The sequence below is a fragment of the Emys orbicularis genome, chromosome 3 (genome assembly GCF_028017835.1).
Source record: "Emys orbicularis isolate rEmyOrb1 chromosome 3, rEmyOrb1.hap1, whole genome shotgun sequence".
NCBI classification, from domain to species: domain Eukaryota; kingdom Metazoa; phylum Chordata; order Testudines; family Emydidae; genus Emys; species Emys orbicularis.
Window position 1 is genome coordinate 48,177,714 of NC_088685.1, and position 288,358 is coordinate 48,466,071.

Genomic DNA, 288,358 nt, shown 5'->3' on the forward strand with positions numbered 1-288,358 from the left:
CAAATTCAAATTCTGATGTTGTGTTAATTGAACAATCTGTATTTTATTCAGATGGAAGATCGTCTGTATTATTCTTAATAATTTTATCCTATACTCTGTTTCCTAAACTACATTCTTTAAAATCCCTTTTAGGAATATACAATGTTTCCAGTTTCAACCTAGCTGTTACTATTAAATATTTTGGGTTCAAAAATACCATATAGGACAATGATAGAAAATTGTTCCACATGTAATGTACAAACCATTTTTCACAGTTCTAATGAATATTATATAAAAATGTCACAATTTAAGCAATAATAGATACTTGGTGTAATCAAGATTAAATTAAGTTCAGCCTTACACGTTCACATGCTAAGAGTCAAATCCAGGTTCAGTGTGCTGTTGTACTCTAAGCAGGTGTAGATATACACTCTGCAAAAGCAGCAGTACAGTGTACCCCTATGCTGGTAACAACTGCCCCTGCACACCCACCCATGTACTGGTTATTCTGGCCTGAAGCACATATAATTTGAGCAAGGGTGGGGTAAATGTAAGCACCATAGCTGGGTTGGGGACATGTGTACAATGTCCTTTGACCCAGGCCTCAGAACACTTCTTGTGGATTTGTGGGGGGTATGCGAGTGGGGTGGAAGCAGACTAAGAACTGAGATAGTGTTCCATCTTCTGGGCATGGATTATTTTGTCAGGCACCTATGTACAATATTCTGACAAAATTTGCCTTACCGGGCCAAATCCTGTTTACCTTATTCAAAATTGTGTGAGCAAGATTAACAGGATTTGGCCCAAATGGTTAACCCTTCAAGTAGCATAAGAGTTCCTAAATAACTTCATTTGCAAAATGAAAGCAGATCATTGTTTGTTTATGGGGGGGATATCTGCTCATGAGAGAACTTTGCAAAAACGGACTACATTTTATTGTACATCTAGTTTTGGAATTGATATTCTAAAAGAATATCCTGTATTTTTTACTTCATACATCTGATTAAGTGGGTTCTAGCCCACAAAAGTTTATGCCCAAATAAATTTGTTAGTCTCTAAGGTGCCACAAGGACTCCTCGTTTTTTGTTGTTGTTGTTTGTTGTTGTTTTTAAAGGGGGGGGGGGGGAAGTGATTTTTTTTTTTTTTTACGTGGCACAATTTTCTCCCAAACACAATTTGACACCAAAATGATTATTTATTTGTATTTTTAGTTATTTACCACCTAGGTACTACTACGATGATGAGTGTTTTAGAAATACCTAGCAGACCTCTAACATGAGTGCATAGATGTCTGTGTTATATGCACTGGCATGGTTGCTGAACACCCACTTTTAACAAAAGGATAACTGTAGTCTTTACAGAGAATTATTGTAGCAGACAAAAAGATTTTACAAAGGGCCACTTAAATGGTTTCATGTGGAATGTGTGTCCAGGATCTTATATGAGAAGAGCAAAATAATCAAATAATGTTACTGCTGATTGAAGGGGGCAAGAACAGCATTTTTATATTAAAATGAAATTATACTCACTCAATTTTACATTATGTTGGATTAAATCACTATAGATCTGAGTTATTTATTTAAATTATACAATATAAAGTGTAAATGTAATTGTATTTAAATTAAATTAGCCAAACTAAATTATATACAATACTGACACAGTGATAACGCTACTGTAATAAGACTTCTGACTGTAAGTCAGTACAATGCAGTATATCCTAATAATGCACAATACTCAAAAATAGAATGTGGGGATTAGGAATTACTTAAGATGTAGTCATGATCCTTAACTATATTAGACCAAATGGAAAACCGGACTGTGCAAAACTCAGTTTAATCCCAGTTGACTGGGTGAGTCACTGTTATGTAACTCAGATTTCTGACACAATATCATGTTAATTGCCAATGCTTAATATATAACTTTACTTGCCAAAGAATGCTCAGGTTATGAGAGTGCTGCAAATGCTTGGCCAAAGAATGCCTGCATTTGCAGATAGTTTGAAAGGATTCCCTTTGTGATAGGGGTAAAGCACTTGGGTGACCAGTAAACATTGCTTTCTGGTTGACTTTGCCTTCTAATGGACACTGCCCCCTTGAGGTGTTCATTGTATTCAGAGAAAATTGTATGTGAAGGCTGTATGAATCTGTACAAGAGTGTGTTCTTCCAGTTTGAGTGAGTTCTTACCTAATCATTGTAGTTCATTTAATTGCTTATTTCCTCCCAGCTGAAGGGTGTATAAAGCTTTATTAATAACAGATCTTTAGATGTCAATTCTAGGCACATTGCAGAGGAAATTTGGGTGTGCATGTCCCATTGGCAATGAAAATTAGCAGCAGTTGCATGCTTAATTGCCCATGCACAGTGCTGCAACCAAGATAGCAATTCTTAGAGAGTAAGGATGAAATCCAGGCCCCACTGAAGGCTATGGCAATACTTCCATTGACTTCCACAGGGCCAAGATTTCACCCTAAGTCTTTGGCAAAATGCAATAAAAAGTCACATTATAACAAGAGCTGTGTTCAAGGCAGCACAAGGAGCTGTATCAGGAATGATCTAGTTATTACTTAGTCCTGCCTTGAGTGCAGGGGACTGGACTAGATGACCTGTTGAGGTCCTTTCCAATCCTACACTTCTATGATACACAAAGGTAAGGCCAGGAAAAGCTTAGTTTTGGGGATACTGTGTCTGTGACTGGTAATGGAGGCATCAAAACATCCCATCATTAATAGTCTGGAAAACCTATTCCATTTCAATCCAGAGTTTTACCTTACAACTCACTATTCCCCACCTATATCTATGCTTTGGGCCAAATCCTGCGGCCTTTACTCAGTCCTTATTCCTTAATCCAATGGGAATTTGTTGGATTGAGCAGAAAAGATTATTTTTGTATCCACTCTGCTTTTGACACCAGCAGCTACGGCTGGCTCCAAGCGGGAGTTCTTCTTCCTGGGATTCTCAATATGGTGGTTGCTCCGGACACCTCTAGGGTGGGTTTCTTTTACAGCACAGAAGACCGTCTTGGGGTATATTAACTTATAGTGTGTTCTTCTTCCTCTGCAGGTGGGATCCTGTAGAAGCAGGACTAGTGATGGGCCTGCCCCTTCCATCTCTGCTGACCTTGTACACTGCAAAGTCCCCATGGAGTGATTTCCAGTGAGTATGTAACAGAGGTGGAATCTCCCCTTCTGGAGGTGTAGGCTCCCTTGTGTGTGTGGAGGGGGGTGGAGGAGCCTGGTGCCTTGAGCAAGGTCCTCAGGACTGGCCCATAATGGACAGATAAGCTTCTGTATTTGTGCAGTTTGGCTCTTGAAATCCCTGTCACAGACCTACCTATAAAAATTAAATGTCTACATCGTAAATCACAATGCAGTAAGGGAAATAGAGTTTTGAAGACTTGTTTTTGGACATCACTACATAGAGGGGAAAATATATATTTCATACTTGATATGTGCAATAAATTGTTAAATATCTTTCGCCATATATAAAATCTATAAAGAGAACAAAAGTGACCAAGTTTATGATGCCATGGTATATTACTAATATATGGAGATTTATTAATAATAATTCTTGTCTGTTCCCTAGTGCCTCTTATGCCAAGGTCTCAAAGCACTTTAAAAACATTAGTAAATTATTATCCCCATTTTACAGATGAGGAAACTGTGGAAGAGAGAAGTTAAGTGATTTGCCAAAAGTAACACAGCAAGTCAGTGGCAAAGTTAGGGATAGGACTGAGTCCCTGTTCTAACTGTGGTACAACATTATATTCCCACTAAGTAAATTTACTGTATCTTAAAGATGTTGTTTCACACCATGTATTTTAAAGATCATGAAAATTGGCCAGTTTTGTAAAATTAAAATTTTTACAATGGCAATTTCCCACCCCACATAAGCAGAGAAGGCTACTTAAAGGGTTAACTCTACACAGCTGTGTAAATATAAGTTTTTTATTTATTCTTGATGAAACCTAATTATAATGTTTAAATACTGACTGGCACAGAAGATACTGAGCTAGCCCTAGATTCCCTGGTTTTGTTATTGGGCATGGCAATGGTACAACAAGATACTCCTACTGTGGCTTCAGGCAACTCATCTTCCTCAGTCCATTCATTAAGATCCGGATTATAGCACTGAATGCACTTCTTATATTTCTTTTCTATTTCATTCCAGCCACCCACCAAGTAAATTTTCCCATTAAGAGTGGAAGCACCTGCAGTGCTCACTCCAGTTGGCAGGGGAGCAGCATAGCTCCACTGGCCAGCATAAGGATTGTAGCACTCAACAGGGAGGACATCAATCCTTTCACCCCGACCCCCCAGTTGAGACCCACCCATGATATAGACCCTCTCCCCAAGGGAAACAGCACAGTGCCATCCTCTTGGAGTGCTAAGGGTGGACTTATCCTGCCAGCTATCATTGCTGGGGTCATACATACACACAGAGCGGGAGTAAGCATTATTTATGTAACCTCCTGTGACCAGGATTCTACCATCTATGACTGCACTGGCATGACAGCACCTTGCTACCTCCAGTGGTGCCTTCATTTGCCACTGGTTAACTGCAGGCACATAGCATTCAACTGAGGATAGACACCCTTCAGAGTTGCGACCACCCACTGCAAAAAGGAGGCCATTGAATACATTCAGGCTAAAATGGGTGCGCTTCTGATTCATGTTGGCCAGGTGAATCCATGTGTTGAAACGAGGATCATATCTGCAAACATTAAGAACAGAGAATAACTGATGCAATCAAAATACTCAAATATTTCTATGGGAAGGCCTACAACGTCGCATCTGCCACTCTATAGTTAAAACTGTGGGGCTTCTAAATCACTGTTTAATTTTTATTGTCTGGCTATTACAATTCACTTGAACTGAAAGGTAGAGTTCTTGCTAAAGTTTGGTAAAAATAGGTTTCATTCTTTAACAGGTGAGAAATGTATCTTTGTAATTCAAAAATAGTTTTGTCAATAAAATCTGGCATGTATTTAGCACATAATTTGATCTAATTACCTTCAGTAATTTGATTTAAAAAAACACAACCTCCTAAGAACCTCGGAAAGTCACTATTGTGCCTGTACACTATCTAATTTCAAATACAATTTTCTATTTTTTGTAATTTAATTTCAAATGTGTCTTGTAATATGCATCTCAAGATTTTGCATGACCAGTCTTTAAAAGTGACATAATGGCTCCTTTATAATAAATACAATGATGTATTTATTAAATTTGTTCTCATATAATATATTCTGTACTGTACCTGGTCATATGTTCTTTTAAAGCCCAGTATTGCTGCCATTGAAGTTAATAGGAATCTTGCCAAACACCCCAATGTGTGCAGTATTGGGCCTTTTGGTAGTAATAATTAAGAATTTATATGGCACTTTGTAAGTATTTCTATCTTCAAAGCATTATACAAGCATTTTAAACGGTATATTTGCTGTCAGTAAAAAGATGCATTTTAAATATTGAGGGCCAACTTGGCAACTACTTATTAATGCAAAAAATCCTTACTCAGAGAAAGTTTCATTGGGACTGTTAGTATCAGTAAGAATTTTCAGGATCAAGTCATTATACAAAGATGCAAACAAGTGTTTAAAAATTATCTGATGAATTCACTAAAACACACCTAACACTGAAGGTCATAAACTGCCTTTGATCTGCAATGCAAATCCTGTGGATATCAGTGGTCATGCCACATGCTCAGGCACAGAGAAACGGGGGGTATGTATAACCCTAGGCTCATGATGCAGATGAGAAAAAGCAAAGGTATTTCAAAGCTAAGGCTGATAATCTGTTTTATACTCATGATGTTGTACTTAATTTTCCATTACAGGAGAAAACAAGGAAGAGCTTCAGCTTCTGAGGGCTGCTTTCACATTATGAAAAATCTCTGAATAACATTTCATTTATTATTGATTCTGCATATTAATATGTATGATATTTTAGGTATTTTTCTTTCATTGCTATTCATTTTAAATAAGATTTACATGAAACTAGGATCTTTGTTTTTTAACATCTCAACTGGTTCCACAGGTCAGAGCCTGCTGGAAGTGACATTCTCTGTTCAAAACATTAAGCATCTCCATCAATTCTGAGGTCACAAATAGAAGACTATGACTTCTTTGGAAGGATAAGAGGTGAAGCAGATAAATTGCTAGGCCCACATGTTCCTGTCTTCAGAGGGTACGGAGACCAGCAGGTGGGTAGAGCTCACATAAAAAAGGAGCTGGAGACAACCTCTTAGGAGGGAAATATAAATAATAAGAGTTAGCTCTTGTCTGACATTTTACATCCATATCTCGGAAAGCAATTATACTAAGGCTAGGTCTACACTACCCGCCTGAATCGGCGGGTAGAAATCGACCTCTCGGGGATCGATTTATCGCGTCCCATCGGGACGCGACAATCGATCCCCGAATCGACGCTCTTACTCCACCTTCGCTGGTGAAGCGCCGTCGACGGGAAGCCGCAGAGGTCGATTTTACCACCGTCCCTACAGCGGGGTAAGTCGGCTGCGATACGTCGAATTCAGCTACGCTATTCGCGTAGCTGAATTTGCGTATCTTAAATCGACCCCCCCCTGTAGTGAAGACGTAGCCTAAAGCAGAGAAGCGAAGAGACTTGCTCAAGGTCAATGGCAAAGCTAGGAATAGAATTCAGGTTGGGTCACACTGACTCCTGTGACTATGTGGTATTATTCCAGCTCGCTGTTTAATTTCCACCATGCAGTCCACATAAAATATCTGTGGGCTGAGTTCTGCTACATAAAGGTCAGGCAGGGCCTGAAATAAGGGGGGGTAGCTGGGGGACCATCTCCTCTATGCAATGTTTTGCTCTAGCAAATTGGCATAAATGACTAAACTGACCAACCAAACAACAGAGGAAGTTAGTGCTGTATTAGTTCTCCCTGTACACTCACTGATCACCCTTCTAGGAGGGGTTATTTGGGCATTCCTGCTCGGGGGCTGTCCTCAACAGCAGCAGAGTAACAGCTGGGTGTGCTGGGAAGCTGCTAAAAGAGAGGCATACAATTTATGCTTCTATATTATTATTAGACAGTGTATTAGATACAAATACTGAGATCCATGAGTTTTCCCATTTCTGGACCCATAATGTATCATTGATTTTTAGGCAGAACACATTTAAAATCAGTAGAAAGTTTCCCTTACAAATAATTTGACCCCAGGCCTCTAGGTTGAAATCTTCTTGTGTTCTACATTACTGCCACTCATACAGTTCTAGGGGGACAATGCACTGGAACTGCAGTCCTTCAGAAACTATGCAGCATTTTGTGTATTTGACCCGAGTGGGAACAACGTAGCATTTAAGAAACAAAGATATTGCTTCTAAACCTATGTTGTGAGAAATAAAGACCAAAATAAATGAAATATAGAAAAAATGTTGAAAATAAAAAAAGATTCACAATCATTTCTAAAGAATGTTCTTCAAAGTTTTCCATAAGGCATCAATAGCTCTTGAACTTGAAGAATTCTTGCCTTGTTTGGTCTGTTAGAACATTAATGCTATTTACAATTTTCCTGCGTTTTAATATTTAAATAGCCATTATTCATTTAATTTTGGCTTGAGGTAGATTTTCTGATTTGGAGTGGTGGTCTTTATACATTTGTGATTATGGATGGATATTTTGCATGACTTTAGTCGTACATTTGTAATAGCTAAAATTTTAAATATCATCCTTTTTCTTCCCTGCTAATAATCTTATCTGGTTTTGCTAAGTTTTGTACTCAAGCTTGGATATGCTCCTGCACAATGTGGAATCTGCCTCTCCTTCCCTTATAAATAATCATTTACCTGCAGAAATTGCTGACAGCATGCTTGGCCTGGTTCCTGGCATCATTCTGGTCTTCACCACCAGCCACATAGAGAAATCCATCCATCACAGTCACACACTGATTAAAACTTTTAGCAGGCATTTCAGTAAGTTTCTTCCATCCATTATCAGGATCTCTGTATAAGATGTCTCTGCTAAGGGACTTTTCTGTTAATGCAGGGCGTCCCCCAACAGTAACTAGGACTCTGAAACCTCCACGAATCCTTGTTCTTCTAGACTGCAGTGTATTTTGATTATATGGAAGCAAATGGTAGTTCATGGCATCCACTAGAAGTCGATGGCAGTCTGTGTCTTGCATCATTCTTGGTACAGTTTGAACATAATTGACCAAGTCTTGAGCAGAGATTGTACCAAAACGAATGTTGCCCAAGAGATCTGCAGCATACTTTGCTCTTTTTTGGTCAAATTCTAGCCATTTTATTGCTATCTGGAATGCAGCAATTTCAGAAGGCAACTGCAAGTCGTCATCTGCAAGGAGTTCATTGATTTGATCAAAAGTAAGTTTTAAGAACTGATCTGTTTCTGAAAACTCCATGAAGTTGTCTCTAATAAATTTCTGTGCTGCTTCCTTGGTGTTTTTTAGTCCATATGTCTCTGCAATATTGGCAATATACATGCAGTTCTCCACATTGATTTCTTGCATCAAAAAATCAGAGCACATCTTTACAAGGGTGTGAATCTGAAGATAGACTGCTGTGGAAATGATACTACCTATTGTGTAGAGTGAAAGAGTTAGCTTTCCAGTGTAAGCATAGGTGATAACAGTGGCTAGGCCCAATGGGGATACATCATTGAGATCCACTCTTTGAGTAGATGGATCTTTCTTTAAGATGTTATGAAAGTAGTCGCTGCATGAAGCCATCACCACCTTGTGAACATTGAAGGATTTGGTTTTGGTACCAATAATCAAGTCACAAAGAAAATTTTCCTGCCTCATTCTGCTTAGCCCTTCCAAGAGATTTGGGCTATAAGAAGAATCAGAAACCTCAGCTGAGATGCAGCTGAAGCCATTCCCTCCGTCTAAGAAGCCATTCAAGCCATTTAGTTTACTTAGGGGGCCATCCTCCACAATTATAGTCATCTCATTGATATCGCCTTTGTTCTTTTTGACATTCTTCTTTTTAGGCGCCATGACTGCAATGGAATATCACAGCCAAGAGCTTGCTGAAAAATACAATGATAAAGTTTAGAGTTACATTTCAGTTATAAGTATTTAACACCTGACTGATGACCCAACAGAGTTTAAACTTTATCAATAAATGGAACCACTGTAAGAACAGAACACAAAGTAACATATCTTACTACAACCTAAAGACTTAAAATTGTGTGTTTTACTGGACTGCATTGGAGTGTGGTTGCTAATACTAAATACTGAATATGATTCTTCTGGAATTATAGTTATAGAGCAAGAATGCATTTAAAATTAACTCTTGTTTATAACAAGATCACAAAAATCAAGTTTCCCCAAGAATGAGTTTAGTATGCAAATTCAGTGGAACTGCAAGAGTTCCCTAAATCCAAATTTAGAAGTTTCTATTTCTCAGAAGTAAAATGAGTTTGGCTAAGTATAAACTTTAAAAAATAGAATAATATTTTAAAGTCAGGACCCAGACCTATAATTTTTTTAGTCAAAAACACAATAAAGGGATAGGATCTGATTCTGGTCTTGCTTTCAGAAGTGCTATTCACAATTTACAGTGGTGTAAATGAGTTCAGAATCTGACACATGGAAATTACAAATGGGGAAAGTTTTCCACAAATAAAGAGTATGAAGCATTTTGGGGGAAAGTGTATTTTAGTCATGGTTTTCTGTATTTTTAGACTGAGGATTTGAGCCTGAGCGCTTTCAGGATTGGGACTGTAGATTTATTAGGCTTATGGAATACTATTTCCATGTCAAAAGCGACAGAGTCCTATGGCACCTTATAGACTAACAGACGTATTGGAGCATAAGCTTTCATGGATGAATACCCTCTTCGTCAGACGTCTGACGAAGTGGGTATTCACCCACGAAAGCTTATGCTCCAATACGTCTGTTAGTCTATAAGGTGCCATAGGACTCTTAGTCACTTTTTACAGATCCAGACTAACACGGCTACCCGTCTGATACTATTTCCATGTCATTCACAAATGCCCTTCTACATAATAATTTACTTCACAAGCTTTCCCATATTTATATCATACTGTCCATAATTGAAATTATGGTGCCCACAGTTTCAGCATCAAATATTGAGGGTATTTCTGAAAAAAAGCCCAACTTTGTTTTGTAAAAGAATGTGAACAGATTGATACAGACTTAGCAACAGGTATTAGATTTAAGAAGCCATTTCTGTGTGTGAAGAGAATCCTCACTTTTATACAATAACATTAGATTAATTGTTTAAATTATGCATATAAACTATGGGCAAATTCCTGCTCCCAATGAAGTCAGTTGCCAAACTTCTGTTGAATTCAGTGGGAGAAGGCCCTGTGTGTTCTTCAGAGGAGTTATTTCATTTACAAAATATAAGCAAATACACATTAAAGAAAGGTCCTGGTCTTGAATAATACACCAATGAAATGAGTCACCGACACTAATCAAATACAGCATTATACCTAAGATACACTATTTTCTTGCATTCTGACACAGTTTCTTCAAATTCTGATCCTAACCCCCTAGACAAGGACAGAACATGGAGGAATGCTACGTAATGATAAAATAAGTAGCGGCATCATTTACTAGATTTTTTTTAATAAGCCTCTCCAATATTTCCTTGTAAAATCTCATCACATTCAACTTCCCCAAAGCATTCAGCTTATAATAAGTCAGCGTTTTAATTATAGAAAGGAATGGTTAGTTCCGCTGTAAGAACCAGGCTTTTTTTTTTCCTGCTGGGTGATGACTGTGTGCAGTGCGAGAGAGGCCCATGTGTGCCGAAAACGTCAGTGTCTCAGTGTCACTGCATGCCAGAATGAGCTGAGATTCCAAAATGTCCCCTTGCCAAAGAGGTGGGTCAGCTGCTCCCCTTCTCCCTGCCCACCCCGGCTGCATTCCAAGAGCTGCATCTGTTGAAACCTGTCAGAGTCAGTTCTAGGAATAGTAACACTCACACAGCAGCTTGCCATTTTAAGACAGGTTCAATTTAAGGTGTATTTGCCACTTTGGACACACTTGATTGTTTCAAATGACGATTTGCAACCTATTTAAACTACAGAAAGTAGTTTATATATATTTCATTGTTACAGACTGAAAAAGAGACCAAACTTTGGATGTGTTTACATATTCTATTCACAAACTTTATAGATGGCTAGATAATATTACCTTGGCAAGCATAACTGTGGCTTTAAATATTTTCAGAAATACTTAAACTTTAACACATGCACCATTTGTTCATGAAAACAAGAATTATTTTAGATCCAATAATTTTAAATGTTGTTTGTTATAAAAATAATTCTCTAAAGTTTTCCTAACCACGTACTTTTCTATCAACAGAAATTTAATGAGCTAGTTTATTTGATTAGCAGCCAATGAGTTAAATACAAAAGCATTTGAAGGAAAAGCAAAAGGAAATGCAAAAGCAAAGAAACATACCAGCCAACACACCATGAAAATATCCTAATTTTATTTTTAAGTTTTTGAAGCCTCGGGTGATTTGGTTTTCTACAGACTTTTGCCTTTCCATAGATAGAAGAGGTCATATTGATTTCAGCTGAGGAATAATTCATGCCAAAGGACATTCCAGGTCCAAAAATGTGCTAGATACAGGGGGGGGAAAAAAGCTATCCTAGAAACATGATGAATATGACCAGCAACTGCAGCAGCAGGAGCAACCTTACCTTCCTCAGCAATGCACTGTCTACAGCTGTCCAACCAGGTGTCAGTAGGAATGTCCGTTCCTAGGAAGAATGATAAGAGAGAGAATGAAAAAGAGAGAGAGAGAGAGAGAGAGAGAGAGAGATCAGAGGCCACCTGACAAGTCCCAGCAATTGCAGTTTCTAGCATGACCCTTTGCTGTCACAGTGAATAAAAGAGGCTGGTGTCTGCGCTCTGGGGCCCTTTAAAGTGACCCCTCCTCCTCGTCTCTCTCTCTCTCTGCCATCCAGGGGGGTTAGGTTTCCTTTGCTTGCCTGACTTTTAAAAATTAAGGGAACAAACTTGTCTCTTAGATATAAACATAGATGTGCAAGGGAAATATAGGGCAAGCTCCTGGAAAGGGCATTCTTCTCCCATCCAGCCTCATGCCAACCTCTCTGGGAGAAATTGTTTATGATAACTGTATTATTTGTCCCAGATGGACAAAATACAACCTGATTCAGACCTCTTCTCTCCACCGTTACAGTGTAGGTTTCTTTCTGTCACTATGAGTTTAAGTAAATACAGGTCACGTATCTTATTTGGATAGAGGATCATCATCACAATAGTGCTGCAGACACCCACAACAACATGATAACTGCATTGCTATTCCAAAGAAATGCAAATAACCTTCTCCCCACAAGACAAGGGGTACTGGGTGTCTCAGGGGGACTAGTAATGGGATACTGAGCCCTTCATAGGTTAATGGTTCAAACACAGATCATGATCCTGCCACCGAGTTTTACTCAGAACATGAGGATTTCTTGCAAGCCTGATGGTGGAATATGTCCTTCAAGCCAGTAGTGACCAAGAACAATTACCATAAGTGACCTGTGTAAACTGAGTTCAGTTCCTACTGGACAGCTGTCCACATCTCAGAAACAAACAAATCTCCATCATAACTGGCACCAGCTCACATTTTTCAGATACTGCATGGACACAGAATCCTTTCACTTCTCCAAGAAGGATCTCCAGAGTAGGGTTGATACAGTTGACAAGGTAGTGGTTCAGGGAGGCTTGCAATGCCACTATCAGTCTTATTTCTGTACTGTAGATAAAAAGATAAGTTCAGCCTCCTGAGGTCCATTAACTCTCATCAGTGATAGCCCTACTACAGTCACAACCCCTCCAAGATGAGAGATATCCAAGCAAAATACTAGTACACCAGGATGTGGTTTTGGCCATTCAGTACATGGTGCGCATTCCCCTGAGTTCATACTGAACCAAATCCCCATCATAGTGCTAGGGTGTGCTGTGTTGCTAGAGCTGCCATCTTTTGGATAAGATGTGCAGTATGCAAAACCAAGGCTGTGACAAGTTGTCATCATAAAAATATTCCATGGTACATTTTCAAGAATAGAGGCATTGACCCCAATAGGAAAGACAATTCAAACGTAATGGTAATTCCATTCTGTCTGCCTAAAAATCCCTTTGTTATGTAGAGTTGATACATTAATTTTTAACCCCCTTCCTAATATTTCTTTAAAACATGAAAGATTTTATTAAAGTATAGCAATTTTCATTATAATTAAATTAACTTTTTGAAAACCACTGCATACAATGAACTCATGCATTTTTTATGAGCGAGTCATTCAGCTTCATAGATTTAGGGGAAAGCTTGGCCCCATTCAACTCAGTGGCAAAGCTCCCATCAGGATGAAAGCTGTCTAATGGTTAGGGTGCTAGCCCAGGACTCTGGAAGCCTGAGTTCAATTCGTTGCTCTACCAAAGGCTTCCTATGTGACCATGGACAAGTCATTGAAAATCTCTCTGCCTCAGTTCCCCATTTCCACCTTACAGGGGTGTTGTGAAGCTAACTACATTAGAGACAGGGAGGTGTTCAGATACTACAGTGATGGGGGCCACATAAGTACCACAGACAGAATGGAGTCAGGATTTGACCTTCTGTCCTGTCGCTGTGTTATCAGGTAACAAAAATGCAAAACACCTTATAACAGCAGGTCGTTATACCCTAGTATTAGTAAATGCACAGGACTTCCAACGCCAACATTGGTTCCAGTCCATCATCTGTAGCATCTCTTATGAGCAGGGCCGGCTCCAGGCACCAGGCAACCAAGCACGTGCTTGGGGCGGCACCTGTTAAGGGGTGGCCAATCTTGCGGTGGTGGGGGGTGACACGGCGCTCGGCGGGGGGGAGTTCCGGCGGAGGGTGTTCGGCGGCGCGGCACTCTGCGGGGAGGGGTTCGGCAGCGCGGCGCTCGGTGGGGGGTGTTTGGCGGCGTGGTGCTCCGCGGGGGTGGGGGGGTGTTCGGCGGCGCGGCGCTCAGCGGGGGCGGGGGGTGTTCGGCGGCGCGGCACTCGGCGGGGGTTTCGGCGGCGCGGCGCGGGGGTGTTCGGCAGCGCGGCGCTCCGCGGGGGTGTTCAGCAGTGCGGCGCTCGGCGGGGGGTGAGCGGTGTTCGGCAGCATGGCAGGGGGCGGGGGCTGTTCGGCGGCGCGGCGCTTGGCGGGGGGTGTTCAGCAGCGCTCCGCGTGGGGGGGTTCAGCAGCACGGCAGGGGGTGGGGGGTGTTCGGCAGTGCGGCGGGGGGCGGCGGTTGTTCGGCAGCGCAGCGCTCGGCGGCGGGGGGTTCGGCGGCGCGGCACTCGGTGGGGGGGGGGGTGTTACGGCGGGGCGGCGCTTTTTTTTGCTGCTTGGGGCGGCAAAAAAGTTAGAGCCGGCCCTGCTTATGAGAGAAACTCCTCATCCATTCTTGTGACCTTGGCACTGATGTATTGTTGGACTTCATGGTTTTACTCTTCGCACCCTAAGGACAGAGCCTTTCCAAGACATTTTGGCACAAGGTGTAGCTTTCCCCCCGCAACACAATTCAAAAGACAAACCCTAATTACATCTGCTTGTTAAACAATGCACTGCTTATTTAAGAAAAATAGGTAAAATAAAGTAAAGCATTTACTCTTCATCACACATAGATTCCTACAGGGGCATGCATTTCCACCAATATGTCAAGTCACTACTATTTTCAGAAAATTCTCTTATTCCGTGATACCCACAATAAGTGAGTAAAATCTGTTGAGTGGACCAGATCCTCAGCTGTGGCTGAGCAGTACTTGAAGGAGTGGGACGGGTGGAAGTGCAAGTGCAAAGTGCCTTTTATGACCAACTATTCCTGAATTGTCCATCCACCAGGCTGCAGCCTGGTAAACAGTGGCTGTGGCCTTCTGCAGATGGGGGTCTGTGATGGGTTGGACCCCCCCATCCAGGGTGCCACCTGATGTGCTGGGGTCTCACTGAGCCTGCCCTTTCCACCAGCCTGGGTTTCCTCACCCTATTCTTGGTGTGCTAGGCTCTCAAGCCTTCTCCAGCACACACACAGGTAAGGCCACACCCAGATGCAGACACAGACTGAAATCAGCTCTGTGTGGGAGGACTTAGCTAGGAGAATGGCCAGCACTCATGTGCACACATCCCTTGGGGTATAAACCAAAAATAATATTGTCTTGTGCTGTATAGAAAGATCTGCACAGCGCAAGCTCATAAAAATTCACCCTCTCCCTCAATGTGGAGAGAGATATGCACAGCTTTTTGCTCCCCCCAGATATGAATTGCAAAACCTGAGTTTTGAAATAAACAAGAAATAAGTTTATTAACTACAAAAGGTAAATTTTAAGTGATTATAAGGGATCGCAAACAGAACAAAGCAGATTACTGAGAAAATAAAACAAAACACACAAACTAAGCTTAATACACTCAAGAAACAGGTTACAAAGTGTAATTTCTCACCCTAAATGTTGTTTTAGGCAGGTTGCAGAGCTTCTGTAGCTTAGAGTTCCAGTTATTTCTCTTTACAGACTGGACCCCTGTCTCATCCTGGACTCAGCCCTTGCCTTTCCCTTTCTCTTCAGTTGTTTTTAGCAATCTTCCTTTTTGGACTGGGAGGCAATGGAGAAGAGTCCTGATTGCCTTACTTCCCAGCCTTAATTAGAATTTACATAAGGCGGGAATCTTTTGTTTCCCAATGTGACCCCTCACCCCCTCTTAATGGAAAAACACTGAAAGCCTCAGATGGACGTCTAATACCAGGTGACCCGATCACCTGACCCTGTAGTGTCAAAGCAGAAATCCAGCGAGCTTCTCAGGAAGGTGGGAGATTAGTATCTTCCAAGTCTTATTGTTCTTCCTAATGGCCCACTGAGGATGATTGCCTACTGTCTGGTGGGCGTTCTTCCAAATACACACACAGTTGTAATTGTTACATAGTCAATATTCCTAACCTCAGATACAGAAATGATACATGCATACAAATTGGATAATCACATTCAGTAGATCATATCCTTTCCAATGATACCTCACATGACCCATCTTGCATGAAACATGTCTGAGTTATGCCATATTCACATCATAACAATATTTCTATGAATAATATGGGGTGCAGTGCCACAGCGTCACTGGGGCATAAGGGACTTCCAGCCACATCCCTTCCTCAGGCCCCCATCGTTCATGCCATGCCAGACAGTAGTACTCACTACAACAACTCTATGCCACGCCACCTGAGGATTGTAATAGGCAGGGAGGATTCTCCAATGGCCAGCTAGGTAATCTTAATGTTGGACAGGATCTGGCCTGTTATATAAAAATTAAAAAAAGAAATAAGATACTAAAAAAATGCTTAACAGGGCCACCAATAAGGACATATGCCTAAAATGAGTAGCTGTAGTACTGTATTGCTGCAACTCTCATCTTACTCCCCATCCCCTACCCTACTGTGTGTCACCTTCATTCTCCTTCACCTCTCATGTCATGTTTAAAGATTGTAAGGTCTTCCAAGTAGGGATCATGTCCTTTCATATTATCTGGGAAGCACCTATGTTTGCTATAGAATAATAATATTTTGGACATATCTGGACTTGTCCTTTCTAGCACCCTCTACTAGAGGAGTTTTGCTGTTTAGTGAGAACCTAGAATGCTATCATAGGGAGACACTACAGCAAACTTCATGATGATGAGAATATTACAAAAATAATTGACCACCACATTCCCTCTCTCTATCTAGGTACTTATATAGCCCTCATCACCATAGCTCCTAATGGATTTTTGTCCTCACTACTCCTGTGAAGTAGGGAAACCTTATCCCCATTTCACTAAAGGGGAACTGAGGTGCAGAGTAGGTTAAGCAAGGTCACACAGAAAGTATGTGGCTGAGTCCAGAATTGAACCCTGCTCTCGAGTCCAGTGCCCTATCCACTACGTCACCCTTCCACCATGCTGCATGTGGTAGGACTACATGAATTATTAACTGCACCCAGAGCTTAATTTGTGCCAGGGCTTTCCAGGGCTGAGCCCTGTCACCGCAAGGTTTGGCAGTTCATAGCCCCAGCACCTCTGCATTGTTGCATCACTGATGAATGTAAAAAAATTGCTTGAGCCCTAGCATTTAATTGCTTGAGCTCCATCACCTCTTTCATTACAAATTAAGCACTGATGGCACCTACAAATCAATGTCTGTGAAATCATGGTGTCTTCAAAGCTTCCTAGGGGTTTCAATGGCTGGTGGAAGGGGCAGGGTCTGCTTTGTTGGTGGTCAGGGCTGGCTCCAGGCACCAGCCTAGCAAGCAGGTGCTTGGGACGGCCAACGGAGAGGGGCGGCACGTCCGGCTCTTTGGCGGCAAGTCCCTCGCTCCCTCTCGGAGCGAAGGACCAGCCACCGAATTGCCGCCGAAGACTGAAGCGGCGGCGGTAGAGCTGCCGCCGAAATGCCGCAGATCATGATCGCGGCTTTTTTCCCCCCTTTCTTCTTTTTGCTGCTTGGGGCAGCAAAAACCCTGGAACCGGCCCTGGTGGTGGTGGTAGCAAGAGCAGCCAGGGCATCCTCCACCACTGCCTGGGTATAAACCCTGCCAGGGAGAGGGGCTTGCGAGTGCTTAATTTGTAATGAAAGGGGTGCTGGAGCTCAATCAATTAAATGCTAGGGCTGAAGCAATTTTTTTTACATTCTTAACTGATGCAGCAAGCCCAGAGGTGCTGGGGCTATGAACTGCCAAGCCTAGCGGTGCCAGCCCTGGCAAGACCTGGCAAGAATTAAGCACTGGGTGGGCCAGCCACAGTGATGATGACGGTGGTGGTGGATGGGGAGAAAAAGGCAAGCAAAGGCTTTGCCTTCTTCATGTCTGTTCCCCAAACAGAAACAATACGGGAAGAACCCCTAACCCAGTCACTGGGCAGCATAAGGGAAGAGATGGGAGGAATATGGGCTGCTTAGAGAGTCGCAGACTTAACCAAGAGAGCGGAACAAGGGAGCCCAAAATTAACAAGGGGTCGGGGGTGTCCATGAGGGCTCTTATCCTCCAAGCTGGAGAAAAGATAAACTGGAGCTGGGTGAAAATGTTGTTGGTTTTATTTTGTCCACATCAACAGAGCTGAGTTTTCCCGAAAATGTTTCATTAGGTTGTGGGAGAGACAAGGTGCTGGAGGTCATAGCTTTGATTGGCCCAAGTTGGGGGCGAGAGACAGGCTGCGCAGCTCAGCTCTGTACAGGTTCCAAACCTTGGCTCTCTCCAGGGGTGAAAAGTAACTTAAAGGACTTACCGGTATGCAGGGCAGCCGGGGTCCTGGGCAAGGTAGGGGAGGGGCCGCTCTGGACCCCCTGAAGGGGGGTGGAAGGGGCGGGGCTGGGGCTAGACTTCTCCAGCCAGCCCTACAGCGCTGCCTGGCCTGTGCTGCCCAGTGCTCCGGCAGTGATTTAAAGGGCCCAGGGACCTGGGCCAGCTGCCCCTTTTGCCCGCCTTCCCTCCCCCCATCAGCGGCCCTGCCGGTGTGGTGCTTAAAGTGCTGCCATGGCAGCACTTTAACGTAGGCTGTGTACCGGCCTGTACTGATGGCCACTTTCTTACCGGTATTCTGTACCGGCCCGTACCGGCCCACTTTCACCTCCGGCTCTCTCCCCACACAGAAGTTGGTCCAATTCCAAAGCTATGCCCAGCCCTCCCCCACCTGCCCTTCTCTGATCCTGGGACCCACCGGGCTACAACTGCACCGCCAACAACCACGAGGGGCTTCACAATACAAATCATTGGTTCTCAAGCAGCTCAAGGCGGACGAAGTGGGTGGGGGAGAAGGGACATGCCGGGAGAGGGGGTGGGACCCAGGGGAAAGGCTGGACGGGGAGGAAGGGGCGCCCCCAGGGAGAGAGGGTGGAAAGCGGCGGCACTGACGGGCGGGCTCAACAAGCCGTGAGGGCAGGGACCAGCAAGCCGGGCTCCGCGCGGCGCGGGCTGCAGGGCTGAGCCCGGCCCCGGGGAGAGGCGCTGCTCAGAGCTCCGCCCCGCCAGCAAGCGAGGAGGGACAGGCCCGGCCGGGCTGTGGCGCTCAGGGCGCTGCTATAAGAGGCGCCGCCGGGGGGCAGGTGCGGCCCGCCGAGAGCTCGGAGCTGCGCGGGCGCGTGGCGGCTGGGCCGGGTGCCTGGGCGCTGCAGGGCTTTGCTATGGCAGAGGCTGCGAGCGTGGTGCCGAGGGTCTTGTATCTGAAAGAGCGGCTCGGCCAGACTCAGGATCCCCAAAAGGTACCGCCTCGCTCCCACGCCCCAGGCCACCCCGCACCTGCCTAGGAGAGGAGGCTGGAGTCAGCGCCCTGCGGGGGGTGCTGGGGCGGGGCCTGTTTCTGGCTGACTGCCCCGGTGACCCCCGCACACAAGCTGCGGGATCCCTCTGGCAGGTCCCCCTGCAAGGCGAGTTTGTGGTTTCACTGACTTTATTGCCTTCAGCTGATGACCCCTGAAGCTTCTGCTTCATCCTGAGAGCACCTAGATCAGTGGCTCTCAAACTTTTGTACTGGTGACCCCTTTCACATAGCAAGCCTCTGAGCGCGACCCCCCCTTTATAAATTAAAGACACTTTTAAATATAATTAACACCATTATAAATGCAGGAGGCAAAGCAAGGTTTCGGGTGAAGGCTGACAGCTCGTGACCCCCCATGTAATAACCTCACGACCACCTGAGGGGTCCTAACCCCCAGTTTGAGAAACCCTGACCTAGATCCATTTATCCCCCTTGGCACTTGTTAGGCCTGAAACTTCCCCTGCTTTAGTTTTGCACAGCCTAGTGCTGAATGGCCTGCGTGGTCCAAACAGAGTTATTTTTCAAAGCTCCTGAACAAGAAATTAAAAAGCCATTTTGACAGAAAAGGAGAGCTGTCCTGCTGCAGTCCTGTGGCAATGAGTGGATGCCTACTGGAGAGACTCTAATGTCTGTTTGATATGCACAGCAAATTTAAGAGACAGAAGCCTATAAGGAGGTGTTACAAACAAGCTTAAAAAGCAATAGGAATAAAATCTTAAGCATTTAGTGTTTTATAATGTACTTTTGAAAGCAAAATATAAAGTCACTTATTTATATATAGTGAAATTTACTTTTAACTGATTTAATTTAACGTATCTAACTTTTACCTTTTAAATTATGTATTAAAGCTCATGTTGATGCAAAAATCAGTGTTTATTCCCATGCATCTTATATTTGCTTTATGTGTTTAATATCTCTAAGGGAAGCCATGATGATGGTATAACAATTATATTGAAATGACAGTTCCATCATTGCTGCCTTAGATGAGTAGCCCCGTTGAATTTAATGGGAGTATTCACATGTACAGTAGACCCTCAGTTACAAATACTTCTGGAACAGAGGTTGTTCATAACTCTGAAACGGTTGTAAAACGTTATGGTTCTTTCATAAGCTTACAACTGAACATTGACTTCATACAACTTTGAAACTTTACAATGCAGAAGAAAAATGCTGCTTTTAACTATCTTAATTTAAATGAAACAAGCACAGAAACAGTTTCCTTACCTTGTCAAATACTTTTTTAAACTTTCCCTTTATTTTTTTAGTGGCTTACATTTAACACAGTACTATTTTTCACCCCACCCCACTCCTGCTGCTGCCTGATTGCATACTTCTGGTTTCAAATGAGGTGTGTAGTTGACCGGTCAGTTCATAACTCTGAGGTTCTATTATATAATACTACTCTTGGTTAGAAATATTTGAAGAATCATTGCTTAAGCTAAATCCTGTCTCTCTCATTTGTTTTGATATTCCAGTGGTGCTGAGATTATGAGTGTTTTTAAGCTAATTTGTAGAAGCACATTCTCTAAATTTGGAAATAAAAGGGTTGACATGTCAGTACAAGATACTTTCTGAAATTTGAGTGCCTTCTGATGACTGAGGCGGGGAGGTCTTCTATAAGAACATGTCTGTAATGAGTTACTTCATAAACTAATCTTGAAAAGCTACCTAAGGTCAGTTGGCCTTTGTTGTCATTTTTCCTTGGTTATTTTGACCTGGAGTGGGGCAAGTCATGGTAATTTTATCCAGTTTATAAGAACATGCTTTTCTTTTTTTTTTTTTTTTATATCAGGAGACTCTCTAAAATAGCAGTGGTGGTGGTTTATGATGAGAATAAGGAATAGAAAGGTGAGGAGATCATTAGAACTTGTGATCTCGATATAACAGAGCAGCTAAAGCAAACTCATCCAAGTAACAGACAGTGTTGGTTATGTCTGAATGCTTCTTGGCACTCAGACTAGAAAGCTAAAACACATTGAGCTTCTGGGGTGCTACTTTGTATTTGATAGTGGTTCTAAGTGTGACAGATGAGCCTTTATGACTTTATTAATGCTATACAACAAAGAGAGGCTGGAACTGTCAGTGTAAGAAAGTTATCGCATATTCCAGTCACGCAGGAAGGACAAAGCTGCTCCCAAGCTTAAAAAGGAATCCAGTAACCAGTAGGATAGCAGGATTGCCCAGGAGCCATAAGAAGTACCCAGATGGGAAGTACCCAGAACCAAACCTCAAACACAGATCAGTCTGATCTGAAGGATCAGCATTTGACCACTAAAGCAAACTAAGATGAAACCAGACCTGAGCGAGAAGATTAGCAGGATTCCACTAGCTGCTGTTTATCCCTTTACCAGCCACAATATCTTGACAACTAATGGGCATCCAACTTCATGTTTAAAGGAAACTGAGGGTATGTCTATGCTTAAAACACTACAGCAGCAGAGCTGAATCTGTGCTGCTGTAGAGCTTCAGCGTAGACATTACCTACGCCAACAGGAGAGGTTCTCCCATTGCAATAGGTAATTCACCTCCCCGAGAGGCAGTAGATAGGTCAAGAATCAATGGAGGAATTCTCCTGTTCATCTAGCTCTGTCTACACCAAGGGTTAGGTCAGCCTAGTTACCTGTCTCAGGGGTGTGAATTTTGGATGCAAGTTCCCAGTGTAGACCAGCCCTAAGTATAACATTTCATCAGGCACCATTGTTGAAAGTTACAAGCCTGGGCTGAATGTAGTAAGGCGTTATTTGTCAAAGCTATTGTATGCAGAGACCAGCTATAATTTTTAAATAATAATTGGTGGAACTCATTTATGGTTACATTTTTCTGGGGTGTGTGTGTGTGTGTGTGTGTAATATGTATAAAGTCATAATCTTTATTTAGACACCTATGTCTTATCTTCACTTATATTTCAAGGGTATTTGCTATTTGTGCTGGCTATGAGAATCAAAGTAGCAGGTTGTTTTCCTGTGCTGAATGGTTTTTGTTGTTTCTGCAGGCCATATCCTCAGTGAGACCTGTGCAACTGTTGCTTGCAAATTATGCTCCCACTTTCAGCTCTTCAAACCCACTAACCATCACTGGCATTACACAGGTGTGACTTCAAGCCTTAGTTGCCCTGTGGAATGTTTATTATTGGTGATGGAAGATCAGAAGGGGGTAATCATGTTTTGACTTTCAGAGCCCTGGCTGAGTTTGCATGGCTGGCAATTTTAAAACTTGTGTCTATATAACTGGGGGTGAAGAGGGAACGTCACAACTTTGGCCAGGATCTACAAAGGGACTTAGGCATTGCATCACCTAGGGTATATCTACACTACCTGCCCAATCGGTGGGCAGTGATCGATCCAGCGGGGATCAATTATCGCGTCTAGTCTAGACATGCTAAATCGACCCCGGAGCCCTCTCCTGTCGACTCCTGTACTACAGCGCCGCGAGAGGCACAGGCAGAGTTGACGGGGGAGCGACAGCAGTAAACTCACTGTGGTGAAGACACCACGGTAAGTCGATCTAAGTATGTCGACTTCAGCTATGTTATTCACCTAGCTAAAGTTGCGTAACTTAGATCGATTTCCCCTCCCCACCCAGTGTAGACCAGGGCTTAGTGTCGCAAGATCTAACTCTTGGGCATCTAGAAAATCATTGGAACAACAATGTGATCCATAAAGCCCTGTTAAGTACCTGGGCTCCCTATACAATACATGGGGAGAGGCAGGTCCCTTAGAATGTGATCCACAAAAGCTATCATGCTAGGCAGAGAGCCGCCAAAGCTAGCCCATGGTGGGAGATGCTGACAAGAGGGGTGTTTCCTAAGCCCTGCCCCTCTCATGGAGTTAGACATCGAAATCCAGGCTGCCAGGAGGTGCCTGTCTGCTTGTAACCCACAACTGGGAAACCCCTCTCCTGGGGTCAGGCAACTTCGGTGCCTAAATAATTTCTTGTGAAAATGAGTAAGGTACCTGCCTCAAGCCACGCAAAATGGGGATTGGGAGAGGAGGAAGTGCTGCCCACATTACAACTTTTAGCCCAGTGGTTAGAGCACTGCCCCGGGATATAGGAGACCACAGGTTCAATTCCCCCCTCAACTTGAGCTAGAGGAAGAAGGTTTGAATGGCAGTCTCCCTCACCTCTCAGGAGAGTGCTCTAACCCAGTGGTTTTCAAACTTTTTTTTCTGGCGACCCAGTTGAAGAAAATTGTTGATGCCCGTGACCCAACAGAGCTGCGGATGAGGGGTTTGGGGTGTTGGAGGGGGTCAGGGCTCTGGGTTGGGGGTGCAGGCTCTGAGCTGGATGCAGGAGGGGGCTCCGGGTTTGGGGCAGGGGGTTGGGGGATGGGCTTACTTTGGGCGGTTCCTGGTCAGCGGCGCAGCGGGGGTGCTAAGGCAGGCTTCCTGCCTGTTCTGGCACAGCGGATGGCGCTGCGCCCCGGAAGCAGCCAGCAGCAGGTCTGGCTCCTAGGCAGAGGCACGCAAGTGGCTCTGTGTGGCTCTTGCCAGCAGGCACCGCCCCCACCACCCCGGGAGTGCGGAGCTGGTGCTCGGGGCAAGAGCAGTGCACAGAGCCCTGTGGCCCCCCCGCCTAGGAGCCGAACCTGCTGCTGGCCACTCTTGGGGTGCAGCGTGATGTCAGCAGGTAGGGACTAGCCTGCCTTAGCTGGGCAGCACCGCTGACAGGACTTTTAATGGCGCAGTCGGCAGCGCTGACCAGAGCTGCCACGATCCAGTGCCTTAAATTCCGTGACCCAGTACTAGGTCGCGACCCGCAGTTTGAAAACCACTGCTCTAACCACCTGGCTAAAATTTATAAGGTGATTGTCTCCACCCTCCCACCTCATCCTCCTGTTCTCAGGGCTGTCCTTACTCATACGCAAAAGTATGCAGCTGCGTAGGGCCCCAGGAAATTTGGGGCACCAAATTTCCTGGGGCCCTGCACAGCTGCGTGCTGCTCCAGCCCCTGTGCCCGCCCCTGCTCCACCCCAGCCCCGCCCCCACTCCCCTGAGCTCTGCAGCATGGCCGGGCCTGCACTCACTGGCGGCGGGAAGTACAGACCCAGACCCAGCTGTGCCGCAGGTGAGTGCTGGGGGGTGGTTCTCCTCTGTCCCCCAAGCCTGTCCCCCCCTCCGCGGAGGCCTGGGGCCTGCACCCCCCCCCCCCCCCGCAGGGAGTCTGCGTAGGGCCCCAGAATAGCTAGGGACGGCCTTGCCTGTTCTGGACAGATTTTGAATGGGACCCTATCTGATAGGGAGCTTCTAAGCACACCTATGGGATTGGGCCCCATGGGTGAACTAGGAAGGGGAAGGCCCATCTTCTCCTAGTTTGTAGATTGTGCTGGGGGTTAGAAAGGAGATAGGCATCTGGACGCTTAGAGTGAAGCATCAGTGTACATGTCCAGAGATAGAAACTTAAGCACCTAGAAAACTTCTACTGGAAAAACTTAAGCAGGGAGTGAGTTTAGGCACCTACAGAGTTAGGCGGTGGCTGAACAAGGGTTTTGTGGATTACAGTGGTGACTGAAAACCAGATTTAGCTGTCTAATTCTAGGGGTTTAGTTGTCTAAGTACCTTTGTGGATCTGGGCCTTACTGTTTAAAGGATTTGCTGTCAAATTTAAAATTATTTTAAATTAGTAAATGTACAGTGTTCTGAGAGGTGTGTGCGCACGCATGCGTACATGTGAGAGAGATGTAGTCCTGACCAGTAATATATACTTGGTGCTTTAAAAGAGCTAATTTCCTGATATTGAAGTTGTTTTGTGTACATCTTTCCTCCCAGTCAATGTGAACGGTGTTTGGGAGTTTACTAATTGCGCCCAGAACAACAGTGCAGCAATCACAAAAGACTTTGTTGGTTTTAAAAACAAACTTCCTGGTTAGGAAAGGAAAACAGCAATGTAAAAAGGGGAAGCTGATCACAATGGCTATAAACTAGCAGTCATTAAATACAGTCAGTTGCTGAGGGAAGCTAAAGATATCAATAAAAATATGGCCAGTAGGATTAAAGACAATAAGAAGGAATTTTTAAAATATATGGCACAAAAGAAACTCTTGCAATGTTTTAGATCTGTTATTAGATAGGGATGGTAAAATTATTAATAATGATGCAGAAGGAAAGCAGATGAGTTCAACATATATTTCTGTTCTGTGTTTGGGAAGAAGCTGGAAGACTATCACAGCTCACAGTGATAATTAAATATTTTCTATTCTGGCAGAAGTTGCTAAAAGTAAACACTTTCATATCTGCAGGACTGAATAACTTGCATCCAGGAGTAATAAAAGAATTGGCCGAGGAGCTTTGTGAGCTATTGATTTAGCTGTTTAACCAAGCTAATGTTGTTGTGCCAGTTTTTAAAAGGGGTAAAATGATGATGACCCAAGCAAATATAGGCCAATCAGCTGGACATTTTTCGTCAGCAAAATAGTGGAATGGCTTGTGTGGGATGTAATCAGTAAAGAATTAAAGGATGGAAGCATAATTCTGGCAATCAAAATGTTTTTATGGAAAATGGATCTTGTCAAACTCAATTTTTTTCATGAGATTATAAATTTGGTGGCAAAGGCAACAGTGACATAGTATAATTAGACTTCTTTAAGGCATTTGATTGATTTATTACTACACAACACTCTGATAATTAATTAGCACTGTACAAAATCAATGCAGCACATATTCAATGGCTTAAAAACTGCCTGTTAAATCTTTAGAAGTAATTATAAATAGGGAATCCTCATTCAATGGGAGTGTTTTTAGTGGGGGTGCCAAGGATCTGTTCTTGGCCTGATGCTATTCAGAATTTGTTGATCTGGAAGATGATATAAAAACATTGCTGGTAGAAATTGCAGATAATCCAAACATTGGAAGGGGTAAATGATGACAGTACCGTTCTAGAGAGCGATCTGTAACCCATGGTAAGCTGGGCTCACTTGAACAACACACGTGTTAATTCAGCTAAATGCAAGGTTACATCTAGGAACCATGAGTGTAGGCCACACTTACAGTCCCCCTTGCCCCATTCTTTATTTTGGAAAGCAATTACTCAGAAAAAGATGTAGGGTTTATGGTGAATAGTCAGTTGATCGTGAGATGAAAATACAATGTGGTGGTTTACAGAGCAAATGCTGTCCTTGGCTGTGTAAGCAGTAGATATAGAGCTATGTTGGCACCACTGTGTATGGCATTGGTGAGATAATTACTATAATAGTGTCTAGTTCTGGGGGGCTACAGTTACAAAATGATGCTGACAGACTGGAAAGGATTCAGAAAAGAGCTGCAAGAATGATTTGATGTCTGGAAACCTATTTTAATGTGAGACTAAAGAAGCTCAAAGAAGATTAAGAGGTGACTTGATCACAGTCTGGAGGTACCTGCATGGGAAAAAGATTTCTGATAGTAGCGGGTTCTTTGATCTCTTAAGGAAAAGGCACCATGAAATCCAGTGGTTGAAAGCTGAAGCTAGACAAGTTCAGGCAAAAAGTAAGGCACAATTTTTTTTAGTAGAGGACACTAAGCAGTTGGAACAATTTACCTAGGAATGTGGTGGCTTGTCCATCACTTGAAGTCTTTAAATCAATGTCTTTCTAAAAGCGATGCTCTAGTTTAGCCAGAAGTTATGGGCTTGGTATAGGAATTCTAGGGCCTGTGTTATGCAGGAGATGAGATTAAATTATTATAATGGTCCCTTCTGTCTTTAAACTCTCTGGTAATTGTTGGTTAAAGTTATACATAATACAAGCAGACATATTTGAAGGGAAGGGTATAATGGCTATAGCCTATAAGGACACTAAAACATCTTGAGAAGAGTCTTAAGCTGCAGTTTTCAACTTCACCCTCACTGTAATGGCAACCATCACCTTGTCCTTACAGAGCTGTTTTGTTAATATTTGTTGCTTGTCAGGTGTCTTAATCTGAGGTGCAGGACAATTTTGAAGTTCATCTCAAACCCAAATGAAGAATTAATGCTTAATGCACAACAGTCTGAGTTTATTTAAAAACTAGCATCCTGTCCATTCTGAAAAATCCTATAAACTATCAAGGATCCACCATTGCTCATACCACCCCCAGATCAGAGTGAGGCACAACCTGTCCAGGGGTACCAGTCCCCAAGGAGCTCCCTCCCCATGTGGGCTGAGGGAGGGTAAAATGAGTAGTTTCTGATGTTGGAGCCAGCTCTAGGAGCTAGAGACTTCTTTTTCTGTGCAGGGCCATGGGCACCATCAGCCCTAGGGATAGATGAGAGGTAGAGTCAGGGCCTCCCTTGAACAGACTAGATTGGGGGACCCTGAAGCACTAGTCTCCATCCAGCCTCCTTGAGTCATGTGGGCTTACATAAGGGGAACGGAAAAAGCACCACCAGCTGGGGAGTAGACAAGCCCAGGAGCTAGGGAGAATTCAGTAGCCATACCATTCCAGTAAGAGATGCCCACCTCACTCCTGGACCATTACAGCACTTTGGATGCTGGTGTTGTCATCACTGTGCCTTCAGTTTAGACTCTGAACATTATTTTCTATTTGCTGGTTGGCTGTTTGCTCCCACCTCTTCTTCCCTACTGCCTCTCTTCTCTACACATCCAATGTCCTTTTCCCCTTCCTTTCTCACTGTTGCTCTCGCTAACACCTCCTCCTCCCGCTTTCCCCAGTTGTTGTTTCGCCGATTCTATAATTCATTTAAAAAACATGCCACAAAACCAGAAAGCAAATCATGGAACTAGCATGACTTTTGCCAACCATCATTCTGGCCATATATCTCAACCCTTTGTCCTTCCCTTTGTCTTCACTAGTTAAATTGTAAGATCTTAGTCCCTTCCCCTATCCCTTACTGTGTGATTGCTCTAGGAACTGTACAGTGAGACAGCCATCTTGGTTTGGTGCCTCTGGTGCTGCCATAATACAGATAATTACGGAATAGTCTATCTTCTATACAGCAATAAAAAAATAAAGTTTTCTTTACTGTCTATAGGTTTTTTTTAAAAAGAATTTCTGTAGATCCCTATTAATTTGTATGGGACTTTCCATAAGAATGTAGCTAATGCCACTTTGTAACGATAAAACCTTTAAGCTATTTTATAACAAAACAGTGACTAACAGGGACTAACATTGTTCTATAAAATAAAATATTTATGGGAAAAACTACATCAATTTTTGAGTACAGTCCAATGAGCGAAGTATAGTTAGAAGGGCCATAATTGCATTCTCATAGCTGTTAGAGCAAAGCAGAGAAACTAGGACCTTCAGATTTTATTTGAAGAGCTGCTAATAACTCTGAGATATTGGGCAAGTCACTTAATTTCTCTGCCTTAGTTTGCTTGACATAAAGAAATACCAAAGGAGTATTCTGGAACTAAATTCATGTTTGTGGAGAGCTCTGAGGCTGTCAGATGAAAAGTTTAAATGTATTTTTATTATGCCTTGTTGTATGCTCTAATTTTGACAAAGGCCATATGTTGACAGACATTGGATTATGGTTACTTAAGTAAAAATCAGATTTTAAGAAAAAGCTGAAATAAAAGCTGTCTGGCAAACTAGATAGTTTCTGAGCTATCATCTGAAGAAATTTGCTACAGTTTTGTTCAATAAGCTACGTTTTTTCTTTTTTGATCATACCTGTATGAAAGTTTGATGGCTCCTAAATGAGACGGGAACGGTTGCATCTGTGTGTTTTGCTGTCACTGTTCAGGCTTCTCACAATCCAATACAAGAGAGTGCAATCAGCCATTTTTTTTTTTTTTTTTTTTATTGCTATACTAGCTGCTGGCATTTACGTTGCCCATTTATAGTACAAAGTAAATGGAGCTGTCTGTCCTCTGGTATTCCCATACATAGTGACTGATCTCACTGCAGACTCAGCCGCCCCAGGCTTTCTAGCGAACAGGAGGTGCTTTCCATAAAAAGGATTGTCAGGGAATCTGATTTATTCTTTTGTTTTATATTTTTCTAATGCAATTGGTTGGTTCTTGTGTTGACTTCCTAAATGTATCATATATTTCAAGAAAGGAAAATTGATATTGCAGCCCTGGTATAGTAACTCTTTGGGATGAGAACTTTTAAATCTCCTATTAAAATATGAGAATTGCTTGCCATCTACATGCACTTGTGGTACATTGGTCTGCTGGTTTTGAAGTGGCGTGTCCAATAGATTTGATGTTGACGTTGCCTATAATACAACATGTTATGCATCCGAAGAAGTGGGTTGTAGCCCACGAAAGCTTATGCTCTAATAAATTTGTTAGTCTCTAAGGTGCCACAAGTACTCCTGTTATTTTTATAATACAACAAGTACTCCCTGAAATCTTACTGTAGATCCTTCGTGATAAGTTAATTCACAAAGCTGAATTACCTTTCAGAAGTCTATAAAAAGTTGAACTGTCTTTAAATTCTCTTCCTGTTCTGTTCTTAGTGATCAAAACATTTAATTAACTAATTTTACTATGACTCTAGGTTTGACTCTGAAGACCTTTCCTTTGCAAAGTCTGAGGAATAAATTCTAGTTTGTTTGGGTATCCAGTCATCCTATATGGCTAAATGTCTGAGCCTTCTTTTGACTTTTAACATAAATTAAAAAGAAATAGTGGTGCTCTGCAATTTATTTTTATATGCTGATTATAGAAACAATTTAAAAAAAAATATAGTTAACTTTTGGTTTCTAATAATTTTGACTGAAAACCTATGAACAAACACCTTACTTTGTACCCATTTGTGCGTCAGATTTTTCTGATGGGTTACTTAGGAAAGAGAGAACTAATCTAAGTTCAACTCTGTAACTGTGTGTGATCTGTTTCTACTAAGTGACTGGTAATCAGGCCAAGCACTGGGGACATGGTGTCGTCAGGAAAAATATCACTGTTACCTTTTGGGATGCAAACTACGTACACACTTACACAAATTAGAGTCCTTTATATATGACGCTGCTTCTGTTGGCTCCTGGAAGCCTTATTTTTAATTATTTAATTTAATTAAAACTTCAGATTAATTCTACAATTGCTGCAAAAGCACATACAGGAAATTTATAATCCTTTAAAGGGACACTAATCTTGAAATCAAGTTACTTTTTTTTTTTAAATGTAAAGTAACTTCAGCTACTGTGCCAGTCTGAGTCCCCCTACCAACTCCTGTGGTTTTGCAAGCGTACTTATTTGCTTTTTAAATGTTTTCCCCCTTTTTACTGTATAAAAGATCCATGCAAACTGGGAGACTGACAGTATACAGGAGACGCAGTGAAACTGACTATGCACAAAGTAAAATCTAAAGGGAAAAAAAACAGAATATTTTTTGCTAGTCTTTTGTGTATACTAATTTTGCTGGTACTTGTAACAAGAGTAGCTAAAAAGCCCATAAAATGTGATTTTTCAAGTTATCTGTGTCCCTTTAAATCTATTAGTCAAACAATTCCTGTACTTCTTCCACCTGGTACAACAGGGTTTGAGTAGCCACACTTCATTTAAAATTATAAATGTCAACTAATCTATAGTTCACGTAGAACTGTCTGCTACTGCCAACAGGTTCTGAACCTTACCTCATGATCTGTGCACATTCCTGGCAAAATCCTCTTGTACTCTGTTGCCTGTAGAGATGGGCATGACTAAAAGGATATCCAAAATTTGGGAGTATTTGAGCTGAGTTAAAAGCATAGATCTGAAGCTTCTGCTTAGAGTCCATCATTAATTCTTTCCTCATAGGTATAACATAGTACAAGGAAAAAGGCCTTTGGGAAAGGGAAGGGCAGGGAGGTTGTTTTTTAAAGTATGGTTATGGCAAAGTGACACTGAGACTGATACTTTTGTGTGTTGTATTATCTAATTGCTTAAAATAAGTTTTGTTCTTTTTGGAAGTCTAAACAAAGCGCTTTTTTTGCCAGGAAGAGAAGCTCAGTTTATTATCTGAAAATCAAGCTGCTTTTTTTGTTTGTTTTGTTTGTTTGTTTTCTGCTTTGCTTGCCAAACATGAAAAAATTTTGGATTTAGAACATGGCTGATGTCTTATGTGCATGTGAAACAGAATAACAGTGGTTCTCCCTCTTCCTAAAAAGAAACAGTACTGGCGAATAAAAACTTGGAGCCTTCTCCTACCTTTAAATCTGGCTGCATTCCCTTTGAATTAAATGGGAGTTTTGTACTCTTGTGCCCCCTGTCTAATTGAGGAAGGGTCAGTAATTTGTGTGTGGGGAGATCTAGTGGGAAACTTACTACTCTGGCATATGACACTCTGTATCAATGACTGGAGATCTCCAAGCCAGGTGTGGTGATGGAATATGCAAATAGTCTCTATTGTAGGATCTTGTTTGGCCTCCTTTCTACATGATGCCACTGATATTTACTGGACTTCTGTGTACATGTTCTAAATCGGAGGGCGCAGCTGAAATACCTCTATGGAGCTGTACAGCTAAACTTGTCCTTGGCTGGAAAGATTATTCAAGGGGCAACAAAATAGAGTTTGTAATCAATAGGCCAGAACTACTAACTCTCAGTCCAACAGAAGTTACTCAACCAAGATCAAATACGCCACTTGAAGATTGGAATGTCAGAAACACAAAACTAAGGAAGTAAGTGGAAGAGATATTTATTCTGAAATTCTCTTCCACATTCTCATATATACTTGGGAGCATAGGGTTGCTTTTATTTTTCCTGAGTTAGTATGTGCACTTCCAATGTAATAAACGCATTGAGATTGCCAAGTGTCAATTGAGAGGTTAGGATAGGAATTCTTCATCTTCAAGTGGCATCTGTTACAAGGAGAGGGTAAGAATAGTAGGATAAAATTCAATTAAATGATACTTGTATACTGACCTAATGTCTTCTTCCAGATTATAAAAGCACTTAAGGGACTTCAGGATTTGGATATTTCACTGGACATTCTAGTGGTAAGTGACAAATTGTGTGCTGAAAGCCTTCATCTATGAAGTTACCTGTGGCATCTTCAGTGTTTTGCAATCATAGAAGCCAGGAAAGTTGCTGCCCCTTGCAATCCTGAATCCTAATCCCAATTCATTTTTAATATAAAAAGTTATATGGGACCATGGAGTCTTTTCCCAAAAACTACCCAGAGGCACTTCGCCTCACCCAGCAAATATGGTAGCATGGCTGATAGTGACAATATTGGCCTTTTCTACTGAGCATCCAGAGAACAGAATCCCGTGCTGGTTAGGTTTTCCTCCAAGTGCAATGACCTTTGTGTAAATATGATGGAGTAGGTTTGTGCGCTCTCACAATTATATTTTATATTTACATGTGCTGGTGCTTTGATTCTGTACCTAAGATGAAACAAACATGACCAATTCATATTTTACACCAGTGATTACTCTTCCCTTCCTCCAAGGAACACAAAATCCCTTCTTTAATTGTGATTCTGCAGTTAGAACAAGCATCCTAGTAGTCATAGGTTAATGATGCTCTTGGTTCTGCTAGTATTTTATTTTTCACACCAGGCCACATCCTATCAGATTTTCTGCGATAAGCAGTGTCAGTATGTATATGGGAGACTTCCAAGGTATGCCTTTCCATTATAGGGCATAGTTTTGGTATTTAGGAGGTGGCATTTTTCTTTGCAGTCACTAGTGAACCAGTTCTCCATCTTGCTGTTAGGGAGTGCTGCATAGCAAGGTCCTAACCTCTTGTGGACTATGAAGATGCCCAGATATTTTTAACAAGAGGAAATGTATTCTCTTGGGTATCCTGGCCAATTTCCAAATCTCATAATGGCATCTTGCATGCCTAAATTCAGCTTTAGTTCTGTGTGGATATGGTCATACTTGAGTGTGCAGTGTTGCTGCACTTCAGTGCTGGATAAAGTAATCCCCTTCACATAGTGATTAGATATTTTAAAATCCGAAAGCACTGTGGGATACTTATTTAACTGAAGTTCTCTGTCATTGTTCGTAATAATGTGACAGGCCATTTGGGATCCTTTAAGTGAAGTGGAGAAAGAGGGTGATAGTTATAATTAAGTGAGCTACAAGGGTGATGTCGTGGTCGGAGTCTGCTATAGACCACCAGACCAGGGGGATGAGGTGGACGAGGCTTTCTTCCGGCAACTAACAGAAGTTGCTAGATCGCAGGCCCTGGTTTTCATGGGAGACTTTAATCATCCTGATATCTGCTGGGAGAGCAATACAGCGGTGCACAGACAATCCAGGAAGTTTTTGGAAAGTGTTTTCCTGGTGCAAGTGCTGGAGGAACCAACTAGGGGCAGAGCTTTTCTTGACCTGCTGCTCACAAACAGGGAAGAATTAGTAGGGGATGGGAACCTGGGAGGCAGTGACCATGAGATGGTCGAGTTCAGGATCCTGACACAAGGAAGAAAGGAGAGCAGCAGAATACGGACCTTGGACTTCAGAAAAGCAGACTTTGACTCCCTCAGGGAACAGATGGGCAGGATCCCCTGGGAGAATAACATGAAGGGCAAAGGGGTCCAGGAGAGCTGGCTGTATTTTAAAGAATCCTTATTGTGGTTGCAGGAACAAACCATCCCGATGTGTAGAAAGAATAGTAAATATGGCAGGCGACCAGCTTGGCTTAACAGTGAAATCCTTGCTGACCTTAAACGCAAAAAAGCAGCTTACAAGAAGTGGAAGATTGGACAAATGACCAGGGAGGAGTATAAAAATATTGCTCAGGCATGCAAGAGTGAAATCAGGAAGGCCAAATCGCACTTGGAATTGCAGCTAGCAAGAGATGTTAAGAGTAACAAGAAGGGTTTCTTCAGGTATGTTAGCAACAAGAAGAAGGTCAAGGAAAGTGTTGGGCCCCTTACTGAATGAGGGAGGCAACCTAGTGACCAAGGATGTGGAAAAAGCTAATGTACTCAATGCTTTTTTTGCCTCTGTCTTCACAAACAAGGTCAGCTCCCAGACTGCTGGACTGGGCAGCACAGTATGGGGAGGAGGTGACCAGCCCTCTGTGGAGAAAGAAGTGGTTCGGGACTATTTAGAAAAATTGGATGAGCACAAATGCATGGGGCCGGATGCGCTGCATCCGAGGGTGCTAAAGGAGTTGGCGGATGTGATTGCGGAGCCATTGGCCATCATCTTTGAAAACTCATGGTGATCGGGGGAGGTCCCGGATGACTGGAAAAAGGCTAATGTAGTGCCCATCTTTAAAAAAGGGAAGAAGGAGGATCCGGGGAACTACAGGCCAGTCAGCCTCACCTCAGTCCCTGGAAAAATCATGGAGCAGGTCCTCAAGGAATCAATTATGAAACACTTAGAGAAGAGGAAAGTGATCAGGAACAGTCAGCATTGATTCACCAAGAGGAAGTTGTGCCTGACTAACCTGATTGCCTTCTATGATGAGATAACTGGCTCTGTGGATGAGGGGAAAGCAGTGGATGTGTTATTCCTTGACTTTAGCAAAGCTTTTGACACGGTCTCCCACAGTATTCTTGCCCCCAAGTTAAAGAAGTATGGGCTGGATGAATGGACTGTAAGGTGGATCGAAAGCTGGCTAGATCGTCGGGCTCAACGGGTAGTGATCAATGGCTCCATGTCTAGTTGGCAGCCGGTTTCAAGCGGAGTGCCCCAAGGATCGGTCCTGGGGCTGGTTTTGTTTAATATCTTTATTAATGATCTGGAGGATGGTGTGGACTGCACTCTCAGCAAGTTTGCAGATGACACTAAACTGGGAGGTGTGGTAGATACACTGGAGGGTAGGGATCGGATACAGAGGGACCTAGACAAATTAGAGGATTGGGCCAAAAAAAAAACCTGAGGTTCAACAAGGACAAGTGCAGAGTCCTGCACTTAGGACGGAAGAATCCTATGCACTGCTACAGACTAGGGACCGAATGGCTAGGTAGCAGTTCTGCAGAAAAGGACCTAGGGGTCATAGTGGACGAGAAGCTGGATATGAGTCAACAGTGTGCTCTTGTTGCCAAGAAGGCTAACGGCATTTTAGGCTGTATAAGTAGGGGCATTGCCAGCAGATCGAGGAACGTGATCGTTCCCCTTTATTCGACATTGGTGAGGCCTCATCTGGAGTACTGTGTCCAGTTTTGGGCCCCACACTACAAGAAGGATATGGAAAAATTGGAGAGAGTCCAGCGGAGGGCAACAAAAATGATTAAGGGTCTGGAGCACATGACTTATGAGGAGAGGCTGAGGGAACTGGGATTGTTTAGTCTGCAGAAGAGAAGAATGAGGGGGGATTTGATAGCTGCTTTCAACTACCTGAAGGGGGGTTCCAAAGAGGATGGAGCTCGGCTGTTCTCAGTGGTGGCAGATGGCAGAACAAGGAGCAATGGTCTCAAGTTGCAGTGGGGGAGGTCTAGGTTGGATATTAGGATACACTATTTCACTAGGAGGGTGGTGAAGCACTGGAATGCGTTACCTAGGGAGGTGGTGGAATCTCCTTCCTTGGAGGGTTTGAAGGCCCGGCTTGACAAAGCCCTGGCTGGGATGATTTAGTTGGGAATTGGTCCTGCTTTGAGCAGGGGGTTGGACTAGATGACCTCCTGAGGTCCCTTCCAACCCTGATATTCTATGATTCTATATAATTTTATTGTACTGTTATCATTCTATCATGAGATGTTTCAAACATTAATCCTAGGAAATGCTAGAGCTTCTCTTGTATGAATTTCAAGCAAACTGGGAACCATCAGACATGTAGGAAGCATTGCTGAAAAGTATTGGATGATGTCACTGAAGCCCCTTCTGCATTAAGTGAAATTTTTTTTGAACAGCCACATGGACAGCTGGTTGAGCAGGAAAAGCACATGTATAACTCTTATTTGCAGATGTCACAGGAATATCTTATCACTTAGCTGGAGGTAACTTAATCACAGTTAAGAGGTAACTGTCAACTTAGTATAGGACTGACCATGGTTGCTGGAGGGGCCTCATTGAGATTGATCAATCAGGGCAAACTCCAAAGAATGGGGCAGCCAATCCCCCAAATTGGTGGTTTATTCTAATAATTAGATTCACCAAGCCAGCAACAAAACAGCTTCTACAACACCGTACTGGTTACCCAGAAGCCAAAATAAAGCTCCTCTAAAGCAATCCAGCCAAGGGCTCCCACCCAGACAGCCAAGTTGAATATGGTGAGGGTTACTGAAAATCTTATTCACCATATATAAAGTTCTACCAATCCAAAGAGATTGAACACCATTACCCACCAGGTCAATGAATATTTTGGATTTTACCTAAATATATGCGTGCAGTCAATTCCTATTAACTAATCTAAGTTTTTATTTAAAAAGAAAACAAACAATATGAATAAAGTTCTCAGGTCAGTTTCATAGCAGAGATGGTGAGCTGCTGAGTTGTAAAAAGTTCTTCCAGAATCAATTCCATAGATTATAGTCCGATAGACAGTCCATGTGCACAGTTTGTTTAAATTATTCTGTGAGAAATAACAGGGTAAACCAGAATGGAGCTGGAGACCTCAATCTTGTGACTTAAACTTCCCCTGATAAAGTTCAAGCAGATCTGAGATGAACAGGATCAGGTCCCCAAAGTTCTTGTCACAGCAGGCATTCCTTGGATGAAGGATAGGTAATGTACATTGTTGCTTTAAAGTCAATTCGTATTTCCTTTGTATACACAGGTAATTAGTTGTATTGATGAGCATAAGGCAATTAACCATTCAGAGATTCACAGGTAGTTTACTACAGATGTCAAAGAGAAATAAAGACAATATTACACCACACGTCATCTAATTGCTAATATTTCCTTTTGGTCTCTGAATCAATAAAATATAGTAACAGACAGGAAGAGAAGTGTATCATCTACCAGCTAATGAAATCACATTGTGAAGCTTCTAACAGATCTAGGTAAACACAGACAACTACCTTTAGTATTTACTTCTAATTCTCTGACAATACAGACTTGCATTTCAAAGGATTTAGTCTACTTACATGGCTTTGTAACGATCTACAAGAAATGGCCCTGCTTGCCATGTCAATACTTCCCTAATATGTTCTTAAAGGTTGATTTTTAGGTTACTCTAGCCTGCTGGCTGTTTACCCCTTTCCAGCTCAGTGTCACAAGGACCATTTTAGTGTTTGTGTACATCTTAAAGAGGGAGATATGTAACCAAATATAAATAGATATGCTCTCATGACGCAAATTCACCTGCAATGTTGTGTGGCCACAACCACAGGCTCTTCAGGACAAGGACAGTTTGTGTGGTGCCTAACACAGTGGTGTCCTGATCTATGGCTGGGGCCCCAAAGCACTACTGCAATATGAATAATCCTTGTACTGAGTCCCAGAAAATGAACTTCAACAGTCTAATTTTGAAGGGTCTGTCTACCTGGGCAAAAAGGTGTATTTTTTCCCCAATTGAAATAGCTCAGTCAAATTAGTTTAGTTCTAGTAAAACTTCACACATACCTTAATGCAGGTGTGTATATAGTTTGACTACAACACAGCCAGTTCAAATGAACTTAAAGGTGTTAAATTCTGTCTACATTAGCATTAATAAGAGGGTTTCAATCAAGCTAACCCAACCGAATTGAGAGAGATGCCTTTTGTGCTTATGTAGACAGGGCTGACAAAAATGTTCAAGCTGAGTGAACTGCCAGAAGTAGACAGCTAAATGATAAGAAGTAACTTAATTTCTCTGCTGAAGTTTTATGAAACTTCAATATAGAAAGATATTCACATTACACATAACCAGTATTTTGGGTTATAAATGCGTGGTTTTGCTTTGGCTCCCTTGGAATATTTGTTTCTGGTACAAAAATTATCTTTATGATCTGAGTGATCTGTCAAAAGCTTTTTCCAATTACCATCTTATTGTTGTGTGAATTTAATTACCATAGTTAGTAGAAAAAGTATATTCAGGATGTTAGTCATGTGTTTCTGTCCTCCTTGCACTGTCTTCAATAGGAAACTGGAGTAGGAAAAACAGTTAACAGTTTTAGGAAACATGCCACTGCTGGAAAAATAGCTAAGTCTCTGGTAAACCACTGGAAAAAACTTATTCCACCAGAAAATGAAAGGTAGGTCTGAGTCTAACTTTAATTTTGAGATAAATTGTTGTCCAATGTAATACTTTTATCATTTATTCAGACTGTTGGTTTTTTATACAATGAAATTAGCATAATAAGATAAGACCGATACGAGACGTCCAAAAAGTAGTAATAAGGTATCATTGTCTAAATTCTTCAGGGAAGTGGCAAGTACAGATCATGAAGGGAGCTAATGTGGTGGTACTTAGTTAAATGTTGTTCTTTCCTCATCACATCTCCAGTCACTTGATTTCCTTTCCCTTACCATGCTACTTCCAAGAGAGGAAGAGGAGTAACCTCTCAACTTTAAGCTTATTAAGGTACATGAAATATTCCTCAAGAAGAACAAAAAAGTGGAGCGTGTGTGAAGCATCTCAGCATAGCTACAAGTTAATGTATTTCAAGGCCATTCCTGATTCTTGCTGGTTCTGACTTCAGTGGCATTTACTATAAACTGTCCTGAGTTCTGTGGCACTAATGGTACTATGGCTTAATTATATGAGGCTCCTATATAATTCTCCCTCTTTGTTGTCTGACTTTTGATTCCCACTTACGTACAAAGTAAATGCATCAGAACAGCCATACTGGGTTAGACCAATGGTCCATCTCGCCCAGTATCCTGTCTTACAACAATGGCCAGTGTTGATGCTTCAAAGGGAATGAACAGAAAAGGGCTATTATTGAGTGATCCATCCCTTCTGGTCCAGTCCCAGCATCTGGCAGGGACACCCAGTGCACGGGGTCGCATCCCTGATCATCTTGGCTAATAGTCACTGATGGACCTATCCTCCATGAACTTATTTAGTTCTTTGTTGTGAAGGCCAAAACTGGATTCAACATCCCCGGCAACAAGTCCCACAGGTTGACTGTGTGTTGTGTTAATTAGTACTTCCTTTTGTTTGTTTTAAACCTGCTGCCTATTAATTTCATTGGGTGCCCCCGGTTCTTGTGGGGTTTATCCCTTCACATAACACTTATTCACTCACGCCACACCAGCCATGATTTTATAGATCTCTATTGTATCCCCCCCTTAGTCGTCTCTTTTCCAAGCTGAAATCTTTTTTTTTTTTTTTTTTTAATCTTTCCTCATATGGAAGCTGTTCCATACCTCCTTTCCCCAAAGGCTCCCCAGTTCCTAATAAACCTAAAATCCTGCTCCCTATACCACTGTCTCATCCACACATTGAGACCCTCCAGCTCTGACTGTCTAACTGGCCCTGCACATGGAATTGGAAACATTTCAGGGAAGGCTACTATGGAGATCCTTGACATTAATCTCTTACCTAGCAGCCTAAATTTGGCATCCAGGACATCTCTCCTACCTTTTCCTATATCACTGGTACCTACATGTACCACGACCACCGGCCACTCCCCCACACTGCTCGTATGTAGGACCCTACCAAATTCACAACCATGAAAAACATGTCACAAACCGTGAAATCTGGTCTCCCCATGAAATCTGCCTATGGGGGGGGGGGGGGAGGTCACAGGATTGCCCACCTGTAAGGCTGGCCCTGCCCCTCCCTCAAAAAGTGACAAGCTCCCTGCCATGCCACCCTCACTTCTTTGCTGCTGCTGGCGGTGGTGCTGCCTCCAGAGCTGGACCACCAGAAAGTGGTGGCTGCTGGCCAGGCACCCAGCTCTGAAGGCAGCCCCACTCCAGTAGCAGTGCAGAAGTGAGGGTGTCACGGTGTGGGAGGGTTGTCACTTTCTTGGGGGGAAGGAAAGGGCCAGCCTTATGGGTGGTGCTGTGGTCACCCCCCACCCCCACAGCCAGTCCAAGGCCCCTTTAACCTCCAAGCTCTGGAGAGGGGAAGGACTGAGGGCGCCCTGGGGCTGGGTCGGACCCACTTCTGGCAGTGTCGCAGAAGTAAGGGTGTCAATACCACACCATGCTACTCAGACGTCTTGGGAGATCTGCAACCTTTGCACCTGGCAGGCAATTCACTATGTGCCTCTCCTGGACATCACAAACACAGCTATCTGTATTTCCTATGCTCAAATCTCCCCATTACTATTACCTGTCTCTTCCTAATATCTGGGATTCCCTCCTCTGGAGAAGTAGCCTCAGTGTGAGAGGATGCCCTGACATCATCTGGAAGGAGTGTCCCAATTATGGGATCATTTCCCTCCACTTCAGTTTGATGTTCTCCTTCCTTGAGACTTTCATCTGCCTCAACAGGACAGAGGCTGTCAGACCGGGGTGGGATCACGCTAGTGTCCCCAAAAGTCTCATCGATGTACCTCTGTCTCCCTTAGCTCTTCCAATTCAGCCAGTCTGGTCTCAAGCCCTTGCTCTCCATAGAGTGTATGGCCCTGAGAGACACTGAATGCACACAGGTGCTACCTGCCCATGCTGCATTCAGTGCAATAAACTGGATAGCCCCCATTCTGCTGCTTAGCTGCTGCCTGCACTCTTTTTACCCCTGCAGCTTTTTTTTGGGCAGGGGGTAGATGGGAAGGAGACTGGCTGGGGTGTTGATTGGCCTAAATTTAGACCAGTGGTGTCCAATTTTTTTCTGCCCAAGATCACTTTTTGAATTTAAGGGCAACCCAGGATCTGTCCTGCTCCTTCCCCAAAGCCCCACCCCACTCACTCCACCCCCCCGTCACTTGCTCTCCCCCACCCTCACTTACTTTCACCAGGTTGGAGTAGGGGGTTGGGGTTCAGCAGGGGTTGTGGGCTCTGGGGTGGGGGGTTGGGGTGCACGAGGCACATGGCTCTGTGTGCTGCCCCTCTCTGCAAGCACTGCCCCTGCAGCGTCCATTAGCCACAGCTGCCATTGGCTGCAGCTCCCCATTCCCGGCCAATGGGCACTGTGGGGGTGGTGCTTGCAGGCAGGAGCAGTGCACAGAGGGAGACCCCTGACCCCGGGGCTGCACTGGCTGCTTCCAGGAGCAGGGTGGGGCCAGCACAGGCAAGGAGCCTGTCTTAGCGGCAGCCCCGCTGTGCCACCAGAGATTGCAATCAACTGGGAGATCCTCTAGGATCGACCAGTTGGTGACCAATGATTTAGACAAGGTTTGGTGTATCTGGGTGTCACGCTCCCTCACAAAACTCCTGTTTGCTGCTCTTGTTTGCTAGCTCCTATGGTTGCTTAGGAGCTGCCTTTTTAAACCTATGTTTTCCCTGAGTAGCCCTGCCCCCTAGTTAATGGTTAATGGAGCCTAAAGGGATTAGGGATCAAAGCCTCATTAAGAAGCTCTCAGCCTTGCCTAACAGGCCACTAGACTGAGCACATGGGGGGCGGGGGGGCCCTCCAAACCAACCACACTATATATACTGCAGGCAAGCACACAACAGACAGCTCACCCCAAGGGTCACGTAGTCACTCCTCCTTCACCTGGAGAACTCCCTTGCAAAATTCCCATTTGCTGCTCCTGTTCACTAGCTCCACTGTAGAGACATAATCTCCGTCTCAGTGATACAGCCCCTGCTGCCCTCATCAGGCCAAATGTGTTTTATGCCCTTTACAGTTTCTTACCTGATATTTTTGGGACAGAGATAAGCTGATAGCTTGAGAGCTGAAGGTCCCCGTGGATTTGGGGTTAGGTAGGTCAGGTAGGGTGGGAGAGGTATTCTGAAGTTTGTTCGTTTTTTTTTTTTTTTTTTTTGCGGTGGAAAAATCCAAGGTACATTATTAGTTGAACTGTATGTTTTACGTCTTAAATTTCTATTGAATGTTTTTTCAATACCAGTAAACTGCCCAGAATCTGGGGTGAATTCAGCTTATATTGAAATAGGTAATAAATATTTGGCTGCTGTTCGTCTCTGGAAGGAAGCATGCTGGGGAAATTGTGTGGCTAGCTTATTCTCACTTTCTGGTGGCAGCAGTTGCTAGTTGGTTGGACCCACATTCTGCTTCACTGGGACCCTGTGCCAATGTGAAAGAGTTACAGCAGCACTATAGGATTTCTGGTACGTTTTACAAAGCATGTTAAGGGAGATCTGCTGCCATGGGGAGAAGCAGAGAGATGCTGCATCTGGCCATCTGCTGATAGCTGCTGCTCCTGGAGTGCCAACCTGTAGAGGCTGAGAGATTGTGGGGTGCCTTCAGATAGGATTTACTCTAGCTGCTGAAGTGGCAAATGAGAGGAAAAGAGGAAGAAAAGCCTGATGTATCAAGGGTAAATAGATTGAAGGAAAGATTTCATATCAAACACCTGACCCTGTAGGCCCTGTCACTAAAAAGTGTTTGTACTCCTTTTCCAACAACCATGCAGTTGTAAGCACTGCTCAGACAGCTTTTGTGCAGCCCTGTCTGATATCAGTTGCCCCATTGATGGAAAACAGGTGCACAGTTTTCTAAAGGTGCATTTACTATAATTCTAAAGGCACAAACATCATTTTTCCAACCTTGTATTTTCTCATGAAGTCCCTTTTTTTAGGAGCATTAAGTGGATTTTGAACTTGAACTTGGCTGCTTTATCAGTACTGGGACTAGTGTTTGCTTCAAGGGACGTCATCAAGTATTTCAAGTCCAACACTTGGGTTTGTGAAAATATTACTTTGCAGAAAACCAAGTTATTAATTCTGTTGCCCTTTTTTGACCTGAGCAGCTAGTTAAAAGTTTGTGGCCCTGGGGAATGTTCCAGCTAGAAGTAGAAATTGATGGAGTCTGGTATTTTCTTTGCAATCTTTCCTTATTTAAAAGGAATGTATGAAGTCCTGTGTCTCTGAATGCAGAAGGGACCAAGAACAAAAGGAGCAGTTTCTTAATTTACAGCTCCCAAGCCTCTTTAGCCAACACCAGAGCCAAAAGTGCGCACTCTAGCTTTTTCGGAGGTGTCACTGTTTGCTTAGAGGCTCCTGCTTGTCTTTCTTGGCTATCCTCTTTTTTCCCCCCACCCCCACTTGTCTTTTCTCCCTTTGTGTGATCTCCCTTTTCACTCACACACACACATACCCTACCCAAAACAATACTCAGCCAAAGCTACTGGGCATGTTCACACACCTTTTTGTTTTAGGTTGGGGGCTTATGCTTATAGTTAGGTTAATTGAATGGTGAGTTCACATCTGTCAATTTCAGCAGGAGGTTAAGTCCACTCATAACAAAGTTTCATCCAGCTCATAGCAATACAAATGTCTTCATTACTTTCCTAGAAGACTTTTAAACAACTCAAACATTTGACGCTTGTTGCATGTGGCTTTAAAACTTTCCCTTTTACTAATAACATTGGTAAAAGGTCTGAAGGTCACCCTCGGTAATTGAGTATTAAATTGGGGTCTGTTCTGGTTCTGTCTTGTATTTCAGTGACCACAAGGGGAAAAAACAGAACAATGAAAAGAGGAACGAATTCTCATTGGACAAGACAAAATCATCGATTTGTAAAGAGAATAAGCACTCTGACAAGACAAAAACATCTGAACCAGCCTCGGAAGATTGTAAAAGATCTCCCACATCTGATAAATGGAAGAAGGAGCATAGTTTTACAGAGAATAAGCAAAGAAATAAAGATACTGAGTCTTCTAATGGACGTGAAAGCAAAATACATAGCTCAAATAGTTCTAAAAATATGTCCCAAAGCATCAATCCTGAAAACACAAAAAGTGACTGCAAAGAAACAACCTCTGCAGCCAGCAAAAAACCTTCAGAAAAGCACCATTCCCCTAGAGCCAGCAAAAAAGACCTATTGCCAACAAAAGGGTCTTGTAAGGATCTTTCCAAACAGAGAAACTCTGAGGACACAGGAAAATTAAAACAAACACTTAGTGTGGAAAACAAACCAAAGTTGCCCAGTGATGAGGACTTTGAGCCCCCCACTATGTCTTTTGAATCCTATCTTAATTATGATCAGGTTTCAAATAAAAGAAAGAGGAAGACTTGTACTACAAGTGAACAGTCAAAAAACATTAAGGGCTGCGAACAGAAAAACTGCTCGTTATCGCCGAAAACTTCAATATCCCCTGTCACGAAAGAGAGAGAGGAAAAACCACACAAATCAGAAGATGATCAGTCAGAAAGTCCCACTAAAAAGGTAAACTATTATTTAGTCAAGCTAACATGAAATCAAGTGCTAATTTATTTGAGTTCATTTATTAACAAATTTATTTTGCAGTTTAATTCCGTATGTTTTATCTCAAACCTCAGATTGCATGGCTTTGACATATCAGCCACACATAGAAGTGGTTACTAATAATTGGGAATCATTTTTGACCCAGAAAAATATGACTGTAGTTTATTTTTTTTGGATCAAATAATGAGTAAAAGTTAAATGTTTCAGACAGCAAAGTCAAGCGCCAAAAAAATAAAACTGCAGATTTGAGATTACCCTTGAAACCTTAATTGTGCCTCCTTGTGCATATGGATTATGATGGTCTTTAATGATGTGATTACACTGTTTTTCCTGAGTCATGGCCTAAGTAAGGCAGAGTCCTGTGGAGAAGTGCTCTTATTGATGAAATCCCTCAAACATGTACTCAATTTTAAGAACATGAAGTCCCTTTGGATTCCATATGATTGAAACACATGCTTAAAGTTCTTTTCTGAGTAGTAAACTGCTAGTCTTTAAGGTGCCACCAGACTCCTTGTTGTTTTTGTAGATACAGACTAACACGGCTACCCCCTGATACTTTGAGTAGGGATGCACTTAGTGTGTTTCCTTGAATCAGGGTCTTATGGACAGGATAGTTGGTGCTTTAGGCCTTGGCTACACTTGCAGATGTACAGCGCTGTGAGTTAAACCTGACTTCATGCAGCTGAGTAGGGAAAGCGCTGCAGTCTGTCCACACTGATGGCTGCCCAGCGCACTGTCGTGGCCACATTTGCAGCAATTGCAGTGCTACTGGGAGCAGTGCATTATGGGCAGCTATCCCACAAAGCACCTCTTCCCATTTTGGTGCCGTGAGTTGTGGGAAGGGGGCATGGGTGCAGGGCATTCTGGGTCCTGTCCCAACGCCCCGTGATGCATCGCTTCACATCCCAGAAATCCCTTTGTTTCCGTCTACCTTTGGCGCCATCTTTCAACTGTTTCTGTGCAGCGCGATCTGTCTGCGGGAAATGGAGCCCGAACTGCTGAGGCGTATGCTGACTTCTCGCCAGCACGTCACGTTTGGCTGTCGAACTATTCCTTAAGATCCAAAGTGACAGTGAGGAGTCCGACGACGCTATCGAGCCGCGTAACGCGTACGACACTAAATTGCTTGTGGCATTCACGGACATGCTCAGCACCATGGAACGCCACTTTTGGGCTTGGGAAACAAGCACCGAGTGGTGGGATCACATGGTCATGGAAGTCTGGGATGACGAGCAGTGGCTGCAGAACTTTCGGATGAGAAAAGCCACTTTCATGGGACTGTGTGAGGAGCTTGCCCCCACCCTGCGGCGCAAGGACACAAGATTGAGAGCTGCCCTGCCAGTGGAGAAGCGCATGGCGATTGCACTGTGGAAGCAAGCTATTCCAGACTGCTACCGATCGGTCGCGAACCAGTTTGGAGTGGGAAAGTCGACCGTTGGAATCGTGTTTATGCAAGTTTGCAAGGCCATTAATCGCATCCTACTCAGAAGAACCGTGACTCTGGGTAACGTGCAGAAAATAGTGGATGGCTTTGCACAAATGGGGTTCCCTAACTGTGGAGGGGCGATAGATGGGAGGCACATTCCTATTCTGGCACCACCTCACCTAGGATCCAAGTACGTTAATCGGAAGGGGTATTTCTCTATGGTTCTCCAGGCGCTTGTGGATCACCGTGGGCGTTTCATTGACATTAACACCGGCTGGCCCGGAAAGGTGCATGACGCACGCATCTTTTGGAACACTTGGCTGTTCAGGAAGGTGCAGGCCGGGACTTTTTTCCCAGAGCGGAAGATCACGGTAGGGGAAGTTGAAATGCCCATTGTGATCCTTGGAGATCCCGCTTACCCGTTAATGCCGTGGCTCATGAAACCCTACACAGGGAGCCTTGACAGCAGCAAGGAACGGTTCAACTACAGGCTGAGCCAGTGCCGAATGACTGTGGAGTGTGCCTTTGGCCGTTTAAAGGTGCGCTGGCGATCTCTGTATGGGAAGCTGGACTTGGCCGAAAACAGCATCCCCGCGGTTATATCCGCGTGCTGTGCCCTCCATAATATTTGTGAAGGGAAGGGTGAAAGCTTCACTCAGGCATGGACCTCCGAGGTTCAACACCTGGAGGCTGAATTTGCACAGCCAGAGAGCAGGGCTATTACAGGGGCCCAGCGCGGGGCTGCAAGGATTAGGGATGCCTTGAGGAAGCAATTTGAGGCTGAAAACCAGCAGTGATATCTGGTGCCCTGCACAGGAGTGAAGTGCAGTAGTTCCAATCTTTAGGAATCAGTGTTTGCTAAGCAGACAAGCAGACTTGCAGTGCCTGTTTATTTCCTGGGCTATGGAGTCTTTCTTTTATGCAATAATAAAGAATGTTTTCAAAGCCAAAAAATCCATTTATTTAAAAAAACAAGGGGGTGGAGTGGGGAACGGTACAATCACAGATTCGCGTATGTCCTGTCTGGTGTGCTGTGCTGCATGATGATGGGAGTTGAGTGCAGAGGGTAAGGGCCGTAGTTTCCAGGGCTGGGTGGTGAAGATACTGGTGTTGGAGGCAGCGGGTGGCATCAAGAACACAGAAGTTGGGGAAAGTGGGTTGGAGGGGAAAGTGGGGCACAACGGAAAGAGTTTTGGGACAAGGGCTGTGGGGGGTGTGGCGTTTGCGGTACTGCTCCTCTTTCTGCATGGCTACGAGCTCCTGGATAGCGTCTGCTTGGCACTCCAGGATGCTTATGAGCCGATCCGTGCTTTGCTGCCGGTGTGCTGCGTTTTCCTGGCGGATCCTGCTTTCTCTCTCCCTCCAGTTCTGTGCTTTCTCATTCTCTTTAATAGATTGCCGCATCACTTCTTGCAGCATGTCGTCTTTGCTTTTTCGCGGTCTCTTCCTGAGTCTTTGCAGTCTCTGAGCAGGCAATAAGAGGGACGGCTGAGGTCTCAAGGTTGATGCTGCTGTATAGGCAAAATGCAACATTTAACAGAGGCAGCGTTGTTTATACCAGACAGAGTAATGATTTCCCCCGCACTTAAGGAGTAGAAAACACACAGGGTCTACACAATTGCATAATTTTCCTGTCCAAAACAGAGCACACATATCCCATGGGAGCCTCAAAATGGTGAGTAAGGGGGACTGATTGTTTCAGGGCTGCACTGTCCTCTGGGTTTCTGTGCCTTGGGGAGAGCCAACAGCTTCAGGGGGCATCTACACTGAACACTGTCCCAACATTTTCCACAGGAGTTCGTCCTGGACGATATCACGCTGCTGAGGGTGACCTGGGAAGCAAGGGGAGGGTCTTCTACTGCAATGCGGCTTCCGCCCTGGCCCATATGCAGCTTGCCTGTGTGCAGCAATGGTTCCCCCGCCCCTCGCGGCACAGTGGCGTGGACATGTTAGCCTGGCTGGGACAAGGACCACGGTGGCTCTCCCGATAAACCTGCACAAGTGCATTGCACACATTCTGGATGAGACATTCGAGGAGATTACCGAGGCCAATTACCGCGATGTGATAAACCACATCAATGCACTATTCCGCATCTAGGCATGCATGCCTAACCCTCCTCTCCCAAAGAGCCCGCACCAAAAAAATTCCTTCCCGAAAAAACCCCTGCTTACCGGGAACCTGCTCTTCTGTTTGTCCTCCAAGTACCGGCTGCGACTGGCTACCTTCCTCCTGGCTCGAGAAGAGCTCCTGGCTGCATGGCTCCAGGGATTCCGGGGTGTCTCCATCTGACCCACCACCATCACTCCCGTTTTCCTCCTCTTTCTCCTCCCTGCCCCCCCCCCCCCGGCTCTGAAGTGTCCATGGTGGTGCTCGGAGTGGAGGTGGGGTTAACCCCAAGTATTGCATCCAGCTCTTTGTAGAATCAGCAGGTCGCGGGGGGGGGGGGGGGGAGCACCCGAGCGGCCGTTTGCGTCACGGGCTTTGCGGTAGGCACTCCGCAGCTCCTTCACTTTAATCCTGCACTGCAGGGCGTCCCGGTCATGGCCCCTTTCCATCATGTCCTTTGATACCTTCCCGAAGGTATTGTAATTCCTACGGCTGGAGTGCAGCTGGGACTGTACAGCTTCCTCCCCCCAAACACTGATGAGGTCCAGCAACTCGCCATTGCTCCATGCTGGGGCTCGCTTGGCGCGTGGAGGCATGGTCACCTGGAAAGATTCACTGATAGCACTCCACACCACGCCGGGCTGAGCAAACAGGAAGGGGATTTTTAAAATTCCCGGGGAATGTAAAGGGTGGGTCACATGGTTGGTTACCTGAGGCCAGGGCAGTAGAGTTTGAACTGATGACCAGAGTGGCTAGAACAGGCATTGTGGGATACTGCCGAATAATTCTGGAGGCCATTCACAGCGCATTGGGTGGCCACACTGACGCCGCAGCGCTGCAGTGGCAGCGCAATACTCGCTATTCCTGTCGGGGACGTGGAGTACATGCAGCGCTGCAACCACGGAGATACAGCGCTGCAAATGCCTTGCCAGTGTGGACGGGGAGTAAGTTACAGCACTGGGGGCGGCTTTACAGCGCTGCAACTCGCAAGTGTAGCCAAGGCCTCAGTAAAAAGGTAGCTGTCCAATAATTTATCCTCAATGTGTGGTAGCTCTATATTTTACTTAGTGCACAACATCAAGAACCGACACCAAATAAGTGTAAAATTCCCCATGGGCTTTCTTATGGCACTCATCACCATAAATATCTGATTCTCATCATCAAATCAATTTATCTTCACAACACTTGAGTGGGAATAGAAGACTTTTAGAGTTGGGGGTATGAGCCTTAGGGAGCCAAAGCCCCAAATTTGCAAAAGTCTTGAGTGACCAGTGATTGGGCACATTATATTAAAAAAAAAAAAAAAAAAAAAAAAGTCTTAAGTTAAGTATTACCATGTAGCATATCCAGCTCCTATGGTCTTCACTTGCAGTAGTATGTACTTGGCACTTCAGAAAACTGAGGAGCCTGGTGCCTCAAGTTGGACAGGAACACACAATTAGTGGCCATCTGTGAAAACTTCTGACGAAGTGTCCCCCCCCAGGATAGTTTTCAACTGCCCTCTAACCATACAACCATCTCTTATCTTCTTGCAGTCCCCTCATTCACTACCCGCCTTGCAACTTCTCCAATGATTTGGACCAGCATCCTATCGATGAAAGTCTCATTCACTACACACTTGTGATTCTTTCCTGAGCCCATCTTGTGCACAGATTGTGGCAAGGGACCTGTGACATACTGGGTTTTTGTATGCAATATAGTGTTGGTGATGAGTGAATGGATAAAATGAAAAGTAATTCATAGTTACGGTGAAGTAATGTTTAGTGTGAGAAAGCAACAAGTCATTACCCTGAAACACTTTTCCTTTTGCATTTGATGATGTATTTGAAGACTTCTTTATCTTAAATAAGAATTAGGAATATTGTAATGGTGTTTCCTTGAATGCATGTAGGCCAAGACAGCATCGCTCCAAGATCTACTTAATACTCCACTGCCTAAATTTCTGCCAGAGATATCCTTATCTTCTCCCCCATATTCTACGGAGTTCAAAGGTAAGTAATATGCAAGACTGTTCCCGATGAGACTAAAATGAGCACAGTTAGCAGAGCAGTCCTGCTAAGTGTGGGGTGTATTGCACCCTCACAAAAAAACATGCCAGTGTTTTGTGCCAGTGCAGTACTTCATCTTCTGCACTGGCTCCCACATAGGGATCCACTAGATTCTGAAGGGAGTACGTTTCATACAGGAGCAGATTCCCCAGTTCCACTCACTTTGACAAGGCCTTCAACGCTTGTGGAACCCAAACCATACAGAGATGGCGGGGGGGGGGACTTCCATGGATGTGGAAGAAGCTGTTGATGGGAGGGAGCATGCCACATTCATCTAATTTTCCTTCAGGCACACTGGCTTTCTTTCTCCATTTATTCTTTGCTCTCTTGTGCACCTCCTAGGGTGAATCTAGCACTCCGTATTATTAACCTGACTTGTTTGGATAAAAAAAAATACATAAACTTGCAGATGTGACAGCCTTATAATAACTGACAGACCTGCTACTCCTTGAATGTGGAGCATGACATGATCTGAGAATGTACAGGTGGATGCTGTGTGGGTTTCCCTGCATAGTTCTACTGATAAACTGCATTCTGGCCTTGAAATATCTGTGCTGTTACAACTCTTGGCTTCTCTAGTTTAACTACTAATTTTACCAAACTATCATACAATTTTGTAAATTAGACAAATGTTTACGAGAACTAAATCACCAGAGTGTTTTGACTTGTATAAGTCAGCATTTGAACTCTGGCTTCTGTAGGTAAAAGGCATTAAACTCATTGCCTCAGCTGAAACTGAATCTGCACTTTTGCTCCTCGTACAATGTCAATAAGTCCTGAATAGATGTAATAGAACTTCGTATTGCAATAAAAATTAACTGCATATTTTTTCTACCAGCCATGTTTCTCAATTAGTTAATTATATGCCTTTAGGAAACTAGATTGCTTTGAACATCCTTAAAGAACTGCAGTATGAATCTGAGTATACATAGGCAAAACCCTTCTTTGAGACTTGTTTTCTCTGTAATTTCTGTAGCACCAGTCGCAGAAGTACCCCAGCAAAGCAGTGATACAAATCAATTCACAGGACGGAGACTGAACTCTAAAATGCAGGTTTACTCTGGCTCTAAAACAGTCTATCTTTCAAAGATGCTAACCCTGTATGAACAGTGCATCCGTATACTTCAAAATAACATTGATTGTAAGTACTTTAATATGGGTTTCAGCAGGTGGAGTGGCATTATAATGCTAGGCTTTCAATAGTGTAAGACCATCTTTTTTGTGATTGAAGAATTAAGTTTCTTAGGAAATCCCAACTTTACATTAAACTATGATGCCATGGCATTAGAAACATCATGAAACAAAAGCCAAAAAAGCCCTCTTGCTTTTTTCTGTCTAGATGCTGTTAGTCTCATGTTTAATCTGAGATAAAACTGTATTTGGTATAAAATAGGGATGAACTGTCAAGAAAATACTTAGTATGTACATTCACCCCTTGCATCTAACTTGCATGTGAGTATTCCAAACTTTGGTGCGTATCTGGGGGAGAAAATTTGGCATGGGGGGGAAGAGAGAGAATGGGTAGAGATGGTGAAATGGGTAGACAAGGCTGCCTACTACGTTTCCTCAAACTACCACTTTAATAGTCAGTACAGAACAGCTCATGTACAAACAGTTTAGATTGTCCAGACCTCAGAACACATGTTCCATTGGTATATATTAAAATAATCCTATATCTTTTGGGTATCTGCTATTTATAATACTGTTTTGTAAGTGGTGAATCTTATTGCATACATATGGGTGGGATACTTAAAATATTGTCTTGCTTTGTAGCACTACATGAAGTAGGAGGAGTGCCCTTTGAAATTCTTGAGCCTGTGCTAACACGTTGTACACCAGAGCAGTTGTTTCGAATAGAGGAGTGCAATCCGGTAAAGTCTTTCTTGTTCAATGCCTTAGAACCTATTTCATGACTGCTTGTGCTCAAAATCAAAATAACTTTTTTAGTAAAACAAACTACAAAGTAAAAATTGTGACGGTATCACTCTCCCCCACCCCAAATGGCTAGTTCACAAACTGATCAGACCCTCTATATAGTAAGACTTTTTGTCTACAATTGTTAGGAGTTACACTCTGAAAAGAATATTTATTAGCATCTAGAAGTGTGGTACATGCTTTACAGAATGTATGCTTGGACAGGTCCCTGCCTCAAAACATTTGTAGTCCAAATTTAGGGTTACCATATTTCAACACTGAAAAAAGAGGACACTCAAAGGGGGCCCTGGCCCTGCCCCAACCCCGCCCCTTCCCTGCCCCCATTCCAACCCCTTCCCCAAAGTCCCTGCCCCAACTCTGCCCCCTCCTCTGAGCACCCCTCCTCCCTCCCGCTCTGATCTTGGTTGGGGGTTGCTAAGTGCTTCCCTGCTCCCCCCCCTTGCCCTGCAGCCTTTGCACCCCCCCCGCCCCTGCAGCCTCTGTGACCCTTGCTCCCCACTCGCCCTGCAGCCTCTGCACCCCCACTCGCCCTGCAGCCTCTGTGACCCCTGCCCCTCCTCGCCCTGCAGCCTCTGCGCCCCCCCGCCTGCCCTGCTCCCCCGGCAGCCTCTGCCTGGCGGGGGCTTTGGACGCTCAGCGGGGACCAGGGCAGCGCGGGTCCCTGCAGCCCTGGCACACGCCGCACTCCCCGCGCCACAGCCTCCTTCCTGCCACCGCCGAGCACGTTCCCCGGGCTGTCTGTCCCCACTGGAAACAGCTCCCGCGGCGCCGGGGCCGCAGGAAGGGTCCCCCAGTGGTCGGGGAGTTGCCGCCCGCGAGGGAAGCCCGAGCCGCTGGCTGGGCCCAGCCTCCCCGTGGTCCTGCAGGCTCGGCTGGGGCGCGTGGTCCGCCTGGCCTGGGGGGGGCAGCAGCGGCCCCTCCGCCGCCTTCTGCGGCTGCCCCCCCCCCCCGAGCTCGCTACAATGTAGCCGGGGCGGCTGGGCTGCGCTGCGGACCCAGCAGGTCGTGCTGGGGCCAGGCAGACCCTGGCTTATGCCTCCCTATTTTCCCGGACATGTTCGGCTTTTTGGAAATTCCCCCCGGACGGGGATTTGACGACCAAAAAGCCGGACATGTCCGGGGAAATCCGGACGTATGGTAACCCTATCCAAATTGACAACACACAAAGGTCTGGAAGAAGGGATGAATATTTAAAAACAAAACAAAAAAACTTAAGTCACCCTCACTCTCTTCTGTCCTGTCTTTTGCCTTGACCTTTACTTGCATTTTAATTCTAATATGTATAGAGTTCTATTAACTTCAATTTTATCCCTCATCACTAATTTTTGTCCTTGCCTACAATATTCTACTTTTTTCCTAGTGAAGTTAGCCCTTTACCTATTAAACTCTTTCTTCATCGCTCTGTTGAGCAGACCATAGCCTCAAACTGTTTTACTCCCACCGGACAAATGTCTCCCTCAACACCTAGGTAAAGTAAAAAGGGCATTGGCAGTGTTAACATGAAAGGGCTCAAAACAAAACTTCAGGTGAACCTTGGTACCTGTTGAGGTCCAGGGGACAAGAATTGGCTCTTAGCTTGAAGTTTAATTAAATGAACGACACCGCTTGTTTCTGGACTAGTTTAATATAGTTTTTATTATATTTTCATTTTCCCAGCTTCTGCTTTAACTTCTGGTTGAAGGCAGGGACTAGGGTCTGTTTATACTACTATGTCAGACTGAGCAGAAGGGGATCTGACAGACTAGGACACTGCACTAGATAACTGCCTCTTCCCACACAGCTCCACATCGCTACAGAGACAGCTCTGGGAGCGGAGAGGAGGGGGAACTAGACTCCTACACTGACCTGTCTGGGGTGAGTTGGGGAGATTATTATCTGGAGAACCCATTGGTAGTAAAAGGGGATATGAGAATGCAAGCAGCCTGCTTTTATTACTCTTAGCTTGGAACCAGGCAGGGAATAAAGGTTTTCCCTGGCTTCCTTATAGCTGTTAAAAGAGAATCTATACAGTCTACCCTAATCACCCATCACTGTGATTTCTTAGTTCTACTGTCATTGTCATGCCTCCTGGCTTCTTCACTGTATGTCAGGATCTAAAGCACCAAGGTTGTTACTAGGGGTGAATCAGGGAAGCTAGCATAGGACACACATTTACTTTTGCCCCTAAAATAAAAAAGGAAGGAGACAGAACAGATTTCAGATACTATCATGTGTTCCAGCTATTTCAATCTATGTATTCCCAAGAGAAAAATGGTTAAGGTTGCAGAATGAAGCACACAAATCAGGAAATATCAAAGGTAAATTTGCTGCAATAACCTCAACTCTGTCCTCTTCTACATATGTGTATGGTGAAAGAGCTTCAATTGCAAGATATTATTTCTGAACTGGATTTCTGGATACTTAGTACTCTTGGAAAATCAGGTCACTCTTCTTTAGATGCTAGCTTTAGGCACTCAAGTTTGAAAATTTTGGCTAATAACCATCTTTGTCTACAGTATAATGAAACAACCTTTAATCCAATCTTTGACCAATGGATACATTAGATGTTGCTGAATGTGGCTTGTTATGCTTTCTGAATGTTATGGCACATGGTGAGAAGAGATGTTTACTAGAGTTTCTTTGGCTTGCTCCTCAGTCTTGAAGCAATGTAAATGGAGGATAACATTTTCAAAAGTGCCTATGTGATTTGGGATCCTAAAATCTCCTTGAACATGTATAGGAGTTAGGTGCTTAAGTCCCATAGGTACTCTTGAAAATGTTACTATAAGTCTTTAAGCATTGTTAATTACCTTTTTGCTTCAAACCAAGACATTTATAGAAGAGTCTGATCATTTGTGGAAGAAACACTGCCAAAGGGATTTTAAAAACGACCATCTCCTGGAATATGAGTCGTGGCGTGAAATGTATGTGCGGCTCTTCAGTCAGAGAGAAGAAAAACTAAAGACCCTCACAAAAAACATTATTTCAGCTCAGTCTGAAAAACCTAAAGGTAAATAAAGTCTACAGGTAACTTTTCCTTTAATGCCCGCCCACCCACCCCCCACATTTTCAATTTTTCAGAAATGCAATGTGTGGGATTTAGTGGGTTTTTTTTGTTTTGGTTTGTTTTTGTTGTTTTTGTTTTTGTTTTTGTTTTTTAATAATTGCACTGAATGTTGTTAAAAGCTCATCTCAGGGAGAGGTGATTACTATTCCTTTGTGTTCAAATGCTTTTAAAGGTTGCACACAAGATTCATTCATGTAACTGATTCATGATTTTTTAGACCACAATGTCTGATCTTGATGGTTTAGAGCTCAGGAGCCAAAGCTGTCTGTTTCCTGTATTGCACGCGCCATCACTGGGGCCATCCCAGACACTGTCTCTGTGAAGAAAGTGTGCACATTCTATAATACTTTGTCATTGTTCAGTTGGTACCTTGATGTAAAGTTTTGTAAACCTGTTTTCTTATATTTAACATTTTTCATTAAATGTTGGAAATCACATTGCCACACTGTCATTGTTGACTCTTCCTAAGAAAAGAAAAAAATTGATAAGTTTGATATTTAACTTTAAAAATGCCCTTCACCTTGTTTCTATATTAGGGCGACAGGTTAAACTGGCTTACATACATAGCGTGGCAAAACCACCGAGAAATGTTCGGCGGCAGCAAGAGATCTATGGGACAGCTGGACCTATTGTACAGCTTCACCCTATCGAAAAGGGCAAGTAAGTACACTGTTAGTGCACTGTGATTTGAGATTAGATGGCTTCATGCTGGCCATGTCAGTAAATGAATGTTACCAGCAAAACCTTTGTATGAAAGAATGCAGCTAAACTGTAACTAAAAAAAAAAAAAAAAAAGGCAATAAAGTATTTCAGCTATCGGAAATATAAACTTACATTTTAGGAATTATTTGTCAGCAGTGTGCCCCAACTTCATCCCTTCTCTGCCCTTCTGTTTTTGATGGGGTGACCAAAATTGCACACAGTATTCAAAGTATAGATGTACCATGGATTTATATAGAGGCAATATATTTCCTGTCTATCCTTTTTCTAATGGTTTCTAACATTGTTAACTTTTATTGACTGCTGCACATTGAGCAGATGTTTTCAGAGAACTATGTGCAATGACTAAGATCTTTCATGAGTGGTAACAGCTAATTTAGACCCCATCATTTTATATGTATAGTTGGGATTGTTTGCCAATGTGCATTACTTTGCATTTATCAACATTGAATTTCAGTCTGCTTTAGACTTAATTATCTTGAGTAGTTTTGTATCTGCAAATTTTGCCACCTCACTGTTTACCCCTTTCTCCAGATCATTTATCAATATATTGAACAGTTCTGGTCCCAATACAGACTCCCACTATTTACCTCTCTCCAGTCTGAAAACTGGCCATTTATTCCTACCCTTTGTTTTCTCTCTCTTAACCAGTTACTGATTCATGAGACCCTTCCCTCTTATCCCATGCCTGGTACTGAAGTCAGGCTTACTGGCCTGTCACTGCAATGACTACCTCTGGAACTGTTTTTAAAAACTGGTGTCACTGTTCTCCAGTCATCTGGTACAGAAGCTGATTTAAGTGATAGGTTATATACCACAGTTAGTAGTTCTGCAATTTCACATTTGAGTTCCTTCAGAACTCTTGGGTGAATACCATCTGGGTCCTAGTGACTCATTACAGTTAAATGTATCTGTTTGTTCCAAAACCACCTATATTGATACCTCAATCTGGGACAGTTCCTCAGATTTGTCACCTAAAAAGCGTGGCTCAGGTGCGGGAATCCCCCTCGCATCCTCTGAATCTAATCCAAAGAATTAATTTAGCTTGTCTGCAATCACCTTGTCTTCCTCGAGTGCTCCTTTAACATCTTGATTATCCAGTGGCCCCACTGATTGTTTGGCAGGCTTCCTGCTTCTGATGTACTTAAAAACAAATTGCAATTAATTTTTGGGTCTTTGGCTAGTTGCTCTTCAAATTCTTTTTTTGGCCTGTGTAATTATACTTTTACACTTGATTTTTCCAGAGTTTATGCTCCTTTCTATTTTCCTCAGTAGGATTTAACTTCCAGTTTGTAAAAGGATGCCTTTTGACTATAACCACTTTTTACTTTGTTTAGTGGTGGAGGCACGTTTTTGTCCTCTGTTTTATAATTTTGGGATATACATTTAATTGTGAGCCTCTATTATGGCTTTTCTTGTTTGTTTCTCTGCAGCTTCCAGGCATTTCACTGTTGTGCTTGTAGCTTTTAATTTCCATTTAACTAGCTTCCTCATTTTTGTGTAGTTCCTCTTTTTGAAGTTGAATGTTATTGCAGTGGGCTTCTTTGATGTCTTCTCTCCCCCTCCCCCCACCAGATGTTAAATTCAATTATATTGTGGTTGCTATTATGAAGCGGTTCAGCTATATTCACTTTTTGGACTAGATCCTGTGCTGCACTTAGGACTAAATGAAGAATTGCCTCTCCCTTTGTGGGTTCCAGGACTAACTAACTGCTCCAAGAAGCAGTCATTTATGGTGTCAAGAAACTTTTCTCTACTTTCCATTCGGCACTGACATGTACCTAGTGAATATGGGGATAGTTGAAATACCCCATTATAAAAATAGAAAACTCAATAAATCCTTTCTAGCAACATATTGGTTTTAACCTGAAAAATAAGCATCTGTTCTGTAGGTTGTCTAACATTTACCCAATGACTGGAAGTTAGCTAATGTAACGCCAATATTTAAAAAGGGCTCTAGAGGTGATCCTGGCAATTACAGACCGGTAAATCTAACGTCGGTACCGGGCAAATTAGTCAAAACAATAGTTAAGAATAAAATTGTCAGACACATAGAAAAACAAACTGTTGAGCAATAGTCAACATGGTTTCTGTAAAGGGAAATCGTTTCTTACTAATCTATTAGAGTTCTTTGAAGGGGTCAACAAACATGTGGACAAGGGGGATCCAGTGGACATAGTGTACTTAGATTTCCAGAAAGCCTTTGACAAGGTCCCTCACCAAAGGCTCTTACGTAAATTAAGCTGTCATGGGATAAAAGGGAAGGTCCTTTCATGGATTGAAAACTGGTTAAAAGACAGGGAACAAAGGGTAGGAATTAATGGTAAATTCTCAGAATGGAGAGGGGTAACTAGTGGTGTTCCCCAAGGGTCAGTCCTCGGACCAATCCTGTTCAACTTATTCATAAATGATCTGGAGAAAGGCGTAAACAGTGAGGTGGCAAAGTTTGCAGATAATACTAAACTGCTCAAGATAGTTAAGGCCAAAGCAGACTGTGAAGAACTTCAAAAAGATCTCACAAAACTAAGTGATTGGGCAACAAAATGGCAAATGAAATTTAATGTGGATAAATGTAAAGGAATGCACACTGGAAAAAATAACCCCAACTATGCATACAATATGATGGGGGCTAATTTAGCTACAACAAATCAGGAAAAAGATCTTGGAGTCATCGTGGATAGTTCTCTGAAGATGTCCACGCAGTGTGCAGAGGCGGTCAAAAAAGCAAACAGGATGTTAGGAATCATTAAAAAGGGGATAGAGAATAAGACTGAGAATATTATTGCCCTTATATAAATCAATGGTACACCCACATCTCAAATACTGCGTACAGATGTGGTCTCCTCATCTCAAAAAAGATATACTGGCACTAGAAAAGGTTCAGAAAAGGGCAACTAAAATGATTAGGGGTTTGGAACGGGTCCCATATGAGAAGAGGCTAGGACTCTTCAGCTTGGAAAAGAGGAGACTAAGGGGGGATATGATAGAGGTATATAAAATCATGAGTGATGTGGAGAAAGTGGATAAGGAAAAGTTATTTACTTATTCCCATAATACAAGAACTAGGGGTCACCAAATAAATAAAATTAATAGGCAGCAGGTTTAAAACAAATACAAGGAAGTTCTTCTTCACGCAGCACACAGTCAACTTGTGGAACTCCTTGCCTGAGGAGGTTGTGAAGGCTAGGACTATGGCAGCGTTTAAGGGAGAACTGGATAAATTCATGGTGGTTAAGTCCATTAATGGTTATTAGCCAGGATGGGTAGGGAATGGTGTCCCTAGCCTCTGTCAGAGGATGGAGATGGATGGCAGGAGAGAGATCACTTGATCATTGCCTGTTAGGTCCACTCCCTCTGGGGCACCTGGCATTGGCCACTGTCGGTAGACAGGATACTGGGCTAGATGGACCTTTGGTCTGACCCGGTACGGCCGTTCTTATGTTCTTATTTGAAACTGATTAAAGTTAATGCTGGTAAGGTGGCACTAAAAGGGAAAGCTTTCATTCAGCATTGTGGACTGACCTTTTTAGCACATAGGATTACTTGTGTTCAGTTGATTTTAACTAGGTACCTGCAAAAAAAAAAAAAAAAACACAAATTCAAAAAACTGTAAGAAAGATAAATTGAAGCACTAGTTCTAAAGGACTTAATGACAAGCCATAAGTGATACTGTTGCTAAATATCTTTGCACAATCTGACATGAACTGTGGTCCCTGAAATGTGATTGGTTTTATCTGTCTTTACCATTAACTTTGAGTGGAAAAATAAATTTTGGTGAAAGAATGAAGTGCTGATGAAACACATTCCTGTTAAAAATATGGACAAGGTCTAAAATATGGCCCTTATAATCCCTTGGAGACAAGGTGGGTCAGGTTATTGCAAACAATATGATCTGTTGACTTTTTTTTCCCCCCTGAAACTTCTGTTTCATAATCTTAAGTGATTGTTTTTCAGAACAGGTTAGTATTAATGACTTAACCCCCTGTGAGGTTTTTAAGCTGAACTCTTCCCCTCCGCCCCCCCCTCGTTTTGGTTATTTTTTAGTAGAACAAAGAATCCAGAAAGCAGAGACCGAAATAACACCTCACCAAGCCCAAACGCAACCACTAGCAATGTAACAAATGGAAGCTCCAGCACTTACTCAAGTGGAGTGAGTCAGGATATAAAAAAAACAGTCAAAAGTAAGTAGTTGCAGAATAATTCCCCTTTACTATTTCTATTTGGCTGATAATATCATTAATCATATTACTTTGAGTTTGTGTTGAGTATTATACAACTATAATCCTAACTAAAATGTTTTCCTTTGAAGAAATTGCACCAATGATGAGAAAATCTTTGAGAGCATTCAAGAATAGAGTTGGACCACGATAAAACAGGATCTTGCATTTCTGATTAAACTTGTGTTAACTTTTGCATATTTTACGCTATGTCTACGTAATATAAATTAGTGAATTGTGAATATAACCTGTATTCAGTTAACAAAGTAGTCTCTTCAATGAAATAAAGTGGCAGAATGCACACAGTGGTTTGTGATTTAGAATAAAATCTAAATCCTTGATTATTTTTTCCCCTGCGCGTCGTTCCCCCCCCCCCCATGCTCACTCCTTTGTATCCATGAACCAATTAGCAAAAGTGAATTGAAACAAGGCAACTCCATAGGAGTCTAATAGTATCAATAATCTGTAGCCAAGGAAGTTCATGCAGATTTTCATAAATGATCCTTGTAGATTATGAAGACTTGTATATGAACTTCATTATTTTTCATCAGTGACTGATGCAGAACTTAAAATATGTATCCCCTTTTTCTATTCGTTTAAAACAAAAACTTAAGTAGACCAAATTCCATTATAGTCTTGAATGTTTCACAGTAAAATCTTTTGGTAGCCTCTAAACATCTCTGGAAAATGTGCAAGATTAGACTTGCATGAAATAGAGACAGTAAATGGGTAACTCAGAGGAAATGACTAGTGCTGCTCTTTGCCCCCAAAAGTACTACTACAAATAACTTGTAGTTTGATGTTGCATAGACACATGAAGAGTGTCCCAGCTATGGCTGGTAGAATACTTTCTATCAAAAGTATTTTTGGAAAAAATGGGATTTTTCTAATGAATTTTTTTTTGTGAAATGTGTCTGCTTTTTCTGCGGAAAATTGCAACTTTCCAGTTTTTGAACAACAGCTTTAGTTTTCATCTGGACCTGTGTGGTCATGCAACTAATTCCTATTATTTTTCATTGCAATACTGCCCTCTAAACACACACAGGACCTACAGCAAGAGCAGAGAACCAGAAGATACTAAATTCCCTGAGCTTGTGCCATTTGTTAGGGATGGTGTTTGGGGATCTTGCAGGAATTCTAGCAACCCCAACACCCTCAGCATGGGGAGTGAAGTGTCCGGACTGGTGCTGTCATGAGACTTGCTACTTTAAACCCAAGGAAAACATCTGGTTGAAAGATGTGTTGGTTTCCACTGGGGTCTATTGTTTGCAGTTGGAGGAACGAAGCTAGTGCAAGTATCAATAGAAGCGCAGCAATGGTAGCATGGGTAGCAGTAGCAGAGGCAGAACTTATTCGTGCCGACTACATACTCACACTAGCTCTCATGGAGAGCACTGGCTTAGCCATGCTGAATACAAACCTGCCTGAAACTGGTGGGTATGTGCATGCGAGCAGGGGAAATCATACCCCTAGCTCATAGTGCAGACATAACCTAATTCTAAACCAGTTTCTAATCCATTACAGAACTCTACATGTCAATGTATAGCCACTCAATTTCCATATTTCCTCCCTGGAGGTTAATCACTCAAAAGCTTTCTGAAACTGTGAGTGAATTACATCAACCAATTCTCCTTTATTGACACTTTGACATGGTCAGACATAAATAATTAATGAGGCATAGTTTTGTGGTGTTTTTTAAGCAGAAACTGTGCTGGTAACATTCTGTTGTCATAATTATCTGTATGTCTTAGAATTCTAATTGTAAATAACATTTAAATCGGGGTCAATCATGATTTAAATTTTTTAAAATTCGTTTACATAGATTTTTTTCAATTTGATTTTTATTTTATATGTTGCTAGTTCTTCAGTTGTCCTATTTTGCACTTTGCTAAAGTGAATGTTTTGGACTTGTTTCTTTACTGTCCTAATCGTTAGTAAATTTCAGATTTTACACAGATTTTTTTTTTATCTTAAGAAGCTTCACACTTTAAAATGCTCTTGTATGGTGAAAAGTCCAGGGCCTCATTAACATCCTTACTGTGAAACAACATAAATTCAAGCACCAAAATTGATAAGCAAATAGGCCTATAATAGTTGCAACCAACAGCACCTTCCAATATGTTGAACTACCAGAAGTAAAGAAAAGTTGAAATTCTTTGGCCAGGCAAACCCTGAGATTTGACCAAACCTCCCTTACAGTTTTGCAGTTTGAAGTCAATGATACTTGTGCCCCTAACTCTCACAGGTGCTTTGGAAAATGTGACCTCTGTGCCTTATCTCCTAGCCTGTGGCAGCAGTAGACTTAGGCCTTGTCTACACTACAGAGTTTTGTCAACAAAAGGTCACTTGTCCCAACAAAACAGTGGAGGTGTACATTACAATGCTGCTTTTGGCGGCAAAACTCTCTTGTTTTGGCGACAAAATAATTCCCCTCCCATCTTGACAAGAGGCATTGAGCTTTCTATTTGTGGCAAAGTTATATCGACAAAGTGTCAGTGTAGACACCACACTTGGTTTTGTCACTATAAATGGACACAGGAGGTGTCCCAAAATCCCCATGCTGACCACTCTGGTCAGCAGTTTGAACTCGGCTGCCCTGCAGCCAGGTAAACAAGCATCCACCTCGCCTCCTTCAAAGGCCCTGGAATTTTTGAAATTCCGCTTCTTGTTTACTCGGCGTGGAGAGCTCACATCACATCTTCCCAGGTGGCCATGGTGGCTCCACGTGGCAAATGCTTTTCTGCTTCTGCGAAGCTGTTGGATCTGTTGAGTATATGGGGGGAGGAGGCTCTCTAGTCTCAGCTTCACTCCAGTCTTAGGAACTTCGATACCTACAGGCAGACTTCTCGTGGCTCATGTGATAAGAGCTACAAATGGGACACTGTGCAGTGCCAAGCAAAGATAAAGGGGCCGAGGCAGGCGTACCAGAAGGCGAGGGAGGCAAACTGTCACTCTGGTGCTGCTCTCAAGAGCTGCCGCTTCTATAAGGAGCTGGATGCCATCCTTGGTGGCAACCCCACCTCCACCGCCAAGAGCCCCATGGATACTTCGGCGGGGCTGGAGGCAGCAGACAGAGGACCTGACCTCCAGGACGAAGTCGTGGATGAGGAGGTAGAGTTGGAGGACTATATGGAGCCCATGGCAGGGTCGTCCGGTGGTGTGGCGAGTCAGCAACTTTTCCCCACTCCAGAGGTGTCTAGCCAGTCCCAGCAGTCCCTCTCTGGCTAGCAAGAAGCAGGAGAGGAGACTCCTGGTAAGTAATCTTTTTGAGTTACTACAGCTTGGTTAAATGACATTCAGCTTTATGTTTGCTTTGTAAACTATACAAGTGGGTGAAGGGATAGAAATGTGCAAGACTAGCTGTGTTTGAGTGTGCTCCAAATTCCCCATTGCAGTGCGATGGAACACTGTGTTGCACACCAAGATTTCATGGGAATTCTCTTGAGCTCTCTAGGGAACTTTCCTGGAGGTACTTGCCAATCCTCTGCCGAAGGTTCCTTGACAAAGCTGCTTTGTTCCTTCCCCCATTGTAGGAAACTTTCCTGTGCCACTAGGCAATCACTTGTTCAGGGACCAAAGCAGTGCACAGGCAAGCAGCATGGGGACCAGGTCTGAAGCCACACGTCTGCAGTAGATGCACTCTTGCATCTTTGCTAACCCTCAGGAGTGAGATCTGCTTCAGTGACCCCCCTCACCTATGGAAACCGGTGGCAGAATTTATGATATCCCTAGTAGCCTGCACTGATTGCCTTGAAACATCAGCATCACTCTTTGCCCCAGCTTGAACGCCCTCAATCCACCTGGGCAAAACTCACCATGCGTAGGGTGTTCACTGAGATGTGCTTGCTAAGAGTCAGTTGGAAAGTGACTGGTGTGTTGTAAGAGGAGTATTTTACTGTAATGATTCAATGCTATGCATGAACTAACAATCATGCTTCTGTGTATTGTTTCCTGTGTTTCTGCAGATGTTGCCTTCAGGGGAGCCCCCTACTCACGGGAGGAGTGCCTCTGCCAGATAAGGAAATGACCAAAGTGTAGCAAGGAAGACGTGCTCCAAGCGGTGCTGCAATCCTCTGAGGAAGAACAAAGAGAACGCAGGGAGTGGAGAGAAACGAAAGGCAGGACAGAGTCGAGCTCGTTCGAAAGGCCCTTGGGCAGATGATAGGTCATGGCTACTTAAGTCCTTAATCAAGCTACAGTGAGAAGAGATGCGTGCTCACCCCCACCACAACCAATACAGAACTGTTTTCCATGTCCTCCTCAAACTCCTCCCACATATTCCCTTCAACTTTCTGGAACATCTTGGTATCCTGCTCGCTCCACCCCTTCAGACCCCTTCCAAAATGATAGTTGGATTTATGCACAGCTATGAGAGCCTTCAATGCCCTGCACTGCTGCCTCCCTTCCCACCAAGTCTTTAGTGTGCGTTCATTGGTGTTTAATAAAAGCAAACTCTCTGAAAGATAATCACTCTTTATTAGTGTTCTCCACATAGTGATTGCAGTTGATAGTTAAACACATACATGCAGTTTAATCATTTGCTGACTGCAATTTTCACTCACGAATATTCACAACTGTTATGCTTCATTAATTGGAGTTTTGTTTGTTTGCCTGACAGATTTCTGTATACAAGCACACATTACTGGTTCTTTCTCAAAATGTTCCCTTAAAGCCTCCCTGGTTCAAATTGCCCCCCATTGTGCCCCTTTAATGGCCCTGGCATCAGGCTGCTCAAAATCAGCAACCAGGCAATCTACCTCAGCACTCCATCCCCTGGGCAAACTTTTCACCCTTAGCCTCACAAAGATTATGGAGTATGCAGCAGGTAGCTATGACCATTGGAATGTTTCCCTCACTTAGATCTAACCTGCCATAAAGGCAGCACCAGCATGCTTTTAATCTGCCAAAGGCACATTCCATGGTCATTCTGCACCTACTCAGCTTATTGTTGAAATGCTCCTTGCTCTTCTCCAGGTTTCCCATGTAAGGCTTCATGGAAAGTAAGAAGTACGCTGAGTTTTGGAGGCTCACTATGGGCATTTCAACATCTCCCACTGGAATCTTTTGGTCTAGAAAGAGAGCCCCTGCTTGCAGCTTTCTGTACAGACTAGTGTTCCTGAACATGCAGGCGTCATGCACCTTTTCAGACCACCCTGCACGGATGTCAGTGAAACGCCCTCCATTGTCAAAAGCACCTACAGTACCATAGAGTAGTACCCCTTTCTATTGATCTATTCTGTCGCAAGATGGTCTGGGGACAAAATTGGAATATGCATGTCATTGTAGTGCCTCGGCGCAGTTTGGGAATCCCATTGCCACAAAGCCATCCACTGTTTTCTGCACATTGCCAAGAGTCGCGGTCCTTCGTAGCAATATGCAATTAATGGCCCTGCACACTTGCATTAATGCTGACTCAACGGTTGACTTCCCGACTCCAACCTGATTCGTGACCGAGCAGTAGCAGTCTGGAGTTGCCAGCTTCCACACTGCAATCACCATCTGCTTCTACACTGAGAGGGCTGCTTTCATTTGGGTGCCCTTGCACTGCAGGGCTGAGGCGAGCTCCACATGCAGTTCCAGGAAGGTGGCTTTCCATATCTGAAAGTTCTGTAGCCACTGCTCATCATCCCAGACCTGCATAATGATGAGATCCCACCACTCATTGTTCATTTTGCAAGCCCAAAAGCGACAGTCCACCTTGTGCAACTGCTCCGTGAATGCTAAAGGTGGTGTAAGCTGTGCCACTATAGCACTTTACATATGCGAAGAGGAGAGGCTCTCCCATTCCTGTAGGTAATATACCTCCATGAGAGGCCGTAGCTAAGTTGATGAAAGCATTCTTCTGTACAGTGGGGGTTAGATTGACTTAACTAGGTGTCTCAGGGAGGTGGATTTTTCTAACCCCTGAAGGTATGTCTTCACTACCAGCCGGATCAGCGGGCAGCGATCGATCTAGTGGGGATCGATTTATCGCATCTAGTCTAGATGCGATAAATCGATCCCCAAGCACTCTGCCGTTGACTCCTGTACTCCAGCTTGGCGAGAGGCACAGGCAGAGTCAACGGGGGAGCAGCAGTAGTCGACTCACCACAGTGAAGACACCATGGCAAGTTGATCTAAGTACGTCGACTTCAGCAACGTTATTCATGTAGCTGAAGTTGCGTAACTTAGATCGATCCTCCCCCAGTGTAGACCAGGCCTGAGAGACATAACTATGCTGATATAATTTTTCAGTGTAGATCAGCCCTAAAATGTACATCCAAATCCCTTTCCTAGTTGGAAAGTCCCTGTTTAGAAACTAATGGAATTACCGGAATATATTTATTTAAGAGGGAATCTGATGTTTCTTTTCAGGTTTCCAAAACAACTAATTTTATCTTCTCTGATCTGACATTTCATGGGCCAGTCATGTTTGGCTTTTCTTGTTGTTTTCCATGCCTGTAGCAGTACATAGGATCAGAGATCAACTTCTGAACTCGTATCTTTAATCAGGTACCATGTTGAGCTGTTGCCACGTCATTTGCTTGCACCCATTAAATTAGAGGAAAATTTGCTAGATTTTATATCTAAGGAATCTAAAATCACATCATGCCAATAGTCACATCCAATTTTTCTGTACAATCCAGTGATTTACAATGGGGCTGGACTATGGGCGAAGCACACCACCCTTCATTCAGGATGCATTAACCAGTCACTTGTGTGTTCTGACAATGGACTGCCACTTTCCATTTATGAAAAAGTAAGCATAAAAAATTGAAAGAGCATGAGGAAGCTTTCAAAAATGTCAGTGCATTTGTTTGCAAACTGCAGAGCTCATTGCTTCTATTCAAAGGGAACACCACCAGCCCTTTTTAATTTTTATCTTCCCACCTGCTTTCAATATAAAATACTGTGTTTAAAAAAATCTCCCAGTTCTGGCAGCTGTATAAGACAACACATGGTAATATAAGTGCTTCAGAAGGTTAGGGAGGCCTGATGCCACCAAACATTGAGAAGGTAATGTTTGCTTTGAGTGTTAATCAGAGTTACCCATGTAAATCCTTTGTAGTTTTGATTGGAGAATAAATCTGGGGGAAGATGTTACCTCTTGAAAATAGTAGTGGGCTAGATTGAGGAGGGCATGTAGGATCTCACTCGGAAAAAATATTTTACCAATGGTAGGATTATCTCTTCAAAATCTTTTCTGAACAGTGTGCCAAGGATACCATTTCTGTATTAACATCTGTTGTGCTTGTCCTCTGAATGGGATGTATATTATCAGTGTTTGTATTCCTGACAAATGAAAAAAGTCTTGATGTAATGGAAAGTAAACTACAGATTGTCTTAATATCCATGCAGCCACTTGGTTTTTGGTAATTGTGAGCTAGCATAGTTAGAGCTGTGTTACCTTTCAGGATTTTTGGATTTACCCTGTTTAAATTTATTTAAACAGCATACTGTCTGACAATGGCCAATGCCATATGCTTCACAGGAAAGTGCAAGAAATCTCATAGTGAACAACAATCTCTGATTTGTTCTGCATTCTTTAATAGATTACATAACTGGTCACATGGCAAAATTCAAGTTGGCTACACTGGAGCCATAGTCTACAGACAAAGCTATTTTAACACTATTTTTGTTAAAATATTGATAAATGAATGGCCTTGATGATGCAGTAGGCAAGACCAACACCGCTGCAAACAAGCAAAAGGGAAGTGTGTTAAAACTATCAACATTTATCAAAGAAAATGTATTACATAGCACACAGATCACACTGGAAAATCAGGAAAAAGCTTATAGTAAGTGTAAATTTCAAGAAAAAGGGGGAAGAGGAGCCACTCTAATCTGTGGGGGAAAAGTCTACTCACTTTTCCTAGAACACTACAGATGCATATCTGGAGAAACAGAAGGCAGGTGCCAAAGCTTTGCACAGCTGTAATTATTTATCTAATAGAGCTGAGTGATAAAGAATAATTTTTACAAACTGCCATCTTATTGAAAATTATAAAGTAGCAAACTAAACTGTCTTCCTAAACCTCAATCAAATGTAAGATACTTTAGAGGATGAAATTCACACCTGTGCAGAGGACCACTGTAAGGCCCCTGCACAATTTGAATCCCACTTAAACTCTGGTTTCTAGTCTTCAGTGGGACTTATGCTGACTCTGTGCCGGTGTGTGAATTTCACCCATTGTGCCTCTTGCTTTTCCATCATACTAATATGATACAAATACCAAATCCTCTATCCCTGCTGTAAGCCACAGTCTCCAGTCACTGAACTGAATAAACACACCTTAGATTGGATTTAGAAAGGTGTCAACCTGTGCCTTCTGCAGACTATCACTAGGGACAGAGTTTCACCAATGAGGAGTTTCTTAAAACAAAAACAAAAAAACACTCTACTACCAGTCCTGGAAAGTTCAATTTCAAGATCTGACCGCTCCCACTGAATCTGAACTGTTGTGATAAGAGAAACATCCAGAAAGGAGGCCATTTAGATAGTAGCTTCTGAGTGATCTCCTTGGTATTCCTAAACAGAGCCCATTGCAGTAGTCTAGGCTGGATAAAAGTATGAATGACTGCAATTGGGTTCTTATGACCTTTCCTCCTTATAAACCCATGGCCAGCCAATGAAGGTAAAAAAAAAAGGCATTACAGGCCAACACATCTGTCTGGAAATTGAGGGTGAGTTTAAAAAAAAAAAGGATCCAAATAAGACTATTGCAAACCATCTAGGTGAAAATTAAGCAAACCTCCTCACTACCTAGACTGGAGTGAGGCAGTGTACGCTTTCTAACACTTCCCTCAACTGGCAAACATTACTTTGGTCTTATTGCAGCCAGCTGGCTTTGAGCCAGATACCTAGCTTAGTCAGGCACTGAGAAATAATGAGATTGTAGTATTTAATGTAAAAGGAAACATGGGTCTGTTCTTTATCTTATGAAGATACAGCTCTGCATGGTATACAGATTTTTATTGTGAACCTGTCAGAGCACATTTAAATGACCTACAGGAGGATTGCTTGATCACCTGTTATACAGTGGTGGCAATGATGCCTACGTAAATTCCAGATTATTCAGAAATAAGCATTTGCTACTGTTCACTTAGTTTTTGCTTACGTTGTTTAATTTTTTTTTTCTTGGTGAACAGTAGGAGGATCTCTTCCCCCTCCCTCCCCCCCCCACCTCATTGCAGCTCAGAGCTGAGGATGGCCATTTAACAATAAATATTGCATACGCAATTAAATCTCCCACTAGCAGGAACTAATGATGATTGTCGTGCTGTTTCCATGGTGGGGTGGGCAAATGCTGCAACTTTCTGTTCTGTTGGACATGTGAAAAGGGTGGTGGGGAGAATTACCTGGCTGTCATCATCTGAGGCAATCTCTTCAGGAATGGATACAAGTTTCTTAGCTGTGTTTATAGTCAATTCAACCAATTTAGATCCTAGTGCCACACTGCCAGTGTAATCTGTCCATAGTGCTATTTTAAGAGTTAACATCTGCCCAGTCTCAGAATGATCCGCTGGTGGCATAGAGTCAATGTCAGGACTCTTATGCCAATCACCCATCTTGTTGCCAGTGTAGCAAGGGAAAAGGGATGAGGACAGGAGAGGGGCATGGCCATGACATTCCTCTGCATTGTCAGTCCTCAATGGCTTTGTCATCACCCTGTGGCCTTTGCAGCACAGCAAAGGTTAGACAGGCTGCCCTAATATGGTACCAGAGACTCAGCCATAGGGCTCAGTCCTGCAAAATGCTGAGTACCCTCAACTCCCCGTGACTTCTGGCCCCATGCACCCACATCCCAAACTGCAAAATCAAATGTGCTCCAATTGGTTTTTCATCAGTTGCACAGTGTTGTGAGTGATTTTACCCAAGCCCCCAGGGGAGCTAAGTAAGGGCACTGTAAAATTGTGTTCTTTAACATGTTGTTGGATATTGTTTACATGCCTGATCGATACACAGTTCCAGAATGCAGTATGGCAACAGAAGTTATGAGAAGCAACACTAAAGGTTCTTGCAGATGAGGAGAAGGAAGAGCGAGAGAACAGCAACAACAGTTGGGAAAAAAAATTCTCATCCTTAATACTTGCCTCTAAATCCCAATATAGAGACAAAGGAGTATAAATTCAATGGGCAAGCAGAGATAACCATTCCAAATACCCACAGTACAACTCCAGAAATAGTTTCTGTAGGAGACTGGAGATTCCATTTATAGTGGGAACCTAGGGCTTAGTAGACCTGGGTTCAATTCCCTGCTCTGCCACACACCTTGAGCTTGTGACCTTGAGCGAGTCATTTAGCCTTAATTGTGCCTCAGTTCCCCATCTGTAAAATGGGGATAACAATAGTTCCCTACCTCACGGGTGAGGAGAAACACATTAAAGACTGTGAAGCACTTTGAAATACTGATGCAAAATGCTATATAAGAGTGTGCCCCTAAGTGCACATCAGTGCCAATTGGCACACTGTGGTCATGATATATACCCAACAGGTGGCATGTAATATATCATTGAAAAACTAATAACATATTGAACACTAATATTCTTGTGTGATGCATGTATGATAAACCCACAAAGGACTTTATGCATATGTTCTGGAAATATGTTCTTTAAATGTATCAAGCAAGCAGTACCTAAGCTATGCCTGTTCCAGACAAAGGACTGTCTCTCTAATGTAAATTAAGCCAGGTATGACCAAAGACAAAGAAAAGCACATACTTATTTGGTTGGTTTGGCTTTGTTCATTTTAGAGCTTTTGTTTTAGGGTATGGTGCTCCCTTGCTAGGCCTTCAGTGATGAAATGTTTGTGCCTTATTCTAAACATTTGTTGTATTGATGTTTAAGTACCTATTGTGGCAAGATGGCTGATGTTAGTATGATGGGTCCTGTGCTTTTCTTGGCAGGGGGGCCTAAGATGCTACCCCTTGCCCCTGATCTTGGGGTGCTGAGGTCCCCACTAGTGGCCCAGGAAGGTGGTAGAGGAGGGAAGTGGGGCAGGGGTCTGGGTTTGCTGCTCACTCTGAGCCCCAGCCCCTCACAACCCCTGCAGGTTCTTCCCCCTTGGGTGGGGTACCTCCAGTCCTTAGATGCTGGGGGAGGGTCTCCCTTCAGTTCTCTAGTCTTTCAGATCTCACAGCACACCTCCAAGCTCCAGTTTGGGGGGGGGGGTGTTTTTGTTCCTCCTCCTCCCCGACTGCCTCAAGCAGGGGTTTTTATTAGGTTCCTGACAGGGCCTTAATAGACTACAGGTGCTTCAATTAACCTGTAGCAACCTTCCCTAGTCTACAGGGAACCATGCCTTAATTAGCCTAGGGTTTATATATTTCCCCTCTACCACTCTCCCACTGTTCCCTGGCCCTCCTGTATCACACTATATGGAAAGGTAGTGGCCCATAAATGGACTAGTTTTTCATTTCTAGTTGATTGCTGTAATTCTTTTGTTTGCCAGTTTTGCACCAGCTCTTTTCTCACAGAATCAGAATTTTCACTTAGAACAAAAAAACAAACAAACAAAAAAACCCACCTCTCTAATCTTTACATTCCAAAGAAGATAGCATTTCCAATGTAAACTGATGTGTTGCTTCCCTAACACTCTGGCAAAGAGTTTAGTCTTGCAGAAATATGCCGCCAGCTAAAAAAAAATTATAAAAAACAAATCTCACCAAATTTTCCTCAGTGAGTTAGCTGAAAATCCTATAAATCTATTTGGGCCTATTGAAGTGTTAATACCAAAAACAGTCTAAAAAAGTCAGTAGTTACTGGAGTCAAAAAAGTACTTTAAATCATAATCTTTATGCTTTTCAGACTCCTTTTTTTCCCAAACTGGGTGCTTGCTTAATTGTTTTGGTTTTAAAGAGAATTTGAAGGATGTACATACCACATTAAGAAATAAATGTGTTTTGGGATATGTGACACTACGCCCCATATTCTTCATAGTGATATTATTATGATATGATTATGACATATTTATAATGTATTTTATGCAAGAGAAGTCATGTGAGACGTCATTGAAAAAGTTATGATTTGCTGAATATAATTATATTTGTATGCATGTATCATTTTTTTATCTGAAGTTATGAATATTGACTATGTATCTGTATTTCAAATGCAGTTACACCTGGGTAACACCCACTAGACAAGATGCTTTCAGTCTAGATAGTGGGTGGGGAAGGGCCTATTCAGGGCAATGGGCCATTAAGAAAAAGCAATAGGCCTTAGGAGAAGCCCATCTGGGAAGCCTTCCTGAAAACGCTACAGTCTCCAAGTAATGGCTGCTATGACTCTACAAGGACATGTGATGAGACCACATGCCTCTGGACTCCATCTTGGAATGTCAGTATTTTTCCACAGACTGGTCTGGGAACAAAGCTTTGGGAACAAAGGGTTCCCGCCACATGCAAAAGCAATATAAGGCAGGGACTGACATCATCTGGTGTTCACTTCCCACACAAGAAGACGCCTGGACACACCTGAGGAACAAAGACTGAACTGTGGGAAGTGCTGGACCCAGGCTAAAGGGATTTCAAGCTGTAAAGGAAGTGAAGCTTGCCCCTTAAGAATCTGCAGCCTGCTTGTATTATCTCTTAGGGTGAGAATCTGCTAATTCATATCTAATCTATTTAGTATATTAAGCTTAGTTTGCATTTTTTATTTATTTGCTAGGTAATCTGCTTTTGTGTGTTTGCTATCACTTATCACTTAAAATCTATCTTTTGTGGTAAATCAAAAACAAGTTTATTAATCTAAACCAGTGAGTTGGAGTGACATGTATGGGAATCATAGCTCAGGGGCAAATGTTGTTGCATATTCCTCTCCACGTTGGGGGAGGGGGTGAACTTTATGAGCTTATGCTGTACAGATCCCTGTGCAGCACAAGACAGTATAATTTTGGGTTTATACTCCAGAGGGGGTGCGTGCTGGGGAGCTGTGAGTTGCCTTAACTGTAGCCTTCCTATTCAGGGGCTAGTCAGAGAGCCTGCATGTAACTACAGCTGGGTGTGTCCCTACCTGTATGAATGCTGGTGAAAGTGCAGGGTGGAGGGCTCTGCAGCTTGTCACAACAATACAGTGTGAGAGGGAGCCCATGTTGGTGGGTCAGTGGGCTCAGTGGTACCCCAGTTCTAGGTGGCATCCTGGGGGCAATCCAGTCACAGGATCAACAAAGTGCTGCCTGCAATTTGAATAAACATTACCAGGTACATTCAACAAACTAACCATAGGTACTTTGTTAATTTAAACCAGTTGCCTGTGGATATAATTGTGGATCACCCCTAATGGGATACAGCTCCCAGACACCACTAGGCCTTTGCTATATTCCAGGAGTCATTTGTTCCCTACAGCTGGCAGCTGAATTATATACATCTTTCTAGTCTATCCAGGTCACTCGCCCAATTCTTTGTCTCTGTGGTTGCCATGGTCAGTTCTAAAAAGTGACCACAAAAATGGCATCATAGCATTCATGTTTATTATAATAATTAAATGTATTATTCCTATTACAGTAGCATGTAAGATCCCCACTCAGGGAGCAGGCCTGCATTGTACTAGATACAGTAAAATAACACAATGACAGTACCTACCTCCAAGAGTTCACAAGCTTGGAGTCTGACAATCCACACCAGGTGAATTAGCAAGAGGGTGGGAAGACAAAGTAACAGTAAAGAAAGGTGTGCTTGAATAAATTGTAGTCACAGACTCAATAGTCACTAGAGGGCCCTGAGCCTAGCGAGGGGTGAGTTTGATGGCTCTTGCAATGAGAGAAGAGGACAAGACTGGCTGGGTCCCATTAGATTTCTAGCCCCGCAGGACTTCCAGGGTAACTGGAGGTCTCATGGGATTTGGCACAAAATTTAGAGCCAGGATAGGAGTCCTGTGCTTAGGGCCATTTCCTGTTTGCTGTTTCCAGTTTCCAGCAGCCAAGGAGGACCAGAGAACATGGATCATAGGCAGCAGTTGAGCAATGACCAAAACCTGTTTGATTATGCAGGACACATGGCTAGCTGGCTACAGGGCTGGGACCTAGACCCAATGGGGCAGCAGGATGGGCTAAGAGATGATTACAGCTGCTTGATGCAGGGAGTCATGTGTTGACTCTTCTGAACCAGGAGGCCGGAAAAGTCAGGAAGGATAGAGGAAAGAGCAAGAGGCCAGGAAAGGAAGCATGTCCTAAGAGACATGGGATAGGGCAAGTTGTGGAGATGATGCAGTTCAATTTGGATCAGCTTGGAGCCCAGGAAAACAAGGGTCAAGTGCAAGAGGAGATGCCCTGGGTCCTGCAGCAGGGTGAATTCACAAACAGTTGGGGCTCAGTGGGAGTATAGGGGGCAGGCACTGGTGGTCCGTTCCCTCAGTGGGCATGTTAGAATTCAGCACAGTCCTCCTAGTGTGGCCCCATGGTCTCAGGCAGGCAGTTCTGGTGGGAGCCATGGTGGGGCTCTAGGTGGCTTCAGACCTTTCGGGGAGGCCAAGGGGGACATGAATGGGGGGTCACAGAACATGCTGGGTGTCTGTGGGGGTGGTACCCAATGCCCTGGTCCTCCAGCTGTCGATTTATGAGCCTCTGGCCTTACTGCTTCTGGCGTCACAGCTGCTAGCCCCATGGCTCTACAGTCTCTGGCTCTCCTGTTCCCAGCCTTATGGTCTCAGTCCCCCACTACTTGCCCCACAGCTTTTATTGCAGCAACCCAGTAGTTCTTCTATGTTGATCTGCATGCCATCTCGAATGCAGCAGCTTCTGATCAGTTGGGGCCCATCTTCTCCAGTCAACACGGGACAGGATATGGCAGGCAGAGCATATGGATGTATTTTCCCTGCTGTTCAGGGAACCTGTACTAGAGGAGAGGGATAAGGCTGAGAGGAGAAGAAAAGATAGGATAAGATGCCACAAAAGCACCTGTGTGCAGAATGGCAACAAGTAACAGTAACTGGATGATTTTCTGTTTGCAGGGAAGGCCAGGTCAGGTGAGTGTGAGGGGCTGCTTTGGGTTTTTCAAGAGCTCACAGGCGAATTGGGTGTTCCCCCATTAATGAAAAAACTGGGGCCCTGCTACCACATCGACATACCTAGGCATTGAGTTTGACATGGTACAGGGGCATAACGCTTTCCTCTGGACAAGCTCATGGTGCTAAAACATATGGTGGTTAGTGTCAGCAGGGCCAAAAAAAGGTTTGTTTGAGGGATTGCCAATCCCTGTTGAGCCATTTGAATTTTGCATGCAGAGTCATAGCTCCTGAGCACACCTTCTGTGTGCAGTTCACTACTTCTACTAGTGGGGACACCAACTATAAGGGTCACTGCAGAGATGAAGGAAGACCAGGCGATCTGGCACCATTTCCTCACTCACTATAAATGGGTGTCTGTATGGAGGGGTGCTTACATGCTTTAGGCCAACCTGCAGGTCTATTTGGACACAGCAAGTGGGATAGGTTTTGGCTCGTATTTTAGGGTTTGTTGGTGTGCCCATGAGTGGAAGGAGTCTGGAATTTGAAGGATTCCATTCCTGGAGTTCCGGTGGTGGTCACCATCTGGGATGGGGAGTTCAGAGACAAGAAGGCCAGGTTTTGGTGCAACAATTAAGCAGTTCATGTGGTGAACTCTCAGTTTTGCCAAAAAAGTCAGGATGGCTGGGACAGGGCTTAAAAAAGGGACTGTGCTGGCCAAAATGGGACATACGGTCACCCTAAGCATTGGAGAAACCCCTTGTTGGAAAAGCAACCAAGATGACAATCAAGGCCCATTGTCATTGTCTGTCAATGACTCTAGATGAAATCATTACAAGGAGGTAGATGGTTTTCTACTTGCCAGCCCTGCACACTCACCCTCCCTCAACCTGAGTTCTTTCTGGCTCCATTATTTTAAATTTTATTATAATTACTGGTCAGAAAATCTTGGGTAGCCATTTAATGCATACAATGGCATTACACAGCTATTACCAAAGGGAAAGTAAATGGTTGGAGTACTGTACTGAAACAACCTGCAGGTGTGCAAGCAGCTGCAAAGGCTGATTTCTATAGGATATTATCAAAGATATTGTACATTTTCATTCTGTGAGTCCTACTTATTTTGTACAGTGGAAACATGCTTATCCTACAATTTTATGTTTTTTGAGTTGTCCGTTGATTCAGTAGCATTACAACAAAGGATGAATTTGGTCAAGTATGTTTTGCTTTAATTCATTTTTAAGTTTCTCTTCTAAGATGCATATTTACAAATTCTATTAGCTTCTATAAATAGCACTTAAATGCTATAATAATAAGGGCTTTATAAACAATAAGTGAAAATATTTGAACCTGGGTACCTACAATTAAACGCCTAAGTCTGTATTGGAACACCCAAATACAAACAGCCTGAGTTTCAAAGGTGTGGAACACTTGTAGATCTCATTCACTTCAGTGGGATTTGTTGGGTGCTCCTCACACTCGTATTTACTATGGGTGCTTAAAAATGGGTGTAGGGCCAAATGTTAGATCCCTGGCTTTGAAAATGTTGACCCACGTCTGTTCACCTGCAGTATCTGAAAGTTAAAAAACACAGAAAGAGAAGAAAAGACAAAAACAATATGAGTGTAAAGAAACTGCAGTGCACACGGGCTCAAAGGAAACGGGCTCAAAGATTTTACCAGTGATACTTAATCAGGACACCAGGTCACATCTGGTAAGCAGCTAAGTCTTCACTGATAATTCACTCTGGGTGAAATTCACCCCAGTGCACAGGGCCTGCACAAAGCCTCTGCTGTCACTCAAGCCTCATTTAAGCCCGATGTTAAGTATTTAAGTGTGGTGTAAATGGTACATTGGCTTTTTTGAGAGTCCTCGGCACTGGGGTGTATTTAATCCACTGTTAACTCCTTCATAGAGTCTGCTGCTACCACGTTCAGCCACTGGATGTCCTCCTTCTCAAAGGTCCAAACCTATGAAGGCTGCTAGCAAAGGAGCCTCCACACAGCAATGGCCTCTTTGCCCAGAGTTACACAGAGCATCCATAAAATATCACTCAGATTGTATACCACCAAGCCCCAAGGTTAATATACATACAACAATGGAAAGCAGTTTCACTTCCTAATGTTATTAAATTCCCTATTGTATGTGGAACACATTTATACTCTGCTCCTCTTCACTTTCTCTCCCTAATCTCTCTGATGATTGAACTGTTATTTCCGCAAGTCTGTTCTTTATGAATTCTCACTGCCTTGTCCTTTCAAGTTCCTGTTCCTTCCCAAGGGCAAATCCTTTGGTCTCAGCATTTAAACACACCACAGAAATTACCTGTTGCTGACAATAGGTGTCAGCAACAGGTGCTGCTGAGCCAGTGCTGAACACAGGTTAGCAGCAATGTAGACAAAGGCAAACCATGCTCAGCACTGCTTCAGCTGCATCCATGGAGTCAGAGACAGGTAATCGTGATAGTGCAGTCAAGTCATGGGGCTCCTGTCATACATTCCTAGAGAGCTCAGTCTCGCTCCTGCTCTAAAGACCTAGTTTCTCCTGCAGTTTCTGGGACATCATCACCTGCTTTTGTTTGCCACAAGTTTACATGATGCCCACAACATCCTATAGGGTGTTTCCCATCCAAAGCTGCCTCTGGGGCACAAGCCGCTCACCAAACCTGCTGTTTCTCCTTCTCAGCAACTGTTTTCCCAGCTGCTGTGAAACCGTCCTCTTGGCCAGCATTCCTCTCTCTGGATTATTAAAGGGACATCACCAATCAAATCTTTTATGTCAATATAACTTGGGAAAAGACTTAGAGAAATGCGGGAAGGTGTATTTGATGTGGAAATCTTATGCCCCTTTAATTAGGCATGCAAGCACATTTGAGTTTCATACACTGTCCAGACCTTTTTTTTAAAAAAAAAGTTTTGGGTTTCATGAAACGTGTTTCTCTTAATTCTCTTTCTTTTCATTTAAACCACTATTTTCCAAGGGAAATTTAATTTCATATCTTGTCTTTCCAATTATGGGGAAACTTGTGCTATGTAAATACTAAAGATTCTTGTTTGTCAGCAAGGGGCATTTTGCCTGAAGAAGGACTCAATGAAAACTGAAGATACAATTTTCTCTTTACACAGGAAAATCCTCACTGTGAGGAGTGGGGTCCAGAAAAATATTACAGATTGAACTGTACTACCTTTCTGTAGAGCTCCACAGAACTGTGGGGGGTGGGGAGAGGGGACAAGGAACAGCTCCCCTCACACTGATATACACATACACGCTGTGTAGGAGGAGCAGATGTGTATATGGAGTGTTCCCTCTGAACACAAATCAAGGGCGCATGCCTGGACCTTGGGTATGGACCTCAGAAGTTAGACCAAGTCGAATAATGTTTCCAAGTTTGAAAACTCACAACCCAGGTGCAAAATGTTTCATCAGAGAGTCACCCCAGTCTTAGGCGTTTCACACGCAGCAAATAATATCAGATTTACTGTAAATCCAAAACCCTTTCTTCCTCAGCAAAGGACTTCACTGCAGCTAGAGGGAAAAATCAATCGGTAACTTTCAGTGTTTGTAAAGCTGAAATCAAAATCAACTCTGCTTTTTGGCTATGGCCATAGGCGATGGGTATAATAGGCCAGGGAAGCTATGCCTCCCCTGTGGCGCAGCCGCTGACCCGCTGCCTTTGAGAGCACAGATGCCTAGGCCATGGTGGCCCCTCCCTCTTTTCCCCTGTGGCCCTGCCCATGCTCCACCTCTTCCTGTCCCTGCTCAGTCCCTCCCCAGAGGCACTTACCGCTTGCCAAGTCCCTCCTCTCTTCCATCCCCTCCAAGCCGCCCGCCACTCATTGAGTCCCTCCCTTCCTCCACGGGGGTTGAGCAGAGGAAGGACATGGTGAGTGGTAGGGGTCTTGGGGGAGAGAGGTGGAGGAGAGGAGGGATGCGGCAACTGGCGGGTGGTGGGAGTCTCAGGGGAGATGGGTGGAGCGACTCAGCAACCAACAGGCGGACGGGAAGGCCTTTGGGGGAGAAGGGGGTGGAGGAGAGGAGGGATGCAGCGGGCGGCAGGCGGTGGGTATGTCAGGGATGGGGGTTGGAGGAGGGGAGGAACTCAGCAGACAGCAGGGACCTCGGGGGAGAGGGAGTGGAGGAAGGGAGAGAAGGTGGGCGGTGAGGGTCTCGGGGGAGGGGAGGTGGAACGACTCAGCGAGAGGCAGGCAAGGGGGCTGAGCGTTAGTGGGGCCTAGGACAGAGCGGAAGTGAAGTGTGGGTGGGGCCTCATGGGGAGGAGGCCAAACGGGGGTGGGGCCATGGTCCAGGCACCAAGAGAGCTTCCAGCGCTCGGGCTAGCCTCCTCAAATGCCAGAGCCACACGCTGCCCATGGCTATGGCCGCTTGTAACGGGGTGGTTACCCCGCTCCTGCCCTGAAGGGTTTAAAACAGCCCTGGGAGAGGGCTGTGGCAGGGAAAGCAGCTAATAGGCTGATTGGGGAAGCAGCTGCAGCTGGGCCACACCCCAATCAGGCCTCAGCTGGCCCTATATAAAAGGCTGGGAGCTAAGAGTTCAACAGTCTCTCTCTAGCTGTAGAGGGAGATGGGCCTGACTGCAGGGAGCTAGAGACAAGGTACCTAAGTGGAGCAGGGTTGGGGAAAGGCTGGGGAGCTCCAGCCTGGGAAGCCCGAGGCTGCGGCCTAGCATAAGGCAAATAGGTACTGGGGGTTGCAGAGGGCAGCCCAAGGGTAGGCAAAGGCAGCAGGTCTAAACCCAACCTTGCTGGTGATGAGTAGGCTGATACTGCAGTCTGCCTCAGGGCGTGGGGGCTAGATGATGACTGGCAGTAGACTTATACTGAGGCAAGGTGGGGATAGTGGGTGGGGGTTCCCCAGGGAGGGGAGACCCTGAGACTGAGGGGTGTATGGCCAGGGGGGAGCACCCCAGATAATGGGGCACCGGGTCTGGGAGAGACATGGGGGCCAAGTGGCAGTGGGACACTGGCCTGCAGAGGGCACTCCGGAGGCTGGACAAGCTAATTCCCGGAAGAGACAGCAGGAAGTGCCGCAGGGGTGAGGCCTGCACGCTTACACCGCTGTAACTTGTAATGAGATTGAATGAGCTTTTTCTGATAGGCTCATCTATGTTGCACAGTTTGTTGTTCTATCTTTGAGGGTGCTGCCGTATCAGGCTGCAGTTTGTAGGCCTTTTCTCTCAGTATAAGTTGAATATTTGTTACATTACAACAGATTTAAGAGGAATTTCATTTTGCTCCTGCTGACCAACGAATAAGAATTTTTTCCTTTGACACAGTCACAGGGAAAGAATTGAGGGTAGTACTCGCATTGAATGCATTCCAAGGGCATGCTTCACTTTAGGATCTGAACTGGTCAAAAGTGAAGTGCTCCAGCAGCAGAAACTCCTCAGTGAGTGGGGGAGGTCACAGCTACACAAACCCACTGAAACTCCTGCTTTATATGGGGACCCCCGGGGAGTGTTGATGCCTGCAAGCTGTGCTGACTGAACACGTGCTCCGGGCAGCCTAACTTTAAAGCCTTGCTGCACCTCACCCCAAGGATCTTGCTGTGTGATGCAGCAGCCCCATTGTCACAGACGGCTGTAAGTTACACCCATTATATTAACAGGGATAGAGCAAGCCTTACCATAAATGCATTAGATTTCATGTTATATTTGTTTTATAGTTGAAAAAGATTTGCTCCAAAATTCCAAAAGGCAATTTCTCCTTTTGTTACAAATAACATGCAAAATTAGAACTTTAATTTCTGAGAATAATGAAGTACTGGCAAAGAATAGCTAAGTCCCTGCAATGCAGATGATTTGCAAGGTGCTAACTGATGCAATTATTTTGCAAACATTGGGTCTGAGCCAGAACATAATGTCCATCATCTATTTTAGTGCAAACAATGAGCAAAGCATCTACTGTTTTGCAGTCAGCACACTGGAGACGCTGATTGGCTTTGTTCCAACCTGGCATCTCAGTAGTTTGAACTGGCTTCTGCAGAACTCAGTGTAGCACTGGAGGGGATGGCTTATGTTTAAACATCAGGTTTGAAATACCAACATGGACTTGATAAAACCATATTTGAACCCTAGTAGGGTAAATTCAACACTTCATCTCTTTCTAAGTACACCTCTACCTCGATATAACGCTGTCCTCAGGAGCCAAAAAATCTTACCGTGTTATATTGAACTTGCTTTGATCCACCAGAGTGCACAGCCCCGCCCCCCCGGAGCACTGCTTTACCGTGTTATATCGGGTCACGTTATATTGGGGTAGAGGTGTAGATTGACTTTTTAAAACTGAGGTCCTATTTTTTTTTTTTTTTTTTGGTGTATAGTCATTAAAGATCCCTTGGCACTTTTTGTTACTCATGCCAATATTTCCAGACCAGCTAGTGTGTTCCAGTGTGCTGCTTATTGCTGTCTCACTGGCTGCAATTCTCCACCCCAGAGATGGCTGCATGTCAGTAGCGCAGTTTGTAAGTACTTTGCAGGCTTGCTCGATTAAAGGTTGTATATACATATGGAATATCATTATTTATTATTGTTACATTTTAAAAGAATGTGAAGGTTGCAAAACTAAACACTCAAAGGTTAGGAATGTCAGAATTTGGCACAAAGGGGACGAATTAAGATTGCACGGTCAACCTTGATTCTGGCATTTCCGGACTTTTGAGTGCTTGACTTTGCAACTTGTGCTTTTAACATAGTCTTTTCAATGTAATTTCCCAATTAAAAAAAATATAAACTGAAAAATGAGAAATACCATCATGGAGAACCATATTTGACCACCAACTTGGGTCATCAGCCATGTTCAGACACTTAGATCCAAAGCACAGATGTCTACTACTGGAGCTAGGAGAGTAACTGGTAGCAATAGTTAACTGTTGTCCAGTGATGGATCCACTTAGAGGCTAGGAGATGCACACTTTGCCAGTGAGTTTCACAGCTATTTACTAACAGCAGAGTGAATCCAGGAGTCCACAGTCTCTACATTAATTTGAGGTTCTGTAGGGGGTGTTCTCTAGTAGTTATAGTCTCTTCTGTCCCTAGCCTGTCTCTGTCCTCCTATCAATCACCCCCCTCCCACCAATCCTTGCTCCTGCCCCCTTAGTGTCTATCCACCCTCATATCCCTTGGTTCCTGCCTACTTCCTGCTCTCCTCCTATCCATTCCTACCACCCTCCAGCTCTGGCTCTCCTGCCTCCCTCCCCTTGTGCTCGTGGACAATCCTTCTGCCCCTTCAGCTGTCCCCCCACACCCACTCCCTCTGCATTCAAATCAGGTAACTTCTTCCTTCTCTTCTTCATTGCCTTGGCCCAGGAGCGGCTCACTGAAATCAGAGAAGAGATAGACAGTCTTCACGCTCTCACTTCTGGTGCTGATGCTGCAGCTGCCCCCAGATTCTGGGAAGAGTGATTACTGAGAAAATCCTTCTCAGCCCCTATAGCCCTGGGATGGAGTATGTTCGGTTGCTCTGTGGGGATGGTGCATGCACCATTCGATTGCCATGTAGGACCTATGTTGTGGGGACGAAGCATGCTAAGTGCACATAGAATCTTTGGAAGCTTAGGTTCAAGACTCTAACAAACCTCTACTGAGCATGTGCAAATGGAGATCTTTTTCAGAAGCTTGTAGCTTGGCCAAATTTGCGTTGTTTTTCTTTTCTATCAGAACAACAAAGGACACATCCCTGACAGTGGGGAGACTGCCCCACTAAATGTCAAGTCCCTGCCCCAAAGTAGGGGGCACTAGATCTTCTCAGTAAAAGAACTGTAAGAATATTTTCAACATGGGCAACACAATATAATTTTCTCTGACCTTGTTCTCAGAAATAGCTGAACATTTTTAGCCAAATTTAAGAAAAAAAAAATCAGCTGGAGGCATGGAAAAGTTCAGTCCAAATGATTAGTTTGGCAAAATTATAAACAACTGGAACAGGATCTTGTAATGAGAAATGGGGGGAAAAAATAGAAATTAACGGAGATATCCCATCTCCTAGAATTGAAAGGTCATCGAGTCCAGCCCCCTGCCTTCACTAGCAGGACCAAGTACTGATTTTGCCCCAGATCCCCAAGTGGCCCCCCTCAAGGATTGAACTCACAACCCTGGGTTTAATAGGCCAATGCTCAAACCACTGAGCTATCCCTCCCCCCAGGAAGTGTTGAACATCATTAACTAGAGGCATTGTTACCACCTTTGCTTATAATTATTGGCAGTGGAAGGAGGAAAGCTGCCTCTTTTTTCCCCAGTGTCACTTCAAAATATTAAGGGGGTTGTTTTTAATAAGGGAATTTGAAGCTGTGGAAGAGTTGGAAGGAAAAATACAAAGAAAGAAAAATGACAAGATTTAAGGTATTGTACATGAGTATAGATTTTTATCCAGTGTGTCTTTAAAAATGTCTCCTTGCAGTTATAAAGTGCATAGCATTGGCTTGATCTGTAGTTGTCTCATCCTCTCCCTTTCTTTTCTCTCTGCTTTTGGTCTTGAGGCTTAATTGAGATTATAGGAGAGAGCGTCTCATCTTTCACAGAAAATATGTTTATAATAAACATTATTTTGCTCTTAGAAGAGAAATGGGGTAGGGAGCAAAGAGAATGACACAAGGGAAGAGTGAAAAAAGTGTGGGGCTGGGTGAGGAGGACTGTTGAATCTCAGCAATATGTTAAACATGCACTTAGCTTTCCTGTGAAATTTTAACTATTCATGCTTATGGACTGTATCCTGAGATCATTACGGAGATCTCACTGGGACAAATCTAGCCCCCTTATCTGTAGCTGTGGAGGGGCCTTTGTGGCAGGATTGGTGTGGTTCTGGTGTGACAAGTCGGAGAAGTCAAGAAGATGGGGGGAGGGCGACCACATAGGGCATGCCCAATAGCTGCAGGAGGCAGAGTCTCACTCTGCAGGGTCTCTCTTCACAGCAGCAAAAAGCAGGGCCGGCTCCAGGGTTTTGGCCGCCCCAAGCAGCGAAACAAAACAAAACAAAAAAGCCACGATCGCGATCTGCGGTGGCAATTCGGCGGGAGGTCCTTCGCTCCAAGCAGGAGTGAGGGACCCCCCGCTGAACTGCCGCCGAACAGCTGGACGTGCCGCTCCTCTCTGGAGTGGCCGCCCCAAGCACCTGCTTGGTAAGTTGGTGCCTGGAGCCGGCCCTGGCAAAGAGTCCTGTGGCACCTTATAGACTAACAGACGTATTGGAGCATGAGCTTTCGAGGGTGAATACCCACTTCGTCGGATGCATGTAGTGGAAATTTCCAGAGGCAGGTATAAATATGCAAGCAAGAGTGAGTCAGGCTAGCGATAACGAGGTTAGTTCAATCAGGGGGGATGAGGCCCTCTTCTAGCAGTTGAGGTGTGAACACCAAGGGAGGAGAAACTGCTTTTGTAGTTGGCTAGCCATTCACAATCTTTGTTTAATCCTGAACTGATGGTGTCAAATTTGCAGATGAACTGAAGCTCAGCAGTTTCTCTTTGAAGTCTGGTCCTGAAGTTTTTTTGCTGCGGGATGGCTACCTTTAAATCTGCTATTGTGTGTCCAGGGAGATTGAAGTGTTCTCCTACAGGTTTTTGTATATTGCCATTCCTAATATCTGATTTGTGTCCATTTATCCTTTTACGTAGGGACTGTCCAGTTTGGCCGATGTACATAGCAGAGGGGCATTGTTGGCATATGATGGCGTATATTGGTGGACGTGCAAGTGAATGAACCGGTGATGGTGTGGCTGATCTGGTTAGGTCCTGTGATGGTGTTGCTGGTGTAGATATGTGAGCAGAGTTGGCATCGAGGTTTGTTGCATGGATTGGTTCCTGAGTTAGAGTTGTTATGGTGCAGTGTGTAGTTACCGGTGAGAATATGCTTCAGATTGGTGGGTTATCTGTGGGCAAGGACAGGCCTGCCACCTTTTGTCTGACTACCAAAAGGGAGGCTGCCAGACAACTCTCCAGTACCAAATTCTATAGGCCACTTCCCTCAGATCCCACTGAGGAATACACTAAAACTGCACCATCTACTCAGGACACTCCCTACACTAACACAGGAACAAATCAACATACCCTTAGAGCCCCGACCGGGGTTATTCTATCTACTACCCAAGATCCACAAACCTGGAAATCCTGGACGCCCTATCATCTCGGGCACTGGCACTCTCACTGAAGGACTGTCTGGATATGTGGACTCTCTACTCAGCTGGGAGTGCTGGTGGCGTAGGGTCTATCTCCGTGACACCACTGATTTCCTGAGAAAACTACAATGCATTGGAGACCTTCCAGAAAACACCATCCTAGCCACCATGGATGTAGAGGCTCTCTACACAAACATCCCACACACAGATGGAATACAAGCTGTCAGGAACAGTATCCCTGATGATGCCACAGCACAACTGGTTGCTGAGCTCTGTGACTTTATCCTCACACACAACTATTTCAAATTTGATGACAATATATACCTCCAGACCAGTAGCACCGCTATGGGCACCCGCATGGCCCCACAATATGCCAACATTTTTATGGCTGACCTGGAACAACTCTTCCTCAGCTCTCGTCCACTCACGCCCCTTCTCTACCTACGCTACATCGATGACATCTTCATCATCTGGACCCATGGGAAGGAGACTCTGGAAAAATTCCACCACGATTTCAACAGCTTCCACCCCACCATCAACCTCAGCCTGGACCAATCTACACAAGAGGTCCACTTCCTAGACACCACGGTGCAAATAAGTGACAGTCACATTAACACCACCCTATATCGAAAACCCACCGACAGCTATGCCTACCTTCATGCCTCCAGCTTCCATCCCAGACACACCACACGATCCATCGTCTACAGCCAAGCACTGAGGTACAACCACATCTGCTCCAACCCCTCAGACAGAGACCAACACCTACAAAATCTTCACCAAGCATTCTCAAAACTACGATACCTGCACGAGGAAATAAGGAAACAGATCAACAGAGCCAGACGTGTACCCAGAAGCCTCCTACTGCAAGACAAGCCCAAGAAAGAAACCAACAGAACTCCACTGGCCATCACATACAGTCCTAAGTTAAAACCTCTCCAACGCATCATCAGAGATCTACAACCCATCCTGGATAACAATCCCTCACTTTCACAGGCTTTGGGTGGCAGGCCTGTCCTTGCCCACAGACAACCCGCCAACCTGAAGCATATTCTCACCGGTAACTACACACCGCACCATAGTAACTCTAATTCAGGAACCAATCCATGCAACAAACCTCGATGCCAACTCTGCCCACATATCTACACCAGCGACACCATCACAGGACCTAACCAGATCAGCCACACCATCACCGGTTCATTCACTTGCACGTCCACCAATATAATATACGCCATCATATGCCAACAATGCCCCTCTGCTATGTACATCGGCCAAACTGGACAGTCCCTTCGTAAAAGGATAAATGGACACAAATCAGATATTAGGAATGGCAATATACAAAAACCTGTAGGAGAACACTTCAATCTCCCTGGACACACAATAGCAGATTTAAAGGTAGCCATCCCGCAGCAAAAAAACTTCAGGACCAGACTTCAAAGAGAAACTGCTGAGCTTCAGTTCATCTGCAAATTTGACACCATCAGTTCAGGATTAAACAAAGATTGTGAATGGCTAGCCAACTACAAAAGCAGTTTCTCCTCCCTTGGTGTTCACACCTCAACTGCTAGAAGAGGGCCTCATCCCCCCTGATTGAACTAACCTCGTTATCGCTAGCCTGACTCACTCTTGCTTGCATATTTATACCTGCCTCTGGAAATTTCCACTACATGCATCCGACGAAGTGGGTATTCACCCTCGAAAGCTCATGCTCCAATACGTCTGTTAGTCTATAAGGTGCCACAGGACTCTTTGCTGCTTTTACAGATCCAGACTAACACGGCTACCCCTCTGTCTCTTCACAGCAGCACACAAAGAATGGAGAGGGAGGGCCCATATTTGCAAGTCTATGGACCTGATGCTGCATACACATACAGCTAGGCCTAAATCCTGCAAGTAAATCCGTTGAAGTGAATAGGACTACTCAAGGTAAGTCCTACTGCCGGCCTGGAACTAATTAATTTGAATTCTGTTCCTCACTTGGACACTGACCTGCTGTTTGGCCCTAGGCAAGTCACTGTATCTAATTTTCAGCTCCCACCCTTTGTCTGTTGTATCGATTTGGACTGTAAAATCTTTAGGGAAGGGAATGTATCTCTCTCACGGGGCCTTTTCCAAAGCCCACTGAAGTTAATGGAAAGACTTCAGATAAGACCCTATCTGTCTGTACAGTGCCTAGCTGGGACAACTAAGTGTTATTGGAATATAAATATATAATTTTAACATGAATAAGGGTTTGCTGGATCACATCCTCTGTTTGCACAATAGCTGTATAACTACAGAGTACTTGAAAAGATTACTGACCCAAATTATCGGGCTATAGTTAATGGCAATTCCATGTGAAAAGCATGTGTGCAAGCCCTTTGGTTATATATTTTACCACATCTGGTATATGGAAAAGATCCACATTGTATTCTCCAGATGTAGGTAGAATATAATTATGCAATTACTTTTTCAGATTTTTTTTTGCAAATATTTGCTATCATTTCAAGTCTATAGAGAAGCAAATGAATTTCAGTACATTTACAGAGGAAAAAGAGAGCATTTTTAACAGAGCACGTTTATATCACAGAAAATCTGTTTCCCAACTGAAGGGGCTAAAGTATGGTTGGTAAAAGTAGCTGCCCTTTTGGAGCTCATTAAGCATGTCATAATATTTGCCTATGTGCCAGTACCAAGCTTGAAAATATCCATCTGTCAGTTCTGCTTCCCATTTACTCTTTCCACTGGTCTGGAGCACTTTATGGTGCCTATGAAAATCCTTGATCTCTCACAGTAAGCCTGTTTAGGAAATGTTTACTTTATTTAACCTACATACCTTTAAAAACAATTGCTTATGACAGTTGTGACACAGGTTTTATAGAAATGGACAGCTGTTTGATTGATGTTGCGACCAAACAGATTAGCTCTGCCATATTTATTGTGAATTTAATAATTTTATTTTTGCCAGGACTTCTTTTTAATTCGCTTATAATGGTTAATATTTTCTTTTCTCTTGCCATATTTTTATGTGACTTCTCGAAGTTGGAGCAATCCTACATATGCCCTTAAAACAAACTATAAATTTTGCTTTTGGTGTTCTGAGTAATCTCTCCCTTGAAGAATCATGTCTAATTCCACAGACAATTCCCCTTAGTAAACTGTCATGTACAGTAAGCCACTCAACAAATTCACATGTCTCTGCTTTCATCTTGAATAGTCACTATGAATAGGCAATTTCAAGGCAGATAAAAAAATCTTGTACCTACTGCAGCCGCTTCCAGTAATTTCTTTGATTCATTTTCCATTGAGGGTTGCAAATAAATTCCAGATAAGATTCCTTTTGCCCTAGCTCTCAGATTTATCAACTCAACAAATTTCACAATATGTCAGTTCCTCTTTTCAAATGGGGAAATGTCTTTAATCTCTCTCTTTTAATGCTACTCTTCTACCAGGATATTTGAAAGACAAACAGCAAAATAAAATTATTTTTCTTACTCTAAAAGCTATTAAAATATAATAATCTAATTATCAGGAAAGTACCATAACAGGAAACTGATGTGAAAAATGCAAGTTTTAATACTGATTCTATCAGTGTGTGTGTGTGTGTGTGTGTGTGTGTGTGTGTGTGTGTGTGTGTGAGAGAGAGAGAGAGAGATCCTATTTCATTATACTAAGGGCACTAAACTTCCCTTCCAGTTAAGATGAAAGAGGGCAAATGAAGTTAGGAACCACAATAAAAATTACAGATTGGAAACAAAAATGAGTCAGTTAAAACATTTCTCACCATCACCTAGCCAGCTGGAGCCCCAATGCTGATTACTGTTATTTGACTTCAGATGGACTGGCAAAATATTCTCCAGACAGGGCCAGCCTTAGGAAAAATGGCACACTGGATGAACTTGTGGATGCCCCCCATTGCCTCCTGTGGGCTCCCCACCCCCCTCTTTACCCCTAACCCTGCACTCCCCTTCTGCATCCCTAATCCCTGTACTCCCTCCTTTGCCCCAACCCTTGCACCCCTCCTCCTGCACCCCAACCCCTGCACTGTGCCCCTTTTGCCTCAATCCCTGTACTCCCCTCCTGCGTCCCAACCCCTCACCCTGCACTCCTAATCCCCACCCTGTGCCCCCCTTTGCTCCTGCCCCCTGCCCCCTCCTGCACCTCTAACCCCTGCACTGTTCCCCCTTCACCCCTAACTCCTGCACCTCCCACCTGTGCCCATACAGGGAAACTGACTCGGATGTACCGAGCAGCTGGCAATTGCTGCTCACTTCCCCCCCCCCCCCTTGAATGCTGCTCCTCTGTGCATCCCTGGGGGTGAGGAGCAACATCAGTGCCCCCTGCATCCAGGTCACTTTCCCTACCTGGGCTGTGTAAGGGGAGGGCAGGAGAGTAGCAGCTCCTGATGCTCACCTCACAGCACAGCGCGGGTGGGGAAAATGGATAAGAATGCTTAGTGTTGCTCCTTGCTCCCCACCCCCCAGTCACAGCCACCTAGGGGGCCATGGAGGAATGTTGGGTGGGGGGACAAGCAGTATCTGTGTGTCACCGCTCGCCATCCCCCCCATGTTCCTCCACCAGGAGGATGCAGGGAGAAATCGAGGCACCCTTCCACACGGCACTCCCCTACCAGCCAGGAGCAGTTTCTGACAATACAACCGCAGCGCGCACCTCTGCACTGCTGCACAGCACACCCTTGACCACCAGTGCCCTGGGCGGTCATCCAGGTGGCCCACCCCTAAGACCGACCCTGTCTGCAGATATACCACCCAGCGTTGGAAACAATGTGGCAGGACTGCCTTTGATGTATACCTACTTGTTAGTCCTCCCCCAAATTATCTCCCTCCAAGTCAGCAAAGCATTAGATTGTAAGGCCTTCAGAGCAGGGACTGTGTCTTCCTGTGTTTTTGTACAGGACCTAGTACAATGGGCCCCTGATCCTGATTGGGGCCTGTGGGTTCTAATTCAGTACAGATAATAATACTAATGAATAATGATGTGTTGGTCATTGTCTAACAGGGTCCTGGAGTCCTGAGCAAAGACTGCAGGTGGAGTTTAATAGATTATACTGCCTGTCCAGATTGGGAATATGTATGGGCAGTTTGGCTGAGGCTGTTCAGGTCTAGCCAAATCCAACAACTCAGTTTTCTCTGTTGGGTCTGCAGGAGTACAGGACCAGACCACAAGCAATTAAGGGACTGGAGAGCCAACACAGCTGTGATTTGTTACACTACGCTGACGCCTATAAAAGGAAAAGAAGGATGCTGGACTCAACCTGCTAAGAGACTCTGGTGCCTGCCTATACCCTGGCAAGGGGAGGACTTTTGTTTGGGACAAACCCCTGGACAGAGAGGAATGCTTTGCTTTGCAGGCTGGTAAGGGAGAGCCCACCCTGTGACACTGGCCCTCAGTAGGTGCCTTCTTTTAAAGGTGTCTCAAGTCAGCGTCTGATTTTGCATCTGCAGTTAATTGTGGGTGCAATATTTGAGGCTGTTTTTAAAAACAGGCCTGAATGCTTGTCTCTGCCTGCTGTCCTCATGATGGTCATGACAGCGATTGGGAAAGCAAAGAATCCCTCTCCAGAAATAACTCCCAAATCCTCACTTGCCAGAATCCCAGCTCTATTTGATCTACTTTTCTGGCTTCACAAATGTAGTCATCAGAGGGGTTCAGCCCTTGAAGATGGGTGCAGTGTAATAAACCATGGTTTGTAAAGCAACAGGCTTATTGCTAGCCCTTCCTACAAATCAAATTTAAGTAAATCAGATTAAATCAGAGGACTGCTGCCTGATGTGATTTACAACTAATTATTTTTAAACAAAGGCAGAGGTTACAGTGTGCAATCCCTTTTTTTAGGGGGAGGAGAGGAAAAGAGATGCTGTACAATGGCTCAAAAGTATTACTATTTATACCAGCCTATAAATACATTGACTGCATTAAATGCATTGTAATCAGCACACGCCACTAAAGCTTTGCTCAAGAGGTTTATGATATCACCAGAATTCCTAGATTTTTTTTTTTTTTTTTTTTTTTAGACTAAGGCCTTGTCTACACTGGCAAGTTTCTGCGCAGTAAAGCAGCTTTCTGCAGTGTAACTCCCGAGGTGTACACACTGCCAAGCCACTTAGTGCGCAGACACTGCGCAGTTGCAGTACTGTTTAAAAAAAAACAAAAACAAAAAACCACCTGGATGAGAGGCGTACAGCTTTCTGCACCGGGGCTACAGCGCTGCAGTGCCAGTGTAGACACCCTGGTCAATTACAGTGCTGCAATTGGCCTCCGGGAGGTGTCCCACCCCACAATGCCTGTTCTCACCTCTCTGGTCATCAGTTTGAACTCTACTGCCCTGCCCTCAGGTGACCAACCGTCATCCCCACCCTGTAAATTCCTTGGGAATTTTGAAAGGCCCCTTCCTGTTTGCTCAGTGATGCATGCAGTGGTCTCAGCTTATCTTTCCAGGTGACCATGCCTCCTCCACACACCAGGTGATCCCCCTGCTTGGAGCAATGCCAAGCTGCTGGACCTTATCAGCACTTGGGGAGAGGAGGCTGTCCAGTCCCAGCTGCGCTCCAGCCATAGGAATGATACCTATGGACAGATTTCACGATGCATGACAGAAAGGGGCCATGACCGGGACACGCTGCAGTGCAGGGTCAAAGTGAATGAGCTGTGGAATGCCTTCCACAAGGCGCGGGAGGCAAATCGCCGCTCCGGTGCTGTGCCCACAAGCTGCTGGTTCTGCAAAGAGCTAGACGCAATACTCAGTGGCAACCCCACCTCCACTGTGAAGGCCACTGTGGATACTTCAGTGGCTCGCATGCCAGTCGAGAGTGGATCGAGCCAGCAGGAGGAAATCTAGGATGAGGGTGTGGAGGGGGATAGGGGGACCCAGAGGGAGAGGACGACTCGAAGGTCAGAGATGCATGCAGCCAGGAGCTCTTCTCAACCCTGGAGAAGGCTAGCCAGTCACAGCTGTCAGAGCTTGGCGAAGCGCAAACAGGAGAGGAGGCCCCTGGGTAAGTAGCTTTGATTTTTGGGAATCACTGAAGCAAGTTCTTGGGGGCAGGAGGGTTGCAGAAAGCAGGCTTGTGTCTATATGATGCGTGTGCCACCTCATACCTAGTCTGAGCGGCGGAACAGGGTGTTGTTTGACTCCCTCACTTCATGGGAATCTGCCTCCGATCTCCATGAAACTCTCATGGAGATACTGGGCAATCAGCTGCTGCAGGTTCTTTGGCAGACCTGCTTTGTTTCTTGCCCCATTAAGGGTAACTTTCCCACGTCACTCTGCTGTCAGTGGGAGGGTTGGGGGGGGGGGGGGGGAGGTGGCATTGCTGCACACAGGCGAGCGGCATAAGGCCCAGGAAGAAGCCATAGTCTTGGAGAAGACCCTTCCTTGATTCCCTGCTCACCCTCAGCAGCAAGATATCTTCCATAACGAACACAGCCTGTGGAAAATGTGAGGACAGTGATTATAAGGCCATCCCTACAGTGCTGGCTCTCCCCAAGAGCCATGTGCCCAGTGTACAGTATGGTCCTGGAACACTGACTTCCCCTGTGGTTACTCACCATTTTGGGGGTCTTGAGGCTTATGTGTGCTTGCCTGGGGTCAGCCAGTTAGTGACAGGTATGTGAATAGTGGCTGTGTTTTAAATCACTGAATCAGTGTTCTGTGTGTTGCAAACAATACTGCTTCTGTAAAATGTTGCATTTTGGCTTCACAGATATGACCTTGGGAGCCTAGCCTCCCTCTTTGCTATCAACGGCTGAACGGCTGTGCAGAATTAGAAAGTGGCCATGAAGAACTAAAGAGGACTTTCCGCGTGATGTCACGATGCCCTCCATGGCCGAAAAACAAGAATTGAAGGAGTGGCGGGACAGTGAGAAGAGGGACCAAAAGTAGAACACGGCGTGCCAGAATGAAGCCATGGAGTGGCTCTTAAACGTTATGGAGCACCAAGCGGACACGGTCCAGGCACTACTAGCACTGCAAACCGAGCAGCTTCATGCCGGTCCTCCCCTGCAGCCACTGTCGCAAAACTCTTTTCCATGCATCCCCCAGACACCATCAACAAACTCTTATCTACCTCCTGGCTCCAGTCTGTACCCGCTGCATTCCACTCCCTGCCCCGTCACAGTCCAGCCCTGCGGACTCCCAGTACCCACTGCACTCAACACCTGTCCCTCTGCAGTTTAGCTCTGCTGAAGTACAGTACCCACTGCACTGTACTCCAAAGGACAAGGTTGCACCCATGATACCTGGATATACACAAATCTTTAACTGTCCTGGGACCCCACCTCCTCCTCGGACCCTCCCTTCCTCCACCCCCCACAGTGCTGATGTGGTGGGTTTTTTTGTTTTGTTTTTTTCTCTCCTCCGGTTGTTGGTTTTTCAATAAAAGAATTGTTTTGGTTTGAAAGCAATCTTTTTCATTAATTGAAAGCAAACAGAGCCCTTCAAAGCACCAGGCAATTTTCTTAAACCTTCATAGTGCATCATCTGCACCAATCACAGTCACCACCTAGCATTACAAGCACTGCAATCCTGAGCATAGCAACAAATATTAATGGCTTTCAGCTTCAAATTGCTGCCTCAAGGCATCCCTGATCCTTATGGCCCCACGCTGCGCCCCCTAATAGCCCTGGTCTCTGTCTGTTCAAATTCAGCCTTCAGGCCCTGAGTCTCAGTGGTCCAGCCCTGAGTGAAGCGTTCACCCTTCCCTTCACAAATATTATGGAGTGTACAGCATCCAGCTAGAAGCATAGGAATATTGTCATTGGTCAGGTCCAGTCTCCCATATAGGCAGTGCTAGCGGGCCTTTAAATGGCCAAAAGCACATTCAACAGTCATTCTGCACTTGCTCAGCCAGTTGTTGAACCGCTCCTTGCTGCTGTCAAGGTTCCCTGTGTCTGGCTTCATAAGCCACGGTATTAAGGGGTAGGCAGGGTCTCCCAGGATCACAATGGGCATTTCAACTTCCTCATAGACTCATAGACTTTAAGGTCAGAAGGGACCAATATGGTCATCTAGTCTGACCTCCCGCATGATGCAGGCCACAAAAGCTGACCCACCCACAACAGAATCCTCCAGCCTGTGACCCCTGCCCTATGCTGCGGAGGAAGGCGAAAAACCTCCAGGGCCTCTGCCAATCTACCCTGGAGGAAAATTCCTTCCCGACCCCAAATATGGCGATCAGTAGAACCCCGAGCATACAGGCAAGATTCTACAGCCGGACCCTCATTTTACCCGCGATGGCACGTTAATGCCTAATTGACTAAAATCACGTTATCCCATCAAACCATTCCCTCCATAAACTTATCAAGCCTAATCTTGAAGCCAGAGAGGTCTTTCGCCCACACCGTTTCCCTCGGAAGGCTGTTCCAAAATTTCACCCCTCTGACGGTTAGAAACCTTCGTCTAATTTCAAGCCTAAACTTCCCCACGGCCAGTTTATATCCATTCGTTCTCGTGTCCACATTACTACTGAGCTGAAATAGTTCCTCTCCCTCCTTGGTATTAATCCCTTTGATATATTTAAAGAGAGCAATCATATCCCCCCTCAGCCTTCTTTTGGTTAGGCTAAACAAACCGAGCTCCTCGGGTCTCCTTTCATACGACAGGTTTTCCATTCCTCGGATCATCCTAGTGGCCCTTCTCTGTACCCGTTCCAGTTTGAGTTCATCCTTTTTAAACATAGGAGACCAGAACTGCACACAGTATTCCAAATGAGGTCTCACCAGCGCCTTGTATAACGGAAGCAGCACCTCCCTGTCCCTACTAGAAATACCTCGCCTAACGCATCCCAAGATCGCATTAGCTTTTTTCACAGCCACGTCACATTGCCGACTCATAGTCATCCTGCGATCAACCAGGACTCCGAGGTCCTTCTCCTCCTCCGTCACTTCCAACCTATGCGGCCCTAACTTATAACTAAAATTCTTGTTAGTCATCCCTAAATGCATCACCTTACACTTCTCACTATTAAATCTCATCCTATTATTGTTACTCCAATTTACAAGGTCATCCAAGTCTCCCTGCAGAATATCCCGATCCTTCTCCGAATTGGCAATACCTCCCAACTTTGTATCATCCGCAAACTTTATCAGCCCACTCCTACATTCGGTTCCGAGGTCAGTAATGAATAGATTAAATAAAATAGGACCCAAAACCGAACCTTGAGGAACCCCACTGGTGACCTCCCTCCAATCCGACAGTTCACCTTTCTGTACTACCCGCTGCAGTCTCCCCTTTAACCAGTTCTTTATCCACCTCTGGATTTTCATATCGATCCCCATCTTTTCTAATTTAACCAATAATTCCTCGTGCGGCACAGTATCAAACGCTTTACTAAAATCGAGGTAAATTAGATCCACTGCATTTCCTTTATCTAGAAGGTCTGTTACTTTCTCAAAGAAGGAGATCAGGTTGGTTTGGCACGATCTGCCTTTCGTAAACCCATGTTGTAATTCGTCCCAATTGCCATTCACCTCAAGGTCCTTAACTACTTTCTCCTTCAAAAATTTTTCCAAGACCTTGCATACTACAGAAGTTAAACTAACAGGCCTGTAGTTACCCGGGTCACTTTTTTTCCCCTTCTTGAAAATAGGAACCACATTAGCTATTTTCCAGTCCAACGGTACCACCCCCGAGTTTACAGATTCATTAAAAATTATCGCTAAGGGGCTTGCAATTTCTCGCGCCAGCTCCTTCAATATTCTAGGATGAAGATCATCCGGTCCGCCCGATTTAGTCCCATTTAGCTGGTCAAGTTTGGCTTCCACCTCTGATACTGTAATGTCAATCGCCCCTCCTTTATTCCCCTCTGTCCTGCTCCCTCTATTCCTAAGCCCTTCATTAGCCTCATTAAAGACCGACGCAAAATATTCATTTAGATATTGTGCCATGCCTAGATTATCCTTAATCTCCACTCCATCTACATGCTTCAGCGGTCCCACTTCCTCTTTCTTTGTTTTCTTCCTATTTATATGGCTATAAAACCTCTTACTATTGGATTTAATTCCCCTCGCGAGGTCCAACTCTACACGGCTTTTGGCCTTTCTCACCGCATCCCTACATGCTCTGACCTCAATAAGGTAGGTTTCCTTGCCGATCTCTCCCCTCTTCCATTCTTTGTACGCTTTCTGTTTTTTCTTAATCGCCCCTTTGAGACACCCGCTCATCCTCTACAATGATCTTCTGGTCTGGGAAGAAAGTCCCTGCTTGCAGCTTCCTGAATAGGCTAGTGTTCCGAAAGATGCGTGCGTCATGCACCTTTCCAGACCAGCCTGTGTTAATGTCCATGAAATGCCCACGGTGATCCACAAGTTCCTGGAGAACCATAGAGAAATACCACTTGTGATTAATGTACTCGGTGGCTAGGTGGTCTGGTGCCAGAATTGGAATATGCGTGCCATCTAACGCCCCTCCACAGTTAGGGAAGCCCATTTGTGCAAAGCCATCCACAATGTCATGCACGTTGCCCAGGGTCACGGTCTTTTGGAGCAGGATGCGATTAACGGCCCTGCACACCTCCATCAACATGAGTCCAACGGTCGACTTTCCCACTCCAAACTGGTTAGCGACCGATCGGTAGCAGTCTGGAATAGCTTGCTTCCACAGTGCAATCGCCATGTGCTTCTCCAATGACAGGGCAGCTCTCATTCTTGTTTCCTTGCGCCGTAGGGCTGGGGCGAGCTCATCACACAGGCCCATGACTGTGGCTTTCCTCATCCGAAAGTTCTGCAGCCATTGCTCATCATCCCAGACATGCATGATGATGTGATCCTGCTACTCAGTCCTTGTTTCCCGAGTCCAAAAGCGGCGTTCTGCTGTGGTCAGCACCTCTGTGAATGCCACAAGCAATCTCGTGTCATAGCTACTACGCGTGGCAAGATCAATGTCAAACTCCGCTTGCCTTTGTAGTTTAAGGAATAACTCCACTGCCACTCGTGACATGTTAGTGAGAGCGAGCAGCATATTGGACAACAGTGAGGGATCCATTCCTGCAGACCTAAGAGGCAGAGCACGCAGTACACAAACCGTTGAAAGATGGCACCAAATGTGGACAGAAGCACAAGGATTTCTAGGATGCGAAGCAATGCATCACGGGGCATTGGGACAGGACCCAGGATGCCCAGCGACCCCCTCCGCCTTCCCACAACTCTTAGCGGCAGAAGAGGAAGAGATGCGCTACGGAATAGCTGCCCAGAGTGCACCGCTCTGAATACCGCTGCAAGTGTCACAAGTGTGAACACGCTATTGCACAGGCAGCTGTCAGTGTGAACACACAACACGGGTTTCCCTTCAGCGCTCTCTAAGCGGCGATGTAAGTACCAGCAATGAGTGTTATTTCACATGTCTGTTTATTAAGTGACATCTGACTTGTGCACATAAAGGTGTGACACTTTAAGAGTCTGGCATGATTACACAATAGTGAATTATAACAGCTTGTGTCTGTGATAAAAAGGAGATAATTTACAATTGCACCTGCCTGCTGTTTTAAAAACTCCTTATTTAATTATTTCAATAAAAAGTAAGGGCTAGAAGTGGTTGCCGTGATCGGCAGACCGACTTGAGAAAGGAGAAGCATGTCTCTCATTGTGAATTTACTCTAGTAGTCAGCCCAGTTTGATTTTCAGCAACTCTCAAGACTTTAGTTACTGTTTGTTTGGTAGTATGTTGATGTAATTTGTTTGAAGGGGGTTGGTAATTCCTCTTCTCTTGCAGGCAGAATCAAAAATTTAAGATTGAGAGTTTTACTCAGATTATTTTTTAAAGTAACTAAATCCAATATACCTTGTAGCACTTTACTCTCTAGTTACTTTTTTCTTACTTTTTCTGCTTTGCCCCACCTTCTCTGTTTTTCTGCCTTGTGCTCTGTTTGTGTCTCTTTCTCTTTCCGTTTCCTTGTCTACATAAGGGGAATTCTGGGGGGGAAAACAGTCTCTTAGGACAGGTCTACACTATGTGGTTAAGTTGACCTAAGTTACGCAACTGGAGTCGACGTACCTTAGATCGACTTATTGCAGTGTTTACATTGTGCTGGGTCAACGAGAACATAAAAACATAAGAACGGCCATACTGGGTCAGACCAAGGTCCATCTAGCCCAGTATCCTGTCTTCCGACAGTGGCCAATGCCAGGTAAAACTCTCCCATTGACTTACCTTATGCTTCTCGTTCCGGTGGAGTACCGGAATTGACGGGAGAGCGACCGGCGGTTGATTTAGTGAAGACCCGCTAAATTGACCCCCGGTGGATCGATCGCTGCAGCGTCGATCCACCAGTAAGTGGAAACAAGCCCCTAGTGTAGTTAAATTGCTGGAGCCCTGTCTTATTTTTACTGCATTAAACCTGTCTTCCAGCAGTTTAATACGGTGCTAAAAATGCCAACAGCCACCAGAGTATCCATCACCATTGCAATCTCTATTTCCTTCTCCCCTCTTTTTCTTTCTCACCAAAGCACCAACAACAAATGGGAAAATGAAAGCATATTGCTCTCCTGGATCTGCCCAGGCTGCACACTAGTGTTTTCCCTATGGCAGTGCCAAAAATAACTCCAAAATTCACAATTAATTGCTGAATAACACAAAACATTTTGAAATAGTTGGACTTAATTATTTACCTGGGAGGAGCAGGTTCAATGCATTTGCACACATAACTCTGGGTTTCCTTGATGTATTGCCTTTTATGCCATTCTTCACTTTCTTTACATTGTTTGTTCTACAGAGCAAACAAATGAGGCATTCCTCACATTCCTTTTGAAAGAGTAGAAAGCTGTTCTGTCAAATCTCTGGTACTGAGCAAGTGACACCCACAATTTGAACTCTCACCCACTGATTTCAAATAATAACCCTGTGGATTGGTAGTGAGATCAGTCTAATCTACCTAGGTATTTACATGTGGTATCTGACTGCTTTGAAAAAAATCAGAAAAAAACACGATGATTTTTCATTTCTTTTGTGCAAAAGCATGTAATATGGAAACTATTTAGAAAGGGAGATGGAGACTTTTAGATTTGATGGTCCTGGTATGAATCCAACCCAAGTTAGTAGCGATACCAGTCTGTGACTGTTTCGTGGTCTATGTGAAATGAGTTTGACTGCCTCAGTCCATTCCCAGCGGACAGCTGTCCATATCAGAAAAACTGACACTAATTGAGACCCTTGTTGGTCTTTCCCAGCAGAGATGCTAAGGAGGTCAAGATGGAACTACCATCTAACACTTTTAAAGCTGATCCCTGCATTATAGGGTAGAAGCAGGGCCAGCGCTTCCACTAGAGCGGTCGCCTAGAGCGGCAGGATTTGGGGGGCGGCATTTTGCCATCCTCGGCGGCAATTCGGCGGCGGGGGTCCTTCCGCTCCGTGTCTTCGGGGTGCTTCGGCGGTGGGTCCTTCACTCGCTCCGGGACCCGCCGCCGAAGCGCCCCGAAGACGCGGAGCGGAAGGACTCCCGCCGCCGATGCTCTGAGGAGGAGCGCTGCCGCTTAGGGCGGCAAAAACCCTGGCACCGCTCCTGGGTAGAAGCACGTTGGTGGGACTATTTGGGGAAATCTTGCGCTATGGTTGCCATGCTGTATATGTTTTCTGAATAAATGTAGGATGCCAATTTCCTGGGCTGTCAGTCTGGCACTGAATATTAAATTTGCATACAAGATGGAAAAAGATCATCCAGATGCTACTTTTTTTTTTACTATAAAATGTAAATAAATGGTCTGCATGCTCAAGATGGACTAAGATTAGCTTGTAAACCTGATTATGGTTTTCTGGAGTGAAATACTGATCCAATTGTGTGAATAGGAATTTTGCAAATTACTTCAGCTGGGCCAAGATTTCACCCTTGATGTATTAGTATTTGTATTACTCATGACTCGTTTGAAAGCCAACGTAGCTGCTGTATTTTGTTGTTTTCTAAAACGTTTCTTGTGTGCTAAACTTAATCTAGTCGGTGTTAGATCAGCAATCATTACAATTATTTGATCTACTCAATCTATCAGCCGTTTCCATATGCAGTTTCTTCAGATGTATTCAGGGCCTGCATTTTTTTTTTTTAAACACTGGATACATGAAAAACAAATTAAATTTCTGGTTCCAAACCGATGTCTTGAGGTGTTTGTAACAAAGCAGGAAACATTTCAGGTATTTATTTAATATTTTGTAGGCTAGTTAACTGTTAGCAGTGTACAAAATCCTAAAATGTCAGGGCACATTTAAAAAATATCATCAGATAATTGCAAACTCTGCAGAAATCAGACAAATGGAACTTGTGAGATTTAGCAGTTGATCTAATGTGAGAAATAATACATTAGATTTTAAAAAGACTTCCAATATTCTTACTATCAAATAGGAATTATTCAAGATTTTAAAAAGGGGGAAAGAAAAAAGACAATATTGGATTCAACCCCCTACCAAAAATATATTTCCATTTTCCAACTTTATAATTATTAATAACATATTAACAAGTTCTAATGTTAAATAGTTATTTTCCTAATCAAGTTATATACAGTTATGTAGAATCCAAAAATGGTATAAGGAAACCCAAGAAACAAGGTCTTTGAGACTGAGTTATCTCAGTAAAGCTCTGTAGCCATCCCACTCTCAAAGGCATGAAGGAATGAAGTTTGTAGTAACAGATGGAGAGTTGTTTGTATATTTGCCTCCGCTAACCCTCTTGACCTTAGAATTAGCCTTTTTTTCAAATGGGTTGAAAACCTTATTTTAGAAAGCCTTCAGTACAGCTCATTGGTTTGTTTTTATGCTATAATAATTTTAGTTTGTAAGGTGCATAAAATTGTTATAACATTTTCTTTTTTAATTGCTTCAACAATATATTATGAAGAATGTAATGTAAGAAAATGTATGCAGTCTTCACACAATCTTGCTCTTAAAAGATGCAAAGCATCTCAGAGAAGGAAGCTTAGACCTCTCTGGCCAACACTATGGTTAAGCCAGGTAAATTCAGCTGGCCAAATTAATTCGTCTCTTTATTCACACAATATAGTTTGTACTATAATATCTGAATGAAGATGCAAATTAACATTACTGTACTTGAGTCTGCAAATTCTTACACCTATAAATAGTCCCATTGCAGTTCAATGGGACTAGTCACAAGTGTAAAGTTACTCACCTGCTGGATTAGGACCTATGTTAAGTACAGTAAGTTAGAACAACAGTTCTCAAGCAGGGGGCCGCAAGCAGGTTTCAGGGGTTCCACCAACCAGGGCCAGTGTTAGACTCGCTGGGGCCTAGGGCAGAAAGCCGAAGCCATGTTATGCAGGGCTGAAGCCCGGGGCCCCGAGCTCTGTCACCTGGGGCTGAAGCCGAAGCCTGAGCAATTTAGCTTTGTGGAGCCCCCCGTGGCTTGGGGCCTGGGCAAATGCCGGCTCTGGATTTTATATGCAGAAAAACCGTTGTTGTGGCACAGCTGGGCTGTGGAGTTTTTATAACATATGGGGGGGGGGGGGCTCAGGGAAAAAAGTTGAGAATCCCTGTGTTAGAATACTATTATGTACCTTCTAAAATACTTTTATTAGATACTTCTCTAAATTATATATTACATATGCGATAGTAGCAGTATAAATTAGTACCACCGGGAAAAAGTTCTGCTCGTCCTGTCCTATATGAGGGCTGATTCTGCATACACTTAAATAAGTGCGTAACTTTATACAAGTGAGTCCCCTAGTGTCTCTAGACTCTGTTTGCCAGAAGCTGGGAATGGGCGACAGGGTATAGATCACTTGATGATTACCTGTTCTGTTCATTCCCTCTGGGGCACCTGGCATTGGCCAGGTGGAAGAGAGGATACTGGGCTAGATGGACCTTTGGTCTGACCCCGTATAGCCGTTCTTATGAGTAATAAAGTTAAGCATGTTGCAAAAGTGTTAGCAAGGTTGGGGCCTAAGTGAGCCTTACTATGGACTGAGTGCAACATGGAGCTACTATTTATTTATTATTTTGTTATATGTTTAAGGCATTGGCTAGTGTAGTATGACAAAAGATTTGTTATAAAGCAGTGTTTCCGTGTGCTGAGGTACACAGGAAGACAAGGTTTTGTCTAACTGGGGCCTGATCCTGCAAAAAGCTATGAACGTAACTTTCCTCAGATGAACAGTCCCACCTGTGTAAGTGTTTGAAAGACCAGACCCTTGTGACAAGAGCTGTGATTACAATCTTTCTACTTTCTGACAATATCAAATGGTGTACTGACAATGCTGCTTTTCTACGGACAAGGTTTCAGACACTGCAGAGCACAGTCAGATCCATCACCTATTAAAAGTAGAGATAGAGTGGAAAAATTACAATTTCAAAGCAATATTGGTGTTTGTACAAACTTCTGTTTATGGGATTTTACTGTCTATATTTATAGAACCCTTCATTTTAACCATCCAATCAATCAATAATCCATCAGATTCTTCCCCTCCCCCTGGGGTGTGTAACCCCACATTCAGCTTGTTTTGTTTTGCTGGTAGGGTGGGAAAGTTTATTCCGTTTCTTAATGGGCAGGAAACTTTGAAGGGTGCAATACTCCTGTTGCCTCTTGCCTCATGTTGTTGCTGCAGCAAGGAGCAGCAGGAGAAGAGGTGCTCTGGATTGGTGTCCCAGAGCCTCGGGGTCAGATACTAGAGTCAGGAAGGGAGAGGGGGAGGGATCAGGGAGTGATGATGTCAGCCTGGAATGAGAGGGAGGGAGGGCGAGAGCGAGTGTTCCGGGTCAGGAAGAGGAATGAAAGGAGGGAGAGAAGAGCAGAGCGCCCAGGGACCCGTGCTAACGAGATCCAAGTGATTGGCGAGCAGGGCCCCCACAGGAGACCATAAGAAGGGGTTCCCCTGCTACTCCTGCTCATTGGGCTTTCTGGGACTGGTCTAGGGGGAAGAGTTTCCTCCTCCAGTAGCGTGTTAGATGCTGGTTCCTGTTGCGGTCTTACTGCCTCTGCTGGGACTCGCAGTGGGAAGAGGAGGAGCAGAAGGGAGGAAGCTTTGGAACCCGTAGTGGGTTGCTGGCGACGGGGGCGCTTTGGAACCCGGCGGGGGTTGCTAGGAGGGAGGGGGCGGACGCTTTGGAACCAGGCGCCGGCGGGGGTTGCTAGGGGGGCTCGCAGCCCGGCGCGGGCTGTTGAGGAAGGAGCGTCGGACCCGGCCGGGCTGCTGGGTGCGCTCCCAGTCCCGCTCTTGGCGCGGCCGGCAGTAGCCGGGAAGGCGGCGGCAGGGAGAGGCGATCCTGCCAGCCCTGCAGCGGCCGGACCCCTCGTGGGCGGCGCTGGCTGCTGCTATGTTTCATTGCATCCCCCTGTGGCGGTGCAACCGTCATGTGGAGTCCATCGATAAGCGGCACTGCTCGCTGCTCTCGGTGCCCGAGGAGATCTACCGCTACAGCCGCAGCCTGGAGGAGCTCCTGCTGGACGCCAATCAGCTCCGCGAGCTGCCCAAGGTGAGCGGCGGGGGGGCCCTCGGGGAGCAAGGCAAAGTCCAGGGATTAAATTGCCCAGCCGGGCTCATCTGCCTGGGCTGGGGCTCCTCCCCCTCCTCCGCTATTGTTACAGCCTGCTAGGGTTACAGGTGTCGGCTTTGTGGCGTGGCTGTAGCCGTCTCCCCGTGAGGGGCTGCACCAGGTGAGCAGCCCCGGCAGGAGCCCGTGGGCCGGATAACTTCCTCCTCGGCACCTGCTGAGGCTGAGCGGGGAGAAGTGCTCGTGCTTTGGCCGCTCTCTATGAGCTGTCACAAGCCAGGCTCCCGGGAGGTGTTTGGAAAAGGGGCGTATGGGGGGCGGCAGCTCAAGAAAGGCCAGTCAACCCCCCCTGCCCCCCCAAGGCTGTGGCCAGGGCCAGCTCTTTTGAAAACCTGCAGCTCCGTCCATTCGAGAGCCAGCTGCCTGCTAAAGCAGGCAAGCTATAAAGCAGAAGGGAATGTACTGGACTCCACCTTGAATCCAAATCCACTCGCACAGCTGGTGTTTCAGGTACAGCGTGTCCCCCCCAAGGCTTGCAGCAGCGTGCGAGCCATACGGCTCAGTGGTGGTGGGTGGGTTCACCTCCCTCCTCATATTAGAGCGATCCATCTGAAACAGTGCAGCTCCTCCCCTACCAGTCCCCAAGGAGAAACCGCGGGGTGGGAAGAAGGGTAGCTGCTTCTGCCTTAGTTTGGTGTTCACCCTCGTAGAGTATTTGCTGAGGCTGTTAGTACTAATGACCCAATAAACGTGTTTAACCTCTGGTGTGACTTGGTGCAGTTCACCAATTAAACAAGAACAAACTTGTGATAGCAATGTTTGCCTAGCCAGGGTGTCATCTAAAAAAATAAACAACTCCCTTCCCCCTCCATAAAAATAAAAACTCAATAGATCATAAGATCCAGGTAACTTTCTTTGGCCTAGAAGAGGAAAGCTTGTCAGAATTAATATAGTCTTAAATCAACAGCACTGCCTGCAATCAACTGTTATCTGTCTAATTAAAGGGACACAATCAAGTTTTATTTTTTTTAAAGTTAATTACTATTACTGATAGCACCCTAGATAATTGCAAGTGGAGGGGAAATTTAAAAAAATGGATTTAGTTTACACCACCAGTGTTTATTTACTTCTGGTACTTTTCTCAGGTGTGTAGTATAAAAAATAAACCAATCAGTTTGTCTCTCTGGCTTGCATTCACATTCTGTCACAAATGTCTAAAGGGGCACTCCATTTCAGATCTTGTTAGTGTCAGAACATGAGTTAAGTGATTTTCAGATGCTACATGCTAATATTGTGGGTTTAAATAACACTCTACTGTGTCTGAAAAGACGTGACCCGATCCAAATAAACAAAAGGAGTAACTTGACTATACATGAATTACTGTGTACACTACAAAGTAAACAGACTGCATTTTACATCTATGATGAGGTTAGGTGTTATATGTAAAACACTCTTAAATGAGTTGTCTCTGTCCATTTACGTTTAAGCCAACTATCTTTGTTTACGCTTTTTAAACCAATAGCAATATTTTTATTGATGTTGGTTCTAAATTCTGAGCCTAGGCTTGCTTGATAATGCCTATTTAATGTATTATAATGCAACTGGATTATCAAACTATATGCTGATTTTTGGTAACACTAGTAGCAGAGGAAAATCATAATGTCGGATTAGTTTTTAGTGTTTCACCATGGCTCAAAGTGGTGTAAGTGGCCTTTCAGAAACAATATTTCAAAATCCTAGTGGTGTGGAAGTAGTACAGTACTTGCTGTGGGAGAACTGGGGGGATTAAAGGCCTGAAGCTTGCTGATGTGAATGACAATGACAACATCTATTCACATCTGTCTTTGTGCTGCTGAGTTATAAGTACACTTTAGTATATTAAAAAAACCTGGCTAGATTCAATCTGTAGGGCTGACAAATTCTCTTTTTTTCCCCATGATGATGATGATCTTTCCTTTCTTGTATTCTGCTTCTGGAAACTGAATATGTTTGATTCTTATTTTGTTGTACTATAGATTTGCTCTTCCTGTTGGTATGAACTCTGCTAGGTCATCAGTGTTCTGCTTCATTTACAGAAAGCATTCACCAGAATTTTCTGTGTAGTACTTTGTTGGCATAGTTTGTCATGTTTGACAACATTTCCTGTACAACTTCTAACAAATTAAAACTTGCTACTAATCTGTTGTGAAACATTAGGTGTTGCTACCATGAGTGTCATAGAAGCATTTTATGATTCTGAAAAAGCTACAATCCAGAGTAATTTCAATGAGTAACTAAAAAAAACTTTGTAAAAGGTTTTAGGATGGGAAAAGGATTAGCCAGTTGGTAAATTGTGGGTGTGTTTAGTTGTTTGTGGGTGATGGTGTGCTACTTTTTAAAAGCGTTCTCAGGTACAAACTTTGGATCCTAGTGAATTGCAGTGGTGAAAATCTAACACTGGAAATGAAACATGCTTAACTGGAAACTGAATTTAATAGGCAGCTGAACGTCTGTTAACTCAGAATTCAGTTAAAACAGCCTATGTAGCTGAACAGGAATGGATAAACCATAAAGGAGGAACTTTCAGAGGTGTCCAGTATTATTTTTCTGGGATCAGGGGAGTATAATTCATTCTCTGAAAAATAAATGATGGTTTTATAAAACAAGTTTTCTTAGAGGAGCTATGATTGTTTTTTGACTCTTTTGTAATAAGAGTAATTATGAAATGGTAAGGCGTGACTTTGCATAGTGAAACTAGAAGAAGTGTTTCTAACTGAAGGGAATGCCTTATTGGTCCAAGTATCATCTTTTGAAATAATTAGACTCCCTGGAACAACAGGTTTGAATCTTGGCATGCCTGACTCAACTCTCCATCCTTATGAGGTAGATAAATCTAGTTCCACACAACTCAAGCTTGTGAGAGTCCTTTCAGGTATGCAGTGTAGTTGTAGCTGTGTCGATACCAGGATATTAGAAAGACAAGGTGGCTGAGGTAATATTCTTTTATTGGACCAACTTCTGATGATGAGAGAGGCAAGCTTTCGAACTCAGAAGAGCTCTGTTTAGCACGAAAACTTGTCTCTCTCACCAACAGAAGTTGGTCCAACAAAACATTACCTCACTCACCTTGCCTTTTGGATAGGACCTCTCTTAAAGTGTCATCTGCTCTGCGTGGACTGAACACCCTATGACTCTTTGTAAGAGTATGGCTATCTGACCAAAATTTTCTCTCCCTCTCAACTCCTTCCTTGTGCAGTGTACTGTGCTCTCGTTGCTTACTGTAACTGCTGTCACTCTGCCTCAGACAGGGCCTTATTTCAGGGATGCAATGAGAGTGCATGAGGGGGTAGTATATCCTATTGAGACCTAAGGCTCTGTATAAATATAAAATTGCTCGGTGCTATAAATGATAAAGGCAGAATGATCCTTGCACTTCTTGCAGTCATTACTTCTTCTTTCCTGAACAGTGTTGTTGATGTCTGTCAGGTGATTCATACAATATTTTTTCTGTCTGTTCCCTATGAGATCTTCTGCATTCAGCCTGCTTAATGATGGCGTATAAATCCTTCTCTACTCAGTGTATTGGGAGTCCCCCAGGTATAGAAAATAGCTGACGAATAAGAACAGGTGTGCTGGGGTTGCAATACAGCAAGAATCAGAGTTACATCTTTTTACCTACCAAGATTTATTTTTATTTGAGAACAGTTGCAATCTTGTCTGAAGTTTGTGCATGGGTTTTTAGAGGTACTGTATGTGTGTCCAATGCATACAGTTTATGGAAACTGTCTGTCATGATGTCTTATGCTGCCTGGCTTATCAGAAACATGTAAACACATTTTATTAGACTGCCTTTTGTAGTGTCCTATGGACTTTTCTTCTCCATTGTTCTACTGTGTGTCATTAACAACTTCTGATAAATGGACTCAGCTGGGGTAGTGTCTGAATAGATATAAGAAATAACAACAAGTGTGTGTTTATAGTGCTCTTCTAATCGGTTGAGATCAGAGGCCACTTCTCTAAAAACATTTGCTGTAATGGAAATTTTAAAGTTGTGCTGTTTGGAATAAAACTGCCTTGGAAGGGTAATGTAAGAACTTAAGAATATATATATTTTTTTAAATGTGGAACTTTACATCGCACACAAGATGCTATAGTCATCCCTTTATATTAAGAGAAGAGCGAGGCACAAATTTTGCAAAGAATTGGTAAAGGGGCATGTTGTGACCCTCTCTAGGCAGAAGATGCCATTGAAATTATTGAGGTCTGTTTATGAACTGATGAGACAATATGGACCTAAATAGTCACAAATCTTATTTTTATAGTGTGCCCTAAACACACTACAATATTTTTGTAAACAAATTCTCACACAAAGCAAACAACTCTTAAACAAGGCTCCCAAAGACCTCCTGAATTCAGCAAAACCCTCCTTAGTCCACAGTTAGAAACTCCTCTTGCTCAGTTCTTGCGTTCGCCATGCCTGCCCAGGAAAAGCTGTGGGAAGTTAGGGTCTTGCGACATGCCTTAAAGTTCATTATGTGAAATGTGCAAGTGAAATCATTGCAGACCACAGAGTGAACTGATGCTGTGACTTACTCTGCAACAACACACACAAACATTTGTTCCTGGTTTAAAATGTCTGTACTTGGGATTGGTTAAAGGAATTACTTAAGGCAGTTCTCAAGGAACTAAGTAAATTACATACTTGACAGAAATGTTTTTGATTGTGCTGCTCAGAGTTGTAGAGGTTGTCAGTAGAGTAAGAAGTTACACTTCTGTAGACAGATTCTTCATGCCACCTGCTACTTCCTTATTAGAGGGCAAAGTCTGCACCTGAGCTTTTGCTGCCATGCATTAGAGCTGATGTAGTTCTGTTGTGCTGAAGGACTGACTGTGGTGGGGCTAGGGAGAGGTCCTCAAGAAGCAACATAGTCCAGTGGATACAACACTGGACTAGATGTCCTGCAGTTTTGAGTGAGTGCTATTTAGGGTGACCAGACAGCAAGTGTGAAAAATTGGGACAGGGGGTGGGAGGTAATAGGAACCTATATAAGAAAAAGACCCAAAAATTGGGACTGTCCTATAAAATCAGGACATCTGGTCACCCTAGTGCTATTCCTACCTCTGCCACGGACCTGTTGTGTGGCTCTGGGCAAGTAATTTCCTGTCTCTCTCTTTTCCATCCCATGCATTGCCAGTCTTGTCTGTTTAAATATTCAGTTCTGTGGGACACATTTTGCATGTTACTATGTTTGTCCAGTGCCTGGAATGATGGGGCCCTGATCTTGGAGCCTGCAGGTGTTTCTGTAACATCACTATTGATAATACAGGCAGGAGGGAAGCAGTGTGTAGGGAATGAGTGAGATGTAGCCATAGGCTCATGTAAATACGTGGACACACTGGCCAAAATCTCAGTGTCATGCACTGCTACAGTCTAGATAGAGGTCCATGCTTTGGCTGAAGGTTGGTGGAATAATTACACACTCACTGTATACAAACTTTTTGTCATTTTGCTTCAGGCAAGGATGAGAATTTGGCCTCTGAAGGCTTTGCTCTAAGGCAGTGTTTCCCAAACTTGGGATGCTGCTTGTGTAGGAAAAGCCCCTGGTGGGCTGGGCCGGTTTGTTTACCTGCCCCATCCGAAGGTCCGGCTGATTGCGGCTCCCACTGGCCGTGGTTCGCCGCTCCAGGCCAATGGGGGCTGCGGGAAGTGGCACGGACCGAGGGACGTACTGGCCGCCGCTTCCTGCAGCTCCCATTGGCCCAGAGCGGTGAACCGTGGCCAGTGGGAGCTGCGATCGGCCGGACCTGCGGATGCGGCAGGTAAACAAACCGGCCTGGACCACCAGGGGCTTTCCCTACACAAGCGGCGGCCCGACTTTGAGAAGCGCTGCGGGCGACAGTCACTTTTGTAATCAGCTTAAGTGAAATCACAGTAGGACATTCTTAATTTTGAAATGTCTCTGTGTGGACACTTACATAGAAATAACAAAAGATGTGAATTAACTAGATTTTAGTTAGTTCGTCTCCAGTTTGTGCACAGACAAGCTCTGAATGTGTTGCAAGGATTTCTGTAGAAAATTATAGACTACAGGGCTCTCTCTCTCTGTCCTACAGCCCATGATGCTGCATTTCCCCCCAAAAACACCCACCCATTCCTGAGTCAGAGCATTGTCAGGTGGTGAATGCTAGGAATATAAATCAGTGGTGGCAACTTGATTGGTTGGTGGCAGTAGCCTTCCATTACTCCACTCAAATTATTTAAAACACAAAAGTAGTCATGGAATTTATCCCCGAACAGTCACTAGCTTATTTATAGGTTCTTTGTTTCTAACATGCACTCTACTGTATGTTCTGGTAATTGGTCACCTAAGAAATCCTTATAGTGTTGTATAGTATCTGATCTTGATTGGAGAAGAGTTTCTTGAGAACCAGCTGAGCAGCATAACTTCCCTGTGTGTAAACGAAGATATCTGCTCTTTGTTCACCCGGTCCTTATGTAGTTCAATCTCCCATAACTCTTAGGGTTAAGATTAAAAAGAAAAAGTTGATTTGGTTGAACAAAATCTAGGAGTTAAGAAAAAGACCTTTATGGTCCCCACTGAGTGCCTCTTTTTAACATACAGTATTTGATTGATTATATTTAGTTTTGACTGGAAAAGGACAATGCATGGCCACAACAATGTTCTTAGTCACTTGCAACTTTTTATTTATAAACCAGGTTTCATTAAACATATCCCTTCTTTACTCACCTGCTGGAAAGAGTGGAAATAGTTTTTTATTCATTCAACTTAATTTATAGTTAGCTATCACTTGCTATGGTAAAGAAACTAACCCTCACTGAAGAGTAGGGCCTTTTTAGGATTATTTTCATTTTTCTTAAATTCCTCTTTCACTCCAAATCTGAAGATGCTAGTGGGGTAAGAGACAAATAGAGTAAGCCCACAAAGCTTTTCTGAAAGGAAGCAAATACACCTGCTTTGTGACTCACTTCATAAACATATTTATGTTCCTCAAACATGAAAAGGCACACACCAAAAGTTAAAAGCTTTCAAGTCTGAACATAAGTCTCCAGTCAACTAATGAGTTGCATTTCCCAATCTTGTTCTTTGTATTGGCCCTTAACTACCGATACACATTTTTATTAACTTATTTACTTTCCAGCACTTGACCTATTACAAAGTTTGATTCAAACCAGGCTGAATGTTTAAAAACACATCCTATCAGTGCTGAACTGGTTGGACAGAAGTGCAGGTCCTTCAGAATTTTAGCAAATTTTCAGTTCAGCAGTCACGTCTTGTCATTTTACTTCCAACATTTAATGCAATGAACTGTGACACAAATGCTTCTGTATAGATTTGGGGTAGAAAACTGGGTCGTCTTTTCTAGCCTTTAAAACTGAAGGAACGAATGGAGGATTACATTTCAGCTTTTCTTCCTGTTTTGCAGAAAACCTGTGACCTTTGTGTTTGGGATCAGTTATGTTGGCAAGTAACGAAAAGGTTCCATGACTTCTCTGAATGGCTTTTCAGTTTTTGTCCTTGTGATGTTCCAGTTTTTCATTAGATCAAGAGAGTTTTCCACAGAGACTGACACAGGCCTTGTTTACACAGAAAATTAGAGTGGCTTAAACCAATGCAAACCTGTGTGTGGATACTCTTCATTCATTTTAGTGTGGCTTATTTCAGTTTAGCCTGTTAGACCAGGTTTAAGCTAAATCGAAATAGCCACTCCTAAAATGAAATGTGTATCCACATAGGTGTATGCATTACATTAAATTCACACCTTTAGTTAAACTGGTGCAATTTTCTGTGTAGACCAGCTCACCGTGGTGTGTGTCGTCCCTTTGTAATCTGTCAAGTCCCACTGAAATGTCTTGTAATTTATATAGTATATTTAGTACCTCTTTGTAGAATCCCTGTAAACTGAATGAGTATTTTTTTTTCTTTCCTCCCCCGAAACTGGTGGGTAAACTAAAAAACCCAAACATTCAAATTTCTTGGGTCAAACTGAATGTTTCGTTTGCTACAAAATGAATTTTTTTCTTTTAGTTTTGACTTGGTTTTAGATATTTTTACCTTCTTTCTTTTTTAAATTTGAGCTAAATTTAAAAATAAATCATGGTTTCTAAACGAAATTCCAAAGTATTTCATTTTGAAAGTGTCATAACACAACGTTTTGAAACATTTTTTTGGAAAAATGTTTTCTTTCGTTTGTGTTGAATTTGGTGAATGGTTTTTGCCAAATATACAATTTTTTTTTTTTTTGCCAATCCAAAATTGCATTTTTTGGCGAATAAACTATTTGTCTGAAAAATTTCACCCAGCTCTAGTCCCTGTATGTATAAAGTGTGTGCCATGTCTTGATCAAAATCCTCCTCATTCAGGATAAAGTGATATGAAAACTCTTTAAACATAGGTCTTTCCTTCTCTTTAGAATATGTGAGACACTTGTATACTATTTAGTTACAGGTCTGTCGCATCTTACGCGCTTTTAACATGCGCAATTTCAACTTTACGCGGTTGGCAAAAACAAAAACAAAAAACAAACAAAAAAAAGGAGAAAAACAATTTTAATACTATACCTGTAGTGCGGTCGATTTCGCCCGCCACTGAACTCAATGGGGTTTTGGCTATACGCGGTTTTCGCTTTACGCGCTAACCGCGGAACGGAACCCCCGTGTAAGATGAGACAGACCTGTATATGGAAGATGAAACTTAGCTTCTCCCCTTATGTTATGCATTATAATTACACTGCTCTACAGCCAAAATGCTTCTGAAATAACTGTAGTCAAACTTTACTAATTCTGGGTCACTGAGAACGAAAATGATGCTTAAAATTGTTGATTGGCTCTAGTTTTCAAGATATGCTATTGGGTCAGTATATACGACCCTTGACTTGGGAATGGCGGAGGATAAGTGAGTTATAAAGGGAAGGGATCTCAATTTAAACCAGAAATGACTAAAATATATCTTCGACTGGATCTATGAATAAATCTATGACTGGGTTTGGACAGTACTTGCTTTTTAGGCAAAACAATGAATGATGCAATCTGAAGCTGGTATTGCGTCATACATGATATGAATTGCATCTTGTTCTTCCTAGAAGTCATGGATGATGCAATCATAATGAAGCTTACATCACTCTGCTGAACAAATTGCCCTAGATCAGCTCTAGAAATCAGAGTGTCGTGCTCTCTTATTTGTCAGTGTTTGATTTTGCAAAGGGACACATTTCTGTTTAGCCAAAGTGAGCAGAGATGCCTTGTACTTGTGTGAACAGTGCAGATAACTTCTGCTATGTTTGTGGTGAAGTGACTTTTGCATCACAAAAGCGCAGTATAACCACTATGGTTAAGAAAGCCTATCACCTTTATTTTGGCTGCAAAATTGGAGATCAGGACAAGAGGTGGGCCCCACACATATGCTGCAACACTTGTGCAACAAATCTTCGCCAGTGATTGAACAGGAAAAGGAAATCTATGCCTTTTGCAGTGCCAATGATTTGGAGAGAGCCAACAGATCATCCCAGCAATTATTACTTCTGCATGGTGCCTCCAGTTGGGAAAGGTGTGTCAAAGAAGAAAAAGTGGACTGTGCATTATCCAAACATTCCATCAGCTATACGCCCAGTACCCCACGGAGAAGGACTGCCAGTTCCTGATGCACCAGAATCATTCTCACTTGAGTCAGACGAGGAAGAGGAAGCGGATGAAACTTCTGTGACATTGATGGTTCAGGACCAGGACCCACATTTTCTCCCATCCTCCTCCTCTGAACCACACCTCATAACACAAGGTGAACTGAATGACCTTGTCAGGGATTTGGAACTACCCAAGAGTAAGGCAGAGCTGTTGGGCTCCAGACTACAGCTGTGGAATCTCCTGGCAGGTGACGTTAGGGTTTCCATGTTCCGTGACCGTCAAAAGGATCTTGTCCCATTCTTCTTCATGGAAGGTGATCTTGTAGCCTGCAACAACATCGATGGTGTGATGGCAGCTCTCAACATCGTTCACGATCCAGATGAGTGGAGACTGTTCATTGATTCATCGAAGACGAGTCTTAAAGCTGTTTTACTGCATAATGACAATGTTTTGCCATCAATTCCAGTTGGTCATGCAGTCCATATGAAGGAAACCTATGACAAGATGAAACAACTTTTGAGGTGCATAAACTATGACCAACATCAGTGGCAGCTTTGTGGCGATTTGAAGGTTGTTGCTCTCTTGCTTGGTCTGCAGACTGGATACACAAGGTACTGCTGTTTTCTCTGTGAATGGGATAGTCGTGCAAGAGATTCCCACTACATCAAGAAAGATTGGCCACTCCGACAGTCATTGGAGCCTGGGAGGAAAAGTGTTCAGCATCCACCACTTGTTGAATCAAGGAAGATTTTGTTACCACCCTTACACATCAAGCTGGGTCTGATGAAGAACTTTGTCAAGGCCATTGACAAAACACAAGCAGCTTTCAAGTACCTCTGTGGAAAATTTCCAAGGTTAAGTGAAGCTAAGATAAAGGAAGGTGTCTTTGTTGGTCCTCAGATTCGTGAACTTCTTCGAGATGATGCATTTGACCATGCACTGCGTGGCAAGGAAAAGACGGCATGGAAAGCCTTCCAGTTAGTGGCAATAAATTTTCTCGGAAACAACAAGGCAGACAACTACAGGTTGTTGGTGGAAAACCTCCTCAAGGCATACAAAAGCCTTGGTTGCAACATGTCACTAAAGATACATTTTTTGCACTCTCATCTAGATTTTTTTCCACCGAACTGCGGAGCAGTGAACGACGAGCACGGTGAGTGATTTCACCAGGACATTGCAACAATGGAGAAACGCTATCAGGGCAAATGGAGCCCCTCAATGCTTGCAGACTATTGCTGGACAGTGACAAGAGATGCTCCATTTAATGAATACAAGAGACAAACCAAGAAGCGCCGAGTAGACACTGAATAGGACTAAACTATGTACAGAATAGTTTTTTGCCTTTTGTTTCATAATAAATTTTATTTATATAACCATTTTGCTGATTTTTAAAGTGTTACATAAACAGGACAGGTGAAATATTATCATGTAAAGCAACCATAAACACATGAAAAGACCTAGGTTTACAATTTATGATTAAAACTCTACTATCTACACAATATACATAGACATAAAATGTAAAAACTTAAATATCTTAGAAACCATAGCCAATCAGTTGTTTTAATTGTCATATTTGAATTCAGTACATCAAAATACATAATAAATAGCACATTTTATCTCTGAAGCAGATGACTTCTCAGAAATTGTAGACCAGTGTTATCCTCAGTTATGATGACATATTTCTAAATAGAATTTTTTTAAATTTGTAGAAAAAATGTGCAGCATTTGAAGTTGTCATATGTGGGGAGGAGAGGGGGGATCCAATGGAACATAGTCCAACATGCTACCGATGGGATTATAAAAACAATTGTGACTAGCAGTGTGGTGATGGCATATACAAGGGTTTAAGGTTAAACTATAACACAAATTACATTTCTATCAGTAGTGTTTAATGGTTCTTGCTGTAAATACTATTCTAGAACTAGCACCTGGAAACATTTCATGTTAAATGCAATTTTAAATTTGCTTGTATTTCAGGCTAGAAATATAGATTGTACAACAAATAAATTTCAATAAATTATGTGCATTCCCTTACACAAAATTCAAGTAGCATGCATATGCTCTGTGAAGATAACTGAACTGAAAAAATGTTTTTGTGACCTAACTAAAATTATATATGCTACTAAATTTATATTTTATAAATGTCTCCACTCACTCTCCCTCCCTTTTTAAAGTCTGTAATACACACTTGCACTGACAGTTAAAATAAATGATGCCTTGCAGAGAATTTATACTGTTATTATGTTAACATAATCGTGTAAGTATACAAGAACACTGTGTGCTGATTGCTCCAAATTGCAGTAGGTTACTAGTGCACAATGTTCATTTAAAATTGTTTTTTGTCCTTTTGCTGGTTGAGGCATTAAGAAAATAATTTTGTATTTTTAGTGGATTTATAAACAAACAAATCTCGAAACTGCCAACGAAAGAAGAAAACAAGTTCAACATAAGTGAATGTTTAGACAGTTTCTGCAGAGCCTGCACATTCCCTGTTGGTGCCTCTGAGAATGTGGCAGAATACAAATGCTTTCAAAAATCTGGATTTCCTTTGAGGTCCTCTTGATTTTTATTTCTTTCCCTTTTATTTTAATTTGGGAGCCCCCTGCCTACGGTCCGGTAGAGAGGCAGTTGCAGTGGCATTTATCTCAGATGGAGGAAGAAAGAGGGCACATGTCTCAAAACAGAGTGTTCATTATGTTTTACTGTAAAACATGGATTGCTTTAGCAGATTGGTGCATGCTACAAATTCATTAGTGAGAAGAGGGGCTGTCTTGCTCTGCTTAAGGTGGGCTAGGGCAGTTTAATTGCAGTCTCAGCAGCACCAGTCATAATGCTTGATCACTGGCCTCCCCTGCAGCAGCTAAAATAAAATTGTCCCCCCCCCCCCCCCCCCCCCCACCACTGTGATCCAATGTCTGTGGCACCAGATGCTCTTTAATCTTTATTGCTGCTGCTTAGTCCACATAAAGGAAAAAGTAAATCCTTGCCTACAGGAAAACAAAAGGAAGCAACCTTTTCAATGTGTTGCATTACAGAGAGGGCATGTGAGTAGAGATGCAGCAGCATGTGAACTTTTAAGCCTGGATAACCCCTTGTGCTTTTTTCTCTGTTTTTGTAAAAGTGAGCTGTAGCAGCGTAGTCCTGGACTCAAAACTGGCCAGTTACTGATTGTAGGTCAGGGATGGCATGCCTTTTGAGCACAGCTGCCAAAACCTAAATTGGTGGTGGTGGAGTGCCAACGTTAGTGAGGCTTCAGTTATCCCATTCATTCTCTCTCTTCATTGGCCTTTTTTCCCCCCCCCTGCCTTGCTGATTTTGTATCTCAAACTTCAGTGCATCCGTTGGAGGGAAGAGAGGGGCATGCTGCATTTCTTATGTGTCTTGTCAAGCACGTCATTTAGAGTGCATGCCAGTAGAATTTGAATCATGAACTGTAGGTCTGTGCTTTCTCTTGCCCTGAAATTTGGCTCTTCTCCTTCCCTTCCTTTTAGTGTGAGTTGCACATGTATGTGAAGCTTAAGGAAAAGATAGAATGCACTGCATGCTGTCGAGAAGCATGACCTTCTTTCATGCATTATTTAGGGTTACCATACGTCTGTATTTCCCCGGACATGTCTGGCTTTTTAGTTGTTAATTGCTGTCCGGGAGGATTTTAAAAATATATAAAAAGTCCAGAAAATACGGACGTATGATAACCCTACCCACTGCCCCCTCTCCTCTTGGGGTGTCAGCTCGCTCAGCCTGCGGATTACAACCCCCCCCGTGCTGCTGCAACCCTGCACCCCACGGCTAGGAGCGGTGGCGTCTCTGCAGCCAGCTGCTGGTGCGGGGGATCAGCGGCCGCTTCTCCCTCCTCCGAGCATCCCCCGCGGCTCTGGCAGAGCCTCAGTCTCCCCCTTCCATCCCAGCCGTGCAAGGAGCCCCCCCGCCAGCGGTCTGTGCAGCCGGGGCTGCCTTCCCCCCCGGCAGAGCCAATGTCCGGGTGTGGGTCCTGGCGCAGGGGAAAGTTTCTTGGCGCGCGGCGGCGGCGGCTCCCGGGAGCCCGAGCTCCCCCATCCGGGAAGGGCCCGCACTGCAGCGCCTCCCGAAGCCTGAGCTGCTGCAGCCTCGCCGGATCTGGCTGGGAGCGGGGTGGAGGCTCCCCTGAGGGAGGTGAAGTGTGGGGGACTCTGAGGTGGCGGGGATTCTGAGGGTAGGGGGCTATGGGAGGGGGTGGGGGGCTCTGAGGCAGGGGCTGTGGAGAGTGGGGGGCTGTGGAGGGGATGGGCTATGGGAGGAGGTGGGGAAATGAAGGGTAGGGGTTATGGAGGGAGGTGAAGGGGAGGACTGAGGTGGGGGTGCTGTGGAAGGTGGGGGCTATGGGAGAGGGTGGGGGGCTCTGAGGCAGGGGCTGTGGAGGGGGAGGCTGCGGAGGGCAGACTCTCAGGAGAGGGGGCACTGAGGCAGGAGAAGGCTGAGGATGGGCCCTGTGGAGAGCGGGTGGCTCTGGGGTGAGGCCTGGGGGGTCTGGCGGGCGGGCAGGAGGCGGCTCTGGGGTGAGGCCTGGGGGGGTCCGGCGGGCGGGAGGCGGCTCTGGGGTAGGCTTACCATACATCCGGATTTTCCCGGACATGTCCGGCTTTTTGGTCCTCAAATCCCTGTCCGGGAGGAATTTCCAAAAAGCCGGACATGTCCGGGAAAATAGGGAGGCATGGTAAGGGGACCGCCTCCTCTCCGGGCTCCAACTTTCCCGGTTCCCGCCGCTCTCCACCGCAGCGGGGGCCGAAGCAACTTCCCCAGCGCAGCAGCAGCCGGGGGGGGGGGGGGAGGGAGGAGGGGGAATGCGGGGTGCTCAGGGGAGGGGGCGGAGTTGGGGTGGGGACTTTGGAGAAGGGGCGGAGTTGGGGCGGGGCCAGGGCCCCGTGGAGTGTCCTCTTTTTGCAGTATTGAAATATGGTAACCCTACATTATTCAAAGTCTTAAAATTATGCAATGACTCCCAAAAGATGAAAGCACTACTCTAACCTAGCTGTAAAATTTTGGGGTGGATGTTTGGAAACAATCCTTACCCACGCTCACCCCCATCCCTCTGCCTGGATCGATGCCTTCTCCAAAAAAACCCTCTAACAGGCTCCTTTTCACTGTGATAAATACTGTCATGACTTTTTTTTTTTTTTTTTTTTTTTTTTGTGAGGCATCCACAGGCTTGATTCATTGTACAAAAAGGCGACTGATTCTTTGGGCCATCTGCTGCAGAAATGAGGTCAGCTGGTTATGATGAGGTCCAGTAGTTGCTGGAGTTTTGTATCTCATAGCAGTAGTAGGTAGAGGCCTCAGCCAGATCAAGGCCCTGTTTTGCTAGGCAAACAGTTAAATGACAGTCCATGCCCCCAAAAGGTTATAATCGTAATATTTTTTCTAAATTGGTTGTTGTCCAGAATAAATGGAGGGGAGCAGTGTTTGTCAGATCCCGTTCTGTTCTGCACCCCACTTACTATCCCAGTAAGTCGTGAGAATGCAGGATTTGCTCACTTGCTGATGGTGAGGCCACTGGGTAGCTGAAAGATCCTGACTTCAGTTATGTTATAATAACTGGCTTTCTGTTAGACACAGAGCTGCTGCTGACTATCCTACAGTTCATGAGACTCCAACTGAATTTTTTTTCACACTTATACCTGTCTGTTAAGCTTCATAGTTATTTCAAATGCTTAACTTCCTCCAGATGTTTATACCATGGTTAAATAGACAGTTGGCTGTCTTCTGCTAATCTCTTAAACTGTCATTTCTCATTGTTCCCACATACTCCTGCTCAGAGGTCATTGTCTGGGATCAATGGGGACTATAAACTCTTAAGGGCTTCATTGCAACAGTTAACTTGAGGTAGTACACTCAAGTTTCTTCACTTGAGCAAGCCTACTTGTATTGAAAGCTGCCATATTGCAAAACAGCACTCCTAATGCACAGTGATTGGATTAGCAGTGCAGTGACTGGGTTAACTGGTGGTGACTTCTAACAATGAACTCCTGCATCTCCACTGCATACAAGCTCCAACCATCCCTCTGCCTCACACCCCTTCCAACAGACCAGCTAGTTTGAGTTCTAAGCACCACTTGAGCTGGAGACTCTTGTGTGTCTGGATGGGAGTCAGATTATGGGGGCAAAACTTTAGATGTGGCTCAGATAGCATAATAATGCCGTGAAGACAAACCCAGAACAAAAAGGCAGTTGGATGTATACAGTATCTGTATAGCAAAGACAGTAACTAAGGCATGTGGTTAATACATTAATGATGTTCTAAAACAGACTATTAATATACCACCACAATATCACTTCTGTGAAACAATTCGTGATAGGTACTGACATAGCCATACAGTAACTTGATTTCCACGTGGGAGGCATCTGTTAACCAAGCAGGTGTTCACAGCTGAAACAATTGCTGTTCAATATTAGCAGTATCTCTTACATGTTAAATTAGGTTCTTCTTCTGAAGTTTGGTTGTCTTTCCAGTGTAAAAGAAAGTTTTTTAAACTTAATATATGCCATCTAGCTATACTTATTCAAATTTACCACCAGATGGTCTACAGAATTGATTGAAAAGTCTTCTTCAAGAAAGAAATAATCTTGGAGCTTGTTTCTTGGGAAACAGTGAAGTCCCATGGTAGTTTAAGAGATGAGGCCTTATCCTTCTCATAGAGGATGCTGGTAATCTATCAGTGGGTGACTACTTTACTGCTTTAGGCCCAACTGCACTTTATGTAGGGGAAGGTCAGCCTCTTATCTTTGGTTGTGACGTATCCTACATCTATGAATGCTGGCTTGAGGTTTTCTTGCCTTCCTTTTATTTTGCTCCTGAGATATATATTGATTGGCTGGAGACTTCCTCCTGGACATATCTTGGAAAAGTGGAGAATTGCCAGGTGTCATTCAGTTGTTCTTTCAGCCGTGCAGATACACAGGTAGTCTGTAAACTGACTTTTAAGACGAACGAGTCTGTAACTTTCAGACTGTTGATCCATTTTTATCTGAACTTGAAGAGACTTCTGTCAACAGAATTTAAATTACGCATTAGGTTTTTTTACTGGCCTTTAGGGGTTTGGCAGTCTCTTTTTGCTGTAAAAGTCCTTTTAACGTTTTTCAGTTTAGTTTCTGCTCTTGGAATAAGCTCCAAAACTAGAATTCATATCTGAGGTTAGGTTGGACATGGTAAGTGCAGTTGGCACAACTCCCCACACTTTTAGAACTTAAAATTCAAGAATAACTACTCTATCGAGGATTACTAGTTAATATTCATTTTCTTACTAGGACAAATAAGCACTTGGAATGACACTATCCTTATATTCTACAGATGAAATTATGCTTTTAGCAAAGCTAATCAATGGCATAGGTTGCTTAGTATATAAATATCTACACAAAGAACCAGTCTCGTTGTCTGTCATATTTTTAAATGTATGTAATCCTCTTTGACTTAAAATTGGAGACCAGTAATTTTGAAAAACATATACCATTTATTAAAACTATATTTAGATGGACTCTCCAGCCCATAATATATGTAGGCTTATAAAGTTAGTCTGAATTTTCTGCATGCAGTGTAATTTGTAACTGTATGTGCAGTGTTCTGAAAGATTCCATGCTGATAATTGTTTTCTTCTGTGAAAATTGTGTCTTAAGGTAAAGATTTATTTAATTAAACTTTACATTTGAGCTGACTGCTGGCATGACATCACTTGTGACGCCAGCAGTAGAGGATTCCAATGTCCAATAAAAAACATCTGAAGTAAACCCACCGCAACAGTTATTTCCCTCTTCTGATTATTTTAACATTCTTACTCCTAAGGGAGTTCTGTGCCACTGTGCATGCGCAGAATTTATGTCCCCCACAGATTTCTTTGCTTCCCCGCAGAAAAATGACTTTCTGATGGGGAAGCAAAGGGAAGCCGTAAGAGCGGTCATACGACACTCCTCAGCAGTATGTTTCGGGTGCCCAGGGCAGCTGGCAGAGAGGTAAATCACTGTGGAGCAGGGGGCAGGACTGGAGAAGACCTGGCTGGTGGCTCCTATCCTGCACCGGGCTCACCTCCTAGTCCCAGCTGGGCTAGGAAGGACGGGACTTCCTCTTCCCCTGCATGGATCTGGGGCCATGTCAGACCCACCACCAGATTTCTCTCCTAGCTGTAGGAAGCTCTGCAAACTCTCTTCTCCCCGCCCCCCCCGCACCCCAAATCCCCTTGCCTTCCTGTACCCATCGCTCCTCAGCTGCAGGGGGAGGGATCACTGTAAAGGGAGCTGCTCCCACATCCACCAAACCCCCATGCATTCAGACCCCCTCGTACCCAGACCCTCCCGCCGAGCCTCATCCCCTCGCACCCAGAACCCCCTCTCCCCTCCGATGAGCCCCACTCCCCTTGCATCTGGACCACCCCGACAAGCCACCCGGATCCCCACCCTATCGAATCCCAACCATCTATGCCTCACACACCCAGACACCCTCCCCCCCACTGAGCCCCAGCCTCCTTCACCTGGACTGCCCTGCAGAGTCCCATTATCATTGCACCCAGAACCCCCCAATAAGCCCCTGTGCATCCAGATTCCGCACTGAGTTGCCCTCACCCAGATTGCCCCACACAGAGCCCTCTCAACCCAAACCTGGATCTCCCCTCCCCTCCCACTAAGCCCCTCGACACTTAGGCTCAGCAATGCAGGATCCGTCTGCCCATACCTGGTGCACCTGGCACAGCGCAAGGGCCCAGAAGTGTTTCTGGGGCAGGCCCAGCCCTTGCGCTGTGTTAGGGGGGTGCAGCCTCTCTGCTGAGTCCATGTCCTACATCCATGAATGCTGGCTTGAGGCTTTCTCCCATCTCTGTGCAGCCAATGGCCTGTGCTCCCCAATGCCATACTGGAGCCTCTATATTTGACAAATATGACACACAAAATTGTGTGCAGAATTTTTAATTTTTTGGTGCAGAATGCTCTCAGGAGTAAATTGTTCTGCAGTTTGGTTTCCATCATCCACATTCAAAGTGATGCTCGCTCTTTCACACTTTATCGCTTCAATGATAGGTTAAAACTGTGCTGCATTTCACTGTTTGGAAGAGGATTTATATCTTTTTTTTCCAGTGTCAGCCCCATAGCAAGCTGATGCAATGTTCTTAGCTTACATTTTTTGCAGTTGTAACTATGCCAGATGTTTTACCATCCCAGTACAAAGGTGCTCATACGGGTTATACAAAATGTTCATACCATATCTATGCTATGACAAACATGCATTTAAAGGTATCTGTAATCTCAAAGATTGTGAGATAATTTGGAACAAATGCCTTTCCTTTTAGCTGTCTCTTCAGGGATTTCACCAAAACTTCCTTTGGCTTCTGCCTGTTTGCCCAGAGAAAAATTTGTGGTTGTGACAATGAGTCTCAAATCCTCCTTTTTTCTGGGGCAGCACAAGAGAAGAATAAAACAGTTTGAAAGAAAATGATTCTAATCAGTGTCCTGATAATTACAGAAACATAAACTGCAAATAGATTACTCAGAACCTGAGGGCTTTTCTCGTTTTGGTGGCTTTCATACTTTGGTGTTAAAAATTGTTGCCTAAAATTAGGCTTCTAAATAAGTGGCCTGAAAATAAGTGTGGGTTTATGAACGTAACTAAAGGCCCCCATTTAAAAAAAAATCTTGTTCAAATTGTTTCTCAATTTACTGTACATGAGGCTTTTTATTCTCAATCTTTTCTTCCTAAATCTGTAACTCCTATATGCCTGTTTTCCTTTTTAAAGCTGTAGCTGCCTTAAGACAGGGAAAGTTTTGACCTCTGTTCAGTTATTCTGTGCCTTGATATTTAAATTATAGTACTATATGAAATAGTAAGTAAAATAAAAGTTCCAGTGACTTTCAAATATCCCTATCAATATGTTTGTTTATTGGATTTGAAATTCCAGCCTTTATTATCTGAAGAACAGTTGACACCAGAGCTATGTTACGTATAAAATGCTTAAGGGGCTATTTTAAAATAAACTTTTAACTGCTTCTCTCCCCCCCTTCAAATAAGGCTTCAGTTTTCATTAGATACAACACTGAGCTTGCAACTCAGTCTCTTCATGGCAACTTACTGTGGATGTAACTGTTGGCGTTTCTTGAAAATCAGGCCCTAATGACCTTTCTGAGCTGCATGTTGCTAGTGGTGGCCTTCCTGAAGGAAGATGTTGCTTGTGATGTTAAGCATTTTGGTCAATCTGCTGAGTCAAAGGGAGATTATAAACTGACTTCACATGGCTTCAGTGTGGTTGTATCATTGAAAAGAACACTTAAAGCAGCCTAGCTTCAAGAGTGTTCTTTAGCCTTCCATTATCTACGTTTTGTTATTGTCTCTTGCTTTCATCTGCTCATTGTTATTCAAGCAGGATTCTAGTGCATTAATGTTCTGTTTTCTTGCAAGAAGGGAGCAGTCAAAGAAATCAGCAACGTGTGTGTATTTGGCCAGTTGCCCAGCAGAGAAGTTGGAGTTTCATCAATCCTTGTTAGAGACTGACTTGATTTATTTTTTGGTTTGCTTGTTTCCAGATTCAGGAGGACCAATTATAATGTTTGATTTCATTAAGGAGTGAATGTTTGGTGTATAATTTTTTTTTTTTTGTCATGAACATTATAAGGATAAAAATTGATTTACAAGCTCTTAACTTGTGAACTGTAGCTAGTCAGTGTCACAAGTGACCCTCCCCCCTTCCTTTGCAGCAAAATGAACAGTATTAGCATTGAGCTTTGAAGTGTTCCTCCTAATATAAATCCTTATAGCACAAGGCTGAGCAAAATGGATAATGTTCCCTTTCTTTTTTTTTTTTTTAAAATTGAGAATTCTTTCACTAAAGAAGCTGTATTTAAAAAGTGTTGCCAAAACACATGCAAAGAAGTTGGATCTACAGTCAAAACCATGCTGTTGCAGCATATTGTGAATGCTGGGTAGACACTGTGGTCTGGCCCCCATTCAAATATCAAGAAATTATTATGTTGCACTTAGGTTCCTACCAGAGAGCTTTGTGAATAGAGTCAGACCATTATGGTAATTTTAGTAATGAGCCAGGTCTATCAGATTACATGTAGCAAATATTTAAAGCAATATGCTCTCTTGATGAGTGTAATGTTCCCATGTGTATAGATATATAGATATTTTAACTAGTAAATACTGCTATTTTGGCCACTAACAAACAATTGGCAGAAGTAGGGGTAGCTCGTAGACTACTTCAAGGGTTCAGTAAGCATTGACAGTGTAGCTCTTGCTTAACTATAAATAGGCATTATCTGAAATTGGAATAGAATCCACTAAAATTGGAACTGAAAAATGATTTAGGCCTGTATAAAAAGGTTACAACAACTTTAAGACTGTTTGTTTGTTTTTTCACATTTTTATAGTTTATAATTTATCTGAATATTGGTGTTGCCTCCTCAACTGGTGCGTAAAATGGAAATATAGTTCTTAGAGAATTTTAAATGTATAAAATTTAGTTCACTTTGGGAATAGTAACCTGGCTAAATATCTTGTAACTTGTTCCAGTTTAACTGGTCATATTTGGTCCTTATACATTTTTATATGGTGTTTGCAATATATATTGCAGACGTGTACATGCTGTATATGTAATAAACACTGTTTGGATGAGGAGTTCTCAAATGTTCCTAGTGTGCACTATATATTAATAGCGTCTTGTGAACCATCTCCTCTTCCATATGCAATTGTGTGCACCATATCCCTTCCCATTTGCTGTAAAATCTCCCCATAACATGTAACTTGACACCTTGGAGTCAAATGATATCAATATTAGGGTTACCATATCTGAACTTTCAAAAAAGAGGACACTCCATTGGGGGGGTAGCCCCGCCCCCTAGCCACTCCCTCCCACTTCCCGCCCCCCGACAGCCCTCCCAGAACCTCCGACCCATCTAACCCCCCCTGCTCCCTGTCCCTGACTGTCCCAACCCCTCTCCACACCCCTGCCCCCCCGGACAGCCCCCCCCAGAACCCTCGACCCATCCAACCCCCCCCACTCCCTGTCCCCTGACTGCCCCCCTTCTCCAACTCCCCGGCCCCCTTACCGTGCCGCTTGGCTTAGAGCAGGTGTCTGGCTCCGCGCCCCAAGGAGCGCCCCGCCCGAGCGCTGCTGAGCGCCATGCTGAGGCTGTGGAGGAGCCCTCCTAAAAATTAGATTTAAAAAAATAAAAATTGGGGCTTCTTTTTATTTGCCATCTGTGGGTGTGTTTTTATTTTTGATGATTTTTTTTTTTTTATCCTTTAGAAAACACTTGGTCCATGTTTTCACTGAAGCCATTAGGGCTAGAAAATTTTCTAAATGAAAGCTGAGATTCTTGTGTAATCACTTGAGTCCAGGAGCTGGGGCTTAAACAAAAACAAACCCCTCCAAATCTAAATATCATGAGACTTGCAATAAAATTTTGAGTTGGCAACACTGTTTTTCTTTTATAATGCCTTCTTCTGAAAAGCAGTTTTCAAAGTAGAAAATTGTGGTATCCAAGTCCATAGCTATCACAAGATAGTCGTAGAGATGATGTTTTATTGACTTGTGTGAGCACAATATTTCCCTACAGTATTAAAACTATGGGAATGGAACTTGCAGGCTTTTTGGAGTAGCGAGTTCTCTTTGTGCTCTAACCATCATAATTGGGATGTGGATATCTGTGTATGCGAATAACTTTTATAATTAATATTATACTTTGTGAGATCAGAATAATGCTGACTGTGAGATGTTCTCTGAGAGAGTTGCTGAATAAAATAATACCAAAATAGTATTTATCTAGAAGTGTAGTCAGCAAACTATTGCTTAAAAGCAAGCCGCTAAGTAACAATTAGGTAACTGTCTAGCCATTATGAATCTGCTGTGATTCATAATGGCTAGAATTTTATACATGTTCTGAAAGCTACACTAAATCTTATTTTTCAAAAAAGAGTCCTGCAAAGTCTACTCACCTTTCATAGCAAGGTCAGTACAAATACCTAGATGGAAAGTGTTTTCTCTGGTTCTGAAAAGAATCTGGCTTCTTTTTAAGTTGCTTCTGTACTTGCTTTTTATCAGACTTAGTTGAATAAGAAGATTTGTGAGGCAGTCCCTGGGATTTTAGATGTTTATATCAACCAGTGCTGCTGTCCCTCCAAGAAACTTCACATATGTGAACTTAACCAAGTTGCAAATGCATTATGTGAATAATAATTAATATGGGATTTTCTTTTTCAGCCCTTTTTCCAGCTTGTAAAATTACGGAAACTTGGACTCAGTGATAATGAAATTCAACGGCTCCCTCCAGAAATAGCAAACTTTATGCAGCTGGTGGAACTTGATTTGTCTCGAAATGGTAAGCTAGAGTATTCACAGACTTGTTTGGTTCTGCTCTATTTATTGTACACAGGAGAACCTCCGAGTTACAAATGCCTCAGGAATAGAGGTTGTTCAAAACTCTGAAATGTTCGTAACTCTGAACAAAACGTTGCGGTTCTTTCAAAAGTTTACAACTGAACTTTGATTTAATACAGCTTTGAAACTTTACTATGCAGAAGAAAAATGCTGCTTTTAACCATTTTAATGTAAATAAAACAAGTACAGAAACAGTTTCCTTACCTTGTCAAATCTTTTTTTTAAAAAACTTTCCGTTTTGTTTTTTTAAGTAGTTTACATTTAACACCGTACTGTACTTGGTTTTTTGTTGTTGCTTCCCCCCCCCCCCCCCCCCTGTTTCTGCTGCTGCCTGATTGCGTACTTCCAGGTCCAAATGAAGCGTGTGGTTGACCAGTCAGTTTGTAACTCTGGTGTTTGTAACTCTGAGGTTCTACACTGTACTGTGATTCTCAATATGCTACTGGGGTCTTTGTATGGCTCCGAAGCCTCTAAATACCCTACAAAATGTGCTCCTAGATAATGCACAGAGTTTTCTGGAGTGCTAGACTGAGTGTGCTATGCTTCAGTGCTAAGGGGAACTAGCAGTAGAACTATAGCATTAGAGTTCTATTCTTTTTTCTACCCATTCCTTTCAGAAAGGTTAAATACCGCTGGCTGAAGTAAGTGTGTGTGTGTGCGCGCATCCTGTTTTGCTCTCTGTGTGTCTGTTTGGTAAGGTTTTTAAGCACAGTTTATAAATATACACCTAGAAGGCAGAGACCAAAATGAAAGATGTGGGAGAAAGCCCATCGATGTTCAAAGACTATGCCCTGGTTAGATTTCCATTCCATTCCTCATCCTCTTCCGTCTCTCTCCCCCTAATCTTTTGTTGTTGTTCCTCGCTGCAAGTAAAAAGCATACCGTCTGTTGAGTTCTTGCGCTTGCTTCAACTGCTGTTCCTGCTTTTCCAAGCAGTGACAGTGAAATTGGTGTGACTTGTCAGCTTTGTAGCCTGGTGATCCCTTGGTAACTGTGGGAGATGTTTAGGACCTGCAGGGCCCCCTCTCAGCAGCTTGCTGCTCTGATGGATTAGGAGTAGCAAATCAGTGTTTAGGACTGGAGCATGGTCTCTTGTTGCCTGGGCCAGCAAATATCAGGAACACTGCAGAAGCAACACACCAGTCCCCTGGGCAGAGGGGTCGTACTCAGTGATACGCTTCTGGTTTAGTGAAGGAACAAGAGCCAGTTAAGTGCAGAGGCAGTCATGTCTATCCTTTTATATCTGGAGTGTTGCTTCAGGGTATACTCATGAAAATTGCCATGTATGGGGGGGACGGGGACAAAAATGTACCTGAATATAAGGAGAATGAACACTGAAGAGCTAGAGAAGTGAAGTTAAACTGTAAGGGAAATTTGTATTTTGTTTCCATTTGTAGAGTCACCCAACCTTTCCTCTTCTTCCCCACCCACTCATACCTGTGTGAAGGTGTCAGGTGATTGCAGTCTCACCTAACCCCTCCTCTGGACATTCAGTGATGAAATGCAGCCACTTCTGACCCCCATTCCCAAAAGAATTACTGCAAGACTTCCACTGTACTGTATCATTTCATGCATATTCACAAAGCTTTGTAGGAAAAAGGCTGTGTGATTGAGCAGGAATTATCTGGGAGCCAGAAAGAATGCATTCAGTTGGTTAAGAAATTGCATTGTAAAAATGGTGTATATGTCTGTGTGTTAATGCCATTGGCTTTATGTACAGCGTTTGGCTGTGTAGGTCTGCCAAGAGATGGCAACCCTTTAATTCCAAAGGAAACAGTACTTTGGCTCAACTCTGTTTTTTCCCTGCAAATGAATAACTGACTGCAGAAAAACTGATGAAGCAGAGCCATTGAACATTAAGCAGCCTGATTTCACTTGGAAGTTGGCATGAGAGTTCAACTCTAACAAGAATGGATAGTGTGAATGAATGTTTCTGTGTGAAGGGTGGTGGTGGTTATAAAATACTTCCTTGTGCAATAACTTGTGAAGTGATGACTTGGACTAAAGTAGGTTGCAGGAAGCAATTTCTCTTGTACATCCAAGGTCCAGTCTTAATCACTCATTTTATTGTGCTATTTTCTTGTTTTCCAAGTTCATAACCTGAAATGACTGGCTTAACTTTCTTCAGTTTAATACAGTTGCATGTAACTGCTTACAACTTAGTTGCTTTTGTCAATCTAAAAAAACCTTGTGTAAGGATTCTCACAATATTCTAAATATCAGTGTGTTCTGTGAGGTTCCTACTTCTGTTCTTCAGAACAGCTTTACTTAGGAGAGAGAATCTCAACATGCCTAAGGTTCCTCCTACCCAGTGACTCTCTGTTAATCAGTTTTTGCTATTTATGTACTCAGCAAAAACTTCAATCGTGTGTTTCTTTCAGACGTAGAAAAACAGCTCTGCTTGTGAAAACATGACCTGCTGCATGCATAGGGACGTGTGGTGGTGACATCTTAACTCTGGGCACAAGAGATCATTGTTCTGTTCTTGTCCTAGCTGTTTGCTTAGTGCACTAATGGCTTTCATTTCTGACCATCCTACTTCCTTCAGAGATGGAATACTAATACCAGTTCATTAAATTACAGTTACCACCGCTGGCCGTTGTACCGGACTATTCCCCACAGATAAAATGGGATACTCTGAATGTTCTACCACAGGATGAGGTGGAGGAGAATTTACTGAATGAACAGAATGCTTCCATCCTTCTCCTATCATAGAGCTAATGTTTCTTCCTTTCTCCCCACCCTTCAAATGATAAGCTGAGGGAAACTTTACATATCAGATGTATAGACTACAGAATTGCATTGCAAATCGAAAAAGGTGTGTAAAGAGCCAGTGGCATCCCCAGCACCAACAAATATAACTTGCACAATATTTTAAATTCCAAGATATAAGTGAATTGCTACATGCAGGCAACACTTCATCATGCTGTCAGCAGAGTGAGTCTCTCTCTTATGTTGGCACGAAGGGAGGAATGCTACTCAGTGGAAGCTTTGTCAGGGATGGTGAAGATCCATTCCCTGCTGCCTTTGCTCCTTGCTCTTTATTACTCCCCAGAAGTCCCAGCCCTCCTGTGCTTGCCACCCAAGTGCCCGATCTCCTAACTCGATATACATTATACTAGGATTTCTAGGACTGAGGGACATCTTATGCTCCCCATTGAGGTAGCAGCAGCTGAGAAGGAGGAATAATAATAAACTCCAACAAAGGACACATTCAGTACTTCAGAAAAGATGTTTGTGCAAACGTAATCATTGTACATGTGGATTATCCCTGCCTATGGGACTGGAAATTTAGGAAATTTGCACGAGGAATTAAGGTAATGTACATTGGACTGAGTTTACTTCTGAATTAGAGCATCCACACAGGAGTCTAAGGATATGCCTATACTTAAACAGCTACAGCTGCAAGAGGGATTCTCCTGTTAGCACAGGTAATCCACCTCCCCGAGAGGCAGTAACTAAGTTGATGGAAGAATTCTTCCATTGACCTAGTGCTGACTACATCGGAGGTTGGGTGGTCTTAGTTACATCTCTCAGGAGTGTGGATTTTTCACACCCTTGAGAGACGTTGCTATGCCAATATAAGTTCCCATTGTAGACTGGCCCTAATGTGCTTTAAGTAATACACTTTAAATTCACACCTTTAATTCATTTGGTTTAATTTCTTTGTAGACAAGCCTTTAGGATTCTTGAGTTTGACTGACAAAAAGTTGCTCTTCCTGGTGTGGGCAGGGTTTTCAGCTCGGGTAGCTGGCACAGGCCATCTGCTTGGAGGAGACTATGCCTACACCAGAAAAGTTGTGCTGGCATACCTATGCTGGTATAGCTATAATGGCAAAGTGTCCTACATAGATGCAGCTTATATCAGTATACAAGTGCTTTTGCTGGCATAGTTTACACCAGTTCCCCTGAGAGCCATTAACTATGCCTGCAAAGGCTCTCTTAGGGTACGTCTACACTTACTTCCTGGTTCGGCGGCAGGCAATCTATCTTCTGGGATCGATTTATCGCCTCTTGTCTAGAGGCGATAAATTGATCCCGGAAGTGCTCGCCGTCGACGCCGGTACTCCAGCTCGGCGAGAGGAGTATGCGGCATCGACGGGGGAGCCTGCCTGCCGCGTCTGGACCCGCGGTAAGTTCGGACTAAGGTACTTCGAATTCAGCTACGTTATTAATGTAGCTGAATTTGCGTACCTTAGTCCGAAGTGGGGGGTTAGTGTGGACCAGGCCGTACGCTGGTGTGTGTAGACTAGGGGCTGATCTACACTAGAAAATTAGATCGACCCAACTACGTGGCTCAGGGGTGTGAAAAATCCACACTGCTGAGTGACGTACTTAGGTCGACCTAAGTTCCTGTGTAGACAGCATTCAGTTTACAGAAGAATTTTTCCATTAACCTAGCTACCGCCACAGGGGTTCTCGTGTGACTGAATTAACTACAGTGCTGCAGCTGTGTCACTGTAGCGTTTTTCAAGTGTAGACAAGCCCTAAGACTTATAACTAGGGTGACCATAGCTTCCCAAAGAGAAAATGGACACTCCCAGCCACTTGCCTGAGGCCTACCCCCACCGAGGCTGTTGCCTATCGCTGGAACCCTGCTGGCCCCCTCCCCATGCTGGAATGTTGCCTTACCCCCCCCCCCCCCTGCCCGCTCTGTCTTCCTCCCTGGTGCGGGGAGGGGGCTGGCATCTCCACTCGCCCCCACCAAACATTCCTCCCCACTGCACCCCACTTTTTGACACAAGTGGGCATTTGTCCCATTTACTCTTGCCAACTGATCAAGTCAGCAAGAGCAAACGGGACAAATGCCTACTTTTTTGGGGGGGAAGTCTGGATGGCTGGGGCCATGCTTAAAAAAGGGACTGTCCTGGTCAAAATGGGACATATGGTCACCCTACTTATACTGGCATAGCTATGTCTGTTTAAACAAAACAAACAAACAAACAAAACCCCACACGCCTAACCAATATAACTATGCCTGTATAAGTTTTAAATGTAGACCAGGCCTCAGCACTGCTTCTTGCCTCAAAAGCAGCATGGCTTCTGCAGATGCTAGCCCTACCATGACTAACGTGAACTGTTTTAGCATTAACTTCACACTGGCAATGTCTGGGGCTTATAGCAGTGAGGATGATGGCAACTATGCCCTTTTCTATCCTAGCTGTTCACTGTTCCTTGTCAAACAGTAGTTCCTCCATCAACTACTTCAGTCAAACTGAGGGGACGAGAATTTACCCATCTTAGGGCTTGGCTACACTTGCAGCTGTAGAGCGCTTTGGGTTAAACCAGCCTTCGGAGAGCGCACTAGGGAAAGCGCTCCAGTCTGTCCACACTGACAGCTGCAAGTGCACTGGTGTGGCCACATTTGCGGCATTTGCAGCGGCATTGGGAACAGTGGATTATGGGCAGCTATCCCAGCGTTCAAGTGGCTGCAACGTGCTTTTCAAATGAGTGTGTTGTTCGTATGTGGGGGGAGAGAGAGAGTGGGTTTTTGGAGTGCTGAGAGTGTGTCAGCACGCTATCTTGTAAGCTCAGATCCCCCTAACCCCCCTACCCCCCCCCTCTCTCTCACTCAGTAAATGTTTGCTTTGCCCCGTTGCAGATAAGCAGCCACTGTCTGAAACGGAGCTCTGAAAAGGCACTTCCGCATTCCTCAGCCATTTCACAACAAAGAGAAGAGAGGCCACCTGACTTAAGGGGATTATGGGACATTTCCGGAGGTCACTTAGAGCGCTGTAACATAACTCCTCATTCACACTGGCCCTGGGGTGTCTCAGCCAATACGCAACAGCCGTTATCCCTCTCGTGGAGGTGGAGTACCAGGAGTGCTCTAGCCAAGGAGTCAGAGCGCTCTACGTGCCTTGCCAGTGTGGATGGGGAGTAAGGTAGAGCGCTCTGGGAGGCTTTATTGCGGTATAAAGTGCCAGTGTAGCCAAGCCTCTAATTTCTAGAGTGCTCGTGTGTTCGCATGATTGAGGTGCAAAAAGCTGATGGCCTGAGGGCTGTTTCTTCTCTTGTGGGAAATAATAATAATAATATATGGAGATATCCTATCTCCTAGAACTGGAAGGGACCCTGAAAGGTCATCAAGTCCAGCCCCCTGCCTTCACTAGCAGGACCAAGTACTGATTTTGCCCTAGATCCCTAAGTGGTCCCCTCAAGGATTGAACTCACAACCCTGGGTTTAGCTGGCCAATGATCAAACCACTGAGCTATCTGGTACGCTGTCACTTCTGTGTATGAACTATTCTCATGCAACTGAAGTTCCTTCCCATTACATGTGAAATAAGAAAGCTACCTTCACCTGAGGATCAATTCTAGGGTCCCATTATTAGGGGAGTTTTTTGTAAAGTAGAATTTGGCTAAAAAGCCAGCATTTTGTTGTGCTTTATAATTTATATAAAGGATGAAGTCTCTCCAATTTGCTGCTGTTCCATTGCTTAACATTGGTAGCTTTGTTTGGCCTTTCGGACAATAATTTGGAGCCTTGTGAAGATCATTGCTAGGGGGTAAATGTTCTCTTTGCCCCTCTCCTCCTCTTCAGTAGCACCAGGCCTGCTTCAGCCTGAAATGAAAACAGGACTTGCCTTGCACTCATAGTTGTGGAATATAAATATTATCTTTCTTCTAATGAAATAAAGTTTTTCTTTTAGAATTCCTTAGGGGCTGTCCTGCAACTATTGTCTTGCTGCCTTTTCATTCTGGCCTTGTTTCTTCTCTCCTACTCCCCTTGTATTTCTGTACCATTATATTTCTGTCTGCTGTTGTAGATTACTTTCTTTGCTGGGATGGTCCCTGAATCTGTTGTGTACAGACTGCTGTGTGGAGTGACCCTCTAACTTAAGCTTCTTTTTCGAGGCATGTCCCTGTGGGTGCTCCGCTTCAGGTGATTGTGCATCCCTGCACCTTTGGTTGGAGAATTTCAGCAGCAGTGCTTGTCTGGTTTGCAAATGTGCTCTCCCCATCTTGTACCATTGTCAGCACCTAACTAGTGCTGCGCAACTTGACCCCCCCCCCCCCCCCAGTTCCTTCTCAGCTGTCCTCTGCCTGAGATGGATCTCCCAGCAGTGTTAAAACCGATAACTATACTTAATGTTTAGAACAGTCTTTTAGAGTGGTCTTAAGTACCCTAGTTAGGCTTACTTATCCCTTTCTCCCTGTTTATTTTCTTAAAAAAACAAACCAAACCTTTTTTTCCTCTCCCCTTTCTTCCAAGTTTGTATATCCCTTAGTATAGTTTGTGTTCACTGTTAGGATCAAACCACTATAATTTGAATCATGCCTGGTTCACTGGACGTCAAATGCTGCCTTTCCTGGCGGGAGGTGATCCCAGTCTCAGATGGACACTCAGTACCTCTGGCGCCTAGGTGAGAGACACGTCCCACAGAAGTGCTCTCTCTGCACTAGCTTAAAACCTTGTGTCAGGAAGGACGGAGACCTATGTCTCAAACTTCTATTAATGGAGAAGTCTCTGTGCCTGGCATCCGATCCTGGTCCACAGAATCCCTCTGGATTATAGTCTCCAGCAACTTCACTCTTCTCACAGTGGAAAGCTTCCTCCTCCAAAAAGGTAGTGAGGAAAAGAGCATTGACTTCCTCCCCTAAAGAGCTTCCGAAAAAGAAGTGGTCTCTGGCCCGCTCCATACCCTTGGTACCAACTGCACTGCAGCTGAGTACTTACAAGCCACAGCGTACCATGAAAGCGGGCAGGCTCGGCGTCAAGGGGCAAACAGACACCTACCTCCTCTGCTACGGCATAGACAGAGCTGCCTAAAGATACGGCACCACTTCCTGTCCCAATAGTGCAGAGCGCTCAGATGTCAGCACTGACAGCCACAATTGCAACAGCATCGTTGGCGCTGACCACCTCAGTACTGAAATCATTGGCACTGCACCATTTTCTACACCACAAGGACCTACTTGTTTCATTGACGCCAGAATCACCTCTCTTCGGTACCAATGTTTCTCCAGCATGTTCGGCACCATGTCATCCCATTTCATCTTTGGCCCCTCCATTTTCCAGTGAGGAGGAAGATGAGGAGGAGGGTGCCTTCTGCTGTGAGGAGGATGGCACCACCTATGCCATTCCCCACTCAGTGGGCCTACTGGGACCCCTAGGGACTATATAGGAGACAGTACCCCAGGCCCCTGAGACCCCCCAGGGAGAGGATTAGATTTCCCCCACCATCCTCAATGACTGCACCATCAGAGCCCCTTGAAGAAAGCTTTGAAGAACAGGAGGCGACCCTGGAATAGGACACGACACGGCAACTAACATTTCTTCTTCTTCTTCCCAGAAGAGGCCATAATGCCACCACCACCCACATTTCCAAGAGCTCTTTAAAAGAATCACTGATTCCCTAGAGATCCCTCTAGAGGAGGTCCCAGAGTTCCAACACACATTACTGGACATTTTCCAAGCGTTCTCTTCATCGAAAATTGCGCTTCTGATAAACAACACTCATGGAGTTGGCTAAAAACATGGCAGACCCCGGCTATGATACTGCCTACTTCCGAGAGAGTGGATAAAAAGTAGTGTCCCCTCCAAGGAAATGGACTTTTTATTTTCTCACCCCACATCAAATTCCTTAGTGGTTGATGCCATCAACCAATGAGACAGGCAGCACCAATCCAGATCCACTTTGAATGACAAAGAGTAAAAACAGTTAGACCTCTTTGGCTGCAAGGCCTATTCATCAGCCACTCTTCAATTTCGGATCGCCAGTTATGCTGCTCTAATGGCAAAATATAACCACACAAACTATTCCAAACTCTGATTTTATTGACATAATTCCATAAGACAAAAGAGATCAATTTAAAGCCATAATTTCAGAGGGCCAACTCCCAGTTAAACCACCTAACAGGCATCTTTAGATGCGGCTGACCCAGCGGCAGACTCCATGGCCACTGTCCTAGTTATGCATCAAGTTTCGTGGCTTCACTTGTCTGGCTTCCCAAAAGAAATACTATCCACAGTGGAAGACCTTCCATTTGATGACCAGAAGCTGTTTGCAGCAAAGACTGATGAGTCCCTTCACACCATGAAGGCCTCTCTGGTGACTCTTCGCTTCCTTGATATATACACACGTGCATCAAAAAGAAAACAGGGTAAATACTATGCCACCCATTGTACAAGGTCTGTCCCATATGCCCAACAACAGAGGAAATATGATAGGCACAGATAGACCTCCAAAGCATCAACCACCCTGAGCTCAATCATTAGCATCCCACCAATCCTCTGAAAAACAACAATTTTGAGGGTTTGGTCGAAGGCTTGAGAGACCTCCCCCATTCCTCAGTGCTGACGCCATCACTGGCCAGCCCCCATTTTATTTAGCGTGGCAATCCATCACCATGGACAAATGGGTTCTAGAAATAATTTATTCAGGCTATGTGATACTGTTCATCTCCATCCCACCCACTTTCCCTCCCTGTACCTCTTCAGGGACCCCTCTCACGAACACCTTATACGGCAAGAAGTAAGCCACCTCCTACATCTGGGCGCTGTACAACAGGTACCATCACAACACAGAGGGAAAAGCTTTTTCTGGGTTAAGAAGTAGTGGGAGTAAAAGAACAGTGGATGGAGGTCTATTCTATACCTCAGAAAACTCAACAAATTCGTCCAGTGATTCACAATGGTCACATTAGCAACAATAATATCAGCATTGGAACAAGGGGACTGATTTTCAGCCCTCGACCTACAAGATGCCTATTTTCACGTAACCATACATCCTGCACACAGGAGGTTCCTCAGGTTTACTCTGGGGACAGAATATTATCAGTACAAAGTTCTGCCTTTTGGCCTTTCGGCAACAGTGTGAGGTCCTCCCTCCCGGCCCCCCAAATTCTTGCGGTAGTGGCGGCACACCTCCATAAGCAGGGAGTGACAATATTTCTCTATATGGATGATTGCTTTCTAAAAGCACCCACCGAGGCGGCCGATGCTATAGATATTCTGCACAAGATAATCGCCCTCTTCTTGCGGCTGGGATTCCAAGTAAACATTGACACCCATGCAGAAACTGGACTTCAACGGGGCCCATCTCAAAGCTCTAGAGGCCAAAGCGTCCCTACCACCGACCAGATTAGTTACCATAGTCTGATCTTCACAGTACTGAATAGCCCACAGATATCGGTGCAGACCTATCTCCAACTGTTAGGCCATATGGCAGCAACCACATCCATAGTATGACACACATGACTTCACATGCTCTGCATTCAGAGTTGGCTAAGAACTGTCTACATTCCATACAAACATGGCCTGAACAGGCACCTCACTCTGCTGCTCAAAGTCAAAGACTCTCTACACTGTTGGACCCAACCCCACAACATGTGTGTGGGAGTCCCTTTCATGCAGACTCCACCCTCAATGCTTCTCACAACAAACGCCTCCTTGATGGGGGGCCCACCTGTAACATCACACAATTCAGGGAAGATGGTCTCCCTCTGAGACACCATTACACACAAACTTCTTGGAATAGTGCAGTCCGCAACACGTGCTTGCACTTCCTGCCCTTGATCAGGAACAAAACCAGCATTGTTTGCATGTTTTATATAAACTGACAGGGGAGCAAGATCACGCTTCCTGTGCAGTAAAGCCAGAAAACTATGGAACTGATGTATCCGCTACAATGTCAACATGTCCGCCTCGTATCTCTCCGGCTGTCAAAACACCACAGCAGATACAAAGAGGAGGGAATTCTCTCCGGACCATGAGTGGGAGCTAAAGAACACGGTTCTGGAGAGCATATTCAAACACTGGGGTCACCCATTCATAGACCTCTTCGTGACATCCCAGAATTACAAATGCCTGCAATTCTGCTCAAGAGCAGGGTTGGGGTTCTGATCCCTGGGCAATGCCATTCTTCTCAAATGGGATGTGCCTCTGCTATACGTGTTTCCCCCCATTCCCCTGCTATCAAGGATAATACACAAAATAAGAGGAGACAAAGCCAAAGTCATATTGATAGTCCCCACGTGGCCCAGACAAACTTGGTACTCATACCTTTTGAGTATGGCGGTATGTGCACCATGCACTGTTCCACTTCTGCTGAATTGTCTATCGCAAGATGCTGGACAGGTTTATCACCCAAACCTGGAGAGGCTTCACCTGAGAGCATGGCTCCTACATGGTTCCATCACGACGAACTGACCTGCTCGGAATAGCTGAAAGACATATTATTGAACAGTAGAAGGACAACCACATGCAATACTTCATAAATGGAGGAGATTCTACATCTGGTGCAAAAACAAACTATCCCGAGCCGTTACCGCCCCCCTTACCAATGATTTTAGAATACAGGCCAGAGTTCTTTAGTTGCAGCATATCCCTTAGCTTGCTCACAGTCCATCTTGCAGCTATTACCGCCTTTCATCACAAGGTACACCGTCACCAGGAAAAGCAGCATAAAGAAGAAGAAGAAAGAAGACCATAAGCTATATATGAGATCTGTATTTTCCCTTCCTATCACCAAATGCTTTCTTAGGGATATCAGAAACGTCTACCCTGAAATATGAGTACCTACCCCACCTTGGGACTTGAACTTGGCAATACACTGCCTACTGGGGCCCCATTTGAACCATTAGCAACATGCTAACACATCTGTCAATGAAGGTGGCATTCTTAGTCACTATCATGTCTGCCTGACGAGTGGGAGAATTAGGGGCCCTCCTGGCACACCCACCATATACCATCTTTTTCAAGGACAAGGTCACCCTAAAACCTCATCCTAAATTTTTACCCAACCAATCCATCTTGCTTCATTTTCCCCTAAACCTCATGTGAGCTAATGGGACTCAATATTTCACACTCTGGACATCAGATGTGCATTAACGTGCTACTTTGAGAGAACCAAGACCTACTGAAAGTCACTGAAACTTTTTATTTCAACTTCAGAACGATCTGAAGGTTTTGCCTTTTCCAAGCAGACTGTCTAAATGGATTTCTGGATGCAGCCACCTTTGCTACCAACAGGAGGATATACAGCTCTCAACAGGGATCTGAACACATTCCACCAGGTCTATATCAACCTCAGTAGCCTCTCTCAACAATGTACCAATCATGGACATCTGTAAAGTGGCATCCGCATACATGGTCAGAAAACACTATGCAATTGATCTGAGTTCAAGTTTGAGTGAATTGACTTAGTATATTATCATCAATTACCCATGCAACTCCAAAGCCCCTTCCATTGACCGAGGGGCACTGCTTGACAGTCACCTGAAGTGGAACACCCACAGGGACACTGTTCAAAGAAGAAAAGATTTCTCACCCTGTACAGTAACTGAGGTTCTTCACGATGGTGTTCCTGTAGGTGCTACACTACCTGCCCTCTTCCCCTCTACTTCAGAGTTCAATTTCCGGACTGTATGGTAGAGAAGGAACTGAGAGGGGTCTGATTGTGTGGTGCTAGATAGATGCTGACAATGGCACGAGATGGGGAGAGCACATGCATGACCCAGATGAGCACTGCTACTGAAATTCTCCGATCAAAGGTGCAGGGATGTACAATCACCTGAAGTGGAGTACCCACAGTGACACCATCTTGAAGAACCTCAGTTACTTCACAGAGTGAGTAACCTTCTCTTATTATTCTCTCCCCTCACTGTCTTCTTACTGCCAAGTATTAAAATGACCTTTTAATTGTGTGTATTTTTAAATGGCTTTTTGTCTAAAAACGGAATCTGAAGTCTATCCTGGACTTTATTTGCAGATGCCCTCACTAAAAGGTGAACAGGAAAGCATTTGAGTGGTAGTGCTTTCTTAAATATTTAGGTATATTGTTAAGGGAAACCCATGGCTACATATTTAGTTTCTCTCAAACTCTCTTGTGCTAATACTGAATATAAGACAGTGAATTTCCCTATTCGAGAAAGTCTTAGTTTGACATCCTCAGCAGGTGCAGGCCCTACAACCTCTTAACGTCACTGTTTGTTCGCCAGTATAGAAGCATGAGGTGGTTTCCTTTTCTACATTGCTTTACTTTCCCCCCCAATCCTCCTGGCGCCGGGGACGGGGGAGAAGACTTGAGTAAACTGTGTAAGCAGCATTAACTTAAATTATGTCTGAGGTAGCATAAATATGCAAGTAATAGTTATCCCATTGTAAGGCTGTGTCTGAATGGGGATTTTACCAAAATGATTCCCACCAGTGCCATCCCCAGTCATCTGTAAAATTTCTTAGGGTATGTCTACACTACGAGGGTAGTTCGATTTCTCTTAAATCGAAAATGTAGAATCGATATTGCAAAGTCGAACGTGTGTGTCCACACTAAGGACAGTAATTCGACTTTGTGAGTCCACACTAACGGGGAAAGCGTCGACCTTGGAAGCGGTGCACTGTGGGCAGCTATCCCACAGTTCCCGCAGTCCCCGCTGCCCATTGGAATTCTGGGTCGAGCCGCCAATGCCTTCTGGGTAAAAGAAAAAGGGTCGAGGGTGCTTTTGGGTACTTGTCATCCGTCCGTCACTACTGCCCTCCCTCCTTCCCTGAAAGCGCCGGCGGGAAATCAGTTCGCGCACTTTTCTGGTCAGTGACAGCGCGGACGCCACAGCACTGCGAGCATGGATCCCGCTGCGACCATCGCTGCAGTTGTGGCCCTTGTCAACGCCTCGCAGGTTATCATCCACCTTTCCCAGAGGCAGATGCAGATAAACCAGGCGAGGAGGCTACGGCACCGCGGTGAGGGCCTGAAGTCTGAGAGTAGCACAGGCTTGTCAGAAAGCACGGGACCCAGCGCCGAGGACATCACGGCGACAATGGGTCATGTGGATGTTGTGGAACGGCGATTCTGGGCACGGGAAACAAGCACGGACTGGTGGGACCGCATAGTGCTGCAGGTCTGGGATGAATCCCAGTGGCTGCGAAACTTTCGCATGCGGAAGGGGACTTTCCTTGAACTTTGTGAGTTGCTGTCCCCTGCCCTGAAGCGCAATGACACCCGGATGCGAGCAGCCCTGACTGTCCAGAAGCGAGTGGCCATAGCCCTCTGGAAGCTTGCAACGCCGGACAGCTACCGGTCTGTCGCGAACCAGTTTGGCGTGGGCAAATCTACCGTGGGGGTGGTTGTGATGCAAGTAGCCAACGCAATCGTTAAGGTACTGCTCTCAAAGGTAGTGACCCTGGGAAACGTGGAGGTCATCATAGATGGCTTCGCCGCGATGGGATTCCCAAACTGCGGTGGGGCTATAGATGGAACTCACATCCCTATCCTGGGACCGGAGCACCAGGCCAGCCAGTACATTAACAGAAAGGGCTACTTTTCAATGGTGCTGCAAGCACTGGTGGACCATCGGGGACGTTTTACAAACATCAACGTTGGATGGCCGGGCAAGGTTCATGACGCTCGCGTCTTCAGGAACTCTGGTCTGTTTAGACGGCTGCAGGAAGGTATTTACTTCCCGGACCACAAAATAACTCTTGGGGATGTGGAGATGCCTACAGTGATCCTTGGGGACCCAGCGTACCCGCTAATGCCCTGGCTCATGAAGCCCTACACTGGCGCCCTGGACACTGAAAAAGAACTGTTCAACTACCGGCTGAGCAAGTGCAGAATGGTGGTGGAGTGTGCTTTTGGCCGTCTCAAGGGGAGATGGAGAAGCTTACTGACTCGCTGTGATCTCAGCGAAACCAATATCCCCATTGTTATAGCAGCTTGCTGTGTGCTCCACAGTCTCTGTGAGAGCAAGGGGGAGACCTTTATGGCGGGGTGGGAGGTTGAGGCAAATAGCCTGGCATCTGATTACGCCCAGCCAGACAGCCGGGCGATTAGAAGAGCCCAGCGGGACGCGCTGTGCATCCGGGAGGCTTTGAAAGCTAGGTTCCACAGTGAGCAGGGTAACCAGTGACTTTTAAGTTTCTGTACAGAGAAGCTGAATCTGCCCCCGTTTCTTTACCCAGTTAATGTTGACTATCCTCTCCAGTTACAGACCCCCTCCACCCCCTTCCAAAAAAATAAAATCAGTTTTATTTTGTTAATGAACACTGTTGTCTTTATTACTGTTTTCGCGGGAATGTTTGAAACCTGGGACGCAGACTGTGGTGGGGAGCGGGTGTAGTGTACTGATGCAAATGATCCTTCTAAACTCCAGGAATGACAGGATTCGCAGTGGCGGACTGGTTGTTTCAACGGAGCCTGCCAGCCCTCCTGAGCGGGACTGCGTGTATGTGGGGGCTATGTGACTTTATGGCAGGGTGAGGAGGGTTACAGATCCCCTGCTGCGTGGCTCTGTGATCCAGGACAAGGACCGCTGCATAAGATTTGTAACTGCCCTCCCCCGCAACAAAGTCACAGTGCAACCCCCCCCCCCCCTCCACGCACAGAACATGAAAACCACCTCCCAGACTGACCAGGGTAACTAGTCACTGCACTGTGTATGTGCCCTGCTGCTGGACCTGCCCCCGCCTCTGTACCCTACTAAAGGTGACTGTCCTGTCCAATTACCAAGCCCCTTCCCCCCCTTCAGACAGACTCTCCCTCAAAAGAACATGACTGAAACAGTAATGAACAGAAACGTATTTTTTATTAACAACCACACATGAAACTGGGGGGTGAAACTTGGACGGGGGCTTGGGTGAGGCGGGCAGGAAAGGACTTTTCAAATTTTGGGGAATGACAGCCTTCTGGTGCTTGAGCAGTCTGCAGGGGTGGAGTGAGAGTTTTCACGGACTCTGCCGCCCCTCCTTCTTTGGACTTTGGGCGAGGGGGGTATGGGACTTGGTGGCGGGGGAGTGCGGTTACTGATAGACTGCAGCGGGGCTCTGTCCTCCTGCCTCCGTTCCTGCAGAACATCAACAAGGCGCCGGAGCGTGTCTGTTTGCTCCCTCAGAAGTCCAAGCAGCGTTTGAGTCGCCTGCTGGTCTTCCTGCCGCCACCTCTCCTCACGTTCCATGTGTGTCCGGTGCATTTGGGACAAATTCTCCCTCCACTGGTTCTGCTGTGCTGCCTGGGCTCGGGAGCAGCCCATTAGTTCTGAGAACATGTCCTCTCGCGTCTTCTTCTTCCTCCGCCTAATGTGCGCTAGCCTCTGGGAGTGTGATGCCAGGCTGGGTTGGGAGACAGTCGCAGATGTGGCTGTGGGAATGAGAAAAAGGTAGTGAATTCCTCCGAAACATAAATGTAGTTGTGAACAAAGAACATAGTCTTTCTCTGTGAACAAGACCATGCACCGCACCTATCACATGCGCACTCAGGACAAGGTCGAATTTTCGGACCTCGCCTTCAGTGCCTGGGGTTTTGCACTGCCGATCTGGGAAGCATGGCAGGACACCGTAATCTCTGTAGCAGGCAAACATGGTAAGCCGTAGACTTGTGGCTGCTTAAAACTTTAGTAGTACCACTGGCCTCCTTTCACATTGAAAGCAATGCCAGTCTCTGCTGCCAGCAATCGGCCAAGCATGAACTCTGGCTCTGTCCCACCCCCTCGCGGATGTCCCAGGGAAAGATCCCTGTATGCTGCCCCTCTCCCGCCTCCACCGCGTGGCTGTAAACCAGCGGTTACAGTTCTGTAAAGGAACTTGCAAGCAGTCCCAATACTAACAGTCCCCTACCTAATTCAAAGCAGGTCATCATGAGCGACATAACTATCATGAGGATCTCGGACAGCGAGAAGGAAAGGATGCTTCGGGAAAGCCTGCAAAGACCAGGGCCCTATGCCGCCATGCTGTGCAAGGCAATGATCCCGGAGTACTTGCTTGTCTCCTGGCGCGGGAACGTCTCCTACTTTGGAGGACCCAGTAAGGCCGCTCTCCCCAGGAACCTGATGAACAGGCTTTCCCATTACCTGCAGGAGAGCTTCGTCGAGATGTCCGTGGAGGATTATTGCTCTATCCTCGGACATATAGACCGGATTTTCATATAGCTGCAGTGGCAGGGACTAAAGAGTGGAGTAGCTTGGGCAGCAGAATCATGCACAACCGGACACTGTTAGATTTTTTTTAAATAGTTGGAAATGAATACTTAAGCGCCCAGGGTAAAGAAATCATGAAGCACACATTGTTCTTATTCTTAATATTCCAGTTTTGTTAAAAATAAATGTTTAGATGTTTAAAGCACTTACCGCTTGATCCTTCCCCTGAATCTGTGTCCGGGTTACATGCTGGGGAGGGTTGGTAGGGGATCTCTGTAAGGGTGATGAAGAGCTCCTGGCTGTCGGGGAAATCAGCTTGGTAAGCGCTGTCGACTGCCTCGTCCTCCTCATCTCCTTCCTCATCTTTCCCGTCCGCTAACATGTCCGAGGAAGCGGCCGTGGACAATATCCCATCCTCAGAGTCCACGGTCAGTGGTGGGGTAGTGGTGGCGGCTGCACCAAGGATGGAATGCAGTGCCTCGTAGAAACGGGATGTGTGGGGCTGGGATCCGGATCGTCCGTTTGCCTCTTTTGGTCTTCTGGTAGCCTTGTCTCAGCTCCTTGATTTTCACGCGGCACTGCGTTGCATCCCGGCTGTATCCTCTCTCTGCCATGGCTTTAGAGATCTTCTCATAGATCTTTGCGTTCCGTCTTTTGGAGCGCAGCTCGGAAAGCACGGACTCATCGCCCCACACAGCGATGAGATCCAAGACTTCCCGATCAGTCCATGCTGGGGCCCTCTTTCTATTCTGGGATTGCACGGCCATCTGTGCCGGAGAGCTCTGCATCGTTGCCAGTGCTGCTGAGCTCGCCACGATGTCCAAACAGGAAATGAGATTCAAACTGCCCAGACAGGAAAAGGAATTCAAATTTTCCCGGGGCTTTTCCTGTGTGGCTGGTCAGAGCATCCGAGCTCGGACTGCTGTCCAGAGCGTCAACAGAGTGGTGCACTGTGGGATAGCTCCCGGAGCTATTAGCGTCGATTTCCATCCACACCAAGCCTAATTCGATATGGCCATGTCGAATTTAGAGCTACTCCCCTCGTTGGGGAGGAGTACAGAAGTCGAATTTAAGAGGCCTCTATGTCGAACTAAATAGCCTCGTGGTGTGGACGGGTGCAGGGTTAATTCGATGTAACGGCGCTAAATTCGACATAAACGCCTAGTGTAGACCAGGCCTTAGTGTAAACAAGGCTGTAAGGAGGTACCAAGGAGGAATAAGTGAATCAGGGATGTGAATGTCAAAGAACAGATAAGGTGTGGTAGGCTGATTTCCTAGGAGATCTATGAATATTTTAAAGGTTATTAGGAAACACTTACACCCCTGTTCCTCCCTCCCTCCCTCCCTCCCCACTCACTTGAAAGTTGACTTGCTTTGTCAGAAAGGGCCACAGAACAAACATCTTTTTGATAGTTTGTATTTCAATTAGTTTCCCATCTGATGTTTCTCAGATGTTATTTCCCAGTCTACAGTGTGTACTAAATAGTGACTTTTAATGGTTTTTAAGACCTTGTCTACACTACAAGTTTTGTTGACAAGTCCGCTTTCATGCACAAAACAGTGGAGGTGTACATACTGCAACGCTCCTTCTGCCAACAAAACTCTCCTGCTTTGCCGACAAAATAAAACCACCTCAATGAGAGGCATAGAGCTTTATGTGGCAAAGTTATATTGACAAAGTGTCAGTGTTGACACTGTGCTTGGTTATGTTGCTATACTTGGTCTCCAGGAGGTGTCCCACAATGCCCATCCTGACCACTCTGGTCAGCAGTTTGAACTCCACTGCCCTGCACCCAGGTACACAGGTATCCACCCCTCTCCCTTTAAAGGCCTGGGAATTTTGGAAATTCCACTTCCTGTTTGCTCGGTGTGAGCAGCTCACATCGCATTTTCCCAGCTCATCATGGTGGCTCCACGCAGCAAACACTCTCCCACTTGGAGCACACCTGAGTTGTTGGATCTGTTGGCGCTGTGGGGAGAGGAGGCTGTGCAGTCCCAGCTCCACTCCAGCCATAGGAACTTCTATACCTATGGTCAGATTTCTCATGGCATGTTGGATAAGGGCTACAAATGGGACACGCATCAGTGCCATGTGAAGCTAAAGGAGCTGAGGCAGGCCTACCAGAAGGCAAGGGAGGTAAATGGTTGCTCTGATGCTGTGCCAAAGTTCTGCCACTTCTATAAGGAGCTGGACACTATCCTTGGTGGCAACTCCACCTCCACTGCCGAGAGACCAGTGGATACTCGGGTGGGAGTGGACAGTGGACTTAACCCTGCGGACGAAGTTGTGGACGAGGCGGTTGGTTGAGTTGGAGGACGATGTGAAACACACGCAGGGTCGTCTGGTGGTGTGGTGAGTTAGGACTTCTTTTCCACTCTGGAGGGGTCTAGTTCCAGCAGTCTGTCTCTGGTGCTCATGATGCAGGAGAGGAGAGCCCTCTTAAATGATATTTTTGAGTTGATGCTGATCGGAGCAAGGAGGACATGTTCAGAGAGGTGCTCCAATCCTCAGAGGCTGAAAAAAGAGAATGCAGGGAGTGGAGAGAGACCCTGAAAGAAAAATGTAAAATAGGAAGGCAGGACAGAAAGGAGAGTGAGGAGCGCATTGTAAAGGGCCAGGAGCGGATGAGAAAAGTGATGGAGGAGCAAACAGAGATGTTGAAGTCCCTAATCACGCTCCAGGCAGAATACGTGTGCCCCCCCTCCCCCTCCTGATACAGAACTGCTTTCCCCAAAGTCCTGCCGCACATACCTTGCAACTTCCTGGAATGTCTCGGTACCCCGTTCACTTCACCCCTTTGGACAGTTTCCAAAATGAGAGCTGGACTTGCACACAGCTATAAGAGCCTATATGCCCTGTATTCTTATCTCCCGTCCCACCAAGTCTTTTGTTTGTGTTGTTAATTGGTATTTAATAAAAACAAACTCTCAAAAAGATAAGCAATCTTTATTTGTCTCGTACACGTGGTGGTTGCTCATGGTAGTAATACATAGTGTCAGTTTGATCATTTGCTGACTAAATCCCAGTCAGGAATCATCACAATTTTCATGCAAGGTGGCAAGTTAACAAAGCATGGCAGAATGCTATGCAGAAAAACACATTACTGGTGCTCATTGTCAAAATGTTGCTTCAAAGCCTCCCTGACTCGAATAGCCTCCCATTATGCCCCCCTAATAGCCATGGTATCTGGCTGGTCAAATTCAGCAGTCACGCGATCCACCTCTGTGCTCCACCCCGGGGGAAACTTTTCACCCTTAGCCTCACAAATCTGGAGCATGCAGCTGGCTGCTATGACCACGGGAATATTTTCCTGGTTTAGGCCTAATCTGCCATTAAGGTAGCACCAGTGCACTTTTAATCTGCCAAAGGCACATTCTATGGTCATTCTGCACCTGCTCAACCTATTGCTGAAGCAGTCCTTGCTGCTGTCCAGGTTTCCCATGTAAGGCTTCATGAGCCATCGGAGTAAGGGGTACATTGGGCCTCCCAGGATCACTATGGGCATTTCAACATCCCCTACTGGAATTTTATGGTGTGGAAACAAAGTTCCAGCTGGGAGCATTGTGTGAACATGCACAAGCAATGTAATTATACTGGTTTTTGCTAGTCAATGCCAGTGTTCCTGAAGATGTGTGTGTCATGCACCTTCCCAGACCATCTCATGTTGATGTCAGTGAAATGCCCACCGTGATCCACAACCGCCTGAAATACCATAGGGAAGTACCCCTTTCTATTGATGTACTCTGTCGCAAGATGGTCCAGGGCCAAAATTGGAATATGCATGCCATCTGTTGCCCTGCCGCGGTTTGGGAATCCCATTGCTGCAAAGCCATCCACTTTTTCACGCATATTGCAAGAGTCACAGTCCTTTGTAACAGGATGCAATTAATGGCCCTGCACACTTGTTTTACCACAGCCCCAACGGTTGACTTCCTGACTCCAAACTGATTCATGCCCGACCAGTAGTAATCTGGAGTTGCCAGCTTCCACACAGCGATCGCCACATGCTTCTCTACTGAGAGGGCAGCTCTCATTTTGGTGCCCTTGTGCTGCAGTTCTGGGGTGAGCTCTGCACACAGTTCCAGGCAGGTGCTCGCATAACAATGAAGTCTGACCACTCAGTGCTTGTTTCCCAAACCCCAAAGCAATGGTCCACTGTGTTCAGCTGCTCCGTGAATGCCAAAAATAATCTGGTGGTGTTTGTTTCTATGGCACACAGCAGGTCAGGCAACTCTGATTCCTGTTCAGATTGGGAGCTCATGATATCCTGCATGGCCATCTGCAATGTGCTCATAACAGTGACTACAACAGTAGATAGCAGTGCGGTATCCATCCTTTCAGACAGAGATGGTGGGTGCACAGTAAAGATGGAGCTGTTAAAAAATGCTACGAAATGCAGTTGGAAGCCCATAGAATGCTGGGACAGAAAAAAAACTGCATCATGGGATATAGAGCCCACACAGGTGATGCACTGCAATCCATTCTGCCTTCCCACAAATCCTAGCTGCAGAAGGTGTTGAGTAGCACAGTGGGATAGCTTCCCGCAGTGCACTGCTCTCTCTGTCTGTGCTAGAGCACCAACTGGATGTGCTCTGCTGACTGAAGGAGCATTGTGTGAACACGCACCAGCAATGTAATTATACTGGTTTTTGAATGTCAATGCAAGTTAAACTGACAAGCTCTGTAGTGTAGACAAGGCCTAACTCCGTCAAATATGACAAATTTTTAAGGGGAACAGCAAAGATATATCCAGGCCAAACTCAAGTTTTGGTGCATATCATGAGAACTCTTCACAGAATGGTCAAAAAAATATATTAGCAGTGTCAGGCAGTCTTCATAGGGAAAGTAATATCACCCTCTGTACTAATATGCTTTCTTGGTGTGTAAATATACTAAACTCAAGTATGGTTTTAGTGGCTTTAAGTATGTGACTATCAGTCTTTTAAATTAGCCAATCTTGAGTACAAAGTAAATATCTATCTTCTTGGAGCCAACATTTAGACGAAGGAATTATGGAAGAAGAAATGCATATTATGTCTAGTTTTAGCTCTGAATTCTGGCAGCGTTCTGTTCTTCCCATGACCCTGCAGAATTCCTTATTCATTTGCCGCCCAAAAGAAAAAAAATCACTGTACAAATGATTAGTGGGTCAGAGGGTATGTCCACTAGAGACTAAATGAATTGGATATGCACAGCTTATTTGTATTCTACAAATAGCCGTAGAAATGAAAGACAAGAATGAATTACAGTACTTTGCCTAGTCAGTATGCAAGACTAGTGAAGATGGAAATGTAAGGTTTTGTTAGTGATTGGGAGGGGAAAGATCATCTTCACAGTGAGGTCTTGCAGTGGAATTATATAATTAGGGAAGTTAAATAAGGGAGTGGATTGCCAACACAGAATTTGTCTAAAGGATTTTTTTTTATATCTCTGTGTTGGACAAGATGGCCCCAAAATTAGCTTCTAATCTTATTCAAGGTTGAAGCCTATAACTGTATTTCATCTGTGTACTACCGCAAAATCATCTTAGTCTTCCTAAATCCTTCAGTTTTGGATGCAGACGAATAGGGTCATACTACTTTGTCACTTCAGAAACTGAGACCATTTCACTCCTACCCATCTCTGAATCCAAGACAAAAAAATATTCTTATCAAAAAGCTCTCCATGGACTTGCTCAACTCCTACTTTGTCATCGCCTCTGTTCATTCATTCCATTTGCCTTTACCTTCTGCCCCTTTAGTATGACTCAGTACACTTGGGCTTCTCCATGTAATTTACCTGGAACTCCTCCTCAAGGACACACTTTCTTTTCCATCTCACCTTTTGAACCTTTCCATCCGTTTCATGTTGGCCTATAATTGATCACCTCTACTTACCCATTCTTCCCTGACATTACTGATGGCTTAAATTCATCACTAACTAGTCTGCAAGATGATTTTTTGGTTTTAAATTTCACCCCTTCTTCCTTGTCTGTAGCGTCCCTTGTTCTGTCTGTGTAACCCACATGCTTTATAAAGTAGTAACTTGCTGACTTTTTTTTGAAGCCCAAAAAAGGAAGAAAAGCAATGGGGAGGAGGAATGGATTTGCATCATTCATTTGCATCTCTTGTTCACCTGTGTGCGCAGCGGAGTAGGGAACATGATTATAAGTTCCAGAAGAAAGGCATGGCAATAATTGTAAGCTCTTTGGAGCAGGGACTGTCTGTTCTGTATTAGTACAGTGCCTGGCACAATAGAGTCCTGGTCCTTGACTAGGGATCCTAGGCAGTAGTACCAATTGAGGGGGAAGTGGCGAATGCCCTTCTGCCCCCAGGTTTTTGCACTTTTTAAGTATTGGTCCCAGGCTAAATCAGTACAGCTGTTGCCAGAGCCAACCGGAGCATCACTTTGGCTACTTGGCTGCAACACCACTGAAATTTGACCCAGCTGCCCCTTTTTACAGATGGAGGGGCATCGGAGCCAAATATTAGTGAATGGCATTGCAACCTGGCACATGAGGTTGCGGCATCACTCAAATTTGGCCCTGCTGCCCCATCATCCAGATGGAGGGGTGGCTGGGCCTAAAAGTGTTGGGAGTTTGTTCCTGTACAGCGGAGCCTGCTGAGAACTCTACTCCTGGCAGCACTGGCTCAATGAAGCAAGTGGGTAAGAGAGAGGGGAGACTGACGTTCCCTGGCTGAGGGAGACCTGCTGCCCCAGTGTGGGGGAGGAGGTTGGGACAAGTAGGACCAGAGCGGGGTCCTTTCTGCGGAGTTGGCGGGGACTGGAATTGGCCTCCCCCCCCCCCCCCCCCCCTTCCAAATATCTGAATTGATGCCTCTGCCTGTAGGCACTTACCTTACCAGTGGTCTCCAACTTTTTTTGTCTGGCGGGCGCCAGACGACGAGCCACGGAGGACCGTGGCGGCGGACGAGCATCCGCCGAAATGCCACCAACAAGTGGCAACGTCAATAGGTGTCGCCGCCGAAATGCCGCCGAAAATTGGCGGCATTTCGGCGGCGACGCTTATTGACGTTGCCGCTTGTCGGCGGCATTTCGGTGGATGCTCGTCCGCCGGCCAGTACGCGGGTGCACTTAGATGCCCAAGCGGGCGCCATGGCGCCCTTGGGCACCGCGTTGGGGACCCCTGCCTTAGACCTTAGTCCATCCCGTGCTTTGCTGCACGTTGGGCTATCCACATTTGCCATCCTTGCCTATCAACTACCCTTCTCTCCAAATCTTTCCATTTCATGTTGGGGTGCTTGATGTCATTCAGAACTGTTTGTTTCCATGTTGTTCACGGTCTTCCTCTTTCTTCTTGCATTTTCTGGCTTCCATTCAAGGGCAGTATTTGGTAAGCGTTCTCTTTCCATTCTCAGCACATGTCCCAGCCACTGATGTCTTCTTTTGTAGATTATTTGTGAGGGTGCCTTGTCCAGTAATGTTTCTGACTTCTTCATTCGTCTTCCTATCTCTGTATGTTATTCCCAATGTTCTTCTCAAACATTTGTGATTAAATGCATCCAGCTTTTGCGTATCTTTCTTGGTAAGTTGCCATGTCTCACTGCTGTATGTTGTGATGGCGATAACAGTTGCTTTCTACACTTTCAGTTTTGTCTTGAGGGAGATGTATTTGAGTTGCCAGATGTTTTTGAGTCTTCCAAATGCAGCGTTTTCCTTCCCGATTCTTCTTTCCTCGGAACTGGTACCATCTTGGCTGATGGTACTTCCAAGATATGTAAAATTGTTCACCTTCTCCAGTTTCTCATCTTCAATTTTGGTTTCTGTCCCTGTAATCCCCATTAACATGACTTCACATTTCTTTGCATTGTATCTCAAACCTATCTTCTCCATTACTACTTCTACTTGGTTTGTGCATTTTTGTAGTCTGTTGGCATTTTCGTTGATGAGAGCGATGTCGTCAACAAAGTCTAGATCAAATAGCCTTGAATTGTTCCATTTTAGGCCATATGTATCACAATCGCATTGTTTTAATCCATAGTTGATGACTAGCATAAACAAAAAAAGAGACAGGATGCACCCCTCCCTTACACCTGTCTTGATGCTGAATGGCTTACTCAATCCATTTTTCATTTTAAAGCAGCATTTTGAGTTGGCATAGAATGCCTTCATAATGTTTAATTTTGTTGGCATTCCATATTGTTCAACAATTTTCCACATTGTTTCTGTTTACACTATCAGATTCCTTTTGAAAGTCCACCAAACTGATGGCAAGACTGCCTTGGAATTCAATTGTGTTCTCAATAATTCGTCTCAGGGTGAAAATAGTGTCTGTGCACGATCTCCCTTGTCTAAATCCAGATTGTTGTTCACGTAGGATGGTATCCATCTTTCCTTTCATTCTGTTCAGGAGGACTGCTGCTAATACTTTTCCTGTGACAGATAGAAGTTACTCCCCTCCAATTTGAGCAATTGTTTAGATCACCTTTCTTTGGTGAGCCTAAGTCTCATTTTCTTTGGTAACTTGATGATGATACCGAGGGTCCATTCTTCTGGCACTTTCTCCTCCATCTGTATTTTGTTGCATAGCGAACAGATGACTGATTCCACGTCTTCGCCTCCATATTTAAGCATCTCAGGAGGAATGCTGTCCAAACCAGGTGCCTTGTTTGTTTTTCAGCTTCTGTAATTCTGCTTTTACTACTTCGATTTTTACCTCAGATATATCTATATCTAGGTCTAATGGTTTGTCATTGTTAAATTCCAGTCTTGTAATTGGTTCTTGTTGGCTTAGCTCTTCTTTGAAGTGTTCCACCCATCTATTTTCTTGTTCCTCCTGTGTTTTCAAAATTTCACCTTGTTTCCCTTTCACTGGGACACTTCTGAATTTTGATCCATATCCTGTTAACTGTTTCAGGATCGTGTAGACTGTTCTTGTATCATTTCTTTCTCCTGCTTCTTCAGCTTCACTAGCCTTACTTTCTATTCAATTTCACTTCTTTTTTGCATTGTTTCTTTACTGCTTTGTCAAGGTTCCTATAGGTTTGTTTTCTTTCTTCAGTCGCATGTTGTAGTATTACGTTGTAGCCTTTTGTTTTCTTCTTTTGTCTATACACCTCTACCCCGATATAATGCTGTCCTCGGGAGCCAAAAAATCTTACCGTGTTATAAGTGAAACTGCGTTATATCGAACTTGCTTTGATCCGCTGGAGCACGCAGCCCCCCCCCCCCCCCCCCCGGAGCGCTGCTTTACAGTGTTATATCGGGTCACGTTATATTGGGGTAGAGGTGTAATTTTCCATGTTTCTTCTGAGATCCACTGTTCTTTATTGCTTCCTCTCTTTCTACCAATTATCTTTTCAGCTGCTTCTAACATAGCTGTTTTGAAAAGATCCCAGTATTTTTCCACTTCGTTTTCTTCAAGATCTTTAAGAACCTCAAACTTGTTCTTGACCTCTCTCGTACTCTTTTCATATCCTGCAATCTTGTAGTTTCTGTGCATTGAATAATCTGACTGTGTTGTTTCTTTTTGAGTGCTTTAAACTTCAATTTGATGTTGCTTTCAGCAAGTAGTGATCACTCCCCATATCTGCTCCTCTAAATACTCTTGTCTAACACTGATGTTTTCCACCTCTGACTAACACAGATGTAGTGTATCTCGCTTTGCGTACGGCCATCTGGAGAAATGCATGTTTTTTTTGTGTATGTTTTTATGTTGGAAGAAAGAATTGCAGATGCTAAGCTTGAATTTTGTGCCAAAAACAATAAGTCTTGTGCCATTGTCTGTCGTTGTTCCAGTTGCATGTGGCCGATGACTGTTTGTTTCCCAACCTTTTCTTTCATTTCTGATCTGGGCATTTAAATCTCCCATAACCAGGACAAGATCGTGGTTTGGTACTACGTTCATTACATCGTTCAATTCTGTATAGAATCTCTCTTTGTCCTCTTCATCTGCATTCTTGTTTGGACGTATGCTTGGACTATGGTGCACTTAATGTGCCGAGAGTGGAATCTAGCTGCCAGTAGCTTATCTGATATTGGCTGCCAATTGATGTTGGTTTTTTTTTTTTTTTTTTTTTTTTTTTTTTGCGGCGCTATTCATGATGATCTGTACACCTCTCTCATGTTTGGTTCCACCTGAATATAACATTGTTTTTTCTCCAGATGTTATCATACCTTGATCTTTCCACCTAACTCATAGAGGGAAATATTACACAGATAGGAGCTATAGGGAGCCCTACCAAATTCACGGTCCATTTTGGTCAATTTCACGCTCATAGGATTTTTAAAATTGTCACTTTCATGGTTTCAGATATTTACATCTGAAATTTCATGGTGTTATAACCAGGGGGTCCTGACCCAAAAGAGGGTTGTGGGGACAGCAGTCACAAGGCTATTGTAGTGGGGTCGCAGTATTGCCATCCTTACTTCTGCGCTTCTGCTGCTGACAGAGGCACTACCTTTAGAGCTGGGCAGCGCAGACGTGGGGGTGTGTATCAATTGGGGAGTGCAGGGCCAGCCTTACGGGTGGGCAACTGCACAGGGCCCTGTAGTTGGGGGGCGCTGAGGCCCCCCCAGCCAGCTCACGGCCCCTTAGCCCCTAAGCGCAGGGCCCAGACCAGGGAGGGGCAGGGCTGGGTGCAAGGGTGCCGGAACCTTTGTGGAAGTGAGGGGGCCACCGGTGCTGGAACCAGGGGTGGCAGGGACCATGCCCTCCACTTTTTAACATGGGCATAGTTTGGGGGCACAGAGGGAGGCATTGCTCCCCCAAACTGCAAGCCTTTGGGCAGGCACAAAGTGGCGCTGACAGAGGCTGCGCTTTGTGGTAGCATTGCCTCCGGAACTGCAAACCTCAGGCAGGCTCAGAGTGGCGCCCAGCTCCTCTGCCACCAAGAGAGCAAGAGGGGACCTGGCATGAGTAAGAAGGAAGGAGGCCTCAGACTAGGCATAGCCAATCCCCAGTTGCAGCTACAAGGGGGCGCCCCAGCAGTGACTAAACCCTGTTACAGAGTCACATTTGGCTAACAGTTATTCGCTTTAAATGACAGGTTTCAGAGTAGCAGCCGTGTTAGTCTGTATCCGCAAAAATAACAGGAGTACTTGTGGCACCTTAGAGACTAACAAATTTATTAGAGCATAAGCTTTCGTGGGCTACAGCCCACTTCTTCGGATGCATACCGAAGAAGTGGGCTGTAGCCCACGAAAGCTTATGCTCTAATAAATTTGTTAGTCTCTAAGGTGCTACAAGTACTCCTGTTCTTTTTGCTTTAAATGAGGACTCTGTCTGGGTAAAGAGCTCAGAGACTGAACTTAGTAAGAAAGCGGCGTGTAACTGCCTGTTTAACTTGCTGCTCTTCTGTGGAAAAGAGTGCCTTATCCAAATCTAGGGAATGAGTATCTTGCATGCAGATATGTCAAAATCTGCAACACTTAGCTACAGGCAAAGTTCTCTGTCTGACTACGCAAGTTGAGCAGACCAAGTCAACTATTCAGAGACCTGAATGCTGCTCTCTACAAAGATAGACTGACCAGACTGAAGTGTTTGGCTGTGGACTGCAGTTTTCATTCCAGTTTGGAAGAATCCAGGCGATGTTGCGTTTTGCAGTCAGTGCTTGGTGTTTTACTAAAATCTGATGGTATTCCACCTGCGCAAAGCATGTCTTTGAACATTTTACTGCAGCATGCCACACAGAACTGAACTGAGCAGAGTACAAACAAAATAGATACACTACCCTCTATCAGTGTTGCCAGCAGCTGGTAGTCCAGAGGCAAGTGGAAGATGAACTGCACAGGGAGAGAGTTATGAAAACTGAAGCGTTCTCTCCTCTCCTGTTCTCCCCCACCCCGCCACTGTCTAAATTTAAAACTGGCAGTTAGGCTTCCCAGAGGGATACAATATTGTTCCATAGATATATCTCAGAAGAGCTAAGGCAGAGCTTTAGAACCACTTCAGAAATGTTGAGTAAAACTGCCAAATATTAGCAAATATGAGCTGACAAGATTAACCAGCCGATCACAGTACTCCATTTCTGATTTGGGCTAGAAAATTGATCCAGAGACTGACTGCACCTTCAGAAGTTTAAAAAAATAACAACCCACCCTCCCCTTTACAGGGGAGCATGGAGCATTTCCAATATCTTGGTAAGTGAACAGGGAAAGGAAATATTTGGCCGAGCTGTGGGAAACTTCAGTGTGATTGTAGGCACTAAAGCATCGCACCACTGAATGGAATAACTACTGAATACCTTTTAAAAAAAATCTGAGCCTAAGTCTCATTTTCAAAAGTGATTTAGGGCATGTCTACAATATAAACTTTTACGTTGGCATAAAGCAGCTGCAGTTAGTATATCGCTTGTGCTCCTTGCGTCAGTGCTGCTCATGCTGCTTGTGTTGATGCACAGTGCAGTGCGTTATGGCTAGATATCCCAGAGTGCAACCTGGTACTGTCAAGCACATTGTTTTGGCAATGCATGGTGGGGTAGAAATGAGTCATACAGGGGTGACTGGGAGCAAGGGGTGAACTTCCCAGCGTGCAACTGTCTCCATCCCATAATGTCATCTCTATCCCATAATTTTTGCACCCTTTAAAAAAATCCCATGAATGTGTGCGGTCCTCGCTGTCTGCCATTTCTGACAGAAGCTGAAATGGAGCCGGCACAGCTCTGCATTATTGTCCATAAGCATTGCAAGCACAGGCTGAACGGTCCTCCAGTATTTGCAGAGCTTGTAAGAAAACGCGAATTGGCGTGGAACATGATAATTTCGTGGAGGACAGATTGCTGTGGGACATAGAACCAATTCAAGGTTGTTGGTGGCGTTCACAGAGCAGCTATTGATGGTGGATCATGTTGGTTTAAATCCGGAATAAATGTATTTAGATCAGAGGGGCACCCTCCACATTTATACTGGTAACTGAGGTAATTTGGCCCATAGGCTGCAAATGCTTCCAGAATTTGACCTTCTATAGTGACTAAAGTGCTAGTGTCTTAGGCTAGGTCTACACTACCCGCCTGAATCGGCGGGTAGAAATCGATCTCTCGGGGATCAAATTATCGCGTCTCGTCGGGACGCGACAATCGATCCCCGAATCGACGCTCTTACTCCACCAGCAGAGGTGGGAGTAAGCGCCGTCGACTGGGAGCCGCGGAGGTCGATTTTGCCGACGTCCTCACAGCGGGGTAAGTCGGCTCCGATACGTCGAATTCAGCTACGCTATTCGCGTAGCTGAATTTGCGTATCTTAAATCGACGACCCCCCCCCTGTAGTGAAGACCTGCCCTTAGCCAGCCACTTTTGTATCTGCAAAACAGCTATTGAAAGCTGTGTGAATTGTTGTAGAGTGCTTAATAGATACTGGCAATACAGCCATTAGGTAGGCAAATGAAGCAACTAATTTGTTACTTTTAAGTGCTTTGGGGGACATGGAGCACAAGTGGTACATAAAAACACATTTTATTCTGTGTAGAAGTGAGTGGCTTAGTTTTAAGTGGTTTTCAGAACAAGGTTGTTTTCACCATATGGTGAAAACCTACTAGGGGGAAAAAAAGTAAAATAGTGCTAAACTGAACATGAGATACATAAAGGTTTTTGGTTAAAACCTTGAAGGAAGTAGTGCTTGGGTTATACAATGCAGGGAATTCTGTAGTCAGACTTTTTTTCTCCCAAGGTCCTTTGTACATTAAATATAGCAAGCTTGCTAAATTGTCAGCGATGAGCATAATTTCTTCTTAAACAAGGGTAATAAATTACCAGAGAGAAACCCTGCCTGGAAAAAGGTATATCCTCTTACATACATGACTGCTGAGCTTGATTTTATCTACTTGTGTGCTGGCACAACTTTCGCTTGCTGTCAGCATGGCTGCATTGTCATACGTCATAGAGCTTATGAGTGCTTTATAGACTTACTATTTAGCAGTGCTTGCACATAGTCTGTGTATGCCAGAACATCTGGGGCAGCACGTGTAAATGTAGAGCATTCATCAATGTGCAGCGTTAGAAAAATCCTGGATGTTTAAGCAGGATTTGAGTCTGTTATCCAGCAACAGTGAAAAGTGTCTTACCTGGCTCGCTTTAGTATTGGCACGGATGTACTGTTTAAATATCAGCTATGAAACCTAATAGTGAACAGAAATGGAAGACACTGCATAACCCACTGAAATTTAACACCGTCTCAGGGACCTCAGTATTTTATACTGGTCATTGTCATTTCTTCCATTATGGTTATTTCTTCTATTATAATTATCAATCCAGGATGATTCTTGATAGGTACTGTGTTTCATCCGGGACCTTATTTCATATTTTTCCCTGCTCACCTATACCCTGTAATTTTCTTTAACTGTTAAATAAAAGGAGCTCAGAAATATTGTTTAAATCAACCTTCAGTGTTCAGATATTGCAACTCGCTTGATAATCCTTTCCTGATGTCATCATGTAATGAAGAAAAATGAAGTTAAGTGTCAGCCTTAATTGATTTTTTTATCTACTTTTATGATAGCGTGACTCAAGTGCATATCGAATTCATGGTTTTGTTGGGGTGTGTGTGGAAGAAGGTGTAGATGGAAGGAGAGAAGAGACACTTTATGGGCAAGCCTCCTTTTCCCTCACTTACCCAAACATCCTCAGTATTTGTTTCCAGTTACTGAAGGCATTTCTGCTTCTGTAGTGAAATCATAATCCTTGGGTTTTACATGGGTCTGAAATAGGAGAAAATGGGCCAGGAGAGCATGTTCTTTAAATCTATGAATTATAAATGATCTAAACAGGCTGTTTGCGCATCTTTATAATAGGAAACTTTGCATACTAAGAAAACACACACACACACACACACACACACACACACACACACACACACACACACACACACACACACACACACACACACACACACACACCCCTACCTGATTTACCCCTGTCCCTGCCAGAAGAGGGAGCGCTAAGTCCAGCGAGGCAGAAGGGGTGCCTTGCCACAATGTCCTGTTTCTATATGCCTCCTCCAAAGCTATCCAGACCAGATTGAAAATAGTTCCTCCTTTGATTTTGGAGAAGAGGGAAATATAGGTACTACCTGTGTTTGGGTTGCACCGAGACACGATTTTAGGTGATCATTAGTTTTTAAACTGTTGTGCCTATCACTGTAGCATCTGTCTTGAGATAGATATTATATAGTGTCGACAGTGCTTTGATGTTACACAAAGAGAGATACCTCTCTCCTAGAACTGGAAGGGGCCCTGAAGGGTCATCGAATCCAGCCCCCTGCCTTCACTAGCAGGACCAAGTACTGATTTTGCCCCAGATCCCTAAGTGGCCCCCTCAAGGATTGAACTCTCAACCCTGGGTTTAGCAGGCCAATGCTCAAACCACTGAGCTATCCCTGCTTTGAGGAGCTAAAATCTAATGCTAACTGAAATATAGTTCAGACATGTCAAAATAAAGCCCAGACACTCAAGGAAGTGCAGGGGCAAATACAGTTGTTCTCTCCCCATCGATTGGACAACTGTCTGGTAAGGGGGCAGGAAGGAGTGAACTATGGGTAGACACATGGGTCAACCATCCTGTATGCTGGCCAGCAAAAAGGACTATGCTATAGCAAAGGGCTATGGCAAATTACTTGGGAACTACAACAGGCACTGTGTGGCTAACTCTGAATGCCAACTGGTGCCTTCTTTCTACCCCTGTACTGTGCCCAGTTTAGTCCTGTATGAGCAATATTCAAATGGGGGAATGAGATGAAAGCTGTCTAATTCAAAAGTCAAACTTGTAACTTATATTTTTGTTCAGGGATGGGTAGAGTCTTGCATTTCCCTTTGTACAGGGCATCTTAACATGGCGAATTGTAAACTTGTGGGCTACAAACTCTGCCATTCCTGTGATAGGTGAATTTAACTGAAGGTGGACACAGCAAATGCTTCTTCTGTCTTGAGAGAGATCCATAGACTGCAGTGGTCCCCAAACTGGTAGGGGGGGATATGGAGGAACGTGGAGCATGGCGGGGCCCTGGACAACCCCCAATGGGGCACGGGGGGCGGGGGCGGGGGGGGAGAGTGCCAGCCTGCTCCCGGCCCGGCTGTGGCTCCGGCCCCTGGCTCCCAGCCCGGCTGTGGCTCTGGCCCCAGCCTCAGTCCCCGTACCCCTGTCTGTGCATCCTCCACCTCTGGGAGCCGCAGCCCTTCTCCTGGCCCCAGCTCCTGACCGCAGCTCCCGGGAGTGGGAGGGCGGACGGGGACACAATGTGAAAAGTTGGGGGACCACTGATATACTGGATAAATTCTCAGTATGCTGGTAGTTCTCTTTGAGGATGCACAAAGGGTCCATGTGTCCTGCAAATCTATGAAGATCTTTTCATACCCTGAGGAAACCGGTATCAGACCCCAGCTACAAGGCAAACAGATTTCTTTATGTGCCCACTCTAACAGCTACAACATCTAAACCAGCATAGAGAAGACTGCAGAGAGAAAAGATCCAGTGCTGACAGCAGCACTGGCACACAAAACATTGTACCAGGTGTCAGTACCAGAGCTGTCAATGTTTTGCTTCAGGCCCAGAGCGAGGCTTCCCCAAACACCGAAGCAGAGATTCTAGATTGAGCTCAGGGCCTACCCACCCATGACCGACTGCATAAGGCCTCAGGAGAGAAACACTAAGCCTCACATGACATTGAGGGCTAGTGACAAAAAACAGCCTGTGGCATAGAGAAGAAATTATCCAGTGCCAACCCTGGTATTGGTGGCACAACCTTTGGCATTGATGCCTACAGCTGAACAAAGACCACCTGATGATGTGCCCCCAGAAGAACCAGGGATGTCCTCAGTACAGTCCTGGTACAGAGAGCTCTGTAAGCCCCAGCACTGCTCTTACAGATTTACTCCTTCACTAGGGTTCATGTTCTCACCTGCTTTGAGCAGAGAATCCTCTCCTCTGAGATCTGTGGGTGACACCACTGAAAGACCACTTGGCTGACCCTACAGGGTTCAGCCACCGTCACATCAGGATTGACATTAAACTGGCCAATATCAGATGAGCCAGCCACATCCATAGGACATGCCACCGTGGCCCTATTGAACATATTGGGGGTCCAACCTCCATGTGCTTCTAAGAGCCAATGTCTACCACACTCCAGGAGGAGAGAGATCACTGTACCTAGCATTTATTATGCTCTAATAAATTTGTTAGTCTCTAAGGTGCCACAAGTACTCCTGTTCTTTTTACTGTACCTAGTGGCATCCATGGTTAGCTCACTGACACCAGGGCAGGGGGAGAGGAAGGACCCATGAAGGAGGAGACCTGGGACCAGAGCAACACCTCCACTGTACTTTACCACCTAAGGACTTTTCATCCTTGTCAGCCAATGAAATGGTATCCTCAGTGTTGGCTTACTTCAGGAATTCCTTATGAGAGTTGTAGAGACTCTAGAAATAGACACATCTGTCATACAAGAAAAAAAACCAACCGTTGTTCAACATATTGACAACTTCTGTCCTGGTTAGGATTGCCATCCATATACATGAGGGATAGACCCATTTGCTATGGGTGGCAAAATATCAAGCCCTTCTGGCCAACTATGATTCTTTGACCTGGGTAGAGCAATGTCCTCTTTATCAAAGCTCCCACCATAGAACAGGGAAAAGCTCAAAGAAATAATCATAGATGACCAATTGGTGGCCAGATGGCCCATGGCTGTATTTGTGGCCACAGCGGTGACTGTGTGCGGAGTTTCATGGCTTCAAGGACTGGGCATTAGCAGGGACGCATATAAGCCACAATTGAGGACCTGTCATTTGAAGGCATGGAACCATTCAGTGAGCAGACAAACAAGGCCGTGCACTCCTTTAAAAAGACTCTAAGGCCACTTGGAGATCCACATCTCAGCCCCGTCTTGCAAGCCATACAGTCATCAACCCCAGATGAGAGGGTGCCATTTTAACACACCAGACAACCTGATTACCGTGGCCCTGTTGAACCCAGGTTTCTTCTTGGTGCCAGCCTTCCTTCTCCCCTGCATCTATGGGGCATCAGCAAATTGACAGGATTTTTGGGAGCCACAACAGAGTCAGCCCAGAGGGCATGATCTTTTCCCTGGGCATGATCTCTGGTAACATCAGATGGATGCTAGAGAGGATTGGCTAGTCTATCCAGTTCCACTTTTAACCCTCTAGTCCCCCCCCCCCCTTCCTTGGCCCTCTTAAGGGACATTTCTTACAAGAGACTGTTTCGAGCAGAAGTGGTCTCATTGCTTTGTTTAGGACCCATAGAGGAGGTTCCACGGGAGTTCAGGGGAAGAGGCTTCTAGTCCCAGTATTTCCCTATTATGAAGAAGAAAGGAGGTCTTCGTCCTATGCTACAGCTGAAGAAACTCAACGAATACATATGCTGCCTCAGGATGGTAACTCTTGCTTCCATCCTTTCATTTCTTCAAGCTCATGACTGGTTCATGGCTCTCAGTGCAGGATGTGTACTTCCCTATAGTGAAGTCAACAGGAAGTACCTCTGGGTCAGTTTGACCCAACTATTGCCAATAAAGGGTATTGTCCTTCAAACTCTCAGCAACACAGTTTTCACAAGGTGCCTGGCAGTGGTCGCAGCACATTTAAGAAGAAAGGGAATCCACATTTACTCATATCTACATGAATGGCTGATCAGAGGCAGGTCCCAGGAGGAAACTGCAGCAGCTCGGCAGTGTGTTCCTCTCCCTGTTCTCCCAACTAGTACTCTGGGTGAACTATAAGAAATCATGCCATCATAGTCCTCCCAGAGGTCAAGTTCCATTTTCTCCAGTCGATGACAGACCACCTTCAGTCAAATCTGTTGGTTGTACATACATGTCTGGAGCTTCTAGGCCACATGTTGGCTTATCTGATTTCATTTGCAGCCCTTGCAGCTGAAGTCTATGTACACCCTGTCCAAACATCACATGAATGAGAGTCATGCTCCTGTCCCAAATTCAATGAGTACTCGCTTGGTGGTTGGATGCAGAGGACATGAAAGGGGGTTCTCTTGTGCCCCCTTCCGGACAACACTAGTGACAGACTCCTCAAGGACAGGATGGGGTACCCATCCTAAACCATCTGCAGATGCAAATAACTTGATCTCAGGACAACTTGAAACTGCATATGGAAGGCCTGGAGCTCAGTGCCATCTGGTTGGCTTGTGTAGTGGTCCTGCCTGTTTTGCAGAAATCCACTGTGCAGATCTTGACAAACAAGATGTAATGAACTGGGAAATATCTGTATTTTTTTTTTATTTATTAAATAAATCTGGTGCAAGCCTCTGTTTCTTCATGATGGGTTACTTGCTATAGACTGAGATCAAAAGGGGTTGTTATTGCAACCAAGCAGGAAAGGTAAAACGGGCCTATATAAGGAGCATCCCAACAATCAAGCATAATAGCCAGGTTTAAAACTGTGAAGAGGTGACTCCTTGGCCCCAACTTGTTGACATAACTGGTTTGTCAAGGCTGAGAGAGAGAGAGAGAGAGAGATCAAAGGGAACACTAAGGGCACGGCTGCCCTAGGGAGATTACAGCGGTACCGATGCAAACTCTCTGTGTAGCCGCCCTAAGCTAGGGTGACCAGACAGCAAGTGGGAAAAATCCAGATGGGGGTGAGGGATAATAGGAGCCTATATAAGAAAACGACCCAAAAATCGGGACTGTCCCTATAAAATCAGGACATCTGGTCACCCTACTCTAAGCCGATGGGAGAAAGCTCTTCCGCCAGCTTAACTACTCCAGCCCCTGTGAGCAGCAGAAGCTGTATCGTCGGGAGAAGCTCTCCCACCGACATAGCGCTGTCCCTACCGGTGCTTATGTTGGAGTAACTTTCGTTACTCACCTCTGAGCGACATAAGTTATGCTGACATAAGCTGTGATGTAGCTATAAGGTAAATTGATTAGGACCCTGGGCCTAGGGAAAAGAAGGAGTGGGTTTGGGGGAGCCAAGGAAGGTTGCCCAGGGAGTGTTAGTTAAAGTTGACATGATACAGAGGGAACACACAGACAGTGCCTGCTGCAAGCAGGATGATCTGTTTTTCTCAGAATGCCTGGGGAGAATGCTAGCTGCAGGGAACTTAGAAATGCTAGCAAGGAAAAATTAAGGTGACAGTAAGATCCAAACGCATAGGACACTTACTGTTTATACCCTTTGCCCTGTGTGCTTTGCATCTTTGGGGGAATGAATATAATGCATTGTTTTTGTTTTGTAGAGATGTGTTTTTTGAGTCACTGGAATGTTTAATCAGTTTGCTGTTCACAGGTCCCCAGAGGGAACGGGCTCACAGGTACCAAATGCAGTTGGGCCTGTAGCATTCCCACTTTTGGAAAATGGGTACTGCAGGCCAGAGATCCAGTGTATGTCACTACTGCAAACAAAGGTGTGACACTTGTTTTTTTTTTATTTAAAATCTAGCTAGTGCAGCTAAAAACAGCAGTGAAGATGCAGCGGCGTGGGCTTTAAGCGCTCACCCAAAACCCTGAGTATGTACTTGTGAGGCTAGCTCGCACTAGGGTCTGTGCTGCCATTTTTAGCCATGTTAGCTAGCTTAAAGCTAGTGTGGCTGTGTCTACATGAGCTGCAATCACACCTTCGATTGCAGTGTATACATCCCTCCAGTCTGAGTGATTGGACCATGGTACTGCCCAGAGTAAGATGCAGAAAGTTAGGCCTGTCTCTTGAGTGGGAGGGGTGCACTTAAGGGGGAGACTAAAATGATTGGAAGGTGCCGTTTGCCCTGTAATTGTGACACAGCACTTCCCTGATGCACTATGTAAACAAGGAAGGAGGCTTTTGGTCATCCCCTCTCTATCAGGAGACTATCAGGATGTGGACATGGTGCCATTATTGCAGAGTAATCCCATTTGCTCTGTACCTTCTAGGAGCCAGCTGTGACCTGGAAGACTTCTTAAACGGACATGTGGTAACCAGCCTTGCATGGTTGCTGCAGAATCTATCATGGACCTAATATTTCACCAATACTGCACTTGAAATACGCTGGACTGGAATTTGATTTGTTGAAGTCCACCTTGCAGCAGTATCGGTGTTGGTCTCCGATACAGTCATTCTCTTTTCTCATCTGATATCAGAATTCTCAAGGGCCTCCTACCTACGTACCTGCCTGCTAGAAATACTACTCCGGTGTGGCATCTCAACATTGTCCTCCTAAAGCTCATAGAGCCTATTTCAAGCTGCCCTTGAATTGTTCGATTCATCATCTTACCCTCAAGACAGTTTTTCTAGTTGCTATTGCCTCCAGCTTGGAGGGTCAGCAAGCTACGAGCCCTTATGACTGGATCTCTTCAGGGGCAAGGAGGTACGAAGGTAACACCTTCAGTTCCACCCTAAAGTGGTCTTGAAATTTCACCTAAATCAGTCTATTAACTAACTACTTGTCTTTCCAAAATCACATGCGATGCCAGGAGAGAAGCTGCTTACTTTGGAAGTTTCAAGAGCCTTGCTTTATTATCTTGACAGGACTGAGCATTTTAGATTATCGCCCCACTTCTGTGGCTATATCTGGCCTGTCAAAGGGCCAAGCTATGCTTTTGTAAAAGATATGCTCTAGGACTTATTTTGGTGAAGTTCTATGGCCTGAGTTGTACAGGAGGTCAGAGTAGTTGATCACAACGGTGCCATCTGGCCTTGGAATCTGTGAACCACAGGGTGTCTCTAAGATCACACAGTGTCTTTCCATCTGTTGTCAATTAGCTTGTGAGCCTCTCTTCGAATGTCAAGTCGCACTCCACCAGGGCTCAGGCATTAACAGAAATACTAGTATAGCTTATATCAAGGTAAGTAAATAGATGCAGCTACATGAGCGGTGTCCACACTCCTGCACACGCTGCTTTAAGCTACTTTGCCTTTGAAGCTGTGTCCACACTGTGCAGTGCTGTGTTGATCAAAGCATGTTGCACTGTGAGTAGGCATCTCAGGACACCAAGTGCTACTTCTAGGTGCTACACTTTCTAGGTAACTTTCACAGCAGATTGTGGGATATTTCCTGGATGCTCAAAGAATCATGAGATTAGTGCTCAGATTCCTGTGATCTCAGTAATCTTTTAGTGCTCATTTGCCTCTCACTGACAGCAGTTTAAAAATGAAAGAAATGCAGATGAACACTTTTTGATCCTTTATATATATATATATATTATTTATATCAGTAGGATGATCTTGTCTTGTAGGTGTGCTTGGTGTAAGGTGTAAGTTGGTGTGCTTTTTGTACAGTTGTGTGAGGAAGCAAAGGAGGTTACCAGGGAAACACTCCTACATAATCTCCTCCATTGAGCATCTAAACTTAGTTGAGCACTGCTTCTGCAGATGGTCTTGCTTGCTCTTACTTCAGTTCTGCACTTGGAGGTCATTCAAAATAAATGTTTTCCCACAGGCTTCACAATATAGTTGTGGGAAAGCTTATTTGCAGGGGAGGAAGGAAGTCCTGCTATACCTAAATCAGGTTTCTAGAGTTGAAACTCTAAAGTTAATGGATCAGATTGGAACACACTTTCCAAATTCATTTTTTAAACGAAATATACATTTCCCCCCCCCCCCCCCCACACACACACAATAGGCTATATAGTCCTGCTGGCCAGTAAAGTCCAGGGGACTATTTGTGTGAGTAATTGTATCAGATCATTGCCTGACTACATTTCCTGTGTGGTTAGAATTGGAGGAATATATGTAACAAACTTAAACAGGGGATATGGTCTGGGAAAAATGTGAGGAGGATGGAAGGGAACTGAAAAGAAAATCTATAACTGGGAAATGGCTATTACTTTTTTGAGATTTACCTTGGTTTCTTCTGACTGGAGAGAATTTAGATATATAGTTCTAGTATGCTTTATGCTTGTTTTAAATGCGTAATGTTCCTATGCAGGTTCTGGAAGAATTGAGAAAGTAGATAACTACCTTTTGTTGTCATCGTCCTCATCGTCATTGGTTTGACCAATACGAGACCAAAACACAAAATAAATCAAAATCTGGTAGATTTAAAACATTAGATCAAACTAATTACATTATTGTCACTGGCAAACTCCTCTAACCAGAGCTTCCCACTTTACTGTCCCCGATATGAGTGTTTTGCCTCTTGTTAAAGTGGCTGAACGAAGTGTTCCAAGGATGAAGCAGTGGCATCTACATTTTAAGATAAGTTTAATAGAAGTAACAAAGAATTAGGGTTACTCTAAAGATAAACATTCTGAAAGTGCTTTCTACTGTCTAGTCTATCTAAACAAGTTATAGATGAAAGGGGGGCTCTTCTTCAAAAGAGGATGCTTGAAAGGAAGCGACGTATGTACAAAGGTTTAATTTCTGTTAATATTTAAACATGCTGTTTTCCTCTATGCATATCTCTATCCAAGTATTAGTATAAATTTTATTCCTTTCAAAGTAAATGATGGGATCACAAATCTGAAACTTTTAAAGCAAATACATCCTACTAGTGTGGGCATTATTCTTGTTGGAATTTGATGCAAGAACTTAAGGGTCCTTAACACAGGTTGCTCATGAAAATAGCATTGAAGCATGAAAACTGGCAGGCAACTTTTTAAAGCTCTACTCACGTACTGTACAGTATTTGAAACTTCATGTTTATGTACAAATATCTGATTATCTTCATTTATATCAAACCAGACCTCGGACGGCTCTACTCTTACCACCATTTTCACATCTGCTTAGTGAAGGTGCTACCTATGCCGAAAGGAGAGCTTATCCTGTCAGTGTAGATACTCCACCTCCTCAAGTGGCAGTAGCTGTCTACACTGGGGTTAGGTCAGTATAACTATGTCGCTCAGGGATGTGGATTTCCCGCACCCCTGAGTGATGTAGTTATGCTGACATAAATTCCTAATGTAGACCAAGCCTGAGTAACAGTATTTTGCATTTATTTTGAGACCTAGATTCAAGAGAGTAGTACTAGAAGGCGGTGGTTTTCAAACTTTTTTTCTGGCGACCCAGTTGAAGAAAATTGTTGATGCCTGTGACACAACAGAGCTGGGGATGAGGTGTTTGGAGTGTGGGAGGGGATCAGGGCTGGAGCAGAGGGTTGGGGTGAGGGCTGCGGGGTGGGGCCGGGAATGAGGGGTTCAGGGTGTGGGAGGGGGCTCTGGGCAGGGGGTTGGGGTGTGGGAGGGGGTCAGGGCTCTGGGCTGGGGGTGCAGGCTCTGGGGTGGGGCCGGGGATGAGGGGTTTGGGGAGGCTTAGGGCTGCGGCAGGGGATTGGGGCGCGGGCTTACCTTCAGCGGCTCCTGGTCAGCGGTGCAGCCAGGGTGCAGAGGCAGGCTTCCTGCCTGTCCTGGCACCACGGACCACACTGTGCCCCGGAAGCAGCTAGCAGCAAGTCTGGCTCCTAGGTGGTGGCAGAGTGCAAGCGGCTCTGCGTGGCTCTTGCCTGCAGGCAACCCCCCCCCCCCCCCAGCTCCCATTGGCTGGTTCCCGGCCAGTGGGAGTGCGGAGCCAGTGCTCGGGGCGGGAGCAGCACGCGAAGCCCCATGATCCCCCCCTCCCCCGCCTAGGAGCCAGATCTGCTGCTGGCCATTTCCAGCCTGCAGCTCAGTGTCGGAACAGGTAGGGACTAGAGTGCTGACCAGAACAGGTGCTGACCAGAGCTGAAGTGACCCAGTCCCTTCCATTCCGTGACCCAGTTCTGGGTCGCGACCCACAGTTTGAAAACCACTGCTATAAGGTATGAGATTTTAGTGTAGTAGGAGGGGATGGTACTGTGCCCATGAGTGTACATTTGGGCAGAGATATTTACTCTCTTCTATTTCACCCTCACACCCTGCCAACACATCCTCTAAAAAAGTGCCTGTCTTTATATTGACCCAAATTGCCAAAGGGCTGGATTAGATGGATTAATTTAGAACTATGTCCTTAAAGTGGCTGAATTTGGCTTTTGCTAAACAGAGGGATTGAATTCCAGAGAATCTTCTGTCAACTGACAGACAACCCTCATTAGAACAAATGAGCATTCCAGGTGCTTTGAGCGGGGCATGTGAGATAAACAGTCTCTAAAATGTCTGGGTCCCAATTAATTTTGGGCTCTCTAAATGTTAACTAACATCTTGAATTGTATTTGGAAATATCGGTAACTTTTTTTAAAAAATAGTCTTACATTTAAAAAAAGTCACAACACACACCAAGGTAATTTCCTTGATTTGAAATGACCGGATACAGTATGTAATGCTGTGACCATTTCCAAATAAAAGGTCTTCTAATTGTTAACAGTGCATGTGTTTGTTTCTGCAGAAATTCCAGAAATTCCAGAAAGCATCTCCTTTTGCAAAGCACTACAAGTAGCAGACTTCAGTGGGAACCCACTGACCAGGTAACACTCCCCCTTATGCTAAGTGCTTTCCAGGCCAGCACTACAACCTTATTTAACTTGCTCAGTTCTTAAAGCAAATCTAGTGTGTGTCTGAGTCACGCAGGGTCTATTTTTTCCACAGGGTGGTAGCCAGAGATCAGAGTTACAGGAACAAGTGCACCCTTCCTTCCCAGGGGGTTGACGATTACAGGCTACTCAGAACAAATGTGAATTTAGTTAATACTTAAGAACGCAAATCCAAATGATAAAAAGCCCAGGAATTTTTCAAGCAGGGCCAGCAATATAAACCAGCAAAGCTATGGTGCTGTATTTTCCACTGTCATCTGTTTCTTCCATCTCTAGCCTTTGTCTATACCTGGGATTTAGCAGTCCGTGACCAGCAAACCAGTGTAGCTGCATTGGCATAGTTTGACTGCTTAAAATTGGGGTTAACTCAGCAGGTGCAAATAATGGCTCTCCTTGCATACGCCTGAGGCTTGCACCCGTGCCATGTCCCTATCCACTGAATTAGGGCTAATCCAACATACTTATACAGTGCCATGTGGCCAAACTGTATTCCGTCTGGTGGTGGCTGCTGCTTCTCTAATATCCATATTCCCCCTCTCTGTGCAATTGCATGGTTGCAGTGAAAGCAGTTCATAGTGGCAGTAGTCATCTCAAGCTGCTCCCTCCTGTCTTGGCCTAGGAAAGAGTAATAGTTGATGGTAGGTCTTCCTCTCATGTTCTGTACAGCACCAAATAAATCGTAAATGATCATTTTAATAAAGTGTCCTTTAGATTGGCTCAGTTTGGCAGGATTCACTTGATTGCTGTGACTCTGATTCAGCCTAATGAATTAGTGTTATTTCCCCCACCCTCACCACTCCACATAGCAAAGGAGAAGAACAGGCTCTTGGGAAATCAAGGCGGTTGATAGAGAAATCAAATAGGGGGCAAATGAATGATAGGAACTCTGTGCAGGAGCAGCTAGGAGAAGCGGGGCTCAGCTCAGCCTTCAAGTGCTGAGTTTCTACCAGGTGCTGCAGCAGCTGCTATATCTTCCTTTAGAATCATAGAAGATTAGGCTTGGAAGAGACCTCAGGAGGGTCATCTAGTCCAATCCCCTGCTCAAAGCAGGACCAACACCAACTAAATAATCCTTTGCCCTAGCTGGTTACATCTAGCAAGAAGGGGGTAAAAGGAAAGCCTCTAATGCATTGTGACTGATTCTAGAGGTTTAGAAACAGGGAGGGAATCCGCATAAGTGATCTTTCCCTGATGGAACAGAGTAGCATGTTTGTCATGTAGAAAGGTCACCAATCCAACATTGCATAGACATAGGGCCTTCTGTCAGTAGCCGTCCCTCTTCCTAGCCTGGAATATTTAGGCTAGTGTCATCTAACATGATGGGACTATAACATAGCCTAGGCCATAGCATTCTCTAACTAATTGTTGAAAGAAGAACAGGAGTAGTTGTGGCACCTTAGAGACTAACAAATTTAAGTAATTGTTGTTGTGTCCACGCTAGCAGTAAAAGCGTTGTTAAAACGTGGATGCCACAACTGTGCTATGGCTTGTTACACTTGTGCCATTAGGCCCTGTGCTGCTCATTCTATCAAATAATTAATTTTCTGATTCTTCTATATTTGATGTAACAATGTTTAAAAGGGTTGGATTATTCATAGGCTGAATCCTTCCCTATTTCCTAAACTGTAGAGAAAGTCCCAAGGTGTTAGAAAATAGCAATAAGCTTCTAATTGCTGGGGTTTAAAATGAGCAATATACAGTACACTTCTTGATGAAGGAAAACAGTTGTATTGGGGGTGGGGAGTCACTTAAAATGATTTACTGAAAATAAATATGTACTGGTCTTTGTCTAATATACATTATATTGTATTCAAAACAACTACATGAAAAGAACTGTAAGGTTTCAAAATCCAGGGTTCAAAAGCTGGAAACTGTCACAATTAAGGTTGCTTGGTACAATTTTAATTCTGTCTCCTTGTGCATACACATTATGACAACCTTCAGTTATATCACACATTACTTTTCCACAGGACCCCTACCTCTTTCAGTGCACCAGATGGATGGTGCTCACGGAATGAGCAGCTGTTCAATATTTTGTTCTTATTGTTCAACATATGGCCCCAAGTCTTATTTACTGCACAACGTTGAAGTCCTGCTCTGAAGACAAAATTATTAACTTTCTTGTGAGCGTTAGTATGGTGATCATCACTATAGAATCTGAGTGCTTTAGATAGTTATTAATTTACCTTCACAAAATCCTGGTGAGGTGGTGGTATTATCCCTAGATTACAGAAGGCAAATGGGACACCGAGGGACTAAAGTAAAAATTGTCTCCTTATCTTGGATGCTCAAATTGAGATGGGAACTGGTTTTGAGATTTAGCATTTTATAGCATTTCATGCGTTCCAGCACAGCTCTTATTGATGTCAGTTACAGCTATGAGTGCTCAGCACTTCTGCATATTAGATTCCAAGGTATCAAATTGGGTATGCAGAAGCTGAAGAACACACACAACCAAAATGTTCACGTTTGGCCACTGAATTCCTTGCCGAGCATCACATAGGAACTCTGGCAGAGGCAGGGATAGAATCCAGTTCTCCTGGGTAGTGTTCAGTTGCCTTAACCACAAGACCACCCTCTGTCTTCTTGCAATTCCCTGCCTCATTAACTACTCCCCTTCCAACTTCTGCAACAAACGAGAGAGAGGTCCTACAGACAACAGCCTCTTTCACTATACAGTCCTGATTAATCCCTAGAGCACAGTTCATCCTGTGCACTGAATGAGGAAGGGAATGTGGAAAATATAGTATGTGATTATGTAATTAAAGACTGTATCCTAATGTGTACACAAAAGGGGTCGAGTTAAGGTTGCACAGGCAATCTAACTTTTGAATGCTTGACTATTTGTAGCTTTCTAGGTGTAAAAAACAAACAAGCAGAGATTCAATCACATGGAACCATGTTGACACTCACATGGGTCATTAGCAAGGTTGCAACACTTTAGATCCATTGCACAGACTTGGGAATCTTGGGTTTCAATCTGGATTTTGGTGGAGAGTGTGCTCTAGTGGTCACACATCTTTCTGCCCTGTCTCCTTCCGTCTAGCCAGTCCTGGTCTACTCCTTCATCCCCTCTCAGATCAGATTCTTGTCCGCTCTGCATTCAAGTCAAGTGGCTTCTTCCATAGTACAGCTTGGGATCCAGCAAGCAGGAGCATTGAGAGAACAGGAAAAAGTTTCCTTGCATTTCTGGTCTGATGCCATAACAGCGTAGCAGGCTGGAGCAGCAATTACAGGGAAAGTCCTGCTCAGCCCCCACAGCCAGGGGCTGAGTATGCTCAGTACATATGGAATCTTTGGAGGATCATAGAATATCAGGGTTGGAAGAGACCTCAAGAGATCATCTAGTCCAACCCCCCCTGCTCAAAGTAGGACCAACCCCAACTAAATCAGGATTTAATTGCCAAACTTAACAATTCTCTACTGAATGTGTGTGAACTGAGATTTTGCAAATTTGGGTGTGTTTTCAAGAGAACAAAAAAAGATATGTCCCTGACATAAAGGCAACCCCTGTACTGCGTTTGAAGTCCCTGCTCCTAAGCATGGGTGCTGATTCTTAACAAAACGGTTGAATGACTTGTTTAACATGGCAAAAATGTGTTTTTTCCCTAATCTTGTTTTTGGAAATGGCTGAACCATTTTTTCTGAAACGTTTTGAAATACTCAGCTTGAGCAATATACCTGGCATGAAAAACTTCAGTCCAAAGGGTTAGTTTGGCAAAGTTAGAAGCAACTGAAAACAATGTCTTATAACGGAAGTGTCGGGTAACCTTATGTATAGGCAGTGTTACCAGCTCCATCTATCTAATATAGTAGCATGAACATTTGTGCAATCTGTTCACGCAGATTTGTGTATCCCAGTCATCGCCTCCTTCCGTGTAGTAAATGCCAGTCAAAGATCTTTCCAACTGATGACCTTCTGCTGCTCCAATGAGTTGCCTCATTGTTGAGGCTCCTAATGAACTTCATTAAATACTCAAGCAAGAAACAATGCCTGCAGAATAGGCATTCTTGGTTCCTGTGGTGTATCCTCTACTGCAGTTGACCCAGGGTCAGGGGCATGCACAAGGCGAGGCAAGCAGGGGCACGCTGCTTCCCCCACCCCCAAATAATCTGCGGGGGCACAGAATTCCTCTGACCGCAGGGCTGTGACAGGGAAGAAGCTCCTCCAAAAACAGTCAAATTTAAATCCCCGCGCATGCCTCTGTCCAGTGTATTACTTAACCATTCAAACTCCATCATAGTATTATCTAATGCTTTTTCTGGATCAATTTTTTCTTGTGTTCTATTTGTATTTCCAGTATTTATAACACTAGCCAATGTAGTAAGCTTCAGTTTTAAAAGTGGCTGTCAGCCCACTTTTTTCCATCAGATTTTTATTTATTTAGACTTGTACATAAAAAAGGGCCCATCTCAGGCTAAGCATTTTGACTAGCTTTTAAAAAAGGTAAACTCTACCAGATAAATAAGCCTGCAGTTTAATCCCAGCCTTCCAACAATTAGAAACCAAAAAAATCAATTGACATTTGAAAATGCACCGATGTCCCCAGTCCTCTGAATCTGTGAAAAGAAATGGTTCTTGCTGCATGCCCTAAAGATAACTCATGTTATCAAATCTTATCCGATCACTAGGCCAAAAGGTCTCTCCCTGCTCCACATTAGGTCACCTTTTCCTTAGCATGATCCATATCTCACACAGCTGGGATCAAGCCCCCTGGTATTTAGCAATATAAGATGGCTAGAATGGCTGCGCAATGTGTTCCAGGCTCTAGATGTCTTTAACAAATAGTTAAAAATAAAAAAACGGCTGCTCCATAATCTAATATTGAAACAGGCGGCATGAAAAAATAAGCCAAATTTCTCATGCTTCCCAAACAATAACTCTTCCCTCACAGTATATGCTGCTTCAACAGCTTTTGAATGTATCTTTTGAGGTGTTCTTATTATATGGGATATGTGTTGCCTTAATACATACAAACAAGTAGAAAATTAAACCCATTTGGTTTACTTTTAACTTTTTTCCTCTTTCTAGTGCCTTTCTCCTTGTCTTAGTACTATTGTTTCGTTTTTTATAGAAGAGCCACCTCATATCCTTTCCCACCAAATATATATGATCTGACTATGCCAATATAAATAGTTATTTTAGTACAAGTGCTTGATTTATCTGAATTAATATCTCCATAGGTTGCCTGAAAGCTTTCCTGAATTACAGAATCTAACGTGTCTTTCTGTAAATGACATCTCACTGCAGGCACTACCTGAAAACATTGGGAAGTAAGTTGTTTTTGTTGTTGTGGGGTTTTTTTTTGGTTTTTTTTTAAATCAAGATATATTTAATTTGTTTCCCTGACTTAGAGGTATATGCAAAAATGTAAAAATTAAATTTACAAGTATATTACACAAATTAGTAATTGTGTCAGGGTATTACATTTTCTTAGTCTGTTTAAAAATCTCTTGTGTTTCTATCGGTCACTCACTGAGGTGACTGCACTGAACTTGGGCTATATGTGCATATGTTTAGTCTTTGGGAGGTATAAATCTAGGGAGTTGGGAGAAGCTGGATAGACTAAAGGATGAAAGACTAAAAGGATGTTACCAGTTTGATAATTGCATCTCTGTTCAAACTTGTTACCTACGATTCTTCATCATGCTGAGAGCCACAGATCTATTAGAGTGGGGACTTGAGCCTTGTTGCAGCTCACAGAGAGACCCAGACCTGGCAGCAGGAGAATGCCTCACCCGCTGGAGTTCCATGCAGTTTTATGTGCTTCCGCAGTGGCTGGTGGCTCTGACAGATCCCCCTGCCACAGAGCTTTTCTGAAGGAAACTGCAGACTCCCCCTGCTCTCCCAGGACCAGGGCCGCCGCCTCCACTCAACCTAGCGGCACTCCACCTCATGGCGTGGCTGCTCAATGGTTAGGTCGGGAGGAGAGGACGTGCTCGGAAGGGGTTCAGTGCGTCCTCTTGGAAAGCAGGCGACCCTCCACACGTCGAGCCTACTTAGCAAAGTGGTCTCGGTTCTCCCGATGGGCAGATTAGCGGGGCGTTTCCCCCATGGCTGCCCCGACCCAGCTCATTTTGGACTACCTCCTTCACCTTAAAGCCCAGGGACTGGCGCCCTCATCCGTCAAGGTGCACTTGGTGGCCATATCGGCCTTCCACCCGCTGGTGCAGAGCCACACGGTATTCTCCCATGCTATGATTGGCCGATTCCTTAAGGGATTGGATCGTCTCTTCCCATACGTAGGCCCCCAGTGCCACAGTGGGACCTGAACCTGGTGCTGGCCCACCTCACGGGCCCCCCTTTTGAGCCACTAGCTACATGCTCCTGGTCACACCTCTCATGGAAGGTGGCCTTCCTGATGGTGATCACGTTGGCTAGGCGGGTCTTGGAACTCAGGGCTCTGACCGCCGAGCCCCCGTACACGGTTTTCCATAAGGATAAAGTCCAGCTCCGCCCCGTCCTTCGTTCCTCCCAAAGGTGGTTTCTGCCTACCACATGGGTCAGGACATTTTCCTGCCGGTCCTCTGCCCCAAGCCCCATGCGTCCAGTGAGGAGTGCCATCTCCACATGCTGGATGTGAGACGGGCTCTGGCCTTTTTACCTGGAGCGGACTAAACAGCTGTTAATCGCCTCGGCTGAGCGCATGAAACGTCAGCCAATCTCCACTCAGCAGCTCTCCAACTGGATCACATTGTGTATCCGTACTTGTTATGACCTGGTGGGAATCCCCTCGCCGTCAATTGTGAGGGCACACTCGACTAGGGTGCAGGCCTCGTCGGCTGCCTTTTTGGCCCATGTCCCCATCCAGGACATTTGTAGGGCTCCCACCTGGTCTTCAGTTCACACTTTCACCTCACATTATTTGATCGTCTCCCAAACAAGGGAGGATGCCGGGTTCAGCAGGGCTGTGTTCCATCTTGAGAATTTGTGAACTTCTACCCACCTCCAACAGATATAGCTTGGAATCACCTATTGTGGAATACACATGAGCAATCACTTGAAGAAGAAAAGACAGTTACCTTTTCTGTAACTGGTGCTCTTCGAGATGTGATGCTCATGTCTATTCCACATCCCACCTTCCTTCCCCTCTGTCAGTTGTCTGGCGAGAAGGAACTGAGGGTGGAGGGAGCGTGCAGTGCCCCTTATACCGCACCATGGAGGCGTCACTCCAGGGGTCACTGGGGCGCTCCCCTATGGCTACTATTAGGGGGAAAATTTTCGACACCGGTGCACGTGGTGAGCACGCACACCTATTGTGGAATAGACATGAGCAACACATCTCGAACACCAGTTATGGAAAAGGTAACTGTCTTTTCTTACCCTAAATGTTGTTTTAGGATTTTAGGCAGGCTGCAAAGTTTGTGGTTCAGAGTTCCAGTTATATTTCTTTTCAGACTGGACCCCTGTCTCAGTCTGCACTCCCCCCTTGCCTTCCCTTCAGGTGGCTTTAGCAGTCTCTTCTTGGGCAGACAGACCATGGGGAGGAGGAGTCCCGTTTGCCTCCTTCCCCACCCTTAAATAGGACATAAGGCGGAAATCCTTTGTTTCTCAAACTTGACCCTCCCCCCCCCTTCACTTCCAGTGGAAAGTTACAAGAAGTCCCAGATAATGTTTAGTATCAGGTGACAAGACCACCTGACCTAGTAGTGTCACAGTTACGTCCCCGGATGCTTCCCAGGAGGGAGAGCGATTCAAATCCCTGTCAGTTCTTTCTCTACTTCCACACCACTAATCGCTCTCCCTCCTGGGAAGCATCCCGGGACGTAACTGTGACACTACTAGGTCACAGCTCAGTATGAGAGGCATCTTCATGGTTTTGTTATTCCTTCCTGATGACGCATCAAATTTGATGGCCTGTTGTCTGGTGGAGGTCTTCCCAATACACACCCAGTTGTAATGGTTGCATAGTCCATATTTCTAACTTTTTAGATACAGAAATGGTACATGCATGCAAATTGGATAATCACATTCAGTAAATTATAACCTTTCCAATGATACCTTACAAGACCCATCTTGCATAAAGTACATCTCAGTTATGTCATATCCATAACATAAGCATATTTCCATAAAGAATATGGAGTGCAACGTCACACCGCCATTTATTACTTTCTGCTCTCCTGGCCTCCATTTTATAAGAGCATGATGTTCTTTTAGTGTGCACCAGACCAAATTCAACCTGCTGTCACTTCTGAAGTTAAACATAACTGTCTTTCATGGTGGTCAGGGACTTAGCATTTCAAACTGGGGAAGATATTTTTTTACCTAATCGAGTGGTCTCTTCACTATAGAAGCCTTTTGTAGGCAGCCAAGTCCAGGCAGCTGTCACCTCAGCCCCTTCTTGTGGGCATGAAAGCTCTCAGTTGGCATCAGTCAAAAAAGAACTTCATACTTTATATATTTTTTTTAATTTTGACACCTTCCTTATGCTTTCACAAACAATGTTAACTTGGATCATACCTCTCATATTGACCACCTCTCTTGACCCGAAATATTCCATATTGTAAGGTCTTCTTCCTGAATAGCTAGATTAAATCTGTTTAATGTAGGCCTTTGTCATTGAGATCAGACGCTTGGAGAAGTCCGTTCTCTGCTCTGATCATGTTGTAGTGGGAAAACTTGATGGAAAGCTGAGACAGCTCCAAAGTTATTGGAAAAATAGATTTACAATCCTGGCTCCTGCCAGACACTACTGCAAGGAATACAGATAACATGGCAAGCAGTCCCTGAAGTACAAGAAGAGGGATTACTGTTTTGCAAGGGGTACCTGGAACAAATCTAGACTGCTCTGGCAAGGTCAGTAGTTGCCTCAGAACAATCTGTTAGACTCCTGACTGGTGCTGGGCTCTTTCATTTTGAGAATAAATGGCAGCCTATAGCTTTCCTCAAAACGAGGTCACTGGATGTTGTTGAGATGGGCTACTCCATGGAGCTGTGCTAGAATTGTAAGCATAGGTTTGTCCCGTTTCCAGTCTCTAGTAGTCTATGGGAATGCCAGAGCAGGAATGAAATCCTACATAATCTACTTCAGATTAGAGCAATATCACTGTTCTTCATCAAGGGCCGTTCCTCATCCTGTTTCTAGCTTTAGAGAATTGGGAAGAAACAGACTGACCCCAGTTGGAACACCTGAAGTTCCTAAAGAAGGCTCACATTCTCATGTTACCATTCCTCAGACAGCTCTCCAGCTTGGCATATGGATCGTGAACTATTTTCTTCAAAACTGATTGTTACCCTTTGATCTGACAGATGCTTCCAAGGTCTCTCCCAAGATCATAAGAGTATTAATATTGGCTTTAAGGAAAAAGGGAGTTCATTCCTGTCTGTTCCTGGAAAACTCTGCTTGTCTGGCCTCTGTTCAGAGAGTTGAGACAAACTGTAGTGATACGGCTTCTGGAGTATTGTGGATTCATGATAAACACAGATGTATGGTGCCAGGGACTCAATCATAGGCATGGACTGAGGATGAATTCTATTAGTAAAAGGTCTCATAGCAAAGAATGTTAACCTCAGATGCAAATGGTCATAAGGGAAAACTGGTGTGTCAGAAACAATAACCTAATTCTTAGTGAAGCCTGTTGGGAATGGTGTGCACAGAGACTTAATGAATCGGAGTTCACATGAACCCTACCCAGTAATTCCTGTTATCTCTTCTGCATCTCACTTAATATCACGTTTGTTGACAGAGGTCAAGGTCCCATTGTCTCTTTTCCACTCCCTGAATTGGTGAATGCAGATAATGAGAATTTTTTTTCCCCCGAAAGGGTCCACCCTTAGTGAGCTAGGCAAAAAAATCCTTATGTCAGATGTTAACTGGAATTAGTGGAGAAGGGTCTTCCCAATTCTATCCAGAAAAATAGGTCTGTAAGTGGTCGGACTCATCCCTGCGGCGCCTCCTGCTGGTCGTCTGGGGAATCAGCTCAATCCAGCCTCCGGAGCGCCCTCTGCAGGCCGGTGATCCACCTCGTCGTCCTACTGGCTCCCGTGTCCCTCCCAGGACCCCGGTGCCCCTTGCTCTGGGTGCTGCCCCCTGGCAGTACCCACACATGCTGGGTCTCCCCTCCCAGGGGAACCCCCACCCACTAACCCCACCTCGCCTCAGGATAAGGCCACTGCCAGTCACCAACTAGCCCCCACTCTCTGGGGCAGACTGCAGTATAGGCCACTCATCATTGGCAAGGTTGGGTTTGGACCTGCCGCCTTGGCCTAGCCCTGGGCTGCCCTCTGCAACCCCCAGTACCTGTTGGCCTTATGCTAGGCCGCAGCCTGGGGCTTTCCAGGCTGGAGCTCCCCAGCTCCTCAGCCTTTCTCCAGTCCTGCTCCACTCAGGTACCCTACCTCTAGATTCCTGCAGCCAGGCCCTTCTCTCTCTGAAGGCAGAGAGAGGCTCCTGGCTCCCAGCCTCTTTATACAGGCCAGCTGGGGCCTGATTGGGGCGTGGCCAAGCTGCAGCCACTTCCCCAATTAGCCCAGCTTTTAGAGCTACAGCTTTCAAGCCCTCCCAGGCCACTTTTTAAACCCCTCAGGGCAGGAGTGGGTGTCCACCCCGCTACAAGGTCCTAGAACGAAAGCCTAGCATCCACTGGCTGGAACACAGTGATTTGAGGTCTCAGTGTACTCTTCTTCCCATTGATAACAGACTTGTTCTGGTCGTGACAATCTCTATCGGATGGATTTCCATAAGTAAAGCAGAACACAGTAAGCCCAACCCCAGAGAAAATCAGCTTCTGTCCCGGGCAGACCAAAGTTTCCTGCCTTGATGTGCACTTTCCATCAAATGGATGATGAATACCAAGGCTTACATGGCAGAAGTCAGATCAAGCAGAGTGGCATCTGGATCCAGAAGTGTTCTTGCGGATTATAAGTCAATTTGATGGGCTGGTGATTGATCTCTTTGCATCTGGAAATTGCAATAAAGTGCTCTGTGGCCTCTCCATATGTCAGGATCTGGTTTCAAGGTGATGGATGATCTCTTGCAAAGCTGGGTAAGGTCTCTGCTACATGCCTTCCCACCTCTTTTCCACTTCTCCCCAGGACAAAAGATAGGAAAGAGAGGGTGGCAGTGATACTGGTTATGTCTTACTGGTTCTTGGTCTTGATTAACCTAACATTGGACCTTGGCTGTGTCTGCCTGAGGAGGTCTGTTGTTGGAAAAAGCAGTCCTTGACACAGGAACAGATAGGTTCAAAATGGATGGTTGGATGAAGCGATCATCGTTCTCATGGATTCTAGAAAGAAATTGACACTCAAGGCAGGACTACGTAATAACTAGGCCATCTCTGACAGGTGTTTAGCCTGTTCTTAAAAGTGTCCGATGCCAGAGATTCCACAACCTCCCTAGGCAATTTATTCCAGTGCTTAAACCCCCTGACAGTTAAGAACTTTTTCCTAATATCCAACCTAAACCTCCCTTGCTGCAATTTAAGCCCATTGCTTCTTGTTCTATCCTCAAAGGTTAACAAGAACAATTTTTCACCCTCCCTGTAACAACCTTTTATGTACTTGAGAACTGTTATCATGTCCCCTCTCAGTCTTCTCTTCTCCAGACTAAACAAACCCAATTTTTTCAATCTTTCCCCATAGGTTATTGATTCTAGACTTTTAATAATTTTTGTTGCTCTTCTATGGACTTTCTACAATTAGTCCACCTCTTTCCTGAAGTGTGGTGCCCAGAACCGGACACAATACTCCTGCTGAGGCCTAATCAGTGCAGAGCCTTAAATTCCTCCAGAGGGGCTCTAATGTAGGTGTATGAGAGTGTCCAAGCAAAAGGTCAAATCTCCGTACTATAAAGTTCTCAGCATGGTCGAGAAAAAAGGAGTTTTGTACAAGCCTTGACACTGAATGCTTCTGTAGAGCAGCTTCCCTGGTTCCACCCCAAGACTATAGAGCAACAACCTAGGAAGCTCATTCTGGTCCTTCCAGCACTTTACCCCATTGAAGCCCTGTACCAGGTTTTATTATATTCACTATTCCCATTAAAGTAAACTTCCTCATAACTATAATCTCCAATCAGGTAAGTTTAGGAAAATAGAATGGAATGATCATGTCTGTGAAAGTTGTTTCAAGTGGAGAGGATGTCAGGGGTGGGGCATTCACCTGCTGCTAGTGACTGAGGCGTCTGATTCTGCCCCAAAGCTGCAAGCAGGCTGAAGTAGTTACTGTAACAGATCTGTGGACCTTACTATTCAAAGAAAGAAAACATTCAGGTAAGCACAGATATATTTTTCCTCTTGTTACAAGTAACACTTTTTTATGACTACTAGAATTGAAAGATTAGCGGGGATAAGGATTGTCTCTATTGACAAGTCTTGTGTACTTAAAATATTCCACAAGACGCAAGACTTTTGAGAAACTTGTATATAGACATGCTTTCCAGAGCAGATGGAAAGCTAAATATCCTGCGATGATATGTCAGAAAGATGAAGTCACAAAACCTAATTTTGATTTTAGAATTACTTTGTAACTTGTAGGCTTAAAATGGCCATAATCTTGGGTCAAGTTGTATTGATATCTGTGGACTGAAAGACTTTACAGGGGCAATGGAAATGTCTCAGAAATGCATACCAAATGTTAGTCTTATTACTTTTCACTGATGGCTTCATGAACAGATCTGTGGCTAAGAAAGTTGGTGTACATCAGATTGATGTAAGATGGGAAAAGATTCACTTTTTTACTGACATAAACTTGCAGTCTGAGATATCTGATGGCTTCACGTGGAATAAAAGTAGTTCTACATGTTGTATGGAACAAGGCAGAAGAGTTCAGTTAATGGACTGTACCTTAAAATGCAAACATGTTAAAGTGCAGTGTTACAGAAGCAACAAATGAGATAGTGAGGCTTAACTCATAGTGATACAGAAAGTGGAATTTTTTTACTTGTACTGCTAGATATACTCAGTTAATGCTATGGGTTCTCTGTCTGATTCTGTTTGCTAAACTCCGATAAGCTTAGCTTTAGAAATCTTTGCACTTTTGATTAGGTGAGGCTGTGTGTTGCAGACTTCTCTCCGTTAAATAGCAAAACTGAATGTTCATGAATTTGAAAGTGTTTACACTGTATTTCATGAGCACTAATATAGCAATTTAAAACTTTTAATGAATACAGTGACCTCTGATCTTAATAGATCTATCAACTTGTGTGTAAGTCAAATGTTTGTCTTGTGTTAACTTAGTATTAAAAGTTTCATATTTAAATAAAATACTGAATTTTGTTGAGCTATTCTGTTAATGGAGGCAGTGGAAAAGCAAACTGGAAAATAAACTGAATGGAATAGCTTTTGAAAATAGCTGAAACTCTTACCTCATCTTATAAATTGTCTTAGCATTTACCCTATTTCAGGAATATTCCCGAGTAAACTGTAGAATGTTCAAGTTAGGAAATCCAAAATCTCATATGTTGATCCATATATTTTTAAGCACCCTAATTCTTCTTCCCAACAATGCTTTTGAAGATTCCATAGTGGAGTCCAGTAGCTCTGACTATCTTTGCTGGGCCCCATCCACTGCTGAAGTTGGTCACGCTTTCTCTTAAAATGTATTTGTATACATTGTATACAAATGTATTTGTAAAATGTATAAAATTAGATTTCAACAGTAGCTTAGACCCAACAGCTCTTTTCTTCAGGGTCCAGTAATCTTTGGAATGGGTGGAAATTCATGGGAGGGGAAGATTACTGGAGGGTTGTACCTAAAGATTGGGAGAGCCAAGGCCAAGCTGAGACGGGTGGAATCTGATCCTTATCTAAATCTGAATAGTAAAGAGTGACTGAACCTTCAGACCAGTTTGTGTATTGCTAATTAAAATATTTTGGCTAAATTCGTCTTCTAAAGAATCTGCATTAAATGGCCAAGCTTCACTGACTGATGCGATATCTGAGCCATTAACAATTATCTTTGAAAAATCATGGAAGATGGGAGAGATTCCAGACGACTGGAAAAGGGCAAATATAGTGCCAATCTACAAAAAGGGAAATAAGGAGAACCTGGGGGATTACAGACCAGTCAGCTTAACTTCTGTACCTGGAAAGATAATGGAGCAAATAATTAGCAATCAATTTGCAAACATCTAGATAAGATGATAAGGTGATAAGTAACAGCATGGATTTGTCAGGAACAAATCACGTCAAACTACCTGATAGCTTTCTTTGACAGGGTAACAAGCCTTGTGGATAGAGGGGAAGTGGTAGACTTGGTATATCTTTACTTTAGTAAAGTTTTTGATACTGACTCCCATAACCTTCTCATAAACCAACTAGGGAAATGCAACCTAGATGGAGCTACTATAAGGTGGGTGCAAAACTGGTTAGAAAACCGTCCCCAGAGGGTAGTTATCAGTGCTTCACAGTCATGCTAGACGGGCATAACGAGTGGGGTCCTGCAGGGATCAGTTCTGGGTCAGGTACTGTTCAATATCTTCTTCAATGATTTAGATGATGATATAAAGAGTACACTTATAAAGTTTGTGGAAAATACCAAGCTGGGAGGGGTTGGAAGTGCTTTGGAGGATAGCATTAAAATTCAAAATGATCTGCACAAACTGGAGAAATGCTCTGAAGTAAATAGGATGAAATTCAATAAGGACAATGCAACGTACTCCAGTTAGGAAGAAATAATCAGTTGCACACATACAAAATGGGAAATGACTGCCTAGGAAGGAGTACTGGGGGTCATAGTGCACCATAAGCTAAATATGAGTCAACAATGTAACACTGTTGCAAAAAAAGCGAACATAATTCTGGGATGTATTAGCAGGAGTGTTGTAAGAAAGACATGAGAAGTAAATCTTCTGCTCTGTTCCATGCTGATTAGGCCTCAACTGGAGTATTGTGTCCAGTTCTAGGTGCCGCATTTCAGGAAAGATGTGGACAAATAGGAGAAAGTCCAGAGAAGAGCAACAAAAATAAAGGTCTAGAAAACATGACCTATGAGGGAAGATGGAAAAAATTGGGTTTGTTTAGTCTGGGAAAGAGAAGAGTGAGAGGGAACATAACAGTTTTCAAGTACATAAAAGGTTGTTACAAAGAGGAGGGATACAAATTGTTTTTCTTAACCTCTGAGGATAGGACAAGAAGCAGGTTAGATAAGCACCTGTCTAGATAATACTTAGTCCTGCCTTGAGTACAGGGGATTGGGTTAGATGACCTCTCGAGATCCCTTCCAGTCCTGTGATTCACTGTAACACTTCCTCTGGGAGGTGTGCAGGGCATTTGAGTTCAAATAAAATAACTCCTCTCTAAGCAAAGTGTTAATTTTTGTACCACTCTGTCTTGAATAATAACATCTGAGAGAAGCTTGGTCATAAATTGTGTAACCTCCTTTGTTTACTAGTGTTCTCATTTTACATTTTCATCTAGGTAAGGCTTGCTATATAGCTTGTTTGCAGGTTGGTCACTCTTTTCTGTAGCCAGGATGTCTGGTTAGATTCTTACAAGCAGCCTTGGGCTGGGTGGGCAATTGGCTAGAAGACTGATAAAGAACAGTGTGTTTAAAAAAATATTGTGGGTCATTCAGTTAGTACTGAAGCAATTCCTCAATGTGGTGTTAAGAGGCATTCTGCCAATGGAATATATGTCAAACGATATTTGTGAAGTTCTGATCACTTTTAGGCGTTCCCCAGAAGTGTCTAGGCCAAGAATACGTACCTGACACAATGTAATTCAATAAAGTCCTGGTAGCTCTGATTTTCTTTGAGTAGTGAGTTCTCCGCAACTACGGACAATCAGGCCCATAATAACATACTGCCTACCTAAATACTTTCTACTGGATATGGAATTATTTACTTTCTGACCTAAACTGTTAAATAGATGCTGCATTCAAGTTCTGGGTGAAGCTATCTTTGTGTGGGTTGTGATCTTCTTTGTTGTGAAGGCCAAGACTATAACAGGGTTCAAAAGAGAACTAGATTAAATTAATGGAGGATAGGTCCATCAATGGCTATTAGCCAGGATGGGTGGGGATGGTGTCCCTAGCCTCTATTTGCCAGAAGCTGGGAATGAGCGATAGGGAATGGATCACTTGACGATTACCTGTTCATTCCCTCTGGGGCACCTGGCATTGGCCACTGTCGGAAGACAGGATACTCGGCTAGATGGATCTTTGGTCTGACCCAGTATGGCCATTCTTGGGTTCTTAAGGCAGTTCAAAATGTATAATGCCATTTGTGTTAGGAAATACCAAAACCTAATAATTTTAAATGCTTTCTCTTTGTCCTGTGGCCCCTTTCCAACTTGTGGCCCTAGGACTATGAAACAGTTAACATTGCTAACTCCGAAGCATAAAAATGATGATGTAAAAGTTAGTAGATAATTGAGATCATACTTATCTGCTTGTAGATAGTGATGCTTTCTAATACTTGTGCCCACTCTTGCTTATGTTTGTTTGGAGATACTAGTGCAAAAAGTATCAGGGGATAGCCATGTTAGTCTGTATCTACAAAAACAACAAGGAGTCTGGTGGCACCTTAAAGACTAACCGATTTATTTGGGCATGCTCGGGGGTCGCATAACTAGTTATGGAGTATCTGGTATACTGTGGTGAAATCCGTAAATGCCCGTTAAAGGAAACCTGAAGCAGAATAAGTGTGCAGGGAACCCCAAACTGCATATCAGTGATAGAAATACTTATAAACTACTGGAGACATAGTAAAACTACATGCAGTTAAAATTCCTGTTACTAAAACTTTCTGAATGTTGGGCTTCTTAGGGGGAAACACAGGTGGCTCAAATGTTCTAACTCTTCTTTCTCTTTGTGTTGTGTGGGGAGCCAGTCCATGCTAGTAACTTTTTGTATCCTCTTCATTCTGAAGCTATAAATTTCTGAAAAATTGCTATTTCAAACAGGGTTTCCAGTATGTTCCCTATTCCGGGCCACCCCAGTGTGCTGAGCTAGTAGGGAAGGGCTAGCATCTTTCATAGCCTTCTCTATAGGATAACAATTTCTCGCCAGATTCCCCTGTCATGGATATGGTGGAGGGGGAGAGGAGAAAATTATTGCCAGTGAGATGGAGATGCCTAACTTCCTCCTTTTGGCTTGGGAAGAGAGGGGGAACCCCCCCCCCCAAAAAAAAAACATGGAAATGTTTAATCTTAAGAAAAGATTGGGAGGGGGGACTTGATAAGCCTTCATATATGTTAAGGGGTGTTAAAATAGGACAGTGATCACTTGTTCTCTATGTCCACTGAAGGTAGTACAAGAAGTAATGGGCTTAATGTGCAGCAAGGAGATTTAGATTAGATATTAGGAAGAAAAGGTAGTTAAGCACTGGAATAGGCTTCCAAGGAAAGCTGTGGAATCCCCATTGTGACTGGTTCTCCCCAGGGTACCACCTAGAACTGGGCTACCACTGAGCCCCCCTGACCCACTAGCCTGGGCTCCCTTTTACACTGTACTGCTGTGACAAGCTGCAAAGCCCTCTCTCTAGTCTGCACTTTCACCAGCATACATACAGGTAGGGACACACCCAGCTGCAGTTACAGGCGGGCTCTTTAACCAGCCCCTGCCTGGGAAGGCTTCAGCTAGGGCACGTCCCAGCTCCTTAGGCATGCACCCCCTCTGGAGTGTAAACCCAAAATTATACCGTTTTGCGCTGCACAGGGAACTGTACAGCCTAAGTGCCTAAAATTCACCCCCTCCCTCAATGTGGAGAGGAATAGGCAACAGCTTTCTGCTCCTCAGTTATGATTTCCACGCACTGGTTTAGATCAAGCAAAAACAAACTTATTAACTACAAAAGATAGTTTTTAAGTGATTATAAGGGATAGCAAATGCAAACTAAGCTTAATATACTAAATAGATGGGTGAGAATCTGCTATACATATCCAAAGTGATGATACTAACAGGGTCCAGTACTTCCCCCCAGTTCAGTCTTTGTTCCTCAGGTGTTTCCAGGAGTCGTCTTGGGTGCGGAGTCACTCCCCTGCCTTATATAACTTTTGCATATGGCAGGAACCCTTTGTTTGTTTCAAAGCTTGGATCCCGTGCTAGTCAGTGGAAAAATACTGGCATCCCAAGATGGAGTCCAGCACCAGGTGACCTGGTTACGTGTCCCTGTAAAGTCACAGTAGCCATCCCCCACTGGCTGTTTGGAGCCTTCACAGGTAGGCTCACCAGGTGGGAGATAAGCTTCTCCTAAGGCCTATTGCTTCTTCCTAATGGCTCATTAACCTGAATGGGCCCTCCCTAGCCAGTCATGTAGACTGAGAGCATTTTGCCTAGTGAGTGTTGCCCAGTAATAGCTACATGTGAAATAGATACATCGTCAATATTCATAACTTTGGATACAAAATGATACATGCTTACAAATAGGATAACCATATTCAGCAAATCATAACCTTTCCAATGACACCTCAGATGCCTTATATTGCATAAAATACATCATAATTGTGGGATAATTATATCATACTAATATCACTATGAAGAATATGGGGTGCAGTGTCACACCCATCATTGGAGGTTTTTAAGAACAGGTCAGACAATCACTTATAAGGGATGGTCTAGGTGTACTTGGTCCTGCCACAGCAGAGGGGGCCAGACTTGATGACCTCTCAAGGTGCCTTCCAACCCTACATTTCTATGATTAATATTAACCAAGCCTGGGATGATTTAGTTGGGATTGGTCCAGCTTTGAGCAGGGGGTTGGACTAGATGAATTCCTGAGGTCTCTTCCAACCCTAATCTTCTGTGATTCTAAGCCATTTCCTATCTTGTTCCCTCCCTTCCCCTCAAAAATTATACATTGAACACTAAGAAAAGAAAATAGTGTTTAACTTGGACATATAAGGACAATCCCTACCCTTAGCTTATTTAGCCTCCAAAAAGAAAAAGAAAAAAATTTCTCCACACATTATTAAATTGATCTTTAAACATATTGGTTAGTAGATATGACAACTCCTTTAAAACTAATACCACATCAAAACTGACCAGTGTAATTCTAGTTGCCTCACTTTGTTTATTTTTTATAGCCACATGTATGTTTGGAAAGGTGGCAGAGCCTTTATTTTATATGGAGATCTACCTAAGTGGCTATTGTGGGGAGGGATAGCTCAGTGGTTTGAGCAGTGGCCTGCTAAACCCAGGGTTGTGAGTTCAATCCTTGAGGGGACCACCTAGGGATCAGGGCAAAATCAGTACTTGGTCCTGCTAGTGAAGGCAGGTGGCTGGACTTGATGACCTTTCAAGGTCCCTTTCAGTTCTAGGAAATAGGATATCTCCATTAATTTATTTTTATTTATTTATTTTATTTTTCTTAATTTACAATGTTTATATTCATAATGGGGAAATCCTATTGACTTCATTAGTAAACTTTGTAGATTTTGACCATCTTAAAGCATTACATAAGACCATAACGGCGAATGCCCATCCGACGAAGTGGGCATTCACCCACGAAAGCTTATGCTCCAATACATCTGTTAGTCTTAAAGGTGCCACAGGCCTCTCTGATCCTTTAGAATGCTACTTTTAATTGATTTGTAAAGGAAATCTGATTACACCAAAAAGCAAAACTGCCTAGGAGCCCAGTTCTTCAAACACTTCAGTAAATGCTAAGCTTGTGGCATTTGCAAAAGGCTTCTAAGCAGTAACTGATCCGTACATGGAGGTGAATGAAGACCGACACAGGGATGGATTTAAGTGACCGGTTGTGGTTTTAATTTTAACATTGGGTTGAAGCACTATAGGCTTATCCACCCCAGACTCTCCTGTGCTAGGCATTTAACTGAGTCAAGTGCAGCGTTACAAAGATTCTATCATATAACCAGTAACTCATGCATACAAATAACAACCCCAAATCAGCAGCCCTATATGGTGAGATTACTACCCCTGCCCTTTTTTAAGTGCAGGTGCTTTTAAAAATAGCATAAGAGTGAGGTGTCAAAATGCAGCTCTGGTAGAGCTTGCCCTGGCTGGATATTTGCCAGGCTGCTGGATTGGGACCTGATACACTAGATCCATGTAAACTTCCCCTGGTCTAAGTAGGCTCCAGCACTCCAGTCCTTTGACCACTCTGGCACATTTCCTAGGCACAGGCTCTCTGTCTTACCCCTTTACAGAAATGGGACCAGGCTCTAGGACCAGTGCTGAACCCACAGGCTCCCCAGTAGTTTAAGCGATGCATTCTCCCAGAAGAGAAAGCAAACAGCCACAATGACAGGTTTTGTAAGAGTTTCTAAATACAATTACTCTTTACTTAGCTAGCACTGAAGATACACAGATCCAGACAAAAATAATAAACACATCTATATATATTTCTCAGTCTCAGTTTCCTCACCACTCTGGAGCATTCTCTGGGGTGAGAGCAGAGTACCGGATCCCTCCTCCTGCACATGGCTTTTCCTCCAAAACAGTATGTGTCTCTTCCTCCTGTAGATCAGCTAGCTTCTTTCCTTGGCTATTGCCACTGTTAAACAGGAACCCCTGCTATGGAAGCATACCCCTCTTCCTCTCTCCTGGCCAAAGTTTCCTTGCTCTTGCTCTGTGAGTCCCTGGAGTTCATAAGTTCTATCACTAACACTTGGAATTTCCCCAGCAACAGAATGAAGGAACCATTTTCCAAATTCTAACCTGTTTCAGAGATGTTGGAGAAAACGGACTTCCTTCAGCCGTTCTCAGTCTGCCTGGGCTGTGTCTATTCCCTAGTTAATAGATCTTAAAGACTGACTCTTTCAAAGACAGGCTTGTGGGCTCCACTCCCCGGCATCACCACCTCTTGGAATTTCAGTCCAACATGGAGCTAAGAAAACAACAGAAGGCAACCAACCGCACCCTCTAAATGGAGTTTGCTGTCTGCTATAGCTAAGCAGAGTGCCCAATATCATAAGTTGTACAAAGAAGGTTCCTCAAATGTTCACGTAGGGTTATTTTCTGTCCAACTGAATTTGGATAAAGAGGTGCACGCAGAAAATTGATCACTGTCACTACATCTTTGACACCCAAGCACCGTGAGATCAATAACTAGTGTCACCTAAGTCTCTTGACATCTTTTGAAGATTTGCTTGACCTGTAGCTGCTTGTTCATTTTAGCGTGGTCATTACTAAATAAGCATCCGGGAAGTCAGTAACCAAAGCTAGCTGAAAATAAATTGACTGGACAAAACTATCATGATTAATTTATCCTATGGTCACCCAAAAGTGTACTAGGCACTTCATAGCAGACAAAATCACAGTCCTTGCCTTGAAGAGGTTCAGTTTTAGTCATCACAAAACTTAGAGGGTACAGCAAGGAAGGGTCAGAGTTATAGTGCTATAATCACATGGCTATTCATTTTGGGTATGTACACATGGTTTAAAGTTTAAAATTATTTATTATTAAACCAGAACAGATCCTGAATATTATTGTGGGAGAAGTGAGTTTCCAAGGGTATTTAATTGAGGTGAGGGTAGTGGTTTGACAGTACAGTATAATGAGGTGATTCCAGGTGGATAATTTTTGTGGAAAACTTTCTGTAGACTAAATAGTTACAAAAGGTAAATTCCAAGGTAATTAAATTTACCTCAGATTTTAGTGCATTCTGGACCATGTGGCAATAAGTTTAAAATCACATTAAGAAGACTTGAATTAATCTCTGGCTGATGTGTACATAGGGCTTTTTGGAACTGCAGTTGTTATATATTCAGTTTATCGTGGTGGGTTATTGTTGCTATCCAAAGAGGTCATCTGCATCTGAAGTTGTAATGTCTTCAGTAGAGTAAATCCCTGTTAGTTCAACCTCAAATTTACAGAGTAAGCAAGACCATGTTTAATTCGGACATGTGTTGATTTGGTCTTATTACTTATTTTGAAGAGACCCTAATGATCAGTTCAGAGACAAATTAAAGATGCTGACCTCTGTAAGATTTGAATTGGGCCAATATTCTCCTTTTGGAAAGGGGTTGAGGTATATGCCCTAATCTCTGGAAGACTTTATTGGGGTTATAGGTAAAATGTACTCTTCTAACTCTTCCCCCCCCCCCCATTTTTTAGGGTTAATGTGTTACTTGTGGCTCTTAAGTCTGCCAACAAAAGGGAATCAGGGTAGATTGTGACAGGTGTGGTGTAAGAACTTGAATAAAACAGCTCTACTTAAGAGTTTGTATTATTCAAAAAGAGGGAGGATGAGGGGGAGGAAGGAGAAGATGGACATGGGTTTATAAATTCACAATCTTGAGATAGCTTAGTGGGAATAAATGCATCTTGTTGGCTTTTAATCTACTTTTGGTAAAAGTAGATCTTGGAGATGTTTGGGTCTGAGAGAGTGGGGTATGAAAGAGAACACAGAACTCGAAAGAGATTGAGTAGGGAAGGGGGAGGTTGTGTGGAGAGATATTGGAAGGATATAGGAGAAATATGGTGGTAGGGAAGCACAAGCGGTATAGCACAGACATTTAAAAGAGTTTTTTTTGTGGAAATTAGTCAGCGATGTCAACAACAGGAGTCTTGCAGCAGTCTGGTGGGGGAACACGTTGAATGGGGAGCACGCTTGCATTCTGTTGCCCTGGGATCTGTTTGACGGGAGGGATACAGTTCTGCCTCATGGTCAGTCTTTTCTCTTGATACACTTGGCTACATGAGGAAGTCAGACACTATGTGACCTTGTAACTTGCAAATTATTATCTATCAACTAGATTACCAGGAAACACGAGTCCCACCATATGTTGTTGGACATTAAGGAAAAAAGCTTTCCAATTTGTTGTTTGATTATGATCTCAGTGTTGCATTAACAATTGGGGTATTTTCATTATATCTTTTCTTTGAACATGTAATAATACTTAAAAAAAAAAAAAAAAAAAAAAAAAAAAAACACCTTAACCATGTGGTATATTCCAGACTTCTTCCTGTTAAAGAAATGCAAAATTCATAGCTTTTAAGGCTGTTGTAATGTAGTCTAACCTCTGGCAATAACTCAGGCCATGGTATTTCACCCAGTGACTTCTATATGGACCCCAGTAACTTGTGGTTGAATTAGAGCACATCTTTCTAAAGATAGCCAAAGACTCCAGCTGTAGAGAATTTAACATACCTCTTGGTAATTTGTTGCAGTAGTTTTCAGCAGTTCCCAAACTATGGGGCGGGCTTCCCAAGGGAGGCGCGATAACATGTCAAGGAAGGCATGAGCTGTGTATGGTTTTTAGAGTTCCAGCTGTCAGCCCCGGGCAGCTGGGGCTCGTGTACAAGGGCCGTGCACACCCAGGAGGTGGGGGGTGGGATAAGGGGGACAGCTGCAGTCCCACTGCCTGGCCTCGGGCTCTCCTTTCCTGTCCTCCCTCAATACCTCACCGGGAGGTGACAGAAGGGCTCCAGCTGTCAGCCCTGGGGTGGCAGCAGCAGCGCAGAAGTGTGGGTGGCAATGGGGTGCTAAATTTGCTATGAAAAGTGATGTTGACAAATATCACTTCTCACATTGCCGCCCTTACTTCTGTGCTGCTGCTGTCGCGGTGCTGCCTTCAGAGCTGGGTGCCTGGCCAGCAGCCGCTGCTCTCCGCTCTGACTTCAGAGCTGGGCAGCAGTATATGTACTTGTGGGGCAGAGAGGCGTGTAAGTGACTACAGACACACGGGGCGGGGGGGGGGGGCAAATAAGTTTGAGAACCACTGCAGTAGTTAAATTACTCTGTTTAAAAAGTTACTTTAGATTCTAAACTCGTACACTGTTAATCCTAGTCAAGGTACCAGCATCTCATCATTGGGGATACTTGATCCACCAGTTTCTTGTATTGATTCAGAAGAAAAATCTTTATTTGCAAATATTCTCATTGGTGGGTTTTTATACTAAGGTGCCCACTCAACTTCATGTATCCTCATTCTAGTAATAAATTCTCCAGTGTTGGATATAATCAATATTAGAAATGTTTTAAATTTAGTTTTTGTTTGAATTCAGATTTGGCTGAAGAATAGGACAGTGATTGCATTTCTCTTTGCAGTAATAGCTACAAATACTTTATTTTTTTACTTCACTTTGTCCAAAAACAAAATTAAACCTTTAGCACTCAAGTAAGGCAGGGTATATTATGTCGTAGAGAACTGCTTTTTATTTGTAGATACAGTATCTGGTTTTTATTTTTTCCTGGGACGCTAGAGGATTAAAACAGATTATAGCATTGGGATAATGTCTGACTCCTTGTGTTCCATTTAGTCATAAATAAAACCCTGAAAAATCTGAATGTTACTATGGTGATGTTAGTAAAAGCCTGGGTTATGGAGTAAGCAACGGCTTAGAAACATACTGTCACTTATGATAATGAGCATGCCATAGTTGTCAAGTTGTGTATAGCCAGAGATGAGTTTAGTTGCTGCTGCTGTAACTTGTTACAGCCCACATGTCATAATCTAAAAGCCAATAAGTAAAATTACTTTCATATAATGACTAAAAAAAACCCTACATTCACTTTTTGGTAACTTAATACCACTGACCTTTTTATCAAAGTGAAAATGTGGGGTGTTACTTCCTGCGTTGATTGCTTCCTTTCTTGATTTGTTTTTTAACAAAAAAAAGTCTAATTTTTAAAATTTCTCTTTAGTCTATCAAGCAATCATGTGAAATGAAGTGTGGGGAGATTTTAAAAAAGAAATTATTGTGGGATGACGTCCATTGGAGATCACTGAAATACACTGTATAAAAACTTCCTTTTTCCTTAGTTACTGAAATTATTAAAGAAAATATCTTAAGATGGTTTCAAAAATTATTATTTATCTTTTAGCCTTTTTAACCTGGCCTCCTTGGAACTAAGAGAGAATCTGCTGACATACTTACCTGAGTAAGTTCCATTGCATGTGTGTCTGTGGTCGTGTGTGCTTTAATATATGCCCATCTTTAACAACAACAACAACAAAAAAGTCTGAAGTTAATATTTTCTCTGGCCCTCAGTTAATTTGTGGATGAATACAAGGTGTTTTCAGTCTCCTGCGTAATGAATGAAGAGTTACGGGCTGTACCTCTCCCTTAATAAATAGCAAGTTGCCTCAGGAACTTTGTTCATCACTGGTTAGGAACAGGAGTCTGAAGGCTGGGTGCAAATCAGTTTTACCTGTGTAATACTTCAGTGTAATAGAAATGTGCAGAATATACTGAATAGCTAAATACTCTAAACTAATGCCAAATTATTAAAGAGGTGGAAGCTTGAATCATTTCATGACCAATATTAATTATTACGCAAATGAAGGTAGATCTCATGTTCAAAACTTTTAACATTCACTATGTGAGCTGTATTAAACCTGTGTGGAGCTTTACATTTTTTTTTTTAAGTGTAAATAAACACTTAGAGGTTGAGTAATTTACAGAAACTTTGCAAACCTGGAGATAAGCGCCTCTGACATCCCCTGACAACATCTAATGAGAAACTCAACCTCACTCCCTACTCCTTCTGTGAAAGAAAGAAGGTCCTAGGATTTCTATTGGGGTGCTGTGTCTGCACCAGGTACAGGGAGTCAAGTCTTTTTTGTGTGTGTCCCCTCCTGCTTGGACATCTGACTGTTTTTGAACTCTTTACTCCCTTTTGGCTACTGGAAGAGGAAGATTTTTCCATTCTTTCTTCCCAGTACCCCAGAGTCTCCTCACTGCTGAGGGACTAAGGGAGTAAAGAGTCTCTTCTTTTGGCTTCCTGGCTGCTACTATCAGGAGATAGGTGTCTCTGATACTCTGCTCCTATGTCATCCTCTTTTAAGTCTTCCTCTCTTGCGGATGTATCCAGTAGTTCCCCAGTTGCTGCTGTTCGTAACTGTCATGAGCCTCAAGGTGCTTCAAACGCCACAATGAACTGTAGAGTATGAATAGATAGTTTTTCCATGCAGCATCAGAGTAAAACTGTTTATAAATGGACAGTCTTACTGCTGCTCAGAGTTCTGAATAGCAGTAGTGAAACTGACCAGTCTTGTCTTCATGCTGCTGCAGCTTGGGGAAAGGTAAGCAGAAGCTCCAGAGGAGGAGGGGTCTGTTCTGAAGTGTGTCAGGAAAGCTCTGTTGTTTGTTCACATTCAGAAGGCTTCTTTTAAAGCCATAAATGCTCAAATTCTTTTTTTTTTTTTTAAATTCAAGCTGAAATTCTGCACAAGCTGATGAGTTAAGACATTTATTCATCAGGGAAAAAATCTTTATTTGCTCTTGGTGAGTAGGCATATGAGGGACTTGTCAAATCTTGACCTACATGCTTTATAAACCATTTAATATGATCAATGCAGGGTAATGTAAGACGTTTTCATCCAGCTGTAAATTGGTTTGGATCCATTTTGTGGAGGTTTTCAACTTACTCTAAATTATGTGGTATTGACCATGGCTAAGACTGGTGATTAGCATAATGGGCAATGATCTGATCAATTATAGTGCATTTTATGCTTCAGAGGCACAACATTATACTGACAAACCCAGTAATCTTCAGTATCATATTAATGTACATAATCTATGCCCAATAAAATCCTTTTCTAGAAGAACGTATGGTTATACAGTGGAAAGAGCTCATTCACGTATCTAGGGGTTCTGATGGTCTAGTCTAATGGGGTTCTCTCTTTGCTTACAGATCACTCACCCACCTGCAGAAACTAGAAGAACTTGATTTAGGAAACAATGAACTTTATAACTTGGTAAGATATTATCAGTGGAATATGGCATTGATATTGGTGTTTCATGTGGAACTAAAATATCCAGAACAGAAATTTCCCAAACTGGAAGCGGTGACACTTCTGGAACATTTCTATACATATAAATGAAAAATTGGCAGTGACATGCTGCCATCATGTTACCTATTTCTTGTGATCATCATACAGTACAAAACAATAAGTTCAGCTGATGTACCTTGATACTTTTATGTCCCTATCCTAACTATTACTATAGTTATTAAAATGATGTGCTATGCAATCTGGTATTTCACCATACGTTATTAATTTGTGGTAGAATTATTTTTCTGCAGAAAAGGAAAGGTCCCCACAGATCTTTCTCTGCAGAAACAAAGCAAGGGACACAGATTGTTTTCTCTGTTTCTCAGTTGTGCCCTAGTACTTACCTTTTGTCATTTCAAGATTGAACTGAGGTCTCATTTGGGTGTTAAAATATGAAATAAGGCTCTTGTGCAGAAACAAAAATGCTTACACTTTGCTCTTTTTAAGGCATATTTTAGTGATTACACTAAACACTTAAATTATATTAATGTTACAATTATGGTTCCACCAACAACTCTAATTACGCAGTTGTGCTATACTGTGTTCTCCCGTATATTCTTATGGCATTCAAATATGACAGTAATACACAATATTATGTGTGTGTATATGGGGGTGGGAAGGGGATGGGTTAGAGTTGTTTTGGGAGCTATAACTTGGAGTTTAATTTTTTAGGTAAGTAAAAAAAGAAAGAGGACCCTGTATGGTCACTTGAATATACATTTTTTCTGATTCTGTCTAATGGGTTGTAATTGCTAGGCTAATACCTGTCTCTCCTCTGCATGTAAGGGTGTTAAAAACTGTCTGAGAATGTGGAGTCCCTTTTGTTAGTCTAACATAGTCTTAGTCAAAAACATAAATCACCTGTTGGATACTTACCAAAATATGTAATGAATACAGATAACTTATGGTCATACTTGGTTACATTTTCTAAATCAGATCTAGCATTACAACATACTATTAAAATCAGTGTGTTAGGTCTCCTGGGCAACAAGTTTTTCTTCTGTTGCATGTATTGCTTGTTTCTGAATTACCCTAACTACCTTTTGCTCTTTTGTTTTTGTTTACATTTTGCAGCCAGAAACAATTGGTGCACTTTTCAGTCTTAAAGATCTCTGGCTGGATGGAAACCAGTTAGCTGAAATACCTCAGGTAAGGTAGAGTTCTCATGAAAAAAGTGTGTGTGAAGAAAAAATTATTTGTGGCCAGGGCCGGCTCCAGGCACCAGCAAACCAAGCAGGTGCCTGGGGCAGCACATTTTCAGGGGCGGCATTCCAGCCAGCCTTTTTTTTTTTTTTTTTTTGCGCTTGTGGCGGCAAAAGCCTAGAGCGGGCCCTGGCAGCAGCAGCGCGTCCTGCACAGGGGGCGCCCTGGGGCCGCTGCGGTTCTTGTCGGGGAGCAGCGCCTGCACCTTATGGCAGGTGCCGCAGGGCGGCCACCCCCCAGTGCCGCAGCCGGGGCTGGGCGAAGTGGCCCAAGCCACCCAGGGACTGCGGCAGGGCGGCCAGGAGCAGCAGCAGCAGCGGGGCCATAGTGGGGACCGGTGCCCGGGGCACTGCCGTATGGGGCCCATGTCCCGCTCTCCGAGGCTCCGCTCTCTCTGGGGCTGCCCTGCCCCAGCTCCTCAGCCCTCTGCCAGGCGGTCCCCCGGCTCTGCCGTCCCGGGTCCCGGCCGGTCCTGGAGGCGGGAGCCCCGGCTGGAGGGACCCTGGGCTGAGGCGCGGCCTGGGAGCCCCGCTGCTTACCCCGACCCTGCCAGCGCCGGACCGACTGGAGGCGAGGGGGGAAGCGGGCGGAGTCAGCACTGGTGGGGGGAAGCCCAGGGGTGGGGTGGGGGGGAGAGCCCAGAGTTTGGGCGGCAGGGGGTGCGGGTGGGGGGGAGAGCCCAGGGGTTGGGGCGGCAGGGGGTGGGGGGGAGATCCCAGCTCTGGGGCGGCAGGGGGTGAGGGTGCGGGGGGAGAGCCCAGCTCTGGGGCGGCAGGGGGTGAGGGTGCGGGGGGAGAGCCCAGGGCTGGGGTGGGGGCAGCCAAAACATTTTTTGCTTGGGGCGGCAAAAAACCTAGAGCCGGCCCTGTTTGTGGCTAAGCTACAAATATCAAACTTGCTTTTTGGGGGGGGGTATGTTTTTAAACTTTGAAGTTTATAAGCTTTTTTGAAAAGTTCAGCGAGTATCTTTAGGATTTCTGCCTCTCAGCTTTAGAAGGTTGGGCATGATGCCTTTGTCATATGCACCAAAAACGGCTGATAGGCTTCAAAGGGTTTATCTGATGAATGACAGGACATTTCCCCCTTCCAGAAATTGGTTATTCTCAGTCTGTAGTGTTCATGGTCCAGGGATTGGGAGACCAGTATTCAGTTCAACTGACTCTCACTCTTCACACTTGTCAAAATGCAAGTAATCAAAGTTGTGTGTGAACTGTCCTCTTCTGTAGCTTTCTTCTGCTGTTTAAAATACAGTGTACAGAGGAAATAGGATAATAAAATTCCCTCCATAAATAGAATTTTGAGATCCCAGTCCTGCAACTGGATCCATGCAAGCAAATACCTCGTTGACTTCAATTGCAGGATGAGGGGCCTTAACAGCTAAGGTATTTCTGTAATCTAGTAAGCTTCCCTGTCCTTAGTGCATTGAGAACAGCTTTTTTTAAGATTCAAGCCAAAAAATCATGCCATTTCACTGGTATTCTATATGCTGAGTCCACTGTGGGTGGTGTGGAAATCTTGCGTGCTGAAAATCAATGCAAAAACAATGGTGTGTGCAAGTGAGCTTAGTGTATGCCTTTTCCCGTCATTAAGTCTAGCTACAGTAAGTACTTGTAAGAGGCTCCAATTAGACTCTGCCATATCAGGTTTTCTGTGGACATCTGAAGTTCCGCAGCCATTTTTAGCAATAGTTAGTGGGTTTTGTTAATGTCCAATGGAAAAATCCTAAGAAAAAGCTTTTTATGAGCAACTTACTTTATGTAATTTGTTGTTCAAATATTAGAAAATAGAGAGAAAAATCTTTGCTATCTAGCATGATCAGTCTTCAGATTTTCAGTGATCTTGTTGCTACTCTGTAGACATTTATATATGAAATATTAAGGTTGCTGTTCTATTTTTTATCTTTATTTTCAGATGTGTTGGTACAGCAGTGCTGTATGTTTTGATGATTAAAGTCAGCTATGACAGAATGTGTGTAGGAGTATACTCACAGTGAGGGTGTACTGAAAGATATAAAAATAAGAGGTGTCAATTTTTTCTAATCAGATCTTTAGATAAACTATATCATTGTCAAAACTAAGTAATTGGTATAATTTTATAGCTTTATAAGCTTGCTAGTGCAGCACTTCTGATTTGTATTTCTCCATTTGTTGCAAAGGAAGGAAAAAGATATGAAATCCCTAGATATTGATAGTTACGGTTTGTTGAAATATCAGCCAAGAGGGGCCGATCATAATGTGCCTTGAGTTACTTGGGAGAGACAGACTTTGTATGTTGGATTTGAGTTCTGTAACTCTGAGAAACAACTACATTGAGTTTTTCCTCAAGAAAAAGACTGTTTTGGCTTATGTTTCACTTATACTGCTTGCTTGTGGTTCCTATTATGTATGCAATGTTTGAGATGGAAACATTTTTGTCTAAATTACCTAGCCTGTGCTAGTCAATATTTTTATCATAAGAAGCTGCTGTTGTCTTTTTGTAATATCACCCAAAATGAAAATGGTCATCTTCCAGCATTTAGAAAAGAGGTCCTCCTTCTGAGTTCCTCATGAAATTTAAGTGTGGTAGGAAACTTTAAGTGACTTGGTGTTGCAAGTTTGGACATGACTTGGGATTTTTTTGTTTTTGTTTTGTTACATGTGATGTAGGAAATAGGAAATCTGAAAAACCTGCTATGTCTGGATGTCTCTGAAAATAAATTGGAAAGACTTCCTGAAGAGATCAGTGGTTTGACTTCCTTAACAGATTTGCTCGTTTCTCAGAATTTACTTGAGGTGCTACCTGATGGTATTGGTAAGTAGTATAAAGTAAACATAATAATAGACAACTACTGGAACTGGTCTAAATAGCAAGCTCATGTGTCCTGAATATCTTTTGCAATTTCTACTTATGTAAGAGATGAGCCTATCCCAATTTTTTTTTTTTAAGTCTAATTATACACACAGTCCTGCTAATTTTGCACTTTGAATATTTTTATTTCTACTATGGAATTGATGCCTCGCCATTTAGGCTGCCTACATTTATTATTAACTTGCTGAGCAGAGTATGAGACAGTACATCGTATGTGATCTATTACCATCAGAACCAGAGGGTTCAGTGTCATAGTTCAGGGCAACTGCCCCATGCTCCCTCTGCATGGGGTCCACCAATGGCATCCACTCTAGGCTCCCGGCTCCTCAATTGTCATTTCTCTTGGTTAGAGACCCGGATCTCTCTGACTCTTGACTGAGTGTTTTGAGGCTGCACAGTTCCCTGCCTACACTGTGATATCCCCAGAAAGCCAGACTACCTAAACAGGCCGGGATCGTTCTCTTCAAGTGCTATAAACAGCTGTAATTGCCAGCAGTCACAAGTTACCACACAGCCCTTTCTAAGCAAGCACATTTATTCATAACATGAAAACATTACAGAGAACACATCTAAAAAACAAAAGTTCCTTATACGCATGCCAACAGCTTTCCAGAGGTCACCCATCAGTAATATGGGACCTCAGTAGGCCCAAATCCTTCCAATCCCCTTGGACCTGTCTGTTGGCTGGAATGGATCAGAAATAAGACGCTAAGTTATTTTAAACTCAGTTTATCCAGAAGTCATTTTTTTGCTGGTCTCTGGAGAATCCTATTTGAACTAGTACATGGGAGCCTCTCCAGGTGGTGACATCTCTCTGGAAGTGTTGCAGTCTGAGTGAATTTGCATAATCTCTACCCCCTCCCCCCCCCCCCCGTTAGTACTTGCAGGAGCTTTGGTCACCGTCCCCCATAGAATTGAATGATACATAAACTTAATACAGTAAGATCTCCCAAAGATACTGCAGGAACTTGCTCTAACTGTCTCAGTCCGGTGTACAAGTTGATTCATTGGAGGTTTTATAATCTGTAAATTCTATTTTGTAGCACATCACATGTAAAATTATTTAGTAAATTAAGTAAAATTCATTTACCATAGTTCTTTAAATACAACATTATGTGTGGTTTTTAAACCACAGCAGCTCCACCACTTGGCTGCCTTTTGCATCTGAGGGGAGGGAGGAGAGTAACTCTGGCAGTTCCATTATCTGCTTCCCTGTTGGGTTGTTAGAGCCCTATGAAGAACAGGAACAGAGCTTGACTGATGCTGCCAAACCTAGCACAGCCACTCGGGGCAGCTCAGGAGAGGGTAGAAGGAAGAAAACTTAACTTGGCACCCAGTGATGACTCTCAGGTTCTCTGTCTACAGCAAAGGGAACAGAACAGGACAGAGTCTGTCCTGTAGTATCAGTTGTGGCTCACTGACCTTTTTAAAAGTAATGTTTGGCTCTTCAGCTGAAAAGGTTAGACACCACTGACCTTGAGGAAGATGTGGTCCTTTCCCCAAGAAGCAGAGTGGCACTTAATGCTTATACTAGCTATCTGTGTCCTTAGCTACAGTGATTCTGGTACAGAGCTCTTTGACGGTGACAGGGCTTGAACTCATCTCCCAGAATGACTTTCTTTGAATTCTGACCTTATCAGTTACTGCATCTATCTTTGTTGACTAGGCCAGTATGAGAATAACTAGTGTTTGTACAGCACCTAGTGGATTTGACCATGGTCCTATTTGGGGCTTTGGAGTATGCAACCTCAAACTACTACTGTTTACTGTTAGTATTACTACTTCTAGTTTGTATTGCTAGTAAAAACTAACAGTAGTACTAGTCTGGAGTTTGTGTGGTCATTTTTGTGAGCTTTTTTTTAAGAAGTAGAATGCAAAACAAAAAAATAGTTCCTATCTGGTGCCACTTGTAGACATTGAGGCTGATGTGCAGAGTTCAGGCTACAAGTCATGTACTGATAACAGCAGATGGGGTTGTTAGAACTTTCCCTCTATGCCTTTGGTCTTACCCCTCTTCAGTAAATATGCAGACAGGATATTAAACTGCAGCTTTTACCAGTGTAACCTCCTTGGGATCCTTTATAGTATGATTTCAGTTACCTGCTAAAATCACTAAGAATATTTTAGGTGAGGCAAATGCTTGAAAATTTTACGTTAACTGTCATAAGAACACACCGTGGAAGGACACAAAGCAAAAAGGGAAATCACGCAAAGTCTTATATAATCATAGAAAATTCATTATATAATGAAGGATCTGGTAACCTAATGTTTGTGATTATAATTTTATTTTGTACAAAACTAGCATATTTGTATAGTAGTCCAGCACAATGATAAGGATAGATAAGGGCATCCTACATCACATCTTGGACCTGCCTATTCTAACTAAATGCAGTATGTTTTGATCACAGAAAATTAAATAAGGTTCAGTTTTCATAAGTACTGCATTGTTTTTAGTATCTGTGTCTAATGAATACAGGTTACTAGAGGCGTAAAATTTCAACCACTTTTGTATGCTTATCAGGAAATATTGTATGGCTTGATTTCCCCCCCCCCCCCCCCCAACCTCCCCCCAAATCTCCCCAGTCATATTTGGATGGTGAAACGTTTAACTCCTGATTATCCCACACTCTCCCTGTGTAAAAGGATTTCCCATTTCTTAACGCATGGATGTGGTATACTATTACCCCTTTGTCAAACTTCAGACTCACGAAATATAATTAAAAACACTTTTTGTCCCAAGCAAACCTTTCAGTTATTGGATTTTAAAGGCATTTATTATTGGGAGCATTTGATCTCAAGTTCACCCCACAACTAACATTTTTCCTTTTCACATACATTTATGGAGTCAATATTTGAGGAGGACGGTATATGATTTTGAGCTCCTCTTCCACCAATAACAATCCTACATTTAAAATTTATTTATGGATATTTTATTATCATTGTCTAGAAGAACTATAGTGTGTTGGCAATTCAGCACCTAAATCAAAGTGGAAATGAGCATTACATATTCAATAAACTGGAAAATTCCCCTGTTTGGCTTATATTTGTGATGTCTAATTCCAAGTGAGCTTTCATTGTCCATATCTGACACTTATCCTATTTTTGCTATTGAACTTTACTCTAGAAAACTCTTGTCAAATACACCAAAATTTTCCAACAGAAGAAAAGTTGCACTGTATTTTGTATGATTTTAAATTTTCAAACCGTAGGTTATGTGCAGTTTCATGGTCTCCATTGTCTGCTGTTGAACATGCTTAGAGTTCCTTACTTTATTTTATTTTTTTTCGCTCTTACTGTTTGTGTTCAATCCCCATTAGCAATGCAATCCAAAGCATTAAATGTTTTCTGAATTATAGAATATTTAGTATTGATGTAGCTTTACAAAACTAATTAAGGTGATCTGAGGAAACAATGCATTGTAGCATTTGGTTTTACAAAAAATTGTAATGCAGTAACAAAAACTAACATTTTTTAAATGTTCTTTTTAAAAAAAACTATTTTAATATTTAGATATTCACGTGTATTGCAGATGTGCTGGAATAATACAATATCAGCAACATGAATGTGTTAATCTTAAAGGGAACATCTGATGCGGATATAGTTGAAGCCAACCACCAAACTTAACGGTTCTCCTCTATTTATAGGAAATTTGAAGAAGCTGTCTATCTTGAAGGTTGATCAGAACAAACTTGTTCAGTTGACAGAAGCAATAGGAGACTGTGAAAGCCTTACTGAACTAGTTCTAACAGAAAACCAGCTGCTGGTGAGTATGGTCTTGACCAGGGCCGCCCAGAGGATTCAGGGGGCCTGGGGCAAAGCAATTTTGGGGGCCCCTTCCATGAAAAAAAAAGTTGCAATACTATAGAATACTATATTCTCGTGGGGGCCCCTGCAGGGCCCAGGGACTGGGGCAAATTGCCACACTTGCCCCCCCCCCCCCCCTCTGGGCGGCCCTGGTCTTAACTGCTCAAATAGCTGGCAGTAATTAGGCCTGCTGCTATGCACTGATTCATTTTGATTGTAAGCCTTTATTTTATTTCTCCTCCTATTATAGTTACTGCTAAGTACAATACAGTGGAGTTCGCATTAAGTAAATGCATGATTGTTACAACAGTCGTGGTATTATTTCCATATAGAATATATTCTGAATATTTAAATGACAATACATTCAAGAGGAACTTGCCATAATATAAAATTGGTAAATCAAAGTTCTCGTTTTTAAATAATTGTTTTTCTGCAAGTGATTTATATGAGAGAATGGCATTGTGGAGTTACAGATTTGTCTTATTGACTCTTATGGAAGGTATGCTCTGTTTACAAGTATAAAGATTTTCTTCTCCTAATGTCAAGACCTGTGGACTCAACTTTTGAGCGAAAAATCAATTTAGATTGTTTTGAATATGTGAATCCTTATCAACAACAACAAAACCCCCCAGACAATTGTTCATGTTGCCCAGGTGTAACTAAAGGCAGAACTTGGCTCGGCAATTAGATTTTAGTTCACAGTTCTATTGATGCAAAAAGCAGAGTGGAACCCTGTTCAATTTTAGCTATTTTGGCTCTGCAATACTAATGAGTAAAAACTTATTTATCAAAGTCAACAGATGTGACTATCCTCGGTCTTTTTACTCTGTTCTTGACCATGGTATGAACTGTAAGCACCGATGACTGAATGTGTATAGAGTAGCAAGGTGCCATTTTTACATGGTCCATATTTTGAAGTAGAGCTTCACTTTAACTTGTGATTTGCTAACTTAATCTAAAATTATATACTAGGGCTGTCAATTAATCACAGTTAACTCACACGATTAACTCAAAAAAATTAATCGCAATTTTAAAAATTAATCGAGATTAAGCGTAGTTTTAATCACGCTGTTAAACAATAGAACACCAATTGAAATTTATTAAATATTTTGGATGTTTTTCTACATTTTAATATATATTGTATTCTGTGTTGTAACTGAAATCAAAGTGTATATTATTTTTTATTACTAATATTTGCACTGTAAAAATGATAAACAAAAGAAATAGTATTTTTCAATTCACCTCATACAAGTACTGCAGTGCAATCTCTTTATAGTGAAAGTGCAACTTACAAATGTAGTTTTATTTTGTTACATAACTGCACTCAAAAACAAAACAATGTAAAATTTTAGACCCTGCAAGTCCACTCAGTCCTACTTCTTGTTCAGCCAATTGCTGAGACAAACAAGTTTTTTTTTTTTACATTTACAGGAGATAATGCTGTCCTCTTCTTATTTACAGTGTCACCAGAAAGTGAGAACAGGCAGTTGCATGACACTTTAGTAGCCGGCATTACAAGGTATTTACGTGCCAGATATGCTAAACATTCGTGTGCCCCTTCATGCTTCGGCCACCAGTCCAGAGGACATGCTTCCGTGCTGATCACGCTCGTTAAAAAAATAATGCATTAATTAAATTTGTGACTGAACTCCTTGGGGGAGAATTGCATGTCCCCTGCTCTGTTTTACCTGCATTCTGCCATATTATTTCATGTTACAGCAGTCTCGGATGATGACCCAGCACATGTTGTTGTTCATTTTAAGAACACTTTCACTGCAGATTTCACAGAACGCAAAGAAGGTACCAATGTGAGCTTTCTAAAGATAGCAACAGCACTTGACCCAAGGTTTAAGAATCTGAAGTGCCTTTCAAAATCTGAGAGGGACAAGGTGCGGAGCATGCTTTCAGAAGTCTTAAAAGAGCAACACTCCAATACGGAAACTATAGAATCCGAACCACCAAAAAAGAAAATCAACCTTCTGGTGGTGGCATCTGTCTCAGATGATGAAAATGAACATGCTTTGGATTGTTATCGAGCAGAATCAGTCATCAGCATGGACGCGTGTCCTCTGGAATGGTGGTTGCAGCATGAAGGGACATATGAATCTTTAGCGCATCTGGCATGTAAATATCTTGCGACGCCGGCTACGACAGTGCTAGGCGAACACCTGTTCTCACTTTCAGGTGACGTAAACAAGATGTAGGCAGTATTATCGCCTGCAAATGTAAACAAACTTGTTTGTCTTAGCGATTGGCTGACCAAGAAGTAGGACTGAGTGGACTTGCAGGGTCTAAAATTTTACATTGTTTTATTTTTGAATGCAGTTTTTTTGTACATAATTCTACATTTGTAAGTTCAACTTTCATGATAAAGAGATTGCATTACAGTACTTGTATGAGGTGAATTGAAAAATACTATTTCTTTTGTTTTTTACAGTGCAAATACATGTAATCAAAAATAAATATAAAGTGAGCACTGTACTATTTGTATTCTGTGTTGTAATTGAAATCAATATATTTGAAAACGTAGAAAACATCCAAAAATATTTAAATAAAGGGTATTCTATTATTGTTTAACAGTGTGATTAATCGAGATTAATTTTTTTAATCGCTTGACAACCCTATTATATACATCTTTTACTTGAGTTAGCAGAGTTTATTGAACTGCAAGGAATAACCTGAGTAGTTTAGTAATAGGGGCTTGCTTCCCTGCCTGCAGCTTTTTTGGATAGGTGAAATGATCAGTATTCTTTTAAATAATAACAAGAATTGTTTATCTGCTGTGTGTAGGATAGGAGGAGGAAATTTGGTTTTGCCCCAACAAGCTCAACTGAGCACTTGTAATCCAGAAGGAGATGGCACTGGAGCCTGTATAAATACAAGAAATAACCTAATGTCTTTGTCCGTGCCACAGTGTCCCAAGTGAGAATTCATACTGAGTCTCAGATAGGGGAAGTAGATGATATCTGAAAGTGGCGGCCAGAATTTATACTGTATCTAGCTAAACAGATTCCCCAGTCTTTTACCTCTAACCACTGAAGGTTCTGACTTGACATGAAGGGAAGATTTATTCACTTACATAGTCATTTTAAAGTCTTTCATGATTAATAAGAGAATTGGAGAGCCTGTTGTGTAGGAAGCTTTTACTTTGGCTTTGTCTACACATGAACATTCCATTGGAATAAGATAAAGTATGAATTTAAAATGAATTAACTGTTCCTGATTTAATTTGGTATGTTGATGCTCTTATTTCAGAATAGAGCATCCACACATGAATTTAAATTGGGAATAGCTCCCTGTGTAGACAAAGCTCCCCTTTGATGCCAACTACTGCTGGGCATATCTTGATAAATAATAGTGGAGTCAAATTGCAGGCCCCACTGCTATGTGGTTGCTCTTTGTGTTACTCCCTGCTGTGTTAATCAGTTGTTTCAGCCAGTCATTTAATGCTACACGTATTGAATGAAAATAAAATCTGAGGTTTAGGGTATGTCTACACTGTGAAGTTGTCGACAAAACTTTTGTCTTTCACAGGTACTTAAAAAAGCCCCCCCCCCCCCCCACGAAAGACAAAAGTTTTGCCGACGCAAGTGGCAGTGTCAACGCGGGTTTGTCAGCAGGAGCGCTCTCCTCCCGACAAAGCTAAAGCTGCTCGCGGGGCTGGAAGTATTTTATTGGCAAAAGTGCCGACAGAGAGCGTTTAAACGTGCTGACTTTTAGCGACAAGGCTGCGTCGACACAGCCTTGTCGCTAAAAGCTGCGTGGTGTAAATAAGCCCTTAGTTACAGTGGGAACTTATTTGTTTTTCCGCTTCTTCAAAACTGCCTTCAAAAGGACACTTAAATAATGTATCTTCTTGTGACGGGTTGGATCACAGAAACCCTCTTGGGAGCTGCCACCCAATGTACCAAGACTACCCCTGCTCCTGTTTTCCCTGCCAGCTCAGGACTCCAGCACCCTGTCTTGCTGAGCCAGACACTCCCGTCTGGCTCCAGACACAGACCCAGGGTCTGAATCACTTGTCCCAAAGCTGCAAGTTTACCTGAAAACAGCTCACAGTAGTGTGCTTGTCTTTAGCACTCAGATGCCCAACTCCCAATGGGGTCTAAACCCAGATAAATCCGTTTTACCCTGCATAAAGCTTATGCAGGGCAAACTCATAAATTGTTCGCCCTCTATAACACTGATAGAGAGATATGCACAGTTGTTTGCTCCCTCAGGTATTAATACATACTCTGAGTAAATTACTAAATAAAAAGTGATTTTATTAAATATAGACAGTAGGATTTAAGTGGTTCCAAGTAGTAACAGACAGAACAAAGTAAGTCACAAGCAAAATAAAATAAAATGCGCAAATCTATGTCTAATCAAACTAAATACAGATAATCTCACCCTCAGAGATGTTTCAGTAAGTTTTTCTCAGACTGGACACCTTCCAGGCCTGGGCACAATTCTTTCCCCTGGTACAGCTCTTGTTCCAGCTCAGGTGGTAGCTAGGGGATTCTTCATGATGGCTCCTCTCTCCCCTTTGTTCTGTTCCACCCGTTTATATATCTTTTGCATAAGGCGGGAACCCTTTGTCCCTCTGGGTTTCCACCCCCCCTCACTGGAAAAGCACCAGGTTAAAGATGGATTCCAGTTCAGGTGACATGATCACATGTCACTGCAAGACTTCATTGCCCACTTGCCAGCACACACATATACAGGAAGACTAACAGGTAAACACAACCATCTGCAGACAATGGTCCTGGTTAATGGGAGTCATCAAGATTCCAAACCATCATTAATGGCCCACACTTTACATAATTACAATAGGCCCTCAGAGTTACATTTTATATTTCTAGTTTTAGATACAAGAGTGGTACATTTATACAAATCAGGTGATCATACTCAGTAGATTATAAGCTTTGTAATGATACCTTACAAGAGACCTTTTGCATGAAGCATATCCCAGTTACATTATATTGACTTATTATCAAGTTTTTATAAAACCATATAGATTGCACAACGTCACACTTCTACCTTGTGTATATGGTCATTTTAATACAAAGCTAACATAAGGAGTGCAGTTTGGTTAGAAGCTGAAGCAAACAACGGGCCAGTTCTGCCCTCAGTTACAACCCTGGAACTCCACTGAAATCAGTGGAGTTGCACAGTTGTGACTATGAATAGAATTAGTCCCTTATATGTAAACTTTTTGATTATAAAAAGGGCTCTGTCTCCTAGATCCTATTCCAAGTGAGGTAAAGTTTTTGTTTTGACACTGTGATCATAGAAAGCTTGTTCATGTGTCACTTTCTATTGAAACAGAAATTGCCGAAGAACATTGGAAAACTAAAGAAGCTGAACAATTTGAATGTCGACCGAAACAAATTAATGTCTTTGCCCAAAGAGGTATGTCGTGTGCAGTTAACCATTATGATTATAGATAGTCTGTTACAAATAAAAATGGTGACTATAGCTACTTGTAGGAAATAGTAAGCAGCTTTTGTTCAATGTGAATTACTAGAAAATATTCCTACCTAACAGGCTATGACCAAGGCTCTGTCTATTGGATTGCAGAGGCCTTGACAAAAGTAGAGGTGGTTTGGTTTCTAGTGAGTGGCCGGTATAATGGAACAAAAGGTCCAAGACCTAAATAGTTTCTTATAAACTGATATATGATTGTACATGTCAGACCCAGCACTACTTGAAGACAGGTTTTTAAGGTCTGGTTATAACTTAGTGCACTTGAACCAAGGTGTAATTTTTTTCTGCAGGTAGAATGACGATACCACAAGAAATCCTGATCTTTAAAGTTGTGGCTGGAAAGCACATGGGTGGTGGGGTGTTTTTTTGGATATGAGAGAGAAGAAATTATTTGGGGTGCTGCAATTTTGGGATCTTTGTTTTATGAAAGTCTCTACAGGCTGATTGTGTCATTAAACAGCCAGACCTAAAGCAGTGATTTGTGTAATACTCAGCTTAGCGATACCCTAGTTTTATAGCTGTGATCACTGGGGCTTCTTGCTCATCTTAAGCAGTGTATGAAGCGAAACAAAGGTAGACTAGGATTAAATGTAATGGTGGTCTGAGAAGTTGGTCTAGTTCATCAGTAAAACCTGGAAAGGTTGGTATTTCTGGGTTAGGCAGGGAGTACAATAGGGAGAGCCAGTGTGATGTCACTAAAGCATGGGACAGAGTTAAGAGGCCTGGATTCTAATGCCATCTGTGCTACTGATTCAGTGTGTTAATTCCCCCCCACACCCCCACCACTATGTAATTTAACTCTGCCTTCTGCCTCAGTTTCCCTATCTGTAGATAATTGGCCAAGCAAACCAAGATGCTATACTCAACTCGGCATGCATGTCCGTTTGTAACATAACTTTGGAACACTGCATCTAATCAATTCCAAAAATGTCAGGGAATGTTCTAGCTATCAATGGGCGGAACCCTTTTGTTTGTTTGGTTTTTGTTTTTGTTTTTTGTTAGTCTAATTTGCACCAAAAAATATCAGAAAAACCTGATTCAGAGGAAAATCAGAGCGCTCAGATTGCCTGGTGCTGCAGGCAGAGCAATCTCTTTGCTGCCCCCTGCTGCTGCCTACCCATATCAGAGGTAACAGCTAAGCTTGCTGCAGGGGGAGATTGTAGTCTGAACTAGCAGAAATAAGAGCTTTACAGGGAGAGTTTATTGGGGGAAGAAGGGAGGGGAGGAGTAGGGACCAGGCGAGGGGAAGAACAACCTGGAGTGGAGGCCTGGGAAACAGCCAGGGTGGGACTGTGGTGGTGATGGAAGCAGAGACCTGGAGTGGATGGGGAAGTTGGGGGGGGCAGGCAGGGATCCTGAGGTAAGTGGGGGAGAGGAAGTGAATTTGATGATGGGCAAATCAGGGATCCACAAGATGCGAGTAGTGGTGATGAGGGAAGCCAGGAACCTGGGGTGGGAGGGAAACTGAGCCACGTGGTTGTGGAGTCAGGAGAAACAGAGATGGTGTTTGGAAAAGGGGGGACCACAGACCCTGGATTGGGGTGAGACAATGCTAGACCTGGCTAGGGGGAATGAGGGAGCCACACATAGACCTGGGCATAGTGGGAAATGCCATTGGGGAGGGCAAAGTGCTCTGGAACACTAATGCTGCGTAAGTGCGTTTGCTCCGTGCATGTTTTGCTAGCCCTTGAAACTTCAGGAAATGCAGTCTGTTACTTTCTGTTACAGATTGCTATTATAGCCTTTCACCTCAAAGTCAGTGGTTTGAATTCAGAGTTGGTAATGGTAGCAAATGGAAAATAAGTTACACTCTTGGATCCATGTGGTAGCTTCTGCATTTGCTTCACTTGCTTTCATAAATAACATGTCACAGAAACCACCACCTAACTGCTGTGAATTAGCATCTGTGGCTGTCTCAGTTCTTTGTGCTTAGACAGACCAACGTGAATACCTTTTTGGATTCCGCTCCCCCCCATAAAGACTTATGGAACACTAGTGTGGTCATGTGGAGAAGCTTGCTGTGCTGCTCATGCTATATGTGCTTGGGTAACAAACAATTCAGTTCCCTTAGTGTAGTACCCATCTTAACCACAAACACTAGCTTTAAGCAAAACGTAAGTGTTTTTTCTTATTTGTGGCACAAATTCATGATGTAAAAGTGTGTGGGGGGGGGAGAGGGGGAAGGTGAGGAGGGAATGAATGGAGATTCGTATGTTCTACAATTCTAAAAGAAAAAGAGTCTGAACCGCCTAGTAGGTGGTATGGCATATGCAGTATGCGGCCATGCAAACAACCCAGGCTCAGGAGTGGCTTCAGGGATACTGATAAAGTTGATTGCTACTCCAATGATGAATCTCATCATGGAGGAGATTCGCTTGGTCTTTTGCTGGAAGATTCAGCGTCCACTTCCCTGCTGAATAAAACAATATTGTTACAAATATTGAAGACATTTTCATTCACTCATGTTGGTAAGAGGAGGGAAGTATCCTGCTTGTAACTACTTAGGAGTGAGATTGTACTGTATTCATTACCACTTTCCCATTTATTCTCATCTCAAGCTGATTTTGATACAGAAGTTAAGCAAGGAGGTCTGAATGTTCACTTCAAAAACTGCCATTGGTGACTTGTTCCCTCTGTGTATTGAACTCAAGATGGCTGTCGGGATGGCATTGGGAAGATGGTGGTCTCTGACCTCTAAATGTCAATAGTCAAGTGTGAGCTGCTAAACACACGTGTTCTTCCCCTTCCCTTCCCAGCCCCCTAGAATTTCTTCCTGAAGCAGAGAGATAACTTACACCTGTGATGTCAGAAATTGTATTTGTTCTAATGAAATATATTGCTCTGGCAGAACTATGAATTGTAGTTTTTTAAACTTTATTTTAGGCATGGGGTTTGGGTAAACCTGTCAAACAAGTATTTATGTACTTATATCTATACACACTTGTAAAACCAGTCTTTCCCTACTGTAGTAAGGTGTCATTGACACCTTATTACATAATTATGGTATGGTTCAAGATTATTCTGAACCTTTAGCATAATAATTCCTTAGATGTTTTCTGGCTCAAAGGTTCTTCTGAACCCGATGGCAGTTCAGAATGTGAAAATGTTAACGATTGAACGGCTGCCAGATACTCAAGTCACTTAACAAGTCATGTATTCAATATCTGTATTTTGAAGATGATTCTGCTCTCATTGAAGCTAGTGGCAAAACTCTGACTTGAGGAAGAGCTGAATGTGTTTAAACTTGTTCATTATCACAAATGGTTTATTCCTTTAAACTTGAAAGACCTGCCCAGTGACTTCCTCTAACCCTAAATCCCATCCTGCGGATAGAACATGAGTGAAACTAGTGTGCTGAACCACCTGTTTAGGATACTTTAAAGTATCCTAAATTGTGTAATTATGTGCTCATTAATGAGCCTGCATCATCTGCAGAATCTGACACCGAGAACTACCTTGCATAGTAAGTAGAGCTGGTCAAAAAAAATTTGTCGGAATGATTGTCTGTCTGACTGAAAATACCCATTTTGCAAAATCAATATTTTTCCTGGGAAAACTTCAGTTTTCCCTTGAGGGGAGAAATCAAAATGATAGTTTACCTGTTGCCCACTTTGAAGGCTCTTGTCAGTTTCTCTTTCTGCCTTCCCCCAGCCATCCAGCTGCTGGAGAAGCTGAGCATTGGGCTCTCTGGCTCCTACAGCGGTATGGGGAAGCGGGAGGCTGAGTGTGCTGGAATCTCAGGCAGCCAGGCTGGAAGGTTCATGTCCGTTTCACTGGGAAGCTGGAAAATCCTGTTCAGTCTCCCAAAATAGTGTTGTTGTTTTTTAAATCCCTTCCCTTGAAATATTTATCCGTTTTGACTTTTCCACTCCAGTTTGGGATTAAAATTTGTTCCAAAAACATGAATTTTTTTTGTGGGAAGGGATTCCTATTTTCCAGACAACTATAATAACTAAACAAGTAAAACCTCTGGTGTGAATCTGTGGATTTGTTTGGGTAGCAGTTGTGTGTTTACTTTAAGGCCTTCAGTTTTACATCATTCAGTTTCAATAGTTTCTTTATTTCGTAAACTGGAATTGTAGGGTTTAACCCTTCAACCACAGCCACCCGGAATTCATGAGACTGGCAAGAGGTAAACCGAATTTGGGGCAGCTGAGGCCAGGGCAGCACCATGTCAGAATTTGCAGTTGGAGTCAAGTCATGTAGAGGAAGCCCACCTTTTCCTCTTGCACTGTTCTTCAGCCCACTACCCTTTCCCAGCCATGGCAGCACTAAAGGCCATGCTGCCCTTAGATGTCTGCCCCTGGTGTACTGTCTCTCAGGAGGAGAGTCTCAGCATGCAGCAGATGATGATACCGTTGAGTCAGTATTAACAGAATTCCTGCATTATATCTTCAGTCTTGGGGCAGGGAAACCAACTGCTTCATACGTGTTCTCCCACCCTTGCACTGTCCATTTTTTCCCACATGGATACCTTGAGGGGAGAGGGGGAAATAAAGTGTCAGAATGGAAGGATGGGGGGGGGAAAGCTGCTTTGAAACACTTCTCTGCCATAGTTTTCTCCATCGATTTTTTTTCCCTCACCACGCTGTGCAGCAGGAATGTAGAGCAATTGAAGCAGATGAGCCTCTTTCACGTATTGAGGTTTTTCATAATCCACTGAGACCTTCAGTCACAGCTTTATTAATGTTAATCAGGCAACTTCTTGAACCTTAAATGTGTGTTCTTGTTTATCAGAGGGACTCTTGTGCTTGGGCTGGGATTCAAGACAAACCCTGACTTACTTCTGTGCATTTAAGTCAAATTTCTGGTTGTGTTACTCTAAATAGATGTGTGTAAAAATTTGAAGTGTTATGAATATCTAAATATAGCTGTGATCTTTTGTACTAAAATAATATTTTTGTGATGTTCAAAATGTTTTTTTAAAATGAGGAAAAACAGTTTTTGAGAGTAATACAAATACATGGAACACATTAGGGGAAAAACATAACAGACAAGTAACCAATACTCTATACTTAATATAATGAGTAATCAATAAAAGATGTGATAACATTAACAGTTAAATTATAGTTTTCTTACACTGATGAACTATTTTAAATCTTGAAGTACAATAGGATTGTCTCCATTTGGTTAGTGGTTCAAGCAGCTACCAGATTTCCTTGGTTCCTTTAAAAAATTCAGTAGATACTGCAGCACCACCTCAAAGAGTTTACAGTCACTTAGGGTACGTCCAGACTACCCTCCATATCAGCGGGTAGCGATGGATTTATCGGGGATCGATATATCGCGTCTCGTTAAGACGTGATATATCGATCCCCGAACGCGCTCCCCATCGACTCCGGAACTCCACCAGAGCGAGCGGCGGTAGTGGAGTCGACGGGAGCCACGTCCGTCGATCCCGCTCCGTGAGGACCCAAGGTAAATCGATCTTGAAGTACAATAGGATTGTCTCCATTTGGTTAGTGGTTCAAGCAGCTACCAGATTTCCTTGGTTCCTTTAAAAAATTCAGTAGATACTGCAGCACCACCTCAAAGAGTTTACAGTCACTTAGGGTACGTCCAGACTACCCTCCATATCAGCGGGTAGCGATGGATTTATCGGGGATCGATATATCGCGTCTCGTTAAGACGTGATATATCGATCCCCGAACGCGCTCCCCATCGACTCCGGAACTCCACCAGAGCAAGCGGCGGTAGTGGAGTCGACGGGAGCCACGTCCGTCGATCCCGCTCCGTGAGGACCCAAGGTAAATCGATCTAAGATATTTCGACTTCAGCTACGCTATTCACGTAGCTGAAGGTGCATATCTTAGATTGATTCCCCCCCCCCCCAGCGTAGACCAGCTGTTAGAGGCAATACAGGCGAGTCTCATCTTATGCTGGGGTTACGTTCCGCTGTCAGCGCATAAAGCGAAAATCGCGTATAGTCAAAATTACATTGAGTGTAATGGCGGGCGGAATCACCCGCACTACAGGGACAGTATTTAAATTATTTTTCTTTTTTTTTGTTTTTTTGTTTTTGTTTTTGTCGACCGCGCAAAGCTGAATTCGCATATGTTAAATGCGTGTAAGATGAGACTTGCCTGTACACTTCAAGCAAAGTGACAAAGGTAGTAAGAGTTATGTCATGTTAGTTCCATCTCTTTTTAAATTGTCCCAACTGATATGACTATAATTTACTCCTGCTGTATTGTTCATAAGAAAAGAAGTGAGCCTCCAGGATGGATATAAATGAGGAGAGGGTAATGGCTTTGCAGACCAGTTCAAGAAGGGCATTCCAAGTTGCAGGGGAGGAGTGGGGAGGAAAAGAAGCAGACAAATGGAGCCTTGAGGTTTGCAAAATTTGCAGAGTAGTAGCACAAAAAAGATTAAGTAAATGAATAAGGAAAAGTGAGTGATGCAGGGCCTTAAAGGATAAAATCAGAGTCCATGATGCAATAGGGAAGGGGAGAGCAACTGGAGACATGAAAAGTCAAGAGGAAGTGGTGTGGCTGTATATTGGTAGTGGGTGAAATGGTTGTCAAGTAAGCGAGAGGCTGCAAGAATCAAGACTGGAAATGATCAGGGCATGAGTGAGAGAACATTCTTGTGGAGGAAGACACGGCAAAACATGGACATATGTTGAGAATGAGATAAAAGTTGCAGATGATCCCCAAGTTGTGAGATGAAGGATGGTGGTTGACTGACTGGGAAAGGAGGAAGAGTGGGAGAATTTTCTGGGAAAAGATAGAGCTCTGCTTTAATCATGTTAAGCTTTTAATTAATGGTGAAATATCTGGTAGAAGATGTAGGAGAGAAATGGCAACGTGCAGTTGAGCAGACATGGAAAGATCAGTGGTGGGCCGAGATGAATTATCAGCATAGAGATGAGAGCTGAAACCATGGAAGTAGAAAGAATCGCCCATGGCTGAGGTTTAAAGGTCATCTACAGTGGGATAAGGGAAGAGCAGTTACTGCTGGAAGACCAGTCAGATTTAGGAAAACCAAAAAAGCCAAGTGAAGAGTTTCCATGTTATCCAATGCAGTGGATTTTCTGGAATACTTGCATTTTAATGTACATAACGAGCGTGTGCATTATTTGTATGTAATTTTTTCTAAATCCTAAACACTTAATTTTCTTATTATCAGATGTAGGCTGCAGAACTATCAATCTTAAGGCTCTGGTATCTTATTTTAAACATATGTAATTCAACCTTATAAATTGCCATCTTTCCAGCTGGGTTGATTTTATTTGTTTTTTGTCTTTAATTTATTTTTAAAAGGAAACAGACAAGCGATATAACATGGCTGTTATGCAAGTCTGTTGACCTAGAAACTTGTTTTTATAGTACTAATATATATTTTCTTATATTATGTTTAGTTGTGTGTAGGATATACTTTAAAATTGGTTATGTATCAGCATTTTCCATGGTGTATAGTTTAGTAAAGACAGTTTTAAAAAAAAATGTCCTCGCTTTAAGTGGCCCCAATTCAACAGAGCACTGAAGTGTGCACTTTCCTCAGATGAGTAGTCCCATTAAAATCAATGAAGTCCATATTTAAAGTTAAGTATGTGCTTAAACGCTTTTTGGAATGAGGGCCAAACTGTTGTATATTTAGCGTATATGTAATGGTTTGAATATGTGTTTGAAATTGTACATAATAGATGTTGCCAAACCAACAAAGGCATGGCCTGAGTCCCTGGCTCTTTGTCAATTAACGACGGGCAGCCAAGTAAAGTACAGTGTTCTGGTATTGCATTACTTCATAGTGGGCACAGTGACATATTTTTCTTTCAATATGCTATTTAGTACATGCAGTCTACTTCCACGGCTTTTGTGTTTTGGTCCTGGAGTCTTCCTACAATGCTGGGTGGATGCATTCTTTGCTTGACATAGTAGCAAATACTTATCTTCCAAATGACCCATTTATCCTGTCATACAGTCTTCTCCTAACGTTAATTGCTCAATATATGCTGTCTCTCCCACGGAAGAACATAGTTTCATAAACAGCTTCCAGTATTTTGTCTGTGTAATTTTTTCTTTTGAAATACAAATGGTCTGGACTTGAGTTAAATCATAACTCTTATTAGACTATGTTCTGATGAATAGCTCATGATAAAGTAATTGAAGGAGCAGCACCCACATGTGAATTTTGGCAGTCTTTAGGGGAGATGGGATTTATGTTTTGTCTCCATTTTTAGCATAGTGCAGTCCATCCAGTACAGATGATGAAAAATAAATCAAATGAATGTCTCTTGTGTTTTCTTAATTGTTAGCTGCTTGGAAAATTGAGTCAGGTAAATTTGTAACCTTTTAAATATTATTCAGTCCACAGTTGCTCTATTACCTCTCATTCAACTGCTTTAAATGCATGATGACTCAAACCAGCTGGCTCCACTGCACATTTTTCATTGTCAAAGTATAGACATTTCCAGCTTACTGGGGTATCCCAACAGGGCTGCATGGCTTTTTCTGTTTGTCTGGCAAAATTGTTCAGATCCTCATGCTCCCAAGATTGAATTACTCAAACTTCATTCATAGAAAAACAAACACTTTGTGTATGGTGAGTCATCACTTGCCAGCTCATCTAACATTCACTAACTGTAGCTGTTGTCCTCACAGCTCCTCATATTAGACGCACCAATTAGACACTGAATAGATTTGTTTTTTTTCTAAATGGCACCTCATATGCTGTGAATTTGTCAAGACAACTTAATTAAAAATTTGAGTGAGTGGTCACTTGATGCTGCCAAGAGGTGGTGAAATAAAGTAATTAGCAGAAGAATTGTAATTTTAAAACTTTTGCCTATGCTTTCAATGCCAATTTCTAGTATAGTTAAATACTGCATTCTTCCATGAAAATATATGTAAAGGTAGATGAAGGCAGAGGATGTTTGTTTTGGATAGGTTTTTTTAATCCAATATGTTAAACCCTTTTGTTTATCAAGAAGAAAGGGAATAGTGGGTTAAATGCATATTATCAAAACATATTATTTTGGATGGGAAGATTTAACACACAACTAAATTTTAGATGGCTCTTTTATTATTGTCTAGCTTTGGCCAAGGTAGAACTTGCTCTAATAGCTAGTTGGTACTAACACAAAATCTTTGATTGCGGATCCTCAGATTACTTAAGAGCTTTGAATGTTGTTTGTAATGCAAGAACCGTATTGCTTACAAAGGAGCCTACTCTTTTAGCAAGAGAGTGGGGTTGTTGGTGGTGCTGACTACAGAAAACACTTCATATTGAAGAGAAAGGGGAGGCATCCTGGATAATATAAATTATATGTTGTTAGCTTGAGAGAGAGAAAAATAAATAATAAAATATTATTAAACTACTTAAATTGTGTGTGTGTGTGTGTGTGTGTGTGTGTGTGTGTGTGTGTGTGTGTGTGTGTGTGTGTGTGTGTGTAAAAGGAGTCTTACTTTTTAGACTAGGATCCACATCAATTGCTTTTGCTTTTACTAATGCAGTCAGGTTTTAAATCAACTTGATCTGAAAGTTTCAAAAGGCTTCTGATATTTTGGTCGAATACATGGATTAAGGGGAAAGAAATCTACTTTAAAGTAAGAGGGATTTTTGTTCATTTTTTAAAAGGATGCGAAATTAGCAATACTGCTTTGTGAACATATATAAGATTAGCAACCCTGAGGTAAGTAAGGTTCTCATCTGAAGGAAAACAACCAGTCAGTTGCATGAAGAAGCTTTCTGCTGGGTGAATTCAATAACCTCAGTACTCTTGTTATCAGTAGTTGCCATCCAGAGCAAAGGTCACTGAAGCTGGATTTTACCAATTTAATGCTATTTTTAACTATGCATTTTATGTGAAAATGTATTTTGCATCGAAGTCAGGGTGTAGAAACTTGTGTCTGTGATGAACAGAGAATACATTACCCATGTGGAATGCTGTGGATGAGGTTAGCTTAGTTGGCAGGGTGGAGGGAGGCAGATGATCACATCTGGAAAAAGGCTGGAGGCAGAGGATATTAGAGTAGATTGGGAAGCTTGTATGGGAAAGAGGGATTGAGTTTTGGAAACGTCTAATAAAACAATGGTGCCCCATGTTTGAGCTATACCAAAGACATTTGTAAGATGTTACTTTTTCTCAGACTGTTGCTAGTTGCTGACTCTAGTGACCGCAATCTCAACAAATGTTAAGAGCTGGCTGGTTTATTTAACATTTTATATTGCCCAGAGCTCTGTTGTGCTTGATGAGGTACAAAAACAATCCAAGAATGTTAACATTGACATATAAGGTTAGAAAAGGTTGAGGGGTAAAAACTAACACTTGCTGGGAGAAGCATACAGGTGACCTGTGCAGCTAATTGGTCGTGAGGCTGAAGGCAGGAACAGGTGAGGCTGAATCTTGACCTCTTTGGTTCTGAATAATGAAATTTATAGTTTTACAAGCTTATTTTTCATGAAAGTACTAAAAGAGACTGGCTAGAGATTTCTTCTTATCTCATTAATATTGTCTCATTAATTTGCAGTCTGTGACTTGAAGCCATTATAATTTGAATGTGCTGTGACATCTTGTGCGATCTATGCGACATGCCTTTCTTACAATACGGTTCTGCAACAAAAATAGTTTCCCTCTCTTTTTAATATAGATTGGGGGGTGCTGCAGTCTTAATGTCTTTTCTATGCGTGACAACAGATTATCTCGAATTCCCTCTGAGATTTCACAAGCCACTGAACTGCATGTCCTGGATGTAGCTGGAAACAGGTGAGAGATTTTTATAGTGTCCTGTTGCTGTAATGGTTTTGCTTCATACTCAGTCAAGACATGTAGATTAGATGTCTTAGAATGAAGCAACAAAAAAAGCTTACACTCCAATTTCACTAGTCCCAATACTTTGAAATTGGCAATATGTTCCTGCCCTCTGGCCAAATGTAGTTCCAAACCCTGCCAATACTGAGCACACGTATGTGTGTCAAAGCTACCTTTGTGACAAATACACATAAAAATATAGGATTTCAATCATGACTTTCAGGTTTTCTTCAGCCAGAAACAGAAAAGTCTCCTAACTTTTTCACTTCATGTACTTCTGACTTTAAATTAAAACAAAGATATCTTGGCTTCAAGTGAAGTCTGGTGAATTGATGCATTAATGCCAGCTGATCCTTCTGAATGGGGAGTTTGACAATCAAGTTAATCATATAAATGTTACTTTTTTATCTGCATAAAAGCTTGGCTTACTGATCTCATGTCATGCAGTGGTGTTTTGGGTTCATTTATTTGTTATTTTTATTGTTGCACAAATAAAGGCCCAAAGTAGAGCCCCATTGTGGTCAGCACTGTACACACACACACACACACACACACACACACACACACACACACACACACACACACACACACACACACACACACACACAATGAAAAGACATTCCCTGCTCCAAATTACATCTAAGCATAATGAGAAACCACTAAGTAGAACAGGCCGGGGTACAAGGTATAAAATGAGATGGTTAGCCAGTTCGTTGAGTCATCTCTCTTTTTACTTGAAATCAAATCATATGCACGTGTGCAACTGGTTCACCGCCTAGTTGGGCAGGTTGATTTATTAAGTCTCTTAGAAACTGGCCTGAAATTTCAGACTTTCCATTTCTTTTTAAATTAGGCTGATACATCTTCCTCTGTCGCTGACTTCCTTAAAGCTGAAGGCTTTGTGGTTGTCTGATAACCAGTCCCAACCTTTGCTGATGTTCCAGACTGATACAGATCCTGAAACAGGAGAGAAAATTTTAACATGTGTGTTACTTCCTCAAATGCCTTCTGAGCCCAGTTGCCAAGGTATGGTATACTTTGAAAAACATTTCCACATACAGCAGAACTGTCATCTTAAAAATCTACTGTCTCGCATCTTTCTCCCACAGCATTGTGCAAAAAGCTTTAGTTTATCATTTTTGTTTAAAAAAAAAAATCAGTTAATCATTGGTAACAGATAACATTTTAGTTGTTCATTAAAGAGCTTCTCTTCTGCCTTTCACTATTCACTGTCTCAAAAGATTTTAACTCTAGTGGGTAAGTTGGTAAGTAAATTGACTTACTTCCCCTCTACATCAGTTATATAAGCATGAATTTATTTAATTAAAATACAAAGTAAGTAAGCATAATAATCTTGTTACCCCTAAAATCCATGAGAGCTCAGTAGTGGAGCCCATGTGTACAAAGTGGATATCTGTTTTTCAAACTTGTGTATGTGGCTATGGAACAGAGTTGGAAGGCTGAAGGTTGAAAAGCTCCGAGTCTTGACTCGAAAGATCAAGGTGAGTTAATAGCAGATGTTGTAAAAAAAAAAAAAAAAAGGCATTATCATCCCTAGAATGTCACCTTCCTGTCAAAAAGGGGGCAACAGGCTTTCTCTCAAATGTAAATAATGTGCAGTAACTTTGTATTGCAGTTTTAAAAGAATAGGTGAGGGATTGGTGGGGTCAGTTAAATTACGAACTCTCTTTCGCTTTGTTCCCTCATGTGTAGCTAGTTCCTTAAGGGCTCAGTTGAGTCTTTAGAGTCCTTTGTATTGGTTGCTGGGTTGCCACTTTTGTGATAACCCAATATCTGAAGGTTCAGATATGCCCACAAAGGTACCAGCTGTTTATTGGTACTCAGATACTGTGGTGATTGGGGACACACGAGAAGCTCAGTGTTGTCAGTTCTCACCATTTTATTGTGATTCTCTATATTTGATGTCTGTCTTAAAGGCCAATGCCAAGAGTCCAGGTGGATTTCATGAGAATCTATTTAATTTAAAAACAAAAACAAAAAAACCTCAACCCTTTAGTGCCCATAGTTGTAGAGACAAAGATTGAAAATGTGAATTCTAAAATGTCAAAAACCAGAAGGCAAATAAAGCACCAAGATCTTATTTGTTTGGCTTAAAAATCATGATTTTAAAAAAAATCTCATGTTATGATTTTTGAGAGCCTGGCTGATTTTTGAAAACTTGGGGGTGGTAAGAGTGGAACCTAGATAGGCTGATCAGAGAAGGGGGGTCACTGATAGGAAACTGGGTGGCAGCCAAGACCACAGTCCTTACATAAACAAAATAAGTGTAGTGGGTCTAGCTTCTTGGCTTACCAGCCGCTGTCTCATCCACTTGTTTAACATGACATCATGTCAGCCAATGACAGACAGTTGATAAATGCTATGCTGTTGCCTATTGATTAGCTACAAACCTTTTGACTCATTTCTTAGTCAGCCAGATTGTTAATCCAAAGCTGTAGAGTGTATGTGTTTGGTTAAAACTATATATTCCTTTGTGGTGAAGGCAGTTCTTCCATTAACAAGCAATCTTTCTCTTCTGTCAAAAATAAAATTGCTTGCCTAAGTGAGTGGTCAGTAGAATTTTTGCATGGGATAAGTAGGTAATAATTAGGGCTTCTAATTTTCAGTTTTAGCTGATAACACCCCCAATACAAAAAAATGAAATTGGTGTTTATTCAATAAACACTGGAAAAATGCCAGAAGTGGTTACTTGTACTTAAGGGCTTGTCTACATGGAATACTAATGCAGACAAGGGTGTGATGTCTAAAATTCACTAACATGTTGCACATTAATTGGCCTGTATAGAGGTGGTGGTGTGCACTAAAGGTTCCCTAGTGCATTTTAATGTTGTGCTGTTTGAAACAGTGCGAAGTTAAAGTGCACTAGGTAACATTACCAAGAGATTACTCCTTACAGTAGGATACATTGTAACAAGTAATGTAATTAGTAATGTATATTATATACAAAGAGCCCCAAAACCCACCCAATTTTTGGACATCTACATAAAAGTTAAAAATTACTAAAAACAAACCCTGCAAAATGAAATTAATTAAACCCCAACGTCCTCATAATATATGTTAACATGTTCTTTCCTGAGAAGGTTCAGCTTTGTTTGTTTCCATTATAACAGATAACCTGCCCCGATGTGGTGCGTTTGAGAGCTTGGTAAATGAAATGTCAGATGAAACCTGGAATGAGCGTGCAGTAAACAGAATCAGTTCAATCCGCTTTTTAGACGATGAAAAAGATGAAGAGGATAACGAAATGGTACGTTTCTCAAACATACGCTATTACACATGTAGTAACTAAAATGCAAAAGAGTAAAAAGTGTTTGAACTGTCTACATCTTGCCTTAAACATTCCAAGTTTTAAACAGTAGTAGCGGATTTTCTGTGTTTATAGCAGAGCTGTTAAATACTGGTTTTATAGTGGTTTAAAAAGGCTTTTTAAATTTGGTATTGTTTATCTGCTTAAATCAAATACAACTTTCAGTTCTGCTAAAACAAGACTCTCTTACTGTGAAAATTTTAGTCTGTTTTTTTCTTTATTTCTTTAGGATGGTTCCTTCCAGTTTTCCAAAAGCAGGATAGGAGTAGGGTCTTCTTCTGCTCTGTGGAAGGTGTAAGCCTTGGACCCTATGTCCTTTAGGCAGTAACTTTGAGTTATTACACTCTGACATGGGTCCACATTGAGTTTTCTACCCCCCCCCTCCCCCCGCCATCATGTTTGTCTTTCCCCCACTTTCATTACCCCTCCTTCATCTCATGACCATATGTATTGATACCAACATAGTGTCCATAATCAGATGGCATGTGGCACATTGGTGCATGCTGTTTCCCACCCAAATGAAGAAGGGCTATTGGGAGCATCTGTCACTGTACTTATGAGACCTCCATTAAATGGTCATTTCATACTCCCTGGAAATCAAAAATTTGAGGTGGTCTTTGAAATAAAGCCTTCTTCTGTAATGGCTTTGCTTCACTAACAGCAGCTACATGTAAATATTGAGACTTTTAGAGCCAAATTTTCCGCAGACCTCTCAATGTCCCCCAAAACTTGCTGATTGTACCAATTTTGCATGCAGATTTTCAGAGGCATGCTGAAGTCTTAGCCTTCAGCTTAATTTGAAGTGAGCCTCAAAACACAAATCTAAAAAAAATCTCCAAACATGGGGATTTTCAGATCTGTACTCTAACTCAAGAACATCTTAGATATAACACTCCAGATGTGCTAGCAGTATGGCTTTATTCCGAAGAGTGACTTTGAAACAGACAGTATTTTTTGCATATCAGATATGCTCATTTTACAAGTATACAGATGTGTTTTTCCTTACTACCAGCCCTGTACACTGAACTAGGGATCTGACAAGCTAGGGTCCATCCTTCTCAGAACCAGGAGTAAAGGGTTTAGCAGATCAGATTAGTCCCTCTGACATCTGTGCCAACTGTGATTGCCTCCTATTGGTTTCCACAGGTGTAGCTGATGGAAATTTAGTAAGCAACTTTTGGGAATGCACAAGGGGAATACTTTCCTTCAGTTGTGTCATTTGTACAGGGCTAACTGGAGTAAAAAGTAGTAAAACTAAATTTGGTCACTGAAGGCAGCATGTGACTGGGGCAGCACACAGCAGAACTGCATTTTGAATAAGGTGTCACTTTTCATAATTGAACCACATAAAGTTGTGAAATAAGAATCTTTAAACTCTTAAAACTTCCACCTCTTATTATTGATCCACTTGTAATGAACTGGGAACAGCAGGCACTTTGAAACACTATTAAAAATTCAAGTGCAGGACATTACTTGGGGATTTAGAGACTGCCCTGAAGCAGTCCACTTTTGATATTGGGGGGGGGGGGGGGAAATCATTTTGTGATCTAGTCAAAAGTGTTTTATTCAGCTAGTCATTAATTTCCGATGTATGCCCCTTATAGTTCACTAGTGCTACTGTAATAATGTAAATAGTACACAAAACACTTCCTTTAAAAATTACATATATATGCACCTGCACTCACATTCATGCTGTTATACTTAGTGCGGTATAGATTTTTTAAAAAGAAAATTAAAAGCTAATTCACTGGTTATCCAAATTATGCAAGTAAATTATCTTTCCATTTAGCATTTGTCAACTTTCTTGCACATATGCCAACATAAGGCATATCCTTCTCTAGCAGATAGTACAGAATTACCAAAAATAAACTATTGGAATGTTCCCTCTCTTTCCCTCCAAGTTCCTAATGTCTATTTGGCAAAACATAATCTAATCCATGTCTTGGTGATGGAAGGAGAGTAGAACATCACACAAACATTTATTTGGCAATATAGAGAGATACCACAGAGAGGTGCTGTGGGATTTTTCAAAAACATCTGTTTTGTTTGGTTAATGGAATTAATTCCTAAATCACTTAGGCAGTTTTGAAAATCCCATATAGTTCTTTCATGGACACCCCCCCTCCACCCCCCCACCCCCACACACAATTGGGAACTGTTTTTCAACTTCTGTTGATGTAGATTTTCAAATTAACAGGTCATGTTAGGGAAATTCTGTGCCCAGAGTCTGTTCTCCCCCCATCCTCAAAAAAAGACCTCTTTCACTGACTACATCAACAAGCAGCTATGAAATTAACATATCTTGAAATTAACATTATGATTTTTTAAAATCATGTTATAGCTAATATTTGGTATTAAATGCTAAAACCTTGAAAGTGTGCGTGTTTCAAAAAGACAAAAGCAAAACCGTTTACTCCACTGTTTGTTTTTAGAGAACACTTCTAAGGCGAGCCACTCCACATCCTGGAGAGTTAAAGAACATGAAAAAGACAGTGGAGAATTTACGGAATGATATGAATGCTGCTAAAGGACTGGATTCAAACAAAAACGAGGTCAATAATGCCATTGACAGAGTGACCACTTCTGTGTAGAGTTTCATCTCCAGGTTTTACCTCCTGTGTCTTCCCCTGCTGTTGAAATGTTCCTGTCGTCTTCTGGGATGTCATTCAGCCCCCTTTGTTTTTAACCAGAACCTGATTCATCATCTCCTTGTATGTGGAAGGTGCTGATCACTGGAAGAAAGTGCCTTATCTCAGCCAGGCATTGAACCAATAATCTCCAAATCAATATTGTACTTTTAATAGTTTAGTTTGTTTTTAATAAATAGAGTACACTACTGTATAGGTAGTGCCATATTTTTGTCTTACATGTGTGGAAATATGATTTTTCCTAAGTGCTGGGGTATCTTCTTCCCAGTTGCTAGATATGCTGGTGAGAAATATAGTTTTATGTGGAAAATGGATGCATTTTTACTCTTTGGCAGCTCAGATGGTGTAAATTTTAAAATTTTGTATAGGAGTTTCATAACAAAATGGTGTATTTCATTTTTAAAAAGAAATTTATCTTAATCGGTACATATTTTAGTATTTGTGGAAGAGAACGTGAGTTTCATGGACAGTTGTATTCATTTGTTGTTTGTACTGCCCACTTGTGCCTTAATGTGTTTTGTATGTCAGACTAGTCTTAAAAGAAAACAGAATCCTTGGGCAGAGCAAGGTTAAAACAATGGTGCCTGTTTGGAAGTGTTCATTTCAAGCAGTAATTAACTTTTGGGGTATTTTACAAAAAAGGAAAACTGATGTTTATATCACAGGATTCAAATTTGTGAAGCACAACTGTTTATTTTATTGTATGCTGAGTTGAGATTAAATGACCAGACTGCTACTGTTTATTACACAATGCACTCACACTTTAACTTAATCATAAGGAAACCTCTTGTTTTGGATGCAATGATGGATTGCAGTCAGTAGAAACTCATGCTCCCACTTTTAAAGTTGAATGTGCCATTTGTAAAATAAACAGAACAAAATGCACACTAGACTTTCAGAAGCACAGTATGAAACTAGTTTTATGTATGACACAAGAAGAGTGATATTCTTTTAAAGTGCTTTGCAGGTTTTATATCTATATATAAAACCCCAATAAAATAAAAATATCGAAAGCTTCAGTAGCTTTTTATTGTATCATTAAAATTGCTATGATAAATATTAGAATTGACTTTATCTGTACATTTTATTGTGCTACATCTTAAATTAGTGAACACTGGCTTTATTAAGTTAAGTAAACTCTGTTAAACTGAATGTAATACTGTGGAAAGTACCAGATTTAACATACTTTGGAGAAAGTAGTCTCTCAAATGCAGTGCAAGTACAACACGAACAGGTGCATTGTAAGGTTTCTCACATTGTCACTGTCAATGTTCCTGGACTGTGGCATACAGATGAGACCAATTGTCTCCATATATATTAAATTCTTGGAATCTCTGCTGAGACTTGAAACAATGTTGTCAGTTTTGATTGTATCTACATTGTGTGTCTGTGTCCACTAGGAACTGGGCCAAGACTGCTAACTTATCCCATGTAGACAACTGAATAGCCTTTAGGTTCAGAACAAAGGTTTAATATACCTAATGGGTTCAGATGCAAGTCGATAACTGAAATGAACAGACTCAAATTGGATCAAAATAAATGTGTTACTTCTTCAAGTAAGTCCCTCAGCACATAAACATTTGGAACTAAACCTTCTTGTAAACATTTGAATGTTTGAAAGGAAGACTTGAGAAACTTACAGCAAGGAAATTTTGTCCAGTTTATATTGTTAAGAAGAATATTTTGAAGGCCAAAGAAACTGGCAATTTTCCTCTAGCAGGCACAGAAAGGGGAGCGGGGGTGGCAGGCAGAAACAATAATAGAATTTCTTCAAGTAGATGCAGCTGTGTATTCTACTTAGGTGTGTGCACATCCAGTGGACTGGCGCCAGAGAACTTTGCCCAGCAGTACCTGTAGGGGAGGTGCTCACAGCCCTATCCCTTCCCCTAGCCATACCAGGGCAGCACTGCCCTGACCCCCTCAGTCCCTGCTTTCAGTAGCTACAGTCGGAACTCTGTGTAGTGTTTTTCACCTTGTACTTTTAGTCTCAGTTTCTGATAAAAAAATTTTCTTGTATATAGTAGTTAGTAGTACATTAGGTTAAGTTTAGTATGGTATTAGAGTAGTTGGCTGTCCTGTGTGATGCCCTCAACAGGGTTCCAGCATTGTCCATCGTGTGAGGGGGGGACCATCCCCAACAGTGATTCTCACACAAGGTGCTTGTGTCTCGGTGAAAGACACGTTTGCAGATGGAGCACAACTCTTTAGTCATTCAGAGAGGACTTAGGTGGTAAGACACTTGCAGCTGAAGCAACACCTGCTGCAGCAGGCCATGAGGATGGAGGCCCTCGTGTGATTGGCAGTCGCTTTCAAGTGATGTCACTCTGCACTTTGGCTTGGCCATTTCCCCAAAGAGGAAGGGGTCGTTTTCCCTCTTTTGGTACAATGAGGAAGAGGTGACATAAAACAAATAAGAACCACTCAGGCAGACTCCACCTCATTTTCTAAGAGGAGTGCTGACTGGCACCATACTCTGTCAGGCACATGGGATGGAGCAGTCCATCCAACTGCTCCTCGATACCACTCCAAGATAGGGCAAGAGCCTGTACCATCAACTCTCTGGTTCTGGCCATGAGGTGTCTGAGTCCAATACCAATGACATTGTCACCAGCGCTGACTGTCTCCACTCTGATGACGTACCAGGCAGCATCAGACCTGTTTTGCCTCTCAGTCCTGGACACACCATTGGTTCAGGAGTTCTCTGGTGCCATGGCTTCTACCGTCTCATCCTATGTTGTGCCATTGTCACCTTCTTGTTGCATCACAGAGCTGCTGGCTTCGTCAGCACCACAGCTCGCACCGCCCAGGCCTCGGACAGGAGAGTAGAGGCTGATGCAGGGCCCGGCACCGAAGGTCCTATTGATGCTGGTGCATCCTTTGGCACCATTGTTGTCTTGGCAGCAGATCCTTTTGAGTTCAGTACTGCCCTTAGCCTTGCTACTGGCGCCTTTCCCAGAATCAGATGGGAGCGTGTTTCATTTGGTACCACTGGTGCCAATCTCCCTATTCCTCTTCAGCACCGATGCTGCCCCATATTGGGCGTCAGAAGAGTCTGACCATTTGTTTGCTCCATTGGGGTGGGCTCCCTCATTGTCCCCAGAGTATCTCCAAGACTTCTCCAGATCAACAGATAGGCACCAGAGATAAGCTTTGGCTCACCATTGGTACCGAGATTTGGCATCTGTCCCACAGTCAGGGCATGGGCTTTTGGCCTGGTGTCTATTGGCCACCAATGGCTTATCTGTATGCCCAGTGGCCTTCTTGGAGTCTTTGGGACGCTGCTTGGTCTATGAGGTCCTACTCTTTGACTTGCTCCAGAATGAGATCACTGATGGTGGCTCCTGCTCCCAAACCATGTCAGCTGCAAGCGACTGCTGAGCCCTTTCACCCTGGACTTCTGGGGCTCTTCCCACTGGATCCTGTGGTGCAAGAATAGGATCCATCGTTTGTGCACCAAACCACCTCCTCATCCTACCTGGACAACTCTACTGTGCCATAATTTTCCTCTTCCTTTGTGCCAGAGGACTTTAAGCCATATAGGGACCTCCAGAGGTGTATGGCCAATATCTTGGGTATCCAGGAGGATTCCTGCAGGAGAATTACTCATAAGCTGCTGAATATTCTCCAATCATCAGCTCCAGGGAGAGTAAACCTGGAGTCTGCAAAGGCCTTTGGAATTATCCAGCTTCATTGCCTCCTGCACTGAAACATTTGGAGACGCGGTACTTTTTTCCCATGAAGGGTTTTGAGGGTTTCTACTCCCACCTGGCCCCTAACTCTCTGGTGGTAACTGCAGCAAATGGCAGGGCACAACAGGGAAGGTATAAGTCCACGCCTAAGGATGAAGAGACCAAAAGGATGGACTTGATGGAGAGGAAGATTTATCCCTCCTGTTCCCTTCAAATGCACATCACAGACTAGCAGGCGTTGCGCTCTAAATATGATTTTGTCAATTGGGCAGCCATGTCTAAGATCACGGGCAAGTTGCCAGAACCATCCACAGAAGAGTTTAATGTCTTAGCCAGAATTATGGCATTGGCTGTGACCATGAGGAGGACCTCATGGCTGCAGAATTTGGTCATTGCACCCAGTGTTCAGCAGACCGTTGGGGGGTTTACTATTTGATGCCTGGGTTTTGTTTTTAGAGAAAACTGACAAAATCTTGCACTCTTGAAAAGACTCCCAAGCTACTTTGTTCTTTAGGAGCGTATACTCCAGCCATGGAGAGATGCCACTATAGCAGTCAGCAACAGCAGCAATACCACCTGCAGATTTATTTATTTAGTTAGTTACAGTTCTACCTTCCTGTAAGGCAGCAGGACTATTCCTGGAAGGGCCACAGATCCCCAGAGGAGAAGAAGGTCTTCTGATTCTGGGCTAACCAGCCAGCTCTCCCTGATCCTCCATCCCCCGGCATCCAGCAAGTGCCCATTTTGACTTCAGTGTCCAGGACTGAGCCATTGGACTGAGCCATTCTTCTCCATCCCCTCTGTTCAGGGACATGTTGCCTTGTTTTCATGGTGTTTGGGACTTGATTACCATGGACAACTGGGTCGTAAGCACTGTCATATCAGGTTGTGCCAGATAGTTCCTCTCCATCCCTCCTCCCCACCCCATCCATCTTCAGGGATCTGTCTCACACGAAACTGCTCCTTTAGCAGGTTCAGTCTCTACTGGCTCTGAGGTCTGTCAAGGAGGTTCCACTGCAGCACTGGGGCCAGGTTCTAAGCATTGGTATTTCCTGGTCCGCAAGACCAACGAAGGGATGAGACCTGTCCTGGACCTCCACAATTTCAATATGTATGGCTAACTTAACAACTATCCTCCCTAGCTTAAATCACAACTAGTTTGCTGCCCTGAACCTGCAGGACACTTATTTTCTTGTTAGCAATCCTTCCAAGCCATAGGAGGTTCCTCAGGTTTGTCATAGGTGGCCGGCACTACCAGTATACCATGCTGACTTTCAGCCTGGGTTTTTACCAAATGCCATGACTGTGGTAACATCGTACCTCAGGAAAAGGGGAATTCATATCTTCCTGTATCGGGACTATTGGTTACTGAGAGGCAAGTCCAGAGAGGAAGTCCTCCGGCATGTCCATTTCACATTACTACTCAGTCATTCAGGTCTCATCCTAAACGGCAAGAAGTCAACATTGGTCCCATTCCAAGAATCAAGTCCATTGGGGCCCTGAGAGCATTTGAGAGCTGTAGCGAGGTGCACTCATGGGTGCAGTGCCTCCGCTGGTTGCCCTGGGAATTAGCTCGATACCAGCTCAGAGCGCCCTCTGCTGGCTGGTAGCTCACCTGCCTCAGGCCCCCATGTCCCTTCCAGACCCCAGTGCCCCTTACCCTGGGGTTCTGCCCCAGCAGTACCCCTACGCTCTGGGTCTCCTCCCAGGGGAACCCCCAACCCTCTAAGCCCACCTTGCCTCAGTGGCGGCTGCCAGTCATCATCTAGCCCCTGTTCACTGGGGTAGACTGCATTGTAATGGTCACTCATCATTGGCAAAGGGTGGTTTGGACCTGCTGCGTTTGCCTATTCCCCGGCTGTATCTCTGCAGCCCCAGTACCTCTTCGTAGGCCTTCACTAAGGCCTGTGTCCTGGGGGTTTACCAGGCTGGAGCTCCCTTTGCCCTTTCCCAGCACTGCTCCGCTTCAGGTACCTTGCTCCCAAGCAGCTAGCCCTTCCCACTCCAGGGCTAGAGTGAGACTCCTCCAGTTCCTGGCCCCCAGCCTTCTTATCAGGGCCAGCTGGGCCCTGATTGAGCTGGCCACAGCTGTGGCTGCTTTCCCCATCAGCCTAGCTTGGCTGCTTTTAACCCGTGTTCTTCAGGAGTGGGGCAGCCGCTCCACTACAAGAGCATTTCTGTTGACTTAAGTAATTCCATAAAATTTGCCACCTATGTCTGGAGCGGCGCTCTCAATTCTCAACCACAGTCCAAGTATCTCTGAGGTTGCTGGGGCATATAGCTGCATGCACACAGCGAGACCAATATGTCAGGCTGCACCTGCATCCTCTTCAGATGTGGCTGAAGTTGGTCTATCACAGGGATCGGCAATCTTTGGCATGCGGCTCGCCAGGGTAAGCACCCTGGCGGGCTGGGCCGGTTTGTTTACCTCCGCATCCGCAGGTTCGGGCGATCGCGGCTCCCACTGGCCATGGTTCACCGCTCCAGGCCAATGGGGGTTGCGGCCAGTACATCCCTTGGCCCGCGCCACTTCACACAGCCCCACACAGACCCTGGCAGGCCGCAGGCCAAAGGTTGCTGGTCCCTGGTCGATCATCTGAATTCTCATCCTTTTGGACAGACTGGTCCAACTTCCTCAGCCAATCCTGGGCTATACTGGACAGGTTGGGGAGTGCATTTGGGGTCACTGAAAGTTCAAGGCCTATGGTCTGAACAGGAAGCTTCTCTGCATATCAATGTCCTGGAGTCTCCTGCCATCTTTGCTGCCTATCAGGCCCTTTGAGATCATATCAGAGACTCGGCAGTGCACATCCTTACGGTGATGTATTTATGTGAACAGACAGGAGAGCACGCTCCAGCATGTTGTGTTAGGAGGTGATCAGGCTCTGGCAGTTTTGCATTGGGGAAGATGGTACTCCCATGGCTGATCATTTACCAGAATCACCTGGCGGATTACCTCAACATAAATTTCCCCCTGAATCACAAAAGGTTGCTAAAGCCCAGTCTCCTGCAGTTCATTTTTGCAATTTGAGGCATCCCAACAATCAACCTGTTCATCACAAGAGACAACAAGAAATGTCAGCAATTTTGCACCCGAAGGGGGTCTCACTTTGGGCTCCTTGAACAGTGCTTTTCACTTGAGCTGGGAATTGGCACACCTGTATGTATTTGCTCCAATTCCCATCATCCTGCAGGTAATTCTAAAGCTGAAATTGGACCATGTCAAGCTCATTCTCATTGCTCCAGAGCAACCTATTTGGCCAAGTGGAAGCAGTTCTCGATATGGTCATTAGCCTGGCAAGTTCATCCATGACATCTTGGGTATGAGTGACATCTTGGAGTATGTGTTACCCCTTCAGTCTTCTGGTCTTGCGCTTAGTTCATTGAGAGCCCACCTGGTGGCAGTTTCAGCCTTTCATCTGCCCATCCATGGGAAGTTGGTATTTTCAAACCCCATGGCAGTGAGGTTCTTGAAAAGAGTCTCTCGTTTCCACCTGCCAGTTAAAGAAACAATTCCTTTGCGTGACCTTAATGCTGTCCTAGAGGCTCCTATAGGACCTCTGAGCCTCTGCAACTTCTTCTTTGTCCTTTCTGTGTTTAGAAAACTGCCTTCCTTGTGGCAATAACATGTGCAAGGAGGGTGGGTGAGTTGCAGACTTTGATAGTGGAACCCCCTATATACAGTTTTCTAAAGACAAAGCAATCCTGCATCTGCACCATATGTTTTTATCCAAAGTGGTTTCCCATTTGCACTTGGTTCAAGTGCCACATTCAACCCTAAAGGAACAATGTCTTCACACATTGGATGTCTGACTATGTTTAGCTTTTTATATAGATATGACCAGACTTTTCCACTCCTCATCATCTTGTTTATATGAAAACCAAATGAAGGATCAAGGGATCTCTTCACAGATGATCTTCAGGCGTATAACTTCCTCTATCATGCATACAGCATGTGAAGTAGCCCAGGCTATGTCTCCTCAAAGGGTATGAGCTCATTCCAACAGATCCCAGGCAATGTTGACGGTGTTTGAGTGACATTCCTATATTGGATGCGTGCAGGGCTGCCACTTGGTCCTCAGTGCATATTTTTACAAACCACTATGCTGCATCAAGATTAGATGCAACCTTTGGGAGTGAGTCCTGCTGTCATTGTTGAAATAGACTGAGCACCACCTCCTGCCAGTACTGCTTGTGAGTCACCTAAGTAGACTACACACCTGCATCTACCTGAAGAAGAGAAAACTGTTACCTAACTGTTCTTCAAGATGTGATGCAGACATGTATTCTATAACCCACCCTCCATCCCCGCTGCATCAGTATCTAGACTTTTGATGTTTGGTGTGAAAGAACTGAGGGGGTCGGCGCGATGCTGCCCTTATGAGATCAGGGGAGGGATTCATGAGCACTGCCGCTATGCATGCTGCTAGGCAAAGTTCTCCAGCTCCAGTGCGCTGGGTGCAAACATGCTGAAATAGAATCGTATCTTCATCACATCTCGGAGAGCAACGCTTACAGGTAGGTAACCATTTTTTTTAATGAACATTATTAAATGTTTGTAATAATTATAATTACTTTGCGCACATTTTAAATCACTAAAACATCAGTAAAAGGTTTGAGTAGGGTATGCTCTCTTGCATTTTGCCACTGAGTGGAGAGTTGCAATGCTGGCTTGTTCAAATGCTCCAAGTCAGGCTTATACAAAATCAATATTACACACTCAAAGTGTATCAGGTTGACGCTTACTGTAACTTTCCCTTTCCTTCAGAATTTAGCATGTACTCTGTATAATCTGTCCAGTTCTCATATAAAGTACATAGGTAATGCATTTCATGATCTGATCTGGTCCCAAGTAGCCCAGGTTTGACCTCAAAGCATGTTTATTTGCATGGTCTGCTACCGAGAATTGGGTTTGATAGGGATTAGGTTTACATGGAGTAAGGGAGTTCTGTTTTGCTGGAGGCAGAATTTTGCTTGTCATGGGTATGTTGCTATTTCATTTTATGTGTTAGTTTGTGGCCGGGTTGGGTTGGAATAGGGTGCCTTTTTATTGTTTTGATGATCCAAATATTACAAAAGATCTGAAATTATGGTAGACTGTATAGCTAGAGTCCATATAAACCTCAGCAAATCTGTTCTAGGATAAATCTTTTGCACTGGAGGAAAGCAAAAATAACTAGTGACATCATAGTCTCCTGTGATGACTGTACCATCCTCCATTGGCAATTGATTTAAAAAATTCTTTTTTTTTCTAGACTCTGGATGAGTAATCATAGAAGATTAGAGTTGGAAGAGACCTCAGGAGGTCATCTAGTCCAATCCCCTGCTCAAAGCAGGACCAACCCCAATTAAATCATCTCAGCCAGGGCTTCGTCAAGCCGGGCCTTAAAAACCTCCAAGGATGGAGATTCCACCACCTCCCTAGGTAACCCATTCCAGTGCTTCACCACCCTCCTAGTGAAATAGTGAATTAGAATTTCCTAATATCCAGCCTAGACCTCCCCCACTGCAACGAGACCATTGCTTCTTGTTCTGTCATCTGCTGCCACTGAGAACAGGCTAGCTCCATCCTCTTTGGAACCCTGCTTCAGGTAGTTGAAGGATGTTATCAAATCCCCCCTCACTCTTCTGCAGACTCAATAAGCCCAGTTCCCGCAGCCTCTCCTCAAAAGACATGTGCCCCAGCCCCCTAATCATTTTTGTTGCCCTCCACTGGACTCTCTCCATTTTGTCCACCTCCTTTCTGCGGGGGGAGGTGGGCGGCGCAAAACTGGACACGATACTCCAGATGTCACCTCACCAGTGCCGAATAGAGGGGAATAATCACTTCCCTCAATCTGCTGGCAATGCTCCTACTAATGCAGCTCAATATGCCATTAGCCTTCTTGACAACAAGGGCACACTGACTCATATTCAGCTTCTCGTCCACTGTAATCCCCAGGTCCTTTTCTGCAGAACTGCTGCTTAGCCAGTCGGTCCCCAGCCTGTAGCGGTGCATGGGATTCTTTCGTCCTAAGTGCAGGACTCTGCACTTGTCCTTGTTTAACCTCATCAGATTTCTTTTGGCCCAATCCTCCAATTTGCCTAGGACACTCTGGACCCTATCCCTACCCTCCAGCGTATCTACCTCTCTCCCCAGCTTAGTGACATCCGCACACTTGCAGAGGGTGCAATCCATCCCATCATCCAGATCATTAATGAAGTTGAACAAAACTGGCCCCAGGACCAACCTCTGGGGCACTCCCCTTGATACCGGCTGCCAACTAGACACTAAGCCATTGATCAATACCCATTGAGCCCGACGATCTAGCCAGCTTTCTATCCACCTTATAATCCATTCATCCAATCCATACCTTTTTAACTTGCTGGCAAGACTACTGTGGGAGACCGTATCAAAATCTAAAGTCAAGGTATATCATGTCCACCGCTTTCCCCATATCCATAGAGCCAGTTATCTCATTGTAGAAGGCAATCAGGTCGGTCAGGCATGACTTGCCCTTGGTGAATCCATGTTGACCATTCCTGATCACCTTCCTCTCCTCCAAGTGCTTCAAAATGGGTTCCTTGAGGACTTGCTCCATGATTTTTCCAGGGATTGAGGTGAGGCTGTAGTTCCCCGGATTCTCCTTCTTTTTTTTTAAAGATGGGCACTACATAGTCTCTACTATTTGCCTTTTTCCAATCGTCCGGGAACTCCCCTGATTGCCATGAGTTTTTAAAGGTAATGGCCAATGGCTCTGCAATCACATCAGCCAACTCCCTCAGCACCCTCAGCTGCACTGCATCTGGCCCTATGGACTTGTACATGTCCAGCTTTTCTAAATAGTACTTAACCTGTTCTTTCACCACTGAGGGCTGCTCATCTCCTTCCCATATTGTGCTGCCTCGGTCTTGTCTGTGAAGACAGAGGCAAAAAAGGCATTGAGAACTTCAGCTTTTCCCACATCATCTGTCACTAGGTTGCCTCCCCCATTCAGTAAGGGTCCCACACTTTCCCTGGCCACCTTCTTGTTGCTAACATATCTATAGAAACCCTTCTTGTTACCCTTCACATCCCTTGCTAGCTGCAACTCCAATTGTACTTTGGCCTTCCTGATTACAACCCTGCATGCTCGAGCAACATTTTTATACTCCTTCCTAGTCAGATGTCCAAGTTTCCACTTCTTGTAAACTTCCTTTTTGTGTTTAAGCTCACCGAAGATTTCTCTGTTAAGCCAAGCTGGTCGCCTGTCATATTTGCTATTCTTTCTGCACATCGGGATGGTTTGTTCCTGCGCCCTCAATAAGCCTTCTTTAAAATACAGTCAGCTTTCCTGGACTCCTTTTCCCTCATATTAGCCTCCCAGGGGATCCTGCCCCTCAGTTCCCTTAGGGAATCAAACTCTGCTTTTCTGAAGTCCAGGGTCCGTATTCTGCTGCTCTCCTTTCTTCCTTTTGTCAGGATTCTGAACTTGACCATCTCATGGTCACTGCTGCCCAGGTTGCCACCCACTTCTACTTTCCCAACCAATTCGTCCCTGCTTGTGAGCAGCAAGTCAAGAGGAGCACGGACCCTTGTTGGTTCCTCCAGCACTTGCACCAGGAAGTTGTCCCCAACACTCTCCGAAAACTTCCTGGATTGTCTGTGCACTGCTGTATTGCTCTCCAAGAAGATGTCACTAGGGTAAAAGAAAACAGGCTGGAAGTTGGGTCTTGCCCAACACTCCTTCAAAGATTCAGGCTCATGCAAAACCCCCTTCCGTCTACACACACATCTGTCTGACTCAGGCCAATAAGTTGGCATAACCCAGCCCCTAGGATCTGGTGGTGAGTCCAAGCCAGGTTCTACTGGACTCTCATTCATTTTGCAGTATGAATGCAGTTTGGGTCAGTCTCCCCAAACTCATGTCCTGAGAGGCCACCATTGCTATCCCATGGGCCACTGTTCCTTTCCTTTCCCAAGAATAGCCAATCAACTCCTAGGAAACAGAAGCAACCTCAGTGATTCAAGTACACCTGCTTGGTGCTTAACCCTTCCATTTTATTCTGACAACTGAGCTACAAACAGAATGAACCATCTCCTGCATTAGCTATCGCCACAAACAAGAAGTCCTTTGCCAAGCACGCTGCTACCTGGGCATGGGACCACAGTCAGGTTCTGATAAATCTCTGGTATGAGGCAAGCAAGATGTTCAACATCAGTAAGCATACCAAAAATGACCATGTGTACCGAGAAATAGTGGATAAACTGGCAGCATTGGGGACCAGAGTAAGTGGCTCAAGAGCGGCTATTAGAAAGCCAGGGATGAGAACTGCACCTCTAGCTTTATCCATTATTTTAATAAAGATATCTAAGGTTTTACTTTGCCCTCTGTGTAAGTCTCTTTGTCATCCATCCCAAAACATTGAACTCCATAGTGTGTGTTCTGTGTAGCCTAATTCTGGAGGAAGAACCTTATCACAGTCAGATCAATTGGCCATTAAGTCAAACATTATTAACCTTAAAAAAGGTCGGGCAACATGTGTAAGCTTTGATGCCATGTTCTGTAAGTGGAATACTGTGGATGTACATGTTCAGTTAAGGCTACTCTTTCCTACAACATGAGAATACAACAGCTGTTATTTTGGATCTGTCCTTTATTAGGCTCCTCACCACAGTATTGAACAGTCATGGGAAGTGTTCTCTACTAGTAAAGCAGAAGACTAGGAATCTGCACTCTCCTGTTCTGTTCCCATTTCTACCATTAACTTGTTTTGTCCCTAAGGGCAAAGCATTGAACTTTGCCTCCATTCTTCCATCTCAAAAAGGGGGTATTAATGCTTACCAGAGTTGAGTGAATCATTTTAAACTAATTATTTATTCAACCAACTTCACCTCTTGCTGCTCACAGATTCTGTGTGTGCGGGGCAATTGCTGAATTTTTGAATGAAAAATTCAAGCTCATATACAGATATCTTTAGGATAAACACCACCTTTATGCTGTATAACTGCATCCACAATAGGAGATTTTCAGTTCATCTATTCGTTTACTTAAATAGGTGCAAAAACGGAGTCAATAAGCTCTAAGGTACTGGTAGAATTGATGTGGCTGTCACCTTGATCAGAACTGAAGGTTGTTCTGATGCTGGGAGCTGAGCCATGGAGTAGGGAGCAATACACTGTTGGTGTTTGCCATCTTCTGGATGAGATGCCAACCTGGAAGTCCTGATCATCTATGGTGATTAGTGATCCTGTGGCCATTTTGGGGGTGGGGGGGAGTTGTAACTGTAGGACCATTAACCCTGTGAGCCTAACCAAAATTCCAGTTTGAGTGATTACATTCTGCCCACCTCCCAGAAACTTCAGTATCTGTTGGAAATAGCATCTTCCTGTTCCTGAGAATATTGGTGGATTTAGTAATGTTGGTGTGTGGGCTGTTCAGATTAAGTGATTTGTACACTTTTTAAAAATACCTGTTTGATTGTAAAGCATTTTGAAATCTTTCTCGCTTTAAAAGAGCTACAGTATATAAATGTACAATCCTTTTTGGTTAGTAGAATGCTACATGCACTGTATACATAAAATGGCAAGGGAGTCTACTCTAGGAAAACACCTTGCAAAATTAAAACCAGTACCATATTTTCACAATTTTTAAATATTTTAAAATATAAATAAACTTTTTTTAAAAAAGGAAACAAGGAATGTGAAATTTGGGTTTTATGAGCTAGGTTATGGATAACAAAATGTGCTTCATTCCGCATGTACTACACATCTGAAAATTCTGCCATGTTAACATTCCTGCAAGTCAAAATACAGTGTAATCAGCCTACTGCTATGAAGATTTTCTCTTTTAATCTTAAAATGTAAATGAGTCGATCAGCCATTCATCTCTTTTTAGTAATCGATTAGGATTTTGTTGTTGGTTTGCACAGATGATTTATAGCTATATGTGGCACTTGCAAACCTTTTTGCCTGTGGAAAACTCATTCCTATAGAGGATTTATTAAAGAGATTTTTTTTTTTAAATACCTGCATTTTATTTGTGCCTTGTGAGGATAGTTTGTCCCCTTAACACACAAGGGTGTGACAAAAAATACTGTTCCATATGGATTGCTAAGGTTAAGATTTTGACAGTTATTTTTAGTAAAAGTCAAGGACAGGTCATGGGCAATAAATAAAAATTCACAAAAGCCAGTGACCTGTCTGTGACTTTTACTAAAAATGGGGTGGGGGGCTGATGGGGGATGACTGAAGCCCAAGTGGGGAGGGATGAAAGCCACGGGGGAGGACAGCACCCGCTACCCACAGTGGCTCGGAGCTCCGGGGCTGGTAGCTGGGAGTTCCAGGTCCCACCCCCGATGCCCACAGCAGCTCGGTGCTCTGGGGCCCCTCCACCGCCCGCAGCCGCTGAGGCAAAAAATGTCATGGAAATCTCTTGAAGTCACGGAATCTGTGACTTCTGTGACCCCAGTGACATCTTATCCTTAGGGATTGCATATGAAGACAGCACAGGGTAGGAGGCAGACATTAAAAGCCTCTGCAGGGGCAAGGAGGATCACCTAACCTGTTTCTTGTTCATTAAGTAGAAAAGCAGTTTTGTAAGTCAATGTGGTGTGCACATGCTGATGAAGGGCATGCAATGGAAACTGTATTTATGTGCATCATAATGAAATAAACTATGATGGATATGAGAAAAATGTTTGTTTCAATAATTTATTTTAAATTTCCTGAACGGAACTATATTCCATAAGCAAAATATCTTTGCTATTTAAAAAAAAAATTCTTTAAAAAGTTCTGAATACAAAATTAGGAACCAGGGAATCCAATCCTACTCTTGGATTATTTCAAAAATTTCAAAGATTATTGTCTAAAGTTAGGCACTTAAATCCATATTTGACATTAGGCACATTAGGTTTGCCATTTAACCTTGGTGTTCCTCAGTTTCTTCCATTTGTAAAATAGGGATGTGAATACTTATCTTACCTGCGTGTCATAAAGTTAGTTATTTGTAAAAATGCTTGGATGGAGAAAACTGCTGTATTAGTGCTAGTATTGTGCCAGCAGGTGGCTCTGTCTCAGAGAAAGACATATATTCTATATTCGGTCAATAAATGGGGGCTGCTGAAAGATTCAAGCGCTGACGAATATTCAGTTATGATACAACACCATCAAGAGACGTGTACCACCCATCTTTTCTTGATGCAGTGTCATTAGTATAACTAAGAACTGACAGCATTGTGTACTCCGGTTGTGTGCTTGGCTTTGTACAATATGTGGAGAAAGACCTGGTTCTGTGCTCCTAGGAGCTTGCAGTCTTTGGGTTTTGAGCCTGCAAGATGTTGAACACTCCCTGTTCTCCATGCAGCACCCTCCATTCCTACTGTAGTCAGGTTCATGACCTACATCTCTGCATTTTTTTTATTATTATTTTTTGCATTGAAAACTTTTATGGAAGAGGAGTGATTTTTAAAAAGCGATTAAGAATTACAGTTTGCCTTCACATCAGCAGACCGGCACAAAGATTTCATTGACTATGTTTTTCTTTGTGGCTTGGTAGATGTGCTCTTTGCAAAGCATTCTGGTTATATATAGTGAAGGAACATTGCACACTCCTAATAGAATGGTGAACTCTTCTTGTCTGGAATTACCTGTGTATCTCTACCTTATCGATCCTAAATGTGAGTAGATAGATAATAGCTGCTTAAGGTGGAATTAAATTATTTATGCATATTTTGCACATGCAGAAGATCCCCGGTGATTAAAAAGCTTATGGATGTGAAAAAGATCCTGGATTGTTAATGTTCTCTTGCCCCCAATTCCCTTATTTATCACCTATTTAAGGCCTGAGCATAAAGTCCAACCTAAAAAACTAATGCTATGAAACTTATTCTACCAAAGAAGAAAATACCAATAGGGAATGCAGACTACCCTGCAGTTGCATCCTCCAGGCTTATCTTCCCTTCCAAGTTAAAGATTGAAATTTAAACTGTATTGAGGACCACCTACTCACTCTCCATATGTGTGTAAGCAGCACCACCAGCAGTGAGGGATACTATGACATGAAGCTCTCTTTTTGTAACTGACTGAGACCTATCCACATTCAGTCATAATATTCTCTGTCTACATCTTTCAACTTGCACTCATTTGGGAAAGTGGACTTTTTCTGGTTCTACTGGAAAAATGTTTGCAACATTGTGTGTGTGTTTAAGGAGCTGTCATTCAGCTTTTAAATGGGGTCAGAGACACTACACCTGTGTTTATTTTTACTATCAACACTGTCCGCTTGCTTTCTAATGGTCTCAGATGCAAAGCAGACAGAGGTCCAATCCTCATGTCCGAACACCCTAAATGTTGGGGAAGTTCAAATCTGTAATTAAACTGTGGCTGAGTCCCATCTCTACTGTTTTTAAAAATAATTTCTCTATAACCTCCTGTACTAGTGGTACCCTACCTGCAGCTCTAGAACCTCATGGTGGCTCTGTCATGTAATCCATTTGTCTAATCAGAGTTCTGATCTTCCTGCCTAATCTCAAAAAGAATGAGCAGAGTGGTGATCACAGGAGCATTCCCCATGCTGTCTGGCATCCAAGGAGAGTGATGAACAAATGCAACAGAGAATCCTTTCTCCTACCTACCAAGCTGTCAGGAATGGGAGCCACTAATGCAAACATGATTGTGGCTCTTTCAAACTCTATTCATTGGTGAACTGGCTCTACAGCTCTGCAAAGCAGAATACTCTGACCTTACATGATTTAGGGCTCTAGAGGTGATCCCGGCAATTACAGGCCGGTAAGTCTAACGTCAGTACCGGGCAAATTAGTTGAAACAATAGTAAAGAATAAAATTGTCAGACACATAGAAAAACATAAATTGTTGGGCAAAAGTCAACATGGTTTCTGTAAAGGGAAATCGTGTCTTACTAATCTATTAGAGTTCTTTGAAGGGGTCAACAAACACGTGGACAAGGGGGATCCAGTGGACATAGTGTACTTAGATTTCCAGAAAGCCTTTGACAAGGTCCCTCACCAAAGGCTCTTACGTAAATTAAGTTGTCATGGGATAAAAGGGAAGGTCCTTTCATGGATTGAGAACTGGTTAAAAGACAGGGAACAAAGGGTAGGAATAAATGATAAATTCTCAGAATGGAGAGGGGTAACTAGTGGTGTTCCCCAAGGGTCAGTCCTAGGACCAATCCTATTCAACTTATTCATAAATGATCTGGAGAAAGGGGTAAAAAGTGAGAAGGCAAAGTTTGCAGATGATACTAAACTGCTCAAAATAGTTAAGACCAAAACAGACTGTGAAGAACTTCAAAAAGATCTCACAAAACTAAGTGATTGGGCAACAAAATGGCAAATTTAATGTGGATAAATGTAAAAGAATGCACACTGGAAAAAATAACCCCAACTATACATACAATATGATGGGGGCTAATTTAGCTACAACAAGTCAGGAAAAAGATCTTGGAGTCATCGTGGATAGTTCTCTGAAGACGTCCACACAGTGTGCAGAAGCAGTCAAAAAAGCAAACAGGATGTTAGGAATCATTAAAAAGGGGATAGAGAATAAGACGGAGAATATATTATTGCCCTTATATAAATCAATGGTACTCCCACATCTTGAATACTGCGTACAGATGTGGTCTCCTCATCTCAAAAAAGATATACTGGCACTAGAAAAGGTTCAGAGAAGGGCAACTAAAATGATTAGGGGTTTGGAACGGGTCCCATACGAGGAGAGATTAAAGAGGCTAGGACTTTTCAGCTTGGAAAAGAGGAGACTAAGGGGGAATATGATAGAGGTATATAAAATCATGAGTGATGTGGAGAAAGTAGATAAGGAAAAGTTATTTACTTATTCCCATAATACAAGAACTAGTGGCCACCAAATGAAATTAATGGGCAGCAGGTTTAAAACAAATAAAAGGAAGTTCTTCTTCACACAGCGCACAGTCAACTTGTGGAACTTTTTGCCTAAGGAAGTTGTGAAGGCTAGAACTATAACAGCATTTAAAAGAGAACTGGATAAATTCATGGAGGTTAAGTCCATTAATGGCTATTAGCCAGGATGGGTAAGGAATGGTGTCCCTAGCCTCTGTTTGTCAGAGGGTGGAGATGGATGGCAGGAGAGAGATCACTTGATCATTACCTGTTAGGTTCACTCCCTCTGGGGCACCTGGCATTGGCCACTGTCGGTAGACAGGATACTGGGCTAGATGGACCTTTGGTCTGACCCAGTATGGCCATTCTTATGTTCTTTTCTTAGAATATCCAGAAATCCTCGCTGTTTTACTAGTAAAGGGTCGGGGTGTGGGAGTTTCTAAGCATAAAATTATTTTGAGTGCACCCTTTAACAGCTAATTTCTTTTAGAGGCAAAGTGACCATACTGGAGTATAGTAATGGAAAATGTATGTTTAATTTTTATTGTAGTATGAGCTATTAGAAAAGTCTGTGAAAGAGTTCTGTAATCTTGTCATACACCTTGCACTGAACTACTGTTGTAGTCTCTCCTACTATAATAAGAAACAATAAGCAGGCAAAATCCCAAGAGGACTACAAACATATTGCATGATCTTCCAGCATGGTAATCCTTGTCTTCCTATGTTCCCTCCCTAGGCCCTTTATTGTCATCATCAGTTGCTTTATTATGTATAATACAGATTGTAATATCTGTTGTGCTGACACCAGTAATTTGTGTATGTGCAAAGCCTCATGTACTAATGATGCTGCATTAAAAAACAAAAAAGCAATATGAAGAAAACCATTTGTTAAACCAACATCCGGTTAAACAGCGTGAGTGCAACCATGTGTTGATGGAATGTTCTTGAGGTAGCCTTTCCTGAAGTTTCCCTTGTCTAGAACTGTCCTCCATCTCTTTGCCTCATTGGCGTGTATGTATGTGTGTGCGTCTTCAAGTTGGCAGGACCTGACAAAATTCATATGAGGATACTTTCAGAACTTGTGGAGGATGGGAGAGATCCCAGAGGCCTGGAAAAGTGCAAATATATTACCTATCTATAAAAAAGGGAATAAGGACAACCCAGGGAATTACAGACCAGTCAGCTTAATTTCAGTACCCAGAAAGATAATGGCGCAAATAATCAAACAAGCAGTTTGTGGATAACAAGATAAGTAACAGTCAACATGGATTTGTCAAGAATAAATCACGTCAAACCAACCTAATATCCTTTTTTGACAGGTTAACAAGCTTTGTGGATGGGGGAAGAAATAGATGTGCTATATCTTGACTTTAGTAAGGCTTTTGATACTGTCTTTCATGATCTTCTCATAAGCAAATTAGGGAAATATAGCCTAGAGGAACCTAGTGTATGGTGGATACACAACTGGTTGAAAAACCGTACTCAGAGAGCAGTTATCAATGGTTCACAGTCAAGCTTGAAGGCCATGTCAAGTGGGATTCTGCATTTATCTGTCCTGGGTCCAGTTTTATTGAGTATCTTCATAAATGATTTAGATAATGGCATAGAGAGTACACTTATAAAGTTTGTGGACAATACCAAGCTGGGAGGGGTTGCAAGCACTTTGGAAGATGTGATTAGAATTCCAGTTCTGAGCACCACTCTTTGGGAAAGATGTGGACAAATTGGAGAAGGTCCAAAGGAGAGCAACAAAAATGATTAAAGGTCTAGAAAACATGACCTATGAGGAAAAATTGAAAAAAATTGTGTTTTTTTTTTCAGTCTGGAGAAGAGAAGACAGGGGTGGGAAGGTGGGAGAGGGGAGGGGGACATAAGTCTTCAAGTATGTAAAAGGTTCTTATAAAGAGGACAGTGATAAATTGTTCTCCTTGACCACTGAGGACAGGACAAAAAGTAATAGGAGATTTAGGTTAGCCATTAGAAAAAACTTCCTAATTGTAAGGGTAGTTAAGTTCTGGAACAACTTACCTAGGGAGGCTGTGGAATCTCTGTCATTGGAGATTTTTGAGAACAGGTTAGACATACACCTGTCAGGGATGGTCTAGATAATACTTCGTTCTGTCTCAGTGCAGGGGACTGGTCTAGATGACCTATCAAGGTCCTTTCCAGCCCTACATTTCTATGATTCTATGTGAGGCGTCTAACCTGTGTGCCTCAGTTTCTCCATCTGTAAAATGGGAATAATACCTACCAATTATAGAAATGTTTTTAGCCTTTAAAATGCTTTTGAGATCCTCAGATGGAAGCTGTTGTAGAAGTGCAATGTAAAAGAACTGATGCTTTCCAAACACCAACCTCCCAAGCTGCTGCCTCATTTCCAGGGTCAATACTGTAACTTTAAGGAGTTTGTTCAAAGAGAACATATGCACATTTGATGATGTGTGACCACTACCATTCATCTTTACATGCAGCTTTTCTAGGGTCCACACATTGTGTAACTGCAAAGCTGTCTGAAATGTGTACGTTTGCATGGATGACTATTTTTGTATAGCTTTAATGAGAGGCCCAGATGTTGTAAAAACTGGACTAAATTACCACAAGGTAAATTATAATAGCATGCTATGTGGCTCTCAAAGTTCCCCCTTTCCTCTGCTCCTTGGCTTTTTCACAGTGCTTTAGATATCTGACCTTTTTTTTTAAAAAAAAAAATACTAATGTAATGTCGTCTTATCTTTTGTTGGCAATGCTTTTAAAATAAAACACTTTATTCCCAGGGCAGTGAAAGCGAACACTTAACTATCACTGGGATTCTAAGTCAAGAGATGGGGAGAAACAGCGGGTGAAGCTCCAGCTGCTCTATCATGCCATTTGTTTTAACAGAGCAGTATAGAAGCCACTACATGGTGCTATCACAGACAATATTGCAAATTGTGTTTATCTGCGGCCTGGTCTACACTAGCCGGAGGGGATCGATCTAAGTTACACAACTTCAGCTATGTGAATAACGTAGCTGAAGTCGATATACTTAGATCTACTTACCGTGGTGTCTTCACTGCGGTAAGTCGATGGCTGACGCTCTCCCGTCGAATCCGCCTGCATCTCTCGCCCTGGTGGAGTACCAGAGTCGATGGGAGAGCGCTCAGCGGTTGATTTATCGCATCTAGACTAGACACGATAAATCGACTCCTGCTGGATTGATCGCTGCCCATCGATCCAGCGGGTAATGTAGACAAGCCCTGAGTGTGTGAGCAGTGAGCTCCTCCTTTAAGATGCTGAATGTGGGCTCGATTCAATTCGGGCTGATTTAGACAGACTTCAGATCAAGCCACATGCCACCATTAAAGCCTGTTTACTCCTTAAGGGTACGTCTATGCTGCAATTGAAGGTATGAGTTGTAGCTCAGGTATGTGTGTTCACGCTAGCTCTAACCTAGCTAGCACAGATAAAAACAGCATGTAGATGGGCTTCATCTTTTAGTGTATTAGTGAGATTAAAAGTAGTGTGTTAGCTAGATTAAAGCTAATGCAAATCATAACTTCAATTGCAGTTTAGGCAAACCTGAAGTGTCTCTGTTGGACTAAAGGCACTTTCCTAGGTGCAGTGCTCACCTCCATGTAAGCCAACAAAGAATTATGTGATGTTGAAACACTCGACCATACTTGCCAGGCCATCTCCTTGCTAGGTAGATATTGACTGTTATACAGTCACATTTTTAAAATCTATTCATTGCCTTTTGTCTTGTTTTATTCTTCTTCACCAGGACTCTGTTAAGTGGCTTCCCAAGTCTCCTAAACTCTACAGCGGCCATAACTGGAGCTCGCAGAGCTCTCGCTGGGCCTCATTAAAGGGAAGAGAAAGTTTTCATGATGGCAATGTGTATAAATTCAGCTCAGGCAATGAAAAATGGAAGGAAGGGAGAATCAGTCCTGAGCAAGAAGCAGAGGAATTGGAGGATCCTGATGAGGATGTGAGTAGCTTCCTTTACAATCTCAAAGACACAATCTGGTAGATTAAAAATCTATTCAACCCATTCAGTTTTTGATTCGACGAACATCTGGATAGTCCTGGTTAGAAAGAAGCTATAGTTTCCTGAACTGGCCTGGTCGCTGTTCTAATCCATAGTTTCAATGTTCCTGTTTGTGTTTTGTGGCGGAGGAGATGGAATCACTTTCAGTCCTTTATTTATTTTGATTGAAATACATTTAAGCAGATGCCTCTCCCAGATTCTAGGAGACTTAACAGTTGTCTAAAACAAAACCACTTGGGACAGAGCCCCAAACCCACACTTAATAAATAAATAAATAAATAAATAAATCTGGCCAGCAATGGAAAATAGAAATATCCTCTGTTTCCCTAGAAATCCCTAACCTTCCATATCGACATCCCTCCCCCAGCTCTAGTGAAGTGGGCTATTCAGCATACCTTGATGATCAGTGGATTCGGACTATTTCGGAATAAAGAGGGGAATGGAGAGTGAATTCCAGAGACAAAGGGCCTCATGTTAATTAGTTATATCTATACAAATGCGAGTGTGGAGAAGTTATAGAAATCTGAATGTTTTGAATTGAGTAAATGCAGGTTATTTGGATAACACTGGCTTCAGCACAGTCCTTACAGAGATCAGAATATAAACCCTTGATCAGTGCTGTCTAAAAGCTAGGTTGGGACTTGGTGTACTCACTCATGTAAGAGCTCCCCTTATGTCCCACATGGTGCTCAAGCTACTCCTACCCCTGAAGCATGTAGACAGAGCCTTGGTTCTTCCTCCCCTTAAATCACTGACCAGCAGAGCTGAGCTGGCCTGAGGTGGTTGTAATTTGCTTGTGGTACAATCCAGCAGCAAATTTATACCCCTTGGATCACGGGGGAGAAAGTAATGAGGAAATTGTTCCTCAGAGCCAGAGTCCGTTACCTGTTCTGCCCCAAGCTGGTGCAGCTACTCAGTACCCCATGCATAGGGTTTGTCGCAAAGCCACAATCTAGCCTTAAAAATCAATGGCCTGATAAGGACCAGGAGTTTTACTCTAGGAAGGTTGGCAGGATTAGGCCTATTGTCTTGCTTTGTATTAAGCACTGCAACTTTAGAAAGAGAGGCTGAAATCCTGGCCCAGTTGTTGATGCACATTTGTATGTTAAATAATTTTATTTCCAACTAGGGCTGTCAATTAAATGCAGTTAACTCAAGTGATTAACGAAAAACATATTATCTAGGTTAAAAAAATAGTTGCAATTAATCACAGTTTTAAACACACAGTTAATAATAGAATACCAATTTAAATTTATTATAAGTATTTTGGATGTTTTTCTACATTTTCAAATATGTTGATTTCAATTACAACACAGAATGCAAAGTATACAGTGCTCACTTTATATAATTTTTTACTACAAATATTTGCACTGTAAAAAAGATAAAAAAGAAATAGGATTTTTCAGTTCACCTCATACAAGTACTGTCATGCAATCTCTTTATCGTGAAAATGCAATTTACAAATTTAGAATTTTTTTTTACGTAACAGTGCTCAAAAACAAAACAACATAAAACAAAACATCAATTCTACTTCTTGTTCAGCCAATCGCTAAGGCAAACAAGTTTATTTACATTTACGGAGATAATTCTGCCCGCTTCTTATTTACAATGTCACCTGAAAGTGAGAACGGGCATTCTCATGGCACTGCTGTAGCTGGTGTTGCAAGGTATTTACGTGCCAGATATGCTAAACATTAATATGCCTCTTCATGCTTCGACTTGTAGCTTCCACTTGTTTTATCTTTTAATCGTTTGACAGCCCTACTTCCAACTAAAGGAGTAAAGGATACAGTTGTCAAAAGATTTGATCCAAACCTTTAGCTGCCAAGTTAGAAAGAAAAAAACAGCCATATACAAATATGGAAACCCTGTACCCACGGAGCCAATTTAGAAGAGAGGGGCTGAGATTTGTTTAGCCAGCTTGCTCACTCCTCTCTAATAAAAATAGCATCAAGAAAAACAAAATTGCATATGTGAAGACTGGAAAACCTACTGTGTTTTTTGAAACCAGAGCTGTCTGAAGGAACTGCCCAGCCTGAATGAATTATTGGGGGTGTTTTATGTGGATGGTTTATACATACGTTCTGCTTCACTACCTCTTGGAGCCTGACCTAAAAGCATGGGTTGGATCACCACCTTCTCATGGATCCTGGGGTTACTGCACGGATCTCTGGGGATCCATAGGAGACATAAGGTCATCTGCAAGGAGGACCTATGCCTCTGAACCATGTATGTGCCTCCATTGCCCCATTCACACTTCCTGGCAGCATGGCTCCAATGTAGCTGTTGTACCAGAGATTCCAGCCGGCCCCCGACTCCCTTAATGGAGGATTCCCACTGCAGAGGAGGTTCCACATATTAGGTAATCCAGTCCCAGGCTGCATTACCTTATCTCCATGGGTTCAGAGAAGGCGGAGGCCTCAACCCTGCTAAGGAGAGGCCACCCACTGTCCACCTTCACCCTTACCCAGTCCCCTACCGTTGCTTGTGAATCCCAAACCTGACTCACATGCTCCACAGGGCACTGAGAAATGAGAGGTGGTGCCACAGAGGCAGCTGCATGGAGGATTCCCCTCTGCACATGAATTTTGGGGGCACAGTTAGGTTTAGTGTCTTCAGTGGAGTTACCCCAATCTACACTCATGTGATAGAGAAAAACACTAATTTACTGAATATAATGTCCAGACTCTTAAACAGTAATTAGGCATTTACATTTCTGTTGTTCTGTCCTTTTCTCTCTTTCTCTAACAAACAGGAGCCGATATCCAAGTTTTCTGGCAGTCTTTTTGATACTGATGACAACAGTAAAGATCAAAGAAACCCTAGAGCAGCTCTTCAGGAAAAGCACAAGGCAGCAGTGAAAGTGAAGCCTTTTCCAGAGGCTAACAACAAGCCGCAGGCTCCTGCCTCCACAGCAGGCAGCTTTCCAGCAGAGAGCAACAGGTTTCCAGAGGAAACGAAAGAGCAAGTTCCAAGAGCTGCAGAGGTGACACAGCCACCATTAAAGGTAATGCAGCATCTCCCTGAAGAGCCTTTCACTCCCGGCCAGTTCTGTGACTCTTGGTTTATCTGAGAAACTTTGAATTTAAAGGAGACGGTTTTTAAGTGTGATACATAAAGACAAGAAGTATCCTCATCTGACTTACAATATAGTCATATAATGCTCTCCGGGATCCATTCCTGTTCCCATTGGCTTTAGTGGGAACAGGGGTTGGCCCATATTCTTAGTTATTTGCAGCCAAACTTTTGAAAAGAAGCCCCTGTTTTTGGGTGCCTAAATTTTTGAATGCCCAGCTTCAGACACTTTGGGATGATTTCTCAGAAGGGCTGAACACTCACAAGTCCACGTGAATTCCATGGGAGTTGTGGATGCGCCACATCTATGGAGATCCATCCCAAGGTGTCTCTAGTTGGGCACCCAAAACCAGTGATTACTTGTGGATATTTGGGCCTTAGTGACTCACAATTAAAGACACAGCCTTACAGACCCTTACCTGTTTGTACAGACCTTGCTTACTTGAATATCTCTTTGCAGTTGGTGGGAATGCTCAGATGAGCATGGACTACTGTTATGAGTGGGAATTGCAAAACTGGGCCTTGGATTTATGGAAAAAACTAGTGTGTGTGTGTGTGTGTGTGTGTGTGTGTGTGTGTGTGTGTGTGTGTGTGTGAGAAGTGGGGGGAAGGGGAGACTAGATCATGGTTTGACCATAGCCCTGGGCATGAGATGGCCTAGGTGCACCTCCCCTGGAGCAGCTCTAGAACAGTGGTTCCCAAACTTTTCGGCATCACTCCCCCATCTTAATTTTTGAGAAACCCTCCCGCCCCCGACCTCTCCTTTACCATCATCCAACCCCCCCTGACCGCCTCCTCCTAGGACCCCTCCACCCCTAACTGCCCCCCGGGGACCCCACCCCTATTCAACCCCCCCGGTCCTTGTCCCCTGACTGCTCCCTCCTGGGACTCCATCCCCTATCCAACCCCGCTGCTCCCTGACTGCCCCGACCCCTATCCACACTCTCACCCCCTGACAGGCCCCCTGGGACTCCAATGCCTATCCAACCCCCTCCGCTCCTTGTCTCCTGACCGCCCCCCCAGAACCTCTGCCCCATCCAACCGCTCCCTGTCCCCTGACTGCCCCCTGGGACCTCCTGCCCCTTATCCAACCCGCCCTCCCCCCGCTCCCAGGTCAAGTTAGGGCCAATAGCAGCTACACGGTGCACGCTTACGGCACTGGGGTCTGGGGAGGCTGCACAGGAATGTAAGGGACAGTTTGACTCCCCTACGTGGATGCACAGGCCAGGCTATAGTCTAGCCTGACAAGATCAATGAAGCGTTGTGGAAAATGATGGACTGGTGAACCTTGGTGCATGTGACTAACTTTACTCTCATGAATGGTCCTATTGAATTCAGTGGGACTACTCAGGCAGAGCATAAATAGGGGTTGGACTCCATGATAAATGGAGCATAATCTAAGTGTTGTAGGGTTTTTAATCCGTATAATCAGGCATTTTCTTGCACGTTTAAAAATAATTAGTTACAAATCAACACACCATGTTAGAACTGTAATCTTAATTAAATACACTGTCTGAGTGGTTTAAAATCCCAGCTGTACTGAAAAGCCCTGAATGTAAAATGTTAACAAATCCATGTTCTGATCGCTTTAGAGGCATGAGCTAAAGTAGCAAAAGTAAGAGCATCTCAGCTACACACAAGACTGATTGATGAAACCCTATTTATCTTCCAGCTCAATTTCAGTTTTAATTGAATTATTATCCTTAACTCTAATACAATGAATATTAGGTATGTTTGCAAGCTATTTCTGCTTTTCAATATCAATGAAATTATTTATTAAAACCATCAAATAGAACTTGCAAAAGTAATTGTTAATTTAAGTTGCCACTGTGACCTAAACTAATTCCATTGGGCCTGTGTTGTAGGGACTGGAGATGCAGAATATAGTACAAAGGTGTCGCCCAGATGTACTGAAATTTCTAGGCATGTGAGAGTGCAATAAGAATCCTGTGGTAGCTTTAACTCTGAATTCTCTTGCTTTTTTTAAAACCAAAAGGCCTTTACCATTTAATGAGCTAGTAGTCTGAAAAATGTTGATTTAAAAAAAATAAAGTGAATATTACATTACAGTAGCACTAAAAAGAGCAGTCTAATTCTAATTTAATGCTAATCAACTGTAATTACCTGGTCCAGAAAAAAAATGCATATGGGATGGGAACTTGTGTGAAATTTCAACCCGAAGTGAGTATAAAAACTTTTCCAAAAAAGAGGTTTACAATTAACTGTGACACATGCATAGAAATAGTGTTGTTGCCAATAAATCATTGATTTATGTGAAAGAAATAATTTTATCACCCCCCCATTCTCTGAAATGGATACCTGATGATCAGAATACAATAGCACTAGCTATTTCACATGGGGTGAAATCCTCTCCTCATTGAAGTCAATGGGAGTTTTGCCATAGCTTTCAATAAGGCTAGGATTTCATCCATTCAGTAGTACCTGACTCCATAATTAGTCCTCTTAAAAGCAATGGGACTAACCACTAATATACTGCTCAGTATATAAGGGTGACAAAATCAGGCCCATGATGAGAAAATGTAAGCTTCCAAAATTGTCTCTTTAAAACCTAGATCTGGAAATACTGTGTTGCTTCGTGCTTCTGGGAAAGGTAAAGGCTATACTTCTATGTGGTAGTACGTGCAAAGAGGATATTACTGCAGCATAAACACCATTTTTCTTTGTGTTGAATTAGATAGATTGTTTACAGAATGGGAACTACAGTATTGTTGCCTGTGTAATGTACGGGGTGCTGTTTCATTCATCGGGCCACTTGTTATTAACTATAATTCTCTTGCAGATAACCATTACTGTGTGCAGTCAAATGGGGAGTCTTGGTATTAGCATTGCTGGTGGAAAGGGCTCATCTCCATATAAAGAAAATGATGAGGTGCATTTCATTACTCCAACATTTACCAAGTAATCATTCAGAAAGAGATGGAAAAAAGCAATTTTTGGAAGCTAGCCGATTTAGCTGTCTTCTTTCTGAAGTCATCTTCAGTGTAATGCTGTAATCTTAGTAATACAGTTGACAAGGGGAACAAAAGGGTATTCTTAGATTTGTCCCCAAGATAGATGTTGAAGTTGGTGGTAGCTTTTTAACTGTGACGCCTCCTTGAGGAATGATCTTTGCAAGGAAGCATCATGTGAACGATTAGTTCCTGAAGAAGGCCTCACAGCTGAAATCCCATTGGTTATTTTCCACCTGAATTCAAGGTAACTCCATTTGCAGCCCACACACTAATGCAGCTTCCATCCTACTTGTTTGTTCACACTAACCCCTTTTTGAACTAGTACTTGTCTTTTCTCAGTTTATCATTCAAATCCTTATTCTCAAATATGTCCCTCAAGGCACTGGGTAAACTGTTAATGACTTTTGTTTATTGCTGTTTGTATCAGTCAGCGATGGGTGGTTTTATTTTTCTGTTAATGTGTTAATTAAGACATTTATCTTATATTCATTTATAGGCAGCTGAGCAATAGGCTTTGAAAATCAATTTGCTGCGCATGTACTTTTTAACATCCAAGAGCAATGGGATAAACTCTGTTGGATCTGAAATTTTGTGTTTGATGTTACCAGGCAATCTTAATTGCACGGGTGGCCAAAGATGGCCCAGCGGACTTGACTGGGGTACAAGGAGGAGACAAAGTGCTGGAGGTAGAAAGCTTTATTTGTTAACTGAGCGCTGTATTTTCTTATGTGAGCAATAGAATTCCCTCCTCCTCCCCCACTGGGTCATATAAACATATGCTTAATCTGATTTTCTATGCACCTGAATCAAAATCCTTAATCTGAATATCCCAGATTTTGGAATTTTGGATCCAGATTTGGACTTTGCAGCTTTGGAACCATTTTTAGTTTCAATATGCAAATTATTCATAAAATGACATCCTTGACTTCTGATCTTATTCCCATTATTTACCATATATTTTTCAGATCTTATACTTTCTAAGCGTTTAACAAAATATCCTGATCTTTAATGGCTAATTCATAAAAAAAAAAAAAAAAATGCCCTTATTATGAACCTGAAAATTCAGTGCCTTTATTAGTTCAATGACTGATTCTGAGAAGGTTTCTTATTTACCTCAGTTAGATTTATTAGTCCAGATTCACCAAAGCTTGGTACAGGAAGTACAACCTACACTTCCTTATGCCCTCAAGAGGATGCTCACACTGGGGAGGTCAGCCCATAATTACTCCACTGATACAGGCTTCAAATGAGATGTGCTAAATAATAAGTGTGTATGTCTGGTTGCTCTACCTTTGGGACCTTTTCTCCACCAGTGCCACCTGTTCTTTTGAATCTTGTAGGTCCCTCAAGTGTCCCCCAGTGAGGAGATTGCAGATGTTTTGTGCCAGGATTTTCCTCTGAACAGCCTTTGCCAGGGCTGTCCTGGGATGAATCTGACCCAGTGGTGCTACTATTCCCAGCTATAGTTTTCAAACTAGTAACCTTTTATTATTGTTGCTAGCACTCTATTATTATTATTATTATTATTATTATTATTATTTATTATTTTTCCTAGAGTTAATACTATTTATTCTGACATGTTTCTTGTTGAATCAAGATAGATACACAATATATATTGTTGGCTGCATTGGGGATATAATGCATGATCTACAAAGTCTACTTTTATAGAAAAGTCCTAGAGAATTTATAGGGATAAAAAAATAAGGATGTATAGAAATTGAACAGGATTCTACAGAAATTACTACAAAAAATTATAGAATGTAACAGAATGATATCCTTTCTCTTGAATGTTTAAAACTACCCTACAGAATTTAATAGAGGATTATATTCCTGTGGTTGAATTCTACAGGTTGGCTGAAAAATTCTTTGGAAAGGTTATAATTCTCTGTTAAACATTATAGGACTTTTCCATGGGGGTAAATACAAACTTTTTCTTTGAATAAAGGACTATTATTATCTGAAAACAGTTGGATTTTGGCAAACTGAAAATTTGAAAGCAACATTGTTATCCGTATGTATTTCATATCAGAAGATTATCTGCAAAATAAATCCACTTTTCTAGTTATGATTGGCCCTACTGTGCTCTCAATTTTTGAAGTAGAATTCCTGATTGAAATAAGTAGACAGTTCTGCTTAAAAATCAATGGTGCAGTATGGCCTCATGCAGTAATAATCTCTGAGAACCCACAGAGTTACTCAACATGTGTTAGCTATTAAATATTGTTCAGTTGGTGAGCATGTAAAATCAAGAACCAAAAAGGGAAGACATTCCTTCTCAAATATGTGGCTGATTCAACAAGTACCTGCATTTTCTGTGCATGCCACAAGATGGCACTATTAGCAGAACAATTCAGATATTTTAAAATATGGGGAAAACATTCACTTTTTTGTGAGATGAAAAGGAAATAATGCATTCAAATATGTTTAAAAAGGGAGTTTTAATGTTTTGATAACAGGACCAATCTCAGTTCAAGAAACTAAAATTGTCACTTGGCTTTACGTTTTACAAGTTTTTAGTGTTCTGACCTTTTCAACAACTCAGTGAATTAAGGAACAGTGAAAGAGGAATTAGCGCACACTATTTGAATTCACCCTGGTGAAATCCTACATGACAATGGGTCTAGTCACTGTTTAAGCTGATCTGAGTGTGGGGGAGTTAGTTATCCTTTATGTTAGCAGTACCCAGAAAATAAAGATGGTCATTTTATGCTTTCCCCCCCCCCCCCCAAGGGATCCATCCTTTTAGAACCAAACACACCTGACTCAGGTCCTGTTGAAGCACCGGCTAAAAGCAGCCCATTCCAGACCGTAAACCACATCATAACAGTAAGTGAAGTTGGTGAATTCAGTGAACAAACAGTAATGCTTACACAAATATTTGTTGAGCTGTGTTACAAATGCTGCCCCAGCATTCAGGCAGACAGCATTATCAAAATTTTTGAATTAATAACAAGTTGGATAATAAAAGAAACACTGCATTGTGGGCCAGATTATCAAGTACTCAGCAGCCACAATCAGGACCAAATTTCCAAAAGAGCTCAACTCCCATTGAGAAATCAAACTAAGAAATCAGATTTTCACTGTTTTGGGTCTCTTGAAAATCTGTCCTGAAGTGTCACGCTGGGTGCTGAATATTTTTGTAAATCTGACCCTTCCTTAGGTGCTAAAATGGAAACTGAGCTCTTTTGAAAATCTGGGCCCAGCTGGGGATGCTGCTGAGCACTTGAAAGTCGGTCCCATTATCTATTAGGAACATACTGTATAATCCAGGGATACTCAAAGGAAAGAGGCAAGACCACATTGTCTAAAATAGACTCACAAATTTTAACTCATTCCAGTCTGAGCCTTCAGACTGGAATGCCTGCCTGCCTCCCCTAGAGCTGTTACCAGGTGGCTCCACCTACCAATAGAATACTTCGTTTCAATTCGCTTTCCTCCAGCCTCTCTCTCAAACCACACCTGCTTGTGACACAGCTAATGGGGCAGGGGAAGCTCTTTACACTAATTTATATGTACGAACATATGAGTCAGTTTTGATTAAACCTCTGGAATTTTTTAAACAATTTGATTGCAAGTTGGTCACATGACCAAAAATAGATCAGAGCTAGACCAAGCTGGAGGACACGAAATTATTTTGAATTTGGCTTTGTTTTGAATTGGAAACTTTGAAATTCGCCACAAAGGAAAATTCTCTAAATTGTTTAGTTTTGGAGCAATTGAAATGTTTCATTTCAACGAAATCAAAATATTATGTTAGAATAGAAATGAAATGTCATTTGAAATGGAATGTCATTTCAAAACAAAACATCAAAACAGAACAGGTCAATGTTGTAGGAACTTCGTTTTTTCAGTTTTTGTCCAAAACAAAATGTTGGCAAAATCGACATGATTTCCTGAAGCATTTTGATTTAGAATGAACTGGCTTAAGGTTTTCCGACCATCTCTAGGCAGAGCTAATAGCCTCTTGAGAGGCTATTAGCAGATATTGGAGGCTAATAGTCTGGCGGACATCATCACTGCGATTCAACGGGAACATGATTGAAAAGGCTGGTTAATATGGTGGTTGGCTGACCAAATCTTTTGTAGAAGTTGCTGGCTGGCTTCTCCCTTTGATTTCTGCTGAGGAGAGAAACTGATCACTTCCCATGTTATCTCCTGATGGTAACATAACCCAGCTGCCTTCTATAATATTTCTTTCCAGATATGGCCAGCTAGCCAAGAGGAGGGGACAGGTCAGACAATGCTGGCCCCTTTAGAACAGGAGACCCTGAAGGAGCCAGCTAGCTATAGCTGTTTCAGGTGATGAGGTGCTTCCGCACATATTTTCTGCAGAGAAATTTTTGCATTGAAATCTTTGTAAATGCGTCTCTGCAAGAGACTTACTCACAGAAGTCTTTAGGCTGACTTGTGCATACTACTGTGCCTTTGGCTGAGGGGAATATAAAACACTCTCTGGGACTGTCATCTCTTTGGGAATATTATCCTATTGACTCTGGATTTAGTCAATGCCTCATCTTATATTCTTACTCCATCTTTACTAAGGCACAGCTCCTGTTGACCGTCAGTGGGAGTTTTTCCTGAGAAAGGATTGCAGCATTGGGTCCAGACATCTGGAGAAAAGACCTATAATATTCAGAGGGATGGACTAGATGGTGCAGAAGGTTCTTACTAAAGCTCTGGTGGGATAGAAGCTTCCTCTTATTAAAGATCTAGGACATAACATTATAATGATCTCTCTGTCCTTCGCAGAGTGTTCTTCGCCCCTGTATTTCTGATCATGCCTCAAAAACTGACAGGAACATCTTTCTCTACATTTATTAAGTTATATATTCAGAAATAAAACACTTCTTTGTGTGTTTTAATCAGGAAAAATTCTCCCTTTTATTATTAATTATACCTCTGTTCTTTCAACAACCTGCCTGGCTCTTTTATCTCCTATCCTTAATGATGTCTCCATAGATGGTATCACTGCTATGACAAAAGATGTTGTCTCCAACAGATTCAATTTCTCCTCTCTGGTCTTCCATTCTTCAAAGAGCTGGTTGCTCCAGATTATTTTGAAAGGCTCATTTGAATTTTAACTAGTCCAAAATCCAAAAGCTTAAATGCCAGCCTTCAGCTTTAATGCCACTTTGAATTATTAGTAATTCATTGGACAAACAAGAAAAGCTTTCATGCTGTATCACTGTTTTTTTCAAAGTAAAAAATTAGGCCAGGTCTACACTACCACTTACTTTGGTATAACTTGCATTGCTCAGGGATGTGAATATGCCACCCCCCTGAGTGACATAAGTTACACTGACCTAAGCACCTGTGTGGACAGCGCTATGTTGGCGGGAGAGCTTCTCCCGCCAACACAGCTACCACCTCTCGCAGAGGTGGATTTATTATGCCGATGGGAGAGCTTTCTCTCTTCACCGGCTGCACTACAATGGCACAGCTGCACCAATGCAGCTGCGCACAGGTAGCACTTCTAGTGTAGATTAGCCCTTAGAAACACACGAGCTTTTTTAAAATTTGTGATTGACCAGTTTAACTTTTGAAATTTACAATCTCAAAAACTAAAATTACAATGAAATATAGTTTTCATTGACAAACTTTACAAACTTGCCATAGCTATGCAAAAAAATTACTGACACTCACACAGCAAAATAACTGCATCAGTGTTAATTCACATCTTTTGTTATTTTGGGGCAACTCTGTGTGGACGTTCTTGTTTCAGAATAGAAGTGTCTAAGTGTGAGTTAGTTTAAGTTGATTCCTTATTAATTTAAACTAAATCAAAGTAAGACATTCTGAATCCACAAAAGAGTGTCCACACATAGACTTGCAAAAAGGCTTGAATTAAAACTGATGTAGTTATTTCAGTTGTGTGTACAAAAGTCCTGAGAAGCCAAAGGATCAAAGGCTGAAAAAATAACCTAACGCCATGGGACTCAAATCACTGCCTGTGGAGCTCTGTGCTTTCAGAGCAAGTCCTGACTTCACCTATTTCCAAAAGGACCACATCACTCAGGCTTGCCCCCATACTATGCTGTCTTGGATTCTGCATGCTATTTATCTGATTCTGTTTCTTTATCTTCCCCGTCTTCCTCTTTTTCCTCCTGGAGTAATAGTTGCTGCTTCGGCATTGACCCTGACCCACCTGCACTGCCTGGTTTTCTCCAAGAACATGATTTTCTGTTGTTCTATTCCTCTGTCTTCAGTATCTGCTGCTGTTTCTGGAGACTAGACATCTGATCCTCTGTTTAAAGGAAATCAAACCTTATTCTCCAACTCTGAGTTTGCACTGCCAATGGACTCTCTCCAATACAAATGTTATCAGCATCACCTATCCTTCTCTTCTCTTAGTGTGTCAGCATGTCATGCTTCATTTCTGGTCCATCTTTGTTGCAACTTGTGACCTAATGATTTCTTAATATTACCAGACTGTTTGGACTTAGTATCATTTCCAAATCCTGTCATGTGATATTTCACCAGTGTCCATTAAAATTCATTTTCCTTATCTTTCTGCCTTAAACCTGCAAATTTCCCATGTTTCCTCTGTTGCAGTGTTGTATGTCATTTATCAATACAGTCAGCCCTAATTACTAATTATTGCTGATTTTTCAAAGAAGCCTACAAGTATTTCAAGGTGAGTTGGGCACCTATTCCCATAAGTGGCCTTCAGTTTAAAGGAAATTTCCCCCCTCCCCCAATCATTGAAATAATCAACCACACCTTATTGTTTATGCAAAGCTGGATAGGAATCGTTTTTCCCATCTTGTGAAACTTTTGGAAATTAAAAAAAAATTCCCACTCCTCATCCTGCTAAAACAGAGACCTGATTCAAACCAGGGACTTGAACCTAGTTCACCTACATCCCAGGTGAGTGCCTTACCTACTGGACTAGAGAATCAGTCTCTCACTCCATGAATATTTAACTATTTATACAAAGTGGAACAGCTCCAACAGGAGAAACTGTGCAAGACCCACCCTAGAGAACCACATAGTCTGGTGATCAGGACACACCTGAGGTGTAGGAGACCCAGGTTTATGTCCTTGGTCTGAATCAAGCATAGCAGGGGCTTGAGCTTGAATCTCCCACAGCCCAGAGAAATGCCCTACCTACCAGACTATTCTAGGTGCTGGCTCATTCTCTCTCAACCTGCAGAAGAATTGTGGTGGTAAAGGATGTTCATAACCACTGCTACACCGGAGGTCCTAGAGTTGGTCAGCCCAGCCCCCAAAGTGGGTGGCACTGGCCAATGAGTGTGCAGAGTAAAGCTCTCCTTCTGGGGGAGGCAATGCAAAAAAACCCCTGGTGTGAAAAGCCTTGGCTGTGATAATCTCAATTAGTGTGTCTGCTCCTCAGTTTGCAAGCCCTCCATTACTTGGGCTGAACCATCTAGGCACTCATCACTTTGCCTTTCATTCACATTGCTCAGATATGATCCAAGAAAATCTTTACATCAATCAGAATCAAAATGGACAAATCTTTTTCATCTACAGTCAATCCAGGCCTTGCAAGAAAATGTCCTCCTGACGCTGGACTGATTTAAAAACTCAAATGTAAGCATCAATAAATTCTTTCCATTTCTAGTAGTTTTTGCTATCTCAGGAAAATGTAAACTTTTCACTGAAATGTGATAAATTTTCCTTCTCCATACTTCAGACATCACCTCATCTTTGTCAGTTTATTGAAGCAAAAGTAATTGAATGTTCAGCTCAAAGAAGCAGAAATCAGAAGAGACAATTTAAATGGAATACAGAATGCTTTAATCATCTTCAGTGATAGTCAGACTTTTGTTCCAAAATTGTTACAAACGAAGCTTCTCAGAGTGAATGCTTTGAGAAACCTATTATCTTGACATTACATGATTTGATATTATTTTCAGACCCCTAAAGTTTTCTATGAAGAATTGCATTATCATTGATCAAAAACACCTACATGGTCCTCAGTGTTGTCAGATCAATTTTTTAACATTCCCTTCTAATTAGGTAATTTTAGATATTATAAGATCTGCTTCTCAACAGGCTTGCCTCTTGTCTAGGCATTTACTCCTCTGCCAGTGGGTGCAAGTTGCAGAGCCGCCCAGAGAATTCAGGGGGCCTGGGGCAAAGCAATTTCGGGGGCCCCTTCCATAAAAAAAAAGGTTGCAATACTATAGAATGCTATATTCTCGTGGGGGCCTGGGGCAAATTGCCCCACTTGCCCCCCCGCCCCCAGGCGACCCTGCAACCTGGTTGTAATTGTAATAGATCTGATTACTATGTTCTGCATTTATAAAGGGCCCTTTGCTGTGGAGAAGTGCTCTAGCTGCCACAGCAGTTAAAAGCAGGCCTGCCTGGGTAGATACAGCAGTCAAGTTACTGCAATGTTTGCCAGGAAGAAAGCAAATGAAAAACTAAACGAAATCTCAAACTCAGATCAGTCTATCTTGCCCCACAGCTCTTGAAACCAGCCAGCTTGTTCATTTTATTCACGCTCTGCATTTGCAATAGAGCTGGTAGTGAACTTGAGAACCACTGTGTGGGGACGTGAGGGACCGTCTTTTTGTTCTGTGTTTGCACAGGACCTAACGCAATGGGCCTTTGTCCATGACCAGGGCTCCTAATTTGAGCTCAGAACTTGCATGATGAGGATAAGTGGACTGTTATAGCCTGATGTGAACTATTGATCCTGTGTCAATTGGGGGGACATGGTATTTACTACTGTAAATCAGCTGAGTACATATAACCCAAGTGCAAAGACTCGCCAAAGGGTATATTATTGACTGGAGTTAAGGTTTATGGCAGAAAATTATTGCCCTGCAAGTTAACAGCACAACTGGGTTTTCACCATAGAGCTACGTACACAGACACAGCTCTAGGTTACCACACAATGTGCTGTGTGACCATTAGCACGGTGCAGAGGCCAGTGAAGTCTCCTGTCTGTCAGGCTGCAGACTGTCCTGGATTCCATTAAAATCAGCCTGGTTTGCCAGTCTTACATCGCTGGGATACACAAGCTGAAGGTTGTCGAAGGGAAGCTCTCACCCCCACACTACATTTTTAAGGGCTATTTGAAGAAAAAACGGACTGAGTTTTGGACTGTAGAAATGCAAAGGGGTTGTTTCCTCTTGAGGGGGAGAATTTCTGCTTCCAAAAGTCAACACTGTGCTTACAAGCCAATTTTTCCAGACAAGTATTGATCAGGACACAGCATTGTCCAGACACAGCGGGAACTATTTCCAAATGACTGGCTTGCCCTTCCTTGCTGAGGCCTGACAAACTCATAGTAGAGAATACTCCTAAATACCCCCACCACTGCTCCAACTTCCTCTCCCAGCTCTGTGCACTCCCTGCAGCCAGTCACTCACCCATAACCACTGGATGCGCTCTGCGCGCTCTCTCCAGCCACCCCAGTTCCGTGCGCCCCCTGCAGCCAGACACACCCATAGCCAACAGACACGCTCTGTGTGCCCTCTCCAGCCACCCCAGCTCCATGCGCCCCCTGCAGCCAGTCACCCACAGCCACCAGACGCGCTCTATGCGCTCTCTCCAGCCACCCGCAGCACTCCTTCCAACGGGAGCTGCCGCTGCCTGGCAGACGCGCTGCGAGTGCAGCTAGAGTGCCTGCCCCTCCCACCCCGTCCCCAGCAGCTGCCCGTTAGCGGTGCTGCAAGAGCGCAGGGAGCCTCCTAGCTCCCCTGTGGGCGCAGAGCCGCCCCCTCCCAGCCCCTGTGCCGTGTCTGGCGCACCCAGCAGGAGCACTCATGTGGGGTGGAGCCGGGTGGCGCCGCTTGCCGGCGCAGAGTCCATGGCAGGGCTGGCACAGAGCCCAGGCGTCCCCGCACCCATCCTCACCTCCCCGTAGGGCCCGGGGCGTGGCTGAGTGCCGCGCGGGACAGGACTAGCCTGCCCCATGCCAGCACCTCCCTCCCGCTTACCTCCGCTCGGGGCCGGAGCGTGGGTCCTGCTCCGCGGGCAGCTCAGCCAATCGAGCCCCTGGAAAAGGGCTGCGCTGCAGGCGGCAGCATATCCCGCAGCTCCGTGCAGCAGGCACCAGCGTCTCCGAGAAGCCCCCCCCGCGCCAGGGAAGGGATTCTCGGCCAGGGCTCGCGGGGCCCCTGCGGGGCCCAGGGCCTGGGGCAAATTGCCCCACTTGCCCCCCCCCAGGCTGCCCTGGCAAGTTGCAAGCATTTTGATTAAGTTGCATTTTACATCCACTTTGTATGGACCCATTCCTACATAGCACTTAGGCACAAACATAGTTTGCTCATGTGAGTAGTCCCCATGAAGTCAATTGGACAATTCAAGTGAGAAAGCCATACATGTTCTTAATTGTTTTGAAGGATCAGGCTGTAAATGACTACACAAGATGAAAGACAGAGGAGAATCAAGTCCTTTTGTATCTACTTTAGGACTCAATCACTCAGTATGGTTTTGTCTGATATTTCAACACTGTATCTTGGGGACTTTGATTCTAAGGCTTGTCTATGTGGGAAGTTAGTGAGCAGCAAGTTAGAGTGCCTTAAATTCACACTCTAACTACTATGCGCTAATTCTCTGTGTGGACAAACATACTGCACACTAAAAGTACACTTTAAAGCATATCGAGCTGAGCCACTCAAGGGCACTTCTAGTGTGGACTAAGAATGTCCACATGGGGAATCAGTAGGGAGTAGTAATGCGCTCTAATTTCACACCCTGGCTTACTGTGCCCTAACCTTTGATTCTAAGTGATAAAGTGGGCTTGTCTCCACTTACCAGGAGATTGACGCGCGGCGATTGAACCACTGGGGGTCGATTTAGCGGGTGTAGTAAAGACCTGCTAAATCGACCGCCGATCTCTCTCTCGTCAACTCCAGTACTCCACTGGAATGAGAAGCATAAGGTAAGTCGATGAGAGAGTTTCTCCCATTGACCCAGCGTGGTATAGACACTGCAATAAGTCGACCTAATGTACAGTAACTCCTTGCTCAACGTTGTAGTTATGTTCCTGAAAAATGCGACTTTAAGCGAAACAGTGTTAAGCAAATCCAATTTCCCCATAAGAATTAATGTAAATAGGGGGGGTTAGGTTCCAGGGAAATTTTTTTCACCAGACAAAAAACTAATATACACACACACACACACACACACACACACACACACACACACACACACACACACACACACACACACACAGTATAAGTTTTAAACAAACAATTTAATACTGTACACAGCAGTGATGATTGTGAAGCTTGGTTGAGGTGATGAAGTTAGAGGGTGGAAGAGGGAGGGATATTTCCCAGGGGATGCTTTACTGCTAAATGATGAACTAGCACTTGGCTGAGCCCTCGAGGGTTAACAGATTGTTGTTAATGTAGCCTCACTCTACAAGGCAGCACGAATGGAGGGAGGGGAGACAGCATGGCAGACAGAGACACACACCCTGTGTGTGGGGGAGAGAGAGAGATGTGCATTGCCCCTTTAAGTATGCTGATTCCACTCTAAGTACATTGCCTTTAAAAAGATCAGGAAGTTGAGATAGCAGCTGCGGCCAGCAAGCTCTCTCCATCCTGAGCCCTGTCCTGTCCCCACCCTGCTCTATATGGAGAAGGGGTAAGCGGGGGGGGGGGGCAGGAATAGAGGGGAGGGGGACATCTTGACATTAGCCCCCTTCTTCCCCCCTCCCCTGCACAGCAAGCAGGAGGCTCCCGGGAGCAGCTCCAAACAGAGGGCAGGAGCCGCACATGGCAGTGGGGGGAGGGACAGCTGAACTGCCGGCAATTGATAGCCTGCTGGGCAGCTACTGCACAGGGAACTTAGGGGAGCGGGGAGCTGATAAGGGAGCTGATAGGGGGGCTGCCGGTCCACCCTGGTTCCAAGCCCCCACCAGCTAGCTGCAACGGGCTGCTCTTCCTGCAAGCAGTGGACAAAGCAGGCGGCTGCCAAACAACGTTATGAGGGAGCATTGGGCAACTTTAAACGAGCATATTCCCTAATTGATCAGCAATGAAACAACGTTAACCGGGATGACTTTAAGTGAGGAGTTACTGTACGTTGACTCCAGCTACATTATTCACGTAGCTGGAGTTGCGTAACTTAGGTTGACTTAGCCCCGTAGTGTAGACCTGCCCTCAGACAAAACCATATTGAATGATACATTAGAAGATGAGGGAGATGGAGTGAACTGTGCTCATCAGCAGCTTAAACAACATCTAAACCTGCTGTGGCTGGAGGGGGTTGTGAATAAGGGAACACATTTGTCTTTCTCCATCCTTTTTGCCTTTTGCTAAATCTGAGCCTGTGCATTTTTCTCTAATTTCAGCTTCCTTGTTTTTTCCTTGTTTCTTGGGGGAGCATTATACTCGTACCAACTAAGGAGAAGAATGGGGAGAAAATACAATTCTCTTTTAAGTTTGACTCCTCTGCCCCAACAACACAGGAAACACACAATTTAAAAAAAAAGTACAACACAATTGGGAAATATTTAAATGGGATCCTTCTCCTCTTACATACCTCATGATTTATTAAAAAAATAACCAAGAGAAACACCACATCTTTAACCTTGTCTCCAAAAACTCAACATTAGAAGACTCAGGGTATGTCTACACTACGAAATTAGGTCGACTTTATAGAAGCCGGTTTTATAGAAATCGGTTGTATACAGCCGATTGTGTGTGTCCCCACATAAAATGTTCTAAGTGCATTAAGTCGGCGGACCGTGTCCACAGTACCGAGGCTAGCGTCGACTTCCGGAGCGTTGCACTGTGGGTAGCTATCCCACAGTTCCCGCAGTCTCCGCCGCCCATTGGAATTCTGGATTGAGATCCCAATGCCTGAATGATGCAAAACAGTGTCGCGGGGGGTTCTGGGTACATGTCGTCAGGCACCTCCCCCTCCATCAGAGCAACGGTAGACAATCGATTCGCGCCTTTTTACCTGGGTTACCTGTGCAGACAACATACCACGCCAAGCATGGAGCCCGCTCAGCTCAGCTCAGCTCACCGTCACCATATGTCCTCTGGGTGCCGGCAGACGTGGTACTGCATTGCTACACAGTAGCAGCTAATTGCCTTTTGGCAGTAGACGGTACAGTATGACTGGTAGCCTTCATCGGCGATCTGGGTGCTGGCAGACGTGGGGCTGGCAGACGTGGGGCTGCATTGCACACAGCAGCAGCCCCTTGCCTTTTGGTAGAAGATGGTATATTACGATTGGTATCCGTCGTCATCGTACTGCAGTGGCTGTCAATCATGGGCACCTGGGCAGACATGCTCAGTCCTATCGAACTGTCTTGACGATGATGGCTATCAGTCGTAGTATACTATTTTCTGCCAAGTGCCCAGTATTTTCTGTCAAGCACCCAGAAGATGCCGAGGGCTATCAGTCATGCTGCACCGTCGTCCGCCAGCTTAAGATGTAAAAAATAGATTTGTTCTGTATTCATTTGCTTCCCCCTCCCTCCATGAAATCAACGGCCTGCTAAACCCAGGGTTTTGAGTTCAATCTTTGGGGGGGCCATTCTGTGTGACAGTTGTTTGTGTTTCTCCCTGATGCACAGCCACCTTTGTTGATTTTAATTCCCTGTACCTGTACGCCATGTTGTCACTCGCCCCTCCCTCCCTCCCTCCGTCCGTCAGATACTAGTTTCGCGCCTTTTTTCAGACCAGACGCCATAGCTAGCGCTGGGATCATGGAGCCCGCTCAGATCACCGCGGCAATTATGAGCACTATGAACACCACGCGCATTGTCCTGGAGTATATGCAGAGCCAGGACATGCCAAAGCAAAACCAGGACCAGCCGAGGAGGCGATTGCAGCGCGGCGACGAGAGTGATGAGGAAATTGACATGGACATAGACCTCTCACAAGGCACAGGCCCCAGCAATGTGGAAATCATGGTGTTACTGGGGCAGGTTCATGCCGTGGAACGCCGATTCTGGGCCCGGGAAACAAGCACAGACTGGTGGGACCGCATCGTGCTGCAGGTGTGGGACGATTCCCAGTGGCTGCGAAACTTTTGCATGCGTAAGGGCACTTTCATGGAACTTTGTGACTTGCTTTCCCCTGCCCTGAAGCGCCAGAATACCAGGATGAGAGCAGCCCTCACAGTTGAGAAGCGAGTGGCGATAGCCCTGTGGAAGCTTGCAATGCCAGACAGCTACCGGTCAGTCGGGAATCAATTTGGAGTGGGCAAATCTACTGTGGGGGCTGCTGTGATCCAAGTTGCCAGGGCAATGAAAGACCTGGTGATATCAAGGGCAGTGACTCTGGGAAACGTGCAGGCCATAGTGGATGGCTTTGCTGCAATGGGATTCCCAAACTGTGGTGGGGCCATAGACGGAATCCATATCCCTATCTTGGCACCGGAGCACCAAGCCACCGAGTACATAAACCGCAAGGGGTACTTTTCAATGCTGCTGCAAGCCCTGGTGGATCACAAGGGACGTTTCACCAACATCAACGTGGGATGGCCGGGAAAGGTACATGATGCTCGCGTCTTCAGGCACTCTGGTCTGTTTCGAAAGCTGGAGGAAGGGACTTTCTTCCCGGACCAGAAAATAACCGTTGGGGATGTTGAAATGCTTATCGTGATCCTTGGGGACCCAGCCTACCCCTTAATGCCATGGCTCATGAAGCCGTACACAGGCAACCTGGACAGTAGTCAGGACCTGTTCAACTACAGGCTGAGCAAGTGCTGAATGGTGGTGGAATGTGCATTTGGACGTTTAAAAGCGTGCTGGCGCAGCTTACTGACTCGCTCAGACCTCAGCGAAAGAATATCCCCATTGTTATTGCTGCTTGCTGTGCGCTCCACAATATCTGTGAGAGTAAGGGGGAGACATTTATGGCGGGGTGGGAGGTTGAGGCAAATCGCCTGGCCGCTGATTACACGCAGCCAGACACCAGGGCGGTTAGAAGAGCACAGCAGGGCGCGGTGCGCATCAGAGAAGCTTTGAAAACGAGTTTTGTGACTGGCCAGGCTACGGTGTGAAACTTCTGTTTGTTTCTCCTTGATGAACCCTCCGCCCCCCCCCCCCACCCGGTTCACTCTACTTCCCTGTAAACCAACCAACCCACCCTCCCCTCCCCCCTTCGAGCACCGCTTGCAGAGGCAATAAAGTCATTGTTATTTCACATTCATGCATTCTTTATTAATTCATCACACAACTAGGGGGATAATTGCCAAGGTAGCCCGGGATGGGTGGGGGAGGAGGGAAGGAAAAGGACACACTGCAGTTTAAAACTTTAACTCTTATTGAAGGCCAGCCTTCTGATGCTTGGGCAATCATCTGGGGTGGAGTGACTGGGTGGCTGGAGGCCCCCCCACCGTGTTCTTGGGCGTCTGGGTGAGGAGGCTATGGAACTTGGGGACGAGGGCTGTTGGTTACACAGGGGCTGTAGCGGCGGTCTCTGCTCCTGCTGCCTTTCCTGCAGCTCAACCATACGCTGGAGCATATCAGTTTGATGTTCCAGCAGCCGGAGCATCGACTCTTGCCTTCTGTCTGCAAGCTGACGCCACCTATCCTCTTCAGCCCGCCACTTGCTCTGTTCATCCCGCGATTCAGCCCGCCACCTCTCCTCTCGTTCATACTGTGCTTTTCTGTAGTCTGACATTGACTGCCTCCACGCATTCTGCTGTGCTCTTTCAGCGTGGGAGGACATCTGGAGCTCCATGAACATATCATCCCGCGTCCGCCGTTTTCTCCTTCTAATCTTTGCTAGCCTCTGTGAAGGAGAAACATTTGCAGCTGGTGGAGGAGAAGGGAGAGGTGGTTAAAAAAGACACATTTTAGAGAACAATGTGTACACTCTTTCACATTAAATTTTGCTGTTCACATTACACAGCACATGTGCTTTCGTTACAAGGTCGCATTTTTCCTCTTATATTGAGGGCCTGCCGGTTTGGTGTGAGAGATCACTCACGCAGTGCCAGGCAACAGATTTTGGCTTGCAGGCAGCCATGGTAAGCCACAGTCTTTTGGCTTTTTTAACCTTCTTAACATGTGGGAATGGTTTCAAACAGTAGCGCTCTCATTTCCCATATCAAGCACCCATTGGGTTGGCCATTTAAAATGGGTTTGCAATGTAAAAGGAGGGGCTGCGGTTTCCGGGTTAACATGCAGCACAAACCCAACTAACCCCCCTCCCCCCCCCCCGCACCCAATTCTCTGGGATGATCACTTCACCCCTCCCCCCACCACGTGGCTAACAGCGGGGAACATTTCTGTTCAGCAGAGCAGGAACGGGCACCTCTGAATGTCCCCTTAATAAAATCGCCCCATTTCAACCAGGTGACTGTGAATGATATCACTCTCCTGAGGATAACAAAGAGTGATAAGGAATGGATGTTGTCTGCATGCCAGCAAACACCGGGACCATACGCTGCCATGCTTTGTTATGCAATGATTCCAGACTACGTGCTACTGGCCTGGCGTGGTAAAGTGTTCTACCATGGCAGATGGGATAAGGCAGCCCTCCCCAGAAACCTTTTGCAAAGGCTTTGGGAGTACATGAAGGAGAGCTTTCTGGAGATGTCCCTGGAGGATTTCCGCTCCATCCCCATACACGTTAACAGACTTTTCCAGTAGCTGTACTGGCCGCGATTGCCAGGGCAAATTAATCATTAATCATTAAACACGCTTGCTTTTAAACCATGTGTAATATTTACAAAGGTACACTCACCAGAGGTCCCCTGTGTGCCCTCAGGGTCTGGGAGCACGCCTTGGGTGAGTTCGGGGGTTACTGGTTCCAGGTCCAGGGTGATAAACATATCCTGACTGTTGGGGAAACCGGTTTCTCTGCTTCCTTGCTGCTGTGAGCTATCTACATGATCTCCATCCTCATCTTCCTCGTACCCCGAACCCGCTTCCCTGTGTGTTTCTCCAGTGACGGAGTCATAGCACACGGTTGGGGTAGTGGTGGCTGCACCCCCTAGAATGGCATGCAGCTCCGCGTAGAAGCGGCATGTTTGCGGCTCTGCCCTGGACCTTCCGTTTGCTTCTCTGGCTTTGTGGTAGGCTTGCCTTAGCTCCTTAATTTTCACGCGGCACTGCTGTGCGTCCCTGTTATGGCCTCTGTCCTTCATGGCCTTGGAGACCTTTTCTAATATTTTGCCATTTCGTTTACTGCTACGGAGTTCAGCTAGCACTGATTCATCTCCCCATATGGCGAGCAGATCCCGTACCTCCCGTTCGGTCCATGATGGAGCTCTTTTGCGATCCTGGGACTCCATCACGGTTACCTGTGCTGATGAGCTCTGCGTGGTCACCTGTGCTCTCCACGCTGAGCAAACAGGAAATGAAATTCAAACGTTCGCGGGCCTTTTCCTGTCTACCTGGTCAGTGCATCTGAGTTGAGAGTGCTGTCCAGAGCGGTCACAATGAAGCACTGTGGGATAGCTCCCGGAGGCCAATAACGTCGAATTCCGTCCACACTACCCCAGTTCCGACCCGCTAAGGCCGATTTTATCGCTAATCCCCTCGTCGGAGGTGGAGTAAAGAAACCGGTTTAAAGGGCCCTTTAAGTCGAAAGAAAGGGCTTCGTCGTATGAACGTGTCCAGGCTTAATTCGATTTAACGCTGCTAAAGTCGACCTAAACTCGTAGTGTAGACCAGGCCTCAGACAAGCACAATAGAGAACAAGTCTGCAAGGTTGTTCCCAAGGGCATTGGAAGGGTTTATGCCTCGATCTCCCAGACAACTGTGTTTGGAGCTGGGCAATGGACAGACAGCAGCAGATTCCAAAGGACAGAGGAAGGATTTTATAACCTTGCTGTCACTGATGTCAGCATTTTGGGGTGGGGTGGCCCCAGCAGCCATGTTAGTGTTTGCTTCTCTTTCATATCTCTTTGGCAGTAATGAAGTCACACTTTTGTTTGCATGTCTTGTGGGCTGTCTATTGAAGTTTGATATAATGCCTCAACACACAATCAGTTCACTAAGGTTCAGGTTCTTTCTTTTAATGGAAAAACCAACTGTTATACATGGTGATAAAGTTGAAGCATTTAGGGCTTGTCTGTTTCATGTCAGCTGGAACATTTTAACTAACATGTTTTAAAACTCTAATATAGAGAAAGAAGTCGTATTGCATGCATAATTTTAGCTAGGCAGTTTAATATGCATGTTTGTATGCAGTCGTGTGCCTGAGATATTTAAAGATCTGGAACAGATCATAATGTCTACCTATTTTATCTGTCTAATCTACTCTGCCAGCCCCTTAGGTGCTCAGGTAACATAGTTATTAACTTTATCTTGATAGACAAAGCTCCTTTTGAATTATGCAGGTCATGGCAAATGATGCCTCTGCAATTTATCACATGGACATTATGTGTATGTATGAATAATGCACATGGGTTGCTACATTAAATGTCATGTAAGTTTGTGAAACTTGTTTAGATCATTCTTGTATCTTTAACTTCCTTTAAGTTTTCTTTGAGAGAAGGTTGTGCCATCTGTCTTGTCTTTATTTAACCATCACCTTATTGCATTAATTTAAAAGCCAGCAGATGTCAGTATTATCTAAGTCTTGGGAAAGTTGATAAGTACATTCACTACTGCAATTCTCAGGCACATTTTTAGACTCTTCTGATAAAAATTATTATTTTAAAAAAGCTATATATAATTAATTTTATCAGGAATGAGTAGGAATGACCTCCACTCAGAGTAAAGAAATTTAACTTAGACAAGATCTGTTATAGATATAGATACATTATCAAATCCAAACTTTTGCTGGTGTGTACACAGTAAAAAACCTGCTTTCATTCTCTGATGAGGAGTCAGGTGTGTAACTCTTTTACTTTTGTTAAAGTCTAACCATTATTGCCTTTATCAGTGCAAATAAAAAAACAACATTAATTTAGATTTGAACTTATAAAGTCGTGGTTACATTTCACATACAACCTGAAAGTTCTCATCTTGGATTTAAAACAAATCTCTCTGAAATATATTCCTGTCCAAGGGCAATAGATGATAGCACCACCATTGCACCAGTCGAAAGAAAAATGGGGAATTGTCCCCCTCTTTGAACAAAACTTTCTTTAAGGAAGTTTTCTTCAAGTAAATTCATCTGAACTAGTTCACCTTTTCCTAAGCATATTAAAAATTAGTTCATCTGAAGAGGGGATTAACAATTCCCACCTTTCCAACTTCATCTACAACAGGCCAGTCCAAATGCCCCTTTCCCATCCTGTTTACCTGCCCTGGCTCTTCCCATCTTCTTTTGGTTACTGATTGCCAGCCTGGCTTTCCTATCACCCACTCAGCCAGTCATGGCTGGTTCTCTACCTTCCTTCTTTGACCTTTTGCTTCTGTCTGTGTGTGTCATGGTGCTGGTAGTTCTCTCCCAATGCTTCTAGCATGATAATGTGCTCAGCACTGTCATGCAACCTAATCAGCTATGTTAAGAGACAGGGGAAGGTACTTAAGACCTGATCCAAAGCCCATTGAAATCAATGCAAGTCTTTCCATTGGCTTTAATGGACTTTGGTTCAGGCCTCTAGCCAAGTGCTTCAGGGACTGGGGTTAGTTTCAGTCTCATTTAACATCTTCCATGACTTGGAAGAGTAATCAAACAACCTATTAATTAAATCTATGGAAGATACTAAATTGGAAAGGGTTTTAATTATGAAAAAGGGCAGAGATCTATTACAAAGGCTGGGGTGGAGGGTGGCTAAGATGGAACCATGAGCAGAAATAAAATGAGATTAAAATGGGAAAACTGTGGTACAAAAAGGTCAATGGAATTTTGGGTTATATACACAAAGACATCATCAGTCATGATGCCAGGCGAACTGATAACTATTGTTTTCTGTACAGTTCTGATGAGACCAGCACTGGAAAACAGTACCGTATTTAGTTCTGGGTAGCACATCCAAAGGTGATACTGATAAAGAGGAGGCTATTTCCTTTAGGCTCAGTCTGAATCAAACTTGTGGACATAGATTTTAGATAGCCAAGAAGCAACGTATAAATAGTAGTAAAATAGAACCAGCTGAATATGAGATCTATCTCCCCACAATGTCAAAACTATTTCCAGACTCTTAGCAAAGTTTTGTCCCTCAAATTCAGATCCCCATAGTGAAAAGTATTTGAATAGTGTGTCTTGCTTGTGCAATGGATGAACCTGAGAACATACCAATTTTTCTTAAAAAAAAAAAAAAAAAAATTTCCAGAGAGAAATTAAATTTCTCTCTAAGTGGGATCAGTGAGTGGATTCTGTTCTCACTTACACCAGAGTTGATCAGGAGTAACCAGCACATTGTCAATAGAGATACACTTCTGTAAAACTCCTGGTGAGATCAGAATCAGGCTTGTGTGGCTTTTCTGGGCTCACTTCCATTATCACGCTAAGTCTCTTGTCTATTTTGAGTGCCTTAGAACTGCAGATCATAGAATCATAGAATATCAGGGTTGGAAGAGACCTCAGGAGGTCATCTAGTCCAACCCCCTGCTCAAAGCAGGACCAATCCCCAACTAAATCATCCCAGCCAGGGCTTTGTCAAGCCTGACCTTAAAAACCTCTAAGGAAGGAGATTCCCCCACCTCCCTCGGGAACCCGTTCCAGTGCTTCACCACCCTCCTAGTGAAAAAGTTTTTCCTAATACCCAACCTAAACCTCCCCCATTGCAACTTGGAACTATTACTCCTTGTTCTGTCAATATCTCACGGACCATCTGATTGCGGTTCTGGACCCCTGGGTGTTGCAACCCAGCAGCTGAGAAACGCTGCACTAGATTCTTCATTAATTTGTCTCCCTATTGGCTCTGAATGGGAAGAGAGCATTACATTGTATATGGACCAACTCTGAATGGAGCAGCTAGAGCAGATACGGACCAACCCTTCTGTGGTTAGCAGAGATGGGGATGAGGTACAGTGTGTGGATCCACAGCGACATTTCAGCATAGGGAAGGCCTCCAAGAATTGACAATAACCAAGTCTCTGAGCCAGGAGGGGAGAGAGAAACTGAGGCGGAATTAGTGGGGAGAGAAGTCACAAGCTCCCAGACCTGCTCAGATCCAGTTCCTGTCTCAGCACTGGACAGGTTTTGCCTGGTCCCTACTTCTGCGTAGTCCCTGCTCTGCTGGGGGAATGTGCCGTCCTGGGGAACCATGTCAGGTTTAAAGGGTCTCAGTGGGTTTAGATATTGGGGTTTAGTGTTCAACAGCTTTCACTATAATCTGAGTTCCTTCTGAGTTCTCTGGTTTTGATAAAAGCAGTAGTGCAAGTAGGGTGGTACTCTCCAGTATGCAGTACCAACAAGAGCTTTTTAGGGGGTACGGGGTACTGGAAAGACTTGGGGCTAGCCCCCCACCTCTGGGGGGTGGGGTGGAGGGGGCTGCGCTCTGCTCCTTAAAGGAGCAGAACAGGGCTAGGGAGGGCATTCATTCTTTGTTTAAGTTTGTTAGCATATGTATTGTGCTGTTAAATTGGTCAGGAGTCCTCAAGAAGGGGCTGGGGGGGGGGACATAAAGTGTTTAAACAGTGTTTTTGATTCTTTTTCTCCCCATTGGTCTGAATTATCCATGACATACATATTTCATCACATCAAGTCCAAATCATTAGAGGAATGCCTCTGCTTGCACTGACCAGAGGATGTTTGGATTCTGATGTCAGCCCAGTTCTGCAGCCTGACAGGTATCAGGTGTTGTCCCCAGTGTACATAGAATTCTTCTTTGCCTCCAAACTAGTCTAACAGACTCCTGAAACTCTTACTATTTGCATGTCTATGGGCAAATAGTAAGAGTTTCAGGAGTCTGTTCTGTTCCTATAAAGGAAGTTGAATCTCCCATTGAAATGCAATGTTTGGGTATAATACCATAATGCAGTTTAGGATACAGTTCTACTTAAAATTTGTCTTTTAGTAAGTCATATGCTGAAATGGCTCCTCACCCAACTCCCATATTCCATATAAATAGACAGCTAAATACTACATATTTTGGGGGAAAAGGAGTAGTTAAGCATGTTGATGTTTGTATATACAAACACCCATTTCATCACTGTATTGGAAAATTTAGCTGAACTTAATTTTCTATGAAATTTGAAGAAAGTTTAACAGCCCCAATTGTTTTCTGTGTTAATGATAGGCGCCAACTTCTCCTGGCGCCAGTGGGTGCTCGTACCCCCCGCCCCCGGCCCCACCCCGACTCCACCCCTGCCCCGCCCCCTCCTGCCCATGCCCCGCCCCCATTCCAACCCCTTCCCCAAAGTCCACACCACAACTCTGCCTCCTCCCTGCCCCTATTGGACTCCTTCCCCAAATCCCCGCCCCGGCCCTGCCTCTTCCCCACCTCCTCCCCTGAGCACGCCGTGTTCCCGCTCCTCCCCCCTCCCTCCCACAGCTTGTTACGCCACGAAACAGCTGTTTCACAGTGGCAAGCGCTGGGAGAAGTGGGGACGGCGCGCTCAGGGGAGGAGGTGGAGGTGAGCTGGGGTGGGGGGGGCAGGGCGGGGAGCTTGGCTGCCAGGGGGTGCAGAGCATCCACCAATTTTTCCCCGTGGGTGCTCCAGCCCCGGAGCACCCATGGAGTCAGCGCCCATGGTGTTAATCAGTGTGAACCTGAAAAAATTACATGCCTTCTAAGAGAAAAGAATCGGTTCACACTTACTGAAATTTTTTTTCCCTTCCAACTGGTGTTTAGATGAGTGCTACAAGACACATACATAACCTTGTGAGCAGAGGGCGGAGAGGATACCCTCCCACATTATGACCAGCAGAAAAATAATAATAATAATTAATAATAATAAAATCTCAAAGAAGCAGAGGTTCACAGATTTGCAAACCTAAAAGCCTGCGTTATGCTTTAAACCACCTCAGCACACACCAGGTTTATGAGTTAAAAGTTAACTGCAAAGGAACACTGAAGCCCATTAACCTGAATGTGTGCCAGCCAGTATGCCCTCAATGACTAAAGGTACGGTCACACCTGAACAGCTAAAAATTAACCTTGCCCTTTTAAGCTTAACGGAGTCATGTCACTGGCTCCACCTCTGTTTTTACATAACAGATGATAAAACTCCAGTGGGGCATGGTGCTGGCACATAGGGTCTCAGGTACGTGGTGTGATTTTTCAGAATCTCTTTTGGGAATAGTCATGTAGGTGAAATAGCTGGTACTTATGATTATGCTATTTCTATGCATTGTATATTCATCTTGGTATCTGAAGTTATGAATATTAGCTATGTTTACTACATGTTTGCTCCTGTGGTAATGCCCACAAGGTATTTAGCCAGCACATGAAGGGACAAGTCAAGTTGAATGGCCGATTAAGGAATACTTAGCTCACAATGGACCCTGGAAAGGGTCTGTCTACACTTAATGGACTTTTTGTGAATGTTCTAACTAGAGTATGGGTGGGGGTGATGGACATGTAACGTGCCCATGTGACTCCAAACACCATCTTTCACAATAAGAACAGATTTCCCTTTACTTGGCACTTGGTAGAAGTTAAAAGGCCCTGGCCTGGAAACATCTCCATTTTGCCCCTTTCCTGCTCTGGCCTCTTTCCTGCTCCAGCCTCTGGACTATGAACATATACTAATGGGAGCATTCTAACCAAGGGACTGAGGACTTTAAGGTAATCTGGAGTCTTCATATTTCCTTGATCCTTTGCAGATGGACTTATGAGTTGGATATGGTAGAGAGATTGTTCTAGCCTCATTGATTGCTGATTTCTTCCTTACAATGGACAAAGATCAGATGTCTGCTGACTTTCTCACATGAGTCAGCAACTTTTGATACCCATGGTATAAGCAACATAGCCCTTGTTTGAGTGGTTTTGTTCTTTCCTCTCCAAATGTCAAAGCCTGTTCCCATTGAACTCAATAGCATTCCCTTTTGATCTCAACGGGAACAGGATTTGGCCCCAAGTGATTTTGATCAATTGCTTATCTGTCCAGAGACCGTTCTCATGCACGTTCTTCCAGGCTGATTTTGATTGCCCCTCCTGTATGTCATACTGAGGAAAATAATAAAACAATGTGGGCTGTAGTTCTATCAAGATGTACATGGCATATGCAGTTCTATGCCTCTTTTCCATCAAACCCAGATGGCGCAGCATCTTTGCTTTCCTAGTGCCTGGTGGAGAGCAATACTTAGATAAAGGCAAGCTGGCAGCAGCTGATTTTGGATAAAGGGAGGCACTGATAGTGTGTTAAGGAAAAGTGGGGGTAATTGTCCTTCCTAGCCTTCTTTCATTTAAGAAGTTTTCAATTTGGGGTGCTGCTGGATCCTCAATGACACCTGGAAGTACAGGTGGCACCAGGGGCCCAAAGCATAATTTTATATCATTTACATTTTACAAAACATCATGTTTCACAGATGCAGTTGTAAAATTTTAGACAGGTGTTTGGAGGGGATGGGGCGAGCGTGGGGGCCCCAGGCTGGGGGCGGGGTGGGGAGGAGTCACATGGAGGGTCATGAACCCTCCCTTGTGTCCCTCCCATGAGTGCAGTACCGGCAAGAAATGATTTCTACTTGCACCATTGGATAAAAGGGATTAATTTCATGTTCTAGACTAGTGTTTCTCAAATTGGGGTTTGACATCTGTGCACTTACCTGCCACACTGTTTACAAAAACTAAACCATTAAGAGCAAGGAAATGAATAGTTAAGGATATGATGAATTGTATGGTGACAGTGCTCTCTCTTCCTGTAGCTCACAAGTTCCCAAACTCTAGTCTTTAGATCCCTGTTGGTCTGCAAAGTGATTTCATATAGTCTGTAGAAAGCTGGCTGATCACATGGTGTTGGCTCCTCCTCCTTGTTTCCAGCTGCAAAACTGCATGAAAAGACAGCTAAAAACCACATGAAATAACTTCCTAATGCTACTTTTTCATGGAAGTAATTGTTGTAGTTGCCACAGTAATGTTGTGGAGTCAAGACTGAGAGGCAAGGTGGTCGGTGTAGCAATGAATGTGATGGGAGGGATCTGAGAAATATCTTTCTATTAATAAGTGTGGTACCTGCTTTTTCTCAAAACTGTAGATGGCTGTGTTTTTGGAACTAAAAGCTCAGTGTTCCAACCTCAGCACTGCAGGTGGTTTGTATTATTTTATTATGGAAAGGCCATAGTCCTTCCAGAGTTAGAATTGCAACCCCTGTCCAGGTCCTTACCTCTCAGCTTGCCAAATCCCAAATGTGTGATGCACTGTGTGACATAGGGTATGCCTAGTTTGAGCTTTGAGCTGGAGGTATAGTTTCCAGCTGGAGGGAGACATACCTGTGGTATCTCTGATCTAGCTAGTGCACTAAAAATAATGTACAGCTGCAGCAGCTCAAGCCCGTGGGAAGGATTAGCAGTCCTGAGTACAAACCCATGCAAGAAGCTAGGTATGTACTCAGGATGGCTAGCCCCTCCCACTACTTGCACCACCACATCTACAGTCTATTTTCAGTACGGTAGCTCAATCAGAGCTAGGGTGGGTATGTCTCCTTGAGCTGCAGTTTACACCTTCCATCTAGAAGTGTAATCATATCTATAGACCTACAATGAGGGACACAAAAATCTGTTTATGTCAGAAACTTAAAATGCTGTGGCATTCATTCCTCTAGTGCAAGTAACTCTTTCTATAACCTCAGTTCCATGATTCTTTCAGATGTAAATAATTTTAAAAACAAAAATGAGGGGAAATCAAATTTGTATGGATTGTAGGTAAGTTTAAGACTCTTGAATTGAGGGATGTTTAAGAGCAACTTTTAATTTTTTCTTTACATGTCATTGACAACTAGAATGTTATAGCAGCAAAGAGTCCTGTGGCACCTTATAGACTAACAGACATATTGGAGCATGAGCTTTCGTGGGTGAATACCCACTTCTTCGGATGCAAGTATTCACCCACGAAAGCTCATGCTCCAATACGTCTGTTAGTCTATAAGGTGCCACAGGACTCTTTGCTGCTTTTACAGATCCAGACTAACATGGCTACCACTTTGATACTAGAATGTTATGACATTTTTGATTAAATTAAGTACTTTTTGTGACTGAAAGACCTAAAAATGGCTCCTTCTAGAAATTTTTTCAAAACATCTAATTATTTTTGTTTCTCAACCTGTCCAATGAAATCAAATAACATCGTAATATTTGAAACATAGTTATATTTGACATTGGCTTATGTAAAATGCATATTTCAAAAGCAGGACTACTAAAATGTTTAAGAAATTGCTTTATTTGAAAGCTAGACATGATTCTGACATCTCCTCCTAGATGTCTAGCCATCAGCTCAAGATCAACATGGCTAAACAGTTCTTAATCCCCACTCACCCACATCCGTAAGCCTGCCCAGTATTTCTTTTCTCAGTCCCTGCAGACAACACCACCTTCCTGCCTGTCTCTTAGGCATGTAACTTGGGTGTCAGACTTCTCTCGAGATCCTCACATCTAGGCTATGTTTGTCGTACAGAGTCTTTGCATAACATCTCTAAGATATGGCCTTTCCTATACATCTACGCAGCTAAAACTCATTCAGGCTCTCATCAACTTGCATCTCAGTTACTCCAACATCTTTCTTTCTGGCCTTGCTAAATGCAGTCTTGTCCCACTCATATTCATTCAGAATGCTGCTGCAAAGATCATTTTTCTAGCCTGTCACTTTGACTATGTCACCCCTCTCTACACTACGGGGCTAAGTCAACCTAAGTTACGCAACTCCACTCGCTCTGTCTTCTCTATCGTTATCAACCATAAGCTACTTGTCTCCACTTTCCAGGCCCTTCACATCCTGTCCCCTCTCTGCTTATCCCCTGTCACGCACTATTGAGCTTGCAACTCCTAAATCTGATCAGCCCATGGTGCCTGCCTCTTGTTAAAATTTCAGACAAGCACCTTTGTGCTTTCTCCCAGTGCCACCCCTCATGCCTGACAAGAGCTCCCCGTAAATATCTGCAAACCTAACTCATTATCCTCTTTCAAACTTTCCTTTGCTTTGATGCATACAAAAATCTTGCAACAGTTAGGCAGGTGGTGCGCTGAGTTCATGGCCTATATGCTGACCAATGTTGTCTCATTGCTTCTTTATACTCCCCCATCAATCTGTCTGTATCCATCTGTTGTCTCTTATCTTAGTTTGTAAGCTATTGAGGCAGGAACTGTTTGGGGGTTTTTTTGTTCTGCGTTTGTACAGCGCCTAGCACAATAGTGTCCTGGTTCATGACTGGGGCTCTTCAGAGCCACAATAATATAAATAATTTTTTTTTTTTTTTTGCCAATGAGACCACTGGAGGAGAAACCATGGTGATGGAGAATATTTTAATGATTATCCTACAAAATGGCTCAGGGCTACTTTTAAAAAAGGAATGGAAACTCAGGCTCTGGTAAAATTACTCCTTCTCCAGCATTCCCAATTAAATGCCCCCAGGGCCTTGGGGAAATGTACATATGTGTGTTTTCAAGACCAAATAATCAAGGAACAGAGAACTTAAGTGATTTACCAAAAGTACCATTAGACATTTGTAGTGGAGTTTGAAACAGTCCACTGGGTGAAATCTGGACCCTGTTCCTGGGAATTTTGCCACTGACTTCAGTTGAGCCAGGATTTCAGCCCTGATCTCTGAGCTAGTAAGCCTATATCTCACCAACTACACCACAACGCCTCATATTCACATTATACAAATCTCCATACCTAATTAGGCCATCTGAGGCCTACTAGATTGGGTGTTAAGTGTGTAGAACAAAGCAACCTGGGTTCTATTATTGGTTATGATTTGTAGCACCTTATACCAACATTCAATGTTAAGGGAAGTGGTTCTATGATGGATGCACAACTAACTCAGCTATGTAGTGAGCATACATATCTTCGTGGGGTGCACTGAATGAGGCAGATCTCCTCAAGAGCTATTACCAGGTTGGCCAGCACCTTACTCGCTATTAATTAAAATATGGTGATCTCTCTATCCCATTTTTTTTTTTAAATTAAAACACTGTGTTTTTGATATTTTTCTTTTGCTTAAGTTAATTAAGATGAAGTTAGAGAGAGGGGGAAAAAATGAACCAAAAATTACTTGGGAAATTTGTAAAACCAAAATCTCATTTCAAAAACTAGTTGAAGTTGCTAAGTGACATCTGTGCACTTACCTACCACATTGTTTACAAAAACTAAACCATTAAGAGCAAGGAAATGAATAGTTAAGGATATGATAAATTGCATGCTGCTAACCTAATCAACAAGCATGTCATTCTTATCAAGCAGAAAGAAATGCATATTTCAACACAATAGAGCAACCTTAAATCTTATCCGCAATAACTACTACTTTTACCAGTAGTCTCAAAATTTAAACATAATGCACACCTTTCTCAAAAAGAAATACAACAATCCATATATATGCATTAATAATACATTCATCAGCCTCAAATTAAAGTCCATATACCTTCATAATTTTGCCATCAATCACAATGTCATGTACTTTCCTATCATCAAAAATTGCTAAATTACTAAATAAAATTAAATCACACACAATTCTCAAAGCACGTCAGTTTTAAGTACAGTACTTTACCAAAAATGTCTACAGTCATGTGACTAATATATTATTTGTTATAGTGATTAGGTTGCCAATTGTTTCCTTTTTAGTGTATTCCTTAAAAGAAAATACAAAGACTTGAAAATCAAAATAATATATTAATTATTGGGGTTTGAAAAATGTATCAGAGTTAAGTGTTTGTGTTATGATGAAGTGTGCATTTCTTGATACCTAAATAAGAATATTGCTTTGTTTGTTATGTGGGGAGTGAAAGATTTGAGGTCCTTAGTAACTCATTTCCTTGATTCCAGTGCATGGATTTTGTAAAAGGTATGATAGGTAAGTACATTGTTCATACTCTTTCATCTGCTACAGATCTCTGCTGTGTTGCTTGCATCTGTTGCACATTTTAATTGCACTAGTTATTTAATTCATCGGCTCTGTTCTCTCTTTTCATTCAATATAATTTTGTTTTCTTGTGCTTTCCTGTTTTTGAACTCTCATCCCTTTTCTCTGAAATCCTTTCTATTTTACTCAAGATACCTCGAATCATCCTAACACGCCCTTCCACTTCAGATGAGGACACCGACCAATTAACCCAAGATCCAGATGACTTTGAGCTTGAGGAGATGGATAGTGCAGAAAGCCAGGGCTATTCAGAGTGTTTGAACAATGCTTTTTACCCTCCCTAATAAAGTACTTTGATAGAAGAACTTCATGGTATTCTTTTTTCGCTGTTGTTCTGTTTCTGTTAAGGTAGTACTTGAACCACTATGCCTTATTCATAGTTGAAACCAGTACACGGGCTGAATTTGAATTGAAAAAAACAAAACCAAACTTACATTTATATTTATTTGCCTTGAACTTTACTTCAATTGGAATTAATACACTTGAAATGGAATGTTCTGTATAAAAGTTATATGAATGTCACCAGTCAAGCATTTCAAATTTCCACTTTAAGTGCATTCTGCAAAAACTCAATGTGATGATAAAGATTTGTATTCATTGGGAGTACCTACACCACAACCCATTTGGAAACATGGTACAAGCAAATGTATAGATTTATTTATTTTTTAAATCAAGTTGCGTATTCCATCTATGTGGCCAACCCCCTGTTTCATCTACAGGTTCCTTTGGATTGTCCTCTTTTATGTTGTTTTCTATTTGAATAAAATATTACTCTTCAATCTAATGAATGGTTCTCTTTTTTGTAGATGAATGTAATTCACCCTGGAAATGTGCAAGTCATGTCAAGGAATTAAAGAAGAGGCTTCTCTGAGTGCATATTTTATGTGATCCACATGTGAGATTTCTATAAGGGCTTGTAAGTATGGATCCCATCAGATAAAAACTTAGAGAGGCCTCTTCTTCAGCCAGGAGCCAGGGAATGGGTTGAGAAAGAGCTTCTTAACCGAGAGTGGTTTCCATGGTTCGTCTCTTCTTCCCCTTGATTTGCATGTAAACAGAACCCCCCAAAAGTTGCCTTGAAATTTTGGCATATGTTTTTCAGAGTAAACAGAAGCATGTATGGTAAACAACAGAGACCAAATGTTCTTGTGCCTGAGCATTCAACCCTCTTTCTCTTCACCAGAATCTAATGCCTTCCATACTGTTCAGGCCCCTAGCACATTTTTAGGTACTCAAAAAAATAAAAATAACCCACTGTTGAAACTGAGTAGAACACATGGCATTGGCTAGTGTGCATATGTACCATTGTCCTGTACTTTGATGGAATCAGATGGCTCAGGTGTCTGATTGTCACCTTCTAGTGGTTGGCCTACAAAGAGGATGGTAAGTACCAACTAATAAGGAAAGTCTCCCTTAGTTAAAGTGGTAAAGACCTCTCCTACTGGAGAAAGATGCACTGAGTTCTATTCCGCATTAAGCCTGTTTTGCTGGGAACCACCATATCTGTGTATATGTAAATATGGATTCTTTACAATATGTGAATGCAATACAGCCCTATGACCTAGTTGAGCCTCATTTTCTATTCAAATACATGGACAATCAGCTGATAAATCTCTCAGAATAACTTGAATGACATCATAGTAATTAGCAGGACTTACAACAGGATTGATATCATATTGTTAGCAAATCACCCCTAATAAGTGTGAAGGAAATTTTAATTTGAAAATTTAGGATTATAACACTGATAATTTTTGATATGGGGATTTCTCTTGCATCGCTAGCTGTTTCCACCATTGTTTTCTTGTTGTTTTGCACTTAGTTGAAATGAAGATAATTTACCAGTGATATGAGTATTAAACTAATTTTCATTAATTCTGGGATACGCACATTACTACACAATCTGCTAGTGCTGTGAAAATACCTACATCAGTTCCATAATCTTCCTAGTTTGACTCAGAATAGACAGACATCAGTGGATGAAATTAAAATTTAAAAAGTAACATTTGTTCTCTTCCCCTCCTGTGCCACATAGCTTGTTTTGCCATAGAAACTATCATTGTTTCTCCATAGTGACACAGTCATTACTGAAATGCACAAAGGAGAAATATTATTAAAGCTGGCTCTCTGCACTAATAAATGGCTTTGCAATCCAGTGTGTGATATGCAATTTTTATTAGTCTTGAATGATGTCTTCCTGGACTGGAGGAATAGGAAAATAAAGATATTACACTGTTATAAACCAATAACTGGTGGCAATGAATGAACCTCAGCTAATCAAGGGAATTAAGTGCAATGAAGTGGGATGAAATTGAGAACTATATATTTTCACTATCTTGCTCTACTCCAGCCAGTCATACATTTTAGGTTCTTCATTAGACACAAAACTTTGTTATTGCTTTCCAAAATATTCAAAAAAGGCAGGATAATTGTATGCTAGTGTATATTGTGCACTTCAGCCTATGTTTTCAAAAGTGGCTTCTAATTTTGAGTTCCACAGTTTTTTAGAGTGTTCCTGTTGTGATCTCTTCAGCTGGTGTTATGGGTCTCTGAGAATAAGACTCTTGGTGTTCAAGTTGTTCCCCACAAAACAGAAGCACCCAAATTAGTAGAAATTTTTGAAAATGTCAGCCTTTTTTGTTTCTTTTTAGTTGAACTTGCAAAATTCAGATGGCAGTGTGGGGACTTTTGCTCCAGATATGAACACAGAAAATAATTCTCATTCCAATGGATGTACTGATCACAAGTTAACAGGTGGTGTTTTTATGGACTTTGTTGAATAACACCACTATAAAGACACACAACTCTAATGTGTTATGAATTAGACAGCACCATAAATGTGCATGCCCCTTTACAAAACATGAAAGGCCAAATCTTGAAGCCCTTACTCAGTTTTTGCTCAGGCTTTACTCATGCAAAATTTCCAATCACTTCAATGAGAGGTTTGCTTGTATAGGGCCTAAATAAAAAAATTAAGAGCCAAGTTCTGCCACTGTGACTCATGCTGTGTTGTGCTCACTCACTTGAACCACTATGGAGAAAGGGTGGACAGAAATAGGCCATGAATAAAGCCTTCCGTCAATACTGATATAACAATTGCCCAGTTCTTATACTTATTAATGACTGCATAGACCAGTTATTCACAAACTGGCTCTCTGTGGAGCACTTGTTGGTTGCCTGTGGACAGCTGACTCCTCGTTTCCAGCTGCAAAATTGCATTAAAAGATAATTAAGAAATACCTCTTTAATGTTATTTTTTCCTTCTAAGCATTTATTATAGTTGCCACAGGGATGTGACGGTGAGTGAGAGGAGCGGTTGCTCGGCACCATTGATGCATGGAAGCGATTTGGGGTAAGGGGACAATCTCCATTTAAATGTGGTTCACACTGTTCAGTAGCTTGAGAACACCTATTTATGAGAACAGTTACTTTGTTAAAGCAACAGATGTCAAATGAAAAAGGGCTTGTTTGTTTCTTAGATGTTCTTTACCTTTCAGTCATAGCATATACTGTACACTATGCTGTCATTGACATCACTGTTTGTAGTAGTCCACTTTCAGTCAATAAGCTAACAGTAATCAGAGTGGAGTGCTCTCAATTTCTAATGTCTTCGATGGAGCAAGAGCAATCTCTAAAGGGGCTGTTTAATGTAGTGCAATAAATAACTTTTGCAACATTCTTCCTAGAATCAATGCACTCAAAAAGGTTCTCTTCTGAGGAAACGTATAGAAGAGACTCATATACAGTGTATGGTATGTAATGCTTTTATGTGTTGGTTCCCCTGTACATGAGGAGGGGGTTTATACTGCATGTAATAATTTCCCTCTTTCATCATGCCTGTTCTCTCTCCCTCCCTGAGTATTTACAGAATAAGCACGTTGTCCAAAGAGTGACAGCAGCAGTTGTTGGTGCTGCTGCAGATATGTGGACTGTGACCTCTCGCAAGGATTAACTTCCCACCCTCAGATTCCATGTCAATTGAAAGGTAAGCCTTCTCAGTACATAACTACAGGCAACTTCAGCATGCGCTTCATTTCTGCTGATATAATGTAAAATACATGCTAGAAAAGCATCTGGAATCCTGATGTTTCATACAGGTGCACATGACTTAGCATATGCATACAGATACTTGCTGACTTGTCATACTGCAGGGGAACAATTGCTGGAGTCAAAAAGAAATTAGAAATCTTAACTTGTAATGTCTTCACGAATTGCAGCCAGATGGGGGTGGATGGATCTATCTGAGTATTGTGGGATTTTTAACCTTTTGAATTATTTTAAAAAATAAATGGTCAGAACGTTCCTTCCAAACCTCAAGAAATCTTAAAATTTCAGCCTTAATTTCAGACCTCTTAATCGACATACATGATTTATCATCTGAGTAAGATATGTGTCAGTACTTCATATTGGACCTAATATTCATTAACCTCCAGTGGTGTGTTTGGACACAATCATAAAGACATTATTCCTGAGGTTAAGACAAAGACAATACACGTCGGACACACATTTCACACAACCAGGGGATCCAGTGTTGCAGCAGCATGGCTGGGTGCATGACAAATGTGAATAATAAAAGAAATATGGGTGTTGTGTGACTAAAAATGTGATCCAATGTGACGTGGAAATTATTGTTACTAACCTATTTTCTTTTCCAAGCATCGCTGACGAACTGAGCACAGAAAATATATCTCATTAAATTGTCAACCTATAAATCGCTGCTATTTGGGGACTGCAACAATTTTTGCTTCCCATCCCCCCTCCCAATATGGATCTCTCTCTTGCCTCCTGCTGTGTTGCTCACATTTTGGTGCCATGTTCTGAAAAGAAAAGTGACTGTCAGAAGTGCAATGTTTATAGTTTGTAGAAATTACTGGAAATAGCACAGTAATTTATGGAGAAAAAGCCCATAAAATATATATAACTCAACACCCCAGGAGGAGTATTGTTCTTTGTAAAGAAAAAATAGGAAATATGAAAGTTGTTGACACAGTATATTAGAAAACTCTTAGAATAATGGCTGTACATCATAAGGACAAAGTGCTCCCTCCACCCCCGTATAACCCAGGGAAGAAGGAAAAGTGCTTCTAGACCTACACGGGGTTCAACTCATAGGATCACTGCCACAGTCATAAAATTATAGAGCCATAGGGTTAGAAGGGACCACAAAAGTCATCTAGTGAAAGTCTAACCTCTTGTCAAAATGCAGGATTTGTTACGTCTAAACCATCCAGCCTCTTTTTGAAAACCTCCAGTGAAGAAGCTTCCACGACTTCCCTTACTCAGATCTAGAATCATAGAACCATGGGCTTAGAAAGGACTGCAAGGGCATCTAGTCTAACCCTCTGTCAAGAGGCAGGATTTGTTGTGTCTAAACCATCCAAGATGGATGGCTAGCCAAACTTCCCTAGGCAGTCTGTTCCATTGTCCTACTGTTCTTACAGCTAAGAAGTTTTTATTGAGATTTAATCTAAATCCGCTATAATGTAGTTTGAGCCCATTGCCTCTTGTCCTGCCCTCTATGGCAAGAGAGAACAACTTTTCTCCATCTTTTCTTATGTCAGCCTTTCAAGTATTTGAAGACTGCTATAATGCCCCCCCCCCCTAATCTTTTCTTTTCCCAACTAAACATACCGAGTTCCTTCAGCATTTGCTTACTTGATCATCTTTGTCACTCGCTTCTGGATCCTTTTTAGTTTCTCTACATCCTTTCTATACATTGTTGACCAAAATTGGACACAGAACTCCAGCTGAGGACTAACCAGTGCCGAGTGGAGCAGTACTATCACCTCCCGTGACTTGCACACTATGCCTCTGTTAATGCAACCTAAAATTGCATTTGCTGTTTTTTGCAACAGCATCACATTGTTGACTCATGTTCAAGTTGTGATCTACAATAACTCCCAGATCCTCTCAGCAGTGCTGCTGCCAAGCCAGTTTTCCCCCTTTCTGTATTTGTGCATTTGGTTTTTCTTCCCTGAGTGTAGCACCTTACATTTGTCTTTGTTGAATTTCATTTTGTTGACTATAACCCAATTCTATAATTTATCAAGATCCCTTTGAATTTTAGCTTTATCCTCCAAAGTGTTTGCAACTGCTCCCACCACGACCCCATCTTTGTGTCTGCAAATTTGATCAGGATGCTCTCTATTCCTACATTCAGGTCATTAATAAAGATATTAGATAACACTGGACCCAGAACAGATCTCTGCGGAAACCCCACTTGAGACCTCCTTCCAATCTGACATCATTCCATTAATAGTTACTCTTTGTTTGTGGTTGTTTAACCAATTATGTATCCACTTAATTGTAGTTCTGCTAAGCCCGTGTTGCTCCAGTTTACTTATCAGAATGTCATGTGGGACTGTGTCAAAAGCCTTGCTAAAGTCCCAGTATATTATGTCCATTGCATTCCCCCTATTCCCCAAACCAGTTACCCTGTCAAAGAAGGAAATCAAGCTGGTTTGGACACAGGTCTCCTCATGTGTTTGCCCTCCAAATCACAGGAAGCCTGAGGTTCCCTAGGGCATTTTGCTTCCAAGCCAGCAGATTTCAGGGTATGGGAGTCTCTCTGCATTATTTCCTGACACAGTTGCCAACTTTCATGCAGTAAATAAGCACCCCGACTTTCACAATAAGCCAAAAATCAAGCTAATCCCATTTCAAAACAAGGCCAAAACAAGCCAATCCTTAAGAACCCCAACACTCTATGTATGTGACTAGATTCCCCCCCTCCCGCCCCCAGTGTGCAGTCTGAGACTGTGGTGTGCCCACTGTGCATCCCTAACTCTCTGCCCCCCTTGCTCCTGCTTGCCAGGAGCCGATCAAAAAAAAAAGGAGCAGTAAGCTACAAGCCAAACAAGCAACAAGCCTCAAGCCAAAAACTAGTCAACAAGCCAATTAAGCCAAAAACAAGCCCACTTTCTGCATTTTTTTCACAGGTTTGGCATGTCTGTTTCCTGGGT

At 43.5% G+C, this 288,358-nt stretch overlaps 3 protein-coding genes across 3 annotated transcripts; 2 read left to right on the forward strand and 1 right to left on the reverse strand.

Annotated features, from left to right (window-relative positions):
• Nucleotides 1–3,956: 3,956 nt before the first annotated feature.
• KLHL31 (kelch like family member 31) lies at nucleotides 3,957–8,962 on the reverse strand. The gene is made up of 2 exons (XM_065402186.1): nucleotides 7,791–8,962; nucleotides 3,957–4,689 (listed from the first exon to the last, which is right to left on the reverse strand). The coding sequence occupies exons 1-2, from the start codon at nucleotides 8,960–8,962 to the stop codon at nucleotides 3,957–3,959; spliced, it is 1,905 nt and encodes a 634-aa protein (XP_065258258.1).
• A 10,139-nt stretch (nucleotides 8,963–19,101) lies between these two features.
• LOC135876858 (elongin-A-like) lies at nucleotides 19,102–59,832 on the forward strand. The gene is made up of 11 exons (XM_065402218.1): nucleotides 19,102–19,179; nucleotides 32,019–32,075; nucleotides 38,040–38,152; nucleotides 43,417–44,140; nucleotides 49,604–49,703; nucleotides 50,737–50,901; nucleotides 51,534–51,631; nucleotides 54,504–54,684; nucleotides 55,278–55,401; nucleotides 59,509–59,642; nucleotides 59,771–59,832. The coding sequence occupies exons 1-11, from the start codon at nucleotides 19,102–19,104 to the stop codon at nucleotides 59,830–59,832; spliced, it is 1,836 nt and encodes a 611-aa protein (XP_065258290.1).
• Nucleotides 59,833–102,963: 43,131 nt separating this feature from the next.
• Nucleotides 102,964–224,930, forward strand: LRRC1 (leucine rich repeat containing 1). Its single transcript, XM_065401732.1, has 14 exons — nucleotides 102,964–103,122; nucleotides 125,971–126,088; nucleotides 168,168–168,246; nucleotides 173,497–173,586; nucleotides 192,985–193,041; nucleotides 194,797–194,860; nucleotides 196,010–196,084; nucleotides 198,784–198,928; nucleotides 202,630–202,748; nucleotides 208,100–208,183; nucleotides 218,851–218,966; nucleotides 219,865–220,037; nucleotides 222,143–222,279; nucleotides 224,772–224,930. Exons 1-14 carry the CDS (start codon nucleotides 102,964–102,966, stop codon nucleotides 224,928–224,930), a joined length of 1,575 nt encoding a protein of 524 aa, XP_065257804.1.
• The last annotated feature ends 63,428 nt before the right edge of the window (nucleotides 224,931–288,358 follow it).

Coding starts and splice junctions, on each gene's coding strand:
- LOC135876858 (XM_065402218.1), top strand. CDS start 19,102: ATGGCAGAGGCTGCGAGCGTGGTGCCGAGGGTCTTGTATCTGAAAGAG. Junction 38,153..43,416: donor ATTCCACCAGAAAATGAAAG/GTAGGTCTGAGT, acceptor CTTGTATTTCAG/TGACCACAAGGGGAAAAAAC. Junction 59,643..59,770: donor TATAAAAAAAACAGTCAAAA/GTAAGTAGTTGC, acceptor TTTCCTTTGAAG/AAATTGCACCAATGATGAGA.
- LRRC1 (XM_065401732.1), top strand. CDS start 102,964: ATGTTTCATTGCATCCCCCTGTGGCGGTGCAACCGTCATGTGGAGTCC. Junction 173,587..192,984: donor CTACCTGAAAACATTGGGAA/GTAAGTTGTTTT, acceptor TTTATCTTTTAG/CCTTTTTAACCTGGCCTCCT. Junction 202,749..208,099: donor TAACAGAAAACCAGCTGCTG/GTGAGTATGGTC, acceptor CTATTGAAACAG/AAATTGCCGAAGAACATTGG.
- KLHL31 (XM_065402186.1), bottom strand. CDS start 8,962: ATGGCGCCTAAAAAGAAGAATGTCAAAAAGAACAAAGGCGATATCAAT. Junction 4,690..7,790: donor GCTGTCAGCAATTTCTGCAG/GTAAATGATTAT, acceptor TAATGTTTGCAG/ATATGATCCTCGTTTCAACA.